The sequence below is a fragment of the Dermacentor silvarum genome, chromosome 5 (assembly GCF_013339745.2).
Source record: "Dermacentor silvarum isolate Dsil-2018 chromosome 5, BIME_Dsil_1.4, whole genome shotgun sequence".
Lineage (NCBI taxonomy): Eukaryota > Metazoa > Arthropoda > Arachnida > Ixodida > Ixodidae > Dermacentor > Dermacentor silvarum.
In genome coordinates, this window is record NC_051158.1 from 176,366,055 (window position 1) to 176,646,442 (window position 280,388).

The 280,388-nt window shown below is 47.7% G+C and overlaps 1 protein-coding gene and 1 pseudogene across 1 annotated transcript; both read right to left on the reverse strand.

Annotated features, from left to right (window-relative positions):
* Window positions 1–3,152: 3,152 nt before the first annotated feature.
* On the reverse strand, window positions 3,153–5,332 carry LOC119454602 (uncharacterized; annotated as a pseudogene).
* A 32,482-nt stretch (window positions 5,333–37,814) lies between these two features.
* LOC119454603 (beta-hexosaminidase subunit alpha) lies at window positions 37,815–196,767 on the reverse strand. Its single transcript, XM_037716493.2, has 12 exons — window positions 196,513–196,767; window positions 194,926–195,041; window positions 194,388–194,498; window positions 164,673–164,774; window positions 159,313–159,421; window positions 150,097–150,301; window positions 104,889–104,975; window positions 100,321–100,393; window positions 88,652–88,823; window positions 72,845–72,935; window positions 38,757–38,861; window positions 37,815–38,062 (listed from the first exon to the last, which is right to left on the reverse strand). The coding sequence occupies exons 1-12, from the start codon at window positions 196,571–196,573 to the stop codon at window positions 37,999–38,001; spliced, it is 1,296 nt and encodes a 431-aa protein (XP_037572421.2). The 5' UTR covers window positions 196,574–196,767; the 3' UTR covers window positions 37,815–37,998.
* Window positions 196,768–280,388: the final 83,621 nt, after the last annotated feature.

A 280,388-nucleotide genomic window follows, 5' to 3' on the forward strand; every position in this document is an offset into this window, starting at 1 on the left:
AATCGCTTTCTCTTACTGGTAATAGATAGAGCGGAAGTCGCACCCAGCAGAAGACCCGGCTCTGACGGAACGCATCGGCACGGCTCTCTGAATGCGAGAAAACCGGCTCCCTTTCTCCAAAACAACCGCCTCTCATTTCTACTGAACCGCCGCTCACTCGCTCTTTAAAAAGAGCTGCTCACAAGATCCGGCTCGCTCCTGAGCGACCCATCTCTACTGCATCATACACGTAATAATTACAGCGCTACCCAAAACAAGACTAGCCGCAGCAATCCGCGCCAATCCACAACGATGTATCCATTCAGTGAGTCGTGTTCCTGTTGTTATACCTGTTTCGTCGCAACGTGCCCGCTGTGCTTTATTTGTTTCTATTTTTGTGTGCGTGTGTGTCTGCGTTTTTCTTTTTCGGAGATGCCGAATGCGGAATCATCAGCAAGTGCTCGGAGACAAGCGCCGCGCTTTACCGAGGACGAAAATATTATTTTAGTAGGCCTCGTGGAGAGACGCAAGCATATTTTGGAATGCAAAAAACAGACGTCGCGTCGCTGAATAGGAAAACAGAGACGTGGGAAGAGCTCTGTAAGCTATACAATTCCAATCATGGAGTCACACATAGAGACCCCAGCAGCTCAAGGAATACTGGGGTAACATGAAGCAAAAGTGGAAGGAGGAACGCTCAGAAGAGAAGCGCAAAGTTATTAAAACAGGTGGGTGCTTTCTAATCATGCCTCATAAGTGCACGCTAACAGCAGCGTTTCGCAATATTCATTTGTGTTTGTATACAAGCTCCGCATTGGATCGTAGGGCATTTATTACACTCGATGCGGCGGTGGAGTGTCGCCGACTCTCCCTTACTAACTTAAGCCCGGCCGACATGGTGCGATTTTGCAGTGTATTTTTCGCAGCTACGATTTCCGCAAATGCGAAATTGGCAATCCAGTTTCACATGGATCCACCGCATCTGCGTTTTCGCAGGGAAGTTCAGCACGCCGAATATCAAAAATTAGCACGCACGAAGGGTCCGGCGGCCTATTTCCCGCAGTTGCGAATTCGCAGACAAAATGGCACCATGTGAAACGGGCGTTACGCAAAAGTCATCCGTGACCGGTGGTCTCGGGGCACTGCGTACCTTTCGCGTTGACCATTGTTATGCAAAAAGCAGTATCCTACTCGTCCTGCAGCTTTATTGTAATACTTCACAGATATGGAAGTAATTCGATGTGTTTGTGGCTGCACTGGTCACCTCGTAGCCTCAGTATCGTCCTCGCAATTTATCTGCTGCAGATGCGCGCTGTACTGGCGCTCTGCTGCTACTGCAGCTAAAGCACACGACTTGATAATGAATGACATCGGATGGTCATTAATCTGAAAACAAAAATTCTAGCTAAGAATGGTGGGGACTAATTGCCTATCGATGGGCAATTAATAGCCAATCAATAGCTAGTCGATAATCGATCAATAATCAATAAATTCCGGAAATTGCTGGGGATGACTTGGTAGTGCTTAGCCTAGCCCAAATACGTGGCCAATACCTTACGATAGCCAATCGACAGCCAATCAATAGCTAATCAATAATAGATCAATAATCAATAAGTTCGGATAACTTTGTAATGCTTAGCCTATCCCCAATACGTGGCCAATATCTTGCAATAGACAATAAATAGCCAATCAATAGCTAATCGATAATCAATCAATAATAAATAAATTCCGGGAAATGCTGGGGATGACTTGGTAGTACTTAGTCTAGCCCAAAAGCCAGGACTAGCTTCCCACCAATTAGTCCCCACCATTCTTAGCTAGACTTACCCAGGCTCAGCTTCGCTAGTTCACAGGTGTATGTGCCATTGCGCTTGGACCCCTTCTGCACTGCTGCCAGGATTGGCCCACATTTTTGGATTCAGCGGACACATTAGGCCCGGCTGAAACAGCTCCGCTGTTAAAAATGAGAACTTCATCTGTTTTACTATTTTCTTTGATAAGATATAGTCATCTGATAAGATATACAGTCAAGAGAGCGGTGTGGATCTGAGAACAAACGGGGATAACCGATATTCTAGTTGACATTAAGCGGGAAAATGGAGCTGGGCAGGCCATGTAATGCGTAGGATTGATAACCGATGGACCATTAGAGCTGCAGAATGGATACCAAGAGAAGGGAAGTGCAGTCCAGGACGGCAGAAAACTAGGTGGGGTGATGAAGTTAGGAAATTCGCAGGCGCAAATTGGAATCAGCTAGCGCAAGACAGAATTAATTGGAGATCGCAGGGAGAGGCCTTCGTCCTGCAGTGGACATAAATATAGACTGATGATGATGATGACAGTCATCTTGCACGTGTCACTTCAGCTTGGCACAGAATGCATTGAACCATGCAATGCATAACGGTCGCGTGTGCTCGAAGGCCTACTTAGGCCCTTCAATGAGCGGGCCCGAGTCTGGCCTGGGTTCGTGGCTTCAAGCCCGAGCCCGGCCCGGGCCCGCAGCCTCAAGCCCGAGCCCGGCCCGGGCCCGCGGCTTTAAGCCCGGGCCCGGCCTGAGCCCGCCGACAAACGCTTCGGACGGCCCCGCCCGGTCCGTGGGCCGGGCCCGTGCAGTGCTCTAATACATATACCCATAACTACGCATGCGTACACAACATAGTATATGCGTTGTCGTAAGAATAAAGCGGTTGTTAGTCAGCGATAGTGCTTGTCTCTTCTTTGTGGTTTGTCCTGGGTGTTCCTGGCGATTTTTTATCACCTTAAAATACTACGTACCAACTAGCCCCAACCAAAGTTTTATTACACTTTAATTTGCTGAGTGTGTGAGACAGTGTTGACTGTCTACTTCCTACAACTGCTCAGACCACTGCTCGTAGCCAGCTTTCTCATATACATGAAAAGTTTTACATTGTGTATTCACCCGCTGTAAGAAAGGAAGAATTTGGACATCTTTTATTTGTGTCCACCTCCCTGCAGGCTCTTCAGTTTCAAATCTTCAATTTCCTTTTGTTTTTGTAAAATAGCCATTTTCACCTTATGCTCATTATTCTTTTTTTAGCATGTCATTGTGATCTTCTTGAAGCAACCTTAGGCGCAGGGAGTGCTCCTCGCGCAGCAATGCAAAACGCACATCTGCTTCCTCCCCCAGTGTTTTCTGAAGCAGCTATTCTGCCTCAGGGGACCACAGGAGTGCTTTCCGTCTCGGGTGGCACAGGATCTCCTTCTGCGCTTTCATTTGCAGGTATCACTGATGAAGGCATGATGACGGTACATGGTATGGCAGTGCTTGACCGTGGTAGTGTGGCAGTGTGTTCGTTCACTTGGGTATCCCTGTCCGTTTGAATGTCTTGTAGTAGTTCATACGTGGGGCTCCGGGGTTGGTAGTCATCCTCTGCAAAAACAAAATTGCACCCTTCATCAAGAGCATGCACAGCACATTACACAAGGCATGGAAGGAGCTACCGTATTCACAAAATGCTATTTGATTTGAACTGTTGGCTATATTGTTAGTAATAAGGCAATTTTACATTCCCTACACAGATGGCATAATGTGGCTGCAGACAGCTTTGCTATAGACATTGCACCACTTCATCTCAACTAGAACACTGCTCTTCTCTGTTAGTGTATATCACCTCATCATGCTATTAAAGAAATGTCACGTCTTGATGCAGTGTTTGTGTTAAATGCATATAGTTACACATTCAGCTAGTCGTTGTAAGGAAAAAATTATATTACATAATGATAGCGATCAGCAATGACAAGTAAATTATGGGGTTTTACGTGGGAAAACACCATCTGATTATGAGGCAAGCTGTAAAGGGGGACTCCGGAATAATTTGGAACACCTGGGGTTCTTTAACAAAAAAAAAATGAGTTGTAGCACTTGGAATAATTAATGTTCCAATGAGGCGCGTAAATCTTTAAAACTTTACTAGCTTGTTTCGTAACTACTGTAAATGCACAAAAATATGTAATATATAGTACCAAAGCTGTCGTAGAGCGGATCCTCCTCTCCTGTGACCATGGGCCACAGTAGCCGCAGAACAGGCTCACTGTCAACAGGGGCCAAGTACGACGCTCCATGGCTGCCATCCGTGTTGGCAATGCGGGTCGCCATGTGACCGGCCACTGCCCCCACAAGCGCTGAAACTGTACTCATGGGTGGTGGGAGCGGTCCTCCTCCTAAAAAGTAGCATTGCACTTATTCAGATGACACCAAGTTGAATGCGCGCCTTAAAAGTAATTCTTACAGAAAAATAAAAGTACACGACGGAATTTTTGCCAGTATAAAGACTGAGGAATACAGCTCAAATCTGCTAGGATAAACGATCACATAAAGTGCCATACTGGTTCTATGCAAACTTACTCCCACTGTCAAATAACAGCTGTTTGCTTTCAGATTAATGACCATCCGATGTCATTCATTATCAAGTCGTGTGCTTTAGCTGCAGTAGCAGCAGAGCGCCAGTACAGTGCGCATCTGCAGCAGATAAATTGCGAGGACGATACTGAGGCTACGAGGTGACCAGTCCAGCCACAAACACGTCGAATTACTTCCATATCTGTGCAGTATTACAATAAAGCTGCAGGACGAGTAGGATACTGCTTTTTGCATAACAATGGTCAACGCGAAAGGTACGCAGTGCCCCGAGACCACCGGTCACGGATGACTTTTGCGTAACGCCCGTTTCACATGGTGCCATTTTGTCTGCGAATTCGCAACTGCGGGAAATAGGCCGCCGGACCCTTCGTGCGTGCTAATTTTTGATATTCGGCGTGCTGAACTTCCCTGCGAAAACGCAGATGCGGTGGATCCATGTGAAACTGGATTGCCAATTTCGCATTTGCGGAAATCGTAGCTGCGAAAAATACACTGCAAAATCGCACCATGTCGGCCGGGCTTAAGTTAGTAAGGGAGAGTCGGCGACACTCCACCGCCGCATCGAGTGTAATAAATGCCCTACGATCCAATGCGGAGCTTGTATACAAACACAAATGAATATTGCGAAACGCTGCTGTTAGCGTGCACTTATGAGGCATGATTAGAAAGCACCCACCTGTTTTAATAACTTTGCGCTTCTCTTCTGAGCGTTCCTCCTTCCACTTTTGCTTCATGTTACCCCAGTATTCCTTGAGCTGCTGGGGTCTCTATGTGTGACTCCATGATTGGAATTGTATAGCTTACAGAGCTCTTCCCACGTCTCTGTTTTCCTATTCAGCGACGCGACGTCTGTTTTTTGCATTCCAAAATATGCTTGCGTCTCTCCACGAGGCCTACTAAAATAATATTTTCGTCCTCGGTAAAGCGCGGCGCTTGTCTCCGAGCACTTGCTGATGATTCCGCATTCGGCATCTCCGAAAAAGAAAAAACGCAGACACACACGCACACAAAAAATAGAAACAAAAGAAGCACAGCGGGCACGTTGCGATGAAACAGGTATAACAACAGGAACACGACTCACTGAATGGATACATCGTTGTGGATTGGCGCGGATTGCTGCGGCTAGTCTTGTTTTGGGTAGCGCTGTAATTATTACGTGTATGATGCAGTAGAGATGGGTCGCTCAGGAGCGAGCCGGATCTTGTGAGCAGCTCTTTTTAAAGAGCGAGTGAGCGGCGGTTCAGTAGAAATTCGAGGCGGTTGTTTTGGAGAAAGGGAGCCGGTTTTCTCGCATTCAGAGAGCCGTGCCGATGCGTTCCGTCAGAGCCGGGTCTTCTGCTGGGTGCGACTTTCGCTCTATCTATTACCAGTAAGAGAAAGCGATTGCCCTCCCGCCCTTCCTCACAAGAGTCACCTTCACCCCCTCGCCTTCGCCTGAAGAACGATTCTACGAAAGAACCGCCGCTCACTTATTGAACCACGGCTCCCTCGCTCTTCAAAAGAGCGGCTCAAAAGATCCGGCTCGCTCCTGAGCGCTCAGATGCGACCCGTTCTTTTCGCCACGGCTCCCTCGCTCTTCAAAAGATCCGGCTCACCCCTGAGCGCGCCGCTCTTTTCGCCACGGCTCCCTGGCTCTTCAAAAGATCCCGCTCGCTCCTGAGCGCTCAGGAGCGAGCCGCTCTTTTGAAGAGCGAGGGAGCCGTGGTTCAGTAAGTGAGCGGCGGTTCTTTCGGAGAGAGGAAGCCAGCTGGGCTCTCTCTCATTTAGTGAGCGTGAGGAACCGTTCCAAGAGAGCGCTCAGGAAAGAGCCGGATCGTTTGAGCGCTCTTTTGAAGAGCAATTGAGCCGTGCTTCAGTAAGTGAGCGGCGGTTCTTTCAGAGTGAGGAAGCCGGTTCTTTCTCCTTGAATGAGCCGTGCCGCACCGTTCCGTCAGAGCTGGGTCTTCTGCTGGGTTTCAGGTTTTGATTTCTGACCGATGAATGGTTCAAACTGGATACTTGTGGATCTGCAAAGCTGTGCGCCCGCTCTCTCTCAAGAAGCCCGGATCGAGGCTGTCCTGAGCCCGGCAAGTCAAACCTCGGGCTAATTTGTCGGCAGTCTCGTTTCCGGGGTTCCTAGAGTGAGCCGGCACCCACCGGAGCTCTACCATGCGTGGTAAATTCTGGGTGGGGGTGTTCAACAAATGCAAGGCAATGTAACTAACTCGTCTAAATCATCCATCTAAATTCCTGTAAAGTGATTTGGATGGACGAGTTAGCGGCAGATTTTGGTCTGATTAGAAGGCGCGCGGACTTAGAGGAGGATCACTCAAGCCCGATAGATGATGCGTCAGCGGAGATGGTGTCGGCTGCTAATTGTAGAGTTTCCTCAATTTCCCCGTCAGAGATATGAGTGGTCCATGTGGTAATATCATCAGCGTACAGGGTATGCTTTAAGTGTGGCATGACATTGAGTTTATGGGCTAAGGGGAGGAGAGCAATGTTAAATAGATGTGCGGAGAGAACCGCGCCTTGAGGGGTTACGAACTCACCGAGTGTATAAGGGGGTGTGCTGAGCTTATCAATGTGCAAGCAGGCAGCGCGGCCAGACAAGGCTCGAACGTAGTTGCAGATTTTAGGGTCTACCTGTAGTGCCTGCAGTTCCCGTAAGATGGCAGCGTGTCGAATTCTGTCAAATTCCTTAGTGAGGTCAACTGCCACTATAGCTTTAGTGAGATGGGGGATGGTATCATCAAACACGTCGTGCGTTATTTGGAGTAGGGCAACCTGCGCAGATAGATGCGCACGAAAGCCCATCAAACGCAGGATGATGATAAGTGGTTCTTGAGGGAAAGGGAAAGGTTGGCGCTATCTTCTGCAGCCCTTGAGGCTAAAGCTTGCACGGACAAGGAACGCGCGCATGCCCTCTCCCCCAAGTACTATCCTCTCCACGGTGACCTACTTTCGCGCGTCACTCAATCATTTCGGATTTCCCGCGAAGAGCCGGTTGCAATACCAACGGGAGATTAAACCAGTGAAACGTTTTCTGTGTTGAAGTTGCATCGTACTGCCTACAGGTATCTGCTGCCGTCACCGGGCCTATCGGTGCTCGCCTTTGCTACTTTATCTGGTCGATCGCGTCTCGCGAGTGTCCTCACCTAAAGAGTCTATATCTTACACCGTGCTTGCGTCGTCGACCTAAGTGATCATTCTTTGATTCACTTTACTATCAAAGCACGGAGATTACCTGACAAAAAGCATAAAATAATTCGCGGTTACGCACGGGCAGATGTAACATCGATAACAGCCGAAATGCAATCGTTCCTCCTTGATTTCCTGTATGATTTTTCCAGGCGCACACTTGAGGTAAACTGGTGCTTCTATGAAAATAAACTGGATTCTTTAATCCAACGTCTCATACCACAGCGAAAGATTATTCCTAACCGACGGTCGCCCTGGTTTACTATTACTCTAAAACGGCTGTCGAACAAAAAGAAACGTTTATTTCGTCGCGGGAACCAATAACCCGAATCATTGGGCTGCCTATTTCGCAGCTAACATGCAGCACAATAACAACATCGAGTGGACCAAGGATCTGTTTTATTGCGATAGCAATTATATGGACACTCCAAAGCAGATTTCTGCCGTCGCCGTACCCGTGAGGTTCCGTATGACGTCAAGGGCGATGAAATCGTCGCCGTGCTCCGGACGTTGAATGTGCGAGTGAAAGGGCGCGAGGGACGCGCGCTTTCACGGGGAGCCAACGCACGTCGGAGAGCAAACGCGCGTTCTGTGCCGTGCTCCCTGAAGGGCTGCAGAATAAAGCCTCTCTTTCCTCCTTTCCATTTATATATATATATATATATATAGAGAGAGAGAGAGACAGCAAACGCAACTTTTTCCGTCGCGCGAAAGGCTGGGGGGAGGAGGGGACAGGAGGGAGGGGAGGCCACGTTTAGCTGCGGCACCAAATATGTATTTATATAAAAACGCCGCGCGCATTCGGTGCGAACGCGGGCAAAACGCCGACGGCGTCGACAACAGTTCTGCGCGTTGCTGGTGCTGCTGCATGTCCAAGTTTATACAGCTGATAAAACTACTATCCTTACTCCGTATAGCTCTCTACTAATTTGATATCGCAATTGGTGCTTCGCCTTTCGGGTGAAACTTCGACAATTTTTTTAAGCGAAGCTTTATAGGCTCACAAGTTTCGGCGGCGGTGGTGGTTCAGGTTTGCGCGGTGTCGGCGGCAGATGATGATAAGTGGTTCTTGAGGGAAAGGGAAAGGTTGGCGCTATCTTCTGCAGCCCTTGAGGGAGCACGGCTCAGCGCCAAGTGGCAGCGTTGACGGCATGCGCCGGTTGGCTGAGACGTTGTATGGGTGTTCTGTGGGCTGAGCTCAAAGTTGCGGCGCAGTTGCGTGTCCCCTCTTAGAGACACGATTCTTCTTTTCGCTTGCGTTTGTCTTCACCTCTGTGCGAGAATCTTGCGCTTTCAGTGCGTTCGGTGTGTGGGGCTATTGAACAGTGCGGCCGCGGACGGAAGCATTTCGCAACTCAGTCAACACGCTCTGTTTTCTATGATGTGCTAGGCTTAATAAGCGCAATGCCAACAGGTACAAAATCAACACTCAGAAGCGTCACTTTTTAACGCGCCCGTGTCGCAGAAAATTGGGCGGGTGGCGGAGAAAATTATCCCCAACCACGCAGGCCCTCCGAATATATTTGGGTACGTGTATATGCCTCGCCTTGTTATATGACATGCGGCATATGCGGGTTATATTGCCACACCATTCCATAATTAATGTTTCTCATACCTTGTCTTGCATTCTTGGCAAAGCAATTCCTCGGAATTTTGAGAATGACAATCCACAAACAAATGTCATCAAACAAAACACCCACAGCGCATGCCCTTTATGTTAAATCTTATCTGACTGAAATATTTAAAGCACGAAACAAAAAGAGTAGAACGCCATAGCGTTATGGGGACCCGTTCGCATCGCAACGCGCGGCTGTAGGTCTGGTAGTTATGCTGGAAAAGGGGTTTATGTTTGAGTTTCCGCGTAGCAGAATTAGGTTTTCTCGTACATTCAAATTACAATCCGACGCCGATTGGTAAACAATCCGACAGCGAATCCCACGCCGAATGGTAAAGTCGTACTTTACCATTTTCCTGACGGATTTCACAGTGAGAAATTCAATTTTTGTTCACCAAAACCTTTCACCACGTGGAGGGCCTGCGAGGTCGGGGTTAAGGATGATTTTCTCCGCCATCTGCATCGCAGGCCGGTTGCCGACGCCGGATTTTCTGCGACACGGGGCCCTTAACGCTGCGGCGTTAAAACGAAAACCTGAAAATTATGCAATTTCTTAGCGCGGCTGTGCAATATCTTCGGGATCGCCTACGCAAGAGGCCGCGTTTCAACCAGAAAGCTCGCCTGCGTGCACAGCGTTCGCCGCCAGTGTTTCCCGGTAACCATTACGGTTGCTTAAGCTGCAGTTCTCTGGAAGCGTGAGAAGCAGTCAGGGATCTTTGATTGCTATCGCGTTCCACTCTTAAAAGCTAAGCTAAAGCGTCCTGAAATTTTTTGCGCCAGCATCGGATCCGGAGCTTCTCAGCAAAAGAGCTACTCCTCGTGCGGACAAAGAGCTGAGCAAAACGTGCAAAGTTTGTGACCTTCAAGCGGACATTTCGAAGACGTTTAAGCATATTATCAACGGTGAAGTCGTCGAGATCGGCCGGGCGTTCTAGGCATTGAAGGAAGGTGCCGTCCCTGTTAACTTTCCCAACCTTCCCAGTTACTTGTCGAGAAAGCAGACTCGGCGGCGATCTCCGAAAAAGAAATGCAGCATCTACGCACGATGTGACCACAAACGAAGCGCACTTGCCCACAGAGCGTCAAGAGAAGCTGTCTAACCAAGAGGCGCCTGCTCCCCTACAGTGCACCGATTTGTCAACAATAGTGCGACGATACGGCTCCCAGCCAAGTGGACAACGGCAATATGGTAGAACCAACCCGCTCCCGCTAGAGGCGCAGCTGTGCTCTTTTTCTCGTTCCCGACGCGTGCTCTGTCTCTCTCGTCCGTAGGTAGAGGCACTGGGGTGCACAAGGGCGTTCATTCCTGACGCGCGCTCTCTCTCTCTCTCTCATCCGTAGCTAGGGGCGCTGCGGGGCACAAGGGCGTTCATTCGCGACTCTCCCTCTCTCTCTCGTCCGTAGCTAGGGGAGCTGCGGTGCACAAGAGCGTTCGTTCCCGACGCGCGCTCTCTTTCTCTCTCGTCCGTAGCTCTGGTTTACCCGAATGATCCCCCGGTGCTTCGACCACTCATCATTCACGTCGTGGATATGCTGCTATTTTTTTTACGTGGCCGGAATGAAAGCGGGGGCCTACACAATGCCCTTTTTTAAGAAGGGCATATATTGTTGGTTCCCCAGAGCACGCTGAGAAGTTAACAGCTGAGCTGATACATTTTATTTGGTGACATGCATGCACTTTTTTGCACGACTGAAGTGCCAAGAAAATGACAGTGCAGTTGGTGCACAAAGGGAACGAAAGAATGCGAAACTTCTCTAGATAGAACCGTGATCGCAAAAGTTTCATCAAGGCAATGTAGTTTCTGAACGCCATTGTTTATTAAGTTCCTCTTTTTCTCATTTTGAAAACAGTAACTGTGCGGATTTAAGGAAAGGTTTGACCTTGGGCTAGTTGGTTCTTTTCTTCGTTCTCGTGTGCGCATATGGATCATGCTCATACAATCACTGTCTACTGCGTGTGCATCGCGATACACATGCATTGGGCAAGCCCATGTAGAATATTAGAATAAGGGCGGAGAATTTAGGATAGAACAATCTAAGTAAGCACTCGATGTTTACGAGTTGCGCAGTCGCTGAACTTGAAACGGGCAGCCAGCTCCTGTGGCTCAGAAACTAAGCTATGCGGGTGTCTATATCATAAAGAAAGAAGTTGTTCCGCACGGCTGTGAGGAAATATCATTCGTGCTGCAATAGATTCGCACGATTGGCATGGAAACGAATTCGTGTGCACACTTGACCGCACACCAGTGGCTAACGTTCCTTGAAAACGCTGTCATTCTTGATATTTTAGCCACCGCTCAAAAGCCCTGGGCCTCCACATTACTCCTCGCGCAATACTGCCCGTCTGAAAAAAAAATCTCGCAGTTTCACCCGAAAGGCGAAGCATCAATTGCGATAGCATATTAGTAGAGAGCTATACGCAGTATTAACTTGGACATGCAGCAGCACCAGCAACGCGCCGATTTGTTGTCGACGCCATCGGTGTTTTGCCCACGTTCGCACCGAACACGCGCGGCGTTGGTGACTGTTGCCGGTGCCTCTGGGGCGGCTCGGAGGTTTTCGACGAGATCAAAACGGGACACTCGTTGAGCAGCGTCGTAAGTCTTTACCACCTTCTCGCCTCGCAACGTTTCTATATAAATTGGCATTTCGTGTCGCAGCTAAACGTCACCTCCCCTCCCTCCCTCCCATCCCCCCACGGCCTTTCGCGCGACGGAAGAAATCACGTTTGCTCTCTATATATGGCGATTGTAAAGGAGGAAAGAGACGCTTAATTCTGCAGCCCTTCATGGAGCACGGCGCAGAATGCGCGTTTGCTCTCCGCCGAGCGTTCGCTCCCCGTGAAAGCCTGCGTCCCTCGCGCTCTTTCACTCGCACTTACAGCATACGGCGCGCGGCGACGATTTCATCGCTGTTGACATCATACAGACATCATACGGCGACGGCGACGCCGCCGGCAGAAATCTGGTTTCGAGTGTCTATATAATTGCAATCGCAATAAAAATTACACCATCTTCCCGTAGGGGAACCGTGAGTAGTATGCGAAGCAGCCATGGGTTCGACTAAACTTCCCATTAGTTTTCAGATCAGCCTGTCGCTGCTGCCGTTTCGTGGCAGCGGCTCGAGCCCTCTTCTCCGCGGTGCGGTCGACGGCGCTGACACTGGCGTTGACGCTGGCGCTGTCCGTGGCACTCATCGCGGCGTTGCGGGAGGAGAATGAGAGGACGAAGGGAATGATGATGAGTGGGCGAAGCACCGAGGGATCATTCGGGCAAAACGCCGGAAGCATTCTCCGGAAGCCGGAACCGGAAGTGGACGCCGCACGGCGGAGGGAGGGAGTGACATAGCGCCGAGCATAAGATGCATCGCATCTAATAAATCGCGAACTGGAATAGGCGCAACAAAATGCCGAGCAACTTCCCGAGAACAGTTATTTCTTTTGCAGTACACAGCCAGAAATGGTGAGAACCTGAGATGCCGCAGCGGAACGCTGCCCGCTAGCAGACGACGCTCACTCTCCTAGCGGAACCCTAGGGAGCCTACATGCAAGTGCTTACATGTAGGCTCCCTAGCGCAACCCGTAAGCGCAGCGCCGTGGTGGCGAGAATCGCGACAGGCCGCCTTCTCTCCATGGGCGCGGCGGAGAGATACGGAACTGAAAAAGTATCTATAAACGTTGGTGGTGGCGGTGCCACGCTAGAAAGTCGGCCGATCCTGGCGATAGTGCAGAAAGGGTCCAAGCTCATTGGCACTTTCCAGGGAACAAAAAAGAAAGAGGAAGAAACAGAGAGATAGAAAGATAAAGAGAGAGAAAGAGAGAAAGAAAGAACATCACGATGGTCAGAGAAACAAAGAATAAGAGAAAGGAAGAGAAAGAAGAAAGAAAGATAGATGGATATAGAAGGAAAGAAAGTGAGAGAGAAAGGGAGATATAGAAAGAGAGATAAATAAAGATCGAGAGAGAAAGGAAGAGAAAGAAAGAAATATATATATGTGTATATAGAGAGAGAGAAAGAAAAAAAAACACCACGGTCAGATACACACGCGACAAGCTTCGCTTACCCCGATTATCTCGACAAGGCTGGTGATTTTTTAACACTACTTTGCCGGAAATATTGCAAACCAACCCGCGCAAGTTCTGGAATATTGTCAGTGGCTCAGACAATCGCCTTATCCAACTGGCATGCGATGATAACACTTTAGTCATGCCTCGCCATTGCTGCTCTGTGTTGAACGATGCGTTTGTTTCTTTTTTCTGGAAAACCGCGCCTGTTTCTTTCCCATATTTTCCTGACCATAACTTTCTTTCTATGGACCCCTTAATCATTTATTCTGTAGGTATTGCTAACCTCATTAGTAATCTTAAGGTTTCATTTCGTGTGGTTGGGATTGAATTACGTGAAAAAAACTTAAATGGATGGAAGTGTACGGCTCTGTTATCCTGTCCAATATTTTTGCTCAATCTTTAGAGTGCTCCACAATTTCCGGTGATTGGCAGGTAGAGAAGGTGGTCCCTGTCCACAAATCAGGTAATGTATATCTTCCCGATAATTACAGACTCATATAACTTAGAAGCATCCCATGTAAGCTTCTTGAGCACGTTATTCATTCTCATTTAATCGAATTTCTAGAAGGCAACTCTTTCTTCACTAACTGCCAGCATGGTTTCAGGAAAATGTTTTCCTGTAAAACGCAGCTATTATCATTTACTAATGATCTCTTTATACATCACAGTCTGCAATATTCGCGCGAATGTCTTCATAAAGATTTTATACACGACATTAGTGAGTGCTATGCGACGGTACGCTGTAACCAGTCTTAATTTATCTACATCATCCGTTTTAGGAATGAGTACCGTATGGAACGAGCCATGGGACGGAGGCCAGGTGTTTAATTTGTAGACTTCGTTAAAGATTACAGTCAAGACAGAACTGATTTCGTAATTAAACTCTTTGTAGAAAGCGTAACTTTGAGTAAATTTACTCAAAACACTTCCGTCATTTGTCCAAGACACATTCCAATGCCCCAGACGCCAGAATACCTTGTTCGGCGGCTCCACCGTGTGTGGTCGTGCTACTTCTGAATACCACCATGACGACGCCTATGCCAAACTACTGAGGCAAACATCGCTTAAAAGACCAATCGGCTGCCTTCCAACTAACCCCAATCCATTGACCTCAGACTCCGCGTTGCCATCTTCGCACCTTCAAAATTACCCGACGCACTGCTGCTACGCTACTCGAGTCATTCTTTCAACTGATGTCTTTTTGCTACTCGCGCACTTAGCGGCGGAACGCCTCTTATTAAACCACATGATGGAGATGATTATTATTATTTGACATCCCCTTTGAAACGGGTCGGTGACAAATAGTAACGTAGCGTGCTAGATTTAATCAGGTATGCTATAAATGCTTTTCATTCTAGGTATTCGTCTCCTTAATATTTTTTCTCTTCAAAACTTCTCCAACAAACTCACGCCGCCTGCGACACCCACGGTTTCTGTTCCGTTCTTTGAAGGCTTTCTAACCTCTCCCTCTCCCCACACCGTCCTATGTGCTTTTCTTTCTTTTCTCTCCGCCGCCTTCCCACTCCCGCGCTCCTGCCCCCGCGCCTTAGAAACCACGCTTAGACCCGTCAAGGGACAGAGCTCAGTTTCTTTTCAGTCTCTCCGCTTATAGCCAACGGCCGTGACAACGACGGTACATGACGTCACTCTACTGACCTGGTAAACTAACCTGCCGAGGATGACAAGACCGTCATTGACAAAGATTGGCCCTCCTATCGAAACGTTGACCGGCCTTTCTGAGGCACTTTATCTCTATTCATAAGCGTTAGACGTACTAGTATTCGCGTTAGGTCCTGCAATACAAGTAAGGACAAGCGATCTTCTAAATGCATTTGTAGAGCTGTGAGAGTGATGGGATCTTGCTACTCTTAACTTTGATTCCTAGAAGGACACTTTCTGTTCTTTTCTCAGCATGTTCGGGCACCGCGCAACCGCTATCGCCCGAAATGCGAAAAAAATTACTCTATCTCCCGCTAAAGGGAACCAACCATGTGTGGATGCGAAGCAGCGGGGATATGGTTAGGTTGAGCGGGAGATGGTTTCGCGGCAGCGGCCCGAGCGCTCATCGCGGCGCTGCACATGAGAGAGAATGAGGCGCGCGCGCTCCGTCATTTTCACACCGCTGAACTACCGTGGCGCCCCCAGCGGAGTATGCAGCGCGCCGCTCCGGATTCCTAGAGGAGAGAAAGGGGGAGCGTAGGAGTGGAGAGAGAGAGGGAGGTGACGTGCATGCGCTGTGGGGGTGTGGGACGCGGGCGCCGCTCCGTACAGGATTCCTTGAGGAGAGAAAGGGGGGAGCGTAGGAGAGGAGAGAGAGGGGGAGGGGTAGTGCATGCGCTGGGGGGTGTTGGACGCGGGACAACGGACAGAGCCGCCGGCAAGAAATGCTTAGCATTTTTACGACCTCCGTCAGCATTCAAACACCCATACCTAAATATATGCAATTTTTCGTTATTCTGACGCCAAATACTGAGCGGGTAGAAGGTTTTATGCCACTTACTGCCGAAATACCGTCATTTCCGACACGAGAGAGACGCGTCGTCTGCTCGAGCAGACGGCGCGCTGCGCTTGCCGCTGCTCGCCGCATCGGAGTCAATCGGAATGCCGGCAGGAATATAAAGGGACGTTCCTCCAACCAAAGAGTCATTTTAAGCAGGCGGACGACTTATATGCATCGAAATAACACACCTCTGCCGCACGTGCCCAAAGAAGCGCCAGCAAAACAAGCGAAAAAGTGGCCCCCAGAAGAGGTGCTGCCCCTTGCGGCAGCGGCGTGCGTAAAGTCACACTAAGTGGCCGTGCCTCACGCCGCCGTGGGATCACCTGCCTTCTTACAACGTAATCAAGGGCTCTATTCTGGACATTCCGCCATTTTCTTCGAGGTGTGACGTAGACGCGATGCTTATAAAATGGCACTGACTACCCCTATTTGCTTTCGCAACGTGACGCACATTTGACGTTTCGCCTTAGAAACTGTAATGTAGTCATTGAACCTAGTGTTCTTGATAAAGCAAAACAGTTTTCCTCCACAATGAAAATACAGCAGCGAACTCAAAGCGTACGATTATTCGATCAGAATCGTTTTTCGCATGCGCACAAGCTGTCGTCTGCTTCATTAGCTATGATGCGTGTCGTTAGGAAACGGAATGAGCCATCGTACGTTGGCGCCCAAGCGCTTGCTTTCTACTTTGAGACAACATACGTGACCTACCAGTGATGATGAGCGCACACTCTAGGCCGCGTTATCGCTATCTCATGAAACGCAAATGACTCAGCCCGACTCGTCTGGATGAGAAGCAGCCGAATATCATTGATAGCGTTGTGCACGCCACAGGTATCCGCTTACGCGACCGGTGCTGCCATTTCTCGTTCACTTCGCTGCTTACTCGTACCGCGGGAAGAAACTTCAAGGCGCCGCCTTGTGCACATTATTTTTATAAATTAAAAAGCCGCCGTTGTCATAGCCTCTGAAGTCGTGAAAAGTGAATAACATTGATTATGATACAAACGCAGTAAAGTGCGAAAAGTCGGAGAAAGTTTGCTAGTTCCATCCGCTGTTATTTCAAGTAAACGTGTTTTAAAAAAATGTCACAGTTTCGCCCTAAGGGCGAAGCAATGAATGCTATAGCAACACAGCAATGTCATACGAAGTAAGGTGAGCGGCTTTGGTAGCAACAACACGCACAACTGTTGTCGACGCCATCGGCGTTTTGCCCGCGTTAGCTCAAAATGCGTGCGGCGTTGGTGACTGTTGCTGGAGCCTCTGATATAAATAGGCACTTGGTGCCGCAGCTAAACGTCGCCTCCCTTCCCTCCCCCTCCCCCACGGCCTCTCGCGCGTCTGAAGAAGGCGCGTTTGCTCTACATATATGGTGATTGTAAAGGAGAAAAGAGACGCCTACTTCTGCAGCCCTTAAGCGAGCACGGCGCAGAACGCGCGTTTGTTCTCCGCCGCGCGTTCACTCCCCGTGAAAGACGCGCCCCTCGCGCCCTTTCACTCGCACATACAGCGTTCGGCGCGCGGCGACGATTTCATCTCCAAATGACGTCATACGGAACCTCACGGCGACGGCGACGGCGACGGCAGAAATCTGCTTTTGAGTGTCCATATAATTGCTATCGCAATAATAAAAATGATGGTTCAAAACACAAATGCCAACACCTCCCGGGAGCGATGCAAATGCTATGAGCACGCGTTGTGAACAAATAATTTTCATGGCCCCAAACGCGGGGGGAAATGCGGCAAAACGCATGCCACGCGGCCGCCATTGAATATGGCCGCTCATTACCATAATTCGCGCGGCTCGTCGCACCACAAATTATGGCGGAAAATCTCCGAAATGGCGGCCCAGCGCACCGTCACGCAACGTCAAATTGACGTTTACGAAACGGCCCTTCCTGTGACGCTGCTCACGGGATATTCCTTCAGCCAATCAGCAAGCTGACATGGTTGCTTCCCTGGATCGCCAACACATATTCCCGAAATTGCAGATGCATTTCATGGGCTTCTGCACGGTACCATCCACTTTCTTTTTAAAGCGCGTAAGTCGCACTATAGGTGCCAAGGACCACAAAAAAGTATTAGTCGATAAAATTTGCAGATGCACGTCACGTTTCGTCATTCTGATGAAAACGCAAAATTGTATTTTTCAAAACTCCCGTTTCCCGGTTCCCAAAATTTCAAAACATGTGACCTCTCGACAGCCAATGACAGAGTCAACATGGCGGATAATGGTGGCCGTGCAGCCGCCATGCGTGTCGAGAATAGAGCCTCAAGGCTATCAAGGTTCGTTTGTAGAACAAAGGTTTGTTTGTAGCATCGGGACGATGCTTCTTTAAGGGGAGGGTATTGACACGTGCACTTGTTTATCTTTCGCTGGTGACCGATTTTCACCTGCTAACAAATGTTAAACATTATCGCGCGGAGGAGGAGGACGCGCCTGTATGTATCTGAAGTTTCTCGACCGTTATCGATGCTTCTGTCAAATCAAATCAGGTTTATTTTTCCATAAAAAGTGAAACAAGTGAAACAAAGTGAAACAAAAAGTGAAAACAAGTCCACTTGAATGTCCGTTGTCTGTTGTCACCAACGCTTATGTAATCTAATTGTATGAGCGCCGATAATTATCTAGTACTCTGTGGAAGACACGCGGACACCAGGGATTACCATAGAGAAAAGAATTCAACAAGAGCGGACACTCCCATAGAGCCCAGTGGCAGAATTGACTGCAGCGCGCCAAGCGGTCAGCATCAACCACTTCCGCTTTCGGTTTTGGGCGTGCGCATTTTGAATGCTAGATAGCACGCCGGCTGCGCCCCCCCCCCTTTTTTTTTCTTTCTATTTCTTGCTCGACCGCGCACGGTACCGGTGCGGAATTAGTTTAATATTTTGGAAAAATTTGGTTAATTGTTACGGATCATGCAAACTATTTGAAAAACACACATGAAGGGAAAGACTTTAAAGGTTTCCTGGCTTGTCATTGTTTAACATGCAAGGATTGTTCACCTGACTTGCATAACACGTCTGTCTTTATGAAAAGCAAATCGCGCTTCACTCGAGAAATTGTTGAAGCAGTACGTATTTCCCGGCTAGGGGAAAGGTGTGTTAGCGTGCCATCGATACAACTCTCAGATAAAGCGATGGCGTTTCTACGCATGTGCAGCTAATGACGTTTGTGTAGTGAAATATATGTGAAACTGACTACAATAAAACCTGTTGTAAGTTCAGCGCTCGTCCTGGTCGTTTCTTTATGTCATCCTTGTGTGTTAGTACGCTGCAGTTCTCTTAATAATGTGCTGTGGCGTTTTTTTCTTCTTTTTGAGTCTTGTTTAAAGGGTCATTTTCCTTTTTAGTGTGTTAGATAAAGTCAGTCACAGGAAAGTGGCGACTATATTTTGTTTTCAGCAGCACTTTATGTGACATGACACAATTCCTTCACACGCTGCAACCAAAGCTTTTTTTAAAATGTATGCCTTTCTTTCAGCATGGAAAAAACTTACATGAAACAAGGTGATAAGTACTGCTTATGCATTTGTACGATGTTCCGACAGAAAGGTCGAAAGTAATAAATGTATGCTTTCATAAATTTTCTACCTAATCTAGAAAATTTCTTAATGGAAATAAGAAATTCATTTGTTTGCACTAGCCTAGAACAGAAACAAGAAATGACAAACTTAGCTTTTAAGGGGGCCCTGAAAGGAGCCCAGTTGGTGTGCGCGTCCTCTTTTCTAGCGCAGCCATCACTGCACATGGCTGTTGGTGCAGCTGAGCACATATGCAGCCTGCGCACCTTGTTCTAGAGGTAATCTTGCTGCGTGTGCAAAGAGTGGGCATGCTGACATGGCGTGTCATTATGTGCATTGTCTTCCCGCTTTGCGAGCACCACTATAACGTGACAAAAGCAGCGTGTGGCCACTTGGTTATCCCAATTCTGGTGTAATTGCCCCACAAAAAGTGAACGAAGATACGTACACATGACACAAGCCTCAGCTCTCGCATCAAGCTTTATAATCAAGAAACAGGCAATATTTAATATGTGGTGACATGATGTCATGTTATCTATTAAAATTTTTTGTGCAGTGCAACTGATAGATGACTGATGCATTTGTCATTTTTTTAAATTTGAGAAGCCACAGTTGCCTCGCATGTTGTCTGGTCATGATGCTTGGCTACAGTGTGAGTTTTGTTGAACACAGTACTGCCGCCACATTTGTTAGTGTTTCACAATGCGTGAGGGCAGGTTGTTTCACACAGATGAGTCATGCTCCCCCAATCACGCAATAATACAGCATCCCATCTGTACAATGTACGCACAACCTTTTGAGGATTCCAGACTGTACACAACACTTGTGGCCTAGTTTGCCGGATGCATATTATGCCGCAAGCCACAACCAACCTTCTTTATTTTTTTACTTCTGCCTTTTTTTGTCACAGCACAAAACCGTCCTAACAAGGGCCTGTGAAAAAATGATTTGCACAACTGAATTAGGCATGACGATGGAATATAATGAATGAGATGAGCGAAGTAGAAAATGGTCGCAGTTGTTTCGTGTGCTTTTGTGCTTTTTCATGGGCAAAAGCGCATTTGGTCCTTGTGGGTTAAAAGTTTTTTATATAGGAAGCGTGTGAACAGAGATTTGGTCTGATCTGAGAAAAAATACTGCAGCCAGGCAAACAATTTGGTTGTTGCGTGTGGCACGATTTGGAGGTGGTGCACTGCGCAACGGAGGTTGTGTACAGTTGGCCATGGCCAACTTGTTATGCCTACATTATGTAGGCAGACATTGTATTAATTTGAGATTGGGTTGAATCGAGTTGTTTGTGCCTAAAAAATCTCATCTGCACATTGCAACATACTGCAAAAAATGTGGCTTCATTCCGGTGTTCCACAAAACAAGCACGAAGGAACACGGACCCAAAGAGACACACAGAGTGGACGGGCGCTAGTCTATGTGTCTCTTCTTCGTGTTCGTGTTCCTTCGCGCTTGTTATGATGACCAAGTTCTGTTATCGCAAACTAGCCCAAACTTCTGCGTTGAACAGAAATTATGACCAGAGTGTACATAAGATAATTAAGCTTTGGCAGATTCACAACGCAAAGGACAAATGCATCGCTCATTCTAAGTTACATTGGATGAAGAAATTGTTTTTGAATGAATGATGTCACTTCATATCACCACGTGTTATGTGCGATTTCTGTTTTCTTATTAAAGCTAGAGTTGAGAGTAGGCACTTGTGTCCTGCTTGTCATCTTTGTTTACTTTCTGTGATGCCATTAAGCCAGAATAAATCCATGACATGAACTGCCAGTCCATATAGCTCTACATTGTATGCAGTATGGCTGCTGGCCTGACTTTGACAAGTGCGAAGTAGCAGTAAGAACTCCATAGGACTAGAACTTTGGGCCAGTTGGTGATGCATATTACAGTACGGTGAAGTGCAATAGATGGGACAATGTGAGGTGAGACAGACGGGCCAAGCGCTACTGACAACTGTGAAGTGCTACTGACAACTGTGCTGCACCAGGACAATGCGCGCATGCACCCAAGATACCCGAAACCAGCAACAAACAGAGCAGGCACAAAAAAAAAACAAGGAAATATGGCAAACATTGCAAGCAACGTGTGCACGATTTCTTCTTCAAACATGATAATTGGGAAGAGTGTGTACGTTGTCAACTGTGCACAACTGGCACAAGAGACAAGAGACATCAAAAACTAAACAGAAGTTGAAGAACTAGTTTAGCTGTGGCTACCTGTGAATCGCGCTTCTTTGTTTAAAGTGCCACCAAAACGACACTAATGCACATATCATATCCAAAGTTGAAAATAATTTTTAAATAACACTGCTTCGAAAAGCTCGCATTCTAATTTTGTTTTTCCACGGCCTACAACTTCCACATTCAACTATACATATAGCAGCCGCAACTTTTGCACGCCAAGGCAAGATCCAAACCCTTCTCTTTATTTCAAACACCTGAAGTGCTGTCGCAGCCTGTTGTTCAGGTACTGGCCAATCTGTCCCAAGTAAACACGACCGCTGCTTAAAGGAATTCTGCACATGACAGAAGTAGCGCATGTGACATACTGATACTCGTGTCCCCCGCCCCGTCGTACAGTATTTGCTTACTCGACTACCCGTAACGCATTTGCACAGTTGTGCCAACTTGCATGGCGCAGGCAACACAGGAACCACCCCATACTTCCCTGTGACTTTCATAAAGTTGTGTGAAACCTTATGCACGTAAGCGTTGCCACCTTGAGAGGGTGGATGTGTTGCTGAGATTTCGCGCAACTTAAGGAGAGTAGCAGGGAAGTATGGGTGGCATCTTGTGTTTTCTGAGCCATGCAAGTTGGCACAGCTGTGCAGATGCGTCGCGTGTAGTCAAATTAGGAAATACTGTATGACGAAACGTGAGTATCAGTATGTCCCATGCGCTAATGCTGTCATGTACAGGGTTTGTAAAACTGTGGTCGTGTTTACTTGGGACAGAATGACCAGTGCCTGAGCGACAGGCTGCGACAGTAATTTAGGTGTTTGAAATAAAGAGAAACGTGGTATCTTGCCTTGCAGTGCAAAAGTGTGTTATGGTGGCTTTTGGGGCACATTAACCAAAGAATTGCGATTCAATAGATAGCCACAGCTGAGCTAGTTCTATTTCTGTTTTCTTGTTTATTCCTCTTGGGCCAGTTGTGCGCAGTTGACAGTGTACACATGCTTCCCAAGTACCATCACATTCATAAGAGATTGTGCATGCGTTGTAGCGATCTTTGCCATATTTCTTTATTTTTGCGCCTGCTGTGTTTGTTGCTGGTTTCTGGGTGTCTTGGGCACATGTCCTGCTGCAGTAAAATGTTCCAATAAACGTTCAGCTGTCATTGCGCTTGTCCCGTCTGTCTCGCCTCACCTTGTCCCGTCTAGTGCACTTCACCATACTCTAATAGCAGTAAGAAGAGCAACTAACTCACCCAAGCAATAAACAAGGCCAACAGAACTGCCAAATTGAAGGAGAAATCTTTCAGTGTAGGACCTGTTTTGTGAACTGATTAAGAAATGGCATACTGGTTTGCAAACCAATGACCAGGTGCATTTTCCACGCACATACACTATTGTGTGTAACTGCTCCCTGCTTCTTAGGTTTTTATGGCTTTTATCAAGCATTGCTGAGTACTTGACTGTTTGTTGTAAAATTAAATCAGTTGTCATTCAGCACGGCGTGTCATTTGCTATATAAGCCATTACTTTGTCTTTGTTGCTGGTCTCACCTATATATGAATTTCCAAATAGCCTTTTTTTTCAGATTATGAACAGAATACTTTTAATACGTATTTCATTACAAAAATTTTTTCAATTTTAGGAAGAAGTCCTGCTGACCGCAAGCATGGTATGAAACGAAGAAATGGCACTCCACATCCATAGGGAGCTTGATTTCCCCTGTTTCATGCTTACGTGTTGGCATAGCCAGTGTGTTAGCTTAATTTTAGGTTCTTGCATATTGAATCCTCAAGAAAGGCACCAAAACTTTCATTCATTGAAAAAAAAATTGTGCTTGCAGACACTGCCACGCACAAAGCCCTTGACCTCATTAATGTTTTTAAAAGAAAATGCAGCTTCGGTGTGCAGCAATAGACTGAACAAGATGAGGGAAGGTTGCGACATCAGGGATTAAGAGTTGTCCAACAAAGAAGGTCTCAAGCTGAAGCCATCTTTACAAAGGAACAAATAGATTTAGCCTGAGACATTCTTTGTTCGACCAGACAAGTCTACTTGTCGAAACATGTGCTCTGGCCTCAGGCGTACATATCCCGTTCTACCACTCTCGATCAACAATACAGCAATACAATTAGCAACTTGTGGCAAGGTCGCAAATTCACGTTCGAGGGGAAGGTAGTGTGCAGCCTGCAAGGTAACATGAATAGTATGTAATTTACCTGAATGAAATGCAGATTTGTTTGCCAGTTACTTTATACCCATGATATAGTTGGAAAGCATGGTTCCTAAGAGAGAATAACGATTTAAAGTTCACACAGTCTTGCTCCGTTATGTCAGTTCACACAGTTACGGCTGCTACACTACCAGTCCTGTCTGCAATTGCACAGTAGTGTTCCGAGTACGCAGCCCAATTCAATAGAAGAATTAGGCTTTTTCCTCAGAAAATGTGCTGCTGCTTCACAGCTTGATGAAGACAAGTATTTTATATCTCTATGGTGACTGAAATAGGATGTGCTTTTTAAATAAGAGCGATATGCTGTTTCAAGTGCAATTAAATGCGATTTCAAATGACCTCTGCTTGGGGGATCACACGATGGGAGGCCAATGTGAAAAGGAGGATTTCATTTCTGAGAACAAGGCGTTTGAACATGAGAAAGCATGACTTATTTCATCTAAAGTTGCTACTGTTGGATATGATCAGGGAAGGTACTTATTCGTGGCTCCATTTGCAACATATTACAATGCTGGCTTAATATTTTGCACTGGGTAGAATGAAAAAAAAAACACTGCTTGCACAATATTCAACTAAACAAGGTAGCCATGCTAAAGTGTCCATTCAGAACACAACTCATTCACTATTAGAAAATAAGTACACAGGGTGATCATTTCTAAGTTTGATGGAATTATTAGAAATCGCCTGTGGCAGACAGCATAATTCTTGTCCTTGAGCTGGACTATTTGAAGAGGCGAATTACTAGCACAAGAAATCGAAACACATACTCAATTAGTTAACGAAAATTTCAGCAATTAACTTCTTAACTGATTAGTTTACAGCACATATTGAAAATAACGAATGGTAGCCGGAGAGCTTGCAAGACGTATCCACTTGAAAAGTATTTCCAGGATGACACCGGTTTTGAGATATTTCCCAAAGTGTGGGACGAAATACATGGGTGTTCCAGTTACTTTTGTGCTTCAATGCAGAAGATAGCATTTTGTTAAAAATGGAAGTTGAACAACAGTGCATATTTAGGGCAAGTTTGACGGCGTATATCTCCATATCTCCAAACTGGCATCATTCTGGAAATTCATTCCAAGTGGATATGCCTTGCAAACTCACTGGCTACAATTCGTAAACTGCCAATATGGGCCGTAAATAATTCAAATGATAATTAGTGGATTTTTGCTAATTAGCTGAATATGTGCTACGATTTGTCATAAAAGTATTGTCCGCCTCTCTTATACAACTAAGGACTAGAATTACGATATCTGTAACAGGCTATTTTTAAGAATTCTGTAAAACTTAAAAATGATGACCCTGTATATAGAGACCCTGTTTGGAACTTTCACAAATCTAGTCCATAAACAAAAAGACCAAGGATCAAATCCCGGCCGCGGCGGCCGAATTTCGATGGGAGTGAAATAAAAGAACACCTGTGTACTTAGATTTAGATGTACATTAAAGATTACCAGGTGGTCCAACTTAATCCAGAGTCCATTACTGTGGCGTGTCTCTGAATCAGATGATGGTTTTGGCTCAAAAATTGCTATAATTAAATTTTTAATCTTTAGTAGCCTGCTTGAAATTGCAATGCAATCACTAGACCAAATTATTTAGCTCGTTTGCGTGATGAGTCCCAATTTCCTAATTTAGTACTTCGGCATTTATCATTGTATGTTTTGTGCTAGTCCATGCAAAATACCACTGGTCAGCCTCATTCTATAGTCCACTGTTAAATTTGGGTGGCTTAGTCTTGCAAGCTCAACATATAGGCCTGCCAAATTGTGGAATGCCTGTCCAAAGTAACACTTCATACACATGGTTCTGTATTTATAGTTCAATATGGGACGAGATAAGATTTCTTAAATTATCATTTTTTCGTTTACTAATTTATTGTGTTCGGACATGTAGAATAGTATTGACTGGCATGTTTACAATGTATTTTTTTAATCCAGACAGTTTTTAATGGTGCAAGAAATGCTTCTATTTTGGCAGAAAGTGAACATATTTGTTACATTTGGTGTATAATAAATTTTGTTCTCTTTAGTGTATGTGTGTCGTGTATTTTTCCTTTCAGCGAGTAGCAACTGCTCTCGAAGGCGCCTGCTGACCTCGGAGGCACTGCCGATTACTAGCATTTTCGCGAGGACGACTGCATGACAGCACAAGGTTTGCAAAGAGGGGCTCTGCGATCAGTGAAAGTAAAAGATGTCGAAGAAGTGCAGTAGCGGGTTCATTCGCCAATGGACCGCGTGTGCGTGTGACTTCGTCAATTCCCAGGGCCGTCGATTGTGTCACGTGTGGCGAGCACGCGTCGAAATGTTTCGTGGCGGGACGCCGCCGCGCTCATTGACCCTTTTCGCGGAGCAGTTTGCTCTAGAGGTACGAGATGGTGCTTTCAACGACGCGCCATACGTTGCCTCAGCGAATTCGCACCAATACGAAACCACTACTGCTTCGGCCCTGCCTCTAGGGAATTATGCGATCAGCTGTCGGAAATGCAAGTGGGTGTTCGTTCATGCACTGTGCCCAATTCATGCTGCAAAATGTGTAACGATAAAGGGAAGAAGTGTACGGTAGTTAGATGCAAAAATAGTGATTCGCATATTAAGGAATAGAATCAACCTGCAGTGTGTAGCCGCTGCTACATAAGGACTGCCTTTGTTGTCGGCCCTTCGCGATGCACGGCTTTCCTTGTGGATAAAAAAACGATAATTCATCCGCCAGCGCTGTATAGCTAACCTCCAAAGAATAGACTTCAACTCCGAAACCTCGGCACTTAAGAGTGAGTACCGCTCAATACAATAGGGAGCCTGCATGCAACACCGTTGCATGTAGGCTCCCTACGTTACAAAAGGAAGTAACGCCACTTACCGGCATAGTAAGTTTCTCGCACGTTATTTACGCACATTTGCCCCGACTCGCACGCAAACTTACATGCACCCTATCGCCAACGTATCAATAATAAGTGAATGTGCGCACACTTCAATCAATGTGCTGAAGCGTGAGTGACCGCGACTGCACCAAGACACGAATGCTGGAAGCTGAACGTTTCGTGACGGTCCACGGAGTAAGCGATGGAGTAGCGATAATACGTCTTTGCTACAAGCTACCACAAAGTACAGAACATTTACATTCCAAGCTTTGTTCGCCGCAAGAACAAATCTATCGCAGCTGAGCACAACCGCGAGCGCGATTAGGCTAAAAATAAACAATAAGATAGTAGCCTCGCCGAGGAACTTAGTATTACTGATTCAGAAACATGACAAGCCACTGCTTTAAAATGTTTGCCAAATAAATAAAGAGAACAGTGATCCTGATTTAATTCATAAGCGGGAAATTTGGACAGCTTGGAATACATTTCTAGCCTCGCTTCCGGTACAAGCACCGTATACGCTGCTCGCGCCGTTTGGGCACTGAGTAATGAGATATGAAAGCACTTACATATCCTCTAAAGCTGTGGCCAAAGCTTCGTGTCGTCCACACAGTCGCCGTCTACGATATGCGTCGAAAGGAGGTTTTCTGCGCCGCACCGGCGTCACGCGCTTGCATTGTAAACACGGAGGCAGCGGCGGCAGCTGAGGCAAGCAATGGACGTGCCACCACGTGATCAAACATGGTAGCGTCCACGGGAGCGCCGGGAAAAGGGTCAATACGCAGTGGCAGACGGAATACAGCAGGCTAAAGTGTCGGACGCCGGCGATAGCTGCAAACGACGGTATTCGTGCTGGCCAAACGCATGCTCGGGTGGAAGCTCCTCGGACGGCCCCGCGTTCCCTTGAGCCTTGGTAGCCGGCGTCCGACATTTCGCCCTGTGGTGATTGAACCGTTGGGTGCTGTGTCATCCGCGCCACCAAGCATTTAGATTCCTGCTCGCCCTACGTAAACTAAAACGCCTTTAATTCCATCCATAAACTATCTAATTAGTACCAAAAAACGACCTAAATGCCGCCTTAATTTCGTTGCAAATGCTGCCATTTGGAAATGATAAAACTCCCCTTGTGACCTGCGAAAAATCACAGTCAAATAGGGGTAAAGTGGGCATATTACGGTACTCCCGTAGTATGCCGAAGGAATGCCCACCTAAATGGGAGTTTTATCGTACGCCCATTCAATGGGAGAAAAAACATGTATGAATGGGAATGCGCTAGAGGACAATTGAAAAACGCCCATCTGGGTGTTTTTCTGTTTAGTGTGCAGAGACGGACGCAACAGAGCCATAGAGTAACATACGGATTACAAGAGTGGCCACTGGAGCCTATAAAGCGGCCAAGCTACGCAGCTTCATGCCGCCCGCTAGAGGGCCATACAACACTCCCTGTCTCCAAGGGAACGCGCGTACTACTTATCTATTGTAGTAACTTTTCTATAGTGCACTATACGTCTACTTGTCTATGTGGCTGTAGACGTAGACATTATCAACGGGATCAACCAGCCGTGAGCGGTGGATGATAAGACTAGTATAAAGAATAACGCATCGCCACAAAATATCGGCCATGGTGTGATCAGGCAAGGCGACGCTGCAAAAGATGTGCGATAACGTCTGTGTGCTCTTTGCTGGATTCGCCTGCCAGAACGTGTCTGTCTGCTTGGCTGGTGCTTGGTAAGAAGGCCTTCATTACGTCCTTTTTTCCCTTCATTACTTTGCAAATTGCTTATGTATTTGTCACTTCAGCCGTATATAAGGGAACATTTGTCGAATTGTGCTGTTCGGCGCAGAGAGCTTTTTGTGTTCTTCACTTCGCGCATAATGTTCGTGGATTGCTTCACATTATGTAAGAAACAGCAATTTGGAATGCTGCGCAGCACGTTTGCGAGAAAATCGTTTCTGGGCGCGAGAAAGTGAGTCGGCACACGCCGGTATACGTAGTCTGAATTTAATGCACGTGTGTTGCACTTGTGTGAAAGAATGCAGTTATGCTTAGGATCGTTATTCGTGGCGTGCGCAGATTGCTTGAAGCCTTTGTTACGAGCGCAATTAGAGAGAACTTGCGAATTGAGAAGAATGTTTGTAAGCTGTGGCTACGACGTATTCTGAATAAACACTCCTGCCTCAGTGGCGCATGCATGGCACCGAAGGTTGTTTTTTTTTTTTAGCAGTGACAATTGCACGTGACGCTTTTCGCGAAAGGGCGATCTGAAGTGCGTAGGTGAAAATTTGTGCGAAGGCGGGAGAGAAGACATAAGCAATACCTTTTTTTTTTCAGGTCATGCCGACCGTAGTCAAGTACTACGGAATTACTGCTGTGTTGCGAGGTGCAGTAACAACGGCAGGACAGGGAGAGAGCGTGGTTGGCTGACAACTGCAGTGAGCAGCCTTCATTCCTTGTTTCCTATGCAGCCCGAAACTACCACTTAATAAGAAAGGTTAGGCTTCAAAGGACGAGCGTTGTTTTCCTCTTTAATGCTAATGCCGTCTTCTGCAGTTTTACTGTTCTGTCGGGTTTTTCATAATATCGCCTGTTTATTCCTTTTGTGAAATTTATTCTCAACATGTGGCAGCTGTATTGGCATGTCTCTCATTGTGCAGTGCACCCATCATTTTGTGCTTGCGTTCATCGAACGTTGCGAAAAAAAAGTGTACATGTGCTTACTGAGAATGACTGAAAAATAAAGTTTCGTCTCTTCCAACACTTCTCATGTTTATTTAAAGTGCGTGCATAAACACACAGTGGCATCGTGTGCTTGCTGCTCTGGCGCTACAGCTTACACGAAGCTACTCGATGCATGCAACGCGTTAAAAAAATCAAAATATAGCCATAATATAGCTTCCGGGACGAGAACTCGCACGGAAGCAATCTTGGAGGCCGTGTACATTTTCTAATCGCCAGAAGATAGCCTTAGAGATTGGTTTTGCTGCGGTCCCAATCTCTGAGTCTGCGTAGATTCCACACACCCGCTAGGTGCGCTGCGAACCAAAATCGGCCGCAGGGGCCTATGGAAGTGTCCTCTCTTATCCTTGTATGCTACTCTATGACAGAGACTCCCAGCCGGACCATGCTAGACGTTCGCAGAATGCCTTCTACTCGCACTCAAGACAAATGCGTGGGTGCAAAGCCTGTTTTCAGTCCTTTAGAAGACGGAATTTTCGAATTACAAATTTCTGATTTGTTCTTCGGCGTTATCTTTCACGCGTTCTGCCGGCGCCAGCAACACACTCCCATGTTATCATTCTTGGCAATCGCCCATCGCATTTTCGACAGGCGTGAGTACCGAAAGGAGGTATATGTTGTTGCTGGGCCACAAAAAACGTCCCAAACTTGTCCATCTAAGATTCACTACACGCCAAACTAACTTTGTCACCACGCGTGCACGGCGTGGCACGGCCGAGCTGCTTATCGCTAACTGCGTCACAGCGCTCTGTGCAGCCAGCGTGCCTCAAAATCTAGTACCCCAAAAAGTAACGAAATTACTTTTCAGTAATGCCTGGCGTCAGAGAAAGCGGCACGAATTTCTTGCAAGATGCACTAGCCTACGCATCACGGCCGAGTTGGCTCTCGCTAACTGCGTTACAGCGCCCTGTGCGGCCAGTGTGCATCAGCAGAACCGAAATAAGTTACAATAATCCCCTAGGAAGCGTCGGAAACATGTCACAGCACGATTCATTAACTGAAATTAACTGCGCCAGGACGGCCGAGGTGTTTTTCGCTAACTGCGTCTTAAGTCTCGGCCCCGTGCCGTAAGCCTAATTGCGTCGTATACTGTGAAACAAAATTGTCACCTTGCCGTCGTCCAATAGTGCAGTGTTGTCTTGTCCCAGTGCAGAAGGAACGCAAGAATACGCCGGGAGCCCAAGAAACCAGGCTACATTAAAAAAAAAAAAAAAAAGGATGCAGACGGTTCGCCGAGCGCGAGCGCTCAAACGCGTACGCAGCCTCCCTCGCTCGCCTCGGGGGAGTGTGGCGGATGACGCATGCATCTGGCGCGTCATCGGCCTGTTGCTAGGTAAGGCAAGAAAATGGGTCGCAAAGTTTAAGTTCATTTATACGCAAAACGTTTTAGTTTTCGCGGCAAAGAATTTTAAAAATAAATCAATGTCTGTTAACCTAATTTCCCTTTCTTTTGTTTTCGATGCTCGCGGCAGCTAACGTTCGGCATCAATTAATATAGCGTGACGTATGGTGACGTCTTTTCTGTTGCCAGTTTTTGCGGAGTGTCCCCTCTTGTTGAATTCCTTTCTCTATGGGATTACGCTGCAAGTTTCGATGACTCATGTATACAATCCGATGCGTTTCGCCGCTGATGAGATTTCTACCATCGCCGACTGTGTTCGCCGCTATCGTTGTGCTTCGAGTGCAACATGCTTTTGTAAGATTTCGCTGTCCCTTATAAAACGTCAGTTTCGTCATTCACGGTTTTGCGACTGTTTTCTTCACCGTCACAACTACGTGATAATATTGTAGGTTTTTTCGCAGTCGGAAGATTTCGATGTCCCTTATTTTACCCAAAAGACACGTTTCAGTGAGAATAATGATGTCTACTGAACAGTAATCGGCCACAGAAGCTCGCTTTTTCAGGATACTTCTGATATTCACGAATAGAATTGATATGTTGTGGGCATTAGAGTGCGATATTAGCTAGGATGAGCTGGCAAGTGGCCAGTTTACTGATGTGCTAGCTGGAACATTTGTTGCAGAAGCAGGCCTGGACTCATTAGGACTCCCGACTTCTCGCTGACTGCCACTCCCCATCGCCTCGACTCTACTTGAACCGGCATCCTACTAGGTCTGAGCAGGTAATCTAATCGGCTCAGTACTAAACGCAAAAGCTGCTTCATTAACAAGAATGTGAGCGGTGCTTCATTAACGTTTCAGACAGGAACAGCACTAAGAATTCAGCATTGACCTTTACCACCCCCTCCTAGCCGTTGAAGAAGGCAACTGATGGATCGTCACTGCTGTGGACCACTTAACGCGGTGCGCGGAAACTGCCTCCGTCCTCTGAGGGACTGCTTTGGAAGTGGCTGTCTTCTAACAAGCTACTAACGTCATGATGGAACTCACGTCCTTTTGAGCGAACGCGACAAGGCATTTCTCTCGAGCACACTTGAAGTGCAATGCCGTGCACACGACAACCTCCGGCTACCACACCCAAACCAATGGCCTGACAAAACAGTTTCATCGCCCGCTAAGTCATATGCTCTCCATATACGTAGTATATCCAGCCTGACCATTCAACTGGTATCTCATTATCCTCTGTGTCACATTGGCCTAGAACACCTCTGTTCAAGGCACCACAAGCTACTCTCTCTTTTTCTTGGTATATGGCTGACGTCCAACTTCTGCCCTCGATGTTTCTTCCTTTTGTGGACCTCTCAACACTTCACCATTCATTTGCGACCAGGTTGTGTCCTGTCTTGCCCAATGTCGCCAACGTGCTCGCATAAACGCCGACGCGATCCGACAAGATCGTAAGAGTCGTTATGACGACCCTCACCACATCGTTTGCTGCCGCCTTGGCGGCGATGTACCGCTTTGTACCCCTGAGGGATTGCCTGGTTTATGTGAGAAGCTTCAATCTCGGTACATCGGCCCCAGAATGTCATAGAGCAGAATTTCCCGGTGAACTACCCCGTTACACCTGCTGATAGACCGACTGACCGACGCTGCCGCGGCACAGACATTGCGCATGTTTCTGCCTCAAGCCTTCCACGCTAGTTTAATTTGCAGCCAGCCTGGCTCCTTCTGTCCACGGGGGCAATGAGTGCGAGGATTTATATTACGGACATCATCTTCCGCATCTGTACATAACGATGACCATTACAACGTGTTCTTCAGCTCATGCTTTTGGAATAAAGCGTCGGCTCAACTCTTTCTTCTCAGTATGCTTAGATGCGTTGTTCATTTTCTCGGATAATATTAACAACTTGTTCGGTGCCGTTAGAAAAACTAGCGTTCACTCGCTCGGTCTATACGCTTCAGAGTATGTAAAAGCTGTGAACGCATATTATGCGTTGCATTTCACATACGGCTTTCTTTCCGCTATTCACTTCTCCGCTTATTTAGGGCGTTTGTTTCCGTCATCAACTTCTATGAGACTCAGGAACGTACCCATCGGCCACAAAATATTGCGGGGCACGCGAGCGCGTGGCGAAACGGTCATCCTCGCCTACTGGAGCCGCAGCCCTGGTGTCGAGACCGACGCTTGCGCGCATGCGTTTCCCTCCGTGATAGCAAGCGCGCATGTTTCTGCGCTTCTTCCTTGCGCGCCAGCGATATCCGAGTGACGCCGCGATTGGCGCTCTGGCGACTTCGATGGGCAAAACTATGTGAAGCGTGAACTGGCGCGCGCCACACCGGTCGCTTTTAGGGGCGAAGCTCCTTAGGGTGTGGGTAGTTCCCTCCTCTGTAGTAGTAGTAGTAGTATGTAGCCACCTGTAGTTTTATGAAGTGTTCACTAGATGGCGTTCCGGTTCCGGTTCCACATTGCGCGCGCTCGGTGCGAACGCAGGCAAAACGCCGACGGCGTCGACAACAGTTCGGCACGTTGCTGGTGCTGCTGCATGTCCAAGTTTATACAGCTGATAAAACTACCTTGAGTCTCTCGTTCCCGACGCGCGCTCTCTTTATCTCTCGTCCGTAGCTGTGGTTTACCCGAATGATCCCCCAGTGCTTCGGCCACTCATCATCATTCACTTCGTGGATATGCTGTGATTTTTGTCAAGTCACGAGCGTGGAATACATATCGCCGGTCGCGAACGCAACAAGTTCTTTCTTTTTTTTTCTGCACTGCGCCTTTTCGTGCCCAATGATCGTTCTTTATTTTACGAACGGGAAGTTCTCCCACAGAAGAGCGTGGCAGAAAAGGCGCTCTATAGAAAGAACCAGGCAAGATGAAAATGAACCTTTTATTTCCGTTATATCAACTAAGTTTTGCCCATCAAAGCTGCCACAGCACCATTCGCAAGAGGGGCCCCTCGCGACTGCCCTCGTAAAGTCCCTATATAAGAAAAGTACCGCCATCCTTTGATCAACGCCGCTTCTCTCTCTCCTTTATCTCCGATTTGACGATGATAGCGCGCGCTTTCACTTCTCTCTCTCTATATATATATTTTTTCCCCGCCTCAGAGCCATGTTGAAAGTCCTCTGCGCAGCCGCAGTCGCCGGCGGCGGCGGCGGTGCGCGCCCGGCCTGAAAGCTTCAACGTGGACTTTCTAGGTGCGCCACCGTCGACTTGCTTTCGCAAGCAAAAAGTAATGAAAAAAAGAAGCGCTTTAGGGTGAGGAGACGGCGGAGGAAAGAGTAGATGGCGGTAATTTTCTTATTAGGGACTTTATGCGCTCGGATATCGCCGGCGCGCAAGGAATAAGTGCAGAAACATGCACGCTTGCAGTCACGGAGGGACGGGCGTGCGCGCAAGCGTCGGTCTCGACACCAGGGGCGCGGGCCTAGTAGGCGAGGAGGACCATTTCGCCACGCGCTCGCGTGCCCCGAAATATTTTGTGGCCAAGTGTACGTGGCACGCATATCCAGCGCCGACCAAAGGGAGACCTGAGCTTGAAAGCGCTGACCCTTGCAATGACTGCAATACTTCCTGAAAGGGTTAGAGATGCGTTGCTTGGAAATCTGCCTTTTAACAAGCTTAAATTGAGCGCTATAAAATATATCATTGTTTGCTTACTCTCAGGTTTATTGAAGCAACAAACGCGCTTGCGTAACATTTCATACGTAAAAAAACACAAATATATTTGCGGCTTTGACATTCTTTGGTCTACACGAGAGGTTTCACACACCTTCGAAACATTTATATTTCATGGGTGGCATTATTGTAACAAAAAAGAACAGGTCGATTTAAATATACAAGAAAATGATCTACGAATCAAAACCCTTGGCAGCACATAAAAAACGTAATTGGCAGAAATATATTCATCTGTAGAAGCAACGAAGCCACATGATTTTTCATTTCTTTTGTAGGAATAATTACGTGTCTTTGCAAAACGCGTAAATAAAAAATTATTACGTGGTAGCTCATTTATTCCCTTTTTTCGCGTTCCCTACGTTTCCGTGTACAACAGCCGCTACAAGCGCAATAGCTGAATTGCATGGAACGTATATACTTTCGAATGCTTGCTCACCTGAGCGCAGATTTTGTTGATTAATAGCACCAAATAAACGCATAACCACGAGATCTCAAATTTATTTCTAATTAATATTCTTCTTCTTTCTGGAGTTTTACGTGCCAAAACCAGTTCTGACTATGAGGCACGTCGTAGTGGAGGGTTCCGGATTAATTTTGACCACCTCGGTTTCTTTAACGTGTACTACAAAGCGAGCACACGGGCGTTTTTGCATTTCGCCGAGATTCAGTACCGCGACTTCGTGCTCAGCAGCGCAATGCTTTAGCTTACTGAGCCACCACAGGCGGGTAATATAATCGATATTGCATTTTGTATGAACTGTTCAATACCTCTGAGTGAATTTCATCAAATCGCAAATAACATGAAGTGGATGTGGCCTGGATGAAATTCGCAACATGGCATGTACGAATTCACTGCAATAAATAAATGTTGAATGAGCGTTGGAAGTGTTTTCATCGATCTACATCTTTTTAACCCACCTGGACGCGTCATAAAAGTGACGGTTTCAGTTATGTCTAAATGCCGCACACGCGGTGCTGTATAGAAGTTCGGGAAAGCGCAGCCGCCGACGGTGCAAGTATACATTGCAAAAGGGTGAAGTCAGCACCCTCTAAGAAAAACATAATCTTCGCAGCCCGACTTATTTAGCATAACCAACTAACTAGCGACACTTATGGGTTACATAATTCACACAAGGACACCAGGTGAGATTGCACAATTTTCAAGGGCACTTGCTCGTTCGCACTATATGAGAAATTATTTGCTATTAGAACCATTATTAGAACTTTTAAGATAAGAAATAAACTAAATGCTGAACTTAGACGCGCAAAGTCATCCTACTATCACGAAATTTTCGCCCACATTAATATGAGACATCCAGATGCTGCATGGAAAACGATTAACGAAGTTTTAGGTCGACGACGATACAATGCCTTGCCTGATAAAGTTTTTCAAGGTGGCCAAGAGTTATCTGGCAGATCACTAGCTGACTACTTCAATAAGCATTTTGTTAAATCGACGATATCAAACACAGTTTGTCCTGCAACAATAATTTTGAGCTCTATCTGTGCTGACAGTCTATTCCTGGTACCAACTGACAGTTCTGAAGTTTATAGCACATTCATGAACTTAAAGAACAGCAAAGCCTTAGATGCAGACAATCTTCAAACTAAGCCCGTTAAAAACGTTCTAGAATCTTTCGTACCTGTGGAGGTGCATATATTCAATTTGGTTCTTTCGTCGGGTGTTTTCCCTCAGGCTATGAAGAAAAGCAGAGTCTCAGTTCTTTACAATTAAGGATGGTGAGAAAAATCAGGTTACAAATTACAGACCTATAAGTATCATACCTATTTTTTCTAAGGGCCTTGAAAAAATAATTTTTGCTCGCGTAACTAAATTTTTCGACCAAAAAAATATATTCTCTGACGCTCTCTTTGGATTTAGGAAAGGTAGATCAACAGAAAATGCCCTATTGGTAATTAAAGAACATATATTAAAAACATTCAAAATAACTTTTACACATTAGGCCTTTTTGTAGATTTCAGTAAAGCGTTTGACTGCATCACTCATGACATTTTATTAAATAAATTATCTTCCTACAGAATTCGCGGTAACCATCTTGAGCTATTTAAATCTTACCTAAGTAACAGAAGCCAGTCAGTATGCATTGGCGGAGCACAATCTTCTTTCCTGCCAGTGTTGAGTGGGGTCCCGCAGGGCAGCGTATTGGGACCTTTGCTATTTAACGCCTTTATTAATGACATTGTCAACACCGATACAACAACACATTTCATTATATACGCGGATGACGTTACTGTGCTACTTTCTGGACCGAGCGCAGATGACTTGACAGTAAAATGTAATAACTTACTTCACCGGCTACTCTCTTGGTCTCTGTCTAATGGGCTACAAATTAATCCGCAAAAAACTAAAGCTGTGTTGTTCTGCGCAAAAAACAAACTTCTTAATTCAAACAACGCTATCATGCATGGCGGGCAAAAAATAGAACTAGTAGCTGAACACAAGATACTTGGTGTCACATTTTGCTCTAACCTTAGCTGGGACACTCACATTAATAATATTTGCAAGAAGCTTTCATCTGCAGCAGGACTGATATCACGCTATCGCGCGTTTCTTCCTGTTCGCATTAAGCTTCATATATACCATGCACTGTTCGAATTACATCTTACTAACTGCAATTTAGTATGGGCAACGACTACTACTACTACCAACATCACTAAGATTCTAACACTTCAAAAGAGGGTAGTTCGTTACATAGCTAATCTCCCCTACCTCTCGCATACAGAATGTGCTTTTCGCACATACAGTATTGTTCCTGTAACATGTATGTATGAATTACGCATTTTACGTTCCTTCCGCTTCTCATCTACTGCATTTCGGGAATTTCTAACAGGACTCGCATCACTACAATTTCACAATAAACGGGTTAACACTAGGAGTGATCCTACATGGTTCCTCCCAAGCTTCCGCACAAATTATAAATTGCAGATGTTGGAACACAACTTACCCTTTATATTAAATAAGTATACCGACAATAATCATTACACTTCAAGCGAAATAAGACATTTTATTGATGCGCATTTCCTCTGACTATTTGTTTTTGTTTTCTGTGTTTCAACTACTAGTATTCCTGGTGTAATCAAACGGTTATTTGTTATCCTTGTTTTGCTTTACTTATATTAGTGTGTAACTTTCACTGTTGTATAATGAGAGTACCTTGTAAAAATATATCGTTTCTTATCGCTTTTTTGTGCTTTTCCTTTCTTTTTTTTTAATCGATAGCTTTGTCATCATTGTCTGCTTTACTGACATATGCTCACTATTGTGTAATTACTATAGTACTTTGTAAATATTCAACTTTTTTGTTATCCTTTATAATATGTATGTGTTTTTTTACGTTCCTTTGTTAACAACGAAATGTGACATGTCGAAACTACTGCCACATCATGGTTGCTAGGGCCTCGTCAAGCTGTTTGAATCAGCTTTTTGCCCTAGCATCCATTTCCAATGTGCATTTTTGGTAAAAATAAAAATGATTTGATTTGATTTGATTTGATTTCCGCTATACTTACATGCCACATTGTACACAATCTTACTAGGTCCGATAGTCATTACTTAATCAAAAGTATCCGATCACTATGTTGACCAGGACATTTGCTTTTCTCCTAAACTAAAACGCATGAACTTTGCAATTTTTTGGTTGCACCCACAAACATCAACTCTAATGGCTTCCAGAAAGAGTTTCTTTCAGAAGGCGCTGTCACATTCACAATAGCCAGGTCCATTCTCGGGCTCGACTCTAAGGCCGCGTCTGCAAGGACAAAAGAAAAAAAGCGGTTTTATTGCTGTAGCAACTACGAGTGCAAAATATTTATGTTATATGTGAGAAACGACAAATATAGCTCTTATCGCCATAAAGCACACGGACCAATGAGGTTTTACAACGTAGTAAACAAAATTAAATTGCAGAAACCTGTCTTTAGCTGCATTTTTTAAACATTTCAGCCCTAAAAGGTTGCTCTGTTCTGTTGTCCCATGTACCGACATCCAATCATAAGACTTGCTTGAACTACTCCTGCAACTATTAGCGCCTACAAAACAACATATCACACTTCCATTAGAAAACAATTATGAGCCATATATATATATATATTTGGAAAGCGCTTGCTATGAGCCATTTTACCTGCCAAACGAAACAACAAAGCAAGGTGCTAGTCACTATTCGTAGCATTAAACAGTTTTCTTTTGTTGTGCCACACCATTTTGCGCTTCCTCATGCACGCGTACAGTATTTCATTCTCCACATCACCACCCTCACCAAGATATCGCCAGGCTTTCGCTCATGATCAACATCACTTGTCCTTGATTGAAAAAGATAATGTTTTATTCCTCAAAACTGTCGCCACTAGTTTGACACATCACCAGAATCAGGCCTGCTACGGCAATGAATGTATCAGTCAGTACTCTATTCAAACTCTTGCAGCAAAAAAAAAAAAAAACTTCACCTGAGCATTCTGCAGCGCTGTTCTTCAAACCTGGCAGCTGCTTCAGTGGCGTTGTTCACTGAGGCGGCACTCCAAAGTCGTTCAGCAGCTGCGCAAGCCCGCGGCCTACGATACAAAAAGCACAGTGTGGGCATCGCATTCCCACCTTTATGAACGCAAAATTTATCAATTTCTCTTCGGTGCATCCATACAAAAGATCTCAAAAGCACATTTACTACATGTGATATATTTCCTAGCGATCCGAAATTGCTCGAGTAACATGGTAATTACGCAAATACTGCATACAAACTTCGTAATGGGAACCTCTCTATTATACGATTCATCGTTGTATGCGTTAGGGCGTTAGGGCTCCAAATATGGCTACTGGAGCGCACATGTCACGGCAGAGAGAATTTACTGTTTCATGCAAGACTTTCTGATGGTAAACTCCAAATGAGCACATGTAAAGAATAATCAGACAGGATTGGAACGTCCGTTCCCCCACACCAATAGTTCCAGTAATTAGGCTGCATAGGCCCAACCTTAGGTTTGATCACTGCAGAAACAAGAACTTAAAGAGGTACGCTTCAAAGCATTCTTTCCAAAAGAACTCCGACCTCCCTTTACCTCAAACAAGCTTAACAAACGACAGTACATATTAGGTTCCGCCTATGAATGGCACATGGGAACACCAGGGTTTCACTGACGCCCTTTTCCTTCCAGAAAGATGAATACTGACCCAAACCCTGCATAACCGGGAAATTTGCTAAACCACTGACCACTCATAACCATTTACTCACAGGGTTAGTTCCAATACATAAACATAAATACTTCAGAATGTGGATGGGAAGACGGCGCCGCTGAAGCTCAATTAGTTAGAGCATCGAACGCGTAATGCAAACACGTGGATTCGTATCCCACCTGCGGACAGTTGTTTATTCATCCACTTTGATTGCTATTGATCATTTCTTTAATTCCATTATTAACTGCAGATAATTTCCCGTATGCTGTCCATCGTGTCATTTGTTTTCTGGCTTCTTATGATTGACTATATATATTGTCGCGGCAACGCGCGGAGTTTATAGAAGAAGACAAAGAGGTGGTGTGAAGCGCACGCTTGAACTGGGCGGTTCATCGTACCGGACTGGTCTTCCCCGTCGGCTGTTCCCTTCAAGCGCTTTCATGTACCATCACCTGTAAATAAACCCACACCTTCGTAACAATTTGGTGGAGACTCTGGGTACATCGCCCTGGACGACTACCCAGCTTTCCCGACTTTGCGATGAAGCAGACGCTCGGCTGGCTTGCAACCACAGCCCGCGGGCATGAAAGATTCGGCACAAAGCACCATAGGCGTTGAGCACCAAGACCGTCGCACAGGCCAGGTTGGCTACGGGACACGGGAGCGACATCCATGCATCTTTTCGGGGAAGCCCCATGAAGACGTGGAAGACTGGTTGAGGCACTACCAAAGAGTGAGTCGCCACAATCGCTGGAGTACTACGAAGCAGCTCGATAACTTGGTATTTTTTCTCGCCGGGACCGCCCTTCTCTGGTTTGATAACCATGAGAGCGTATTGACAACCTGGGACGATTTCGTCGACGAATTTAAGAAATGCTTTGGTGTCTCGATGTCTTAAAAGAAGAAAGCTGAGATTCCGCTTTCCCGCAGGGCTCAATTACCTGATGAGACATGCACAACTTACAGAGACTGTTTTAAAATTAGGAGGAATAGTTAGTGCGACAATGTCTGATGAGGATAAAGTTGGGCATCTCCTGAAAGGAATCGCAGAAGATGTTTATAATTTTCCGATAACGAAAGAAGACATCAGAACCCCTTCAGACCTAAGGTAGCACTGTCGGATGTTTGAACCCCTTAAAATGCAGAGAACTTTACCAAAAGTTGGGCGCTTAGACAATGTCACCACCGTTTCAAGTTTGACAGTCCCCTCTCATTATGACATCTCCTCGGTAGTACGGCAAGTAGTCAGAGAAGAGCTTGCTCTGTTTCGAGTTGCCGACCCAGCTCATGAGTGTCATCAATGCGTGATTGACCAGCGCCCTCATGCACAACAGGCATCTTTGTCTCGCCAGAGCTATCCGGAACCTCGTGTGACCTATACCGAGCGGTTTGAAAGCAGGAACATGGGCCCTGTCGGAAATCTGGGACGTCGGCCATTTCCACCCCAGAGATTTACTACTCGGGCTCCTTCTCCCGTCTACAACCGACCAGCCAGCCCTTTTTCAACAGGGACGACAAATCGCGACTCCCGCACTTGTTACCACTGTGGTCTGCCTGGACACATCGCTAGGTACTGCCCTCATTGCCAGCAGCGAGCTCCGCGATTTAATGCCTACACCCCTCCTACGTCCACAGTCGAGCCGTGGCCGTCCCCCAGTTCCTTTCAACGACGGCAACAGGAACGCGCGACACGAGTTGACTCCCCGATGTCCGACCGCATCCTTACCCCGCCATCGACACGACAATGGCGATCCCTGTCACCACGTCGTCGCTCTCGGTCACCGCCACCGCTGGGAAACTAGCTGGTGTGACCGATGGGGGCGAGGCCGCAGTACGATCAACTGCATGACCCCCTTGAGTAGTGATGTTAACGAACAAAGTGGTTGTTTATGTAGACTATGTAAGTACGGTAGCATTAGTCGATACCGGGGCTATAGTCTCTATAATGAGTCTTGCTTTAAAGATCGTCTTGGGCAAAAAGTATTGTTTGCTTGGGACCGGAACGCTACCTTTCGCGGTGTTGGTGGAGAACTGTTGCGCCCAATTGGTGTTTGTTGTGTATCAATCACCATAGGTAGTGAAAAGTTTAGGACTGAACTTACTGTGCTCGCACGTGCTACCCATGACTTTATCTTAGGTATTGATTTCTTGTGGGAATGTGGGACGACTTTGTATGGTGGTAGGGCGCCATTTCTTTTCGCAGCACCGTGCGTACTCTCGTGGCCGAATTCATTACTGATATCTTGGACGTTTTCTCGGTGTCGCAAGATGTCTGTGTGCTCCCATGGACCACAATGTTCGTACCCGTACACTCTTCCCATCCTCGCAAGGGACGCTGTTATGGTTTAGTCGAGCCCCATTTCAAGAACGCGCTCAAGAAAAATGTGATAGTGCCTCTTTGCCTCGTGCTCGCCGTCGACGGTTCTACCTACTTGTGGACAGTAAATGTCTCAACACAACCGATATCTCTGCCGGCAGGAGTTAAACTGGCAAGCTTTGACGAAGAAACTACGATGACTGTCCAAACCGTGGAACTGTCGCCGGCCGGAGAGAAATCCCATCCCGATTTCTGCCCAAATTATTCCCTTGACTTTGAGCACATGATCAACAAGTCTCTCCCTTTTGCTGAGCGGCGTCTCTTTCAAGAGGTGCTGGCAAGTTACGCTTCAGCGCAAGACCAAAAATCAAACACTACTCTGCCGCCGTCTCGTACGCAACGTCGAATCAATACCGGGCAAGCGTCACCAATTCGTCAGAAGCCTTACCACGTTTCGCCTTCTGACAGGAAAATCATCGCCGAGCAGGTTCAACAAAATGTTGCGGAAAGGAGTCATACAAGAAGCCTGTAGTCCGTGGTTAGCTCCGGCGATTCTCGTGAAAAGAAGGTTGACTCGTGGTGGTTTTGCATGGACTACCACCGTCTCAACGCCGTCACAAAAAAAGGCGTGTACCCATTGCCACGTATAGATGACGCCGTCGACTGTCTGCACTCCGGGTCCTATTTTTCTTCCGTTGACTGCCGGTCAGGATACTGGCAAATTCCTATTCCCCCCTCGGACAAGGAGAAGACAGCCTTCGTAACACCCGACGGCCTCTTTGAGTTCAACGTTATTCCTTTCAGCTTGTGCAACGCTCCGGCGACATTCGGGAGGTTTATGTATCCAGTGCTCCGCGGACTGAAACGGGAAATTTGTATGTGCTATCTAGATGACGTGATTACTTATGGCACAACGTTTCAAGAGCCTAATCACCGTTTATCGATCGTGCTTGACTACATACGGCGAGCTCGCCTTATTTTAAATTCCAAGAAATGTCACTTCGGTGTGCGTGAAGCTCTTGTACTAGGCTTTCTGGTCGACAACGAGGGAGTACGACCAGACTACCAAAAGATTGAGGCGGTTCGTAACTTTCAGCAACCAAAAACGGTGAAAGATCTCCGAAGTTTCTTGGGCCTTTGCTCATATTTCCGCCGATTTATCAAGAATTTCGCACAGCTTGCTTCACTTCTGACGTCCCTTCTTCACAAGGACAAACCATACTTGTGGACGGATTCTTGTGAGGCTGCACTACATCAACTGAAGTTTTCACTGACTTCCGGACTGCTCCTCATGCACTTCGATCCCGTTGCCTTCACTGAATTGCATACTGATGCTAGTGCTGGCGGTGTTGGTGCTGTGCTCGTTTGAATCTGCAACAGTCGGCAGCACGTCGTCGCTTATGCCAGTCGGACACTTACCAAAGCGAAGAACTACACCGTCACCGAGCTGGCCTGCCTAGCAGTTGTCCTCGCCATTCAGAAGTTCCGGTCGTATCTGCACGGCCACAAGTTTACCATAGTGAATGACCATCATTCAATGTGTTGGCTTGCTGGGCTCCGCGACCCGTCCACCCGATTGGCCCGTTGGGCATTCCCCTTCAAGAGTACAGCTTTTCAATTACCTACAAGAGCGGACGATGCCACACGGATGCCGACTGCCTCTCCCGCCTCCCGTCACCGTACACAAACGCTGAGGACGACGACTACGACGACTATTTACTTTATACTTCGTCCGACTTCTCCAACCTAAGTAGCTTCAAGAGCTAGCAACATTATAACCCTGCCTTAAAACATTTATTGGAATCTGCGCATGATTCACCAGGGCAGCCTTGTACTATTTCTAATGGTTCGCTGTACAACAAGAATTACTCAGCTGATGGCCCTCCATTGCTCTTACTAGTGCCAGAAAACTTGCGCCCTGCGGTTCTTCGTTCTATGCACGATGACATCACGTCCGGCCACCTTGACTTGACGCTGGAGGTTTTACTTGCCGACACATTGGAAAACAACGAAGCAGTACGTTGCCAGCAGTGCTGTTTGTCAACGCCACAAGCAGACGACGACTGGCCCTGCAGGTTATTTGCAACCTGTCATGCCACCGACGTCACCTTTTGAAAAGATTAGCATTGACTTGCTCGGACCACTCCCGAAGACATCTGCCACAGTAGCTGATGTCTCTTCCTTCCTGCTGCACCAGGTCATCTTAGGTCACGGGGCTCCACAGGTTGTCATCAGTGATCGTGCACGGCAATTTACTGCCGACGTTGTTGAAGGACTTCTGCGGCTTTGTGGTTCTTCTTATCGGCATTCCTCTCATTACCACCCGCAAACTAATGCTCTTACTGAGCGGACGAATCGCAGCCTTACCAAAATGCGGTCCATGTATGTCGACGCTGACCACAATAACTGGGACGCCGTCTTGTCGTTCTTTACGTACGCGTACAATGCTGCCAAGCATAAAGTTACTGGATATGTGCCGTTCCTTTTGCTTTAGGTACGCAATCCACGGAGCTTTCTGGTCACTCTCCTGCTTCTCAGCAGGAGAGTGACCAGAAAGTCTGAAGACTTGTCCATCGCTCAGACATTGTGTCGTGCAGAAGAAGCACTGTGACTCGCACGTCTGAGAACATTGTCCTCACGAGGCCACAGCAAGAGCCTCTACAATGCCCGGCATATTCCCGTGAGCTTTTCGCCCGGTGCCTATGTTTGCCTGTGTACATCAGTTCGCAAAAAGGACTCTACAGCAAGTTTCTCGCCACTTAATCCGGACCCTTCGTCATTCTCGCTCGTATAAGTGACTTAAGCTACGTTGTCACCCAAGTGACTGCAAAAAATCGGCGCTCGCGCATGACACAAGTTTATGTGGCTCGCCTCAAGGAGTATTATCACCGACCCATTTAACTCGATCGGCGAGCTTCGTCAGCCCCCGGGGAAAATATCACGGCAACGCGCGCAGGTTATAGCTAAAGAAAAAGAGGTGGTGTGAAGCGCGCGCTCTAACTGGGCGGTTCATCGTACCAGACTGTTCTTCGCCTTCGGCTGCTCCCTTCATGGACTTTCATCTATCATCACCTGTAAATAAACCCGCACCTTCATAACATATATATATATATATATATATATATATATATATATATATATATATATTGAAAGACGGAAGACGACCAGGACAGGCCCGTTTATTCCACCGGCACGGCCGAGGCTCAAACACGAAGAACAAGTGAAACAGGGATGATGATGGCTATATACAAATGAGAACGGTGAAGTACGTTAAATGTGCTTACACTAATTTCCCCCCCTCGTGGAAGCGGCCAACCTGGCCGCAATCTAAAGATCGGCTGAACGGGGAATAAACTGCTTCATGCGGGAGACGTGAACAATTTCTGCACTACGACGACGGCGGTCCTCGATGGAGTGAAGCGGAGTGACTAGATAGTTCACTGCGGAAGTTTGTTGTAGGACTGTGTAGGGCCCAATGTACCGGTGAAGGGATTTCTCGCAAAGTCCAGGGGTTCGAACCGGCGTCCATAGGAGGACTTGGTCTCCAGGATGGAAGGCGATGTCGCGGCGTTCACTGTCGCAGCGACGTTTTCTTTCTTCTTGGGGTAGCGGCGGTGTTGAGACGAGCAATTTCACGGCAATGCGCGAGTCGAGCTGCAAACTCTTCTGGGAGGGAGGTGTTAGGCGAAGCAGGAGAGAAAAAGAATTCGGTGTCGAAGACGGAGGAGGCAGATCGTCCATACACCAGGAAGGCTGTAACCGGTAGTTCGTTGTGTCGCAGTATTATACGCGAATGTAACACAAGGAATGATGTTGTCCCAGTTTGTGTGGTCAGGACGTAAGTACATAGAAATCATGTCAGAGAGCGTTCAGTGAGGCCGTTGGTTTGCGGGTGATATGTAGAAGTGGTTTTATGCTTCGTATTAGTCTGCCGCAAGACTTCCTCGAGGACGTGGGACATGAAGGCTTTGCCACGATCGGACAAAAGAACGCGAGGAGCGCCATGGCGCAAGACTATGGACTGCAGGAAAAAGTCAGCAACCTCAGAAGCAGCACCAGATCGAAGAGGCGCAGTCTTGGCGTATCTTGTTAAGTGGTCTACCGCTGTGATGATCCAGCGGTGACCGGAGGGCGTCAACGGCAAGGGACAGCATAAGTTAATTCCAACGCACTCGAAAGGTTCGGTCGGACATGGCAGAGGCTGAAGAAAACCGGCAGGCGGGGATGTGGAGCGTTTGCGGTGCTGACACAACGCACATGAGGCAACGTATTTGGCTACCATTGTGGACAATCCAGGCCAGAAGCAGCGGGTCTTGATGCAGTCGTAGGTCTTGTGGAAGCCTAATTGGCCGGCGGCAACGTCATCATGAAATGCTTCTAAAACTCGAAGACGAAGGCAGCGAGGTATGACTGGGACCCACTTGTTACCCGTAGGATGATAAATATAACGATGAAGCACCCCATCTTGAAGGCGAAATTGTTGAAGTTGGCGTCGCAAGCGGCTGTTGGGTGGTATAGTTAGACCGCGAAGGCGATCAATGAGAGTTCGACAGTAGGAGTCTGCGTGCTGAAGGGAAGCTAAATCGGAGCGTGAAGAAAGCTGAGCTTGATCCAGTGACATTAGCGTGAGCTGGTAGGCGGCAGGCGTAGCGTCAGAGCGACGTGGCAGAGACGGGGAGTGCGCACGATTGATAGAAGGCGAAAGCGGGCATCGAGACAGTGCGTCTGCATCGTGATGACATTTGACAGACAGGTACGTTATCGTGAAATCATATTCTTGTAAGCGCAGTATACAGCATCCCAGGCGTCCTGACATGTTCTTCATAGATGACAGCCAACACAGAGCATGATGGTCCATGACGATGGTGAAGTGGCGACCATAGAGATACGGGCGAAACTTCTGAATGGACCAAACAATAGCCAGGCATTTCTGCTCTGTGATCATGTAGTTCCGTTCAGATGGCGAGAGGGTCCGGCTAGCATACGCCCCAACCTGCTCTTTAGACGCGGGACCCCGTTGCAGGAGCACTGCTCCGATTCCTTGCGCACTTGCGTCAGTGTGGAGTATAGTGGGTGCCCTCTCATCAAAATGGCGAAGCACCGGTCCGGAAGTGAGATGTTTCTTAAGGGCTTGAAATGCCGACTCACAGTCTTCGGACCATGGGAAAGAGGCGCCGGTGACCAGGAGCTTATGTTGAGGAGCTGCTATTGTAGCAAAATTGCGTATAAAACGGCGAAAGTAAGACGCCAGGCCGAGAAAGCTGCGCAATGTTTTTTGATTTGATGGACAAGGGAATTGAAGCACAGCAGAAATCTTCTCAGGATCAGGTTGGACGCCGTCTTTTGAAACGACGTGACCCAGCAATTGATGCTTCTGCTTGCGAATGTGCACTTTTTAGTATTAATCTGGAGGCCAGCATCTGAAAGGCATTGGAGGACTTTGTCTAATCTCTGCAGGTGTTGGCTGAAGCTGGAAGAAAAAACAACGATGTCATCCAGATAACAGAGGCAGGTCTTCCACTTAAGGCCACGAAGAACAGTGTCGATCATACGCTCAAACGTGGCTGGAGCGTTGCACAGACCAAATGGCATTACATTAAATTCATAAAGTCCGTCCGGCGTGGCGAAAGCGGTTTTCTCTTTGTCAGCCTCGTTCATGGGAATTCGCCAACATCCCGATCGCAGATCAAGGCTGGAAAAATATTCCACTCCTCGTAGTGTATCTAAGGCGTCGTCAATTCGAGGCATGGGATACACATCCTTGCGTGTAATCTTGTTGAGCGCTCAATAATCAGCGCAAAAGCGAACGGAACCATCCTTTTTCTTCACCAGAACGACAGGAGACGCCCAGGAACTGGATGAAGGTCGTATAATATTTCGTGCTAGCATGTCATCAATTTGTTCTTCAATGACCTTCCGTTCCGACAGTGAAACACGATATGGGCGACGGCGTATAATTGCAGAACCGTCGGTTTCGATGCGGTGTGCAGCTACAGAAGTCTGTCCCCGTGTGGTGGCACAGCTATAAAAGCAGGATTTGTGCTTAGCCAAAAGGGCGAGTAACGCACCCGACTGGGCAGCGGTTAGGTCAGAACCAATTAGGGCTCGGAGAGAAGAAGAATCCAAACCTGAGGTTGGTACTGGTGACGAAGAAGGGGAAAGCGCTGCGACAGAGATCAGTGGCGGGTCGGTGAAGGTTGCCACGGTCATCCCTTTGGGCAACAATACAGGATCTGGGGTTGTGTTGCAGGCGTACAGGAGAGCTCGGCCACATGAAAACCGGACGAGACAAGGGGCGACGAGAATTCCTCGTGAAGTGCAGCGTGAAGAAGTGGTAACCAGCGCGTCTCCATCGGTTAGCTGGCCGGATGTGACAGCTACAATGTGTTCGTGACCAGGGTGCAGGACGTAGTCTGCAGCGACAGCCAAGTTCAAGATGGAGGGTGAGGACTCCAAAATAGGTGCATCCGTGGTTTCTGTGATATGGACGACTTTCTCCCTACATGATATAGCAGCGGAGGCAGAATGCAGGAAGTCCCAACCGAGAATAAGTTCATGGAGGCACGCGGGTAGCACAATCATCTCAATGTGGTGACGAATGCCGTCGATCAAAACACGAGCCGTACATTGTCCGTCGGGGTGAATGGGTACGTTATCAGCGCCACGTAAAACGGGTCCAAGATAAGGCGTTCTGACTTTACGGAGCCGTGAGCACAAATCGCTACGTAGAACGGAAACAGCGGCACCAGTATCAACGAGAGCTTGCACAGGAACACCTTCGAGAGTTACAGATAGCATATTGGCCGGGCGACAAGGAGGTATTTCCGAAGTTCGACAGGACGCAGTTTTCCCTCCAAAAACTGCAATCCTTTGTTTTCCGAGTGTTGGTCAGGAAGGCGGGAGATGGGGCGAAGCGGTGATGCAGAGCGGCGGTAGGGCGAAGGAGAACGTCGTCTAGCCGAACGGGAGCCCTGAGGCAGACGTGGAGACGCTGGAGGAGATGGAGAACGACGCTGCGTAAAAGCGGACGGGCCTGGGTAGTAAGCGTCGTGTCGTCGGTTCTCGTCTCGCTCGAAATCGGCATAGCCTCGGCTTACATCCAGCTGGCGGCGACGGCAGTAACGCGATATGTGGCCCCGTATACCGCAGTAAAAGCAGACCGGACGATGTGGACGCCACGGAGTATACGAAGGTGCAGCAGGTGCTCGGGCGCCCATAGAGGCCAAATGGCCGCAGGTGAGGTCAGGAGGCCCAGAAGGGACAGTGGCAGGTTGCACTGCAGCGACTTCCGCGTATGTGGGCATCGGGAACGCTGCTGGGGCAACAGCCGTTGTAGGTGTCGTCATGGCTGCCAACTCCTCCTTCACAAGGTTGCGCAATTCGAACGTTGGCGATGGGGCGGAAACAACAGTGGATCGCCGCTGTTGCTGCTCCTGAAGTTCTTCGCGAATAATAGAGCGGATAAGAGCAGGTAAATCAGAATGAAGTGGCATTGGAAGGTCGCTGTCACGGTGAAGACGGAGGGCCTGAAGCTCGTCCAAGCGCTGGCACGTCGATCTCGTGCCAGCGCTCTCGAACCGAGGTTCAAGCGATCTTGAACCAGCGATCTTGAACCGAGGTAGGATTTTGAACAGCTAAGGCGTTGAATGCGATGGAACCAATGCCTTTAAGAATATGGCGAATGCGTACGGCTTCCGTCATTCCAACGTTGGCGCGGCGGCATAGAGCCAGGACATCTTCGATGTACGATGTTTATGACTCTTGTGGAAGTTGAACACGCGCAGCGAGCTTCTGTTCAGCAACTTCTGAACGGCCAGATGAAGACGCGAAAATTTGCCACAAGCTGGTAGTAAACGCTGACCAGTCGGCGAAGTCATTTTCGTGGTTAAAATACCACGTCTTGGCAACGTGGGTCAGATAGAACGCGACGTTAGTCAACTTCTGTCTGTCGGTCCATCCATTGGCCGATCTCACGCGGTTGTGATTGTCGAGCCAGTCATCGACGTCATCCCCGCGGAGACCCGCAAAGACTGGTGGATCACGTTGAGGGGTGGTAATGGTGCACGATGTCAGTGCAGCCGATGTCGTAGGAACAGGAGCGTTAGGGGTAGCGATAGTGCCGGCGGCCGACGCAGGGGTGGTCATAGCTGTGGGGGTGGCCGGGCGCAGGCGGCGACCGGAACGTAGCTCCAGGTAGGGCAGGAACGCAGGATGACGTCGGGATCTTGACGCGCCTCCACCACTTTGAAAGACGGTAGACGACCAGGACAGGCAGCACTGGCAGACCCGTTTATTGCACCGGCACGGCCGAGGCTCAAACACGAAGAAGAGAAACAGGGATAATGATGGTTAAATTATGGGGTTTTACGTGCCAAAACCAGTTCTGATTATGAGGCACGCCGTAGTGGGGGACTCCGGAAATTTTGACCACCTGGGGTTCTTTAACGTGCACCTAAATCTAAGTACACGGGTGTTTTCGCATTTCGCCCCCATCGAAATGCGGCCGCCGTGGCCGGGATTCAGGGATGATGATGGCTATATACAAATGAGAACGATGAAGTACGTTAAATGTGCTTACAATATATATATATATATATATATATATATATATATATATACAGAGACCAACTGGAACAAACACGTCGGAAAAAAAGTCACAGGTCTGCACAACACGCACAGCGCAGTCGCAGCGTAAGCTGGTGGAGCGGCTAAAGAGTACCTCCAATTTCGGCACCACGCACAACAGGGTCATCGCGGCAAAGTCTCTTCGTCTCGTCTTGAGAGAGAGTGAGAGAGAGAGAGAATAAACTTTATGCAAAAGAGCACGCGAGCGTAGGTTGCTCCTCCGATCTGCACTGGGTGGTCCCCTCAGTCCAGGAGTCCAGCAGCCTTAGCTGCCCTTCTCGCTCGGTTGACCAGGGTGAGCTAGTCCGTCAAGTCGGAGCTGGACAGCGCTTCCTCCGATTGCCGTGTTATGAGTGTGAGCTGTGGTGTGTTTTCGCAAGCCCATACCATGTGGTAAAGCGTTGCCATTGATCGCAGTGTGTACATTTATAGAAATAGAGCGCAGGGTGTATGGCGTGGTAAAGACTCAAATGTGGATATGTGTTTGTTTGCAGTTTTCGTCATATTACGGCTTCCTCTCGCGTCAGAGTATTGTGAGGCGGCGGTAGAGTCCTTCGTGAAAGGTGATAGTGTTGTAGGATTTGCGTGTACATTATTGGTATGGGCTTAAGATGAAACTGCTCGACGAGGCCCTCTCGCGGCATCCGGTGTGCATGCGCTCGGGCGTAGGTGTGTGTCTACTGATTGCCGCGTATGGACTTGTGCCCTGGAGTCCACACGATTTGTATGTATGGTGGGAGCTGGTTCACGACATTCAGAATACGATGTGCGGCCCTTGAAATTTTGTCCCTTGAAAAATTTCTGCATGCGGTCTGAGAGTCCGTCCAAACTATGATATGGTCTCGTCGTGATGGCTAACGCTATTGCTACTTCCTCAATATCCGCAGTGCTCACTCTGGAAACCGACAACGCATTTATTTCGGTCCAGTGATTGTCGGCTACGCTGGTGACGAATACGGTCCTTCTTGCGGTGCTGGCCGCGTCTACGTACAAGACATTGGGGTGGTTTTTATACTTTCTCGCGAGCGCCTGCGCTCGGGCTTGTCGCCGTCCGTTGTGTAAGTTTGGGTGCATGTTAATTCCTGAGAATCGGTGAGACGTGCATAGTTTCTTGTATTCGTTTTGGGATTTTTGTCAGTGCGCTGGTCTTCCGTACGGAATATCCAAGACGTTCCAAGACGCAGCGTCCCGCTATTGTGCGTAGTAGTCTTTCCTTCTGTTTTACGAGGTGGGCCTCTCTGATCTCCCGTGCGTTGTTGTACGATGTCTCCTCGAGGCGAAAAGTAGCCGTTCCGGGTGGGAGTTCGAGCGCTTGCTTATACGCCTTGCGTACCAGCCGGTCGAGTACTTCGCCTTCGGCGTTGCTGAAATTTAAATATGGTGCTGAGTACGCAATGCGGCTCACAATCAGAGCCTGCACTAGACGGATTAGGTGCTGTTCCTTGAGTCCCATCTTCCTGTTTTTAATTCGTTGCATCATGCGCCACATCTGCGTGGGCGTGTGTTGTAGCTTCTGTATGGCGTATCCTCCGCCCCCTTCCTTTTGTAAGTGTAAGCCGAGGATTCGAAGTCTGTCTATCTTGGTAATTACCCACCATGGTTGCTCAGTGGCTATGGTGTTGGGCTGTTGAGCACGAGGTCGCGGGATCGAATCCCGGCCACGGCGGCCGCATTTCGATGGGGTGAAATGCGAAAACACCCGTGTACTTAGATTTAGGTGCCCGTTAAAAAGGTGGTCCAAATTTCCGGAGTCCCCCACTAAGGCGTCTCTCATAATCAGAACTGGTTTTGGCACGTAAAACCCCATATTAGATTTTTACCTTGGTAATTTCTCTAGGACCTGTTCGCAGGTGGATGGTTGGTGCCGGGGCTGTTGATCGTCCTCGTGAGCGCTTCTCGATGATGAGGAGCTGCGACTGCTCCTTGTGGCGTTCCTCTGTTAGGTATGTCTATTGGCTGTGCCCTCACATTTCCCAGCTCTATTGTAGCTGTGCGATCTGTGAGAAAAGCCCTCACGTACTTGTACGTTCGTCGGCCGCAATTCGTGTCACTGAGCTAGTTTGGCTTCGTGCCCCACGTTGTCAAAGGCTCCCTTTAGCTCTAGTGCGAGAATTGCTTTTGGGCAGCGCGGCGTTGCTGCAGTCAGTACTTCATCTTTGAGCTGCAGAAGCGCGTCTTGCGTTGACAAGTTGGGCCGAAAACCAAACATCGTGTCGGGCATCAGTTGAAGTTCTTCGAGATGCGTCTGTAGCTTGTCTAAGATCACACGTTTCAACAATTTACCGAGGCAAAACGTAAGCAAAATGAGTCTCAGGTTCTCCAGGAAAGGCGCTTTTCCTGGCTTTGGTATCAGCGTAATCTCTTCATGCTTGAATAGCGGCGGTAAGGTCCCTCTGCTGCAGTGTGCATTGAAGAGTTCCAGTATTGGTATTGCCTGCAAGATTGCATCGTCCAGGTTACGTAGCAACTCGCTGGTGAATCCGTCCTTGCCCGGAGTGGTGTTTCGAGTGAGTCTTGCGATCGCTAGTGTCAGCTCGGTACGCGTTATGCCCCGGTCGAGCTCACTGTTTTCCAGTCCGGCGTAGTAAGCCGCTGGTTGTGCACCGTGTATCGGCTGGCCAATGTATCTACTTTGTAAGGCGCAGAATAACTGATCCTCTGTGCCTCCGAAGTTGTGTAGTTCTCGGCTGATCGTGTGATTGCTTTCTCTCTTGCTCTGGGTCAGATCTAGTAGATGTCTGAGTATGGCCCACGTCTTCGCTGTGCGCAGCGTTCCTTGGAGAGAGTTATAGAAGTGGTCCCAGTTCTCTCGTGGAAATTGCTCTGCGTAGCGCTCTGCCTCGTCCGTTAGCTTCGTGATTAGAATTTTCAGCTTACGGTTGTGCCGCTGCCTTCGCCATCTCCTCAGCAGACTTTGGCACGCTTCCCACATGTGTAAAAGACGCGGATCCACTGCCAGATTGTCCGTGGTGAGTGCCACCCCCTTGGAGTGTTTCGCTACCGATTCCTGCAGTTCTCTAACCCAACCCTCCAGGTCGCTTATCGCTTGGGCTTCTTCAGTTTCTCTTTCGCTCCGGAACTTTGCCCAGTCCGTGATGTTGGTGGAGCGTATGTTTCTTTTTGGGAAGTTTCCAACGTGTACCGAGATGTCGAGTATGAAGTGGTCGCTCCCTACCGTCTCGTTACTCTTTTCCCACTCCACGTTCCAAAGTCTGGACGCGAGCGCAAGATCGGGACAGGTGTCGCAGGCCGTGCTGTTGCCTACTCTCGTTGGATATGTCCGATCAGTCACTATCGTGAGTCGGTGGTGTTGTATGACGTTGTACAAGGTTGTTCCCTTTTTGGCGCCGCGTTGAAGTCGCCTAATATGAGGAGGCTGTTCTGTCCGGCTAGCTGCCTAACTTGCTGCACCAAGTTGTCTAGCGGTCCCAGGGTTTCCTTCGGCAAACTGTATACATTAAGTATAAAGACACTTGTGTTTCCCCTGCGCTGCGGCACTATTTCCGTGAACACGTGATTAATTGCCGTGTCCGCATAAGTGTGCTCTATTGCAGTGAGGCGTTTGCTCGTGAGTGTGCCCGTATGTGCTTCTGCTGTCGCGTGAGTGTGATAACCGATGATTCTTGGTGACTTCCCTGTTTCCTGTAAATCTATAACATCCGGTGGTGTGTCTTGTTGGGCAAGGCAGCAGCGTCGCCTTCTTGCGAGTGAAGCTACGACAATTCCACTGCCAAATGTTGATGCCTCCAATTTGATCATTTGGTTTTATGGCCATTTTGATCCTCTTGTAGCATTTGCTGGAGGGCTGCCTCTCTGTGTGGATAGACTCGCGGCTTCTTGTGGTGTTGATCGTTTACCAGAACGGTGAAAACCTCGTGTAGTTGCGTTATCATCTGTCGGAATTCGTCGAAGCCCTTCTCCATTTGCAGATGTAGGTCTTGGATATATAGCCTTACGGTTTTCCTGAATACCTCTTTCGCAGGCCTTTACTCTCGCATCGAGCGGTGTGGCTTTCGGATTCGGCTCGGGCGGCGCCTCGGTGTTCATTTCTTCGAGGGTTTCCTGCACTACCGAGTGAGTGGACGAGCGCTGGCGCAGCGGTGGCGGTGTTCGGGGTTCGGGTGAACTTTCTTGCGTTGGTGGCTTGTTTCGGCTTCGTTCCCCCATTTATCTGTGCGCACAATTCGGCTATCTCTACGCGCAGTTCCTGCACTAGGGCTACAAGAGCCTGTACAATATTCGTGTTTGTGACTGCGTGTCGTGATGGCTGTATGTGTGGCTTGGTTTTGTCATTTTGCCTCTGTGTCTTCGGGAGGCAGCGTTCTTCGAGCTCACGTGTTGTTTCTTGGAGGTCGCGTGACTCAGGGTTTTCGACCCCCTGCCGGACCTGGTTCTGCTCTTGGACCTGGCTCTAGTCTTGGACCTCGCTCTGCTCTCGGACCTGGATCTGCTGCTGCCTAGTTGTTGCGATGCCACCTTAGGTATGGACCTGGAGCGGGTCCGAGATCGGGATCGCTGAATGCGACCCTTGCTCGGTTGTTCCGTCGCGGTGTTGTCTTTGTGTGAGTGTTCCTTGAGCAGGCTGTGCGACGAGCGTGGTGCTGGTAGCAGTCGTCCTGGGGCATTCTTTAGACGCCGTCGCGTGATCGCCGTTGTAGAACGAACATTTCAGTTTGCAGTCGTGTCCATCACTAGGCTCTGCTGCACCGCATCTTTCGCAGGTGGGGTTGTCCGGGTGCGGGCAAACGTCGGTTCGACGATCCATTTGATGGTACGCGTCGCATGCCTTGACCTTGTGTCGATAGGGTAGGCAGCGTAGCTCGCCTCCGTCGAAGGTGATGTACCTCGGTACCGTTCTTCCCTCGAAAGTTATCAATGCGGTCGCACATGGTCCTAGCATCCACGCTTGTAGTATTTGTCTTCTGTGCGCATACAGCCGGCACATGAGTTCCGTATCCCTCGTTCCTTGAGGGATGCCATGGGCCACTCCAGGAGCTGAATTCCCTGGTCGTGCGATATATTTTGCCACTGCATACTCCTCGGCACAGTGTTGATGTCTGGTATCCTAGCTTCCATGCCTTCGCAAGGGGTGCTCACTACAGCGATGTTCTGCTTGCTTTCTTTCCGCACGCCGTGAGTACTGCTCGGGCGATGACGGGGGTCGGCCACTTCGAAAAGACGAGACCTTCCCTTGAACTCAGTGTCAATTTCAGGAGCTGCTGCGGGAGCAGTGGTGGCCGGCGTGGCGAGCGCTTCTATGCCTCGGGAGCCGGGTTGGAGTTCTTGGGTGCTTCCTTGCTGCGTTGTTTCCGTTTTGTGACGGTCAGTCAGACACCTGCCCAATCGGCGCATTCTTCTTGCGGTTGCGAGGGAGAAGCATCAACCTCCATGGTGGTTTTTGAAATCTTCGAGTGCAGGGGTGGGGCTTACCCCTTACTCCTGGCTAGGCCTAGTGGAGCGGTCTCCGCATGCGAACTCTCGAAGCTCCACAACACCGATAAATGTGACTCAAAGCCTGGATCTTGGTCTCTACGGACGTAATCCAACTTGCTGCGTCGAATGGTACTATTTTGAAAGGGCTGGAACGACTTGGCCTGGAGATAGCGTTTCTTGAACAGGGAGCCCATGCAAGCACGGTGGCTCCTCGCAGACTTCTTCGCCTCGTTTTGACGAGAAGGATCTGAACTGTCTGCCCGGCGTCTCCCATTCCTTGACCCGTGGCACTGTACATTGTTGTTGTTGATGATGATCATCGTGATTGTGTATTGCAATCTTCAAAACGGGCTGGTGACAAATAGTCACATAGCCTGCTTGAGATAACCAGGTCTAGTTACATGCCGCGTGTAATTGCTATGTGCAACTTACATGGCCGGCACGCTGCGTTTGCTGGCACGTTAACTAGATGGCGCCACCATACGCGGAGGATCGGCATTGAGTTGACTGCGCGTCTCGTCTGAATAGCATCTCGTCGTCTGTACCGGCGCACGCTGCGTTTACAGGCGCCTTAACTAGATGACGCCACCTTACTGGCGGAGGCTCGAGTTCACGTTGATTGCCCGCCTCGTCTGAATCGCATCTCGTCGTCTGCGTCTGCGCGACAGCCTAGGTCGCGTTTTAGGGCATTTTCCCGCTCCCTAATAGCAAGCGCTTGCGTGGCTTAGTGATAAAGTAACCTACTTCCACGTCTGGGCTCGATCCCGGTGGAGACCGGGTACCTTTTTTCTTATTTCCTGCGATAGCGGTTACGTTCACCAGCGGCGGTGGCGCAGCCGGTGGCGTCGGACACCATCGCGAACCGAAACAGCTATCGGATTGAGCCCATATCAGCTTACGCTGTACAATACCAGGACTTTACTGACAGTCTCGGTCGCGGGAACGGCCTTCGTAGGAGTGATACACACTTGCAGCGGTGGCGATATATAAGGTAACAATGATGTATCATTGCATGTATCACCGCAATGTTGCAGGCCTAAAAGCCAACAACAGTGCTGAACAGCAACAGCACCTGAATTCGGCGACGGCCCGAAGTTTGGCTGGATCGGGGAGAATCTCATCCTTCGATACTACGCAACCTAAGATTCTCAGCTGCCGAGCTGCAAATCGGCACTTCCTTAGGTTTAGTTCTAGACTAGCATTTGCTAAGCACGTCAACACATACCGGAGGCGTTGACGGTGTGTTGTGAAGTCCAGCGCAATAACAACAACGTCGTCAAGATACCACAAGCACGTGTGCCACTTCAAGCCATGCAGAACTGTTTTGCTTCATGCGCTCAGAAGTTGCGGCACATTACAAAGTCCAAAAGGCATTACGTTTAATTCCTATGAACCATCGAGCGTTACAAAAGCTTTCTTCGGGCGATCGGAGTCTGCCATGTGTACTTGCCAATAGCCTGAGTGCAGACCTAAAGATCAAAAGAATTCTCGGCCTTGTAGACTGTCGATGGCGTGGTCTATGCGCGGGAGAGGGTACACGTCCTTGTGTGAGACCTTGTTGAGGCACCGGAAGTCAACACAGAACCGCACAGAACCATCTTTCTTCGTAACGAGCGGCGAAGCATGATGTCGACTTATTCGTTGATGACACGACGCTTTGCAGGCGATACATGATACGGGTGTTGTCGCAATGGCTGACAAGCCAGCGACAGTGTTGTGATACGTTTAATGATACATCCTTGTTACCCCTTATATCGCCACCGCTGCACGTGTGTATCGCTCCGACAAAGGCCGGTCCCGCGACCAAAATGTAAGTAAAGTCCTGGTGTTTTCCCTACATACTTTTGTTTTTTGAACTATTTTTGCCTGAACTACTTTTGAACTATATATATATACATATATCACCAGCAGCAGTCTATTTATGTCCACTGCAGGACGGAGGCCTCTCCCTGCGATATTCAATAACCCCCCCTGTCTTGCGCTAGCTGATTGCAACTTGCGCCTGCAAATTTCCTAACTTCATCACTGCACCTATTTTTCTGCCGTCCTCGACTGCGCTTCCCTTCTCTTTGTAGCCATTCTGTAACTCTAATGGTGCACCGGTTATCCATCCTACGCATTACATGGCCTACCCAGCTCCCATTTCTTCCGCTTAATGTGAACTAGAATATCGGCTATCCCCGTTTGTTCTATGATGCACACCGCTCTCTCCCCGTCTCTTAACGTTAGGCCTAGCACTTTTTCGCTCCATCCCTCTTTATGCGGTCCTTAACTTGTTCTTGAGCTCATTTGTCAAGTTTCAGGCCCCTATGTTAGCACTGGTAGAATGCAATGAGTGTACACTTTTCTTTTATATATAGCAAACTCACCGCATTCGTACTGCGCCTTCTTGGTACCCTTGCAAACGGTCGTGTTTCTTCTCATTCGCTGCATATTCCTAAGCACGCGCATGCTATATGATTGCAGGGACCACTGCGATGACCGCATTTCGATTACATCTTCGTTTTTTCTGTGGATGTAGTAGCATTAGCGAGACTAATACGGCTTTTTAAAGTCTTTTTCGACCATGCCATCATATAAATCCAAAAAAATTATATCACCACATTGGAAATTGTGAATTTCGAAGGTGGCACATAAAGGCCTATGCTGCACGCTGATTAAGACAATACTCTCCGTTTCTTGTTTCAATGTGGCCGTCGAGAGCCACCTTTGCTCATGCAACACGACAGCTTTTCTTGGTGTTAAAAAGCGAAGCAAGCTTCGAGAAAAATATGGCAGAACTCAACTCACGATGACTGTCAACGATAATGCGATCAACATTCAAGCAATGTAGCGACGAACCACATTCCTGATGTCAGGTGTATTTAACATGTGTAGTCGGTAATTCTGAGACTTTCGTTACTTCGGCGATATGCCACATACACCGATATCATCCCACTTTGCTGTAGCACCAGATTGCTAACATTGCCCATGAACGTGGCGGCATGACGACGACTATATGACGCGACGCAGTGACGAGGGAATGACGAAGAAGGAAGATATTGATGGAAACACAAAGGCGGTAGAACGAAGACGGCACGACGACAGTGACATGTCAATTACTAAATTATGCGATAGTGAAACAACAGCACCATGACAACGGCGAGATGAGGACACTGCCGTGACGACAGCTGTATCGCGACGATGTCCTCTTGACAGCGCAAAATGGCAACCACATGAAGAATCTGGAATGACGACGACGGCAACGACAACGGATGTGTGATAGCCTCTGTCTGGTGACGATGGCATGACAATTTTGGCACAATCATGATTGAGTTACGACAGCATGACTAAAATAGAATGACAAAGGAATGACGGTGTTGAATGGGCTCATCTGGCATAACAATCACGACATGACGACAACAGGATGACGTTATGCTAAAATGAGGACGATTGCGAAACGACAGCCTCACGTCGGGGGCATGACCACAGCGATGTCACCACGGCTGTGTTATGAAGATTGCTCACGACGCCGACATGACGAGAATCAGATGATGAAGTTACAATGACGACGACGTAACGACCACGGCGACGGCGGTATGACAACGAATGCATGACTGCGGCGCACTGACTACGATGGCGTGATAACGGCATGAGGACAATGGCATGACGACGAGTGTATCAAGACAATGGTCTGACTGCATCACGACAGCTGTGTTCATGACGACGACGGCTTGACGAGAGTCAGATGCCGAAGCTGGAGTGACGACGACGCCATGGCCACGACACCATTACGACGACGCTCTGCAATTGAGGCATTATAGCGACTGATGACGGCATGACAAGGGTGGCACAATGATACTTCAATGACGACAGTATGATCACTATGCAATGACGAAGAAAGGCTGACGTCGATCGGAGGACGAAGGCGGAATAGGCGGAATGATGACGACGACGTATCAATGACGTGACATTACTGAAGTGATCACAATGATAAAACGGCGGCGTGACGATGACGGCGTGATGGCGGCATGACGAGTGTCGGATGACAAAGCTGGAATGACGTCGATGTAGACTGCACGACGGCATCGAGACAACGAACCCATACCTAGTGGCCCAAGCTATTAGACAACGTAGGCCACTGGATGTGGGTAGAAGGGGCAACGACTATACGTGGCGAGAATCAGATAACGAAGTTGGAATGGCGAGAATGAAAGGACCACGACAGCACTTCGACCGCGAGCGCTTATCTAGTGGCTCAAGCAGGTAAAGAGCTTGGGTCACCTGAATCTGCGTAAGAGGCTAGAGAGAGATAGATTAGATAGATGGATAGCTAGATAGACAGTTAGATAGATAGATAGATAGATAGATAGATAGATAGATAGATAGACTCAAAACGGCTGAAGTTCGCATTAATGCATTGTGGGGTTTATGAGTGGCGCCGTAGCTTATGAGGGACACCGTTGTGAAGGTTTAAGAAATGATTTTCACTGCCTGTGACTTTTTTTATTGTACGCCCAATACATGGTACACGAGCATTCTTGCATTTCGGCATTATGAGAATGTGGCTGTAGCGGTCGCGATTTAAGCCGTGACTGTGCACACCAGCGCAACGCCATAATTACTGAGACCTCGGTTGGTTATCAAAGCAAGCTTTGTTAGTATGGTCGGGTAGAGCACACTAGCTATATTAAGCTATTCATCGCCTCTTGTGAAAGCCTAAAAAATAAAAAAAAAACATTTATGGGGTTTTACGTGCCAAAACCACGATATGATTATGAGGGACGCCGATTATGAGGGACGCCTACGGCGCCCGCATTTCGCCCCCACCGAAATGCGGGCGCCGTAGCCGGGATTCGATCCCGCGACCTCGTGCTTAGCAGCCCAACAGCATAGCCAATAAGCAACCATGGTGGGTTCTGGGAAAGCCTTTGACTTATGGAGCCACATGCAAGCGATCAAAGAAACGAATATGGGCCGGCCACGGGGTTTCAGGTTTCGTCGTCTTCATTGAATATGAGCTCGACGTCAGCTAGCATTGACGTTCTCTAACCACTGCACTTCCTGCTTAAGCTAGCACCCAAGAATCCGAGGGTATATATGTGTTTATATCTTTAGCAAGGTAGTGCGTTGGGCGAGTTGGTGCATAGCTAAACAAATGAGTTGTGGTGCAAGGAAAGAAGAAGGAAAACCAAGGGGAGACAGGATAGGGCGCCAAACTATCAACTAGTTTTATTCCCAGCACCATCACCCAAATATATACATTTCCAAAAATGCGCACAAAGACAAGGCGCAGCCCGTGTCACAGGCTACCTCACTGCGCTATCTAAAAACAAACATTCACTTTTGTAGAGGGAAACAGAAGGCACGCTGACACAACCCTTCCTCCTTATGTGATACGCCTCGAGCAGTTCACGGGCTAACACTTCTCTGCTTCTTCCTATCACGCGCGTGACAGCCATGCGAGGCACAATGGAGCGGCAGGTGTGAACCCACACCATTTTCAATTGATAAAACATGCTCCCTTAGGCGGTCATTAACACAGCGGCCTGTTTGGCCTATATATGACTTGCCGCAGCTCAACAGAATTTCGTAAACGACGCCCACCATGCAAGGCAGTACCCGCTTACTGGCATGCTTCTTTCCGCCTGAAAGCTTGGCCTTTTGAGATGAAATGCGGGCGCATAGCTTAGACAACCTGTTAGGGGCCGAGAAAACGACTGGAACGTCATGCCTGTTAGCAACTTTTTTTCAAATTGTGGGCGATTTTGTGCATGTAAGGCAAGACCAGTGGTCTCTTCTTCTGCACGGCATCAGGCTGTCTGCTACACCCTTTCACTTTCTGGAGCAAAGATTCAGCCACACTGGTTATGACCACAGAAGGAAACCCGGCTGCAACCAACTTCGAAACCTGTAGCTGAAAACTGTCGTCCATTGTGTGCTCGCAACGCCACCAGTGCTCACCAGAACGCAACGCCACCAGTCTCAGTCAATTCCGCTGCACGTTGTTGGAAGCGCCTTAACTGAGAAGCAGCCGTCCTCCAAATGCCCGCCAAAGCCGCGTCGGACGTACGAAAATGTGCATGTTCTTGGGAATGCTGCCATTCCGGAGGATGTGGGCTCTGTTCTCAAGAAAGGACCAAAGTTTTGCCTTAACCCTGTGGTTCCTGCTCATGAACTTCTGGCTCTAAAGCGCCGCGTCTCTATGAGAGCTGAAGAACAGGACCGTGAGCGTTGCCTTCTGGAAGGTGCGTACTCAATCCTGAGGAACAAATACAAATCCCGGCAGACAAATGACATGGAAAGAACTGTGTCCTTCTTCAAGACCAACGAGCTGCTCCTTCTGCAGTCGGGTAAGGAAGGAGGCTTTTGTTGTGTTACCTCAGTGCCTTTTCTTGGAAAAGGCCACCGTTGCCATTGAGAAGAATTTTGTCCCTTCAACAGCAAACCTGCCAAGGTAAAAAGCCGTGCCGTGTCTCTATGCAGGGAACTGAATTTAGGCAAACTTGCAATGTGCATAAACGATTGCAAAGGCAATACCCTTGAAGTGTTTTTCACAGTAAAGACACATAAGCCTGAGAGGCCGTTCCGGTCTATCGTGACTGAGAAGGGCACTTGGCAGCTACAGGTTAGTCACTTCTTGCTCAAGCACCTAAATATGCTCAACTACGATGACCCGTTGGCCACAAAACATTCAGGTGTGGTGACCGAATTCTTGGGTAACGAAAGTGGGATTAGTTACGCTTTTGGCATCGATGTTGAGGACTTATTTTACTCTGTCCCTCACAATGAACTTCTTCCCTGCGTTAGACATTGTATTGAGCATAATGGAAGCACTGGCTTCATGAATTCTTGTGGTTTATCGATTGATAATTTTTTGACGCTCCTTGAATTTTACCTAGTAGCATCTTTGTTTCTTTTACCGACATGCTATATGTGCAGCGCGCGGGTATTTGAATTGGGTCATGTGTAGCTCCATGTCCTATGAACATTTTTCTCTCATGTATTGACCAAGTACTTGCTAGCAAACTTGACTCAGACTTATGTCCTAGGGTATTTAGATACGTGGATGACTTTCATGTACTTCTAAATACATCTAATCCGTGGACTGTTTGTGACGATGTGAATCACGTATTATCTGTTTTCAGACAGCATGGAAAATGCCTAAGGTTTACGCATGAGCTTCCACTTGACAATAGGTTGCAGTTTTTAGACATTAACCTGCTACTAAATACTACTCATACGTGTTGGAGGTACAGCGCCCGCGCCCGTAAGGACCTTCTGCCTTATGATTCCGCTCACTCAAAGACTGTGAAAAGAGCTATCGTGACACTGTGTCTTAGGTCTGCTTTAAAGAAGTCTTGCGAGCACACAATGGACGACAGTTTTCAGCTACAGGTTTCGAGGTTGGTTGCAGCCGGGTTTCCTTCTTTTGTCATAACCAGTGTGGCTGAATCTTTGCTCCAGAAAGTGAAAGGGTGCAGCAGACAGCCTGATGCCGTGCAGAAGAAGAGACCACTGGTCTTGCCTTACATGCACAAAATCGCCCACAATTTGAAAAAAAGTTGCTAACAGGCATGACGTTCCAGTCGTTTTCTCGGCCCCTAACAGGTTGTCTAAGCTTTGCGCCCGCATTTCATCTCAAAAGGCCAAGCTTTCATGCGGAAAGAAGCACGCCAGTAAACCTGCGTTGCATGGTGGGCGTCGTTTACGAAATTCCGTTGAGCTGCGGCAAGTCATATATAGGCCAAACAGGCCGCTGTGTTAATGACCGCCTAAGGGAGCATGTTTTATCAATTGAAAATGGTGTGGGTTCACACCTGCCGCTCCATTGTGCCTCGCATGGCTGTCACGCGCGTGATAGGAAGAAGCAGAGAAGTGTTAGCCAGTGAACTGCTCGAGGCGTGTCACGTAAGGAGGAAGGGTGATGTCAGCGTGCCTTCTGTTTCCCTCTACAAAAGTGAATGTCTGTTTTTAGATAGCGCAGTGAGGTAGCCTGTGACACGTGCTGCGCCTTGTCTTTGTGCGCATTCTTGGAAATGTATATATTTGGGTGATGTGCTGGGAATAAAACTAGTTGAATGTTTGGCACCCTATCCTGTCTCCCCTTGGTTTTCCTTCTTCTTTCCTTGCGCCACAACTCATTTGTTTAGTTGTGTTTATATCTGCACTCGGATTATATATGCTGTCTTCAATTAATGACATTAACTGAAGAAAGCTCTTTCATTCATGTCTTCAAAAAAAGATACTTGCTACCTTCTAAAAATTCAATGCTAACTTCAGACCACTTTTGCTTCCATCTCTCATGTTATGTAACTTGCGTCTGCTACACTTGTTTGTTTCTGCGTTATTTTTATTTATAGGTGTGTGTAAGGTATTATTTTATGCTTTCCGATGTATATAATCTCAATATACATATTTTAGTGTTTAGTGGTATGACGGTTTCAAAAATCATGATGTGTTTTCTTTTTCAACTTATGTTCATATTTTATGTATGCGACTGACATTTCATGTGTATGTAGGCGGGTGATCGGCGCTCTGTCAGGCTTTCTGTGCCTTTACGCCGATCCCCTAGGTAAATATGTATATTGGTTCTCTGAAATAAATTATGCTTACTTTTACGTTTACGTTTATTAGTTGCGCAGCGTGGCTCGTGAAGCTCGGTCTGTCTATGCTGTACCACTGCACGTGAAAACAAAAGGCAATGTCAAACCTAACAAATACATCCACCATAGGCTCTGATACCACTAACATTAAAGTGAAGGGTAGGCAGCAGCCAGGGAGTGTGAACGTGTTAACAGCAATCAAACTTTGCAACATCTTCGAAACGACTGAAGTATAGCGAAATTCACCCAGATGAAAGCTTGGCTTTTCTCTAGGATTTACTCTTCACAAGTAATGAGTCTGCATTAAAAAACACAAAAAAATTATAATAGTGTCTTCTGTTGCCAAGTTTTAATAATCACGAACGTTTTTATTCTTTTGGAAAATTGCACATGTGAAGAACACTCAGCTCTCAAAGACGAATTTTGATAGTCTGTGCTTAGTTGAAAGTGTCATTTGAACTTTACAATAAATTTTTCAAACATTGTCAATTAGTACGCACTTTTATATTAGGTAACCCTTTCTGTCGTGTTACTACATGTGTCTTTATTTGTTGTGTGATGAAGAAGACGTGCAACATGTTCTGCAGATGATGCACACCACCAGCAGTAGCAGCATCGTGATCGCTCCGCAAAAGAGGACGCCGAAGTTACCGCTAAGAGCGCTGCCCGACGTAACTGTTTAGCCGCCCGTTCTGTGCCAGTCTATCCGAAGGACCTACATCTACGCCTGCATCAATAAACCTCATTTCAATTGGTGGAAGTGCTGGGTACGACCTGCCAAGCTTCCATCCTGGAACTCCGCACCCGTACGCTTCGTCCCGCTATGCCCGAAGACGCAACCACGCCCCCACCGTCCACGGCCCTGCCATCCACGGCCCTGTCATCCACGGCCCCGCCATCTACGGCCCTGCCATCCACGGCCCCGCCGTCCACGGCCCCTCCGTTCACGGCCCCTCCGCCCGTCATCTGCTCCGGGGTGCCTTACCTGAGGGATCCGGTGGTCTTCAGCGGCACCGACGACAGTGATGTGGAGGACTGGCTATCGACTTATGATAGGGTAAGCGTCCCCAACCGATGGGATGACACCGCTAAACTGAACAATGTCATCTTCTATCTTTCAAATGTGGCTCATCTGTGGTTTAAAAACCACGAGAAAGATTTTACCACCTGGTCTGCATTCAAGGCCGCCCTCATAGATGTGTTCGGACGCCCCGCCGTGCGCCAGTTACGCGCTGAACAGCGTTTGCGCCAGCGCGCCCAGCAGCCGGGCGAGTCGTTCACAAGCTACATTGAGGACGTTCTTGACCTCTCGAAGCGCGTCAATGCCTCGATGCCCGAGTCTGACAGAATCAAGCACATCTTGAAAGGCATTGACGATGACGTCTTTCAGATGCTTCTTGCAAAAAAACCCGACCAGCGTAGCAGAACTCATCAAACTGTGTCAGTGCTACGATGAACTCCGGAAACAGCGGGCCTTGACTCGTCGCCTGGTTACTAACGACGTCAGCCTCGCAGGCCTGGCCGTCCACTCGGACCAGTCAACACTGCTGCCACAGCTCCAGGCGTTCATACGCGAGGAAGTTGCTCGGCAGCTCTCACTGGTGCAGTTTGCTCAGCAACAGCCCCAGCCCCGTCCTGCTCCTCCTTACCTGTCACCCGCTATTCGGCAGGCCATCGAAGCAGAAATTGCCGACGCTGTGCCAGTGTCCCCTCAGTCGCATCCGGTAGCTGCTCTCACGTACGCCGACGACGTCGCACGGCCTCGAACGCACCCTGCTTTCACACCGCGTCAACCACTGCACGCGCCGACCCCACCCCGCGCCCCTGGCGCTGGCCCCATGGCCACAAACCCTTGGCGTACTCCTGAGGACAAACCAATTTGCTTTGCCTGTAGCCGCCCCGGACATATCTCTCGCTACTGTCGCCGCCGCATGCCGTTGGCCGTCTCATATGGCTATGAACCAACGACTCGCTATGCCGACCAGCCTCCACTCCGCTACACTCCTGGATCACCTCCAAGAGCTCCTGATCGTCAAGCGTCCTTCGACCGACGATCTCCGTCACCACGTCGGCGCTCTCTCTCCCCAATGCGTCGTCGTCCCATGCCTTCAGAAGAGGAAAACTAAACGCCGCAGTTCATGAGGCAAGAACTGCGTCGCCGTCACAGCGTCCAAGTCCTCACAATTCTCCGTCGAATGTACTTGCTGTTTCTGTTGAGGGAGTGTCAACTCTTGCCCTTGTGGACACTGGTGCCGCCGTTTCTGTAATAAATGAAAGACTCTGTCACTCCATCCGGAAAGTTCCGACGCCAGTTGCGGGTGTAGCCCTCCGTACCGCAACAGCGCAGCATGTTCAGCCGTTAGCAGCTTGTACGGCCCGAGTTGTAATTGAGGACATGATGTACATTATTGAGTTCATTGTGCTGCCATCCTGCTCTCACGACGTCATTCTTGGATGGGATTTTCTCTCGGGACACAAAGCCATCATCGACTGCGAGCGGGCCGAAGTCGAACTTTCTCCTTTGTGCGACCTCCATTCCGACGATTCTCCCGAACATCGCCCTAAATTAGTCGTCGCTGAGGAGACCGACGTTCCTCCGCACGCCGCTGTTGTTTTACCTTTGTCTTGTGGAAGCATCTCTGACGCCACTGTTTTGTTCGCCCCTTCTGAGACCTTCATCGCAAAAAATACTGTACTGCTTCCCTTCGCGACCCTCGATTTTTCGGCTGGTTTCAGCCATATTTTCGTATGCAACCTTTTGTCCGCTCCGCTCACATTGCTCCGTGGCCAGTGTCTCGGCCATGTCCAAGCCATTCAGTCCCTGTACATCGTCGACGTGCCCGATGCAACTTCTCGCGACGACCTTACTGACATCTGCACTCTTTCTGCTTCCGACAAGTCCTGCACCGACATCTTTAGCCCATCCATCGCTGACGGCCTTACACCAGAGCAGCGTTCGGAGCTTATCGCCGTCCTGTACCATTTTCGTTCTTCTTTCGACGCTATTCAGCCTTCCCTTGGACGCACGTCAACTGTCACGCACCACATCGACACGGCCTCCCATTCACCACTGCGGCAACGCCCATACCGTGTGTCTCCTACGGAGCGCCGTGTCATTAGTGAGCATGTCGACGACATGCTTCGCCGCAACATCGTTCAGCCCTCTCACAGTCCGTGGGCGTCGCCGGTCGTTCTCGTTAAGAAGAAGGGCGACTCTGTCTGCTTCTGTGTTTACTTTCGTCGCCTAAATAAGATCACCCGCAATAACGTGTACCCTCTACCGAGAATAGATGATGCCCTTCACTGTTTACAGGGGTCTGAATTCTTCTCCTCACTCGACTTGCGCTCAGGGTATTGGCAGGTTCCCATGGCCGCCACTGACAAGCCCAAAACTGCATTTGTTACCCCTGATGGACTTTATGAGTTCAACGTGATGCCCTTCGGCCTCTGTAATGCCCCCGCAACGTTCGAGCGAATGATGGACACTGTTTTGCGTGGATTGAAATGGCAAACGTGTCTGTGTTACCTCGACGATATTGTCGTCTTCGCTCCGGATTTTACGACACATCTTCACCGCCTCGAGTGCGTTCTGACGTGTCTTACCAACGCTGGGCTCCAACTTAATCTCAAAAAATGCCACTTTGCCGCTCGAAAGCTAACCATTCTTGGCCACGTCGTGTCTAAGCACGGCGTCCAACCTGATCCCGCGAAATTGCGTGCCGTTACTGACTTTCCTAGGCCGACAAATCTCAAAGAACTTCGCAGTTTCGTCGGCTTATGTTCATACTTTCGACGTTTCATTCGCAACTTCGCGTCCATAATACGCCCTCTGACACAGCTTCTGGGTAGCTCCAGCGACCTGTCATCATGGTCTCCAGCCTGCGACGAGGCGTTCACTACTTTACGACGTCTTCTCGCTTCACCTCCTATTCTGCGTCACTTCGATCCTGAAGCTTCGACGGAGGTACACACAGACGCCAGCGGAATAGGTCTCGGCGCCGTGCTAGCACAACGAAAACCCGGGCAACCTGAATGCGTTGTTGCTTATGCCAGCCGTACCCTCACCAAAGCTGAGACCAACTATACTGTGACTGAAAAAGAACGCTTAGCCATCGTATGGGCCCTTAGCAAGTTCCGCCCTTACTTGTACGGCCGCCCGTTTGACGTCGTCACAGATCATCACGCCCTTTGTTGGCTATCAAATTTGAAAGACCCATGTGGCCGCCTTGCCCGATGGGCTCTTCGACTTCAAGAGTTCGACATCAACGTCGTCTACCGCTCTGGCCGCAAGCACTCGGATGCTGATGCTCTGTCACGGTCTCCTCTGCCTACCGACCTTAGTTGCCTGTCAACATTAACACCCATCGTCCTGCCTCTCACCATCGCCAGAATTGCTTCAGAGCAGCGCCACGACCCCTGGATAGCGGCCCTACTTCTGAGACGCCTACGCTGCCAGCCTCTCGCGCACTCCGCCGCCAAGCTGTTCACTTCACCATTCGCGACGACCTTCTGCACCGACGCAACTACGCATTTGACGGCCGTAAATGGCTACTCGTCATACCGCGCAGCCTGCGCTCCACTATCTGCGCATCCTTTCACGTTGACCCGCAGTGCGCCCACGCTGGAGTCTTCAAAACATATGAACGACTTCGTCAGCGCTACTACTGGCGCGGAATGTTTACATACGTCCGCAAATTCGTTCGTTCATGTACGGACTGCCAACGTTGGAAATCTGCGCCTTGCCGTTCAGCTGGAGCTTTGCAGCCCCTTCCCTGTCCCGCCCGACCATTTGATAGAGTGGGCATTGATCTCTATGGTCCGCTTCCTATGACACTGGCCGGTAACCGCTGGATCATCGTCGCCGTCGACCATCTTACGCGATATGCTGAAACTGCGGCACTACCTTCCGCCACTGCGCGCGACGTCGCCTCCTTCCTGCTCCGCTGTTTCATCCTCCGTCACGGCCCACCTCGTGAATTCTCGGCGACAGAGGGCGCGTCTTTTTGTCTGAGGTTGTCGAAGCTCTTCTGGCTCAGTGCCACGTTATTCATAGGACAACCACCGCCTACCACCCCCAGACGAATGGACTCACGGAACGTTTCAACCGGACCCTGGGTGACATGCTGGCCATGTACGTCGCATCTGACCACACAGATTGGGACCTTATCCTACCATTTGTTACGTTTGCCTACAACACTGCAACCCAGACTACCACTGGATTTTCTCCCTACTTTTTGCTTTATGGCCGTCACCCATCCCACACCATGGACACCCTGCTACCCTACAAGCCCGATGCTTCTGAGTGTGTGCCCGTTTCGACTGCAGCACGTCATGCCGAGGAGTGTCGCAAGTTAGCGCGCCACTTCACCACCGCTGAGCAACAGCGCCAGAAAAGGCTCCATGACGCTCACTGTGAGCAACCTGTCTTCTCTCCCGGCGACCTCGTCTGGCTGTCAGTACCTGCGCATGCTCCTGGGCTCTCTTCAAAACTTCTTCCCCGCTTCGATGGACCTTATCGCATCGTCCAGCGCACGTCTGCGGTGAATTACCTAATAGAACCACTGACACCCCCCTCTGACCTCCGTTGTCGTGGACGTGACATTGTTCACGTCGAACGCCTTAAGCCCTACCGTGAGCCGCTCGTGATCACTACTGTTTGAGTCGCCAGGATGGCTGCTTTTTATCCCGGGGGTGATTGTGATGAAGAAGACGTGCAACATGTTCTGCAGATGATGCACACCACCAGCAGTAGCAGCATCGTGATCGCTCCGCAAAAGACGACGCCGAAGTTACCGCTAAGAGCGCTGCCCGACGTAACTGTTTAGCCGCCCGTTCTGTGCCAGTCTATCCGAAGGACCTACATCTACGCCTGCATCAATAAACGTCATTTCAGTTGTATTTCTTTTTTATTTTTAGGTTGCCTGTGACAAACGGTGTCTCTCGTTAGCACTGCACTTTCTTCTACGTACAAATATCGATAGACAACCTCGATAGTATTTACATTATTTAAAAAATTATTTCTGAATGAAAAATGTTGACTGAGAGCAGTTAAAACACCAAGCGAAATGCACAACCTTTAAAGCGTGAAAACATGCTTGGCCAGACGTTGCGCAGGTTTACGGTGGTCGACGACAGACTGACTGAACGAGGTTTTTAGAAGGAGCCTTGGCTGAGTTGGGAATTAAAGCCGCCTTAAGTCGGCGCAACGGGCTGCCCATATGAGGTCAACTACAGTCGCTAACCTGAAAAACGTCCTGCGTATCTTCGCCCTACCTAAATAACAGCGCGACCCATACCTTTCAATGTTAGTATTTGAGTGAAAAGGATATTTCTGGCTAGGCCTATAGCCCTTCACTGTTTGCCTTTTAGGAATATGTACACCGGCATTCAAGCTGCCCTTGTGGATACTGGCAGAGTACATATCGCCGAACCAACTTGAGCGTCACTCAGTGATGCCTCAGCAGCGAATAAATCGCACGCCATTGGCAAGCGTACAATATTTGCGACATACCTATATAGGTTGAACATAGCCAATGAAAATATTATGCTATGGATTTCTATACATGTATACATTTCTTATACATTTAGCAAATTATGTCCTCTATCTTATCTCTCGCGCATTCTTATGGTGTCCACAGTGAAAATAGTTGACGGTGGTTTCGCCTCATTACTGCGAATATTCATTATTTTAGAACAGTAGAATTTCAAGTCAGTTGGTGATGCATATTTAACTTCAGTGAAGTGCGATACACGACAGAGGCAGGCGACACAGACGGGACAAGCGCTACAAGTGGACTAGTAAATGTTTACTGGAAATATATTCGCTGCAGCAGGACAATGTGCGCATCCGCCCAACACACTCTGAAACCACCAACAAGAACGGCAGGTTTAAAGCCAAGGCGAGGCGACAAAAACTGCATGCAACGCGTGTAGGATAAGCTCATAAATCATGATAGTTGGTAAGCACCTTTACGCGGTCAACTACGCACAACTGGCAGAAGAGTCATACGAAAACTCAGCTGTGGCTACCCATAAATTTCGCTTCTTGCCACGTAAGTGCCATGGAAGCCACGCTAACGTAGATATCGGATACAGAATTGTCTATTAAACCTCTTCCAAAAGCTCATGCTGTAACTTCGGTTTTCCACGGCCGACCACTTGAACCATGGATAGCAACCGCAACTTTTGCAGTGTAAAGCAAACTTCGAGCCTGATTCTCATTTCGAAAACCTAAAGTGCTTTCGCAGACTGTCTGAACGACAGCTTGCTTTCTTCTTTCTTTTTGAGTTGTGGTCGAGCTTACTTGGTCCGAACGGCACTGGCCCGTTCGGACCAAGTAAGCTCGACCACAACTTGAAAGAATTCTGTGCACGACACAAGTAGCGCATGGGCCACACTGGCGTTTCGGTGTACATCACGACCGCCTCCCGTTGCTGGCGACCGTGGCACAGGCAGAGAAGCGAAGGTGAACTGCGAAGCGGCAAACAGTATTTCCTCACTTGACTTCACAAGTGTGCCCACTTGCATGGCGCAGAAAGCACAAGAGGCACCCCAATGCTTCTCTGCGACATTATTCATGTTGTGCGCAAACTTAAGAACATATGACACAAGCCCAAATAGGTGACTCTTCTTCGGGGCGCCTACAACACCTTCCGCGCGCTCCTTGCGCGGCTCTATTGAGCGCGTTCGTTGCGACAACTTAAAGCAGCGGACTCGTGAAACTCGCCAGCTGCTACCTTGCTCCTCGGTGATTGAAGCTTTCCTTGATCCTGTGTGGGGGAGGGCTTCGAAAGAGCTTTCCTCAAACATGATTATGTGATTCCCATTTTAATCAGTTTCGAATGTGAGGAATCAAAGGGTAAAATGGCTTTTTTTATCTTGGCATATGGCTTGACCTAGGCTGCAAACTGGACAATTACAGCACACCTGATCGAACACAGTTTCCGTAAGTACAAACTAAAACCATCACCAACAATTTTGGTTTTCGTGGGGTCAAGAAAACTAGCTGCGCTTCACAAAAAACTTCTATTTCGAATTGAGGTCAACCTTGTATGACGTTGGAAAATGTTCCTTCGCTATATGCCACGGAGTAGTTATATGCCCGAATATTATGTGCCTACGCTTACCTTGCAGACAGCCTAATTCGACAGCCTAATTTTTCCAAACGTACCGCCAATTGCGGCTATTTATTTGGCTAGTTTATATATTTTATGCAAAGAAATAACAAGCGCTACCACCTGCAGGGATATAGCTCACAGAACGACACACACGGCGCCCTATAGATTTTTCTTTGTTCCTGGACTTCCGCGCTCTGCCCATTTTGCCATTAATTACCAACTCTACCAAGCCTCTACCTACATACCCAACATTTGTGTTTTTTGAGATGGATTGATAATTCGTGACTTACCATGTGCGGCTGATGAGATTAGTGGCGTCCACAAACTCTGCCCATATGCAGGCTTCACCACCAAGAACCAACGACTTCTGTGTGTCCGTGCCTATACATAAAATAACATTCATGTAAAGCGTGACGAAAAACAGATAGATTTCAAGAATTACATTTGTGACTTGGTCTTCAAATCTCGGCACCCAATTGCCAGTCCCCGCACCTAAAGCAGGCAGTCAATATTTTCCCTTCGTCACAGCGTAATAAAAATAAACTGCTGCACGCCTGCTTCACTTAAGTAGAGATGTGTGCGAACACGGAGTCTACGCTACGTGCAAATTGTGATTTATCATTTCAAATATCGTACGAGAACTTCAGAACCTATGTTCACTAATATTTTCGGGCGTAAGTGCAGTTTGCCGTGGCTCTTCGGCCTTCGCTAATTATATTGTAACGTAAAGTCGAGGGTTAGACGGAAGCCCGTCTGGTAAAACGACAGACACCGACCAAAAGAATAGCTAAAAAATAAAAAATCGAATCATAGATTGTGAACAAGGCTTACGTAGCGAAGCCGAAACGTCTTTTATTCAATTTAAAATTTTTTTAGCTTTTTCTTTGGCTGGTGTCTGTCGTTTTATTGCTTCGAATTGTAACGTAGTGGTGCAGACGAGGAACCACGCCGTAGCAAGAAGTGTGGCTCACAAAAATATCTCTTCATCGGGCGGATTCGTGCCCAGCAATACAACTGACACTAAAATTAGAACGATAACGGCGAGCATGTTCGGGAATTGTCAAAAATCTGATCTGCGGGACAATGGCGTCGGCTATTTACACGTCACTTAGAGATTCCAGCATAATGCCTAGTGCTCGCGTGCATTCTAGAATGTATGCCACTATAAGCGTCAAGCATGCAGCATAAATACTCTAGGTTTGGCGACATGTTCCGATACGTGCCATGCCAACCGTCTTAAAAAGCGTTGGCGTCGTCACAATGGTACAGAGAGAATACTAAATGGAGAAATAAAACCATGTAGCGTCGTTGAAGGTTGTATTGTCGATTGTCCATCTTTTGCTGGTTCTTGATGTCAAGGCGGGAGATCAAGTTGTTGTGCTTCTTCCGCGTGTTTTAAGTAGCCGGGGACGTGAAGATTGTATTCGTCGGTGAGGTGCGGCAGCATGCCATCGAGAGTCCTCCTGAGAGAACCTCAGGAGGTTCCAGCTTGAACGGCGTTACCCAGTTTGTATTTTGGCACTGACGTGTGACAGCTAACGTCGCTAACATGTCGGCAAATGCTCTATTCAGGCACACTGTAAGGTCATTCGTCTGCGGGTGATAGGCTGTCGTCCTTCGGTGACTCGTCTGGCGTTATTGCAAGGTGGGTTGAGTCAGCTGCTCTGTAAAAGCTGTTCCCTTGTCGATGGTGAAGACTTCTGGGGCACTATCTTTCAGCAGGGTGTTCTCGATGAAAAATTCGGTATTTTTGGCCGCATTACATTTGGCCAGGGCTTTTCTTCGAATTAGAGGGGGAAGTAGTCGGTAGCCGCTACTGCTTCGTCACAAAACCGTCTAATCTTTTCCAAAAATAATTTTGGTTGTCATCCTGTTAATATTGTTTCTAATATGAGTCTACTTTCCTAGCATGCGAGATGTCGGCCAATTATTGATATCAGCCACTACGATCCACATATTCCCAGACGTTGATGTCGGAAAGTGTTTATATAAGTCCAGACTGATGTTCTGGAAAGAACAATAAGCAGTTTTGACGGGCGGTAACAATTCCACTGGCATTGCAGGCGGTATCTTGTGTCGATAACAATGCCGGCATGTCCTGACGTAATGAGCGACATCGGCGTTCCGGAGCCGCCAGTAATACTTCTCCTGAATTCTCATGAGCGTACGGGAGAACCTGAGGTGCACTGCAGTTGGTTAACCACGAAGGACATGTACACTCTCTGGCGGCCATGCTGAAGATAGTTCGCATTGACTGGAGTAAAGTTCTTCTCTACGAGGACGGTCATTTCGATTGGAAGTACAATCCAGACCTAAATACCTTAGGGACAACCTTGTTTTCTTCTTCCAAGTACTCTACAATGCGTCTTAGTCTTGCGTAAGCTCGCCGCTATTGGACATAGCCGTCGGCGCTTTTTCTTCACTGAAAAGCATCATCATCCTTTCTTCTTGCAGCGGCGTGTCAATTGGGATACACGCGAGAGCCAATCTGCATCATACTGTTTCCGTCCACACTACCCGACGCGGTGATTGGAACTCTTGCAGTCTGGCGCTCCATCACACAAGGCGCCCTGAAGGGTCCTTCAGTTAACCAGCCAACCCAAGGCGTGGTGGTCACTTACGACTTTGAGTGACTTACCATACAGGTAAAGTCCAAATTTTGCTGAACCCCAAATGATAGCAATGCATTCCTTTTTCGTCGTAGAAACATTGGCTTCTGTTTTCGATACTAGTGATGCTACTGGCTCATACCATTTCTAAGCAGCTTTTAGAGCAGCAAAATGGAGATTCCGAGCACGTTTACGACACTGATTACAAACCACGTTATATTGATCTTCCACAGGGGGCAATGTATGTTAAAGTAGCTGCTTCATATTCTCAATCTCAACACGAAATGAATGCGAATCAGCATATTGAGAGTCAGCCTTGATGATAAAGCTAGTCACCAACCACTTCTTGAGATTTTTCGCAAAAACCTTCTGAATATTCGGGCAGTCCAGAAACATGAACTTAAGCTGTAAAATAAATTTTGTTGCTTAAACAAGACAAAGACCGTAACTTGGAGACAATTGCAAACGCACAGCTACGCCAGCCCGGCGATCCTACGCCACTGTTACCCGAGCCTATACCCGACGGACAAGTGTAAAGCGTGCGGAAACAGAGCTACGCGGCGAAAAAAGCATTTGGGAATATGCCGGAAAAGGCGCTGTCGCTGCCGCCGCTCCAGTTCCGGCGGACGTTGGTTAGACAGGGAGAAACTTCGAGCTCAATCGTCGTCGCCGCCGCCGCTGGGAGGCGGCACTCACCAGCGACGAGTGAAGCCCCTTTATAATTTTAAAGTACCGCCACTCTGAACTCTGCCGCCACCACGCGACCTCCTCGCACCTCGCGCTTCTCCTCAGCGGCCGCCGGTCTTGCCCCCGTTTCCCGGCACGACAATTCGTCTTCCTGCCGCTGCCCTTGGAAACGAGCGGATCTCGCGCTTTGCTTGTGTTTTGCTTCTTCATTCGCGCCATTTTCCGCCTTAGCTCGGCTGGCTCGGCGCATAGAGAATGTTGCACGTGGTTTCGTGCAGTGTCTGCTAGCCCCATACCGTGCTTCTGGGCATATAACTGCAGCAAGAAGCGTGACGATGGTTATGCAGTTTTTATGACAAGGCAAACATGACGGCTTGCGCAAAAAGCAGTGGCTGCACATCATTGGCCAAAAGAACTTCGTTCCGACAAAGAACAGTACTGTTTGCGAGGTAAGATGCCTTTATTATTGCTCGTATCGAAGCATCCCCCAACAGACAGACAGACAATGAACTTTTATTGAGGTCCTGAGGGACTAGCCGGTGGAGACCCGCTGGGGCCCCCGGCTCGCCGCTGGCTGCTCCCATGTCGGAATCGGGAGGCCAAGCCTCTCCGCTCTTTCACGGGCCCTCTGGACGGCCATGGACTGGAACTTGAGTTCCGTACTTGAGATGGCCTCGTCCCAGTCCTGTTCGCTGGTGAGTGACGTATCCCGTAACGCAGGACACTGCCAGAGCATATGTGCTAGAGTGCTAAACACCTCCCCACAATCCGGGCACTGTGGGTCAATTTCTGTATTAATCCTGCTTAGGAAACCTCGTGAGGGATATGACCTCGTCTGAAGCATCCTAAGCGTGATTGATTGAGCTCTACATAGATTTGGGTGTGGAGGCGGGAAGCGCCTGCGTTCCTCTTTATAGTGGGAGACGATTTCATGAAATGTTAATAACGGGTCGCTGTGGCCGAGCTCCTCCGGATCCAATGAAGCCTCACCGCCGTCGCGGCGCGTGAATTCTCGCGCACGGCGGTGAGCAATCTCATTGGGATTCGGACGGCCCGGCAGCACGTTGTCACCCATGTGAGCGGGAAACCACGTAATGTAATGCACGGGGTCAGAATAAGTTCTTGACTTGCTCTTCAGAAGCGCCTCCGCCTGTCTCGCAACCATTCCCGAAGCGAAAGCCCTGACGGCCGCGCGTGAGTCAGTGTAGATATACGGCCTTTTAAAATCCTGCATCGCCAGCGGTACCGCCACCTGCTCTGCCACGTCGGCCGTGACAGCGCCTACCGAGGCCGCAGATATGAGCTCGCCCTTCTCGCTGACCGCCGTGACCGCGAATTTACCGGAGCGCGCATATTGAGCTGCGTCCACGAAAGTTTCCAGGCCGACCGTTGTCTTTAAAATCGTCCTGGCACGAGCTGCTCGCCTGCCCGCATTATGCTGTGGATGAACGTTTCTAGGGAAGGGACCGACGACCTTCTGGAGCTCTCGTCCAGCTGAACCGCCTCACTGTGACTGTAACGCGGCCGCAAGCCCGCCGCATCCAAGAGGCGCCTACCCGCGCTGGAGCCCGAAAGCCTCGTGATCTGCGCCGCTTGTTGCGCCTCTATTAGTTCGAGGGTGGTGTTATGAACGCCGAGCTGCATTAGCCTGTCCGTGCTCGCCGTGACCGGAATACCCAGTACCTTCTTGACGCTTTTCCGCATCAACGTATCAAGCTTGTCCCTTTCAGTCTTAGTCCACTGCAGGGCCGAAACCACATAGTTGATGTGGCTCATAAGAAAAGCGTGATGCGCCCTAAGTAGGTTGTCCTCGCCTAGGCCCCCCTTCTTATTGGAGACTCTCATGATTAATCTGAGGATATTCTCGGTTTTGGCGGTCAGATGCGCAATGGTTTTGGCATTACAGCCCCTGGCATCGAGCAACAATCCTAGAATTCTGATCGAATTCACCCTGGGGATCTTCTGGCCGTCCCGCGTGTACACATCTATGGGGATCTGCTCGAGCGGCACGAGTCCCCGAACCCCCTGCCTTGCCGGTCTGTATAACATGAGCTCTGACTTGGTCGGGGAGAGTCGGAGACCCGTGCCCTCCAGAAAGGACTCGGTCACATCCAAGGCCTCCTGGAGCGCCTGTTCCACAGCCGCCTCCGAGCCTCCCGGGCACCAGATCGTAATGTCATCGGCGTACAGCGCGTGTCCCACATTTGGCACGGCGGCCAGCCGCTTCGAGAGCCCGTGCATTGCAATGTTAAACAGGAGGGGCGAGATCACCGCCCCTTGTGGTGTGCCTCTGTTTCCTAGCGCGAATGGTTCTGATTTGGTCTGCCCCACTTTGACGACCGCCGTCCTGCCCCTCAGGAAGGACTCCACAAACGCGAAAAATCTACCGCCCAAGTTCAATGCCGAAATCTCATTTAAGATGAAGTCGTGCGACACGGTGTCGAAGGCTTTGGTCAAATATAGTGCGAGAATTCCCCTGACGTCTCTAGTCCTGTTGTCAATAACCTGTCTTTTAAGCAGTAGCATGACGTCTTGCGTAGAAAGTGATGGTCTAAACCCTACTATATTGTACGGGAACAAACCCTCGCGCTCTATGTGTTTTGAGATCCTATTGTGTATAGCGTGCTCGGCAACTTTACCTAAACATGACGTGAGTGAAATGGGCCGGAGGTTGTCCAGGCTTGGGGGCTTTTCAGGCTTAGGAATCAGTACCACCGTCGCCTGCTTCCACGAGTCCGGAACATTACCTTCCTCCCATACCCTGTTGATTTCCTTCGTAATAGTGCTAATGGACCGGTCGTCTAGGTTCCTCAAGACCCGGTTGGTTATGCCATCCGGCCCAGGGGCCGACCTGCCATTGAGATTGTGGAGGACCTCCCTGATATCTGCCTCCGAAAACGGATCATCGAGCTTTGGTGCGTCCTTCCCCACGTATTGAGGGCATTCCTGTAATTCCTCCTTCCCTATCGGAAGATACTTCCGTGCCAGATCTCGGAGAAGGGACGCATCAGAATGACCCCCCTCTTTTTGCTTATGCACTAGCCTATCTACGGCGAGCCTCTGGTTACCCTTGGTCTGTTTATCATCGAGCAGGTGCTTAAGTAGGTTCCATTTCCCCCCCGTGCGCATTCGCCCGTCTGCTGCGGAGCAGGCTTCGTTCCATTGTTGTCTGTTGAGCTCCAGACAGTGTGCCTCTATGCTGCGATTAAGCTCCGCGATCTTCTTTCTCAGCCTGCGGTTTAGCCTTTGCGTTTTCCATCTCTCCAGCACAGACCTCTTGGCCTCCAGGAGATGCGCCAAGCGCGCATCCATCCTGGGGGTCTCGAGGTCCGTGGATATTTCTTTGGTGGCCCTTTCAACGTCTCTCTTGACCTGCGCGAGTAGATCTTCCAGTGCACTGTACTCCGACTCATCCTCGTCCCGTATCTTTCTGAAGAGATCCCAATCAACGTACTTTGATATCCTAAGTGGGGCCGCTCTGATCCTGATTGATAACGCTACAATGTGATGGTCGCTCCCTAGATTTTCCTGCAAGTTAGTCCAGGCTGCGTCAATGTTTCTAACAAAGGCCAAATCTGGCATCGTGTCTCTCGAGACCGAGGTGCCTATCCTCGTCGGAAAGCGGGGATCCGCCACTAGGGTCAACGCGCAGTCTTCTGCTGTGCTGACTAAGTTCACTCCCTTCGCCGTTTGTCTATCATACCCCCAGGCCATGTGGGGGGCATTGAAGTCTCCTGCCACTATCAGAGGGCTGTCACCCGCTATGGCGACTGCTCTGCCTAGGAGTCCGCGAAAACTTTGCCTCTTATCTGTCGGAGGGCTGTACACATTGAGGACGAATATGCTCTGTTTGATCCTGCCACTAGGGATTATCTCAACCAGCTGCACTTCCAATCTAGTGCTGGCATCAGCTCTGCCTATTGTGATCTCGTGCTCCTGGAAGGAAATTGCCTTCTTAACCATCGTAATTACCCCTCTCCTATGGTCTCCTCTCGTCGAGACGACGCGGTAACCAGAGAAGGTCGCCTCCTCACAAAGGGTCTCCTGTAGGAGCAGGACGTGCGGTTTGTCCGCTTGCGTTTTCACAAACTGCTGTAGCGCGGCCTTTCGCCTCTGGAAGCTGGCGCAGTTCCATTGCCACACAAATAATCTGTCTGTGTTGTCCGCCATTTTGACTTTATTAATTTAGAATCCCCTTGAGCGCTGTGCACTTGCCCAACGCTTCGGAATTCTGCTGTGTTTTCTTAACCTTACCGACCACCTTCAGTCTGGTTACGTCAGCTACTTTAGCCTCCATTATCCCCATTCTGCGGTCGAGGGTAGCAATGGCCTCAGACTGTTTCTTGATGGTCTCGGATTGTTGCTCGATAGCTCCGGACTGTGTTCTAATCGCCTCCGCTAATCGATCGAGGACTTCCGCAAGCGATTCTTTCGCGGTGGTCGCGGCGGGGGTGGAAGCGGACGCGGGCGCCTCCTCCATCAGCTCCGCCGCAGCTTCAGTCGACTCGGGAGGGGGCGCTTTACGCTTTGCCTGACCTAGCACTGGCTTTAGTGCGGGTGCGGGCGACGTGCTGCCATGACCGTTCTGAGCTCTCCGAATCAATTCGAGGTCTTCCCTCAACTTACGCATTTCCGCCTTGAGCTGCGCGTTTTCCTGCTTTAAAGCCTCAAGACGCGGATCCTCCGTCTGCTCTGGCAGTGTACCATGCGTTACCTTCTTTCCAGTAGTCGTCGCCGTGACCTTGTCCACCCAGGTAGGCCCCTGCTGGATGCGAACACTGGAGGGCGAGCGCCCCCTGGAACTGGAGCGCTCTCTGCTGACGGGGTGCCCCCTGGATCGGGAGCGCACTCTGCTGCAGGAGCGCTCCCTGGATCGGGAGCGCCCTCTCGTTGCCGACCGGCCCCGGGAATGGGACACGCTTGCCACGCTGGCATCACGTGATGCTGCAGCTACTTGCGCCTCCCGGGCGCGCCGCCGGCGCCGCCGCCTCCGACGCACGATGTACGGCACCTGGAAGCGCTGGCTGCATCTGCGGTCCGCCGTCGGGTGTGCGCCTCCGCAGATGGCGCACTTTGGGTCACACTGATGATCTTCTGGTGGGGAAACCATGTCGCAACCGCGGCATTTCCTTTTGTCCTCGCCGTTAGGGCAGACGTCTGCTCTATGGCCGAGCTCTCCACACGTGTAGCAAACGTCTACTTGCCTGCGATACAGGGCGCAAGGCAACATGACTGTCCCGCAGACCACGTGATTCGGCACCCTTTGTCCTTCAAAGAGCACAACGATCGTGGGGGTCTTCTTGATTCTGCGTACTTCCAATGCCTCGGGGTTTCGGTGGTTGACGATGAGCGCCTTTAGATCGGCGTCGCTTATCCCGGGGTCCACCCCCCGCACCACTCCCTTGCAGGTGTCATCCGATGCCGCAATGTATGCTGCCACGTCGAAGGGGCCCTCCTTCGTGTGGATCCTCTGGATCCTGGCGTAGGCGCGCGCATTCGCCTCATGCGGCGTGGAAAGAACTAGAATGTTCTGGATGCCATTGGGGCACACCGTGTCATCCCGCACTTGTTCCGGCGCCAGGGCCGCCGCCATGGCCAGCGCCCGTGCGAGTTGTATCAAATCCGACTTTTTCAAGTCCAGCCCCCCTCGAGGTCGGACGATGATCTTGAATTGATCCCTCGGTAGTCTGGGGAGCCTCGAGGCGTCCACGATACGCTTCAACGCGCTCCGTGGTGCGGCCGTGCGGCGGCCGCGTTTCTCGCCTTTTTGCTTCGCTTCGGGCCCCGGCATCCTTGGCTCGGCCGGCCCGCTCTTCTTCTTCTTCCTTTTGCCCAGCGCTGTTACCCAGCCTGAGCACTCCGCGTCCTCCGGGGTAATATCCATGCCTTCAACAATCACCACGCTTGGATTGGAGGCCATAGCACCGCTTCTCGCCGCGACTCGCCGAGCGTCTCAAGCGAGCGTCTCGCCGAGCGGCGACCGCTCCGCCGTTAGGCTGAGCGCGTTAGGTTTAGCGGCGCGCCAGCGTGGTCCACCAGAAAACAGCTCGGAGAAAAGTCACAAAAGCACCCACCGGTGAAAGTTCGGTGTCCTCCGATTCCTTGCGACAAACCGGGTCGAATGATGGAAATGTCTAACGTGGCAGCCAAAAGAACCTGCCGAAAACATTTAACAAAGCGGGAGCCGATATTCAGCCGTCCGCACTGGTCGGCTTCTTCTTCTTCCTCCTAACCCCAAGCATCCCCCAATGCTGCATTTTTATAAATGTTTACAGCCTGTTTGCTATGTTAACTTTTACGTTGCATAAAAATGGGGTTCTCGCACGTCGTCAACTGTTATTCAGTCGCAAATGCAGCACTATAGATTTTGCTTTTCACTGAACAATTATGCCCGAAGACACGGCCTCTCCACACACTTTTCGTGGTTGTTAGCATCCGTTGCCTGTTTTACAGAAAATCGAAAGAGCACCTTGTAGGGGAGCTGTTCTTTCCAGCTCACTTGTATGTGTGTGTCAGTTGCAAAAATAAAATGAATGCAGGGCTTGAAAAAAAATTAATGGCAAGTATACCTGTTGTATTGGAGGTGATGGGCGCTGGCTAGTCCACATTTTAAGGCGAAAGCCTTAGTTAGATCTCTGTTTCAATGTCACGTTGTGAGGTACGGAAAGTAACGTGACCTAAGGAAGGCCAGAAGCAAACCAAAGTATGTCAAGCCATGTATTAGCAAAATTAATTACTGATTAGTGATTGGATTAGGGTGGATTTAGGTGGATGAAGGTTGAATAATGTAGATTAAGGTTGATAAAGGAGGATTTGGGTGGAATAAGTAGAAATAGGTGCGGTAGGGTGTATTAAGGTCGATTGAAGTGTATTAGGGATTATGGTGCATTAGGTTCGGATAAGGTGAATTAAGATCTATTAAGGTGTATTAACAAGGTGTAGGGGGGATTAAGGTGGATTAAGGTCGAATAATGTACACAAAGGTGGATTAAGGTGAATTACAGTAGACTTTACAATAACCACATATAGCCAACAGACAACGAAGCCAACGAAAGCATCGAGGAAATTAAGTGTAGTTGAAATTGGAATGTAGAAAATAATGAAGAAAAGGGAAATGAAAGGAGACGAAAAGATAACTTGTCGCCCGTGGGAGCCGAACCCGCAACCTCCGCAGTACGCGTGCGTTGCACTACCAATTGTGCTACGGCGACGGCCATCAATTCGTCCACTAACTTGGGTATTTATGTTTACTAGATCTAGCCCTAGGAGTGTTAGCCAGCGCCATGATCACGAACTTCGGCACAGGCACGAGCGCACTGTCGCACTTCGTACTTGTGCTGGACGTACTTTGTACTGGCTCGTCGTCTGCCGTTATCTCAAGATCGGTAGCCACGGCACGGTGCGCGTGGACGACCGCTGCCGTTCCGTCCCCTCTTGCCCTTCTAGTCTTTGGAAACACAGATATTGCCGGCCCACCGGCTTTATTAAAGAAAGGATAATCGAATGCGCTATAGGATATTTATTGCGTTTCCTTTTTGCATAAGTAAGAACGTAGGTGCGCCATTTTCACTTAGTGTGACGTAGTGACGGTAACGGAGGGTGCGCCAACCTAATCCAGCCGAGTGTGTTCGCGAAGAACGAGTTATCAGAGTGCGCGGGCTCGTTTCCTTTACTGTTGTTTGCCCCGGCGGGCTGACCACCCGTAAAATGAGTATTTTTGGAACGTGAGAATGCTTTCACTAGGTTTAACACAAGTGGTTGTCTATGATAACAGGTAACTGAGCAAGAGGTTTTTCCTTTTATTGCGATTGAAATTATATGAGAACTCCAAGCGCATTTCTACCGTGGTCGTCGCTGTGAGGTTGCGTCTAAAGTTCAAACACGGTAACATCGTCGCCGCGCGCGTGTGTTCCCAGTGGAATTACATTTCTTTATTTTTTTCAAGTCACACTGAAGGTAAGGTATACAGCCCCCCTCGGAAATTTGGCAACACACGCATTCGTGCCTGCATTCACGGAAACTTACGCACACGTTTTCAGATTGCACGAATCTTGCCTAGGAATCCCTGTTTAAATATTGCACAGTTCAACGCTTCGATACTAATACCACCTGGGTTATTGCCAGCGCCGTAATCCAGGTGGCAATTAAACTGCATACGGCTATATTTGGCTATTCAGCTCTTCTGCTACGGCCCAGCAGGTCGTTCCGTTTTTGCACTCAAAGGCGACTTGCAGTCACAGCTGTCCCTTCTTCGCACAAGGAAAATGCGAGAAGGTTTCAAGTTTTCTCCAGAGTCCAGTGTGCCTCTAAGCGGCAGCATTTGCTAACTCAGCGTCAAGCTGCTTTCGAGTAAAAAATACATAATTGAGAAAGAGAAAGAGCGGAATAGAAATAACATGCTTATTTTATGAATCGAGCTTAGGCAAGGCACCACTATTCTAAAAAGCATTGAGCTCGGGCCGCCTCTTGGGCAGTCGATCGTGACCAGCCGAAGCTGACCCTAGAGGCTGGAGCTGGCAGTATTTTGCCCGACACTTATAGAAAAATGCCTTGAGTAAAGCGAGGCGTGAACAAAAGTTAGCTCACAACGTGGCTCAGTACATACTGATAGCGTCATGAACCAATCGGAAACAAAATCCTTCAGCTGGTAACAATAAGTGGTGTCCAAATCCACGTCTGAGTGGCAGCTCTCACTATAATTCTTTACGCAGGTCTTGAGGCCACTGTTGTGCTGGTTGCATGCGGGGGAAGTAATTTTGGAGCCGGAAATACGCGGTGAACCATCTGCACCATCTATAAGACACCTGCAGAACATCATCAAACTTTTGGCTATGTTTCGGGCTACTTTTGGACCACAAAAAAAATTGGGTCTGGCTATCTTTGGGCTACATTTTGAGATCATTTGGCTATTTTTTGTTGGGGCCATCTGGCAACCCTACGAGAGCGTCCGCAACTTCGGCCACCGTTTTAGATTGGTCACACAGGAGAGGAGCGCGGAGTCTCGCCCGGGCCAGCGTCATCGCTTGCTGCCGCCTGAAAAGCGATGCTGTCCTGTTGCCTAAGAACCTGCACGCGATGGGGCGGTAGGTATTGCAAATAGACAATAGCCCACGGAAGAAACAGCAGTGCCATGGAGGAAGGAATGAACTGAGGCGAGGCCGCTAGAAGAAAAATATGATGAAAGTCGCGTGGCATTTTTTGCTGTAGTGGCCATGTTGTCGAGGCACATTGGCGGTTTTGTTAGGGTGGTGTGTGCTAATGTGTGTACGGCTCCGTAGGCCCGGTACCGCGGCAGAGGCGTCGTGTGTGCACGTTTGCGTTAGTCTCCGTGTTTCGTTCCGCGGTGATATCTGAACAGGGCTCTCTCGACTGCCCTTGTGGTCAGGTTGGACTTGAAGATGCCGTACAGCACGCACCACGCCATGGACGAAGGACGATCTGGGAATATATTTGCAGTCTTCGGCAGATTCATGCTAACGGGCCATCACAGATTGAAACCACAGTGCTTCAGAGTCTGTACGAATATAAACGCCTTGCATGTCAGTGACAGCCGTGCAGTGTTCCTGATTTTGACAGCGGCGATGCATTTGTGGTACGAAAAACAGTCATGTGGAAGTTTGGGAAGGAAGCGGCTGCTGTGAGTAATTAAAGGGCGAACACTCCATACCGCAGATGTCTTATCTGTGTACCCGAGGGGCACATGGAATTGAAGGTTAGCGGATGGGATGTAAAAGTGAACAAGGCTCGAGAGAGAGTACGCCTGCTCTCATAGTAAACGGCTGATGGTCGCATGTAGGCCAGGTCAACGCGCTAGCCGCATGCACACGGATGTGCTCGGCGTATACCACAAGATTTTGCTTCCGTGAAGCTTCACTTACCGTGCGAACACTATACTTCAGGCCCCAGCCAGTGTTCCTAACACGGAACGACGTTGTCCTCCTACTCGTCGGGGCGCTTCGCTGGCATTGAGTCGTAGGATGGCTTGGCGCTCATCCTTTACGACAAAAAATGGCGCGCCTATCTCGACCGTGTCATGGAGGTTGTTCTTTAACTTGAAATTACACCCCGGTTTTTTCTCGCAGCACTGAGCAGGTAGGTGGGTAGGTAGAATAGTTTGCAATGCATCTGTGTCTCAAAGCATACAATGTGCTGAAAACAGTATGCCGTAAAGAAATGCCGTAAGCAATGCCAAGGGAAAAGCAGCTGTAAGACTCAGGACGTAAGACGGTGACGGACGAAGCGTTCGTCCGTCCCCTGGATGTGTTCTCCTTGTTCAATTTTGCTGTATTGTTACTCATTTTTATTGCGATAGCAATTATATGGACACTACATGCGGATTCTTGCCGTCGGCGTCGTCGTCGCCATCGCCGTGAGGTTCCGTACGAAGTCGAACGGCGATGAAATCGTCGCCGCGCGCCGTATGCTCTATGTGCGATTGAAAGCGCGAAAGGGATGCGCGCTTTCACGGGGAGCGAACGCACGGCGGAGAGCAAACGCGACATCTTTCGTCGCGCGAAAGGCCGTGGGGAGACGGGAGGGAGGGAAGATGACGTTTAGCTGCGGCACCAAATGCGTATTTATATAAAAGGTTGCGTGGCGAGAAGGTGGTAAATACTTCCGACGCTGCTCGACCAGTGTGCCGTTCTGATGTCGAAAACCTCCGAGCCGCCGCCAGAGGCACCGACAACAGTCACCAACGACGCGCGCGTTCACTGAGCGTTGCCGATGCTGCTACATGTCCAAGTTTATACAGCTGATAAAACTACTATCCTTAATTCGTATAGCTCTCTACTAATTTGCTATCGCAATTGATGCTTGGCCTTTCTGGTTAAACTGCAACACTTTTTATGCACGTACCAGCTTCATTCAGGAAAAAAAGGACAATTATTATTTTTTCGCGAGACTTTAGTATTCTGGTTTATCCTAGTTAGTAGCGAAAAAAATCAGTTTTTTTACAACACTTCCATATAAACATAGCTGAAAAGGCGTTCCGGAGATTGAAGATTGACCATCTAATTGAAGATTATTACAAATAAATGAGCATTTAAGCGAAATCTTGCGCCTGGGGAACAGTACAAAGTTGGAAGTCGATTAACTTCCAGTAGGAGTCGATGAAAGACAACGTCTTCCTGCGTGAGTTGAGGGTAAACAGAGAGGGAGTCACTGAGCGTGGCACTCTATCACGTCGCACCTCGTTTGAGTAAGGAGAGCGTCCCACTCACACAGCTTTAATTTGTTAGCAGTCTTAGGGTTCTCCAGGCACTCTCTGAGGGATTTGTATGTTTGCATGTGTATAGCTACTTTGTGTCGCCTACCTGGGTCACTGGGTGGTTCCCGGTATAATGCGTAGAGCATCGGGCTGCCGTGCTGAGGGAACGGGGGAAAACCAACCCGTCTGTTCAACTTGGGTCATTACGTGGCAATGTGTACATATCTGCCACTGCTCAGCAAATCTCTTCCACACCGACATCGGTCGCTGTAGATGAGGGGAGTTGGTGGTTACCACTGCTCGAAGAAACTCTTCGACGTCGATTTAGAGCACTGGGCATGTGCGAATCGCGTCTGTGCTGATCTGCAATGAGCCACTATATTGCCAACTTGATTAACTTGGTATGTGCCACTAGGTATGTGCGACTCTTCAATGAATGTTTTTCACGCCAACTTGGACAAGTAGGTATATGCGACTGGAAATGTACCGCTCTACAATGACAAAACAAAATCCGTTAAATTTCTTTGATGCTGAGCTGCATCGAACCAACGTCACAAGGGCCCCTCATGTACTCGACGCTTTAGCAGGCTGGGCCGCAGATGCATTGGGTATGTGCCACGTTTCAGTGAACGTCTTTCAGACCAGCGCTTTAGTGAGCTGCGCCATGAATGCATTGGGTATGTGCCGCTCTTCGGTGAAGCTCTCGCCAATCTGGATCATTGACTACGTGTCCACAAGCCTAGCCTAAACTATGTGCCACTGGATGTGTGGCAAGCTAGGGAACAATTATCGGCGTTCGAAGGCGCCAGCACGCCACGCTTCTAGTCTCCGAGTCTACGGGCGGACTTCTCGGCACCGCTACTGGATGACGCAGCCTGTCCGGGAAGAAGCGCGACAGAAGAGCGCCGCTGCGATACAATCCTCATATATAACTCGTTGCGACGGCGGAAATACATTGTGTCGCCGTACTGATTCAATGCTAAACGCATTACCGTTGACAGACATCGCGAGAATTATTCCGCCGATTTTTTTTATTTTACCTACAGAGGTATTCTCCTACTTAAACCGTCATTTCCGTTGGGGTCACATCGCCTTTATTTTTCTCCAATATTGTATACATATTGATGAAGTTTAACGTCGGGAAATTCCACGGGTAGTCATGGAAGTTGTAATTGCGGGTTACGAATTATTACAGATATGCCAGGGCTGTTTTATGTAGATAAGCTTGGTACGCAATACATTTCAGCATTCTGCCAAATTGCAATGCGGCTGCCCCGGCCTGAGAACGGTCTTGAACCATGTGGGTGACTGTGTGAAGCAAAACATCGTAGTTTTCTGAAGACAAATGGCCTCATGGTTTTGGCCGACTCTGGTGAGCAAGTGTGATAACAAAGTTGGCCAACACAGAAGAAAACGTATGTCTCAGAATGATTAGCACGGATTCAAAATAAAGGTGTCTTCACCTACACTTTGTGCTGTGCTGTGTAATGCTAATCGCCTTACCGTCAACAGTCATCATGAGATGGGTTCTGCCTGAATGCTTTTCTGAGCTTGCAAAAAAAAAGGCCAGTTGCAACGTTCTTAACACTTACCTGTGAAATTGTGTGGGTCGCAGTCGTAGTACTGCTTCCAATCACTGCCATAGTCAATATAATCCAGGTACCAGCAGCTAGACAACAGTGCGTGGAAGCCCGCCGCTGTTACAGCCTCCAACTCTTTCTCCTGCTTATCCAACCAGACTTGTACCACTGTGTCCGGGGCTATCTATATTTGTTCAATAAATAGAGCGTAAATCATACAGACTTTTCATATAAATGTGTACACTTGGCCCTGTAGAAAACTAACACTCGCTCTGGAGCGCACGACAACTGCTTCGAGTCCTAGTGCTTCCGCATTCTAGAGCATATATTTTCCATAATTTCATCTCTAAATTTAGCAATGTAATTATTTGATACACAAATGCGTATGTATTTGTGTAGTAGCGTATGTAGCTGGGCCGTGAAAGCTGTGCCTCTGTCAGTGATCACGTAAGACGGGGCTCCATGTCGAAGAACGATCTGGTCTATAGACGGTTTTCAGCAACGGCGAACGGGCGCGGCCATGTTTGATCACGTGATTGCGCCGGCATGACTGGCCTTGGGTTGAAGGCCAGCGAAGGAGCCGTACTGCTGTAGTCGTGGGCGACGGTGCGGCAAGCGGCGTTGTTTCGGGTCCACCGATGGACAGCTGCTAGGTCGACGACACAAAGCTCTGGCCCATGGTTCAACGATCATGTAAGTGAACCATTGTTTGTCATTTTAACGTTGTATGTGCTCGCGCCGGAGCGCTCTGGCGCTCGATCATCGTGCATGCGCGTCGCTCGTTCGCGCCGAGCGATTCGAGCTCATGGAGGCTTCTTGTGCGGCGTTCACGTCAGTTCGCTAGTTCTTTTTATTTTTGTGGTTAGTGTGGTGTACTTAAGCTACGATCTGAGCTGTTTGAAGTGGTTGCCCAGTCTCTCGCGCTTTGCTTGACGGCCTCGAATGTGTATGCTTGAGCGCCGAGTGAAAAATCCGTGTCCGCTTGTGTGTTGACGTCTCGCTCGCTGGTATTTTAGCTTCCGACATACGTTGAGGTAAGCGTTTGCCTCGATACTGGTGCACTGATCTCTGCAGAATTCACCCGTGCGGCGGGCACGCAATAGTTTCGCGTAGTTGACTTCAGAGCGGCAGATTGTGATTGTTGGATGTACTAACTGAATGCCCCTGAACGGGTGTTGTTTCATAGTAAAACCCCTGTCACACGGGCACGTTTGATCGCAATTGAGCCTCGATCCGAATCCAGTCGGTCGTGATCCGCAAATCGAAATCGAAGTGTCCGATTTCGATCGGAGACCGACGTAAGCAGCTTCTAGCTAAGTGTGACAGAAAACGAGGTACAACGATAAAGAAAGAGATCCGAAGAAATACCCCTCTAAAAAGGCCGTTTTATTTTTATGCGCATACATTTTGGAAAATCTGTGTGCTGCGTCGACGCCTAGCACGTAGTTCTGAGATTTGCAGACGATCAGAATCAGCGGACGTGGCACGTCGTTTACCTAAAATACTGAATGAAAAAGTAATTTTTCTGAAAATTGATTTGTACGTACCTTTACTACCTATTAGGCACGTTTATTATTTGCTTCGGACTTAGTTACACTTAAAGCGTTAGAGCCCAAACAACACGATCGTCATCCTTGGACTGTGTAGTAGCGATCATTTTCGATTGCTATCGAAAGTCCGAGCCGGATCGAGGCTCGATCGCGATCGAAAGTGGCCATGTGACAGGGGCACAACTTTGGCTAGCTGTAACTCAAGCGTTTTATAAATGAGAGGTCCCGTTTCAAACTCTTCATAGGAGAGCAACACCAGCTTAGTAATCAAATATGTATGAATTATTGAAACTCCAGAACTATAATTTATAAATCCAAACGATCAGTTTAATATCAGACTGTATCTATCGTGTTACTTTAGTTCTTTCAAACATCTGCAGATGTCTTGAGGAGTAAATAAAAAATCAGCTTTCATTGCCATTTTTTTTTCATTCCCGCAGTACATAAAAATGTTTCTCCCCTATTTCAGTTGTCTACGACTACATGCAATCGACCAAGATGGGAAGCCTGCACAGGACTACAGGGGGTTTGCAGAGGGCATCAACCTTTTTGACAGTGGCAATGTTGGGAAAGCTTTGTGTCAATCCAAGGATGGCATCTGCAGCATAAAGCTGTGTTCCAAGCTGCAGTGTTGGGTAGGAATAGTCCTTGGTTGGACGCCCATCAACAAAGTGAATAGAACATACCTGAAATAAAAGGGTGATTCATGTAATAATTACAATGGTTTGCTTTTATTTGAACGTAGGAATAAAGGAGTCCACATAAATAAAAAGCGCGCACATGGGTAACGCATGCAGTTCTTATTGCAAACTGCCACAAAAGTGACAAAAAAAGGCAATAGCAATGTGCTGCCAATGTCTTTTCCATAATCACAAATAATGTCATAATTTCATAGTGTCATATAATGCCACAATTTCGCGATGTCAAAAGAGGCTACGAAAATTAAAGTATATAATATATATATTCAGCATGCGCTTTGGGGAAACCCTGAAAGACACAAGGCAGAACGAAACAGCTGATTTGTAGTTACCACTACTTTAATACGCAGCTAATCAAATAATGTCAAACTGGTGAGTTTGAAATTATTTACTTTTATTTTCATGGTTTCTCTTGACATTTGCGATAAACGATACGATAAACACGCAACCAACGCTTCTAGCGTTGTTTAAAACAATAATTTTGTGCTACAGCGTCAACACAGCTAGCTTTCGCGCACCTGTTGCTGGCCACAAACAACGCCAGGTCTACGTTCTTATCACACCGTGCATCCGATACAGCAGCGAAACCAACATATGTAAAATCAGACGCGCAGGCAGGAATTCGTCAAGCTTAACGATTTAAAAATGCGATTCAGATAGCACTTCTCCAATCTTTTTTTGCAGGAGTTCTCACCGCGACAACTAGTACGCCTTAAGTGGCACCGATCCCGGCGCATATACGCACGTGGCGTGTAATTTCGCTTAACGATAAACATGACAGATAGCAGGTGACTGTTCCAATACGATATCGCTAATGCTTGAGTTCTGCCACGGAAACACCGCACGGTGACCTTAATGTACAGCAAGCGCAAGATGGGAAGTTGATACACTATTCCGCAAGCCGAGCGCGTTCGCTTATTCGGTACTATGATCTGCCACTTACTCCTGCCGATGTGCCTTAATTGAAGTTCTTTCTCTGTGGGTTCGCTATCCAGCATTGTCGGGTGAGCTTGTTTTTCTCTCCTTGAGGAAATCGGCGCATGGAAAACGAACTCGGGCACGGGCAGTCTTGATGCAGCTGTGGCGCGTGTATTTCACACACCGACGTGTTCCACAGCTTAATGTCGCCATCACAGTTTTTGCATCCGACCACAGCACACGTTTTCCCTCCTAATCTCCACATGGAGCAGAATATTTTATTGTTCGACGTTTGACAAACTGCGCTTGTTAAACGCCGTTGGCTACGTTTTCGCGACTGAGCAATGGTAGTTTCGTTTGCGCGCCCAAGGCCAGAGATGTCCAACACGCGCGGCGCTCCGGTGGCGCCATCTGATTTCAGTTGCACAAACCGGCTGCTGCAAATCGTCTATAAAGAACTGGGCAACATCGGCAGCCGTAGCGCGTGGTAGAGCCCTTGTCTCGGCGTATCTGGTTAAGTAATCTGTGGCGACTACGATCCACTTGTTGCCGGCTGATGATAGTGGAAAAGGCCCGAGTAAATCCATGCCTATTTGATCGAATGGTGCCCTGGGTGGTGCGATCGGTTGCAGCAGCCCCGCGGGCTTCAGTGGCGGGGATTTGCGGCGTTGACATTCCCGACAACTCTTGACGTAGCGCTTTACAGATGTAGATAGTTTGGGCCAGTAGTACGCCTGTTGAACTCTGGCGAGAGTTCGGGAGGAGCCTAAGTGACCAGATGTGGGCTCGTCATGGCAGGCAAGAAGAATGTCGTCGCGCATGTCAGCAGGTATGACGAGAAGGTAGGGTTTGCCGTTGCTGTTCGAGTTTTTCTTATACAGGACACCTCTTCGAAGGCAGAAGGACGAGAGACTGCGAGAAAGGCGTCGAGGTATGGGAGAGTTGCGTCCTTCGAGGTTCTCGATGATTGCGCGGATTTCGGTATCCTCGCGCTGTCGTGCAATCAAGTCCGTTGCGGTGAGGGCCCCAAGGAATCCACTGTCATCCTCAGCGGCCGGATCACAAACATCGGTGGGTGCACGCGACAACGAATCCGCATCTTCGTGCTTGCGGCCTGATCTGTATACGATGGTCAGATCGAATTCTTGCAGACGAAGGCTCCATCGTGCGAGTCGCCCAGCGGGGTCTCGTATATTGGTCAACCAGCACAATGAATGGTGGTCGGTCACTACTTTGAAGGGGCGACCGTAGAGGTAAGGCCGAAACTTCATGGTCGCCCATACCACTGCAAGGCACTCTTTTTCTGAGGTGGAATAGTTTGCTTCTGCGCGTGAAAGAGTACGGCTGGCGTAAGCTATCACGCGCTCTGTGCCCTCTTGGTGTTGGACCAGGATGGCGCCAAGACCCACGTTGCTGGCGTCGGTATGGACTTCAGTATCAGCGTCCTCGTCAAAGTGAGCAAGAACTGGTGGTGTCTGCAAACGCTCCCGCAGCTCGGTGAAAGCCGCGTCCTGCTCTTCATTCCAGACAAATGGTACATCTTCTCGTGTGAGGCGAGTCAGAGGTTCGGCAATCCTAGAAAAATTGGCGATGAAGCGGCGATAGTATGCGCAGAGCCCCAGAAAGCGACGGACTGCTTTCTTGTCACGGGGAACAGGAAAGGAGGCTACGGCGGTGGTCTTGTCAGGGTCAGGCCGAACGCCATCCGCGCTCACAACATGGCCGAGAAACTTAAGTTCTTTGTAACCGAAGTGGCATTTCTCTGGCTTCAGCGTGAGGTTAGCGGCGCGGAGGGCGTCCAGCACAGTCTTCAGACGATTCAGGTGTTCCTCAAAGGTCGCCGAAAATACGACGACGTCATCAAGATAAACGAGGCAAGTATGCCACTTCAAACCAATGAGAACAGTGTCCATCATTCTCTGGAATGTCGCAGGTGCAGAACACAAGCCGAAAGGGAGCACTTTGAATTCATACAGGCCATCCGGCGTAACAAAGGCCGTTTTCTCGCGATCTCGTTCATCAACTTCAATCTGCCAGTATCCGCTTTTCAAGTCTATAGATGAAAAATACTTGGCGCGTCGCAGTCTGTCGAGTGAATCATCGATGCGGGGCAGTGGATAGACGTCTTCTTTAGTCACGCTGTTTAGTCGCCTGTAGTCAACGCAGAAACGTAGTGTTCCGTCCTTCTTCTTCACGAGGACGACCGGCGATGACCAGGGACTTTTGGAAGGCTGTATAACATCGTCCTGAAGCATCTCTTCGACTTGCGTATGTATCGCGTCCCGTTCTTTGGCCGAAACTCGGTAAGGCTGTTGTTTTATGGGCGACACGTCGGTATATGTAATGATTCGGTGTTTCGTGATGGGCGTCTGACGCACCTTAGAGGACGAGGCGAAACATTCTTGGAATTGAAGCAGCAATTCATGCAGCGCTATTTGTTGTTCTTCCGGTAGAGTCGAATTAATGTCTACTTTGCTTAGTGATGCCATCGCAGCCCCCGGTGTCGATTGGAGAGCATTGTCCAGTGATGCAGACGTAAAACATTCAGCAGTCTCTGTTATGGGGTAGGCGAGAGCGATGGCAGTGCGACGAAAAAGGTGACGGTGCTCATTACTAAAATTCGTCACAAGCAGCGTAGAACGTCCGTCACGAAGCGTGACGAGGCTGCGAGCGGCGCAGAGACCTAGTGTGAGCAAGAGCGACATGTTGCCTTCAGCGACTGCCTCACCATCACGTAACTTGTCACACACGACATCAACGAGGACACTCGAACGGGGGGGTAACGCGACGTTGTCGGCATAAACGCGAAACGTGCTGAGATGGCTGTCGTCGGTTTTGTCTGCTGCTCTCTCTGTCGAGTAGGTCACGGTGCGCTCCCGCAGGTCGATAATAGCGCCATATTCCCGTAGAAAGTCGATTCCCAGGATGATGTCTCGGGAACATTCGCGAAGTACAAGGCAACTGGAGAGAAACGTACGTCCACGAATGCCAACTCGGAGTGTGCATATACCAAGTGGGGTGACTACATGTCCGCCGGCAGTACGAATTTGTGTTCCGTACCAAGGCGTAACTACTTTCTTCAGGTGTGTCACTAGTTTTCGGCTCACGATCGAGTAATCAGCCCCTGTGTCCAATAACGCACTGACTTCATGGTGACCGTCGAGCACCACAGGTATATCCAAAGACAGTCGGCTTCCGAGTTCAGTTGTTGTCGAATCACTGGCGGTACCTGGTCGCGTCGCTGGGAGGCCTTGCTCGCGTCGATTATCAGCGGCCTCGCCCCCGAAGGTCGCTGTCTTTAGTTTTCCCGTCTAGGGCTTGGCGAACGCCCCTGCGCCGCCACTGGGGAGCTCCGGGAATTTGGGGAAAATCGTCTCGGCGACGGTGACCGTGACTGCCGTCGCAAGGGCAGTGGCATGCGCTGTTGAGACAGGTATTCCTCAATGGCTCTTGGTCTTTCGCCGAATCTTGGCCTTGGAGAGTCGACGGCAAAACCCTGAAGTCCAAGGCGGCGATATGGGCATTCACGGTACACATGTCCGGCTTCGCCACAGTGATAGCACAGCGGTCGCCTGTCCGGTGTGCGCCAGACATCCGATTTTCTTTGAAGTGGTTGGCGGTTCTCCAAGTGCTGGATCGGTTGCACTGATGGAAGTGTATCGTGAGGTGTGGGGCGGACGAAGCGCGGAGAAGCAGGAATATACCGGCTCGCAGCTTCCGCGTATGATGCGCGCCTGAAGCTCCGTCGGCACAGGTGGTGTGACCTCCCTGGCAAGCGGGACTTGCAGAGCATGCTGCACCTCGTTCCTGATGAAGCTGGATATGGATCCCGCAGCAGGTTGAGGCGGGCAGTGTATTCTTTGCAGCTCGTCGCGTACCACTGATCGGATGAGGTCGCAGAGGGAGTCGATGTTGATGCTACCTCCGGCAGCTCCGATCTGATCCATCGATGACGCGACGCTGATTTGCCGGTCGTACACTGCTGACCGCTGCTGAAGCACTTTTTCCATTGTCGTGGCTTCCGTTAAGAACTCGGCCACAGTCGTCGGGGGACTCCGAACAAGGCCAGCGAAAAGCTGCTCCTTAACCCCTCGCATTAAGTGCCGGAGCTTCCTATCTTCTGCCATGTCCGGGTCAGCTCGACGAAAGAGGCGCGTCATGTCCTCAACGTACATCATCACACTTTCGTTGGGCATTTGGATGCGCGACTGAATGGCCCGCTCGGCGCGTTCACAGCGATCAGCATTGGCGTAACTTGCCCGCAGATGACGACAAAAGTCGCTCCACGACGAGAAGGGTTCGCGGTTCTCGTACCAGGTGCGAGCGCCATCCTCCAGACTAAAGTATACATTCTTCAGCTTGTTCGCATCGGTCCACCCATTGAAATCAGCGACGCGTTCGAACTGAGCCAACCAGTCTTCGACATCCTCAAGGATGGAGCCATGGAAGACTTTTGGCACTTTCTGTAGCGTATAGTGAGCAGCACTAGTAGTGCCTTCCATACCGCTTTGGTGCGTAGCTGACGTAGTCTCGGGAAGAGGTCCAAGCTCAGGGGGCAATCCTCGGACTCTTCGGCTGGCCCGGTGAACAGGTGTTGTCACTGTAGGCACAGGGCTACCAGGAGGCGTGTAGGACATTTGCTGGGACTACCCAGCACCTCCACCAGTTTGTCACGTGCAACAGAAGGCCTTCAGAGCAAGAAGTCCTGCACCGGCAGAGACGAGTACTAGCCAGGAAGATGGCTAACCCCAAAAACGAAAAACCTCTTCTTCTTCTCTTCTTGCCTGAATACTGGCTCGCGCTCGCCGCAGCTCGAGACCTCGTGGCAATATATTTCAAAAGTACCTTTGAAACAAAGTAGCAAAAGGAAAGCTTTTATGTTGGTCGTACTTACAATGAATAGGAATACAGAGGAAGAGGCAAATCGCGCTTGTAACGTGGTTACGAGATTTATTTATTTAATAATTATTCAGTTAGTTATCCACTTCGTTAGTAAATTATTTAGTTAGTAAGTCACTAGTAGGTTACACAACACTTTAAATAGCCTCCATTGGAGATTCGGTAATGGGAGCATCACAGTAATAAATGAGAAAAAAGTCAACACTGGCAACAAACATACAAAGTGAGATCATCAGTAATGTCCTGCGTTTCTCGGGTCTCCAGCTGTTACAAGCTCACATGAGTTGCACCGGCAAATTTTCGACAAAGGTAGGCTCCAAAGGCTGTTCGGAATAAATGACATTATTCCTTTTGAGCAAGATGAGTACTGACGCATTCTAATATTTCTGTCGTGCCGCAAACGCTAACAATGATTGGGCAGGGTAATAAAAAATTGCCAATCTCACTGCGGAAATACACGATGAGAAATGGTGTTGCGAATGGGCCACTCAGCCCGTGAAGTGCACCAACTGGTACTTGCCATGTGCTATACGGCTAATCGTGTTCCTCCGGCGTTCCATCTTAAAAGGACTACTCAGCGTTTGCACACGCCATTAAATATTTATGTGAATAGAAACACTATTGCGTTTGATCTTCAGGTGTACGCCTAGTGTTCTTGACTGACAAAAGTAGTGGCATTCAGCGAAAACTTTCTTCTGCACAATAAAACAGTAAAGCATTAGGCTGAACCTGAAGGTACTAAATCGTCTTATAGGTATCTTAAAAACAAACAGTCTTAGTGATACACTGCATGATATTCAACTGCTTTATCCTTTTTCTAAAACCTTATTTATATTTAGGCACCCCTAATCTTAGGTCATTGTGTGTATGCAACTACGTGCGTGCCTATTCTTGGCCAATCATACAAAATGGGCGTGTCCAGTTGTGACGCAAGAGGTGTCGGATGTTAACGAAGTATGCGATTCCAACGCACATGTTGGAATCTATGTGATGCAAACCTTTCGAGAAGCCGTTAGCAAAATACTATAAATTTGCCCATTTAATTCCTGCGTTTCTGACATGAAGGAAACTCGCGTGCATGTTGTTCCTGTATTTCTTATGGTACATCATCGCGATAGCAATTTTATGGACACTCCAGGCGCTATTCCGCCGTCGTCGTCGGTGTCGCCGTGATGTTCCGCATAAAGTTCAAGTGGTAGCGTCGTGGCCACGCGCGGTATGCTGTGTGTGCGAGTTAAATCATGCGTGGGTGAGCCGAAGATGGTGGCTGTATCACGCGCGCAAGGGAGGAAGGTGGGGAGGTTGCGCGCCGTATTCCACTGCGCGCAAGGCACCGTGAGGAGGGGTGGGGTTGGATCCCGGCGGGGTTGTATAACCGGGGTGGGGTTGTACCCCGGCCGCGCGATCCATATCAGAAAGCGATCTGCGATGAGTACAAAGTCTAGGTGTACCGAGGGCTGATAGTTCGATGTGCGCAGCGTTCTCGCCGTTTAGTTCGCGTTGAAGCGAGAGGCAGCACGCAGGACAATTCCCTCGCTGCTGCTACCGCTCTTCCTCACGCCAGCGTTTTGACAGCGAATGTACGCCTTCATCGTGACAAATGTGCTCATGCTAGCCTGTGCGCGCGCCACCATTCTTCTTAATTTTGTTAGTAAGGAAATGATTGCAAGTTTATAAGGCCGATAAAACTACTATCTTCGCTTCGAATACATGTGTAACAATTGGCCAGCGCAATCGATGCTTCGCCTTTCGGGCGAAACTGCGATTTTTTATTGCGATGGCAATTATATAAACAGTAGAGTGATGAGACAGCAGAGCGATGCAGCTCGGAGGGCGCCGCGCCTAGCCGCCAATACAACGCAGTTGGAGGACGTGAATGCTCGCCGTGTCACGGACCATGTGATTCGGCTGGCTGAAAGTTCAAGTGTGACGCGCATGTTCCAAACGGACATTACAGGCAATCCGTTTGGATTTGCGTGTGACGTTTGCGAGAGACTTTGGCATAAGCGTACCTCTCGCTACGCACACCCAGGCATAACGGAGTTAAGCCACAGCCAATTTTTTTCACAAGTTCCTCTTGTTAGGCCTTGAAGCGTTCGAAATGAGAAGGTATCTCAAAAGCACCGCAAATGTATCCATATTACGCTGTTTTCGAAGTGGCCTAACTTCACCAAGCATCACCAAATTACATTTACAGAGGGTGGCCGGAATCGCTGCCTTATGCCACGTTATCTACGTGCACTCCTCAACGCCGCTAACCTTATATCTGAAAAAATAGCCTGCGCATATTAACACTAGCAGACGTTTATCGTCCTGCGCACGCGCATTATAATGCACTATTAGGCTATGTTCAGTATACCGCTAAACACGCTAAAGTGCCCATTGTTTTCAAAATTATAGAAAGAACTAATGCTGACAAGAACAGTTTTCTGCAGGCAGTAGAAGGCGTTGTTTGCACACAGGCAATGTGGGCAGCATAGCGCCAACAATAAATAGCCTTTGTTAAACTAGCCGGGCATGAAAGCATGCCCATGATTGTACATAGAGGGTTTAGATGAACGTAAAGAAGATATTGCCTGAACAAATAAAAATAAATTATACCTGACAAACCAAAATCATCGCTCAGTGCACCCTCTATTTTTTTTCGGGGGTGGCTTGCACGAGCATTTAATAACAAAACAATAGCGAATTTAACAACGCGCACAAGAAAAGGAAGCTTTAGCTCGAGTGCTTCTTTCTAAATACATGTAAACAAAGAATTCCTTTTTCTCGGCAACCATTGCACCAAATTTAACGAGATTTGTTGCATTGTAAAGAAAAACTTAAATTTTGGTGACTGTTGGTTTCAAATTATTAATTTAAGTCATAAAAGTTTTATTAAAAATTGGCAAACATCGCACATCTTCAGAAAACTAGACTATCATTTTTACAACTCTGTAACTCAGCAACAAAAAATGATTTCACAGTTTTGTGCATTGCATCTAATAGTACATTTAAAGTGTACAAAATTGATATATTACACATGAATCTAAAAAAATTGTAATATAGAAATACAGCTTTTGCAGAACCCTTGTACACAACGTAACGAATATAAAATGATATATCGAATTTGTCCGCTTTGAATGATCTCATGGATGCCGTTTGTATAGCCACGATAGCTGTTTTGATGCAGAGATATTAATTTGTAAACTTCGCGCTTCTATTTATTTAACTTTTCTTCTAATTTTGAAAATTCCCTAAAACATTTCCGGCCCTGAAATGAAATTCCGCTTCCAACAGTCACTAGAATTTAACTTTCTCTCTCATATGCGAGAAATTTCTTTAAAATTGGCGCAGGGGTTATCTAATAAAAGCGTTACTGCATTTTACACGTCCTTGAATTGGCCGCATTGGAGTTGGGCCCCATCCAAAGCTTCCTTATAAGATCGCGTTCTTAAATTAATTATTATTTTCGTTATTAAATATTTCTGCAACCTGCCCCTGGTTTCATCTTGCACTGAATACCATAAAAAACGACTTTAAGTAAATACTTTTCAGTCTCAGCGTACTCATAAAAGAAAAGAAAATTCATACGTTTGTCTACAACCTTCCGATAGAAAAAAGTGCCCACGCTTACCTTAACCTTGTGGTCAAATACTTCTTGCCACACAACGTAGCTTTTCCCTACACCCTGAACAAGTCGCAGCAGCCTGCAAACATGGAATACCTTATTTTTAATTTCCAACACATTATATATCGTTGTAGTAAGTAGTCTGGACAATCTAAGATCGGCCAGGGTTCTTATACTAGAATCTTGTCGTGAAATTTGTCGCCTGAAAACCCTGTAAACCATAATTTAAAACAGAAGGTAATTAAAATATAGGGCTGTCCATCGGGCCCGCGACACAACAGAGAGGCACGGCCTTTCTGTACCGACGTGGGAGCGGCCCGCTACGTGGTGACGCGCGTTCCGAGGGACCGTAATAAAGTTTTATCATACCATACCATACTTCCGTGGAGCTCGCAGAGTAATACAAAAGGGAACAAAACATGATAAAACAATTGTGAAACCAGAGGCTCGTCGCATTCCCAATTTTTCGCCTTCAACAAAATGTATCACAATGGAACGTTGTCATGCACTTTCGCTCAGAAGGGTTCACGATTATCTTTATCTGTTCCTAAACCTCCTCTGGAACTGGAGAGCGTGCATGCGCATATTTTGTAGTTTGGGTGATTCCACGAGAGATCACCACGGGTCCAAAAATTCATATTTTAGATTTCACTCAATATATTATATTTTGTGGGCACATCACTCGGTAGTACGAAAGTGAACTTGCATTCTTTGAGAAATGGATACTTTAGAAGAAAAAAAATATCGAAATTCTTCAAGTTGCAGGCTCCATTCACATGCACCGGGCATTTTTGCAAATTCGCAACAATGTCAAATACAAAATATTATGGCTACAAAGAATGCATTTTTTGTGTAAAACGTATACCTAAAGAAGAGTCAGCAAGCGTTGTTTGAGGCTTCTGTGCAAAACGGAAGTGTTTTAGAAAAAAATCTTAATTTGCTACACTTTTCGAAATTTGCTATATTTACGAATTTTTATCTACTAAACTAATGAATGTAGCCTACTGAAATTTGCTGGGCTATGAGACCTTAACCTGTTTAAGAACTGTGCTAAATATTGTTGCTCTAGCACAAATTTCCATTTTTACATTTGGCCTCAAATGTGAAGTTTTGACGAAAATGAACACTATTTAAAAATCTAAATAAAAAAAACGCCATCGTTAATTTTTCTCAAAATTTCGTAAACAGCTGTCCACAGACACTGGAAAAAGAACATTAAAAAACATCTTGCATTATTTTGTTTTTAATGACAATATGTGGTAGAAATGAGAGCTTCGCCGGGATGCAGCAAGGTGCTAAGAAATAGGGACATCGGGGTAGAAAGAACGTCCATTAGCCCCTGACTTGCCTAAACTTGGCCATGATTGCGACACAAGGGCAGTTTTGGTAAACTAGTATTATGATTGCAAGAACGAAGTTCTCGAATGCCTAACTTTCTGACGTAAATCGTGCTACTGGGCCATCATTTGCGCCCATATTTTGTTAGTGCTTTCAGATGATGCTCTTCTAAAAATCGTCTCTTTTGAACGAGTTGGTAGAGTGTATTAGAATGGGGAGTGGGTCCATGGGAGGCGGTGGCAAACAGGTGGTAAAGCGAAATACGTTGAAAGTTGCTGGCGGTGTGGCTGCCACCTTAAGAGGAAGCTTTAGCTTGGGTGCTCCTATCTAAACACATGTAAAACGAGAATTCCTTTTTCTCTGCAACCACTGCGCCACATTTTATGACGTTTGTTGCAGTTAAAAGAAAAGTGAAAGTCTAGTGGCTGTTGGTTGCGATTTTTTTATTTAAGTCGTCAACTGTTTATAAAATTGACAAAATAGCAGAGCTTCAGAAAACGAAACTATCAAATTTACAACTTTAACTCAGCAATGAAACATGATCTCACAATCTTGTAAACTGCACCGAATAGAAAATCTAAAGTGCGCAAAATTGCTATATTCTACATGGCTTTAAAATAGACTACTATTTTCTGTGTAGAACTTGTGCAAAATCCTTGTAAACAATGTAACAATTTCACGTAAGAAATAAATTGGCATATCAAATTTGTCTGCTTTGAATGCTCTAATAGATGCCGTTCACAGGTCTGCGATATCTTTTATATAGGTGCAGAGCTACGAATTTGTAAACTTCGTAATTCAATTTTTTTTTTCAAACTTACCGATTCTTGAAAAATACATTTAAGTAATGCGGGCCAGAAATCGACATTTCGCGTCCGACAGTCACTAGAATTTACCTTTTTCTCTCATGTGCAACAAATTTAAGTAAAATCGGCCCAGTGGGATCAGGAAATCATTTCTGCGTTTTACATGTATTTCAATAGGCGGCATCGGAGTTGGGCCCGAGCGAAAGCTTCCTCTTAAGAGCAAGCTTTATTAGATTCGCTTCATTAGATCTGCGTGATCTGGCCCTCTGGATCAGTTGGTCTTAATGAAATGTGGAAAGAGCCGCCATTACTGCAACGCTTCGTAAACTGAGGACGCGTTATCAGCACGCTATCATCCTTTCGGATTTGCCAGCGGTGCTCCAACAATTATCCCGTGCATTGTATGGCAGCAAGTTCGGCCGACAGTCATTTATGTTAGCTAAGGAGCTCAGCAATAGGCATTTCATTGTCAAGTTTCAGCGGATACCTCCACATGTTGGACTTGCAGGCAATGATGCAGCAGATTAAATTAAGAGTGCCAATGAATCACCCCTTATATAAAGACTTCTCAGCACTTTGAATATCACCTCACCATCCAGGAGTGGTTTTAGCACTTTTAATATCACCTCACCATCCAGGAGTGGTTTAAGGAATCCGTCACGCAGAAGCTATACGCTCTTTCATAGAGTAAGAACTAGTTCCGCGAACACCGCCCCCCCCCCCCTCCCTGTGAACGCGGAACAGTTCATCTGTGCCTGCCAATACTTCAATAAAAACAGAAACGCTCTGCTTGAGGCTTCGCACAGTAGACCAATATCCTTAAGAGTGTGCGGAACAGGTAATGTTTCCCAAAACACATAAGTTTCGGAGAGAGGAAGTGTCGCGCCTCTTTCCACCTGTCCAACCCCCTTTTTAAACAGGCGGTAGAAGAGAGCAACCGCTGGCACACTATCTGCCAGCTAAATAAGCCCTAACCAACACCATCTCCCCCCCCCCCCCCCCCCCCCCCAATCACCGTGTCTTAGGTTATACTGTATAATGATGCTTCCGACGGAGCCATGGTGAGTACGAAATTTTTAGAGAATTTTACTTGTCGTAAATTTTGTTACTTGTGTACATGCACAGGGAGTTCACCGTTAAATCTGCAATTATGTGCGCTGCAAGCTACGCACACTTTTTAAATAAAACGAGCCATGTAAAGGTTGCTCTGTTGACGTATCTTTACTTACATTCAAGAGAATGAGTATTGTACTAATCGGTATTTTATGCATAAGTATTGACCATAAGGGTAAAATTACCCTTGTTGCGCAATCCTGGCCAAGTTTAGGCAACTCAGGGGCTAATGGACGTTCTTTTTACCCCGATGTCCCTATTTCTTAGCACCTTGCTGCATCCCGGCGAAGCTCTCATTTCTACCACATATATTGTCATTAAAAACAAAATAATGCAAGATGTTTCTTAATGTTCTTTTTCCAGTGTCTGTGGACAGCTGTTTACGAAATTTTGAGAAAAATTAACGATGGGTTTTTTTTATTTTGATTTTTAAATAGTGTTCATTTTCGTCAAAACTTCACATTTGAGGCAAACTGTAATAATGTAAATTTGTGCTAGAGCAATAATATTTCGCACAATCCTTAAACAGGTTAAGGTCTCATAGCCCAGCAAATTTCAATAGGCTACATTCATTAGTTTAGTAGATAAAAATTCGTGAATATAGCAAATTTCGAAAAGTGTAGCAAATTAAGAATTTTTTCTAAAACACTTCCGTTTTGCACAGAAGCCTCAAACAACGCTTGCTGACTCTTCTTTAGGTATACGTTTTACACAAGAAAATGCATTCTTTGTAGGCGTAATATTTTGTATTTGACGTTGTTGTGAATTTGCGAGAATGCCCGGTGCATGTGAATGGAGCACTGCAACTTGAAGAATTTCGATATTTTTTTTCTTCTAAAGTATCCATTTCTCAAAGAATGCAAGTTCACTTTCGTACTACCGAGTGATATGCCCACAAAATATAAAATATTGAATGAAATCTAAAATGTGAATTTTTGGACCCGTGTTGATCTCTCTTCAGCGCGCAAGCCCTGGGTTTTGCTACAATAGCGATCTGCTATTGCACCGAGCGGCAGGCTTAGGTTAGTAGAGTGCTCGACCGGCTATCGTTCGCACTATGCCTACTTGAGATGTGTCCTAATGCTGACGTTGCCTGATGTCGGTTGTTTCGGATTGCTAACTTTCCCCTTGAACTGAAAACCTATAAAAATATTTTGGCGTAACTCGGAAACAAAATAATAAGTAACGTTACAGTTACGTTTCGTTCCGGTCAAGAATATCGTTTTGTTTCGTTTTTCGTTTTCGTTCCGTTCCGACACACTGGCAGCAAGCGACCAAGATATCAGAATGTGAGAGGCTTTTCTTATCTTTGCTCACCTTTGGACGTAGAAGTCTTCTAGCTTCTTGTACTTGCCAGCAATGCCGTTCTGGCGCATGAAGCGCTTGATGTTAGGATTGGATTTCCTGTAACAGCAGTTGCTCTCATTTGTTACCGTAATCGTGCAAGAACTTCATCGCCGACATAAAATCAGCGTACTATTGTACTAACTGAAAGAATTTCGGTAATAATACTTCCAGTCTCTAAAGGAGTACGTTTATATAGGTCAACTACTCACGGGGGTCCCTGGTCATGAGAAGGAAACTTACAGAAGAATAAAATTGGGTTCGAGTGCACACGGCAGGCATTACAAAATCCTGACTGGGAGCTTACCACTGTCGTTGAAAAGAAAAGTGTACAATCATTGCATTCTACTGGTGCTAACATATGGGCCTGAAACTTGGAGGACAACAAGGAATCTCGAGAACAATTTATGCACCGCACAAAAAGCGATGCAAGAAAAAATGTTAAGCCTAACCATAGCCTCCTATACTTTTTCATGCCCGCGCAGTGGAGCGGCGGAGGCCGTCCGCTGCCCTCCCCCTTCCTCCTCGATTTACGCCTGCCTTCTCCGCAAGAGGCGCTCGTACCCCATACTTGCTAAAGCCCCTTGATGTTAGAAAGTAGCGACACTCTCCCCCACGCGCGCGCTTTCCTCCTCAATTCTCCTCGGATTTCTCCCTCTCACCGGGCCGGCGCGGCGCTGAACCCTCCAGTGGCTCGCTGCAGCCGCATTAGAATCAATGCGCGGGCTTGTTTTTTCGGCCCTTTGAAGCGTTGTATGGGAATTTATCCCTTGTGAAACTGTCCTGACGAAAGTACGTTTCCGATAGAACGTCGTGCCATTTTTTAGGACGCTTCGATAAATACAAGCGGAAGCGCTCCGAAAAATTGAGTACCAAGCAGTGGCTGAGCTGTTTACCTCTACGTCGCCACTTGGGTTGTCCGTAACGCGGAGGTGTATTGGGTGCATACAATATAAGCAGCGTAGAGTATAAACGAGAATTTGGTTCACTATCTTCGCTCTTAAAAGGCTCAGAGAAGGTAACCAAGAAGAAATGTGATAGTTTACTTAAAGTGAATTCGCCAAAGTGAGTGGGCCAAAAGCCTTTGTACCAATGCCACTGTGCGAAATACGTGCTGTGTTTGCGAAACAGCCAACATAGAACTTTACACACGCGCCTGTATTCCGTCACTATGAAACGACGAGAAATTACATTCCATCACCTCTGGGCGTTACCTAAGTCTCTCTCTGAAATAAAAAAAGGCTGATTGCTTACACGGAAACTGCTAAGACTGGCACTTGATAATTAACTTACAGACTTCAAGATGTCAAGTCTATCATAATTGAGGGAGATTATCAGAAGCGCGTGGCTTGTACTTAATGAGCATGCGCGAATAATACATAATACCACTTATCTACCTATATATTGCGGTTAATGCCTTCGCAACATAAAGTACATAAAGAAAAAAATGCTCGCAGTATTGAAACTTTGCAAAGATACAATAAGCACGCAATAAGAGTAAAATAGTTCCTTGGCTTCACAAGTATCAGGCGCAAGGATCACACGCACACACACACACACACGCGCGCACATACATACATGCACACACATTCCCGCACACAAGCACGCACATACACAAACACGCACACACACACGCACACAACTACAAAATACGAGTTACAGGCATTAACTCACAAATTACATACATTTGAAAACTAACGCACGCGCGAAAACACAAAAAGCTTTGTCACGGCTCGAAGAGTCAACAAAAATTTCAGCCGACTCACTTTAAAAAAAACTATGTGCACAGTTATCGGTGCTCAGCTGTATTAAACTGAACGAAGAGTCCGGCTATGCGAAGAGCATTAAAATCTCCTTGCAACTTCATCCACAAATATGAGGAAAGCTGCAACATTCACCTCGCAAAGAACGGCGTGCTTAGAAGGGGTGAAATCCCTTCTCCCGATGTTATGGAGCCACTGCTTCCGACGCACGACATTCCGTTCACCTCGGAGGATATAAAATAAGGCTTGCCCTTTCTCTGGCCTGCTGCTGCATTGAAACGCGCAGCAGCAAGGCATTTTCACGGAGAACGAATCTCAGATTCCTACGAAAGGATGGAAAAACTTGGGAAACACACGTTCGGAGCGGCAGGGCGACCACCACTTGGACTGCTCATGGCGAGCGGGAGAAACTAAAGGCGCGCGAAAGCAAGTTTCGCGCCGTTTTCGTGACGTCAGGGTCACCTGACGGGGTAGTCTCGAGCGCCGCAGCCATTCAGCGTGGCGGATGCGCCGCCTCCGCGAAAGAGAGGGAGAAAAAGAGGAGGTTGACCGCGCCGGCGAGGGTGTTGCGGCGTAGATCAAAGCGTGTCGCTACTTTCTAACATCAAGGGGCTTTAATACTTGTCTGTACATGCTTCGGAGCATACCAAGCATAGTTCGCTACGCTGCAAGGTGTTGAGGCACCTCGAAGTACCTACCAAAGTGGCTCTACAAGCAAAAGTTGTCCCGTGTCCGTCGTGTTGGCCACAGGTAAGCTTTTGTGTCTTGCGGAAGCAATGGTTTTAATTATGTTCTTTTTTGTTTGAACTATCAGGGAAGCATGAGATAACTCGCAATCAGTGTGTGCAGTGCTCGCGGAATAAAACGCGGCTTGTAAACATTCAAAAACAACAAATGGTGTGTGCAATTCCATGTGATAAGAACGTCATATCGCTCCAAATCTGACCGCTAATGTTAACGTGGGCTCTCATGTAAGTGTAAGAGGCAGCGCTCTTTCTTGCATTCGATCAGTGCCACCTCATCAAAAACAAGCGATCACAGTTTTTGTCCCGTGACATCGGGAAAGGCGGCCAAATATCAGCGGAGCACTTGAAGTGCCTCTACAGGATGCAGCAAGGCAGCCTTGTAAAGCCAGTACGATTTTTGACGAGAAAACACGTATTCCCTACGAATATGGAAAAAATGAACGTGCAGAGAGCAGTGCAAGTTTTTTCTCCTCCCGTGACAGCTGCAATGAAGCTCTTGCAGGAGCAGGCGGGCCACACGTGCGACGCAAGCTTCGCGGGTGTCGGACCGACGGTGCAAATTACGGACACCGTGCACCGCTGGTTCGTGCTCATGCACGTGAGTAATTGTACCCAGCACATACATCAGAAGAATGCAGACTGCAAGCAGTTTGAATCTGCAGGCGATGAACGGCTAATCTGGCTGGAGACAGGCTTCCTCGACTACCTGGCCGATCTCAATAGTGAGTGCCTGGCAAAGAACTTCCTAACCAAAGAGACTTATGAAAGAGACTAATGAGGGTCTTGTGATCACAACTCGTTCGAACGTTGAATGCATTAGATATCTTCTTGAAGCGATGTCTTTTCACTTCGTTTTGACGAGGAAAATGTCATCTGACCCAATCGTGTAGTTCTTTGGCTGGCTGAGGAAATTATAAGGATCAAATGACCAAACGGACGTCCGCGCCGTGCTCACAGGCATTGAGAAAACCCTCAAGACCGGTATCGCATCGGCGTCGAGTACAAGCAACATAATGGCAGCAGAAGAGAGTGATTGCTTGCCAACGCTGCCGCAACAGAAAAACACAAGGGAGCAAACCAGCGAGGAATTCCCTGCAGGTGCACGTAGAGAGCTCATAGAGCGACTAAACCGATACAAGCCTCTACTTCCCACTCCAGATGTGGCCGCATTGGCTATGGTTGGTGGCTACCTCGCAAGAGCCGTACGAGAAAACTTCGAATGTGAGGAGTGCTTCTCGCTCTTAACAAAGCCAAACACCTCGACACCATCGGACTCGCTCATTAAGCACCAAGACCGCGGGGACTTCTTTACCCGTCCGCACAACTTCTAGATGTTCTCTACGCACTACAGAAGTTCGTCGAAGTTCTTCTAGCAAGAAGAAGGCGTATGCATCACCCTCTAAAGGAGGCTGTGAACAATGCTACCGCAATCCTCCGCGAGCACAAAGCTTTGATGTGTTCGAAGCCAGGGCACTGCCTCTTACACTTAGTGAAGTCTGCGCAGAACTCAGGAATCTGCAGAGGGAGCATACTACCCTTAAAAAAGAAAATGCAGAGCTAAAGAAGGAACTGGCTGATACTCAAGCGGACTTGATTGAGCTCAAACAGTACAGCAGACAGAACAACATAGAAATTAAAGGGTTGCCACATGATCCCTCAGAACGTCTCGAGGCCATTATACAAGTTCTTGGCGAGAAACTGGGGACCAAGATTGAAACCGCTTAAATTGATGTCGTACATAGGGTGCCTACAAAAGAAAAAGGAAATACAAATGTTATCGTCAGGTTTGTCAGTCGTTCTTCTCGCAACAAGGTGCTTCAGGCAGCAAAGAAGAAAAGGCTAACTACTGCTGATTTTGGCTTCGAGGGCACGAATGCCGTCTACACAAATGAACACCTTTGTCTGGAAAACAAGATACTGCTTGGGAAGGCCACTCAACTTCGCAAAGAAAAACAGTGGAAATTTTCGTGGGTTTCGCAGGGCAAGATTCTTGTTCGGAAAACAGAAACTTCGTCTGTGATTCATATTTCACGAGAGAGTGATCTTGCCAAAATTGTATAAACTTTAACTAGAAAATAAACCTTCAGATGTTCTCAATAGAAGAAATAAATAACTTTCACACACCGACGCATAACTTTAAGCTGCTACATTGCAACATTCGTAGCATTAATATAAATATAAATAGCCTGTGTTTATTATTGACTCAACATAAATTTCATTTTGATGTAATCGCTTTAACAGAAACGTGGCTAAAACCAAATGAACTTATCAACATAACTGGATATAACGTAGTCTCGGTTCCTCACCCTGGCAAACATAGAGGAGGGGGCGTGTTGTTATACATAAAAAAAGAACTTCAATATAAAATTTTTCCCCCAGCGATCGATCAGATGCGGCAGGAACATGACATGTTATTTATTGAACTAGCCAATGGAATAAATATAGGAGTAATATATCGGCCTCCCGGCTCTAACATAAACTCATTTCTTGATTGCTTGGAAACCGTTCTTGAACACTTATCGCTAAAGAATAAGAATTCTATTGTATGCGGTGACATTAACTTAGATTTGCTTGGAAGCACTAATGACGCTTATAAAACACTGATTGGTTCTTATGGCTTTTCTAATGTCATCACACACCCTACTCGCGTTAACAGCAATTCTTCCACGCTTATTGACCATATCTTGTGCAATTTTAACTCAGACGATACAATTTCGGGAGTAATAGATACCGATATAACCGATCATTTTCCTATTTTTCTGTTGGCCTCCTTCTTATCTAGTGTACCGAAACCTGCATGTCGCTCGATCATCCGTTTTGACAGCAACTTGCTACGCGACAACCTCACTGCTGTTGGAGATATGATTATACGTGACAGTGACGTCAACAATAAGTATGTTTGCTTTGACAGTGCGCTTTCGCATTCTATAATAACCACGCCCTCCTGTACAAAACATTTTGAGCATCCGGTTCAGCCCCGGGTAACACGAAACATTTTAGAACTTTCTAGTAAAAAATATTACTGGTACAAAAAGCAAAAGCAAAACAAAGCAAACTGCTTTTATAGAAACCAATACAAGTTTTTCAGAAACAAGCTAGTAGCAGTGTTACGCCGCAGCAAAAAAAAGCATACTACAATCAACTTATTTTGGATAACCAACGAAACTCGAGAAAGCTATGGCAGACAATTAACTCAGTCATCAAGGGGAAAATGCGCCCACTGAAGCTCCCAGATTATTCCCTGTATGAATATTCAAAACGAAAGCTGGCAAATGATTTTAATGAATATTTTGTTCATATTGGCCATAACCTTGCCCAACAAATTCCCCAGGTTAATCATTTTAGATTGCCTCCTAGTATTGTGCATTCATTTGTATTCTTTGACATAACAGCTACCGAAATTAGGTCTTTATGCTCTCATTGCCCACTGGTAAAGCAGCCGGTTGTGATGCTGTTACGGTAAAGTTTCTAAAATCAAATATAGACATACTTTGTCCATTTTTAGAGAACATATTCAACGCCGCTTATCACTCTGGCACGTACCCTGATATTCTTAAAAAGGCAAGGGTGTCTCCCGTGTTCAAAGGCGGAAATCCTGATCTCCTAGAAAATTACCGGCCTATATCGGTTCTATCTACAATCAATACACTATTTGAGAAGCTCATAGCAAAACGAATGCTCAGCTTTTTATTAAAATACAACATCTTAGTACCTAACCAGCACGGATTCCGGCCGAGCAGATCAACAAGCAGAGCTGTTACGTCTGTTGTAAATACGATATATAACGCTTTGCATAACAAAGAAACAGTTATTGGCATATTTTTAGACTTAAAAAAAGCATTTGATACGGTTGACCATGAACTTTTACTAATGAAACTAGCTTGCTATGGTTTTCGTGACATAGCGTTAAACTTTTTCCGAAGCTATCTTACAAACCGACAGCAGAGAGTGCATATAGAAGCAGACACTTCCGATTTCTTGCAAATCTCGCATGGGGTACCACACGGATCGGTATTAGGCCCCCTATTATTTTCCTTATACATAAATGACCTCCCAACTGCCTGCATGATGGTGATGCCGTTATATACGCTGATGACACAGCTGTACTAATTTCCGGTAAAGATAATGATGAAATAGAAGAAGCCGCTAATGAAGAACTAAATAATATATCTAAATGGTTCACTGCAAATAAACTGACATTAAACTGCACTAAAACTTATTACGTAGTATTTGCATCCTCGGGCAACAAAAATAAACGTTCAGTAACTTTGAAAATCGATAACAATGAAATCGTCCAGGTCGACGCATGCTGATACCTTGGCATCACGCTAGATTCCTCATTGCACTTTAAGGAGCATATCAGTAACGTCTGCAAGAAACTAACACATGCATGCTTTGTGCTCAATCAGGCACGTCAGCACTTTCCTCTAAGTACACTGAGAATGTTATACTTTGCAATTTTTCATTGTCATCTTACATACTGTGTAGAATCATGGGGATATACGTATTCTTCGTATCTAGCACCACTCGTCGCTTTGCAAAAACGTGCCCTGCGCATTTTAACCTTTTCAAGCTGCAGAGACCATACTGCACCACTGTTTCACGAACTACAGGTTATGCCCTTTATCGTTGCACGTGACTATCAAACAGCACGTGCTATGCATACAATTTTGTCGAGTAATAACCCACTTCCCTCCACCATCTTTATCCCCCCCAAGAGACACACAAGAAGTCAAGATAACCATAATTTCAACATACCAGCTGTTAACAACTTATACAGTAAGCGACTGTTAGCTTATACAGGCACAAAGATATGGAATGCTCTCCCAGTAGAGATAAAAAGAAGCCCGAATTTTTCTCGCTCACTGAAGAACATTATTGCTAAAAAATTTTCAATTTCTTGCCGAATTCTAGTGCTATGAAAATAGTGTGCTATCTTGTTCTTGAAATACAGTGTACTAGCATTTTTCTACTCCTGCTATTGTATGTACTTTTGCGGATGTTGAAAAAAAAGGGAAAACACCGATTCGGTTTGATTTTTTATTTATTGGTCACTTATATGATTATGATTATTTCTGTTGACTGTTATTTTCATGTAATCTATCTTTCATTTTATTTTATTATTTTCATGTAACCCATCTTTTATGCATGTAAAAGTTCAAACATTATATCCATGTTTTATTACTGGCGCCTGGGTGCTTTGATTTTGTGTACTTATTGCATGGGCCCGAACTAGAAAATTGCTAAGGGCCCAGATGCTTTTGTCACCCGTTTTTGTATGCATATCTCGCAAAATAAATTGAATTGAAAATTGAAAAAAAAACAAAGAAAATTTGCTCAAATTGTTGCTTGCGAAGTTATTTCGCCCAATATTCACCAATTTCGCTCCGAAAGCGACGGACAAACAAGACGTCGCCAAGGTGTTCGCAATAAAGCCACTGTCACGAAAGACCCTGAAACTGTGAGCTTGATCTCACAGCTGGGGGCCTAAGTGAAAGGACCAGTTTTCACAATATGTCTCGTGTTGCTTGCTTTCAATGTACTGTGGGGATGCGAACAAACGCGAACAGTGCGGCACCTACATTCTCTGATATTTCGCATTTCTTTTCGAGTGGTTGTAGCCTGCATGATAACTATAAGCCACTAGAATAAAACTATTCTAGCATTTTTTTATTCCCACCAGGGTCACAGCAAGATGAAAACATTGCGGTGCACTGCGTTTCTTCCCATCACCCCTGTCCATCATGAACACCAGTGCAAACTGCGCATTTATTTCACAGCTCCACCTCTAATACGAGCGCAAGTTTCTCTCCACAAGCACGCGCGCAACAGCGTAGTCGCGTCGTCTGCTCTGGGACTGTATATGGGGTGGCAGAGCGGCGTGGTAGCGAGCGCATGAACTAGAAGGTACGGGCGGAGCGCCTTGCTCCGCTCGCCACTCGGCGGGCATGAAATAATAAAAGTCGCAGTTTCACCTGGAAGGCGAAGCATCAATTGCGATAGCAAATTTGTAGAGAGCTATACAGAGTAATGATAGTAGCTTGATCAGCTGTATAAACTTGGACATGCAGCAGCAATGGCAACACGCCGAACTGTTGTCGACGCCGTCGGCGTTTTGCCCGCGTTCGCACAAAATGCGTGTGGCGTTGGTGACAGTTGGCGGAGCCTCTGATATAAATAGGCACTTCGTGCCGCAGCTAAACGTCGCCTCCTCCCCCCCCCCCCCCACAGCCTTTCGCACGTCGGAAGAAGGCGCGTTTGCTCTACATATTGTCACGAGCCTCTAGAAGTGGACTTGAAGGTTTAATAACCCGTAGAGCAGCTGGCTCTCGGAAGACGCGACCGTCGGGGCTGGCTCGAGCAGAGAAGGGGGCGCGCGGTCTTCTTTCTTCTCTTGGGCTCGACCCACTCTTGCCCTCGACCCACTACCTACAGGTGGCAATATTCCCCCCTTCCGAACAAAAGCATCGCCTCGATGCTAAAAAAAATAGGCGTAGAAGACAACGACGAAGAAGGCAGGCAAAGCGAAAGTACACAAAAAAAGTAGCCGTCACGCCGGCACAGTCAATGAACGAAGAAGCAATCTCCTAAAGATAAATGAAAAGTAGAAACAAAGAAGGGAATGAGAGAACAAAAAAAAACGAAAACAAAAAAAAGTTACGGACGCGCAATGTACGGCTTCATGCGCACAACATGAACTATGTCTGAGCTCGGTTGTCTTTGTGTCCTACTCCGTGTCTGCGATGATGTGTCCGGAACAACTTCGTAGTTTACGTCACTGACGCGGCGGAGCACTTTATACGGACCGAAATTCCGGCTTAGCAGTTTTTCACAGAGACCACGACGGCGAACGGGGGTCCACACCCAAACTTGGTCCCCGGGGTTGTAGGACACGTCCCTGTGTCGGATGTTGTAGCGTCGTGCGTCTGCCTGCTGCTGCTGGCCGATATGCAGCCGCGCGAGCTGCCGGGCTTCCTCAGCATGCTCTGCAAATTCCTCGGCGTCAGTTGTCAATAGGTCAGCGTCTTGACACGGCAGCATAGCGTCCAGCATCGTCTGGACTTCGCGACCGTAGAGAAGGCGAAAGGGCATGAAGCGCGTCGTCTCTTGCACGGTGGTGTTATACGCGAAGGTCACGTAAGGCAAGATCCGATCCCATGTTTTGTGTTGAACGTCTATGTACATTGCGAGCATATCTGTGACCGTCTTATTCAGTCGCTCGGTAAGTCCGTTGGTCTGCGGATGGTACGCGGTCGTCTTGCGATGCCTGGTCTTGCTCAATTCAAAAACCTCGTCCATAAGCTGCGCTGTGAATGCTGTCCCTCTGTCAGTTATTACAGTGGAGGGAGCACCGTGACGCAAGACGATGTGGCGCATGAAGAAGTGCGCTACCTCTGAGGCCGTGGCTCGTGGGATCGCCTGCGTCTCAGCATAGCGTGTTAAATAATCAGTCGCGACGATCACCCATTTGTTGCCGTCGGCAGAAAGGGGAAACGGTCCGAGAATGTCCATGCCGACTTGGTCGAAAGGCGTGTGAGGTGCTTCAATTGGCTGAAGTAAGCCAGCTGGTTTAACGGATGGTGTCTTGCGGCGCTGGCATTCACGACAGCCTTTAACGTACTGTTTGACGCTTGCCGAAAGCCCGGGCCAATAGTACATTTCGCTTACTCTAGCGAGTGTTCGTGAAAAGCCTAAATGACCAGATGTCGGTTCGTCATGGCAAGCGAAGAGGACGTCGTCGCGCATGTCCCTTGGAACCACCAGGAGGTAAGCACGGCTGGTCGAACGAGCATTCTTCTTATACAGCACGTTATCTCGCAGACAGAAGGACGTCAGCGAGCGGGACAGATGGCGTGGTATGGTTGTGTCGCGACCCTCTAAATGATCGATGATCGGTCGAATCTCACCGTCGTCACGCTGCCGTCTGCTCAAGTCCGACGAACTAATGGCGCCCAGGAAGCCGTCATCATCCTCTGTTTCCTGACTGGCAGGATCAATGGGTGCGCGGGACAGCGTGTCAGCGTCTTCATGCTTACGGCCAGACTTATAAACGATGGTGATGTCAAATTCCTGTAGCCGCAAGCTCCACTGTGCCAGTCGTCCTGAAGGGTCGCGCATGCTTGCCAACCAACAGAGGGCATGGTGGTCCGTCACTACTTTGAAGGGACGACCATAGAGATAGGGGCGAAACTTGATGATCGCCCACACGACCGCGAGGCACTCCTTCTCCGTAGTCGAATAATTCGCCTCGGCACGGGACAGGGAGCGGCTGGCATACGCTATAACTCTTTCCACTCCATCTTGAAGCTGGACGAGCACTGCGCCAAGGTCAATGCTACTGGCGTCGGTATGCACCTCAGTGTCAGCATCATCGTCAAAATGTGCAAGAACGGGTGCTGACTGAAGGCGCTGTCGTAATTCAGCAAAAGCCCCCTGTTGCTCATTATGCCACACAAATGGCGTATCGTCTCTTGTAAGGCGTGTCAGGGGTTCCGCTATCTTCGAAAAGCCTTTAATAAACCGGCGATAGTAGGCGCACAAACCCAGGAAGCGCCGGATGGCCTTCTTATCGGCAGGAGCTGGAAACGCGGTCACAGCGGCAAGCTTGTCTGGATCGGGTCGGACCCCTTTGGCGCTTACTACATGACCGAGGAACTTGAGCTCTTCGTAACCAAAGTGGCACTTTTCGGGCTTAAGTGTGAGGTCTGCCGATCGGATGGCTTCTAGCACACTCCGTAGGCGGTGAAGATGCTGCTCGAACGTTTCAGAGAAGATGACCACATCATCCAGGTACACAAGACAGGCCTGCCACTTCAGTCTAGTAAGGACAGTGTCCATCATTCGCTGGAAAGTAGCCGGGGCTGAACACAAGCCAAAAGGAAGCACTCGAAATTCATAGAGTCCATCTGGAGTCACAAAGGCTGTTTTCTCGCGGTCGCGTTCGTCTACCTCGATTTGCCAGTACCCGCTTTTTAAATCGAGAGAAGAAAAGTACTGGGCGCGCCGTAGTCGATCTAACGAGTCGTCGATACGCGGCAGCGGGTACACGTCCTTTTTAGTCACGTTGTTGAGCTTGCGGTAGTCGACACAGAAGCGTAGCGTTCCGTCTTTCTTTTTGACAAGAACGACCGGAGATGACCACGGGCTGTTGGAAGGTTCGATGACGCCATCGTCAAGCATCTCTTGGACTTGCGTACGTATGGCTTGGCGTTCTCTTGCCGACACGCGGTAAGGATGCTGGTGTATCGGGCGTGCGTCGTCGTACGTGATGATCCTGTGTTTAGTGATGGAAGTCTGGCGTACCTTGGAAGAATGTGCGAAGCAGGTCCTGAATTCAAGCAAGAGCTTGCGCAGTGCTGTCTGGCTATCGGTGGACAGTTCAGAATTGATGTCAAGATGGCCCAGAGATGTGTCTGCTGTCGCCACTACTTCTGACGTGAAACAGTTGTTAACGTCTGCTATTGCGTCTGCAAACGCTAACGAAGTGCCGCGGAACAGGTGTCGGTGCTCGTAGCTAAAGTTGGTAACAAGCAATTGCGAATGACCAGCACGAATCTGTATAACACTGCGAGCCACACAAACACCTTGTTTCAGTAGGTGTTCCAAGTTACCTTCGGCCACCGCTTCGCCATCGCGTAAGCCACAGCATGTGACGTCGACGAGGACACTGGCACGTGGAGGAAGCGTTACACTGTCAGCAGACACACGAAGTACGTCGTCGCGCCGTCGGCCGTCTTGCACGTCGATTGCTCGTTCAGCAGAGAAAGTGATACGACGCTCTTGCAGATTGATAATCGCGCCGTACTCCTGCAGGAAGTCAACCCCAAGGATAACGTCGCGGGAGCATTCGCGTAAGACAAGGCAGCTCGCTACGAATGTAGATCCTTGAATCTCAACTCTAGTCGTGCAGGCGCCCAGCGGAGTAACGATGTGGCCGCCAGCCGTCCGAATCTGCGAGTTATGCCAGGGCGTGATCACTTTCTTCAGCTGCGTTGCTATTTTGCCGCTTAGTATCGTGTAGGCTGCGCCGGTGTCCACTAAAGCACTAACGGCATAACCGTCAACAGTAACTGGTATATCGAGCGAAAGCCGGTCGTCTCGTTCAGTTGCAGGTGGTGTCGGGTCGGTATCTTTCCGTAACTGCGTCCGTCGGAGGTCTTCAGCGCTTCGACCGTCAGCGACCTCGCCCCCAAAGATCGCTTCAGTTAGTTTTCCCGGCGGGGACTGGTCGACCGCTCGGGAGAATACCGCTGGGGCGGAGGTGAAAATCGTCTCGGAGACGGCGAACGCGACTGCCGCCGGGCAGGCGGTGGCAAGCGCTGCTGGGACAGGTATTCCTGAATGTCCCGGGGTCGTTGGCCGTATCGGGGCGGCGGCGAGTATGCGGAAAAGCCGCGAATCCCAAGGCGCCGGTATGGGAACTGGCGGTACAAGTGGTCAGCTTCACCGCAGTGGAAGCACAGAGGCCGCGAATCGGGTGTGCGCCAAACATCCGACTTCCGAGGGGGCGGGCGTCTATCGTCGACGTAGTGAACCGCTTGCTCCGTACGATGGGCAAATGGAGCGGCATGAACAACGGGCGGCTGCGTGTACCCAGCGTCGTAGTACGGTATCGGCTGTACCGACTGAACTGACACCGTAGGAGGAGCACGAACGAATAGCGGCGGAGAGGAAGCAGGGCGCTTCAGGGCTTCCGCGTAGGTCGCACGAGGGTATTCAGGAGGTACTGCCGCAGCGTTAGCAGGAGGCAAGGTATCACGAAGCGCCTGGTGCAGTTCGTCCTTGATAATGCTCGCTATGGAGCTTACCGTAGGTTGCGGTGTTACAGCGGCCTTTTGCAACTCTTCACGCACTACAGAGCGGATGAGTTCTCGCAGTGAGTCGCCGTTGCTTCCTATGGCCGTGAAATCGTCAGCAGCAGACATGCTGTTCGCTTGCCGCTCATACAAGTTCGAGCGATGCAGAAGCATCTTTTCCATGGTTACGGCCTCGTACAAGAACTCCGCGACCGTCTTCGGAGGGCTCCGTATGAGGCCAGCGAAGAGTTGCTCCTTGACCCCGCGCATCAGATGACGTAACTTCTTCTCCTCCGTCATTCTTGGATCCGCTCGTCGGAAGAGGCGCGTCATGTCTTCGACGTACGTGGTCACAGTTTCGTTTGGCAACTGGACACGGGCCTGAATCGCTCGTTCCAATCGTTCGTGGCGATCAGAACTGGTGTAGGTCTCCAGGAGCTGACGACAAAACTCGCGCCACGACGGCAGTTGCCCGTCGCGGTTCTGAAACGACGTACGCGCGCCATCCTCCAGGTAGAAGTAGACGTGTCTGAGTTTTTCCGTGTCGTTCCATTCGTTCACGGAGGCCACGCGCTCGTATTCGACCATCCAGTCTTCGACGTCTTCGAACACTGTGCCATGAAACGTCTTTGGGATACGTGGGCTCTCAAGTGTGTAACGGTTCGACATCGTACTTCCCGTACCGGTTGGGGCGGTTTGAAGGGTGGCGCTGGTCATACCGGTCGATGTGGTGGGAACCGTAGCGTCGACGACTTCTGGGGACAGTCCCCTGATCCTGCGGCTGGCCCGATGCACGGGAGTGTCGACAGGCACTGGATTCGTAGCGCGGATCCTTGGAGGGGTCTGCAACATCCGTGAGGACGCTTACCCAGCACCTCCACCAGTTTGTCACGAGCCTCTAGAAGTGGACTTGAAGGTTTAATAACCCGTAGAGCAGCTGGCTCTCGGAAGACGCGACCGTCGGGGCTGGCTCGAGCAGAGAAGGGGGCGCGCGGTCTTCTTTCTTCTCTTGGGCTCGACCCACTCTTGCCCTCGACCCACTACCTACAATATATGGTGATTGTAAAGGAGGAAAGAGACGCCAACTTCTGCAGCCCTTAAGGGAGCACGGCCCAAAACGCGCGTTTGTTCTCCGCCGTGCGTTCACTCCCCGTGAAAGCGCGTGTCCCTCGCGCCCTTTCACTCGCACATACAGCGTTCGGCGCGCGGCGACGATTTCATCTCCATTGACATCATACGGAACCTCACGGCGACGGCGACGCCGACGGCAGAAGTCTGCTTTGGAGTGGCCATATAATTGCTATCGCAATAAAAATATAGGAGGCTATGGCCTAACGTTAAGAGGCAGGAAGAGAGTAATGTAGACCAGAAAGCAAATGGGCATAGCCGATATTTTAGTTGGCATTAAGAGGGGAAAATGGAGCTGGGCAGGCCATGCAATGCGTAGGATGGATAACCGGTGGACCATTGGAGTTCCAGAATGGATACCAGGAAAAGGGAAGCGCAGTCGAGGACGGCAGAAAACCAGGTGGGGTGCTGATGTTAGGAAATTTGCAGGCGCAAGTTGGAATCAGCAAGACAGAGGTAATTAGAGATCGCAGGGACCGACCTTCGTCCTGCAATGGACATAAATATTTGCTACTGCTGCTGATGATGATGACTTCCATCACCAGTACTCTGTAGGTTGAGTCTGCTATAATATTTGTGCTCAAATGAGGAATTGTGCCAGAACATTATTTATTAAGCAACCAATCGGCAATGATTACCTCAGAATAAATAATTGCTCCCATATTATAGATATGAATGGATTTGCCCCACTTGCATGAGTGCTTTGTGCGCATAATCTGTCAATACGCGAATTTCTAGACTTAGCTCTGTCCTCCAAGGATTACACAGAGTTAATCAAGGAAAGCCAAACATAAACCTATTGCCGCGATATACAGGGTGTTCTTTTTTTAAGTTTTACGCAATTTTTAAAAATTGCCTGTGGCAGGTAGCATAATTCTTATCGTTGAGCTGGGTTATTCGAACAGCCGGACATAAGTAGCACGAGAAAACACACATTCAACTAATTACGAGAAATTGACTAATGAACTTCTTAGTTAATTACTTGACGTCACATATCGCAATTTACGAATTGTAACCGGTGAGTTTGCACGATGCATCCACTTGAAATGAATTTCCAGGATGACATCAGTTTGGAGATCATCATCATCATCATCATCATCAGCCTATATTTATTATATATTTATAGATATTATTTCCCAAAGTGTGAGACGAGATGCATGGGCGTTCCAGTTACTTATGTGCGTGAATGTATAAAACAGCATTTTGCTAAAAAAGTCAGTGGAACAACAGTGCATATTATACGGCGAGTTTGATGGCGCATATCTCCAAACTCATTCCAAGTGGATACGCCTGACAAGCTCCCCGGCTTATGTGTTGTAAAGTAACTAAGAAGTTAATTGGTGAATTTTTGTTAATTAGTTGAATATCTGTTTCGATATCTCGCGCGACTTCGCGTGCTACTAATATCCGCCTCATCGAATAACCCAGCTCAATGATAAGAAATCGCTACCTGCCACAGGCGATTTCTAAAAATTCCGTAAAACGTCAATTGGAAAACCCTCTATCTTCTGACAATGGCCAGCTGGGGCTTTGCGGTTACCCTCTCCAAATCTCGGACCACTACCTAAGGACATACGCTCCGACGAGCGTCGGCGGCGCGTCTGACAAATGTTGGTTACGCCAAGCACCGCCGCAACGGGCAGCACATGTCTTGGGAACGGTAACGGCGCCGTTTTCGCTGGACATTTAGTGGAATCGTCGTCTTCGATGGTGTCGTTTTTGCTTTCATTCAAAAGTTTCATGATGTTCTTTCTTTCTTTCTTTCTGGGGTTTTACTTTCCAAAACCAGTCCTGCTTAGGAGGCACGCTGTAGTGGAGAGCTCCGGATTAATTTTGACCACCTGGTGTTCTTTAACGTGCACTACAACGCAAGCACACGTGCGTTTTTGCATTTCGCCTCCATCGAAATGTTGTCGCTGCGGCCGGGATTCGATCCGGCAACCTCGTGCTCAGCAGCGCAAAAAAGTTTAATGCGGAAAATCGTCTTCAGAAGCAATAGAAGCATCTTCCACGCGTAGTTTTGCTATTTAATGAGTGCCGATACGGATTGCTTGCTTGCTTGCTTGCTTGCTTCCTATACCATGGCACACACCCACTACGGGAAATTGGCCCAGAAGCCGGAAGTTACGGGTTGCGCTTCGCAAAGTTGTTTCGTCGTCGTCGTGCTGCTGCAGACGGCACTTTGTATTTGTCTTGACGTTTAGAGCTGGCGTTTCGCGAAAACGAGACTTTTACGTGATCAAGTATGCTTTCGAAGCTCCTTTATGTTGTCGGGACTTCTTTTGCATGTCAGCGAGCGTGTGATTTATTGGTGAATGACGGCAAAGCCACAAGGGACAGACTTGTAAAAAGTTAATTGCGACTTGTTTATTACTACATACACCAGAAAGACCACCGGCACCTTCGATGCTGCATTGAGAACATGCAAGCACGTTGTTTGCTGTCGTGTGTAACACATCTAATTGGAGGATAAGACGATGGTGAAGGGCTCACTTGAGTTAGGCTATTTTTAAGGGCAACTTGAGCAGCTAATAAAAATCGTCGCAACTACGCCTCTTTTACTAGCACAACGTTCGCTACCTTGCTCAGTAGTACACCTCTCGGTAACAAATTGAAGTAGGAAGTCCTTTTCGTAGACAGTCCGTTGGCTCATTTAAGACTTCTTTACACAATCGCAATACTTTTTTTTTCAGGGCACAGAATGTTTACACTTATTTCGCAGGAAGCGTAGCTGGTGTTGCGCTGTGGCACGAATCCCTCATTTCCCGTATTGGTGGATAGTCGTCGCAGATATAAGATGTTTTTACGGGCGTTCGAAGTTGCCGCTCCGTCGTTCTTGCCACTTTCTGAATGAGCGAAAACCAACAAATTACTCGCACAGAACTCAAACACGAAGAACGCAGCCTATCATGTTCGTTGAAACTAGCGCAGATAAGCAAGGAGAGTAGCAAGAAAATGAAACATCACAATTTCGATCAAAATTTATACATCACATACCAGGCAACCTTGAAGAGCATAAATAATCAATTCCTGGAGTGCACGCCATGTCACAGGAATCGACAATCTGAGACCAATTTCCTTGACGTCCTGTGTAGGTAAAGTCGCAGAGCATGCGCTGCTCAGCCGGCTCACGGTGCACCTCGAGACTAATGACATATGCACCCACAATATGATTGGTTTCAGAGCCGGCCTCTCGACACAGGACGCCATGAAGCTGATAAAGCATCAGATCATCGACCGGAGCACGAGAGATACCAGAGCAATCCTTGGAATAGACCTGGAGAAGGCTTTCGACAATATCTCACACGAATTCATTCTCCAGACTATTACCGGCCTCAGGCTTGGAAAGAGGGTCTACGATTTCGTCCGATCATTCCTTAGCCAGAGAACTGCCAAGCTCAAGATCGAAAGATACCTCTCGCAAGAAATCACCCTCGGTTCACGCGGCACGCCTCAGGGCTCAGTCATCTCGCCAACATTATTCAACATCGCAATGATCGGGCTTTCTAAGGAGCTCGCCAAGATTCAAGGAATCAACCATACCATCTACGCAGATGACATCACCATCTGGTGCGCTGGCGGGAGTGACGGCCAAGTTGAGGACGCCATGCAGAGCGCCACCGATGCAACCGAGCGCTTCCTACGCCCCACTGGGCTCAGATGTTCTCCATCCAAGTCTGAGCTACTTCTCTACAAGAAAAGACCCAGAGGTGGTGGCCATCGTGATTGGAAACCAGGGTCCGAAAGCGAAATACGGCTTTTCACTGGTGACGGGTCCCCGGTGCCCAGAGTGGATTCGCTCCGAATATTGGGGATGTATATCGAGTCTAACGGTGCCAATGGTGCCGCACTCAGAAGGATCATCGCCAAAACGGAGAGTGCTCTCGGCCTCATCCGGAGGATCGCCAACAGGCACCGGGGAATCAAGGAGGACAATCTCATCCGCATTATACATGCTTTTGTGCTCTGCCACCTTTCATACTCGGCAGCCATGCATAATTGGCATGTTGCAGAGAGGAACAAGTTAAATTCCCTCATCAGAAAGGTCTTCAAGCTTGCCCTCGGCTTACCTGTGAGCACTCACACCGAATACCTGTTAAAGCTCGGAGTGCACAACACGCTCGAAGAAATAATAGAGGCGCAAGAGCGTTCACAGCTGCTCAGGCTATCCGGCACCCCGGCGGGCCGCAAGATACTCGATGAGATGGACCTCTACCCTGTCGACCATTGCCCCGACGCCGTGCGCATTCCCAGCGACATCAGATCTCAACTACACATCGCGCCCATTCCCCGCAATATGCACCCCGCACACAACGTCGGCAGACGTCGGGCCAGGGGTAGAACTCTACTCGAACATGTACGTAACAACCACATTGAGGCAAGCTTCGTGGATGCCGCGGCCTATGTCCAACAAGAGGCGTTCGCCGTCTCCATCGTCGACTCTAATTCCAAGATCACTTTCTGCGCTACAGTACGCACTTCGAAGCCATTTGGAGCCGAACAGGTTGCAATCGCGCTGGCTGTGCTCGATGGTCGCAGAGAGGTAATATATAGCGATTCTAAGGCGGCCATTAAGGCCTACCAAACCGGGATGGTCTCCCCTCAGGCCCTTCGCATTCTCCAAAGCTTGAAAAGTATCTCTCCGCATTCTCTCATTTGGTTTCGCGCTCACTTGGGGTCGATTGAGGGCTCTCCCTCTAACCCTAACGAGAGCGCGCACGAGGCCGCGCGAGGACTCACTGACCGCGCCGCCTCCGCAGTCCCCCTACCCCGCGGGGAACCATTGATGACGTATAATGAAATCACTAAGCATTATTATCTGTCAAGACGGGTATTCCCCCTCCCGCACCCTGCCTTATGCAGGGCGCGGGCGGTGACCCTTCGACTTTTACAAGCTCGTGCGTATCCTAACCTTGCGGTTCTTCACGCTATATACCCTGAAAGGTATCCCAGTGCGGACTGCCCTGCCTGTGGACTAACGGCAACATTTAACCATGTGTTGTGGGAGTGTGAAGCCATCGGCTCCGCCTTCAGCGAGCATAGGTGGGCTGCGCTTTTGGGCAGCTCCGAACTCAACGACCAAACCCTGGCCGTCCAGAGTGCCCGCGATCGGGCCGTCAAGCTCGGCTTGCCGGTCCCTACGTGGTAGTAGCCGGGTGGCGCGGGGTGTCCCCTGCGTCTTCTCTGGACCTCAATAAAGTTATTTCACTCACTCACGCCATGTCACAAAATAGTTTTTCAGTAGGACTGAAGAAGAAGAAGCGTTCACACGAGAAATGTGCGCGCTGTCTGGTTAAGCAGACGACACATGGCAGAAAAATTGGCTGGCGATGGAGAAAGCGCACACGACAACACTTTTTACATGTTTTTGCATACCTTCGCTTCACAGCTTGTAGGCATAGAATTTAGCCCTCATATATAAACAAAGCCTTAAATTTTCTGAGGGAGCACTACGTTCATTAACTGAGGTTAAAATAAAAGCACACCCGTACTCGTCCCGAAATACCGAAAACTGGAGTATACCAAACACACGTTAATTATGAGTGAGCTGATGCTATGCCACAGGCTTCTGAGACTTTTAAACTGCCTGCTAGAACATGAAATAGAACTTGTATCTGCCTGTAAGAAAGCATTAAGAAAGTTTTTGCTCTCTTCAGTAGTGTATATCTGTGAACAATTGTATTTCTCTTCATTTTATTTTTATCGGCTTTGATAGAGCTTTTTCCGTGCATTGTTATTACGCATATTGAGTGTGTTTCTTTATCTCAGAAATAACATGTCACTCTGTGTGCCCCATCAAGTGAAAAAAGATTCACTTTTACAGCGAGGCTCCTAAAGTCTAGGTTCCCCAGGAACGTGTCCGCGTGTAGAAAAGAACCATCATCATCCGCATTGCTTTGGTTCCATGTGCGTGGCGGTTTCCCGCCAGTTGTGCCATAGCACCAGGGGCTCCGGAGCCGGGGGGGGGGGGGGCAGGGGGCAGTCGCCGCCAGAGGTTCTAAACCAGGGGGGGGGGGGGAGGCATGCCCCCCTCACTCCCCTGTTCTGCCTTCCTACCACCCGTGAGGCTGTTGCATGTTGAAGCTGTACTCCATAGGCGAGGAGGCGCCACAGGCTAATCCCACGCGAAAGATAAACCATGTGCGGTAAGTGCCAACAGCAGACTATACCCCGTTGGAGCCTCCGCTGCGCTGTGACTACCGAAGCGCTCCCTGTCGGCGCTCGTTAGTGTCCCGATGCACTAGATGGCGGTGCCATGCTTGTCAAGAACATACAGTGACGTCAGTGGTTTACAGGGTGGTGTGGTGATGCATATTATAAAGGACAGACTGCAGGCATGGGTGGAGAGCGAGGAGGTGCTGGGGGAACTACAAAATGGGTTCCGAGAACAAAGAAGGTTAGAAGATAATCTGTTCTCATTGACACAGTGTATTGAAATAGCAGAAAAGGAACACAGGCCCCTATGGCTTGCCTTTCTGGATATCAAGGGAGCCTATGACAGTGTAATCCAAAAGGATTTGTGGGACATACTGGGCACTCTAGAGGTGGAAGATGGAGTAAGAAATCTTTTAAAAGATATCTATAAAAGTAACAGGGTGCTTATAAAATGGGAAAACAAGGTATCTGGGCCTATAGAGATACAGCAGGGGCTTAGGCAGGGGTGCCCTCTGTCACCTCTGTTGTTCATGCTGTATTTACAAGGATTAGAGAAAAAATTAGAGAGGAGCGGACTTGGCTTCAACCTTTCCTTTTTCAAGCAAGGAGAATGAATTAAACAGTCATAATTACCAGGACTGATGTATGCGGATGACATTGTACTTATGGCTGACAGCAAGGAAGACTTGCAGAGATTAATGGACATCTGTGGTAAAGAGGGAGATAGCTTAGGTTTGAAGTTTAGTAAAGAAAAATCGGCAGTCATGACTTTTAATGATAATCAGGGCAGCGAGCATAGAATACAGGAGGTTACGCTGGAGGTGGTGGATAAGTACAAATATCTTGGAGTGTGGATAAACAATGGGGCTGAGTACCTAACGGAACATGAAAAATATGTGACGGCTAAAGGTAGCAGAAATGCAGCTGTGATGAAAAATAGGGCACTGTGGAATTACAATAGGTACAAAGTGGTGAGAGGGATTTGGAAAGGGGTGATGGTCCCTAGTTTGACTTTCGGCAATGCGGTCCTGTGCATGAGATCAGAGGTTCGAGCAAGGTTGGAAGTTAAGCAGCGAGGGGTAGGTAGACTGGTTCTGGGAGCACACGGAAATACACCAAATCAGGGGGTACAGGGTGACATGGGATGGACGTCATTCGAGGGCAGGGAAGCCAGCAGCAAGATAGAATTTGAGGAGCGATTGAGAGAGATGGCAGAAAAGCGGTGGGCAAGGAGAGTTTTCAGTTATTTGTACATGAGGAATGTTGATACAAAATGGAGGAAGCTGACCAGAAAACTGTCAATCAAATATTTGGACTGCAGGAGGGGTGCAGACCAGGAAACAGCGGTTAAGAAAAAGGTTAAGGAAACAGAGAGGGGTCTGTGGAAAGCAGGGATGCAGACGAAATCAGCACTGGGCACATACCGAACTTTCAAGCAAGAAATTGCCAAAGAAAATATCTACGATAATTCTAGGGGAAGCTCTTTGTTGTTTGAAGCCAGGACGGGAGTATTGCGGACTAAGATGTACCGAGTCAAGTACCAAGGTATAGACACGTTGTGCTGTGCGTGTGGAGAAGAAGAGGAAACGGCTGAACACCTCATACTTTTCTGTAAGGGGCTTAACCCTACAGTGCAAGGCAACGGGGCTGATTTTTTCAAAGCATTGGGGTTTAGGGACAGTGAAGGCAAAATAGACTTTAAGCGGGTAGAAATAACCAAGCAGAGGTTATCTGATTGGTGGATAAAATTAAGGCAGGGGTGAAATTTCACCCACCACAAAGTACAAATTATGTTAATGGTCATGGCTAGGTGGCGTATGCCACCGCCCGATTTAAAGGGTTCAGCCTCATCCATCCATCCATCCATCCAGAAATGCTTGTCTCGTTGGCGCCGAACGTCACATCTGTTACAGGTAGTTCATCGTGGACCCCGGCATAAAACTTTTGTGTTAAAAACGCGCTCCAGCCGCCCGCTTCCCTACGTCAGAGTAAGGCTCCGTGGAGCAAGGTGGGATCACGCATCAATGACACGGTAAGATACCACGCTACTTATTTATTTTTCTGCTAATACAGCTCAAGGTCCCGCATTTGATGTTTCACGTAAACGTGCTCTGGTGGCGACATGGGATGGCGTCAGCGTCATCTGATCGACATAGACTGCGGATGAGGCACAACAAAGGAAAAATAGGCCGACGGCGCTGTGAGCGAGATAGATAAGGAGTGTCTATTCTCCCGGCAGCCGGGGTTCCAGCTGTGATCTCCCCGAAGTTTCTTTAGTGCAATTTGCCGTCTCTTTGTACGCTGAATAATGACACGTTCTTTACAGTTATTTAGTATTGAAAACAATGCTTTGCGGAAGTACTTAACACAAGATGGGTAGCCGCACGCGCTTAATACCCAGGAGCATTTTGTGCATGCCGTAATACCGAAATAAAATGAATGAATGAAATAAAATGCATGCTTGCAGTTGGTTACGGATGATTTAGATATACAAGCAAGGGGTTGAATGGTAAAAATTATATACAAAAAAAGTGGTTGATCCCTCTTATATAGGAATCGGTATAGAACACGAAAGTGAAACATGTCTTCACAGAAGTAGTGTAATGTTTATTGCACATTGATATATAATGTCTATTGGTGTTTTGTGGCTAAAGCGCCCTTAGGCGTTGATGCACCCACGCTGACGCCTGGTGGCACGTCTCCTCCATCACGACTACCAACGTCGATGACCATGAGCAACCGTCGTGCATATGGAAGCTGCACTACGCTGCACACGCTAGCACAACGCGAAAGACGAAGCACGTAACTGACACACTAATACAACGCGCAAGACAAAGCACGTAACTGAATCGTCACCGAGTCAAATCAGCGCGTACAGCGCGTCGTAATTGCAGCCTCCGCGATCAACTTCAGAAACATTTTCAGAGCTAATTGCGGAGGCCACGCTCCGCTGTGCTGAGTACGGTGAACGCCACCTAGGTGGCGTTGGTAGTGCTTCTTGATGCCAGCGTCCCTTCGAATGCTGGCATCGAGGCGTCGTAGTGCTGAGACCACCGAAGCGTTCACTGTCGGTGCGCGTTAGTGTCATAATGCAGTACTTCTCTTTTCTGCTCGTAGGCGGCGGCACCGCCCCGAGCAAGAGCGCGGGTACACGGAGGAGTGTTAGATATATAAGGCGCGTCTGTGTAGCTCTCTGCAAATGCGTTTGTGGCGCAATGGGTTAAACGCTCGGCGATCTATCGTCGCGGACCGAGAGGTCGTGGGTTCGATTTCCAAATTTTCCATGTTTGTGGAACTTTTTCTTCTGGTTTCTTTCTTTGTATTATGTTCGTGTACATTGTAAGCTGACGTATTTCCGTGACGGAAATACGTCAGTGAAGTCTTGGTGGACCCCGGCATAAAACACTTTCGTGTTAAAAAAACATTGAAGAACAACATTCGCCTGGCGAAACAGCGTTAAAAATTGTTTAACATTAGCAATTACCTAAAGGAATGACTATACCATATAAGGTTAGAACCGTATAAAAATAAGGGCGAGCAAGGTTTAGGGTATACGTGCTCGTAAGACAGCGTAATACAACAAATGGTCACAGTCATGTGAGAATGTTTGCGAAAGCCATACCAGAAGTTATAAAAGTAATTGCGGCCGGATCAGGCTGAGTGGCCGAGGGGCCCGATTATAATCGGACCCTTCGGTTCCCTTTCTTCTCGTTCACAACATAACGAGGGCTCGAATCCGGCAACATTGATGGTTTCAGGTAGCATATGTGGGTTTATTGACCAGTTGCCATCACCCAAAAGATCACGTGCTCGTGACGCCTGCGGCAGAAAGGATGTTTCACATCCGCCGCTATGGTTTGTGAGTGGTGGCGCTGGCTAACACTCCCAGGGTTAGTTCTAGTTGTAAAACATAAATACCCGAGAAAGTGGACGGGATAACGGCTCCGCGGTAGCTCAATGGTAAGAGCATCGCACGCGTAATGCGAAGTCGTGGGATTGTTCGCCACCTACGGACAGTTGTTTTTTTCACCCATTTTCATTTCCAATAATTTATCATGTCTTTAATGCAATTAGTAAGTACAAGTAATTTCCCCTATGCTGTCCTTGGTGTCATTGTTTGTTGGCTTCATATATATATATATATATATATATATATATAGAGAGAGAGAGAGAGAAGTGGACCAGACGATGAGACATGAGCTCGCAGATGTCGCCCCCACACATCAGATACACTTCCGGAGCCCCTGCTTAGCACAGGTGTCCAAACGGATGATGGATGGCCCATTGTTATACCTCTCGCCAACGCCGATGCCTAATTCACAAGTGTCACGTTACTCGACGGCGGCACGTCCCACCAATCTTTGTGCCCCTTTGTCTCGTGATGTAGAGATCGCGCTAGTGCTGTTATCAGCAGTTGCCCTTTGGACTTGCTATGGGACGGACGCTCGTTTATCCACAACTTCCAGAATCCTGACTGATGAAGCCGTCTAGTGTGTCGCGGCTATGAACGCTGTGGCTCATGCGCTAGTCTATGACGATGGGGCGGACTTGGCGCAGCAAAAGCACTACTTCGCCGTCGCGCCGGGCTAAAAAACAACAGCAGCTCAGCATTTCTGCGAAAATCCTGCACTAGATAAAATCTGCATTTAGCATAACGTCAGTGGGCTGAAATATATTGAGGAGTGTACAAATATATAAGGTAAATGTTCTACCATTAAAACTGCGCTAATAATACGACCGGTTATAAATTCCAAAACCTATGTGGGCTATAATAGTACGCAGATATTGTTCATGCCGCAAACGTTCACACTAAACTTTTTCATTGCGCAAACGAGAGGATGATTAAGGGGGCTAATGGTAGGGTCAAGCATGTCAAACCACTTTCTCGTGTTTTGGTTTATAGTGGAACGCAAAAAAAGAAAAAAAAAAGAAACGTTACGTTAGGCGCGCTCGCGGGGGTCAGCCAACGCATAGGGCCGGCGCCCGCACGGTGGCCTTCTCAGCGTGCCGTGCGCAGAGCGTGCAGCCGGGCGGGAGAGGATATCGAGGAGTAAAGCGCGGTAGTGGAGGGGAGTTTCGCTACTTTCTATATTAAGGGGTTTTAGTTTAGTCGCCGCTCCCGTGGTCTCTAAAATGTTACACTCGACTGTAGCATCAGCACCAACATGCAAACAAGGCAGATAGAAACTCGTAGGTCAGATTCGGTTCTGCGATTTCTATGCGTTTGTTTACACGCTGCGTTGCTAATCACGCGATGCTTTTTTTTACGTTGGCTTCAGGTGCTGATAGTATGTACTTTTGCGGGGTTTTCCTTTATTCACACGCGCTGCGAGTTGGTAAATACTCACGGGAAGACATGGCTTTCGGATGTCGTCCCAATTTTCTGGTTGTACAAGGTACTGTCGATATACGAAAACGCTACAGTTGTAGCGCGGTATGGTTTTACGGACGGAACAATTTAAAGGATATGCCACTACGGACAGGCGTTGCGGTCAAATGCTCACTCTATACGCGTGACCATTTAGTTGCAGTCGGTAGGTTTGGGCTGTCACGGGCATTTTCCCCTGTGAATTATCTCATTTCAAGGTTCTGTGACTTCCGCTGCGAGACGCGAATGCTTATCAAGCTCGCAAAGCGAACGTGCAAACCATATATTGTAATGAATGTTCTACAATAGCATATTTAACGCTTCCACTGGGAACAGACAGCATCGTCAATTTGATTTCGAAGCGTTATTTAAACAGTTAATTGTATCTCATTTTTCTTATGTATAATTTTTCTTCCGCACAAAACCCAATAAACCTACAATGTGTTGCAGGCTTTGCATCTTTACTTGCTCTGTGTTAACGCCTCACATTAAAAGGTAATTGCATATTGCTCTTACTTCAGGACATCGAATTTCTTGTGTTTATGCTGGTCGTGACATACCGCAGTATTCTAAAAAACTACTTCGCCATGAACATCCTTGCCTTTCCTTGCTTCCCTCGGTCTACTTCCTGTAAAAGACATGCACCAATGTGAAAAGCAGGCGAAAAACCTGGTTTTTATAAACAATAGGTAACACGTTAAACAAAATCAAATCAAAATTGTTCAGTGAAGTCAACCGGTTGCATCCCTTTCTGTGAATGATAGCATCTTTTCTAGTGTGGGTGGATCTTGCATGTCTGTCGTGTTTTTTGTCACCGATCTCGGGGGCGTGCGGGTGGTAAAAGAGATGGAGAAGGAAGACGAATGGCGACACAGCAAAGAGACATTTAATCACACGCACACTCACAACCAAAAAACCTCAAACTAAAAATCAAGCATAGTAAAGCATATCGAACAAATACAGGAACAACTTAAAGCTCAATACAATAGACAAGTTCTAATCTGCACCTACGCATGTATGCAGCGTCTAATCGTTCAAAGTAAGGCAACCCTGTCTTATCGACGAGACGCGCGCCTGAAACGCTACAGTCACCTTACTGCACCCGTCGTTGCACGTCTGTTCGGACTTGTCGGCTCCTTTCCCAAGCAGTTGTCGCTCTCGTTGATGATGTAGTCGTCGTCGCGTCGTCTCTTTTCTCGGTGGTGAGCTCGCCGGTACTTCGTCGGTGATGAGCTCGTCAGTAAGTCTTCATTGAGCGCGCTCGGCGTTGCTCAGGCCCACCTGGATAGGCCTAGCGTCGGGATGCGTCGCAACTTCTTCATGAGTGCCGACGTGGCGTCCCGTGGAGAATCGAACGTGCCGGTCTGCCGCAGAAGAGGGATCCTTTCTGGGGTGCTCGGCCCTGCCGTGAGAGGCTGCAGCCAGTCCAGGAGCCTCGCTCGAACTTGCCGAGGTCGACGGCCACACCTTGGACTGCCAACGTCACGGACACAGCCAGACCCCCAAGTCTCCCGTCGCCAGAGCGGAGCTGGCGATGCGACCTTCCTGGCCCGGAGCCACGTCGATAATCCACCGACAGCGCCGTTCATCCCCCGATCATGCCTCGGCTCACGCGCCTCGAGAGCTCGTGCCGTTCCGAACACCGTGCTTCACGTGCTCTTCTTTTTCGCGCCCCAGGCGGCCTCTTACATAGGAAAATGTCCGCAGCTCAGAAAGTGTGGAGACGCATCACGAGGCATAGGCCGTGTCCAACAAAATGGAGGCAATGTTGCTAGTGAGTTTGCAATTACATATATTACTGCATAAACTCGTATAACCATATCCCATTGTTACTCAGCCGATCTTGTTCTTACCCCTATTCACCAGAATTATACTCAGCCGAGCTTCCTCTGACAGATATTCATCAAAATTATACTTAGCTGAGCTTGCTCTGAATCATATTCACACAGATTCTACTCAGGTGAGCTTGTTCTGACTCTGACTCGTATTCACCAAAATTATACTCAGCTAGCTTGCTCCGACTCATATTCACATTGATTCTACTCAGCAGAGCCTGCTCCGACTCATTTTGACCAAAATTATCCGCAGTTGAACTTGCTGTGACTCATATTCACATGGATTCTACTCAGCCGAGCTTGCTCTGATTCACATTAATCAAAAATCTACTCAGCCGAGCTTGCTCTGACTCATATTCACCAGAATTATACTCAGTCGAGCTTGCTCTGACTCATATTCATCAAAATTATACACCGATGAGCTTGCTCTGGCTCATATTCACACAGATTCTACTCAGTCAAGCTTGCTCTGACTCATATTGACCAAACTTATACTCACCCGCGCATGCTCTGAGTCATATTCACAAAAATTTTGCTCAGCCGAGCTTGGTCGGACTCATAATCACTAAAATTCTACTCAGCTGAGCTTGCACTGGATAATATTCACCAAAATTTTACTCAGCCGAGCTTGCTCTGACTTATATTCAGAATGATTCTAGTCAGCCCAGTTTGCTCTGACTCATATTCACCAAAATTATACTCAGCTGAGCTTGCCCTGACTACCACGTGACAATATTCACCAAAAGTTTAATCAGCCTAGCTAGCTCGTGCTCATATTCACCAAAATTCTACTCAGCTAGGCTCACACAAACTCAGCCTCATGGTTAGGTCCAAGTGTTGGCCCACGTGGGTGAGTTCCCCAGCCTATGTATACATTACATTATGTGACCTCTGCGGCGGATAAGTAAACATTGCATATGAGTACGTGTTGCATCGGATGAAAAAAGGACAACTGTACACATTGCAGTTAGTATTACCGAATTTAATTGACTGTTGCGTGAAAAGTTCGCCTCATGTCCATTCCAGCAAGTGCATTGGTTAGTGCATGATACTTTTTGTCAATGCTCTGGCTATCTTGACCATTACTGACAGGGCACATTTTGTACATTTTAACAAAAGGTATGGTGCAATATATTAAAAAAGGTGATCACTGCAAATGCAACAATCGGTACGTGATACAAACACATGAACACAATAAGATGCACACAAATGCTAAATACATGGAGACGGAAGTTGCCCGCCACCTATTGCAAACAAACAAAAAAGAAAAAACAGGCCAACGCTGCAATGGGACCACGCATAATGATTCCGCTTGCCAGGTACATGGGCTATAGGAGAGACACACGTAAAACCTTGCAGTTACTTTGAAGTAGCAGCTATGGAAGCTGTTGCATTCCGCAGCTTGCCACTCAACCACTCAATTGTGTTGTCTGTACTTGTACTTAGGCACACTTTTTATTGTTTATATCTTAAAAATTTATTGTCGTCTCCTAAAAAATTTGACAGTGTGTGGATTCTGAGACTTGCAAAGTGAAATATTTTTATTCAATTCTTGTTCACGAAGAAAGCTCATACAAAAGCTTAGACATATTGGCATAGCCTCTCACTTTCCCTCGCAACATATGCAGTATGTTATTGATATTTAAGAAGCTTTTAGACAGAAAGAAAGGGAATGATCTTCCCCTGTTTTCAGCATTGGGTTAATGCCGGCAATTCAGGGAGACAAAGTTTTGCTAAAACAGAGGGTTCGGGAATACCAGATTACATTGTACCTTGATGCTTTCCCTGCACTTTCTTATTGTGGTCAAATTCTCTAGATTGAAATGGCTCCTATTAGCATGCTCTAACATTAGTCTAATAGAGGTTAAGTACGTGACTAGCTTAACAGATTGCGATGCTGGCTCTCATTTCCAGGAAAGGAACCATAGCACCTGCTCCTGTTGCATACGTTTTTGGTTATCTGGTGTTTTCAGCCTCACTTTTAAGATAATGTGCTGAAGCAGGTAGAAGCACACGGATGCCATTAAGGGATAGTTTCGATAGCTTCTTAGTTTACGCTTGCCACTACGAATACAAAATTTTAGCGTTTTATTTTGTTATTAAACAAACAAACGTACTCCTAACAAGGTATTTAATCCTTATCGTGGGGCTACGTCGCTGCGCTACGTACTGCAGCTTATTGACATAAGCTTCTTGATACAGATTCGCAGTATACTAACCGCGTGAGAAAGTAGACGAGGCCCATGTCTGTTACAACGCTGTGATGCTGCTTACATATAAGTGAATGCAGCTCCCAAAAATTGTGGTGTCGGCTTTTACGCCTTTCGAAATATTCAGAGAGGACTTGTATGTACAGGGTGTCCCAGATAAATGTAGCCAATGTTTTAAAACCGACGGAGTGTTCTAGGAGGCTCAAACCAACTCAGTGGTGCTGAGGATTGCGTGTTCTAGTATGCTGTATTTTTTTTCGTTTTGCAAAGTCAAGTAGTGTAAACAAATCGCCTAACTTTTTAAGTATTGGCTTCACCAAGTAAATGTCAATATAGAAGTTGTAGATCACATTTAAAAATGGCCAACTGAAGTGTTTGCAACTAAGTACCATTAATTGAGCTTCTTGTAAGCGTTTTTGGGACGGGCTTGGCGTTTCCGGTGGCCGCAAGGTACACGGCAGCAACTCTCAATAGTGAGATATGATCGCGAACGAATAGAAGAACATGACAATTGCATTTTCCTTCCCGACTACACAGTTCTGGGGTCAACATTTACTCAAGTCCTAGCTTCTTTTCTTCTCTTTTTTTATTGCGATAGCAATTATATAGACACACCAAAGCGGATTTCTGCCGTCGGCGTCGTCGTCGCCGTCGCCGTTGCCGTCGCCGTCTCCGTGAGGCTCCGTATGACGTCAATGGCGATGAAATCGTCGCCGCGCTCTGGACGCTGTATGTGCGAGTGAAAGGGCGCGAGGGACGCGCGCTTTCACGGGGAGCGAACGCACGTCGGAGAAGAAGAAGAAGAAATAAACTTTATTATAAAGTGAAAGGGTGAATGTGGTTGGGGCCCTTAGTCCAGGGCCCCAATGGCTGCCGCCACCGCTCTTGCTCGTCGGATCAGGGCCAGCCAGACCTGAGGCTCGGAGCGACGGAGGATCGCCTCCCACTGCGCATATGTTGGTTGGGGGGATTTTAGAATGGGGGTATCAGTTGGTAGTTTTGGGCACTCCATCGTGACGTGGAAAGTCGTCGGTGGTGCACCGCAGCCTGGGCAGGTGGTGGGGTATAATGTTGGGGAGAATTTGTTGAGAAGGAGGAGGTTAGGATACGAGTTGGTTTGAAGCCGCCTCAGGGAGACGGCTTCATTCCGGGAGAAGGATTTGGGTGGAGGATGATATCGCAAGCGCCCTAGTCTGTAATAGTCTAGAGTATCACGGTATGCGTTGTGAAAATTGTGGGAGGCTTGATCTGGGTTGGTCGCCTCACTGCCAGGGGCCCGGCAGGTTAGCTCTCGGGCAGCCGCATGAGCGCGGTCATTGCCCGACAGTGAGGCGTGACCAGGTGTCCAAATCAGCCTGATGCGTGGTATAGAGGGATCTGGAGTTGCAGGGAGTTTGCGTCTGCTGGTGAGAGCGCGGTTAGCTTCCTGAGGTATATAACCCCTGAGGTAGGCTCGACATGCGTCTTGCGAGTCTGTTATTATGATGTGGTCGTGATTTAGTGATCTTTTCCTGTGAGTGACGATGTGGTTGATGGCGAGTGCTATGGCCACCGTCTCCCCCGTGAGTGTAGCCCCGGTTTGGACGCTGCATGAGGATACGATATCACCCTGATCGTCCACCACCACCGACACTTGTTTTTCTTTGTTCTCGGTCGAAAGAGTGTACTGGGCAGCGTCGGTATAATAGGCGGTGCCCTCCGGTTGGGTGTTGAGGAATTTCCGAAGGTATTTAATACGTGCATTCCGGCGACCATTATGATACTCTGGATGCATATTGCGTGGTATCGGTGCTATGGTGAGTAAGGTTCCGATGTTTGAGGGGATGGGGACTTGCTCTCGCGTACAGGGTGAATGCTGTGGGTAGCCCAGCCTTGATAGCAAATGCCTGCCTGTGGAGGTCAGTCTTAATCTCTCGAGTTGTGCCATTCTGTGTGCTTCGATGTGTTCCTCGATGGTGTTGTGTACCCCTAGAGCCAGTAGTCGTTCCGTGGAAGCATAGAGAGGAATTCCTAGCGCTTGTTTAACGGCTCTCCTTATGATGGTGTTTATGCGGTTAGTCTGGGTTAGGGTCAGGTTGTGATATGGAAGGTGGTAGGTTAGACGGCTGATAATGCATGCCTTGACCAACCGCAGCATGTCGGCTTCCTTGAGTCCCGAGCGGCGGTTACTGACGCGCCTCATCATACCTATGATTTGCTCGCATTGTCGTCCAAGGAGATCTATCGTGAAGTGAGCTTTCGCATTCGATTGGAGGTGATAACCAAGGACTCGGACCCTTTGTGAAGTCGGAATTGGTTTACCTTGGATTGTGACTTCAATTACTGGGATTGGCTTTTTGGAGATGTTTCTGGATCGCATTAATAATAATTCTGACTTATGTGGTGCACATTCGAGGTTTCCATTCGCGAGGTACGCCTGCACTATATCCACTGCCCTCTGTAGGCGGTCCTGAATTTCTCCGTCCGAGCCGGTGCTCGTCCAAAGGGTCAGGTCGTCTGCGTATATCGCGTGGCATAGCCCCTCGACTTCCTCCAGGAACCGAGGTAGCCTCGCCATAGCTATGTTGAATAACGTCGGCGAGAGCACCGACCCCTGAGGTGTGCCCACTCCGGTAATTTCAATGTCTGATGAACGGTATGGGCCCATTCCCACTGTGGCCACGCGGTCCTTGAGAAAGGCTCGTACGTAATTGTACATGCGGGAGCCACAGTGGGAGTGGGCCAAGTTCTCAAGGATGAGACCATGGGAAACGTTATCGAAAGCTCCCTTGACATCAAGTGCCAAAAGAGCTCTCGTTTGCGCCCTGATGGGGGGGTCAACGAGATCCTCTTTGATTTGAAGAAGAACATCATGAGTGGACAAATGGGGGCGAAATCCAAACTGTGTGTTGGAGAAGAAATTTTGCATCTCCAAGAAAGGTTGGAGCCTTTTTAGGATTACATACTCAAGCAGCTTTCCAATGCATGATGTGAGGGAAATAGGCCGTAAATTTTCGATGGAGAGTGGTTTCCCGGGCTTGAGCATGAAAGTGATTTCGGCACGTCGCCATTCCAGAGGGAGAGTGCCGGCGTGCCAGTGCTGATTGTACATTGCGCAGAGCGTTTCCAGGTCCTCATCCGGAAGATTTCGCAGTAGTGTGTATCGTATCCCATTCTCACCGGGTGCCGTGTTCCTGTGAATCTCTGCGAGTGCAGCTTTGATTTCTTGGAGAGTTATATCAGTGCCCAATTGATCATTTTCTTCTGTGTACGGATAGTTCGGATAGCTTGTCTGAGGGCCACGGGAGATGTACCTTTGTTCAAGGTTCTTTAGGAGCTTGTCTCCGTCTCCTCCGTACTGGTGGAGGAGTATTTGCAGCTGCCGGTTATTATGGGATTTCGTGTTTCTCGGATCTATTAGTGACCGAAGGATGGCCCAGGTTCTCCACGTCGGAGAGCAAACGCGCGTTCTGCGCCGTGCTCCCTGAAGGGTTGCAGAATTAAGCGTCTCTTTCCTCCTTTACAATCACCATATATAGAGAGCAAACGCGACTTCTATCGCGTGAAAGGCCGTGGGGAACGGGAGGGAGGGACGGGATGCGACGTTTAGCTGCGGCACCAAATGCGTTTTTATATAAAAGCATTGCAAGGCGAGAACTTGGGTAACATTTCCGGCGTTGCTCGACGAGCGTCCCATTCTGATATCGTCGAAAACCTCCGAGCCGCCCCCACAGGCACCGGCAACAGTCACCAACGCCGCGCGCGTTCGTTGCGAACGCGGGCAAAACACCGACGACGTCGACAACAGTTCTGTGTGCGTTGCTGGTGCTTCTGCATGTCCAAGTTTATACAGCTAATAAGGGCCCATACGCGCTCAAGCCGCACGTCCGCTCCGCAAGCATGCGGACCGGGGCGGAAGCCTGTCCGATCGTCTGGACGGGCGGACGCAACTTTGCAATCCGCATGCATGCCTGCTTGTCTCTCATTGGCTGCTACGAGGCGGACGGCGGCGGACGTCATCACGGCCAACATGGCGCTTGCTCGAAGCGAAGCGAAGCGTTGACGCGAGGCTTAGGCTACAGCCGCGTCATAAACAGTCTATTTTGCTAGTTCTTGTGATCCTTATTAGAGTTATCCAGCACCCACGGAGATAGTCATCGAAGGCAGCAAGCCGGTGTACCCTCCCAGGCCTCATCAGTGCGGGCGATCACAGACAGAAAGAGACGGAGCGGAGGAAGTGTGTTGTGTTTGCGGGAGCGTCGGAACAAATATTTAAAGCCGTCGACTTCGTGATTTTTTGCGCCTTGCTTCACGTGTGCGTTGCAAACGAGAAGGCCATCAAATACACGTGCGTTCCGAGTACGACACATGTTCAGGGCGTGGCGAAGTGAAAGGTGTCCGATCGGCGCACACAGCGTACACGACTTGTATGTGTTCTGCGTATGAGGTTCGTTGCCGCGAAGTGGTGAACACCAGTCCTTGCCAACCTTTAGAAGTGATGACAAAATCAGTAGCGATAAGATATGTTGCTTCGGTATCGCTGTCATTCCTCGTGTGCTATACTGCGTGAGCCGCTTTGCCACCTGCGATGCGCCGTGGTGACCGCGACGTTCGAGCTGTGTTGTTGCTGTTACGAAGTGTTCGCAAGATACCAATCGGGATATTCATGTGTCGCAGCGGTACTAGGCGTAAAAGTGCCTGTTTTATGCGATGTGCGTATACTCAGAAATAGACTATGCATATGTGTTGCCGATCGGATTTTCTTGTGTAGTACCCCGATACAGAAGCCCTATCACACCGCCCTTTCAGCTTTGTACATGTGTCGTTTGTTTGAAAAGTTGTTACTACACTTTTGAAGATGCTTCTATCGGTGAGGGTAATTTAGGGAACATTATAATAGTTACATACGTCAAGACATACTGCGCTGTTCTGAAATGTGGACGCGCCTGAACACTAATGCTATGAATGTAAATTTCTAGCAGCCTTGATTTTTATCATGAGGGCAGTGTTGTGAAGAGCAGGAATTTCTAGATTGCGCGAAGTAAATAGCTTTATATTTTGTGATGGAAGTGACTTGCATACCCAAGAATGTTAACTCCTTGGTTTTTGCTGGTGACTAAGCACAGAGTCTGTTTGTGAAGTGGTGTTGTAGATGAATATGGTATGGATGAGAACTGGATACTTCCTTATGATTAAGTACAGATTTACGTTTCCTGACAAAAAACAACATGCATGTAAAGAAAATAACAAGACTGAACACAGGTATGGTGATATATTCTGCTAGCAGCCAGAATAATCGCATGAAAGAAATTTTGCCCAGAGTTCTTCCTCACTGACTAGCTATGGTCACGTTAGTAATGCAGGCAGAATAAGCTAAACGAAAGTTTGCCGTTACTGTGTGCATCCACCCTATCTCATTCTCTGGTTGTTTTGGCACGAGCCTTCAGTTTAATGCGAACAATATTTATCACAAGTAGCAGCGTTATCTGACTAAGAAGTGATATACTTTTTATCCTCAGGTTCATGCTTCCCACAGTCATTACCAAATAATGCGCGTTAAACTGATTTGAGCTTGTAAAGTATGTCCATTAGGTTTTTTTCCTGGTAAACTTTTATCTAGCGGTAAGCGTTCATGGATGTAGGATGTTGGACGCTATTAGTGGCCATATCGGTGATGTTTGTTTTGCACAGGCCATGGTTCCACTCATTAACTGAACAGTTTTCAGCTGCGCTGCCAGACTATGGAAAGAGGTGCCTCACCTCATCATTCTTAAGCGTTTTCATGGCCACCGTGCCTTGCGCCTCAGAATTAGGCTGCTATCAGAATAAAAAGGGTGGCTATTGGCTGTCATGAGAATATTCTGAAGAGAAATATTCACATTTATGTCAGCGTTAGTTGTGTGATTGAGGACAGCCAATGAGGACGAACTGGTGGCAAAATTTTCCAAGTGACTCTGCCGGCAGAATATTTGCTCTCTATGTTATATTTTAGACGTTTATAAACTGCGCAAGAAAACGAAGACACAAGAAGGAAAACACACACGACACCACGAGTGTGTGTTTTCCTTCTTGTGTCTTCGTTTTCTTGCGCAGTTTATAAACGTCTAAAAGCTATGAACCAACTAGCCCACCAGAACGTCCTACTATGTTATATTAGCCGCAATGTTTTGGTCAGTGTGCTACATTTTTCTTTCACACAAATTTACTACCCAGCCAGATAAGATATTGTCAAACCATCAATTTTAGGGACACTTTATTATTATTATGGACACTTTTTTATTTTATCATATTCTGGAAATGGTACCCAAGCCCAGCATAGATTAGCAACATCAGCTTAACGTATGCACGCAGTTGAGTTGCTGCATGTGAGAAAAGAAATAATTGTGAAACTAATAGTCATTAGTCCAGTAAAAAAACTTATTTGCATTTACGTATTGATTGTGTAAGTTGTGCTGTTCATTTTATGCACACAGTAACACGTAAACACAAATTGTATGCGTACGTTGTGTTTACATTCATGTGTGTGAATAAAACAGCACAGCTTCTAATATCAATACATGTCACTACAACTTGACCCCATGAAAGATGCTCTACATGGTACTCAGCTGGTCTTATTTAAATTTTATTATGTGATGCGGTTACATTTCTTGCCTGTATGTAAACCAGTTTGTGAACTGTATCTGCTGCATGTGAGATTGCATATTTTAGGCCAATGACAGTACCTGACGCAGCAGCTTTTTATTTATTCTTTGCCATCACTTGTTAGAGGGGTCTTGTTGATTATGCCATCTAAACAACTCGTATAATGTACTGTGTTTAATATACCAGTACTGAAATACTAAACACAGCTACACTACTTTGTACACTAGGGAGAGAATTCCACAGTTCATCGTTCTGTCACATGTTGTTCTTCAATCAGAAATGGTGACTGCATTTGGTGTCATGAGTTCTAGGCTCATTTTCACTTGGGCCTTTCGATGAAGTAAAATCTGCCTTTTCAACAGTGAATTTAGTGGAAAGCCACCACTGAACCAATATCTCCAAGACGAATTACTGCATGCTTTTGGCTAATCAGATTGTGTGCCGAAACTATGTGAGATACATAACTTCAGCTACACCAGTAATCACACAGCTGATGCTGCTACATATAGTAAAGTCATTGATATAGGCAGAGGAAGATGTACTTATGAAACTGTCACTCATCACTTAATATGGTAATGACCCAAACCTTCGTGAGCAAAGCTGAGCATCCACCATTACATTTCAAGTGCTTTTTTAATGCTAAGCAGTTATGCTGATAAGCACATTCTGCCAGCAAATCTGCACCACCTTAATTTAAGCGCGATGGAGAGGGTTGTTTGTGCATAGTCAAGCTGTTCTGGCGTGCCTGCAGGAATACAGCAGTGCCTGGTGGCACCGTATATTTCATGCGTAAAAGTGAACAACTAGTAAAGAAATCGACTGATACCAAGCTGACCCATATGTAGGAGCATTATATTGCTTAAGCCACATGAAAAGTTGCTTTTAGTGTAATGAAAAACCACAGCTTTGGTTTGTCAAGTTATTTTACTGCACACACACAGTGCTGTAATAAAGTCTGTACAATGGTGAGCAATACAGCAAGGAATGAAAGATTACTTATGATGTGCGGATTTGAGTAGTACATGCGAATGTATACCCAATGCACCAGTATTCTTTTCTTCTGGAACAATTTTATGTTTGGTACAGATGAGCCACTGTGGCCTCCTGACTGCAAATTACAGTGTTCTCTGTCACGGTGCTCATGGGGGTACCATTCATTTGGCTATTTGAACAGTGAATAGATAGATAATGGAGCACACCAATCTTGCAGTTCTATGCAGAACAGCTCGCGCCATATTCACAAAGATGAACCAAAGGAACTATTCGTTGGTTTGTTATGAACATATATATATGGCGATAAATGTTTCTTCACTTTTTGTGCGGGCCTGTCTTCCGCCATATGAACCTTCATTTCATTGTCATGTGCATGTTGAAGCAGCTACTAATTAAGAAAGACAAAAACAAAACCACTTACTACATCAAACTTTTCACACCACGAGCGATCACTGAACTCACTGTGAAGCTAAGTCACTTAATAATCTTGGTTTGCTGTCGAACAAAATACAGGTACTGGCCAGCTGTTTGTTATGGTATGTATTTTTTCATTTACCTAAAATCTGGCTGTGCATCAGCTAGCTAGGTTGTTGCTACATAAATACATAGACAATGTGTAGCCCATGCCCAACTCACTAAAATAACTTGAGTAGAGCTTACAATAGTTCACTTAGCATGTGCATCCTTCGTGAACTTATTTTTCATATATAGAGTGATTGAAATAGAACACACATGCATGATGCTGACAGCTTCAAATGGTCTCAAGTCTATCATCTTTATTTGCTGCCATGCCTGAGAGAGGAAGCATGCCTATTATTGTACTGCTTAATTGTTGTGCACTTTGGTAATCTGTTTCACATTGTGTAAATGCTGAATTAGGTATAATTGCAGTATAATAGGTAATGAAAAGGCGGATGAGCTAGCGAGCAAAGGACATGATCACATAAAATTTATAAAAGTGTTTTTTACTAAAAGTGAGGCTTCAGTGACGGAGAAGCGATATTTATTCAATGAACAGTGTAGAAGATGGTCTTCAATTTCAGGTAATTGCAAGTTTTTGTTCAACATCAACACAGCACAACAATCAAGGCTACCATAATGTCTACCACGGCATCTGGAGACCCCGTTTCACCGGCTTAGACTGAATGTTGCATAAATGAACAGACTTATTTTCTGCAATGGCCAGAGCACAAATCCATATTGTGACAACTGTCGCACCGTGCAATCTCTAGAGCACATCTTGCTTGAGTGCCCAGCTTATAGAGACGAGCGACATCGATATAAAATGAACATAGAAAAGCTCGACCAAGGCCCCTTGACATTGACATGGATGTTGAGTTCCTGGCCTTCCCCATCAAAACAGCACAAAGCCCTGGACTTATTGCTTTAATGTATTGAAGTTTGCTGTCTAAACTAAGACTCACGCACATCGTCTCATCAAGGCTTTCCTTTGCCTTTGCCATCTACCATTATCACCTTTATCACCTCGAACACTTACTCTACTGCTAATAACATGACACCAGCTGCATTTTTTCCCCTTTTTCTTCTGCTTACTCTTTTCTAGGGCCTTACTTCTCCTTCGTCCCATTCGCTGCAGCGTAGCACGTACGCGAAAATAGGCTTGCTGAACACTCAGCATTTTCAATAAAGAGCTTTCTCTCTCTCTCTCTAAGTAAAGGGGCCACAGATTGGCCACCCAGGCTGACAAGAAAGAATGTAATTATTTGATTTCACTCGAAATAAGTTGTATTATCAGCAATATAGACTATTATTTGCTTTCAAATAAATATTCTGCTGAAAACATCTCATGAGTATGTGTCTGCGTGAGGTGACGACTATACGTACACATTGCTTTTATGCCAGTCATAATGAATTGTACCCACTTGCTGCTTAACCTTCAATTCCTTGCTGCGTTAAGTTAAGCACCTATGCACAACCTTTTTACACACGGTAAGAACTTCATTCATGACTAAGCACATTTTCTAAGGTTTTATTTTGTTTGGAAAGCTTACAAGCAGCAAGTATTCAATTTTAAGAGGCACGTTTAATGCCGCACTTCGTCTTTGGTGGTTTTATATATGCAAAAAAAAAAGAAAAGGCATTTCATGCATACAAGTGCTTTAAGCACACTCTTAAAATTGGCAGAGTGAAAAAAAAAACATGAACAAGCAAATGCAAGCATATCAGCAAGGTGGACTCAGAGCCTCACACGCGTGCTGAATAGTAAGGAGGGCTGGCTTGTCTTGCTACGCAGCTGTATTCCGCGAAAGTTGTGTGTGTGTTCCGTGTTCTTGCAAACTGTCACTAGCACTACAGAAACGGCGCCATCGCACCGAACACGGGTATTTCGGTAGAATCGCTCGGCGATATTATCGCTTTCGCGTAACGTACGTAGAATGCGGCACGTTGAATGATTCGAGAGATTTTGCACAACCAGCCAAGGCAGCGCGCACTGACAGTGATCGTCTTAGAATACATCCCATGTTGCGACATGAGGCGATTGCAACACCTTTTTTAAAGGTGGCGCAGATAGGATGATTGTGCGGTGTTTTGAACAAGGATGACGGCGCCAATGCAACACATGCGGCTGCAGCACAGAATGTGACAGCCTAGAGTCGCATTTTCACCGTGACGCGGAAACTTCAAGTCGTATCTGCAAAAATATGCCAGTGTCTTCTGCTGTCAGAGGTAGTTGGCAACCTTGAACACTTTGCTCCGCCGAATGGTTGCCAGCTGTCAACAGACGGCGTCGTCCAATCGGAGTGCGCGTGCAATCCGCTCACGCGGATGCAGCGTACGACGACTTTTTCGACACGATCCGCCTTTTGGCCTTCCGCCCCGGTCCGCAAGAGGGTGGAGGCGTGCGGAGCGGAGGGGCGGATTGAGCGCGTATGTGCCCTAAGACCACTATCCTTACTCCGTATAGCTGTCTACTAATTTGCTATCGCAATTGATGCTTCGCCTTGCGGGCGAAACTGCGACATTTTTTTTTCTTGCCTTGTGTGTTTGGGCTTCATTCCACAAGTTGAGAGAATGACATGTTTATGCCACGTCACGTCGAAGCGCGACATACCTTCATCACCGCCGCTCGCTCTGTGCACCCGATCGCGATAGGGCACGCGAGTGAGTAGTCTCGAAAAAAGTCATGCAAGCAATGTCCCATACTCATCGGTCGTCTAGGGGCGCTGAAATGGTGGTGCTATGACGCGGTTGTTTTAACAGTGAAGCTGTTTAAGCCAGCCATAATTTGTGGTTGGTATCAAAAACTATCATCAGCAGCAATGAAGAAAGAAATAAAAGAAAATAAGCCTTCTTGCCGAGGCGGGATTCGTACCCTCATACCCGGGGTCCCAAGGCGAGCATCGTAACCTCTAGGTTATACAGCCACGCTTGCAGAAGGTGCGAACCATATGATTGCGTTCGAGCGTCGTCGTCTTGGTCCACAGCTGGCGCGTCGCACGTGCTCGTGCCAATGCTATGCGAAGGTAAGAATGGGTTTTGCGCGCTATGCTCGAGAGAGAGAGAAAATGAGAGCGAGAGAGAGACACCCATTCACGGAGCGTATCTGCTGGAACACGTTGTCGGCATTGGAACGCGGTGTCGGTGTTGCAAGCTGCGCTATGCAACGCGCAGTGACGGCCGTACGTCCGAAAGAGAGATAGAGATACACGCATTCACGGAGCGGGTCTCCTGGAGCCCGTTGTCGGCATTGCAACGCGGTGGAACGTGGTGTCGGTGTTGCAAGCTGCGCTATGCAACGCGCAGTGACGGCCGTACGTCCGAAAGAGAGATAGAGATACACGCATTCACGGAGCGGGTCTCCTGGAGCTCGTCGGCATTGCAACGCGGTGGAACGCGGTGTCGGTGTGGCAAGCTGCGCTATGCAACGCGCAGTGACGGCCGTACGTCCGAAAGAGAGATAGAGATACACGCATTCACGGAGCGGGTCTCCTGGAGCCCGTTGTCGGCATTGCAACGCGGTGGAACGTGGTGTCGGTGTTGCAAGCTGCGCTATGCAACGCGCAGTGACGGCCGTACGTCCGAAAGAGAGATAGAGATACACGCATTCACGGAGCGGGTCTCCTGGAGCTCGTCGGCATTGCAACGCGGTGGAACGCGGTGTGGCAAGCTGCGCTATGCAACGCGCAGTGACGGCCGTACGTCCGAGACCGAGATAGAGAGACACGCATTGACGGAGCGGGTCTCCTGCAACCCATTGTCGTCATTGCAACGCGGTGGAACGCGGTGTCCGTGTTGCAAGCTGCGCTATGCAACGCGCAGTGACGGCCGTACGTCTGAGAGAGAGATAGAGTAACACGCATTCACGCAGCAGGTCTCTTGGAAACCGTTGTAGGCATTGCAACGTGGTGGAACGCGGTGTCGGTGTGGCAAGCTGCGCTATGCAACGCGCAGTGACGGCCGTACGTCTGAGAGAGAGATAGAGTAACACGCATTCACGCAGCAGGTCTCTTGGAAACCGTTGTAGGCATTGCAACGCGGTGGAACGCGGTGTCGGTGTGGCAAGCTGCGCTATGCAACGCGCAGTGACGGCCGTACGTCCGAAAGAGAGATAGAGATACACGCATTGACGGAGCGGGTCTCCTGCAACCCATTGTCGTCATTGCAACGCGGTGGAACGCGGTGTCCGTGTTGCAAGCTGCGCTATGCAACGCGCAGTGACGGCCGTACGTCTGAGAGAGAGATAGAGTAACACGCATTCACGCAGCAGGTCTCTTGGAAACCGTTGTAGGCATTGCAACGTGGTGGAACGCGGTGTCGGTGTTGCAAGCTGCGCTATGCAACGCGCAGTGATGCAAATCATGCCCCGGTCCGCAAGACACCGTAAGTCCGAGACGCGCGAAAGAAATTATCATCATCATGAGTAATAAGATACAAAGTTCGCGCACACTTCCGGTAAAAGATGGGCTACGATCACCGAGCTTCAGTGTTTCAAGCGTTTTGCGGCTGAGTGCAAGGTTAAACGTTTTTTAACACGAAAGTGTTTTATGCCGGGGTCCACCAAGACTTCACTGACGTATTTCCGTCACGGAAATACGTCATAGAACATAATACAAAGAAAGAAACCAGAAGAAAAAGTTCCACAAACATGCAAAATTTGGAAATCGAACCCACGACTTCTCGGTCCGCGACGATAGATCGCCTGAGCGTTTAACCCATTGCGCCACAAACGCATTTGCAGAGAGCTACACAGACGCGCCTTATATATCTAACACTCCTCCGTGTACCCGCGCTCTTGCTCGGGGCGGTGCCGCCGCCTACGAGCAGAAAAAGTTGTCGCAGTTTCACCTGAAAGGCGAAGCATCAATTGCGATAGCAAATTTGTAGAGAGCTATACGGAGTAATGATAGTAGCTTTATCAGCTGTATAAACTTGGACATGCAGCAGCACCGGCAACACGCAGAACTGTTGTCGACGCCATCGGCGTTTTGCCCACGTTCGCACAAAATGCGTGCGGCGTTGGTGACTGTTGCCGGAGCCTCTGATATAAATAGGTACTTGGTGCCGCAGCTAAACGTCCCCTCCCTTCCCTCCCCCTCCCCCCCCCCCCCCCACGGCCTTTCGTGCGTCAGAAGAAGGCGCGTTTGCTCTACATATATGGTGATTGTAAAGGAGGAAAGAGACGCCTACTTCTGCAGCCCTTAAGGGAGCACGGCACGGAACGCGCGTTTGTTCTCCGCCGTGCGTTCACTGCCCGTGAGAGCGCGCGTCCCTCGCGCCCTTTCACTCGCACATACAGCGTTCGGCGGCGCGCGGCGACGATTTCATCTCCATTGACGTCATACGGAACCTCACGGCGACGGCGACGGCGACGCCGACGGCAGAAATCTGCTTTGGAGTGTCCATATAATTGCTATCGCAATAAAAGAGAAGTACTGCATTATGACACTAACGCGCACCGACAGTGAACGCTTCGGTGGTCTCAGCACTACGACGCCTCGATGCCAGCATTCGAAGGGACGCTGGCATCAAGAAGCACTACCAACGCCACCTAGGTGGCGTTCACCGTACTCAGCACAGCGGAGCGTGGCCTCCGCAATTAGCTCTGAAAATGTTTCTGAAGTTGATCGCGGAGGCTGCAATTACGACGCGCTGTACGCGCTGATTTGACTCGGTGACGATTCAGTTACGTGCTTTGTCTTGCGCGTTGTATTAGTGTGTCAGTTACGTGCTTCGTCTTTCGCGTTGTGCTAGCGTGTGCAGCGTAGTGCAGCTTCCATATGCACGACGGTTGCTCATGGTCATCGACGTTGGTAGTCGTGACGGAGGAGACGTGCCACCAGGCGTCAGCGTGGGTGCATCAACGCCTAAGGGCGCTTTAGCCACAAAACACCAATAGACATTATATATATCAATGTGCAATAAACATTACACTACTTCTGTGAAGACACGTTTCACTTTCGTGTTCTATACCGATTCCTATATAAGAGGGATCAACCACATTTTTTTCGTATTTCGCGGGCTTTCTTTAAAGTTAATTGCAAGAAGCTCCATCAGTGGTACTTAGTTGCAAACCACTTTAGTAGGCCATTTTTAAATGCGATCTACAACTGTGGTATTGGAACTTTCTTGGTGAATCCGTAATTGAAAAAGTTCGAATGTAGGTGATACTAATTAATTGACTTTGCAAAACGAAAAAATACTGCAAGACTAAGACATGTGAGCCTCAACACCATTGAGTTGGTTTGAGCCTGCTAGCATACTCCGCCGTTTTTAAAATGTTGGCTACTTTTAGCTGCGACACCCTATATAATTACAGCACACACGCCGCGATGGACGAACCAGGCTGGCGCTGAGATTAAAGTTCACAGCACAAATTCCACTGCACGTTCAGTAATTACACACAGATCAAATGCGGCTTCCTTCAGGGGCAGACGTGAGTTTTGGGTTGGCGCAAGAATATTGCTAGGAGCAGGAACCGCTTTTGCGCAATTACGAGCAATATACACACATCCTTTCTTCGGAAGCTGAAGGTAAGCACGGGTAGCGCGATGAATTGATCACGACTTGGCTGCAGCCGAATTCCGAATACTGCATTTGCGACGAAGATAGCTATATGGGCTTGTTGTTAAGTCCTCTTGTAATTTGTTGTATCGCAGGAAGAACGACACGGACATAAAAGACACAAGAGAGAGCACACTGCGCTGAACGACCAGCTGCGAACAGCTGTTTACATCCACCATGTCTCCTCGCATTCAACTTCATAAACCACTGTTGCGCACTCCAAAACAAATTAAACTTTCAAGCGTTTTTAAAATACCAGATGCGCGTATTATTTGCTCCGATTAAAGAGTCGTCAATAATATCGTAATGAGCAGGTATTTTCGTCACGTTTGAGAAATTGTGAGAGGTATTCCCCAAAATTTGGCAGCAAGCAACCTTGAGCTTCGCAACAGCCGCATTGTTGAAATCGCGATCATGTGAAATGAGCCCTCTAAAGATTGCATTGCGACACACGCGACTGCACCGATTTTCGTCGCTCCAGTCGCAGCATGTGAAACAGCCTTGACTCAGCACAAGTAAACTTTTCACTTGCTTCTACCCACCAGCAGTAAAAGTCGACTTCGTCACCTCCCAGGTGAATGTATCCATCCGGGAACACGCCTGCCACTTCTGTGAAGAGCTGCTTCAGGAAAGCGTACGTCGAGTTCTTCGTGGGATCGATAGGTCCAAGCTCACCGCTGGGCTTCGAACCTTTGTAACATGTCGTCAGGATACCAGGAAACGCTTCGCCCCAGGAACGCGTGTGACCTGCGGCATCAAGCGGGATTCCATTCTTATGAATTATATTAAGCATTGTCATTGTTCATGCGCATTTGATAAAGATTTTGGTTGTTAAAAGTTACGTCTGACGTGGGCAAAATTTACTGTTTCTGCAAGACTGCTTTATTAAGTGAAATACATGAGATTATGCAGGGTGTTCAGTTTTTAATTTTACGGAATGTTTAGAAATTGCCTGTGGCAGGTAGCATAATTCTCATCACTGAGATGGGTTATTCGATGAGGCGGTCATTAGTATCACGAGAAATCGAAAGAAATAATCAACTAATTAAACATTCACAAATAACTTCTTAGTTAATTACTTTACGACACATATTGCAATTATGGAATGTAGCCGGTGAGCTTGTCAGGCGTATCTACTTGGAATGAATTTCTAGAATGACACCCTCTTGGAGATATGCGCCGTCAAACTCGCCGTATAATATGCACTATTGTTCCACTTACTTTTTTAGAAAAATGCTGTTTTATACAGTCACGCACATAAGTAACTGGAATGCCCATGCATCTCGTCTCACACTTTGGGAAATAATATCTACAAACTGATGTCATCCTGGAAATTCATTTCAAGTGGATGCATCTTGCAAACTCACCGGTTACAATTCGCAAATTGCGAAATGTGCCGTAAAGTAATTCACTAAGAAGTTCATTAGTCAATTTATGTTAATTAGTTGAATATGTGTTTCGATTTCTCGTGCTGCTAATGTCCGCCTCTTCGAATAACCCAGCTCAATGATAGGAATTATGCTACCTGCCAGAGGCGACTTTTGAAAATTCCGTAAAGCTTAATTTTGAACACCCGGTATAGGGGCGCCACTGCGTATCGGCACGGTTTATCACAGGTGGTAACGCGCTATCCGAAACGGCATCGGGCCTCGCACAGAACTGTTTATTACTCTTTCCCCCCTAGTCAACACCATAACGTTGCACTGGACGACGTGGTTGTGTAGACCGACGCAGGGGTGCGGCTCATTCGGTGCTGGAAAGCTGGATGCCAGTCTAAAGGATGGTTCAGGCAAAGGGAACTTGATGAACGAGTTGGGTTCACTCGATGGGGCTGGTTCTGGCTGCCATGCTCTCTGGACATGATCTTGATCACGTCTGTCCAGTTCCGTCTTGCCACCTGCATGACGTGACATGGCATGACACGTGACGTGTCATACATGACGTGGCCTAGACGAGGCAGGACACAAGCAGCTAACCACTTGGAATGTGCGGAAACGTTTCGCACGTAAACAGAATCACCACACTCTAGTTGACGTGATGATGGATGCTGGCTTCAATGTGGGTCATGCAAGTGCGGGTGAAGTCTGGAAAGTGCAGAACTGAAATTCCTTCCCGGCATGAGCTCCGCGAGTGCCTTCCTCATCTCGGAATGTGGCGTTCAACGAGACACCTTACCCCGTTCCCTGGCTTTGCTTCTTGAGTGTACCCTTAAGTTCACCAGCCATGCCCATGGCTCTTCTGCTGCTAGAAGGATGATATGGTATAATGTACGTATATTGAACCACGTTTAACTTTAAGAAAGCTTCCATTTGTTTACTTGAAAAAGCGGTGCCATTATCTGAGAACACCAAATCTGCAGTCGATACGACGCAAACTTTTTATAACTGCTGACGACAAGAGTGAAGACATTATCTACTTCGGCCCAGTTAGAAAGCGCATCGACGACAACAACACATGAAACTCCAGTTACAGGGCTTGCAAAATCGAGCTCGAGCAAAGTCGAGCAAAACCCTGCTCGAAAGCTCTTCGGGTTTGGTCCAGAAATGCGTAGATGCTTTCAGATCGCTTTTCCGGTTTTCTCGACAGGGTTTGCGTTGAAGCACAAAATACTCAATGTGAGCATAGATTTTAGGCCACCTTGGAAGTGTTTCGATGTTTGTTATTCCTGGATGATTCATGCGCATAATAAATAGAAAGCTCCTTCTCAAGTCTTCAGGCAGCACAACTCTGTGGCCCCAAAGCAGGCAACCACCGTGAACAGATAGTTTATTTCGCCTCACCTCATACACAGAATACTGAAGGGATGCCTTCTGGTCTGGCCAACCCACTTGCGCTCATGCAAGGACTTGCATGGTGCACCTTGATGAGTGTTGCGCGGTGATTGGGATTTTCAACCGTTTCCCAGTATAAGAATGTCGCCAGAAACCTCGGCGTACTGCCGCATAGCTGTCACTGGAAGTCTGTTCAAATAGTCAGCATTTCCATGATCTCCCGAGTTGCGGTAATCCAGATCGTAGTTATAAGCCGACAATAGCAATGCCCAACGGAGTATTCCCAGCGAGACTATGGCTAGAAATTCCATCTGCTGCGGGAATATATTGTTACGGAGCAGTGGGGCATGGTGTGCCCATGAACAACGAAGACGTTTTAGCTAGGAGAGGGCACGCCTGGTTCGGGCAGCCATCTTGTGTATCCAGCGTTGCTGCAGTTTTGTAAATACGTGTAAATGCACTTTCCCTTGACTATTTCTGCCCCGTGGCAATATCAAGCACTGGTTTGTTAACAGTTAGAATAGCTAATTTTCTTTCAGGCATGTACTGATAAAAATCACGAGCGCTGAAGAAAATGGCTAGCTCCTGGCGATCTATTTCAGCGTAATTTCGTTCCATCTTTCTTTAATATCAGGAAATATGTTTCTTCCCCACGGGTTGCTCTTTGCCATCACTGCCCCAGTGCGCTAATACTGCTCCGACGTCAACTGGTGATGCAACGCACGATAGTACTAAAGGTACGCTCGGGTTAAAATGTACTAGCAGGGATTCCGACGTTAGTAGCTGTTTCAAGATTTCGAAAGCTCGGAGCTGTTGTCAAGTAACGCTACAAAACATCCACGACCTCTGAGCGGCCCTTCGAAAAATCCGTGCGGCCAAGCCGTCACTAATATTATTTTAGGACAAGCTTGATGATGTCTTTTACCATGAAGTGTTAGCGAAACCATCATTGTTTTCTTTAACATCCTCATCAATTTGGCCATTATGGACGCTTTACTACCGTTTTAGTTTTTACTAGTTCTTACAGTTAGCACGAGTTAAGTCGTAGGCTCGGTTTGAGCGGTGAAATAAATGTTATGCGTAAGTGTTAAACGACCCATTGCGCGAAATTCAGCTCCACTAACGTGACACCTGGGGAGGTGCGAAGCATGCAGTGATGCACCGCTAATGAACTCATACTGCCTTAAGCAATAGCTCATAACCCCGTAAACGTGGCCTGCCCATTACGATGACAGAAAAGAAGTGAAATTCCATGCTGGAATGATAAGTGGCAACGCAGCCAGCTGTGGAAGACGACGACGACGACGAACGCGGGAGCAGGGGCACGAGCGCGTGCCGAGCGCAAGCACGAGCCGCTTGCTTACCGGGACTATGACAGGAGACGCCGACAGCCCGGGCGCATAAAGTGCTTCGCACCAAAAACGCCTGTAAAATTTAGCATAACCAGATAGGCTTGAAGTTGCTTCGTTTTTTTGCGCCGTGGGGTCTTGCTCGATGGTGTTAAACTTCGTATTCCACCGGTAGATGCCCTGTTGGCCGACACTGTGCCCCAAATACTCCAAGTTTTCCTTGAAGAATTCTCCTTTGATGCCTTCAACACGCAGTCCAGTCAGACATAGCGTCTGAAGCCTTCTATAAGCATGCGATGTTGCTCTTCGGCTGTTTCGCTCGCCACGAGAGTATCGTCCAGCTATACGGACACGGGACACCAGCGATAATCCTTCAAGAACTATGTTCATTGTTCTTTGAATCAAACCACGTCCAACTGATACACCATACAGTAGCCGACGAACTTCGCAAAGGCCATGGAGTGTGTTCATAATTGGCAGGTCCGCTGTGCAATCGTCAACCAAAAGTTGCTGATATGCTTGCGCTAAGTCAAACTTTGAAAAAATGCGACCGTTGCCTAAATGTGCGAACAGCTATTGTCTTTTTCGTAAAGGAGAAAGGTTGCTCCTTACCTCTTGATGCACCTTGCTTCGGTAGCCGACACAGGTTTGAAGTGACCCCTTCTTATGGAAGACAGCATTAAGAGTAGCCCGCTGTGAGAATTGCATGGTTTCCAGCATTCCCTGAAGTTGCAGCATGTCCAACTTCACAATGGCATCGTATTTTAGTGCCAAGGAACGCTGCAATACTTCAAAACATTTTGCTGTATGTAGCTGTAGCTCAATGTGAGTAGGGGGCAGTGCAGCACCTGGAAATAACTAATAAAAAACTTCACGAAATCTTGCTATGACAGCTCCTGGATTCTTACTTACATTGTGAAGGCCATCTAGCTTAATCTTCAGTGGTTTGAACCATTCGCGACCCAGCCGTGTGTTGCCGTCATTCCCAACTACCCATAGTAACAGTTCCAAATTTCGTCCTTTGAAAATGACACGCACCACAGCTTTACGAATTACGTCAATAGCTTCCATTGTCCAGGTTACCAGTTCCACATCTGGATCCTACAATGTGATGCTGCTTGAGACTTTCAGTTACTGAAATTCCTTGTGGCTTATGATAGAACTGTATGCTCTTAATCTACTTCCATGGGTACGCTTTCACCATCAATGCTTACTGTGTTTATAAATTTAGAACCACCGGCAACTTAGCTTATTTAAGGGGATTATGGGGTTTTACGTGCCAGGACCACGATCTGATTATGAGGCATGCCGTAGTGGGGGACTCCGGAATAACTGTGACCAGCTGGGGTTCTCGCACCTCATTTACCCAGACATGTGCAAGACAGATAAATCCAAAAACTGTGGTTCTAAAGCTAATCTGGAACATATGCTATGGGAATGTCGAGGCATCACAAACAATCATGGGGATGCAGCCTCTCGCGATCGCCTCCGCGTGCGCTGGGAGACTGTGTTGCTCAGCTCTGCCCTTGACGATCAACTTTGGGCTGTCCAGCAGGCCGAGGTAGCCGCCAGAACTCAAGAGCTCCTGGCCGTCACCTAGGCGGGACCATTTACCCGTCCCACAAACTCGCAGGGCCTTTAAATAATGTTCTTTGACCGAGCGACTGACCTACCGACCGACCGACTGATTGAGCTGGGGTTCTTTGACGTGCACCTTAATCTAAGTACACGGGTGTTTTCGTATTCCTCCCCATTGAACTGCGGCCGCCGGGGCCGGTATGTGATCCCATGGCCTCGTGCTTAGCAGCCCAACAACATAGCCACTAAGCAACCACGGCGGTATACTGGCAACTTGGGTGATAACAAATAAGTCGTCTTACTCACTTGCACCGGGCTATCGGCACCACTAAGCTGGGGCTGAGCTTGGTCGCTTTTTTTCGTACGGTACACTTTGGTCAGGTGTCCTTTTCTCGAACAGCTGAAAGATACTGCGTTCTTGAAGTTGCAGTGATACGCAGCATGTTCTCCAATGAACTGAAAACAACGTCGTTCTACACGAGTACTGAACGCTCTTTCTTCATGATTAAATCTTGCGTTTTTCTTCGGCCGAATGCAGATCTTTCGCCATCATGTAGTGAACTTCTTGTCGAGGCTTGCACATCCCTTCTTTCTTGCAGTTGCTTCCGCTCTCTGTGCCAGGTCATAGGTAGCGTTGAACGTCAAATTTTGTTCCGCTAGCAGTCTTGATGCACAGCATCTCTTCTAAAGAAAAACATTCCTCGCCAAACCTGCAGTTCTCGGCATAGTTTGCGCATGGCGGTGACGTAGTCTGTAACAGATTCGCCATCTCTCTGGTATCCCTTTGAGAATATGAATGTATCTGTAGTATAGTTGTGATGGCTTCAGACTGACGTGCTCGGTGATGGCGTCAACCATGATTTTATATATAAGCCCACGTTTGGTGGTCGCCGAGGCTTCACGAGGGTTGCTATGAGGAAATATGTTTCTTCCCCGCAGCAGCTCAGAAATGCTGCCCTGTTGTCGGTGTCCTTCAGCTTGTTCATTACGTTACGTCTGCTCCCTCCCCCTTCACCTTACTAGGGTGGAGGAAGTTGTACTTAGGAGGCTTCGGGCCCGGGTGGCCCTTACACCGGCTGTGTTCTCAAGGTGGAACTGGTCGCATTTATCACTGGGTGCTAAGTGTCCATACTGCTTCGTGGCTGTGATGGAAGCAGATGCATTCCGCCTAATATGGACATGTACTGGTTTACTATCGGAACGCTCGTGTCTCCTACTGCAAGCCGGGCTCCGCGACAGTGTGACAACCAGCTATGACCGCTGGATACATGATAACAGATTGCACAAAACACTGCTTCAATTCATACACAACACAGACTTACAGCACACATATAATACAAATATACACATCAAGAATTATGCTTAACGGCAAGTCTTTATCGCAAAAAAAACTAATTCCGCTCCACGTATTCTTCAAGTGATGAATTGCCGGGCACGTGGAACTCACAAATACGGCCACCAAAAGCCTTCCAGTCATTGCCAGCACATGCAGAGGCATGGGTTCAACCGTGCTCGTCGCCACTGTTACGTCTGATGCGATCGAAATGCACTCCTGCTGCAAGACTCATTTTCTCAGTGAAATATATGAGATTATATGCAGTGGTGCCACTGCTTGTGGGCACGATTTATGACGAGTGCTTAGCACAGCATGGGGTATCAGCATCATCATCATCAGCCTACCTTTTATGTCCACTGCAGGACAAAGGCCTCTCCCTGCGATCTCCAATTACCCCTGTCTTGCGCTAGCGTATTCCAACTTGCGCCTGCAAATTTCCTAACTTCATCATCCCATCTGGTTTTCTGCCGACCTCGACTGCGCTTCCCTTCTCTTCGTATCCATTCTGTTACCCTAATGGTCCACCGGTTATCCGTCCTACGCATCACATGGCCTGCCCAGCTCCATTTCTTCCGCTTAATGTCAACTAGAATATCGGCTATCCCCGTTTGTTCTCTTAACCACACTGCTCTCTTCCTGTCTCTTAACGTTAGTCCTAAGATTTTTCGTTCCATCGCTCTTTGGGCGGTCCTTAACTTGTTCTCGAGCTTCTTTGTTAACCTCCAAGTTTCTGCCCCATATATTAGCACCGGTAGAATGCAATGATTGTACACTTTTCTTTTCAACGACAGTGGTAAGCTCCCAGTCAGGATTTGGTAATGCCTGCCGTATGCACTCCAACCCAATTTTATTCTTCTGTAAATTTATTTCTCGTGATCAGGATCCCCTGTGAGTAATTGACCTAGATAAACGTACTCCTTTACAGACTCTAGAGGCTGACTGGCGATCCTGAATTCTTGTTCCCTTGCCAGGCTATTGAACATTATCTTTGTCTTCTGCATATTCATCTTCAACCCAATTCTTACACTTTCTGGATTAAGGTCCTCAATCATTTGTTGTAATTCGTCTCCATTGTTGCTGAATAGGACAATGTCAACTGCAAACCGAAAGTTGCTGAGATATTCGCCGTTGATCCTCACTCCTAAGCCTTCCCAGTCTAACAGTTTGAATACTTCTTCTAAGCATGCAGTGAATAGCATTGGAGAGATTGTGTCTCCTTGCCTGACCCCTTTCTTGATAGGTAACTTTCTACTTTTCTTGTGGACAACCAAGGTAGCTGTGGAATCCTTATAGATGTTTGCTAAGATATTCACGTATGCCTCCTGTACTCCTTGATTACGCAATGCCTTTATGACTGCTGGTATCTCTACTGAATCAAATGCCTTTTCATAATCTATGAAAGCCATGTAGAGAGGTTGATTATACTCCGCAGATTTCTCGATTACCTGATTTATGACATGGATATGATCCATCGTAGAATATCCCTTCCTGAAGCCAGCCTGTTCGCATGGGGTATCACAGAAAGTCAATTCGGCAATAAATATGACCTATTTAGAGCAGATATACAAAAATGTGTCTTTCGTTGCAAAACCCAGCTCCATCATGAAACGAAGTGCGATGTTCGTCACGTCTGCTCATATTATTAGTATAGATAAACGTCTGGAAATCAGGTATAGAAAAAATACACAGGAAAATGAACGCTTTCATTTTCAGTACTTTTGGGCATTTTCGGTACCTCGGTACCATTTGCAGAGCAACATTTTTAAACATTTCTACATTGATCTGCCAAGCGTCAAATCGGTTTGCCTAATCATAAGCTTATCGTGCAAACATTCGATCTTTCCAAAATGGCCGTATCTTTACCAAAACGGTAGATAGACGCAGTGCTTACACAGTTTCCACCACTCCGCTTTATAGTCTGTGCCTCTATAATTCCAGGCGCATCCTTATCTTTGTGCTTAGCAAGAATCACAGAATGAGTAAACAAACCAGCGCAGCCGCACTCCTGAAAGTTAACCGACAGATGACCATCACGCTAAATCTTTGTATTTAAGCCGTGTTCTCTTAGACGGTCATGAAGACAATGCCCTTTTTTTCTTGGCATTTTTTACCATAGGCAAATGCCGCTTCGTACACCCACTGCATTGCATCTAGAGATATTTTTGATAAATGTACGGCCAATTGGGAAAGAGCAGTTGGATGTTTTTTACCAGGCGTGGTACTTTTGTGCACGGTTTATATTATAAGAGTACGAATGATCCAGGGAATAGAATATTCAAGCCAACGCATTGTGTTGCCTACGTCTCCCCTGTGTTCTTGTTCGCCAGCGCTAAAATGTTATCTAAGTTCAAATTCCAGCACGCCAAACATGTAGCCGTGGGATCAAACTGCTTCAGTGTTAGGTGACAACACTTATCTTGACAAGGTTTCACACTCTTCCTCAAATCCTTACTTCTATGCTGAATAGAGTCTTTCCTTTCTGTGTTGAGATTCAGTCTTTATATGCATAGCTGTCATTTAAGATTTTTTTTGTTTTTTTTTGTCTTGCGTAGTTTCTGATTTTCATTCAAGAATTTGCGTTTTCTATAATTTTTATAACACATCAAGATAAATTTTTGCATACAGACTGCTTCAATGTCATGAAATCTTCCCAATATTCATTAGTAGCGTTATTTACATGGAACAGTGCACAAAACGAACAATAAGCACTCTAATCACTCTCACCCGGTGTGTCAAACTCCACCATGACGCGGATGCCCCTGGCAGCGGCCTCGCTGATGACGTACTGCACATGTTCTGGCATGTACACGTGGGTGTCTGGGTCGAACGCACCCTGTAATTGTGTCAGTCGAGAAAAACATTGTTCTCACTGTTGAGAAGTCAGAGAGGTATACCTTATAATTAAAACACTTATTATCTCCTGCGCTTTTCTTGATTGTCTGTTGGCTTCATATAGTTGCCTTCAACAAAGAAAGAAAGAAAGTAAGAAAGAAGCTACTTGGTTCGCCTGCCACTTCTCACAAAACTTTAATAACTGCACACGCAACTGATACGTTACTATTTGTGTGCTTAACAGCCTTTCTCAAAACTTGGAAGCTCCTAATTTTTCATTAGGTAACTTTAAACTAATCCAAAGTTCAAGGTCACGCTATCAAAAAGTACCAGCACATATGGGAGTACAGAAAACCGGTTCAACATATTGAACGGCAACGCTTACCGTAAGGACTTTAATGACGCCTACAAACAGTAACCATACTTAAAGCCTAACAGCAAAACCTATAAAATACAGAATACACTTCTCCTAATTATATTCATGAATCATTGATGTCACATTTATAAATAAAACGCATTTTCCCGCCTAACCCATGTATTCTTTCAAAAATGCACATTTCGACTTCACAATCCGGGCCGCGCCTTGAACACGACAGACAAGACTTAGTAGTTTTGGCGCACTCAACCTTTGTTGCTCTACGATATCATCATCATCATCATCATCATTATCAGCCTATATTTATGTCCACTGCAGGACGAAGGCCTCTCCCTGCGATCTCCAATTACCCCTGTCTTGCGCTAGCGTATTCCAACTTGCGCCTGCGATTTTCCTAACCTCATCATCCCACCTGACTTTCTGCCGTCCTCGACTGCACTTCCCTTCTCTTGGTATCCATTCTGTAACCCTAATGGTCCACCGGTTATCCATCCTACGCATTACATGGCCTGCCCAGCTCCATTTCTTCCGCTTAATGTCAACTAGAATATCGTCTACCCCCGTTTGTTCTCTGATCCACACCGCTCTCTTCCTGTCTCTTAACGTTACTCCTAAGATTTTTCGTTCCATTGCTCTTTGTGCGGTCCTTAACTTGTTCTCGAGCTTCTTTGTTAACCTCCAAGTTTCTGCCCCGTATGTTAGCACCGGTAGAATGCAATGATTGTACACTTTTCTTTTCAACGACAGTGGTAAGCTCCCAGTCAGGATTTGGCAATGCCTGCCGTATGCACTCCAACCTAATTTTATTCTTCTGTAAATTTCTTTCTCATGATCAGGGTCCCCTGTGAGTAATTGAACTAGATAAACATATTCATTTACAGATTCTAGAGGCTGACTGGCGATCCTGAATTCTTGTACCCTTGCCAGGCTATTGAACATTATCTTTGTCTTCTGCATATTCATCTTCAACCCAATTCTTGCACTTTCTCGATGAAGGTCCTCAATCATTTGTTGTAATTCCTCTCCATTGTTGCTCAATAGGACAATGTCATCTGCAAACCGAAGGTTGCTGAGATATTCGCCATCGATCCTCACTCCTAATCCTTCCCATTCTAAGAGCTTGAATACTTCTTCTAAGCATGCAGCGAATAGCATTGGAGAGATTGTGTCTCCTTGCCTGACCCCTTTCTTGATAGGTATCTTTCTACTTTTCTTGTGGAGAACCAAGGTAGCTGTGGAATCCTTGTAGATATTTGCCAAGATATTCACGTATGCCTCCTCCACTCCTTGATTACGCAATGCCTCTATGACTGCTGATATCTCTACTGAATCGAATGCCTTTTCATAATCTATGAAAGCCATATAGAGAGGTTGATTGTACTCCGCAGATTTCTAGATTACCTGATTGATGGCATGGATATGGTCCATCGTAGAATATCCCTTCCTGAAGCCAGCCTGTTCTCTTGGTTGACTGAAGTCAAGTGTTGTCCTGATTCTATTGGAAATTATCTTGGTGAATATTTTATACAATACTGAAAGCAAGCTAATGGGTCTGTAATTCTTCAATTCTTTAACGTCTCCCTTCTTATGGATAAGTATAATGTTGGCGTTCTTCCAGCTCTCTGGTACACTTGAAGTTGTGAGGCATTGCGTATAAAGGGCCGCAAGCTTTTCAAGCATGATATCTCCTCCATCTTTGATCAAATCTACTGTTATTCCATCTTCTCCAGGCGCTTTTCCCCTGGTCATGTCTTTCAAGGCCCTTCTAACTTCATCGCTAGTTATAGAAGGAGCTTCTGTATCCGGTTCATCACTATTTCGAATGGAAGAAGCTTGGCTGTTTTGGCTACTGTACAGGTCAGTATAGAATTCTTCTGCTGCTTTTACTATGTCATCGAAATTGCTGATGATATTACCATGCTTATCTTTCAGTGCATACATCTTGCCTTGTCCTATGCCTAGTTTTCTTCTTACTGATTTCATGCTGCGTCCATATTTTACGGCTTCCTCAATTTTTCCCACGTTATAATTTCGAATATCCCTTACTTTCTTCTTGTTGATCATTTTTGACAGTTCAGCGAATTCTATCTGATCTCTTGAGTTGGACACTTTCATGTTTTGTCGTTTCTTTATTAGGTCCTTTGTTTCTTGGGAGAGCTTCCCTACAGGTTGCTTTGGTGCCTTACCTCCCACTTCAATTGCTGCTTCTGAGATCAGCCTAGTTATGGTTTCATTCATTAGCTCTATGTTATCTTCATCTTCCTGTTCTAAAGCTGCATATTTGTTTGCGAGCACCAGCATGAATTGGTCTGCTTTTACCCTTACTGCCTCTAGGTTGGCCTGTTTCCTCTTGACTAATTTCACTCTCTCTCTCTACGATATATAATAAGCTAACTGACAAATCTATGGTGGATGCTCTCTTAAAGGGACACAATAGGAAAATATTAGGCCATTCTGGGTAACAGATTAGTCGTCTAGCAGTCTTTCATCGTTTGCTGTGTTCGTAAATGACTTTGTTGCACAGAAAATTGGCACCGAAAGTCCAGTTGCTTCTTCTGATGCTGAAGACTGGGCGTGTTGGTATAGCATATCTCTAGAGGTTGGAATGCGCAACATTTTATACGACAGACACAGATCATGACGAGCGCTCTGTCTTGTGTGTTCCTCATCTGTGTCTCTCGTCTAAAATGTTGCGCATTCCAACCTCTAGAGATATGCTTCTTCTGCATTTCAATCACCCACGTCACTGTTGCAGCGAAGCTGTCAAGGGCTCAGTCTCCGATGGTCGTGTCCGCGTGTAGAAAAAAATTACACCATGTTCCCGTAGGGGAACCCTGAGTAGTATGCGAAGCAGCCATGGGGTCGACTCAAGGTAGTTTTATCAGCTGTATAAACTTGGACATGCAGCAGCACCAGCAACGCGCAGAACTGTTGTCGACGCCATCGGTGTTTGCCCGCGTTCACACCGAACGCGCGCGGCGTTGGTGACTGTTGCCCTCTGGGGCGCCTACCGCCGCGCCTCTAACCTAAGCTGCCCCGCTTTATCGCGCGCGGAGCCGCAGGTGTTGCCATTCGTTAAGCAATCCGGAGAGGAGAGGAACGTCGGAGAGGAGAGGACGAATGCCGAGAGGAGGGGAGATGAGACAAGGAGAGGAGGGGGAGGAGGATGCGCATGCGCAGTAGGGGTGTGGACGCCGCACGGCGGATGGAGGGATGGAGGGAGCCAGGGAGTGACATAGCCCCGAGCATAAGATGCTTCGCATCTAAAAAGAACTATCATTGGCTCGAGCACTTTATGTTGTGAGAAGGTGCAGACGAAAAGAAGAACGGGAGAGGGGTTGACGTAGGTCGCACCGTCCAATACTTGAGTTGGAGGGAATGAGCGTGATGCGCGCGAACCATTGGCGGTGTATGAAAAAAGTAGGTCAACGGAGGAGTGGTGTGTGAGAGGAATTCGCATTAGCGTCGGCTGTCTATATGGAACTTTGGTCAAGGACTCTTGTTTGGGAACGTCGTAGAAAAGCGTGAGGAACGCGCTAGGAACGCCGTCGCCCGCGAAAGCCGACGCGTCCCATTCCCCGCAACGCGCTAAGAACGCCGTGGCCGGTGGACGTCGAGCCAGTTATTTCAGAGCCGGGCATTGTATAGCCATCGTCTAAGCGTTAAAAAATACCCCATTGTGCTACTCGGAGTCGGTACCAAAGCCTTATTCCCGAGTACGTAGCCAAGGGATCGGTTTACCATTTTGTAGCCAAATTCAACATAGCAAATCGCCGATATAGCTATACCCCAACGTAGCAACAATCGTACCTGAGCGCCAGCTTCGCTGGACTTCCCTTTCACAGGGTGGAATAGCTCTGACTTTATACAGCGTAAGCTGTTATGGGCTCATTCGAATAGCCGATTCGGTTCGCGATGCTGTCCGCAGCCGCCATTGGTGACCATAACCGTCATCGCCAGAAATGCGGGAAAAGTACGCAGTTCCCGCCTGGATTGAACTCACGCCCGTTGCCTGGGAACCATATACTCCACCACTGATCCACGCAAGCGCTTCCTATCGGGCAGCTGAAAAAATGCCTTATAAACGCTCCCTAGGCAGGCGCGCAGGCGCAGACGACCCGAGCCTCCGTCAGTAAGGTGGTGCCATCTAGATAAGGAACCTGCAAACGCAGTGTGCGCAGGCGCAGACGACGAGGTGCGATTCAGACGAGGCGCGAAATAAAAAAAAACGCGATCCCCTGCCTTCGCCAGTAAGGTGACGCAATCTAGTTAAGTTGCCTGTAAACGCAGCGTGCGCAGGCGCAGAAGACGAGTTGCGATTCAGACGGGCGCGCAATCAACTCGATTCCGATGAGCGCCACGTATTCTGGATACCTCTTCGGTACACGCTATGGCGTTTCCTCGCAAGGTACGAAGCGCTGCTGAAGAAACGAATCGTAGAGCTACGTGCGCGGCTTCAACCAGGCATCATCGGGCTCAGCAGACTGCTGTGCAGAGAGCATTACAAGCTGCAGCTCGGTGTCGACGCCAGACGGACAGTTCAGATCGTTCTCGTCAAAACGAGGCGAAGAGACTGCCGCGAAGACTGTTGTGCGTGGTGCCGAAATTGGAGCTACTCTTGAGCCGCTCCACCAGCTTACGCTGCGACTGTGCTGCGTGTGCCGCGCAGGACTGTGACTTTTTTTGTGCGTCTTACGAGACAACTTTGTATCTGTGACACGCCATCACAGCGGTGTAGTTTTGTATGCTTGTTTTAATCACCATTGCCGCTTGAACAGAACAGTGGTAAAGCTTGCCTAACGTGTGGCATCATTTGTTCCAAAGTTAAAAGTAACGTTTTCAAAACGAAGATCCACTGCTCATAACCAAATCTCACCTTCTCGCTCATATTGGGGAACGTCTTGCTTACGAAGGGAAATGATTGGTCATCCACGATGTGCCAGTGAAGAACGTTCATCTTGTTGTAGGTCATAGCGTCCTGAGAAAAGCATACATGATTTGAACTCTTTAGCAGAAACAAAATTTTACATCCCTGTAGACTAAAAATGAACAAAATGATGTCTCCCCTATGAGTTATGTGATATTGTGCACGAAATCCTGCGTGCGGAAAGCTATAGAGGGGTGTACTCATATCATGAGCTCCTGTAGCTCAACGACATAAATGTAGTGATGCATATCATGCCTCATGAAAAAAAAAATTGCCCGCCAATCCACCCTGTGAAGGTGGTTGGAAAGCGAAGCTTTTGACGCCACCCTCACGGTGACTGCGGCGCACTTGATATTTCACACACTACAACGTAACTTTAACCACGGCCTTTATTATTATTTACTTCACAACAATGTTCACTACTGCTTTATGATCGGTGTGATATACACTACTAGACTACCCCATAGTGGGGTAGTCTAGAAAATGAACCGAAGCAGTTACTAGGCTGGAAGGGTTTCGAATGACGTCAACCCTCTTTCAAGCAGCTGCATAAGCTTTGCAACAGCTGCAATCTTATCTTACGGACCGCGCCGAGCCTGTTTTCCGTTGTTTTCCCCCAGCCCTTATCATCCATCATGTTGGCTCATCACTTTGAAGCTTGTTTTTGTGGTTTTTCTTGCGAAAACGAGTGCTTAGTTGTACGCTGAATGCCTGAATTCAAGTAAGCTATGCTGCTATACCTGCAATTGTTAGCGGTTCGTCGGGATCGTTTTTTGCTTACAACGACGGACACGACAAAACCCTTGGCTGGTAGAGGTACAAAGCTTCGCTTTAAAAAAAATACAAAACGTGGCACAACCCCAGCAATTCCGGACATCGCCTTTAGTTCACAGCTTTTACACCACGTGGCGTAATGACCTTTAAGATTCGAAATTCGCGCGATGACGCACGAAGTTTAATGGACGAAAACAGAGTACACGTAATAACAATAAAAGAAAAAAAAACAGGACCACACCAACAGCTTGCACCGTTGAGCATGGCCGAGCGCGAATCTGCAATGGCAGCTCTGATAACCGCCGCGCGTATAAGACGAGCAGCCAGCTAGTCGACTGTGAAGCAGCAGATTTGCTGCTATTGATAGGCGTTTAGAGCTCATTCTCTCTTCGAGAAAGCGGGTGCAGAATCTCAAAAGAGCAGCCTCCGCCCCCTTCCGTCTATCTTATATCCTCGTCTAACTTTTTGTCCGATCGAATGGTCGTGCGGCGTCACCGGGCGTCCTATAAAAGCAAAAATGCCCTTTTGTCGCTTCAGTTCTCGAAAGCTGATTCTGAAAGAATACTGTAAGCTTGCTGAATGGTGGTGATGGGCGCATGTTTCAAGATGTTCGGTCGCATGATTGACGTCCTTAGTCACGGTTGGCTTCAGTTTACGAGTCCATTTGCGCATTTGCGTGGCTCAGTGGCCTGGTCACGTTATGTTCACCGCCACAGAAATTTGTTTTGCTAAAGCGAAAGCCTTAGGTGGCTATATTAGCGGTGCCCTTGGCGATACCACGCCGTGACGAAAATGACCAATGCCGCAAAGAGTAAAATCACGTCAACAAATGCTCGGATTGACGTCAGTGTTCTCAGGGAGCTTCTTGTGAACGAAGTAAGTTAGTGGTTTTGAAAAGAAAATTTCGTACATTTCAGACGAATACCTTTTCTGAGGGCTTGCTAAGCCACAGGAGTAAAGGCAGAAAGTCATCTGTAACTGGTCAATGTTCAAAAACCTGCTTCAGTGCAGGGCGTCAATTAAGGCGCATTCGTTTGAACAACTTGGAATAGTTCCGTTCTTTTCGCAAGCTCGCATTAAAGGAAGACGCACAAAGTCATTTACTCCATTATGCACGCGGCACGTTATACGGCGCCCTTGCCTCTTAGCTAAGGATTGGTGAAACCGTCATGAAACCGAATATAGACCGATGTACACGACCGAGTTAAAACTCGTGAAACTTATCGCGTTGGCTCAGTCGCTATAATGGTCCGCTGCTTTACATGAGGTCGTGGGTTGAAACCCAGCTATTACGGTCGTTTTTTTTACAACAAACTACACGCACGTGTATATTTACGTTCTAATGAACATTAGGAAACCCTAGATCCAGACTATCGTTAAAATCAGTCAGCGAAAACTGCCGATATTTTAAGCTGAGCAAAGAAGTGAAGCAATTGTTTCTCGTGGTGTCTGTTTTTTTTAGCCGTCTCACAGCCTGGGGAATCCAGAGCATGATTAGGTACTTAATACGTGTGTGGCTGATGATGCTGACCATGTCGCACCGGCGCTTTCCAAGTTTATTTCTTTTTCAACAAAATGCATACTAAACCATTACAATACAAGCAGTATGCACTGGAAATTACAGCATAAACTGTTGAAATGATGGCTAGTTTTACCTTACCTTATGGCCTTAGAGTCTAGGCTATGTGAAATCCAAATAAATGGGTATTCAGCTACCACAGACTGTTCCTCACTCTGTACTTAGCCCTGCTTCCAGGAGTAGAAGAGACACCTACGTTAACGCCAGAAACAGTAAGGATGCAAAACTGCCAAGCACAGCTCAGCTAAAATTTCTGATATACAACTAAGATGATTTTCTTTCTCATCGCCATTTTGCTTTGTTTTGTTTATGTAAAGTTATCCGACACATTCGTTTCGTTTGCTACGAGCTACCTATCCGTAATAGTAAATCATTTCCGAAGGCACGAAACAGCGCCACACATCCGCAAGCATTTCGCGGCGATTTGCAGTAGATCTACGTATTTGAGGCATTTTTCACCTTTGCTAAAATATATGTGCAAGTCCTACGACCGAGACAAGAGCTCCTTGCGTTTGCGGAAACCTGATGCAAAGGAATAAATTCCCTGATCTGCCAGCCAAATGTGACGGCAAATTCACTTTTCGAATATATAAAACCCGTTTTATACTCTTAACGGAAGGAATGAGAGGTCGTTGGCGCGCTCGTTTAGCGCCATATCTATGCAACTTCTACAATCTGTGCTGCCGCCCTCTAATTTCGCGTTCCATCTGCTGAAAATTGAGGTAGCATAAACATTTGTAACGCCAAAGCGTTGCACTCCCACAACTGCATTGCGTTTCTGAACCGCGGCGCCATACGAGCCGATCAACAAAGAGCGAAGTAATCATGACTATTTATTGATTTAGGTGCTCCAGTATCTTCATTTCAAAGTTACATCCGTTTCATTTCTTCTACGTCATCCATGTCAACTCTTGTCTATCGTTTTTGCTGAGCAACAACCACTGACCATTTTCACGAGCATGTAAAAACGAAAATGTCAACGATAATAATTACTACTACCACTACTGCTACTACTACCCCTACTACTACTACTACCATTACATTAATATTAATTAACTATTATACAGGAAGTACAACAACAATGAAAGCTTTAAATGAGATCCAACGCAGTGTTTTAGCATAAGTGATGCGAATGTTCCTTTGCGATCATAAAAAGTTTTCATGTGCTAAATCTGTCGATTTGATGCAGATCGACAGTGGAATCGACATTCTGTGGCTTACTTATCGTGATTATTATTATTTTGATTATTTACCATAAACCACATCTCCAATATCAAATCTCTTAGGCGAACTTGAGTGGACTCTGGGCTTGGTCTTCCGTGTACTGGTGAGGGATAGTGCCCCCGTATACGCAGGGCCTCTCTTTTCCTCACGCCACCCGCACCGCCGTTGATCGAGCGTCGTCAAGCCGTGACAAGTGATATAAGTCGTTCTACTCGATACAGAGAAGCCAACCTGGCGGAAACAACGCCGGTATACCACTTTCTTCAGCTCTTGTGCCATCCTTATCGGCAAAGGCGCATTCCCACCACGGCGTCAGTAAGCACTTCTGGCCGGAGCAGCGGTCTCTCTCGATCGCGTGCACTAAAGCAGTATACACGCTCACCCTCGTCGCCGCGCAAGAACTATCTGCAGCATCTCTGAGCATGACGGGATGCCGCGCGCCGAGGCTGCGCAAATCGCAATGAAAGCGGGAAAGCTGTTTACTCTGTGCCGTGCAGACGGACCGTTGTCGTCTACAGTAGTTATTAATGCGAAAGCGTCACATGTGGCGTGAGGCAGAAAAGCTAAAGTCCCTATATAATAAAAGTACCGCCATGCTTTGATAAACGCCGCTTTTCTCTCTCCTGTATCTCCGATTGGACGATGATAGCGCCCGCTTTTCACTTCTTTATATTTTGTTTTTTTCCGCCTCAGAGCCATGTTGAAAGTCCTCTGCGCAGCCGCAGTCGCCGGCAGCGGCGCGCGCCCGGCCTGAAAGCTTCAACGTAGACTTTCTAGGTGCGCCGCCGTCGACTTGGCTTTCGCAAGCAAAAAGTAACAAAAAAGCAAGCGCTTTAGGAGAGGAGGCTGCGGAGGAAAGAGTAGATGGCGGTACTTTTCTTATATAGGGACTTTAAGAAAAGCCGGTGCCGGCCGTCAGCAACGAGTGCTACCAAAAAATCAATGTGACGTCATCAGCGTATGGAATGAAATCAGTAGTAATACTCAATGGTATTACTACTACTGTCAATGGTATGACAACGTTAATTAGTAGTAATTATGGATATTTATTGTGAATTAAGGTGGATTAAGGTGAATTGCAGTGAAGTGAATTAAAGCTGGAACAAGTTAGAGTAAGGTGACTTAATGTGGAGTAAAGTGAATTAAGGTGAAGTAGATTTGAATGGATTAAATTGGATTAAGGTGGATTAAAGTGGATCACAATATTAACTCGTAGCCACTTGGCGATGAGTTCTGAGTGGTTGCGGTCTGGTGATTACTGAACGCAGAGAAAAGAACGCGAATAAAGGATCGCGAACAGTTCGTAATACTTAAGAAGTATTTATTCGTGGCTTATGGTGTTGGGCTGCTGAGCACAAGGTCGCGGGATCGAATCCCGGCCACGGCGGCGGCATTTCGATGGGGGCGAAATGCGAAAACACCCATTTACTTAGATTTAGGTGCACGTTAAAGATCCCAGGTGGTCCAAATTTCCGGAGTCCCCCACTATGGCGTGCCTCATAATCAGATCGTGGTTTTGGCACGTGAAAACCCCATATTAATTTAATTAAGTCTTTATTGGTGATAACTAGGAGAAGTCATAATGCTTTCGCATTCAAATCACGTAAGGATATTTAAGTGACAGTCAATTTTTTTTGCGTATGGACCGCCACGGGGCTATCGCTTTAAACCCCACCGCGCCTCAACCCACCATATCAATCTTTGAAGTAAACATTCTCTGTAATAGCGTTCATGCTCCAACATTAAAACCCACCGTGTTTGGCTACGTCAGAGGGCACAGCTATCGCTTTAAAATCAACCATCCTTCTAATCTTCGGCGCCAACGTCCTTCACATTCAATTATCCTCGCGTTGCAACGGCAGCCCCCGCCGCATCCGAGTTCACTCCACCGCCCGTATACTTCAGCCGGCAGATTGCACTGTCATTGCTTGAAGCGCCTACTGCGTCACAGCGCGACGCAAGTTTTCTCCCCCTCGCCAGAAACCACCGTAGTTTCTTCGCGCGCTAAGAGTGTCTTTTTCTTTCCCTTTAACCAATACGATTAGCAACATCTAGGTAAAAAAATACGCTAAATTATTGGGTTTTACGTGCCAAAACCACTATCTGATTATGAGGCACGTCGTAGTGGCGGACTCCGGAATAATTTGGACCACCTGGGGTTCTTTAATATGCACCTAAATCTAAGTACACGGGTGTTTTCGCATTTCCACCCCATCGCATGCGGCCGCCATGACCTGGATTCGATTCCGCGACCTCGTGCTCAGCAGCCCAGCACCATTACCACTGAGCAATCACAGCGGGTAACATCTAGGTGGCGTTATTCGAACTAGGAGTGCCATCACGGCAACACCTGAAAGAAAATGGCAGACCATTGCTCAACTCTTCGAATAAGCTATGCTGCTTAAAAGCACGAACAGATCGAACGGGACGTGTAACTAGTGATCACTAATGACTCGGCATCATCATTTAATAATGGTAACCAAAGATATTCATGTAATCACTTTTTATTGATGCCAATGACGACGTGCCCTAATCAAGGCTGCCACTGTCATCGTAAACAAAGTGATTTGTGATCGCAAGTGACTTGGTTCTACCATCTCCTTGATTTTATAATTGAATCAGTGTTTATATGACTTTTCATTCGATATCCATTAAACTACTGTGTATAAAATACGAGAACATTGAACTGAGCGTATCACTAGTGAACACTAATAACTGCTCATAATCGGTCAGCAGTGGTAACCAAATAAATACTAATTTAATTACTTTTGGATTGATATCAACGGCATCGTAAATGAATAAAGGCTACCGCTTTCACATTAAGTAAAGTTATTCGTGATCACTAGTAACTCAGTCCTGCCGCTCCTAGTTATCATAATTGAGTCACTGTTTGAATGACTTTTCATTTGATATCCAAGACGCAATGCTTTATAAAAGGTAGACTTGGCGTTATCAGTTATTAATGTTAAGCAAGATGTTCACTATCTTAAAGTGCGTATGGCCCCAATGACGACGTGCATGAATCAAAACAACTGCTGTAGCAGTAAACGTGACAACTGATTCATTATTACTACTGACTTCATCATACCTGTTACCAGCTGGCCTCATTGTTGAATTACTTGTTTTATGATATTTCATTTGATATTCATTATATTGCAGGTGTGTAAAACCGAGAGTACTAAACACAGTATGTCAGTAACTAGTGCTCACTAGTTACTATAGTTCTAATAATTAGCTTATTGTGTAATGACTTATTTAATTCGTCAATAATTCAGTGTAATTACTGATGGGTATTCATAGGTTAAGGTTAACGTAATGTTTATCTTTATAAGTACCCAATAAAACATGTTAACATGCGCTGAAAAATTACAATTATAGCGCGCATAGCCGGGTTAATGCTTTGATGTTATTCCATAAAGACAATCGGTTCGCTGCTTGTTGGAGAATTGCGCATTGCTTGTACATCTGGGCATCAATGTGCATCATAGCTGCACATTCGAGTCTATGAATTATAACGTGATCTACGAGCTCCTTTCCCTTCACTACGGACGAATATTTTGCCCCTGTAGTGCTGCTTCGCCGCATAGGACCTGAACAAAAACGTCCCAATAAAAAAAATTCAGCTAGCGGAATAAAACCAAAGTTGACCTTAATATGGAGGGAGGCCTAGAGTATATCCTACCAGAATGCAATTAGCGGATCAGGTCTCGCTGCGCTCCAATCAGCATTAAAAAAAATGACCCTTTGCATTTTAAACTGGTATACAAAAGCGTCTCAGGAAAAAAATCCAGCTATTGAAATTAAACAAGACGCCATATATAGCGTGAGACTATTGTCAGGATTAAGTTCCTAAAGTGCAATTCGCGAAAGTGAGGCATTGCTCAGTTATCGATTTTTAAAAAATGCTTCCGATAGAGTTACGCTGACCGAATCGCCCCAGAGTCGGCTTCGCCGCAGTAGTTGATGTCCCGCATTCCTGGACTTGCCAAAACAAACAGGAAGAAAACAACAAGAGGCGGGAAAGAGCGCACACTACCTAACACCACCATTTTTTGGGCACTAGTACTTTGCATTCGCTTCTAAAGTTACGGCTTGCACCAAAAGCAGATATCCATTTTCCCAACAATCAATGGGGCCACCACCCGAAATTCTCTTTCTGCGTGCTGATCGGTGACATCCAATAGAAAACCGGATTTACAACATCTCTGTGCCACCGTATCCGCAGTGGCAGACACCAAGCTGCTTTTTGGAAACGACACGCTCTGCCCCATTTGCTCGAAAAAAACTTATCGGCACTCACTCGCAATAAGAGAGAAATGCGCCTGTATTCAAGAATTGTATGTGTATTGCGCCTGGCTTGAGCGGAATGAGTATTAATAATAATACCTTTAATAATAATACCAATAAAGTCAATTTAGCACGACAGGCCAGTCACTGATTGCGACAGAAATTTATTACGCAGCTGTGCAAATAAGGTTAGTCGTTTTATCAGCTGCATACACTGGTGTAAACATTCACTTACTAATTAACTTAACCTGCACGTTGTCACGCGCGCACAAACACACACGAACACATCTCTCTCGATAAGCGCGGACATTCGCTGTCAAAACGATGGCGTGGGGGAGAGCGGCAGCAATAGCGAGCGAATGGTCTTTCCTGCTGCTTCTAGCTTCAACGTGAACTAATTGCGCCGCGAACACACCGCACACGAAGGCATCAGGGGCGATTTAACGAAAAGCTATTCCAAACTGCTTCTATTCTATTTCTGCTATCAGGCCTCCATGATTGCCCAACTTCACTTGTCTGTCACGCAACGTAAAGAAAAAAAAAATATTACAGAGTTTTAGACTAGGGACCCCAAAAGTTTCAAGCCCCAAAAGTTTGAGGCCCCAAAGAGCTTTGCGGGTGTTAGTGTTGGGGCATGCAGGAGTGAAGAGTTTTAGAATAGGGCTTTGCGTTTGCGAATAGCGTCTTGCGCTTGCAGTGCCACTACGGTGTCAAAGAAAAACTATTATAAATGTAGTGGGGAAGAGGGTCAAAACTATCGAGAGAGGACGACGAGGTGCGGCAGCCCGGAGAGCGCGAGACAGCGACCAACGCTCTTGGGCCAAGGCTGTTGTTACGTAGCCCGTGCTTGTAAACAAACCCCCTTACAGTTTGGTGGAAAGGTGCTGGGTAGTCTCCTAGTCTCCCAACCTGGAACTACGAAGCCGTACTCTGCCTCCAGCGCCAGCGATGGCTGAAGAAACCACCACCCAAGGCCCCTCTCAGACTCAACCCACCGCCTGTCCCGGCGTGCTGCCTCAGCATCACCCGCCGATATTCAGCGGGACTGATGACCAAGACGTCGAGGACTGGTTGGCAACGTATCAGAGGGTGAGCACAGTCAACAAATGCGACGTTGCGACTAGGCTGATCAATGTCATATTTTACTTGACCGGCGTCGCCAGTCTCTGGTTCCGCAATCACAAAGCGGAGATTCATAACTGGGCCTCGTTCAAGAACATTTTTTCAGAAATCTTCGGCCGCCCCGTAGTACGCAAGCTCCGCGCAGAACAGCGACTTCGTGAATGCGCTCAACAACCTGGTGAGAACTTCACCAGTTATATTGAAGACGTCGTCGACTTGTGTAAGCGTATCAACCCGTCGATGCACGAGTCAGATAAGATCAATCAAATCCTGAAACGAATCGCCGATGAGGCTTTTCAAATGTTATTGGCCAAAGACCGACAAACCGTCGCAGATGTTGTCAGCTTGTGCCAGAGTTTCGACGAATTGCGCAAGCAACGCGCCCAAACTCGACGCCCACTGGAACAGACGACTCGATCGCGTCCTTGACTCTAGGTGACCAGAATGCACTGTTGATTCAGATCAAGCGGTTCGTGCGTGATGAGGTGCCAGACAACTCTCTATTTTATCAAGCACGTCCGAGCCAGCACAGGCACAACATCTGGCCCCAGTCATACGCCAGGTTATCCAGGAAGAGGTCACTGACGCTTTGCCTTTCGCTCGTCCGCCGCCTCCGGAGTCTACGCCCTTGACGAACGCTCAAGTCGTCGCTGCCGGGTCGCATCATCAGCCAACCTATTCTTCCGCGCCGGCAGCCGTTCGACCACCACCTGTTCTGTTCAGCCGAGCAGTACCCACGTTTTCAAATCCATGGCGCACTGCAGACAATCGCCCTATATGCTATTCTTGCGGTTATGCAGGACATGTGGCACGCTTCTGCCGCCGTCGCCCTCCTGTTAAAATGGACGCCATGCTACCGTCTACGTACGATCCTAGATGCTTTGATGGCACAGCACGGCTCCAACAATCTCCTTCGCCCGAGCGCCTGCCCGAGCGCCTGCCCGAGCGCCTGCCGTCCGCTACCCACCGATCTCCATCCCCTCGACGTCACTCTCTGTCACCTATGCGCCGTCGGCCCTGCCGTTCTGACGCGGAAAACTAGATGCCGCAGTTCCCGAGGCACGAACTGCGTCGTCGTCGATCAATTCAAGTCCTCGCATTTCTGCGGCCAACCTCATCGACGTTTTTGTGGATGGCTTTCATACCCTTGCGCTTGTGGACACTGGTGCTCCAGTTTCAGTGATAGAGATGAAACTTTTCTGCTTGCTTAGGAAGGTTACGACGACATCAAAGGGATTGTCCCTCCGTACCGCCAGCGCAGACCATATTCAGCCATCAGCCGCCTGCAAAGCCCGCGTCGTCATTCAAGATGTTGTGTATCCCATTGAGTTTCTTGTGTTACCGGCCTGTTCGCGTGATGTCATCCTCGGATGGGATTTGCTCTCTCACCATCATGCCGTTATTGACTGTGCTCGTGCCGAGGTGGCGTTCTGTGCGTTGTGTTCCGCGTCGTCTGCCCCTACGTTGGAGAAGTTGTTTGTCGCCGATGATGCGAACATCCCACCAATAGTGCAGCCCTTGTCCCCGTGTCCTGTGCCGCCATTGGTGAATCCACAGTTCTATTTACCCCCTCCGAGACCGTTCAACGCCGCAGGAATCTCACATTGCCATTTGCCGTTCTCGACATGCCCAACTCCGCTTCATCGTTGTTTGTTATGAATCCGTTGCCAGCCCCCTCAACCTTACTCCCTGGAGAGTGTATAGGCATAATTCAACATTCGACATTTCCTCCATCATCTGCCTTGACGACGTGGACAACTTTCAACTTAGTGCCCTGACACCTTCTGCTGGTACGCCTGATTGTCCACCGTTAAGCATGTTTGGCTCCGCCATCGACGACGAACTTCCAGAGGGGCACCGCAAGAAACTTCTTGCACTTCTACACCAGTTTCGTGGCTCGTTTGATTGCCAGCAGAAGTCACTAGGTCGCACGCGCAGTGTTCTCCACCCGATCGACACCAGCTCACAAGCGCCTCTCCGACAGCGTCCATACCGCGTATCCCCTGCTGAGCGTCGTGTGATCTCCGAACAAGTCGACGACATGCTTCAGCGCGGCATCATTCAGCCGTCCTGCAGTCCCTGGTCATCGTCTGTTGTTCTCGTCAAGAAAAAGGACGGCTCGATACGCTTCTGCGTCGATTACCGCCGATTAAACAAAGTTACGCGCAAAGATGTGTATCCTCTGCCACGAATCGATGATGCACTGCACTGTTTGCAAGGAGCCGAATTATTTTCATCACTAGACATAAGATCCGGCTGTTGGCAGGTCCCTATGGCGCCATCCGATCGCCCGAAAACTGCCTTCGTAACTCCCGATGGGCTGTACGAATTCAATGTCATGCCCTTCGGTCTATGTAATGCCCCAACCACATTCGAACGGATGATGGACAGTGTTTTGCGTGGGTTAAAATGGAAGACATGCCTGTGCTATCTGGATGACGTCATTGTTTTCTCCCATGATTTCGACAGCCACCTGCATCGTCTTTGCGAAGTATTGAGCTGCTTGACGCGCGCAGGACTTCAACTTAACATCAAGAAGTGCCGATTCGGAGCTCGCAATCTCACCATCCTGGGACACATAGTCTCGAAGGACGGCGTCCTTCCCGATCCGCAGAAACTTCGTGTTGTTGCTGAACTCCCGAAGCCCACCACCGTGAAAGCGCTTCGCAGCTTCCTTGGTCTCTGTTCATACCTTCGCCGCTTTGTGAAGAACTTCGCTTCTATTATAGCACCACTAACGAAGCTGCTCACCGAAATTTGCTCTCTGTCTGGGTGGTCGACGGCATGTGATGAGGCTTTCGCAAAATACGTCATCTCTTGACTTCACCGCTCATTTTACGTCACTTCGACCCTACCGCTCCAACCGCGGTAGACACGGATGCTAGTGGGATCGGACTTGGGGCTGTACTTGCCCAACGAAAGCCGGGCTTCTCTGAGTACGTAGTTGCATATGCTAGTCGTGCCCTCACGAAGGCAGAGTGCAAGTACTCGGTTACCGATAAGGAATGTTTGGACATTCTTTGGCGTTGCAGAAATTTCGCCCTCACTTGTACGGCCATTTGTTTGATGTCACCGATCACCATTAGCTCTGCTGGTTGGCTTCATTGAAGGATCCGTCGGGTCGACTTGGACGCTGGGCGCTACGTTTACAAGAATTTGATATTGGCGTTCTTTACCGCTCCGGACGCAAGCATGCCGACGCCGAGGCACTTTCCCGCTCGCCGGTGTCTTCTGACGTTGCGCCTGTTTCCGTTTCCGCAACTTCCTTCGCCAGCATCAATATCACTGACATGCCTTCCGAACAGCGGGCAATCGGTGGATTATTGCGGCCGTCGACCATCTCACTCGTTATGCCGAACCCGTGGCTCTTCCAACAGCTTCAGCTCGTGATGTTGCCTTGTTCATCTTGTGCAGCTTCGTTCTTCGCCACGGCGTGCCACGTGAGCTTCTGAGCCACCGAGGACGTGTATTTCATTCGCAAGTCGTCCAAGAGCTTTTGAGTGCGTGCAATACGCACTCATCGCATCACTACAAGTTATCATCCACAGACTAATGGCTTGACGGAGCGCTTTAACCGAACACTTGGTGATATGCTCTCCATATACATAGCCTCCGGCCATTCTAATTGGGACTTGGGGTGCTATTAAGGATGCCCCGAATTTGGCGAAACTCGTGATCTTCACGAGCTCTGGTGACGCCCCAAGATGAAAGAACTAATGGTAACAAGACAAAGTTTGTCCGTCGGCACACCTCCAGTTTCATTGGTTTATCTAGATTCACTCTGGGTGGCTATCAAGCCTTGGTCTTTGCCATATGGGCGGTCGACAAACTGGGGCTCACGTGATCATACACTCTAAAAACAAAGAGAGTTCCGGGAACTCTCTTTGATGGAGTATCTGCTTGTCCCATATTTCACTCCCTTTTCAGGAGTAAAACGCCTCCATCTCAGAGAGAGTACAGCAACTCCCCCGGACAGAGTATTGGCACTCCTCAACAGAGTGCGAGAACTCCTTCCAGAGTACAAATACTCCACCCCACAAGAGTATTAGTACTCCCTCGAACCGAGTGCTTCTACTCCCTCGAACCGAGTGCTTCTACTCCCTCGAACCGAGTGCTTCTACTCCCCCAGAGTGCTTCTACTCCCCCAAACAGAGTGCTTCTACTCCTTAAATTAAAATTAAATTATGGGGTTTTACGTGCCAAAACCAGTTCTGATTATGAGGCACGCCGTAGTGGGGGACTCCGTAAATTTGGACCACCTGGGGTTCTTTAACGTGCACCTAAATCTAAGTACACGGGTGTTTTCGCATTTCGCCCCCATCGAAATGCGGCCGCCGTGGCCGGGATTCGATCCCGCGACCTCGTGCTCAGCAGCCCAACACCATAGCCACTGAGCAACCACGGCGGGTACTTCTACTCCTTCAGACAGAGTGCTGGTAATCCTCCCAGTTGTGTGAAAGCACTTGCTATGCAGTGTCATGGTCACATCAGAGGCGATTCACAAAACTTACATGTCGGGGATAGTTGATTGCTACATAAGGAGCTCTTGCACTCATGCTTGGTGAATTGGATTTGATGTTTAGTCGCCGGGTCACTTGAATGAAACATATTTTTCTTAAAAGGTCAGCATTTTTATTCATCAAACAGTCACAAGGCAAACTGAGTAAAATTTCGAAAAACATACAGATACACAAAATCCGATTACACGGACTTTCATGAACTTTACAACACATCTTGCAATAATACATAAACATTTTCTTTAGCATCTCATCGCTAATGCAGTGAGAAATATTTTTATTTTCAATTGGCAACATTTAAAAAATGAAAGTATACAATGTAAAAGCAAACAAACAACAAACATGCGCAAACTCGTGGTATTGGCACAACGATTGAAGAGAAAGATGTACCACATTACTGGTCAGAAAACGCATTTCAAGCACTAAACTCGTGTACTACCGTAGATTATCAGATGAGCTGCTAAGCATGAGGCTGGTAAAGTAATTTGCGCAGGAAAAGTTTTTTCATGCGCAAATTACTTTTAAGACAGCAGCTCATTTGATAACATCCTATGTAGCGTACGGATGCTCCTGACTGAGAGTATACAGTATATTTAGAAATGTGTTGTATATTTTCGTGTAAAGCCGCACCGTCTAGTTTTGGTTATAATATTTCACATAGTTATTCATGCATGGGCTGCACTCCCTTTTTTCTAAACGCGCATCTTGCCGTGGTTGTCCAACACTATCTCCGCTCGGTGTCAAGGCAGTACAGTGGCGTGTCATAGCTCCCATTCGGTTGGATCCAAAGCTGGTAGTCTTTTGGCAGAAAGCTCGACTTCACTCTTGGCGTCCTCATGCAAGTAATTCCCTGGTGCTGTCCGGATCGTGCCATCGCGCATTCTGACGCACTGTATTTCATAGACAGCTATTGCCACAGTGCACTGACGCATTTCACAACTGTTGTGGTATTCTTGTTTATTGTATAATTTTCTTTCTCATAAGTCATCACGTGATAGTTTGTTCATTTCGTACAGATGCATATTCTAATGATCTGATCAGGGAAGTGCTGATTTTTGCTTGTAAAACAATCCTTTCCGTTTCATTACTAATACATGGCACATGTTCGTAGTGAAACACAAAGAAGCAATGCAAGGAAGCAAAGAAAAGGAAAAGGCCACACCAGCAAAGAACACCACTTCACACATTTATCTTCATTCTAGCAGTGCCATTTTGGTATCAATGATGACAATGGAGCCTGGCTGGTAATATCGCGATGGAAAGAAACGCGAACAGCGGAGCGCGTGGCCGAAGCATAACTGAAGGTATAGTGCGTGCCGTCCAGTCATCACCATTGACGTCCGGTTTGACCGCGCTGCGCGATGATGCTCCCCCTATATTGGGATATTTTTGTTTTTGTTTGTACAGTTTGCGCTCTCATCGTTACTGCGCCGTCACCTTTTCTCGTTTTCAAATAAAAGAGAAGTAGAATAGAAACAAAAATATCGCAGTACAGGGGGTACATCATCGCACAACGCAATCAAACCGGAAATGCGCGCCTGTCAGTGGTGATGACTGGACGGCGCGCACTATACCTTCAGTTATGCTTCGGCCACGCGCTCCGCTGTTCGCGTTTCTTTCCATCGCGGTAGTACATCTTGCTATGCAATTTTTTTCTGCTGAATGCTTCCATAATTTCGGGTGCTACTTGGTCGTGATGCAGGCTAAAGCGCATGCACCATCTCCTGCTGCATCAGTGCACCGTCAAATGCGAGTACATTGCTGCCCTAATAACTCATTGGTGTTCGTTGCGGCACTTGTTAAAATACGTTATGGTTTGCCCAACGCAGATGCGAAAGGAATTTGACTAAGTCACATGCGCATGTAAAAAAACATTCGAAACTGTCATCTTTGTGTGACATACTGTCTTTTGAAAGTTTTCATGCCATTTAGTTACATGGTACACCCAGTATACCCACATTTTAGTTTTCTCGTCCAAATTGCATGGCAACACATTTTGATGCTTTGGAGTGCGCTCCTCTGCACCATGTGGAGTCGTGCTGATCTGGCTCCTTGACACCATTTTCTCCTTGCAGCTGCCTTCTTGAGTTTTATAAAACGGGTGCCTGAAAAACATTGTGCGCGCAAATGAACACGAGGAAATATTGTGAAACCATCTAAAACAGTCAAGGAGAAAGGTCATGGCACTAAGAAGCCTTAGCACTAAGTATTTGTACTGTAATGCAAGTGAAACATGTAAATGACTGTAATAGTCAACTTCCAAACCAATTTAAATTTTTTGACTAAAGGAAATAAAAATTAAAACTGGCCGTTAGGCCTCAGTCCAGCACCAGTGTTACAAAGATTCTGAAAAATGAAATATTGGTCATTGTTGGCACACCTCGAAAACGCATCCCCTCCTTTAGGGGAGAGAGCAGTGGTGGTAATGTCTGCATCTCATTTCTGACGTTATGAACAAATATAATTCCTGAAGAGAATTTGGGCTCTTCGGCTTATCTAAAACAAAAGAAATCAGCCGCCAAAGTAAAGGGAATATAGCTAGTGGAGTTAAGAAAAGTATAAAGACTACACTCGGCCTACACAAGTGGCAAACAATAACGCAAATGTGGTGCTAGAAGAATGACGGGACAAGACATGAAAATGAGGTAAACCACCTTTAAAGAAACCCGTTAAACTTATGAGACCGAATTCTGTACGCTCTGCTTATCCTGCACTTGAAGTTGATTACGATATGAAGTGCTCAAATCTGCAGTCATTTAACTCAACAGTGAAGCATGTAGTTTTTATGTAACCTACCGAAAAGCAAAGAGTGCAAAGTTGTATGACGAATTCAGATATGCCACAAACACCGCTTGTGACACATCCTAGGCACGTGCCCACTGTGCCCCCCCCCTCTGGTTATGACACTGCTCAAGCCATAATTTGAGGATCATATATGCAGTAGGCATGCCAATACGGTCATCTAGTTCAATGGATATCACTGGGTGTGATTATAAGAAGGGGTAGCAAGGCGTTATGGCAAGGTTACCCACATTTCAAGAATGACAAGAAACAGTTCACTGCGGCTAGTATCTAAGCTTTCTGAACATGATCTAAGCTTTCTAAGCATGAGCTTATTTTCATTTATGAGGTACGCAGTGGAGTTAATTTTTGACGGACTCGACTCTTGCTGCAGTTTGAAATCTAGCATTTTCCATTCTTGAAGGCATGTAAAAGCTTCAATTAGACCAACGTTATTAGTTTACTAGACCAACTTATAGTTTGTGCATGACAAACGACTGGTAAACTGTAAGGTAACATTTTACTTTGATACTTCATTTCTGCACGAAAAATAACAAGATGGTAAATAGATTTCAATCTGCCCTGCAATAACAAACTGCACAGCTGACGCTTGGATCCCACTGAGGAAGGTTGATTTAGCCGTTCATACGACATAATATTTAAGTGCCAACTCATACTAGCAAATGCACAGGCATATCGAAAACAATAAACGTGGAGACCGAGCCAATAGCAATAATGTAAAATGTCCCTGCCACTGTAATCCTACAACAGTAGCCATTGTTTTCAATTCCAGTGCATAACTCGCCGCTTGACCAGTCACCGAGTCCATACACAACGCGCCTGTTCACATTCGCACCGTGCTCCAAAACCGCAACACGAGACACAAAATCAGACATAAATTCACACCAATTAATTACATCGGCAAAAAAACGTGTCTTATTCAGCCCAAAGCAACAATTCCCAATGCGTATTCAGGCAGTTTAACATTACGCGCCAAACTGACCTCACGCAGCGTGCAGCTGTACGCCTGCGGCAACTTTCTAACAGGCGCTAGCGCTGCACGTAACTTCACTGGCCGCAGATTACCCATGGGCGAAACACACTGTCAAGCGCGCGCCTTAATATAACGAAAGCATGCCGCCAACAATCTTACGCGTTTTGTTATGTAACTCCTTAGTTAAACAGCGATCCGCACACCGTAGACTGCAAAACTGAGTAAATTCAAACACATAAAACACACGCTAAGCACGCTCGGCATTGGCACGGAATCATGGGCTGGTGAAGAAGCCTTTTTATGCGACGCCGCGCCTCACTTACTATTCAACACATCATTCTTCACTGAGCGTTTGCTAGTTTGAAAGCTCTTACGGATTGCGGCAAGTGATAAAATCACATGCAGTCATCGTGACGACTGCCTTTTTCTATTGACATCGAATGACGCAGCACGCATACCTAGTCCGTTGGCAATCGCGGCGGCCTAACAGGCTTAACTTCGCGATCACTGCCTGGCGATAGCATGTCATATACGCAGAATGTGCCACATAAGTTAGAAATCACTTACCGTGGAGTATTTGTTGTTCAATCCAACGAGCGATGAACGACTGTCCTCTTTTCGCGGCGGTAAAACGTGGCTGACACAAGAGTTTTCTTGGATGGCCTTGGCGCGCGCCGCCTGCCCGGGCCTGCCCGCCGAACGGGTCGCCTTTCTCCGGCGCTGTGCTTTTCCGCGTTGTTGTGCGGGCGCGCGGTGGGGCGACTCCGAAAGAAAAAGTAGTGCGCTGATTTCCGCACCAGTTTGCGCGCTGGATTCCTCTTCTCTTACAAGAAAAACGATGCGCTCTTTGCTCTGCCTGCGTGAGCGATACATCGCCATGTTCTCGACCAGCCTCATGCAATTTAAGCAGCAGTATATGCTACGTTTTGCTCTCTGTTGCCGCGAGAGTGGAACGGGCATTCTACTCTCTCTCAGATGGGCGGAGTAGAAATAACATTTCACTCTCTCGATGCGGATAGAGTGAAAAATGCATTTCACTCTCCCCGACATTTTGCGAGAGTAAAACAATGCCTTGAAGAGTAAATCGGCCCCTTCACTCCTGCGATACTCTCCCTAGTTTTTAGAGTGTACGGTCGGTGCATGGTCGTGCATTCTTTCACTTGTTTGTCGTTCCACCGAGTGCATTAGAGGCACAAGCAAGTTATCAAATAAACGCATTTAGTACAATGATATTAGTCACATTACCGTAGGGTATAGGTGTTTTAAAGTTTACAAATTGTACACTGAATGTGTATTAGACTAATTTGTAGTTTAATCGTATCGCGTTATACCACGAGGGCACGCTCGCCCTCCTCTTTCTTCCTCTGGATTGGATTGGTGCGGCTCGCTACGTGCTTGCGCTAGCATTTCCGAGCACAAATTGGTGTGCGCTTGGTTTTCGCACTGGGCTTTGAACAGATCGCTCGTTGCTCTTTCTCTTTCCTCTAGATTTAATTGGTGCGGCTCGCTACGTGCTTGCGCTCCCATTTCCGAGCACAGATTAGTGTGCGCCTGATTTTTACACTGGGCTTTCAACAGATCGCTCGTTGCTCGCGCTAAAGTAAGGCTTCGAGACGAAGGGAGCGTCGGCTAGCGCAGAAGTGGTTTGCCGCGCGCTTACCGTGTAAGCACTCAGGAATGTCGGAAAACACTCATGCAAGGATAAAAAAACTACGCTTTATTTTCTTTTACATTGTGACGCACCTTCATACTGGCTAGCTCCGAGCGATGGCTTCTAACAACCGCAGGAAAGAGTCTTTATACTGGGTAGCCCCAGCGATCCGTGGCTTCTAACAAACGCAAGAAAGGGTCTTTGCAGCGCACGTGGCCATTGAGTGCCACCTAATTCATCCCAGGTGGGACTCCAGCATCAGTGCAGTTACTCTGTACCCACTGCTGTCGAGGTGGCGCTTCACTTTTTGACAATAACTTTCTATTTTTCGCGTGTGAACGCCCGTGTTGGTTTCCACAAAGTGCACGCTGTGGTTAACTGTCTCCCAATGCAGATTGAGGCATAGCCCTGTTAGCATCCACTGAATTTGGGATACAGTTGTATGCGGCCAATTCGGTACTATGAATAATGGTCCCCGGTTGAACATTGGCTGCAATAATGGCGCCTAGCGTCGCCGCCTTTCGTCGGTCGACCTTGAAAAGTAGCAGCACCCCTCAGGTCGCGCAGACCATGCCGAAGACCCATGGGCCACCATCTTTAACACCACCGTAGTTTTGGCGGCTCGAAGAAACGTTGTCGCCCGTCATTAGGCGGCCACGATTGCATGTTGCTCGCCGCGAAGAAGGCACTCCTCAATTTGCGCTGTCTTCCCGGGGCCATCGAGTGGAGCTCGCGCCAGCAGCTCGTCCCTCGCGACCTTACGGGGGTAGCTCCTCCAGTCGGCGATGGCGTGCTCCGATAGAGGAAACAAGTCTGCGGTCTCTTTCAACATCCATATGTCTCCGCTTTTGCTCACGCAGTACGTGAGCCAAATCAGTTGCCGCCTGGAGAGGTGGTCGTTCGGACGGCCGAGGCGGTCCGTGTTGGCGCAGTAACTTCCTTCGCCTCTCTGCCCGTGCCGTGCAGCGGTACCGTGTACCTGCCAAAACTGATTTCGGCACCTGTTGCACCGGAAGGCAGCCCGGCGTCCATTCTGAGTCTTCCAATATAATGTGACTACTTCGCCTGCGCAGGTTGGTTGGTCCGGGTTGAACCCCAGGTGCTCGCAGGTGCTCCAGTACTCCGATGACGACGCCGGACCTGGCCTGGGGCTGGGGCGCGGTGGACGAGCTTGCTTGAAACAGGAGAGAGCCGAAGCGATCGCTTGAACTATTCCTCCGCAGCCTAGTCATACCAGTCTACGCTGGGAAAGCATAATTTGCTCGCCACCGCAGACGACGGCCTTCGCCTAACTCGTCACACAGCCAGCGCACTCTCGTTTTGGAAAGGCAAAAATGACGCTGAATCTCTACGTCAGACATGTAGGTGAACGGGTCCAGACGGTCATATTAGACAGTTTTAGCAGAGCGCCGCTTACAGTCCGCTCCGCTCAGATTTCACGCTCTGAGATACTGCAGGGAACTGGGTAGATTTCGCATTTGATGAGCGCGTCTTGCCGAGACGCGAGCGACGCGCTATGAACTCGGCTGCAAAACGACGAAGAGGCCAAGTAGACACGCTGTCACGCGCCGCTCAGTCGGCTTTGTAGCGGAGCGAGGGATGCGGTTTTCGTTCCGCTGACGGTATGAGCGTTGTGCGCAAGCGCAATAGCGTTCCCGCTAAGCGGTTGTGGGGCATTTGCTAGCATATGCCAGTCTGAGCGGAGCGGACAGCAAGCGTTCAGCTAAAACACTCTATTGCGCTTGCTGCCGCTGGATGCGATTACACAGGCTGCTGCTGCCGCCACCATGTTCCCGAGTTCAACTCGAGGGGGGTTTCGCGATGTACGAGTTAGGCCCGAGTTCGCGTGTCAATCAAAACCATACGTCACGCCCCGCGCGAGGCATGTAACTCTTGTGCGCGCACCCGCCACGGTTGGGCCACGCCCAACTTATTTTCCGGCAACAGCGACGTGGTGCGGAACTGAGAGGCATCAACAATCTTGACCGCCGACAGAAAATACGCACAGCACACTGTCATCGGTGATGCACTGTAACTGAGAACCACTATCAAAAACAAAGCGGCGACTTTCGCTGGCTCATGCATCTATCTTCTTAGGCTGTGATGGCCCCACAACATGGTTCATTGTCTGCATTGTAGCGACGTAGCGCACAGCAAATAATATCGGTACGACACTGTAGCTGCTTGCAAGGCGTCGATGCGCCGTGGTGGATGATGATGCTGAGCAGTGCGTAGTGTTTTCCAACGTAAAGGTATCGCAGCTGTTGTTTGAGATGGCTGCTCTGTCATCGGTGATGTATCGGATCCGCAGTGTCGCAAACACGGTCAGCGCCGAGAAACGCTCGCTTTTTTAAACCCAGTGCGACGGCATTTCTTCATCACAAGCACGGCACACTAAATAGTTGCAACCCCTTCCTGCGTTCGAAGTTTAATTTCCTAACTGCACACAGGAGCAATCACCCGCCAAAATGCGATTGCTGCGCTGTCGTTACTATATCTATCTGCGATCGCTGTTAGCTCAGCAGCAGAGGCAATCGGCAAGCACATTGGAGGGAACAACACACTCAAACTTTGCGTATACATGCCAATGGAGGCACCATCACTGGGCAAGCGATGACAAGCGATGAATTGCGTCACTGGGCAGCGCGCTCTTCTTTGCAATGCATCGCGGAGGCTTCCCGCTCGCAGATAAACGGGCGCATTTTCACTGTGCTGCGTCACTACGGACCCTAGAATACCGCACAGCCATTTTGCAGTGACAGCCGTTGCTCCCGTCGTTTCAATTGGTAAAGCGGCGGCCTTGATAGCCGCCTAAGTGAAGCACCTGCGGTGAACAACCATGCCGTAGCGCTGCGTTGCCATTCCCCTATAATAGTCAGGAAATGGAAAGATCATTGTCATGACTGACTTTATCAATGATTAGAGTGCCTCGATGCGCGCGGGCATCAAGGCACCCTATCAAGGATAGCACTGCAGTGCCCCTGGCGACTGCACACCGTATGAACTCCCTCGTGCGTGCGACCCTCTAAAATGTATCCGCTTGTAAGCTTTCGCCTCACTGTAGCCACTCGCGGCAAAAAAGTGCAAAATTTTATAATTTGCTTGATCTCTGTTTGTCATGAAACATTTATGGCATTCCAAAGGAAAAACAGATACTTCAAGAAATAAAGTGTCTGGTATTTTATTTGTTGTATTTGAACGTAATCGATTGAGGGAAAGTGTAGGCGCAACAATGCACCGCATGTGCCCTGTTCGCATTCGACGGAGTATAGAAAGATAATGCTCGAAAGAGGAGGCACGCCCTTTACGCGCCCTAGAAAGGCGTGGCAAGTGGCTCACGGCAAGTGTGCAGATAGACAGCGGTACAGTCACGGTATTGCTAAATGGTGATAATACGTTGATAACAATACGCGGCGCTGACGCGTTTTGCTGCGCAGTCTTCTGTGCTTAAAGCACGGAATCACTGTGGCGATCAGGGTGCGCTCATGTTGTCATACGCGGCTTTATCTCGACATTTCTTTTTGCCTGCTGTTCTTGCGCGTTCCTTGCTATCTCCGTTCACTGACTGCCATCGAGCAAACTCGGGTGAAACTCGTGCGAACGAGAAACTCGGCGCATCCTGCATAGCACCCTTGGTGCTTTCCTTTTGTGACATATGCTTACAATACAGCCACACAAGCCACCTCTTGATTTTCCCCTTTCTTTCTCCTATACGGACGTGAGCCCTCTTCCAAACTGGATACCATACTTCCGTACCGCCCGGATGCGTCCGGATACCGCCCAGCCTCAGACCTCGCTCAATGTGCCGAAGAGTGCCGCTAACTAGCACGCTCATTTACATCCGTAGCACAAGGTCTTCAAAAAGAACGCTGTGACACGGCTAAACCTGCCCCTACCTTCCCTGTTGGCTCGTTCGTGTGGCTGTCAATTCTGTGCCAGACCCCCGGCCTCTCCCGCAAATTTGCAGCGAAACATCATGGTCCCTACCGGATCGTACAATGCGAGTCGCCGGTGAACTACGTCGTGGAGCCTGTGACACCTCCCTTCGACAGATGCTGCCGCGGTCGTGAAACAGTCCATGTGAGCCGCTTAAAGCCCTTCTACGACCCTCTTGTGCTTGCAGCGCCTTAAGTCGCCAGGATGGCTCCTCTTCGCCACCGGGGCCAATGTAGTGGGGAAGAGGGTCAAGAACTATCGAGAGAGGACGACAAGGTCCAGCAGCCTGGAGAGCGCGAGACAGCGACCGATGCTCTTGGGCCAAGGCTGTTGTTACGTAGCCTCTGCTTGTAAATAAACCCCCTTACAATAAATATTAAAATAACCTATACCATTTTATGATAAGAAGGTAATTTTGACTTTCGAGGTTTTGCGTTTAATTACAATTGAAAGGTTAATCTATTAGCAGCAAGCAATTTGTTGCGCTTAATTTTGAGTAACCAACTTTACGTGCCTTCACCAGCCAAGCTAGACCACGTTAGGCCTACGAGCCATGAAATCGACAATGAATTTGGAATCAGCGGCGTCTAATGAATCAATCTTCATCACACACGTGAGTTCAGAGAAAGTGATAACCGCAGTCACTTCTCCTAGCTTACGAACTTCACGCGTTACCTAGAATCAAGCCCAGTTTGGTACTCGGAGAGCCGTCGCTTCGATGGGTGCCGCCATGTTTGTTGACGCAAAGCTTTTGGGGCCGCCGCTAAATCGGTAAAATAGCGTGCCCAACAAAAAAACCCAAACGCAGTTTGGGTTTTGCGCAGTGGTGTCGACGCTATTTCTTTGGGGCCCCAAAACATTTGGGGCCCCTGTTCTAAAAACTCTCTATAAGCGTAGCTTGCACAGGAGGCGCAATGCTATACAGACAGCGGAACTGATGGGCACCTAGCTTGGCCTGGCGTTTGGGCTAGGCTAAGCACTACTAAGTCATCCACAGCATTTCCGGAATTTATTGATCATTGATCGATTATCGATTAGCTACTGGTTGGCTATCGATTGTCTATCGATGACTGACTAAGCTTAAGTAGTCCCAACCATGCTTAGCTAGACTTAGCCAGGCTCAGCTTCGCTAGTTCGCAGGTCTATGTGCCATTGAGCTTGGACCCTTTCTGCACTACCGCCAGGATCGGTCCACAATTTCAGTTCGCACGTTACGGACTAACGCTCGGCTTAAACAGCTCCGCTGTTAAAAAAACACGAAAGCTACTCATCTGATATGACATGTGCACACAAATTATGCATGTGAGACCGAACATCAGAAAAATTATTTTTCGATTCTATGCCTTTTTACCATCAGCCCACCGCGATTGGTCAAAAGTTTTCGGGCTGCGCCCACTTCGCCTGTCTGTCACCTGACGTCCAAAACCCCTGAAAAATCACTGCGTCAAAGTGGCGTGTACGCATTAAAGATGCATTATTACGCCGATCAAACTGAATTTTCTTTTTAATAGCTGGACACTACCCCGTTAAGACATGAATAGAAGGTGGGTACCGCCGATCCCTCTGGCACTGGCTAGGCGGAGCTGCCGTGAAGAATCCATTTATTTGCCTATGTTAAAAATTTTGTGTGGAATTATATGGTTGTCGAGCCCTTTCGGCATGTAAACGACATCACTATGTTAAATTTTCTTCAGTGAGGATTCGTTTTAGCTGCATTGTTACCTTTCCGTTGCACGCCGGCGCGATTTTCTAGCAGACACCGAAAGCTATCAAGAAGAAGCATGGCAAATTCAGACGCCGGCAACACTCTCCTCATCAGGTTATCTACTTTCACTGTGCTAACCCGGCCCCGCCTCCACTTCTGCGTGCTCCTCGCCCTTGGTTCGCCAATCAGATAAGAAATATATGTCAAGTTAGGCAATGCTATTGCTTTTGAAAGCAAACAACAGTGACCTCCTATAAAATAGGAGAGCGTTTGATTAGGCTTCTCAAACAATGCTGCGAGTAACCGCCTGATGCTTGCGTTGGCGGTTACGTAAATTTGTCATCAGGCGATTGGAAAGAAACCAGATTGGAATCGTTTTACGTTAAAGGGCCCCAGCCGTCGGCCCGCCTAGACTTTGTACCCAGCGCAGATCGCTTTCAAGATCGGGGCCGCGCGGCCGTGCTTCGCCGCGTCATACGAAGCCGCCACTGGAGTAAAACGTCCCCCATTTCCCCTGCGGCCTAGTGCACGATGGAAGATGGAGTGCATGCTTTCTCCCCGCCTTCCTCCCTTGCGCACATGAGACTGAGCAACCATTCTCTGCTCACCCTCTCACAATTTCACTTTCACCCACACCATACGGCGCGCGGCCACGATGTTATCGCGCTTGGACTTCATGCGGAAAATCACGTCGTCGACGACGGCGGAAATGTCCCTGAAGTGTCCATATATTTGCAATCGCAATAAAAATATGTGGATCCAACTCAATGTAGGAATAAATGTAATCGAAGCTTTCTGTGCTGTTTGCTTTGACTGAAGATAATTCTCGGTGATGTTAACGGTGAATGTTTAATTTCTTCACCATTTAGTGCAATGCGAGAGTGGCGAGTTGATGTTAAACGTTACCCTGCGGGCACCACTGCTGTTTGTCCATGTAATACACACAATACACAGCGATACATGCTTGCTTGAGGCATTGTTGTGTGCCATTTTTCATAACCTTTGAGATTGAGCCACCAGGCTTCTCAGCTAAATCTCGCACGCTTTCACTCGCACCGGCAACATACGGCATCCGGCCGCGATGTTATCGTACTTGGACTTTAGACAGAACATCGCGGAGACCGCGAAGGCGACGCTGATGACGTCGGCATAAATGCGCCTGGAGTGTACACATAATTTCTATCACAATAATAAAAAAAGTTGCGTACCGGAAACAACGCCGCCAGAAACTCGAAACTTTTTCCCCACAGTACGACTGAGTTTGTGGAGAAACAAACCCGTTGTATGTTTTCCAAGCGTTTTGGTGCGACAGAACATAAAAGCTCGGAATCAGGTTGTTCGTGTCCGAACGACTGTCCGACCAGCGTTTTGTCGCGCTACGAGGACATTGCAACGGTTACCTTACGAGAGGAAATATTCCCAAGGCGGGGGCCCGAGAAGTATTGTCAAGCGATGACCTAATTGCGCAGCTAGGCAATCGTGTGGCTCACAGCAGGCCCTATACCAATTGACCCGGTGTAGTTAACCGGTTGCGGCTTCACTTTCTCAAACCTTTACAACCTGACTTTGGTGTACAACGTGCGAGATTTGCGTACACTTAACAGGCACGCACGATTTTCGTTATACTTCCGAACTGAAAAAAAATCACGCAGAAACTCATCTGGGAGTTCCCTAAGTATGCACAAGCATTGTGCCGCTTGTTAATCGCCACGCAGCCCGGTGTCATTATCAATGTTATGAAATTTGATTCGACCAGCATAAACCTTTATCAACCCTCATCGGTCGTTATCAACCTTATCGAACACAATCCGACCCTTGTCAACGATTATCGGTCCTTATCAACCTGGTTGTCCAGCGAAGCTGTTGCAAAACCACCACTACAATTGCTGAGGGGGGCATGCAATGTTTTATTCATGGTTCGGATGCTTGTTTTGAACTTGTTCTTTATTGAAACATGTGATGTTCTGTGTATTGTATGGGTGACCTCAATGAATATATGCGCTGTTCGCTTCACTTCGCTGAGTGCTTGTAGCCTCTGCCTTACGTGGTTATGAGCCATTGCATTCGTCTTACGGGACGGACGGACCAATTTCGCCTTTGGTAGGCATTGAAGTGCTTATGCATTTAAAACTAAAACGGCATCCTTTATTAAACGAGACGAAGCTGCTGATTTTAGCTGTAACACGGGGACTAGCTTTTCCTCTTTCTTTCGTTCCGTCACGCGTTATATAGATCATGAGCTTTCCCTTGAAATTTTTTTACACTGATAATATTCAAAGCTTTGTATTGTCGGCACATAGCACTGTCAAGTAAACACACGTAACAAGTGCTCTATTTGGCGATGTCCTTTGTGTCAAAAATTTGCCTAATAGTAAATCTCCCTAAATACCTTATCTTCCTGAATACCAAATGAAACACTTTACCATGCACCGAAAATTGAGAAAAATGGGCGCGCGCAACCAGGCTTCGCGCTTCGATGCCACTCAATAAAGCGATTTGGCCCGCTCCTTCTTGCAGAATCTAACACCATCATCTTTCCTGATACGTCAGGGCGCAAATATCATCACAAATGCACATTCGTGGCTATTTAAACATGGTCCACAAGCTCTTTCTCATCAATTCAACGGCGGACGAATCTTTTGCCCCTGTAGAGATGCTTCGCCGCATAGTAGTCAAACGAAAGCGCCCCAGGAAAAAAAAAATCAGCCAGCGGAATGTAACCAAACTGAACCTACATATACAAAGAGACCTACAGTAAGTGCCACTATAGTGGAATTGGCGGATGAGTTTTTGCTGTGCTGCAAATGACATTTTAAAACTCACACCATGCATTGTAAATGGGTCTACAAAAGTCGCCAGGAAGGAAATCCAGCGAGCGGAATTAAACTACACTCGACATATAGCGTGAGAACGTTGTCGGAATTGAATGCCTAAAGGGCAAATCGCGAAAAGCAATGGATTTTAAAAAAATGATGCCCTTAGAGTTACGCCGACCGCATCGTCCTAGGGTCGGCTTCGCCGCAGTAGTCGATGTCCCAGATTGCTGTACTTGTTAGTACCAGCGTACAAGGAACGCCCTCTTTGACGCCCACGTTATAGAATTTTACACTTTACCAATTTGATCCGAAGTAAACGGCAGCGCAGTTCAAGTTCGCAGCAGGTGCGGAAAAGCGAAGCAATGGAGCGCAAATAGTATAATTTCTGTATTCATACTGCATTTCAGAGGGAGAACAGAAAATACAAGAAATATAGCAAGACGCATGAATGCGCTCAAATGCGGCAGCATATAGGACAGCATGCCCGATATAAGCAGTGTAAATGAACAAGTAACACAGCCCAACTAGCTACAAGATTAGGGCACAACGCCACGAATACAGTGGGTATATAAGGAAATATAGACAATGTAGGTTCTTCATAGGGAGATGATTGCAATATTTATCTCACGGCAACTGTGGTTTTTGGGTCACCACATCTTTTTTTAAGCGAAGGCTCACAAATGTCGTGGTGGTGGTGGTGTCACGCTGGAAGTGGGCTGATCCTGGTGGTTGTGCAGAAAGGGTCTAAGTCCAGTGGAATATACTAGGGACAAAAGAGATAGAAAGAGAGAAAGAAAGAAGAAAGAAATGGAGAGAGAAAAAGAGAGAAAGAGATAGAGAAAGAAAGAAAACAGCCAGCCCTTACCCTGTCAAGAAAAAGGGGGTAAGCAAACGTTGTCATGTGTGTACTTGACCTACTACTTTCCCTTCCCTTTCCTACTAGTTTTCGTTCGCTTTGCTTCTACTTTTGTTTCTCTTTCGTGCAACTTTTCCTTCCGTTGTGTTGCACGTTTCCTTCCAGGGATGCATATATTTGATGAACGTTTATGTTTTATTACCGTACATGTCATGAACTCTGCGTTACTCTGACGAAGGTCAGATACACACGACAAACTTCGCTTACCCCCATTTTCTGGGCTGGTTTCTGGGCTGGTATATTTTTTTTCTATGGCAGTGTACTGAGTAAAGTACCATAAAAAAGCGCGTCGAAACACGCACAACGAATAAATGGTTCGTGCAATAACGTTTCTCATAAAGAAAAAAAACAACGATAGAGGATGTGAGGAAAAAGAGGCAGCGAATGTTTACGCACACACAGCAGACATAGTGATAACCGAATGATGTAAAAGTACAAAAATTACCTTAAAAGGCATGAACCTAAGTGCGTGCCACGAGGGCACCCCCTCTCTAGAAGACGACAACCTCTAAGTATTGAAGGACTTCAGAAAGGATTTAGCCCACTATATGCCTCCACGTGGCCCGAAAGCTTTAACATTGAACGTACTGCAATGCCGCAATGAGTGAACTGTTTGATAAACCATGTTTGCTAAACTCAGTGTTGACGCTGATCATAACACCATGTGTTATAAGTTTGTCATGTCGAAAAACGCCAATACACGTTGGAGTAAGCTGAATGAGTACACGATCTCACTGTCAAAGAGGCCAACGTCCGGATGTGAAAACTACTTTTCAACTGCCGGAATATTTATTTTCGCTTACTACAGCTTGCCTATAAAAGCACTTGTTGAGCTTGATTTTTTAAACCTGGATCTTTGTGTTGGTTTTGAGACTCTTTGTTACAACAAGCTGAAACTTATATACGTATGTGTGAGGCTCCAGGTGGATTCAAATTAATGCTGTTTCGTAGCATAGCATTATTGTTTAGTGAAATATTGCCTGCTAATTGACTCGAATTTTGTGTCCTCTTACTTACCTAAAAGAATCTCAAAGCCTTCAGTCACACTTTTTGAGGCGCTCCGCCTTCCCTTACATAATAAAGTAAGGCGTCAAATAATGTAAGGCGTTGATGGGTTGAGTCTAGATTTGCGGAATCTGTTTTCTCGGGACATTTTTTTTTCAATTAGACATTGCGCTATTGGACTGCTTTTTTGTTTTGTCTCCAGCTTGTGATGTGTTACAATACCATAGAGCTTCCAAGGCAATCGTACACTATCATGTTGACCATTGATTATTTCTTTGTCAAATACAGCTGCAACGTCCATGTTGTCTACTTGTGAATAAAAGGTGTGCTATCGGGCAACGCCGCAAGCCAACTGACCAAGGTGTCCATGATGGATCGCAGCGGTAGAAAATGACGCGACGTGTCAATCAGCAGACCTCGATGAGAAAATCTGGGCTCGTCGTGTATCTCTGTCTCGTTCACTAGCCACTGCAATAAATGCGATATGACAAACTTAGCAAGGCAAAATGGTTGCAAACTAAATCACCGTGAAAATGGACGAGTTTTTTGTCCTCAATATAGAGGGGAGGTACAAAGTTCTCGTTTACATGGCTTACTCTTTTTAGAGTTCTCGCTGTTCTCTTACCAATAATATTTTTATGAGACTTATGTCTGATATTTATTATTCTGTGTGCGTGGCATAGCCATTATCTTCGAAGCTTAAGGCATGCAGTATCTTGGAAAACAGTATTAAATATGCCGTTGGTTATCAAATATGTATTCATATGCAATTTCAGGGAGTGCTTAATTTGTGCTTTGTTGCACTTACAGGTGGCTCTAGTAATTGGATAATTTTTCGTGATGTCACAGCAAACCAAACTATTGAAATCTAAAGCGCTACTTTAAGGAAACTTGCCGCATTCCCATTCGGCGAGTAAAGAAGCTGACTGAAGGTTTCCAGTGCCCTCAGTGCTCCCCACACAGTTGAAGCCGCGATAAACGAGTTGGATCCGGCTGAAACGACAAGCCTGTCTGAAAAAAAAGATAATTTAAATAATGATCCTTTTGTTGAGCCCAGTGCAAAAATTGTGAGAAAGCACATGTCATAAAAGAGTATCAGCGCTTTGAGCAGGCCAAGAACGGCCGCATTGCAACGCTGGTCGCACGTCTGCCGAACGCAGCTGCGACAACTTCTTGTGATGACAGAATAGGAATGCCGCGACCGTCATCATCGAACGACCTGACACGTATAGTGCGGCGAGAACTTGAAACCATGGCTCTTGCAGCCCCTTTTTCCTGCTCCAGCGACCCGAACAACTCGCCTACAGTGCCATTTGTGCAGGCAATAGTCAGCGAAGCTAATCTTGTAGTTCATTCTTGGTGCATCTACTTTCGTTTCCATTAATTTATCATTTATATAATTCAATTAGCAAGTACAAGTAGTTTCCCCTATGTATTCCTTGGTCTCTGTTTCTGTTGGCTTCTTATGGTATTATTCATAAAAATCTGGTCCCTAGGTACCGCTTCTTCTTGTTCATATATATATATATATATATATATATATATAGTCATCACCACAGAAAGCCCACAGACAACGAAGCCGAGGAAAGCATCGGGGAAATTAAGTGTAGTTGAAATTGGAATGTAGAAAATAATGAAGAAAAGGGAAATGAAAGTGGACGAAAAAATAACTTGTCGCCGGCGGGAGCCGAACCCGGGTTCGGCTCCCGCCGGTGACAAATTACCGGCTTCCACTGGTTCATCATGTATCCGAAGTGCCCTGCTACCAAAGCTACCAAAGAAAAAATTCACCAGCCCTTCCCCTGTCGAGAAAATGGCGGTCATTGCCGCGCACATCGGCGCCGACGAGGACGACGATGGCGAAAACTTACCGTGAGTGTCTGTGCTAAGTGGCAGAAGAGAATGCCCAAGATGCTTTATCTTTTATTTCAGAAACTATATCCAAAAATGCAAGAGTCCAAATTTACAGTGATCCCTTTGGAGCAAGTAATTATGATGGAAGCAAATTTATGTAAGCGAAAGAAGATAAAAACTTAATAATTTCCAAGTTCATATTACTTTCGGAAACTAAACAATATTTACATATGTATGCTTTAAGCACACTGCAAATGCAAATTCTGTGAATCATGAAATACAAGGCAAGTGTTCACTATAAGAATAAGTTTATTCATATGGATTTTAACGTAGAAAACTGATTAAATGGGTAAACTGATAGTCAGCATCTTAGTATATTATTACATATCTTGGCTGTTTATTCAATATATTTAGAGTACTCTTCAAAATTAAACTTAACCTGATATATTATCCACTATTTTCTGTAATTAGTCCGCGTGAGGGGAACGCATCGCTCTTGCTCCCTAAACAAGTAAGGCAATTTGTGAACTTCTCTATATATGTACAATTCTTGATGGTATAGACAGTGCAGTCACTTGTAACTTGAGGTAATCAAGTAACTTGGGTGATGAAAAAGGTGTCGACTCACAATCTTCGGTCATTTCACTCTGCGGCACGTCCTCGCATTCGTCGAATACCGTGACTGCCATGACGTCGAGAAGGGGTGTCTGGTTGCGATGATGTGGCTGTGGTTTCTTAGCCCTGATGCGCTGACTTGGGCTTCTAGCTCCAACAATGCTGCCGCTGTTACAATTAGCAAACAACACTTGATCACGGTACCTTTTGATTGCCCTACGCACCACTCCACAGGAACCATCGTAGTTGAAGGAGAACCGGCTCCTGTCTATCCTGAGAAAACGGGAGCTCTTGATTTGGCTGAGCGGTAGCGGCCACACCTCACCACGGGTTGGGACCACCTGCGGAGGCGGGATTTCTTAGCGTAAGGCGTCCTGCCAAGTCTCGGGTACCACCATCATTTCCTTGTGTGCTCTTCAAACAAATCGAGGTGCTTTCACCGACAGAGTGACTGTCCAAAGCCTTTCGATCTCTTCATGCCGCGTCCTAAAACGCCGTCAAAAATATATCTGAGACCAATCGAGTAACATCAAGCCAAAAAATATTTTAATCAACTTCTACAGTGGACCTACTGTTAACTATCGAGAACAGTAATGTCAGTTATCTCATAATCAGGAATAAGTAGGGGCAGCTAGCGGCCGCTATTGCGCACCGCGTCCTTGATCTTTCTGATGGAAATAAAATTAAATTCTATTTTATTGCATATGATGCTTTTCAATACACACTCGATATGTTGGCCTCCAGAAACACTTGTCTGAATGTTGAATGACCTTGAGTATTAAGGCATAAGATGCAAATTGTTACTTTCATTTAAGTCCTACTTGCCATGCTAGCAGCAAAATCTACAATCAAATAAATACTATTGAACAATGTGAAATGTTTTGTGTGGCGTGCCTTAAGGGAGCATTCTTGACCCGCTATTGTTTACACTATACATTAAAGACAATGTTAACACGAACTCCAATTCGCGTTTTTTTTAATTTACGCTCACCATACAACCTTGCTCCTTTATGAGGACTCTGGCTATGATCTAAGAATTAAAGCAAAAATTTGCTAGCATAGGTAGAAGTTTGCTCGCATGAAAATGCATTCGCATTTATTATCTATAGATGTATAGCAAACCCCCCCCCCCCTTTCCAAACAAAAAAATAAGTGCAGTGAACTCGGTGACTTTTTAAAATGAAATAAAATTGAATCCGTTAAATAGTTTATATCCCTCGTCGTAATATCATGATCAAATATGCAAGAGACCAACCACATAAACCATATAGCCTTCAAAACATTTAAATCCGTAGGAATAAGGATTATAAACAGGGATAAGGTGCCTCAGAAAGGCTGGCCAACGTTTCGATAGGAGGACCTATCTTCGTCAAAGGCGGCCTCGTCATTCTCGGCGGGTTAGTTTTAAAGGGTTAGTGGAGTGACGTCACGTCGATGTCGGCTGTGGCTGGTTGTAAAGGGAGAGACTGAAAAGAAAATGAGCGCTGGCGCTTGACTGGCTAGGCGCGGTTTCCGCGCCTAACCGCGCCTAGCCAGTCAAGCGCCAGCGCTCATTTTCTTTTCAGTCTCTCCCTTTACAGCCAGCCACAGCCGACATCGACGTGGAAACCGCGCCTAGCCAGTCAAGTGCCAGCGCTCATTTTCTTTTCAGTTTCTCCCTTTACAGCCAGCCACAGCCGACATCGACGTGACGTCACTCCACTAACCCTTTAAAACTAACCCGCCGAGTATGACGAGGCCGCCTTTGACGAAGATAGGTCCTCCTATCGAAACGTTGGCCAGCCTTTCTGAGGCGCCTTATCCCTGTTTATAATCCTTATTCCTCGTGTGCTACTCCATGAGTCAGCCATCTTTTTAAAGATGATAGTCTTTCTTGGGGAACTTAAACGCTGAAAATTTGGTCTGTCTGTCTGTCTGTCTGTTTGTCTGTCTGTCACCCGATTCAGCCACCCGGCCAAAGTTGGACCACTTGCTTACCGCCCACACTACTTAAACTGGTACGGCTGTTCATACTTGTGAACGTTATCGATCACAAAGTAAATATTACGCATATATGAGGCGCAACATCACTAGGTAAGTATTAGGAGGTGTGTTCCTTTAATAGAAAATACATAGATACGTAACTCTAAAGACCCTAGTTTCTTAAGCTGCGCTGAAAATGCCATGCTATGCGCGCCGACGAACGATGTTCCCCGACTGCGCGCCGACGAGCGCCCTCTGCCATGGAGGAAGGAAACCCTCTGCACAAGCTCATGTTTCCCGATGTATTGCCAGATGGCGTCCATGTCTCACGCAGCGACTCCTCAATTTTATCAATGCCAGCCAGATGCGGCCGATTCAACATAAAGGAAGCGCCGTCTGAGGCAGGGCAAAACATAAATGGCCGCTTGATGAAATAATGCGGTAAAATGAAATCTGTTCAAACAAACCTTCATGCCAGGACGGAAATGGTACGAGAACAGCATCACGGGTGGCCGCGGATCAGACCAGCACTCATGTAGTACGGCCGGCAGAAGACTTTCGACGACATTTGCAGCGAAGCACGCAGATACGCGGCAAATTTTTTCGATTTTGGAAATCCGTAGGGTTCATTTCCCGTTATGCACAATGCTTAATTCCCTAAGTATAAAACATGTTAGAATGGAAATTTCGTTGTCTGCAAGGACACTGGGTGTTGCGTTAACGACTATATGTCTTGGGAACACCACACAGACTACATAAGAAATAAACTCAGTAAACCGTAGGTATCCTGCGAAAATGTCAGCGCATACTGCTAGAGCCACAAAAGCTTATCTTATACAACGCTCTCTTCTCTCCTCATCTGCGTTACTGGCATCTAGTTTGGGCTAGTGGTACCAAGAACTCGTTGCACAACTTAATCACATTGCAAAAAAAAAAAAATGCCTTGCGTTGCATTGCAGGTTTGTCGTACACTGTGCACACGTCCGAATTATTTGCTAAATTCAATGTTTTAAAAGTTAAAACCCTATACGAATATTACCTCTTGACAGCTTTTAGGTACGAATTAATTCAGAAAGGCAGCCACATTCGCACTTTAGCAAATTTAACTCTTAATCCCTCCTCACGTTTAACCAGACACACCAACCATTGGTATATACCCCGGCCGCGAACAAATTATGGACTACAACTATTACAGTATTGTCTTCCGAGCACACTAAATGAGTTTAAACTAACAGATGAAGGTTTACTCACGTTATCAAAAAACGCTATTTTAATTATGATATTCTGAATTCTTGGTGCTTTAAACATGAAAATTGTTTTGAATTAGTCTGTATGAGCTTTAAGAAAAAGAAAAACCGTTGCTTGAAATTGTTCTCTGTTAGCTTTATTCCGTTGCTGTCAGTTGTAAACAGGGGGTCAAGCTGCTAAACAGCTAGTCAAGCTGCTAAAAAGCAGCTTTTTGTAGCGTTAGCTACACTGGCCTAGCCAAGCCCGTTTCGCGCGGCACATCAAGAGCCGTACTGCGCATGCGCAAGGATCAGTGATGTCACACGGCTTGCGCACCGGAGCCACCGGAGCCGGCACCTCTCGCGCACTCCGCCGCCGCCGCGCGCGACTCACCGCCGCCGGTCTGCGCATTCCAGAGGAGTGACGTCTAGCCGTGGTAGACGCACTGGCGCCGGCGCGCGCTCGCTGTGGAGTCGCCGTCTGACACTGCGCTGGAGCCGCTGCGCTTCAGACTGGCGTTTGCCAGTGTGGTATAGATATGGAGAAGGAGAGCGCAAATGCTGCTCAACAGCGCAGAAGAACGGAGTAGCTTGACTCATCGGATCCCGAAGTAGTTGCCTGGCAATTAGCGGTTGACCGTAGTAGACAACCAATAAAGCTAAGAATAATCAGGTGAACCTTTGCTAACGCTACGTATATCCTGGCATAGCCGAGCTAAGCCACTGCAACTTTTTTTCCCGCTATCCTCACCATTTATGTACATTTTTGTCTGTATTGATGTGCCATAAAGGTGGCAAATATCAAATATCAAAAATAATTCGTGGTTTGTATCAAGAAACTATGAATAAAAAAAGTCACAGCATATCCACGGGGTGAATGATGATGAGTGGGCGAAGCTCCGGAGGGAATCATCGGATCTCCCGCTTAAGGGGACGCTAGCACAAACGCGTTAGAAACGTGCAGTACTCTCTAGTAAGGGGGAGCGGCCACAGCGTCTTACGCAGCCATTCACACATGCCGGAACGTGCACCGCGTTTGCCGACGCCATCACATGACTGCTGAGAGAGTATACCCCCGTATTCATAAACGCTCCTCGACTTGAACTTGACTTGCCACCGCCTTGGGCAGCGCGTTCGAAACGCGTTGAAGGTAAGGCGGAGAGGCCACATCTTCTTACACGGGCCGTAACGCGCTAGCACAAACGCGTTAGAAACTCGCTAGAAACGCGGCTTTTCGTTAATGTTGGGTATTTATTGCCATCGTGGTGCGCGTGTCTATGTGCGCTTCGTGGCGTAGTGGGCTAACGCCGCGCGCTCAGAAGCGAGGGGTCCCTGGTTCGATTCCGCGCTACGGACACAACTTCGGAATTTTTTTCTCATTTTTATCAGACTGGTTACACACTACTACTACTACGACGGGGATGGAACGGGTGCCGCTATAAGGAGCTTCGCTCCTAAAAAAACTGTCAGCCCTTCCACTGGGGTGGAGATGGAAGATCAGCGAAGCTGCACTATGATGTGAATTATGTATTTTCCAATTATGACTATTGAGGTGTGATGGTGTAACTGGTTATTTGAAGTATCAAAGAATGAGAAATATAGGTGATCCGGTGGTTTTCACTTATTTAGTGACCACAGGGACCATGGCCTTATGGCTGCTACGGTACACCGCCATAGGGTGTACGGCAAACGCTGGCACGTTCTTCATAAACACGTCACCAACGCCACGCGCGTTCGGTGCGAGCGTGAGCAAACCGCCGCTGCCGTCGACAACAGTTGTGCGCGTTGTTTGTGTGACCGCACACAACCGCTGTCAAAACGCTGGCTACCTGACGAACGGCTAAACGCCTTTGTCGACACTGTTAGGGGAGAGGCGGGCGAGAGCCCAGAGAGAGTCCGCGGCACAGGCGGCAGAGGCCGGCAGGGCTGCGCGCATGCGCCGCAATGGGAGAGCGGGCACGCACACGCACAGTCTAGGGTGCATCGATGCCCTCCTCGCCCACAACTCTCATTCAACTGGGAAGTCGCGTTTGCTCTCCGCCGTGCGTTCGCTCTCCGCGAAAACGCGCGTCCCTCGCCCTCGAGCGCTTTCACTCGCACATAAGTGGCGTTTGTTTTCCGCCGTGCGTTTCTCCCGTGAAAGCGCGCGTTCCTCGCCCTCGCGCGCTCTCACTCGCACATACAGCATACGTGCAATGAGTGTTTCAGATGCGAAGCAGCTTATGGTCGGGGCTATGTCACTCACTCCCTCACTCCCTCATCCGCCGTGCGGCGCCCACACCCCTACTGCGCATGCGTAAACTCCTCCCCCTCCTCTCCTTGTCTCATCGCCTCTCCTCCCCCTCTTCTCCTTGTCTCATCTCCTCTCCTCTCGGCATTCCTCCTCTCCTCTCGGACGCTCCTCTCCGGAATGCGCAACGAATGGCAACACCTGCGGCTCCGCGCGATAATAGGAATCAGCTTAGGTTAGAGACGCGACGGTAGACGCCCCAGAGGCACCGGCAACAGTGACCAACGCCGCGCGCGTTCGTTGCGAACGCGGGCACAACGCCGACGGCATCGACAACAGTTCTGCGCGTTGCTGGTGCTGCTGCATGTCCAAGTTTATACAGCTGATAAAACTACCTTGAGTCGACTCCATGGCTGCTTCGCATACAACTCAGGGTTCCCCTACGGGGAGATGGTGCATTTTTTTATTTTCCTACTGCCGGACGCGACGATCGAAAGGTGAGCCATTAACTAGAGTGTACCATAACAGCTTCGCTGTAATAAAAAAAGATATATCTACTTTCTTACCGAGGCGGAATTTAAACCCGCGAACCCCGGTCCCAAGGCGAGCGTCGTTATACTCTACTGCAGCCAGGCTGCCGGAACATGCATTTATGCGAACCATATGACTGCGTTCGAGAGTCGTCGTCTTCGTCCGCAGCTGGCGCGTTCGCACGCTCGTGCTCTGCGAGGTGAAGAGGTTTTGCGCGCTATGAGAGCGAGAGAGAGAGAGACACATTCTCGGAGTGGGTCTGTTTGGAACGCGTTGTCGGCATTGCAACGCGGTGTTGGTGTCGCAAGCGGCGTCGTGCATGACGGCCGTAATTCATCATCGTGAATAATAAGATAAGTTCGCGCACACTTCCGGAAAATGCTGGGCTACGATTGCCCAGCTTCGCGGTTTCAAGAGAGAGAGAACGTTATTTAATGAAAGGCAGGGAGGTTAACCAGAACCTAGCCCGGTTGGCTACCCTACACTGGTGGAAGGGAAAAGGGGAGAGAGAGATTGGGAGAAGAATAGAAAGTCCGGAGTGGATATTGTAGACGTAGCAACAGATCTCTGCTCTATCACTGTCGATCACGCAGTCCGGATCATAGACGGTCACTCAGTCCTGTAGTTTTCAAAATACGCAGCGGCGCTTTTAGTGGCCTTTTGTAGCTGCGATATTCGAGGCCATGGTCCCAAGATCTGCTCAAGGTGAACGGTCTTCTATCCTGCTTATTGAGAGCGGTGCAGAGGTCATGTCTTTCATTTTGAAAAGATGGGCAGTAGCACAGTAGGTGTTCCATAGTCTCATCGACACCGCACGCATTACACTTGGCGCTATCAGCCAGCCAACAAACACGTGTCAGCGTTGGTGAATGCAACCCCCAAGCGTAAGCGGCACAGCATTGTTTCCTCACTTAGCGCAAATCCAGGTAACATCCGCAGTTGCATAGATAGGTCGAGAGAATGCAATCGATGCTGGATGAATTCACATGTGTGCCACTTCTCCAATGTCATACTGCGCGCTAGCCTGCTTAGGTGTTGGGCGGCGTCAGTCCTCAATAAAGGCAAAACAAGATTTCTCACGTGGCATCATCAACCGGTTCATAGCTTGTTGCCCTCCGAGGTGCCATTGATTATATTAACAACCAACCGGCTAATCGGTGGGCAATATTCTGTGATTCAAAGGCGGTCCTACAATGTCTTTTGTCAGCTCTTCATCGCGGGTCCTGTGAACATCGTCTCGGAGATACGAGAAAGGCATCATCACACGATCGCAAAAGGACACGATGTCGTGTTTCAGTGGCTGCCGGGTCAACCTCGACGACGAAGCTGCTAGGACGAAGGAGCAAACCTTGTTTCATGCGTTGCGAGGCCGAGTTAAGCGTTTTTTTCTTGAATACATGGAACAGCCTTCTCGTTAAAACATTATCATGAGCCATTCCACTCTGTGAAGCTAGATGACCAGCGAAGCTTTTTAGCACCCGACTCAGAGATGACACATAATTTTGAATCATCTGAACAACTATGCACGTCGACCTTATCTTCTTTAGAATCGACACTTGGTTGACACATCCCTTTTTTGCGTTAATCACCTGTTTACAATTACAATTTACAATTAATATATTGCAATTTGCTGCCATTCTGATAGCAGGTTTCATATATATGGGACATTGTAGTCCCATATTGCGGCGACCATCATTCTTGAAAAATATGCAAAGCCTTCATAATAATGTTAAATATTAATTCCGACCTCAAGGTTATCGAACTTCGTGCCTCATTTTAGGGTTGTCGCAAGTTGTCATTGCTTTAGGTGCCACTTCGATTCATCTCCTGCTTTCTAAAAATGCAAAGTTAGTACTTGGCTCTGGAAGATCCTTTTGTTCTATGTGTTTATTTTCAGCTATACAATCCCGGCCATGGCGGCCGCATTTCGATGGGGGCGAAATGCGAAAACACCCGTCTAATTAGATTTAGGTGCACGTTCAAGAATATCAGGGGGTCAAAATTATTCCGGAGTGCCTCAGTACGGCGTGCCTCATAAGCAAATCATGGTTTTGGCACAAAGAACCCGTGATTTATTTATTAATGTGTTTATTATGCGAACAAGAAGTAATCACGTTACTAATTTATAACCACCTGCTTCATTTTACTTTTCAACCGCACTTGAAAACCTGTATTAAGTGGGTTACTATTTAGGGCTTGACGATCAAAATCGAGTAATTTATTAGTGGCTCCATCATGGAAAAATTTTCAAACTGGTTATTTCATCCGACCGCGCAACAAAATTACCTTAGTGCACCATTCGGAAATGATTGTGTGCACCTGAAGATGGCTGTCAAGGTGTGTGACCTTCTCTCGTGTTGGCGATAAGGTTGGTGTGCTTATACAAAGAGCTCCAGTTTGTTAATCACGTGCGCTTCAGCAATCATTTGGGAATATCTCCGGCTAATCGTTACTACCACCGTGTACTGCGCTCCATAATTTGCAAAGCGCAAGATTGATTCCACCTGCTTTGTTTGGTTATGCACCGTGTTGTCGCCACTCACTCTTGCTTTCACGTGTTGGCTAAGGATTAAGGTATCCATTACGACAATGATAATTGCTGATAAATCGCACACCGCAATATATACAAAAATAATGCCGCAAGGCTGCAATTACGGACAAAAAAATTTTAAAACAGGGCAGGTTTTAAAATGGGTAGTGGAGTCACATTTGTAAGTCTCGTTTTGTTAAAATAAGCCTCTACACCATGCTATGCCCATCCATTTTCTGCCAAACAATAAAACGAAAACATTTTAAAGAAAAATAGCGCAATACAGAGGACAGAGAGCAAGACGAAACAACACCGAGCTCTCTTTCTCCTGCCTATTAAATGTGTGTGCTATTTTATTTTTGACTATGCTACACCAGCTAGATTATGTTTTTGCACTACTGAAGCGTAAGCGCCATGCACAAAAGTCAATGTGGGTTCGCAGAAATACCGGAGCTGTGGTAACGACAAACCAGCAAAACAAATCTCCCTTTCGGAAGAATGGTGACGCTTGCCAGGTCACCTAAGATTCCTATAGATATTTATTTGGTGCATATACAGGGTGTGCCATCTAACTTAATAGTGCCAAAATTTAACAATATGCGAGTGCCACGTTCCTGGACAGAACAAACGTAATGTTTTCCATTGCTGGGGCAAATCAGACTATTTTTTTGTATTTTGCGTGAGCAATTATTTAGTTATATAAGTATTACGTACCTTGCTACCTGTTATACTCAGAGCAAAATTGTCAATTAGAAAATTGTGGGTCATCATGAAAAATTCGTGATCCGTCTTTCTCTATACGTGCTACATAATATTTTTCCATACCTCATAGAAGCCCGCAAAAGCACGCGAAAAGTGCAGCGTATTAGCCATGCGGCACTATTTTGTGTGTTGCGAGCTTTCTTTAACACTTGGAAAATTCGTATTTTAACGTATAGCGTCGTAAATAAAACCTAGTTATGAGAAACAAGTTCTGAGGTTGCAGAAAACTTGCGAGTTGCAAATGAATGTTTGCGTGGAGCAGAGGAAGAACACCGGGCTTCGTAGGTTCGAATCATCCTCCAGTCCACTACATTTTCACGCTTTAAGTGGCGCCTGACACCGGCAAAAAAAAAAATTCCGAGAGCCAGTAGGGCTATAGTAGGTGCAACCAAATTAGGAAGGCCCGCTAAGCTTCAACGAAGTCACTCACTCACCAGAATAAGAATTGGTCTCCCTGGTGCAATATTCGGCCACTACTTCCCTCAGGACATCTGCAATTAACCCATGGCCCTCAGTCCCCGGTAGTTGTGCAGCACCTGACCAAGGCGGTGGTCAGTCCTGCGGTGCGGCAGAGGGTGCTAAGAATCTCTGTGTCCGGACAGGCCGCCAATGGGAACTGAACCTGGCAACGTTCAACATGCGCACCCTCTCGAGTGAGGCTAGCTTAGCAGTGCTTTTTAAAGGGTACATGACACCCAATTTTCGATCATAATCTGTATTGTGTGAGGTAATCCTTGTGCGTTCAAGAATAAGGTGGCAAAATTTTAGCGCATTTAAGCCAGTACTTAATTTGCAATTGAATTGTTTATATTACACCCGAAGGGCGTAACAGTCGAGCAACACTGGCACGCTCGCGAGCCATGACGTAATCAGCAGCATGCCTGCCGAGTGAGTATGAATATTCCGGCGAAGAATCCGCGATTCAGCTGTGCGGTGGTGGTGGTAAAAACTCATTTATTGGCCTTAAAATTGCTGCGAAGGGACTCCGGCTGGTCGGAGGTTCTTGGCTTGCGGCGGGGGGCCCTCAGTCAAGGGCTCCGTTTGCGGCTGCCGCTCTGCGGGCCCGGTCAATCAGACTTAGTTGATCGTCCATTCTCTCGCTGGCCAGGAGTTCTTCCCATCGCTCCACGTTGCTACCTCTATCGGTCATCGCGGCAAGTCTGCTATATATGCTTCAAGCCTGGGCATAGGGCGGATGTTTGCCCGACACCTGACGCCGTTGTCTGCTCGAACTGCGCCGAACCAGTCATCGAGGACGGACACACCTGCGAGCCCAGGTGTGCGCTATGCAAGGAAGCGCACCCCACACGAGCAAAGGAGTGCAAGAAACGCCTCAGGAAACCGAGAAGCCCACGGGCGAGAAAACAAGAGGAACCAGACGCCGAAGCCAGGAACGCCGGCGGACGTGGCCGGACCAGGAAACGCTGGTTCAGTAGCGACTCCAGCTCGACATCCAGGTCCAGATCAAGGTCGAGATCCGCGTCCAAGACCCGGAAGGCTCCGGAAACGAAAAAGAAACAACAGAAGAAGACCATAGCCAAGAAGGAAGAAGACAGTAAGGTGAGCTGGAAAGCGCATCTTTTCCCAGCCTCTCCCACTGCTCCAAAGAACACAAACACGCAGAACGACGAAGTAAATGAGCTTAGGCAAACTATTCAGATTCTCAGGGCAGAAAATGCTGAGCTTAGACAGAAGCTCAACGAGCTCATAGATGAACTTAAGGCACTGAGAACAGGGCAGCCAAACTCAAACCCGCAAACAGACGAAACTCAGTCGGCCACCATAGGGCGGCAGGAATTCACAACTTCCATGGTAGCCATGAACAATGCGCTAGCGAATCTTAGCAACCTCGTTTCTAACCTCCAAGAGGAGGCGCGCAAGGATAGAGAACGCCTAGTACAATTTACGGGCATGAAATCCAGAACTAAACCCTATACTAGGCCATCAGCTGACCATGGCGAGCTGCCGTAAATGCTCGATCAAGTTGGAAACCCTCGATATATGGCAGTGGAACTGCCGTGGGATTCGCAGAAAGCAGGGTCTTCTTAAACAACACATCACTAACTGCAGAGCTCCGCCAGATATAATCGCCCTGCAGGAAACCGGCTGCTCACCCACTCTTGCGGGCTACTCAGTCTATGAGGGGCTCGGGCAAAGTAAGGTCGCGACGCTGGTTGCCAAAGCGGTCACCGCAATCAGACATGACATCAACGCAACGGACATTGACCACGTCTTTATTGAAATCATTACCCAAAAAAGAAGCCAAGAAAGCATCTTTCTCCTCAACATTTACAGCCCACCCAGCCAGAGGAAAGCAAACTTCGGCTACCTGCTACGCAAGGCAGAACAAGCAGCAGGCAAGAAGGGTCTCGTCATCCTGGGAGATTTTAATGCCTGGCACAAAAGCTGGGGCTACGTTAAGGAAACTCAAAAAGGCAGGGATCTCGCCAGAGAAGCGGATCGCAGAAGGCTCAGTCTCATCACAGACCACACCCAACCCACGCGAGTGGGGAACAGTATCAACCGAGATTCATGCCCAGACTTGGCATTCGTCAGAGGGGTAAGGGATGCTCGATGGGAAAATGACGGGGAAACACTCGGCAGTGACCATTGCATTTTGCGCATCAAGATAGAAACCATCCCGATCAGGAAAAGACTTGGCAAGGCTATGCTCACCGACTGGGTAGCCTATAGAAAAACTAGGGCGGAGTCCGAAGATGCTGAGATCACAGACATTACGAGCTGGGTCGCTGGAATCAAGGCAGACTGCAAAAGGCTAACCTGCGAGGTAGCCCTCACCACCAACACACCCGAGGTGGATAAGCATCTGTTACACCTATGGGACGCCCGACGTGGGCTACTAAAAAGATGGAAACGGCAGAAGCACAACAGGAAACTCAGGCTTAAGATCGTCGAGGTCACCAGACAAGCCGAAGAGTATGCGACAGAACTGTCAGGACGCCACTGGGACCAAAAATGCAACGAGCTACAGGGGACCCTAGGCTGGAAAAAGACATGGGCCTTGCTAAGGGCTCTTATAGACCCAACCATGACCAAGTCCGAAAATCGTAAGACGACCCAACGAATCACGCACGGATTCCAAGGCACAGATCGGGAAATGCTAGAGAACATCAAGCAGCGCTATGTTGGGGATACAACGGACGTCAACTGCACTTTGGCATACAAGGGTGAAGCAAATCCCGCTCTAGATGAACCCATTACCACAGAAGAAGTCAGACACGCTGTGATGTCTGCCACAAAGAACACCACGCCAGGAAAGGATGGCATCATCAACGCCATGATAAGGAACCTAGACGAAAACTCGATCAAACGATTTACAGAATTCGTCAATAAACACTGGGAACGGGGGACCATCCCGGACGACTGGAGACATGCGGAAATAGTAATGATTCCGAAGTCCGGAAAGACTCCCTGCCTGGAAAATATGCCACCCATTTCACTAACGTCCTGCTTGGGAAAAGTATACGAGAGAATTGTGTTTCAGAGGTTGGAGACCTACCTGGAGGATAACGAGCTCATGCCGCACACTATGTTTGGATTCAGAAAATGCCTCTCAACACAAGACATCCTCCTGCAGATTAAGGAGGAGGTGCTTGCTAACATCCCGAAATACGGAGAACATATCTTGCTTGCGCTCGATCTTAAAGCGACCTTCGACAACGTAAGTCATAGAGCTGTGCTGGAGGAGCTCAGCAACATTGGTTGCGGGCAGAGAATACACAACTACGTCAAAGCTTTCCTCAGTAACAGAACCGCCACCATTGGTATAGGAGGCATCAGGACTGACACCTTCAACGCGCCCCCAAAGGGAACACCGCAAGGTTCTGTGATATCCCCTATGCTTTTTAACATTGTTATGATCGGCTTAGCACGGAACCTCGAAAAAATTGAAGGACTCAGGCATGCCATCTACGCAGACGACGTCACAATCTGGGTCACCAGGGGATCCTTAGGAGAAAAACAAGACCTTCTGCAGAGTGCAGCAGATACAGTCCACGCATACACCGCACACTGCGGACTTGCATGCTCCCCGGAGAAATCCGAAGTGCTCAGAGTCTACAGAAGAGGATACAATCTGCAAAACTCCATAGACATCTACATAGGGGGGAAGAAGATTCCGGAGGTATCCCAAGTTAAGATCCTTGGCATGTGGATACAAAGCAACTGTCGTTTAGATCACACAATCAGACAGCTCGCAAACACCACAGCGCAGATCACGAGGATGATCGCACGAATTTCAAACAGACGACGAGGTATGAAGGAAGAGGACACATGTAGGCTAGTACAGGCCCTCGTGGTCAGTAGGATTGTATACAGTGTCCCCTATCAAACCCCACTCGAGCAGGAAAAGGAACAATTGGAGGCAATCCTTAGGAAAGCTTATAAATGCGCTCTCGGACTGCCGGTCAACACCTCGACGGAGAAATTCTTTAAATTGGGCATAAACAACACAGTGCAAGAACACATCGAAGCTCACCTTCTCGCGCAGAAAATGAGACTCATGCAGACCCCCACGGGCAGGAACACGCTGAAGATACTGGGCATGAGGGATGCTTGCAGAGAAATTAGCAGCACGGAAAGCATACCTAAAGATATTCGAGAGATCATTGAGATCAGCCCGATACCGAGAAACATGCATCCTAAAATACACAAGGCCAGAAGAAAGGCAAGATCGGAAGCACACGAAAGATATTTCGTGGGGAGAAAAGACGTGTTATACGTCGACGCGACCACATACAAGGAGCACTCCGGGGCGGTAGTCAGCGTTGTTGATCACCAGCTTAGGGAAATCAATTGCGCTTCGATCAAAGGCAACAACATCCTCGAGGCTGAGGAAGCGGCAATCGCACTCGCCATCACCCACCAGGGCGAAGAGGCCACTACAGAAATACTTACGGACTCGCAAGAAGCGTGCAGAAGGTACAGCAGTGGACGCATATCCACTGTGGCCATCCGCATACTCAAGAGGAGAAAAATCACCTTCGCGAGATGCTTCATTACGTGGACACCAGGCCATGAGACTGTGACAGGGAACCAGCGTGCCGACGCCAACACCCGAGCATACGCCAACCGGGGGGACCACGACGGGGAACTGGACACAGTCACCAGACGCTATGGAGCAACTTTAGAAAATCAAAGAGCCCTAAGGAGGATCTACCCCCCTCCCCACAAAGACCTTAGTAGAGAGCAGTCGGTCGCCTGGAGACAACTGCAGACTAATACATACCCCAATCTGAGTTTACTCAGCAAAATCTATCCGGCAACATATGACAATAAATGCCCGCTATGCGGGGAACGCGCGACGCTTTACCACGTTACATGGGCTTGCCAAAAACCAAATGTAGTACCAGTACACAAAACACCAACACCGGAGCAGTGGGAGGCTGCGCTATCCTGCTCGAAGCCTGAAGAACAGCTCAAGCTGATCGACAGAGCTCGCAAGATGGCAAAAGCCACAGGGGCCCTGGACTGAGGGCTCCACCTACGCCGGGAAATCTCCTTTGTAAAAATAAAGTTTTTCATTCATTCATTCATTCATTCATTCATTCATTCATTCATTCATTCATTCCCATCGCTCCGCTGTGGGGTATTGTATGGGGGGTACGGCAGTGATAGCCTGACATGCCCACGTGATATGATATAACGTTGCTTTATCTGAGCACCATGGGCAGCGAGGAGGGTACGCCGTAGGGTGTATTTTACTGAGGATGTGCAAATTGGGATACGTGCCGGTTTGCATTAGTCTCCAACTGACCGATTCCTCTTTATTTAGTGTTCGGTGTGGTGGGGAATAGGTTCTTCTGTTGCCTCTATAGTGGTTTAGAATGTCCGAGTAGTTAGCTGTGCGCGCATGCGGGAACAACTTGCTGCGGCTGAAACAATGCCACCGCGGCGCTTATGAAGCGCTGTGGGATGCCATAGCGAACGGAGCAAGGCGAGCTCCGTATCGTTCTTCAGTTTCCCCAAGGTGTCGGTCAAGCGTAACGTAAGCCTTGGGAGATTAATGCTGGCAGGGAGGACTGGCGCTCATATGACGCTTTTGTTTTTCGCTCCGAACACTTCAAGCCAGGCAGCTCCAAAGGCGATATGCGCCAGGTCGCCGAGTTTGGGATACCCGTGAAGCTGAGGTGGCGGCCAGACTGGATGCCGACCGTGTTCGCGCACCGAGCCATCCGGCAGGCAGTGCCCCGGCCAAACGTCAGCCTTGCTATTTTTTTTTTTTACCAATATCGGGTGCAAGAAGCAAGTTCAAGTAAAGGTTCAGCCAAAGCGCACATCGCGCAAAATCCTGGCGCCGCAGGCACTTGTGCGCGGGCATTTCTTAACATATGCCGCATGCAACAACAGGTTTTGTTGAGTACGGATCTGAGAGGATCTACGGCATACAATCTGGCATACCATCTACGGACCCCCCGTAGATTGTATGCCAGCAAACAATCTACGATCATAACAATTTGCATTGTGCGAAGAAGCGCCAGACGGCGTCTTCCGTGAGCGGCTGGCTGAACAGCACTGCACGCATGAAATCTGCTGAAAAAAAGATGATAGCTTGCACTAGGCCGCGCAAAGCTCAAGACACAGTGAAGTTGGCCGAAGCGCCGACGCCGCGTTCCACCGCGTTTCAATGCCGACAACGCGTTCCAGCAGACCAAAGCGAGTTTTTTTTTCCTAGGTGGCTTTGAGCAGACCCGCTCCGTGAATCCGTGGACGCCGCGTAGGGGCCAACGCGAGCGGATGCCTGCCACGTCGGCTCTGGCAAACTGTACGCGCTGCTCCTACCCAATCTCTCCTACGGCCACTAATCTGCTCGAGAAGCGACTTAGTTGCCTAAGGAAGACAGGGAAACCACCCATTCCTGGCGAAATCCAACCTTCTTTGTGCTGAGAACGATTATCGGACCGAGACGCTCAGCTGCCCAGTTAAGCCTCAACCGGACTCTACCTCTCCGCCGACACCGCCGGCGACGCCAGCCATTATGATGGAAGTAACGGTTGAAGGCCACACTATAACCGCACAAGAGCTCCAGTCAGACGATTGGACACCAGTGCTGTATAAAGCCTACGCCTTCCGACCAGCCACTTCGCCGAAACCACCTCACCACTCCGGCAACGCTACCTCCGAGGCAGCTAACCCGAACGCCAGGAACACGGCGCACGACGCAGCAGCCGCCACCCGCAGCGGCAAGGCGCCGGCCCGCCTACCGCCTGCGACCAAGGAGACGCGCCTCACAGTGCGGCGTAGCAAGCAGCTGCCACCACTCCCACCCAACGCTATTCGAGTTGTCGTTCGCCCGCGAGGTGAACTACGACTTCTAGACGCCCCAACACCTCGACTTACGAAGGCAGTGCAGACCCAGCTCCGAATCACTCTACCGGACGACTTCTGCCTGCGCACCCACCCGACCAACAATACTTTCACCATGGCAACAACACACTTCCCAACAGCCGAGACTGTCAACACGCTAACCTCCCTCGCAATTGGAGACCAAACCTACCCTTGCACGGCTTACGTGGCACCCCAACCGGGGGCTACCAGAGGAGTCATCACAAAGGCCTATGACGACGAAACCCCTATGCAAATCTACCAAGACTTGGTCAGAAGAAATCCGGAGTACACCATACTAGCAGCCCGACGCATGGGAAAGACGCATTCCATCCTAATCATCTTCGACGCAAACGCAGTCCTGCACTCCATCAAGTACATGGGAGCCATCCACCGCTGCACCCTATACCGCGGCAGTCCGGATGCCTGTACCAATTGCAGACAGCCGGGTCACCGTCACGATGTATACCCAAGCCCCAAGACCAATCTTTGCCCCCGCTGTGGAACAAAGCATTCGCAACAAGACCCCCCTTGTACTCCCAAGTGCATTCTGTGTGAGGGCCCTCACCTTACCGGCACGGGATGGTGCAAGGGCCGAAACCTTCACCAGCCACGGAAACAGCCAAGCCACCCAGAAACACAGCAGCAGGAATCGGTCCCACAAAGGGACAGTTTTCCCCAATTGTCATCCGGACCCACCCAGCCCAATCAGCACAAGCAAGCCTGGACAGAGCCATTGAAACAAGCCTGGAACACGCCCCTTTCTTCTCACAAGCACACGACAACCATGGCAGTGAATCCCAGTTTACAACACGCCCTGGCGAAATCCCAGGAGGAGGCAGCGGCGGCCAAAGCAGAAGCTATAGCAGCGCGAGCAGAAGCCGCCGCTCTTCGGTAATGCATCGCCAAACTGGAAGCCCAGATAAGTGCTCTTGCCACTGGATCTGCCATTTCACCTACCCCGGCTCCAACCGCACCTCAACCTCCTCCTCTTAACCCACCCAACGACCATGCCTTGCCCAGCCACTCCTACCCTACTTCCTCTGCTGATTCGCTAGCAATTGAGGCGGACAGGGAACCCTATATAAATTCAACTCCATGCACAACGCCACCTCGCTCCACCCCCATCTCACTAGACGACATTCCAACCCTGCCTGAGTCCTTTGCTGCTCGCTTTGAGGCAAAATTGCAGGACGCTATCACTCGCATCAACTAGGAATGTGCAACCCTCAAAGACGCGGTTATTCACATAACACAAGACAATGCTGCTCGTAATCACCGATTCGACGTGCTAACCCAAGGGTTTTCTGACCGCTATAGCGATCTTGAGTGCCGGCTCAATTCTTGCGCAACCCGCCTTACAAAGCTGGACTCCACCCCAAGTAGACGTAAGAAGCCTAAAGCAGCTGAAGGACAGGACAACCCTATCCCTACCACATCTCACGACTCCCCCCCCCCCGTTATCACGACTCCCAACTCCCCAATCGACTCTCATGATGGCAGCTCCACACCGTAATCTTACACTCTGGCAGTGGAACTGCCGGGGCTTTGGCTAGAAGCGTCATGTGGTCCACCAACTGCTGTCCTGTGCTACGGGACCCGACATCCTTGCCCTGCAGGAGCCCTGCAACCCACTCACCCTCCCCGGCTATACTCCTATTCTGCCCCCATCCCCCTCGCCCACTCGGGTAGCGTTTCTAGTTCACCGATCAAACACCACCATCTCCCATTCCCTAGCGATTGAAGACATTGATCACCTTCTAATTCAGCTTGTGCCACAACACGCTCGAGCGAATAGTCTCTTCGTCCTAAATGTATATAGCCACCCTAAATGCCTACAAAGCAACTTCGAACGCCTTTTTACTATTGCGAAGCGCATAGCTAACAAGTGCCCTTTACTCGTAGTAGGAGACTTTAACGCCCCGCATACGGCCTGGGGTTACCAGCACGACACACCAAAAGAACGTCGGGTGTGGCTAGCAGCGCAACAGACCAGTCTCTCCCTTCTTACCGACCCTACCTCTCCTACACGCTCGGGAAACAGTGTCTGTAAAGACACTACACCAGACCTTACATTCGAACATCGCCTCCCTCACACCACATGGTGCAACACACAAGAAAATCTAGCTAGTGATCTTAGCATCATCGAAATTCTCTTAAATGATCAACTACCCCGCAGACCTCCCAGCGGCTCCACTTTCACGAAGTGGGACTCTTTCCGATTATGTAGAGCAACCCGCACCGTCGTCCCCATCACGGACATCACCGACTGGTCCAAACAATTATAAAGTGATGTCCGATCCGTAACTCGTCCCCTACGAGAGGACTGCCCAAGCGACACAGTTTACTCCCGCCTCCTGCATTTATGGGAAGCTAAAGCAGGCCTAGAATGACGCTGGAAAAGGCAGCGCTGGAACCGAACGCTTAGACGCCGCCTCGCCCGTCTCAACAAAGAGAGAGACGCACGCGGCGACTCTTTCACGACAAAACTGGGAATCACTATGCAACAAGCTAGATGGCAATATGAGTCTACCTCCGACCTGGAACCTCTTTAGGCACTTGATAGACTCCACTCAATCTAAGACCACACAAAGACACAACCTCGCCAAACTCATACATACCTCCGATACACCTCCACCGGAATTCCTCCAAGAACTTCGAAATCAGTACTTCCCCACATACCTTCCTGTAACACACCCCGACTATGCAGGCCCCGCTAACGACCTCCTTGACCAACCCATTACAGAAGCAGAAGTTCAGGCTGAACTCCAGAGACTTAACACGTCCTCAGCCCCCGGCCCAGACGGGGTCTGGGCCGGGGGCTGAGGACGTGCATTCGCAACAAGACCCCCCTTGTACTCCCAAGTGCATTCTGTGTGAGGGCCCTCACCTTACCGGCACGGGATGGTGCAAGGGCCGAAACCTTCACCAGCCACGGAAACAGCCAAGCCACCCAGAAACACAGCAGCAGGAATCGGTCCCACAAAGGGACAGTGGAGTGGGGGCACTCCGGAATCTCGACGCTCAATCCATTGCCACCCTTACCGAATACTTTAACGGGTGCTAGCAAAAGGGCACCCTCGCACCACAATGGAAAGAGGCCAAAGTCGTGTTCTTACCCAAACCTGGGAAACCTCTGCTCCCTCTAACCTCAGACCGATCTCCCTCACTTCTTCTGTCAGCAAACTCAAGGAGCATGTACTCCAGACCAGGCTCTGCAAGTACCTAGAAGGCAACAATCTCATGCCCACCTGTATGTTTGGATTTCGTCCTGGGCTTTCCACACAGGACGTCTTCCTACAGTTAAACAACACATTCTAGAATCCCGAACCTACCACACCAAAACTATCCTAGGTGTGCATCTCACGAAGGCATTCGATAATGTTACACACTCAGCTATCCTACAGAACCTTAAAACCCTGGCAGTAGGCGCCAGGATGTACAACTACATCCGGGACTTCCTCAGCCACCGCACAGCTACATTTACCTTCGGCGACCACCACCTCCCAGGCATAACACTGGAAGCACGAGGTACGCCCCAGGGAGCCACCCTCTCCCCTATTCTATTCAACATAGCACTTCACTTACCCCAACAACTAGCTCAAATCCCCGACATCCATTTCAGCCTTTACGCCGACGACATCACTGCCTGGGTAAACCGCGGCAGTGACGCCGAAATAGAACAACATCTACAATTGGCACTAAACACCATCGACACATATGTACAGGAGCGTGGCCTGACCTGCTCCCCTTCCAAATCAGAGCTCTTTCTCTACCGCCCAAAGCAACACGACTCAGTCATTCCTTCCATCTCCCTTACGCTGGGTACCCATCCTATCCCACTAGTATCCAAAATCCGCGTGCTAGGACTAGTTCTACACTCCCACGGCGCGCATGGAGAAGTCGTAAAGACTCTCCAAACACACGCTCAACAGATCACACGACTTATTCGCCACATAGCGAACCGCCGGGCTGGCCTACATGAGCGAAACTCACTTCGCCTTACCCAGGCTTACATCATAAGCCGCACCACATATGCCCTTCCATACCTACCCCTCCGACAGAAGGAGAGAGACCGGGTAAACGCGCTCCTACGGAGTTGCACGAAAATGGCTCTACGCCTTCCCCCTAGCACATCCAACGACTGACTCCTCAAACTGGGTGTCCACAACACCTTTGAGGAACTCACAGAAGCCACCTTTACGGCACAAACATCCCGTCTATCTAACTCAGCCGCTGGCTGCGCTCTATTATCCCAATTAGGCCTAACCGCAATTACACACCCTACCGAGGGGGTCCCCCTTTCTTCTATCCTCCGCTCTAACCTCAACACACCTCCCATCCCCAAGAACATGCACCCTGAGCGAGATGGGAACCACAGAATAGCAAGGGCTCGGGCCCTCCACATACTGTACGAGGACCATGATGTGGTCTACGTGGACGCAGCAGAATATACGTCAGGCTCCCGTATGGCCCTGGCGGTAGCCGACAATAAGGCAAAGCTTCTAACCTCCAGCTCAATCATCACCAATTGCACCACAGAGGCAGAAGAGGCCGCCATCGGGCTTGCTCTCATCTCTACATCTGCCACTAAAATTATCACTGACTCCAGATCTGCCGTTGTCAACTATGCCAACGGCTACATATCCCGCACCGCTGCTCGCTTCTGGCAGCCCCGGCGCCCCATAACCGTCATCTGGACGCCAGCACATGCCGGCCTCCCTGGCAATGAGGAGGCTCATTCCCTAGCCCGAGGTGTCACATTCCGGGCAGGAGGAGTCGAGCCCCCTCTACGGGCCGGGGAGCGCCTGCTTTCTTTCAGTGATATCCTTTCGTACTACCGAGACGAACGAAGGGAATACACACCCCCAGCCCCATCCCTCACCATAGCGCAGCCCCGGACTGGCGACGACTACAAACTCGGACTGCCCCATACCCCTTACTGCTACATGCACGATACCCAGACCAATTCCCCTCCTCATGCAAACTTTGCGGCAAACCAGGAGACTTCCTACACACCCTCCTCACATGCCCTACTTTCCCTCATCCCCCATCACAGACCATGGCGGAGTCTTACTGGGAGACTCTTTTGACCCGAACTTCTTCTCAAGACCAGTGCTGGATCATTTCCAGTGCTATGAGAAGGATTGCGTTCCAAGGGCTCTCCTTCGCTTTGTAAGGGTGCGTCCTCACAGTTAGGGAGAACCCAAGGGCCATGTAGGGGTCTTCGCCCCCACCATCAATGGCAATAAATGTTTCTACCACCATGACCGTGAATGCCTGCGTCTCTCTCTCTCTCTCTCTCTCGGACTTACGGACGTCACTGGGCGTTGCATAGCGCAGCTTGCAACACCGACACCGCGTTCCACTGCAGTGCAATGCCCACAACGCGTTCCAGCAGACCCGCTCCGTGATTGCGTTTCCCTCTCGCTATCATTTTCTTTATCTCTCTCCCGAGTATAGCGCGCAAAACCTGTTCTTCACCTCGCAGGGCACTGACACAAGCGCGTGCGAACTCGCCAGCTGTGGACGAATAGGACGACGCTCGCACGCAATCATCACCATCATCAGCCTATATATATGTCCACTGCAGGACGAATGCCTCTCCCTGCGATCTCCGATTGCCCCTGTTTGCGCTAGCTGATTCCAATTTGCGCCTGCAAATTTCCTAACTTCATCCCCCCACCTAATTTTCTGCCGTCCACGACGGCGCTTCCCTTCTCTTGGTATCCATATAGTAACTCTAATGGTCCACCGGGTATTCAACCTACGCATTACATAGCCGGCCCAGCTCCATTTCTTCCTCCTAATGTCAGCTAGAATGTCGGCTATCCCCGTTTGCTCTCTGATTCAATTCGCTCTCTTCGTGTCTCTCAACGTTAGGCCTAACATTTTTCGCTCCATCTCTATTTTTGCGGTCCCTAACTTGTTCTCGAGCTTCTTTGTTAACCTCCAGGTTTCTGCCCCATATGTCAGCACCGGTAGAATGCAATGATTGTACACTTTTCTTTTCAACGACAGTGGTAAGCTCCCAGTTAGGATTTGGTAATGCCTGTCGTATCATATGCAATCATATGGTTCGCATATATGCTTGTTCTGCAAGCCTAGCTGTATAGCCTAGTAGTTACGCGGGTTCGAATCCCGCATCGGCAAGAAAGTTTATTTTCTTTTATTTCTTTTTCATTGCTTATGATGATAGTTTCTTGAAACGAACCACAAATTACGGCTCGCTTAAGGAGGCGGTCCCACTCCGGTGGCACGAGCCCCCGGTTTTCCGTATTTTTGGAGCAAACGAATATAGAGGACGCCTAGAACGCAGACGTGCAGCTGCTAATAAGCGTTGGAGTCGAGAGTAGGCACGCGGATTCTGTAAACGCACTCCGGCTGTGGGAATGCGACCTGACTCGGCTGCGCCGGATTCAAGTGATCATGTGACTGTTGGGCCCGCGGAGCAGGCGGGATTTTGCCCTCGCGTGTGTATCCACCTCTAAAGTGGCGGTCCCACTCTGGCGGCACGAGCCCCCCGTTTTCCGTATTTTTGGAGCAACCGTGGTGGCTCTTCTACTTAGGATATGAAGTTGTCGTATAAACCATAAAAAGCCTAATTCTTGTAGATTCCAACTATATATAATATAAGGAAATTGATTGATGTGATTTAGAAATAAATGTTCAAGAACAAGCATGAGATACATGGTTTTTGCTAACTGTGTCTCAGTTGTGACCATATTTAGAAGAAATACCGCACCTACTGCATTGCGGCTTGCTCTGTAGCTTTAAGACATATTTATCTAGTTCCTAGACGTAGCAAAATAATTTTGAATTTTTACTTTTTGGATAATTTGCTTTTGAAAATTGCCAAATATCGCGATCTTCTGTTCTAAACAGCCCGGCAACTACATGCTCAAGGACGCTAAATTTTGGAAAAAGTAGAGTTCAAGGAAGTTTCATTTAGGACGCAAAATTTCATTCATGTAACTTAATTAGTTCTCCTAATATTGCGGCCGAAATTAAGCAATATTTAGAATTCTGGTTTTATTTTTGCTCAATTTTGCCGGAATGTACTAAAGCTACTAAGCTGCGGTGTAAAACTAATAAAGGTACGAGTTATGACAAATAAAACATTGTATATACTGTACACACGCGTTGTCACTCATTTACATGCGCGAGTGGGCAATGTCACGGGTGATTTACGGTAAGAACAATCCCCAGGCCTTCGCCCACTCCTCAAGATTAACTTCGTGGAGATGCGTGGATTTTTTACACGTGTAGAGCCTTCATATGATGAAATATCACAATTTCTCGCGGAAAACTGCAAATTGTTGGGTGACCTTTTCATGCTCCCTTTAAGGAATTATTAGGCCTTGCCTGGGATATTATTGGCCTTAGGGAGGTTAAAAGAACTGGTGAGGATTACACAGTGCTGACTAACGGCCACGTCCTGTGCTACAGTGGCCTTCCAGATTAGAGAGAATACGGGGTAGGATTTATGTTCCATAAGGACATAGCGGGCAAGATCGATGAATTCTACAGCATTGATGAGAAGGTAGCAATCTGAATAGGAGGTATAGAAGAAAAGTAGTACAAGCCTCCATTCTTAAGGACCCAACCTCCATTCTTAAGGATGAAAAAACAGAACAGTTCTATGAAGATGTTGAATTAGCGATGAGAAAGGTGCAAACTCATTATACTGTACTCACGGGCGACTTCAATGGAAAAGTGGGGGAAAAGCAGGCTGGTCAGTAAGCAATTGTCAACTACGGCATCTATTCTAGGAAGACTAAAAGAGAGATGTTGGTAGAGTTCGCGGAAAGGAATAGGCTCCGAATAATCAATACGTTCTTCAGGGAGCTTAGCAACAGGAAGTGGACCTGCGAAAGCCCTAATGTAGAGACAAATAATGAAACAGATTTCATACTCTCTGCCGATCCCATCATAGTGCAGGATGCAGAAGTGTTACGTAGGGTAAAGTGGCAGTGAAGATACGTTTGGGAGGTCTAGAATTTCACTAAAGTTGAAGAGAGAAAGAGTAAAATTAGTCAAGAAGAAACAGGCTAACCTAGACGCAGTAAGGGTAGAAGCAGACCAATTCAGGCTGGTGCTCGCCAACAAATATGCAGCTTTCGAACAGTAACATTAAGACAACAGAGAGGTAATGAATGAAACCGTAACTAGGCTGATCTCAGAAGCAGTAATTGAATTGGGAGGTATGGCACCAATGCAACCAGTGGGTAAGCTCTCCCAAGTAACAAAAGACAGAATAAAGAAATGGCAAAACATGAAAGTGTCAAAGTCGAGAAATCAGATTGAATTCGCTGAACTGTCGAAACTGATGAATAAGAAGAAAGTAAGGGATATCCAAAATTAACACGTGGAAAAGATTGAGAAAGCAGTAAAATATGGACGCAGCATGGAATCAGTGAGAAAAAAAAAACTTCGCAGACGAGAAGGCAAGATGTATGCACTGAAAGATAAGCTGGGCAATATCATAAGCAATTTTGATGACATTGTAAAAGCAGCGGAAGAATTCTATACTGACCGGTGCAGTCCCCAGAGCAGCTACTCTCATTCGAAGTAGTGATGACCAGGACACAGAGGCTCCTTCTATAACTAGTGATGAAGTTAGAACGGCCTTGCAAGACATATCACACTTTGAAAAGCTGCTGGAGAAGATGGCATAACAGTCGAATAATTAAAATACGTAGGAGATGTCATGCTTGAATAGCTTGCGGCCCTTTATAAGCAATGCCTCACGACTTCAAGTGTACCAGCGAGCTGGAAGAACGCCAAAATTATACTAATTCATAAGAAGGGATACGTTAAAGAATTGAAGAATAATAGACACATTAGCTTCCTTTCAGTATTGTATAAAATATTCACCAAGATAATTTCCAGTAGAAACAGGGCAACACATGACTTCAGCCAACCAAGAGAACAGGCTCGCTTCAGGAAAGGATATTATACGATGGATCATATTCATGTTATCAATCAGGTAATCGAGAAATCTGTGGAGTACAATCAACCTCTCTATATCGCTTTCAAAGATTATGAAAATACGTATGATTCAGTGGAGACATCAGCAGTCATCGAGGCATTGCGTAATCAAGGAGTACAGGAGGCATACGTGAATATCTTAGCAAATATCTACAAGGATTCCACCAGCTACCTTTGTTCTTCACAAGAAAAGTAGAAAGTTAACTATCAAGAAAGGGGTCAGGCAAGGAGACACAATCTCTCCGATGCTATTCACTGCATTCTTAGAATAAGTATTCAAGCTCTTTGACTGGGCAGGCTTAGGAGTGAGGATCAACGGCGAATATCTCAGCAACCTTCGGTTTGCGGTTGACATTGTCCTATTCAGCAACAATGGGGACGAATTACAACAAATGATTCAGGACCGTAACGGGGAAAGTGTAAGTGTGGTGCTGAAGATTAATATGCACAAGAAAAAATGGCACAGTTACGCATAAGGGCGAAGCAATGAATGCGATAGCAACACAGCAATGTCATACGAAGTAAGGTGAGCGGCTTTGGTAGCAGTATGAATTGTAGTAAACATGAGCTGATTAATAAGCAGGTGTGCTGCGGCGTAAGTAGACCGACATGAAGAGAGACTCGATGACCACGAGAAGTCGCGTGTGAAACGGTGGTGTTGATGAGAAGCGCTTCCCGTGGGCAGCGCGTGCGAAGGGACACACCTGTAGCGCTGCACTGCCGATCCGGGCAGCATTGCATGTGTAGCGTGCGTTGGAAAATGTGGCCCGACTATTACTAACTGAATGAACAAGCATGGTGTGACCGCGCACAAACAAACACGAATAGATCACACTGAATGACTGCAGACAACGACTCTCAAAACGCTGGCAGCAAGCATACGCCGCAGCGGGCGAAGGTACGTGCGGTCTATCGCTTAAACGGAAACTGAGCGGCGAATGCACGGCGCATAAAGGTCAGAGCCGTGTGGAGATAAGAGACGGCGCGGACGAGCGACGAGCGCGGTTGTTGGCAGAGTAGAAGTGCCCCCCCCCCCCCGCTCCCTCCGGCGCTGGCTTCCTGCTTCCTTGCTTGCGCGTGGGAGATGAGTGCGTTCGCTCTCCGTGATAGCGCGCGTCTCCGCACGCTTCCGCTCGGGCCTACGGCGCGCGGCGAAGATTTTATCTATAGGGAACCTCACGGCAACGTCGACGGCGACGGCAGAAATCCGGCTGAAGTGTCCATATAATTGCTATCGCAATAAAAGATAGCCTGGTAAGGGAACCGGAATTCAGGATCGGCAGTCAGCCTCTAGAGTCTGTGTAGGAGTATATTTATCTAGGTCAATTACTCACAGGGGATGCTGATCATGAGAAGGAAATTTACAGAAGAATAAAATCGGATCGGAATGCATACGGCAGGCATCGCCAAATCCTGAATGGGAGCTTACCACTGTCGTTGAAAAGAAAAGTGTACAATCATTGCATTCTATTGGTGGTAACATCATCATCATCGTCATTATCAACTTATATTTATGTCCACTGCAGTACGAAGGTTCTCCCTGTGATCTTTAATTACCCCTGTCATGCGCTAGTCGATTTCAACTTGCGCCTGCAAATTTCCTAACTTGATCACCCCACCTAGTTTTCTGTCGTCCTCGACTGCGCTTCCTTCTCTTGGTACCCATTCTGTAACTCTAATGCTCCACTGGTTGTCCATCCTGCGCATTACATGACCTGCCCAGCCCCATTTTTTCATCTTAATGTCAACTAGAATATCGGCTATTCCCGTTTGCTCTCTGACCCATCCCGCTCTCTTCCTGTCTCTTAACGTTAGTCCTCAAATTTTTCGTTCCATCGCTCTTTGTGCGGTCCTGAACTTGTTCTCGAGCTTCTTTGTTGACCTCCAAGTTCCTGCCCCATATGTTAGCATATTGTTAAGCGAAGGATGAGTCAATTAGACGAGCAACTATTCACAGATCATATTTACAACTACATTTGCAGCACTTACCAGTTGGATTCACAGCGCGAGCCCAGTTCGTTCTTCCTCCTCTTTTCTCGGGTGATGGCACCCGCGCGCATCGTTCAAACAACCAAATACAACATGGCTGTAGCAATATGTTAGCCGATATTTTAATTTACATTAAGAGAAAAAATGGAGCTCGGCAGGGCCATGTAATGCGTAGGATGGATAATTGGTGGACCATTAGAGTTACAGAATGGATACCAAGAGAATGGAAGTGCTGTCGAGGATGGCAGAACACTAGGTGGGGTGATGAAGTTAGGAAATTTGCATGCGCAAGTTGGAATCAGCTAGCACAAGATAGGGGTAATTGGAGATCACAGGGAGAGGCGTTCGCCCGGCAGTGGACACAAATATAGGCTAATGATGATGATGTTTACCAGCGATGTGTTTACTACCGAATTGCACTGCCGTATAAAGTCTACGCTAATAAAAATGTACCAAAATAAATTAACGATGAAAAAGAAATACCACCATTCTTTTATTATATTTGTTAAACATGAATAACTGATACGTAATGGCGAAAATGAATACATGGCTGAATGACTTCAGGTCACTATGTACGCAAATTTATGAATGAACTATAAACGAAAACGCACATTTCAAATGCGGGAAGTAACGTGCGGAAGTAAAAAATAGCACGAGAACAAATTTCTTCCGAGCCTATAAATATTGCAAATATTGAAACTACACGTGAATTGTGCACGGCTGTTATAGATGGGTCTAATCAAACACCAACAAAATTGTTGGGTACAGAATACAGATTTCGTTCGTTACATTATTCATAATTAATAAGCAAATCACATCAAACCTTCACATGCTCTCTTCTGCATGAGATTTCAAAGTGAATGTTTCCGTTTGCAACGTGCAAGCAATTTATCTCGAGCGGCCTTGGGAAGGCCTAATTCAGTATTACCGGCACTAGACGCATTCTTTTTTGAATATTGAAATACTCACTACATCAGGCCTCCAGGAAAGGTCAGGCTTCGCTTTTCCCTGGTGGTCGTTTCCCGCACTCATAGAAGGGGAGCATGTAAGCACCAACACAAAGAGTGCAGACAGACGACAGAAGGCGTGTTTCATCGGGAACTCTGACTTGTCAATAAAATTAGAGATCAGAATCCCTTTGTACTACACTACAATGCTAGAGGACAAGCGTCCCTTGAACGCGATATCAATGTTTGCAAGCTCCGCACAGGCTTTGTCTTCTTCTCAGGGTCTTACAATCAGCTGCGCGCGTTTATCTGGTGAACCAAAGACTGCGTTAACGCCCCGTGCTTCTCATGCATTGCGTTGCTCCCGCGAATGCAACCACCGTCTGCATTCGCCCGACGTCGGATCGAATTTTTGTGGCCTTGACGAAAGGCGCAGCTGTTACAGTCACCGCCTTTCCCTCAATGACAGAGATGCAGTAGCTGCTCTCGAAATATGGCGCGGAAAAAAAAAGAGAAGAGGGAGCCACAACAAGCGAAGAGCCCTGCATTAGCACAAACGAAATAGTGCACAAATATTTGTCGTAAATCAGCAACGCATGTAAACCAGCCTGTCCGTATTTGTTCATCGAAGTTGAATGACGCATTCTAGCGCCGGAAAGGTTAAAGTGAGAGATGTTCAGCACGTCAAGGTACATGCAGTTATTTATTTAGTTTTGCCAACAAAAACTTCACCGAAACCACCAATTGCGTTCATTCGTCTTGTTTATTATGGCGTTGTGAACTACACCTTTGCAAAGATGAGAAAGGTTCCTTGTTCATGCTGTCCGCAGGCGCTTCTCTTCAATCGGAGGATTCGCTTAAGAAACTAAAAGAAACTCGAAACAGCATTCAACTTATAGTACACCGAGATGCCTACAGCTAGTGCTCACGACAGGGACGTAAGTTTCAGAAGTTTACTACAGACTCACTCCGAGCCATAGTGCCCCGACGTTTACATGTCACCTCAATCAAAACTCGCCGGCGCGCGGACCATTAATTTAGCGTTGCATCACCGATTTTTACTATTAGAAAAGCGTAGGCTGAAGGAAACTGACGAAGCACATGTCTGAGCGTCTCTGTACAAATAGCGCCGAGACGCGTTGTCACAATGGCTCGCTGTGTGTACGCGCTAGATGCATACTCCCGATCACGTCTTGTGGTAGAAAATAAAAACATGCATGCATTTTTAGGCACCAACGAGGAGAAGCGTTAACGTTTCCTGTAGAAGCAATCACTTGCAAACGATGTATGTCGCAGACATCCTCTATGAGGTGCTCCTCAAAGCACTTACCAGCGGCTTCGACATGACAAGGCTCTTCTCGCTTGATTGGTGTATCTAGCATTCGGTGTATAACAATTGCGTAACACACATACGGCTGCCACCCGTAAACACAGACGGCCGCCACCCGAAAATTGTGTATTTGATTACGTGTTGACACTTCGAAGCAGCATTCTGTATGTAAATAAATACGACACTTAGACGCACGATGCGATTGAGCAGACACGATTAAACCAATTATGTTTACCATCGATCTGCTCTGCTGCGGTTCAAGGTGATATCACCTCTTTTAAGGCTCGAGGTATGCAACACATATGTTTGTAATATTTATTAAATGGCAATATCCTTTTCGTTTTCCTTTTTGAAGCAGTTATCTCGCTGAAACGTTCTGAAGGTTCACAAAGTAATGAGGTGTAATATTTTCAGGGGAGGCTAGAAACCGAGAAATGTCGTAAGTAGTTTCGATGGATGAATAGTACGCATTTCTTATTACACCAAAATAAAGCCTGACATTGATGGCGTTTATTGCGGCACATTGTACGGAGGCTGTTTCATCACAACTGAATAGGTAGGGATTTCAAAGCCCAGCGCTTGAATTATAGGATCTGAATGGCATAGAACGAATTCCCTTTCTCCAAGACATTCGTTGTGTTCATATACATGCCCCATATATAACACGGTCGCAATGACAAGTTTCAATAGCAAAAGACGGCTTCCCAGTTGTCACTGCAGGCGATATGTTTGAATACGAGAGCGTGACCGTATACATAGCCACTTTATGCTCCAGGCCACACTTTCCAATAAAACAAAATGTGTTGCTACTTGCAATATTACTTTGTATTGCAATTAAAAAATGTCACAGTTTCGCCCTAAGGGCAAAGCAATGAATGCGATAGCAACACAGCAATGTCATACGAAGTAAGGTGAGCGGCTTTGGTAGCAATATGATTTGTAGTAAACATGAGCTGATTAAGTAAGCAGGTGTGCTGCGGCGTAAGTAGACCGACATGAAGAGAGACTCGATGACCACGAGAAGTCGCGTGTGAAACGGTGGTGTTGATGAGAAGCGCTTCCCGTGGGCAGCGCGTGCGAAGGGACACACCTGTAGCGCTGCACTGCCGACCCGGGCAGCATTGCATGTGTAGCGTGCGTTGGAAAATGTGGTCCGACTATTACTAACTGATTGAACAAGCGTGGTGTGAGCGCGCACAAACAAACATGAATAGATCACGCTGAATGACTGCAGACAACGACTGTCAAAACGCTGGCAGCAAGCGCATACGCCGCAGCAGCGGGCGAAGGTACGTGCGGTCTATCGCTTCAACGGAAACTGAGCGGCGAATGCACAGCACATAAAGGTCAGAGCCGTGTGGAGATAAGCGACGGTGCGAGCGAGCGGCAGAGTAGAAGTGCCCCCCCCCCTCCCCCCGCTCCCTCCGGCGCTGGCTTCCGGCTTACTTGCTTGCGCGTGGGAGTGCGTTCGCTCTCCGTGATAGCGCGCGTCCCCGCACGCTTCCGCTCAGGCATGCGGCGCGCGACGATTTTATCTATAGGGAACCTCACGGCGACGGCGACGCCGACGGCAGAAATCCGGTTGAAGTGTCCATATAATTGCTATCGCAATAAGATATAATGGCATAAATTTACTGGGATGGAGCTCTTTTTTGGGAAGGTTCACCACACGGCTATCAGTGTTAACCGTGGTCTGAACTGCTCACACATTAAAAACGGACAAATAGAGGAGACAAAGTTGATGTAAAATGAAAAAGTCCAGTGCGCACGGCAGGGACAGCATACATGCCCTGGAATTTTCGGCCATTATAGCTTCGGCCATCCTTGGAGCGTCACCTCATTTCACCAGAGCACCTGAATGCGCAGCATTTTCAAACAATAATATTTCATATTGTTGGCTAGGACCAAAACACTGCTCTAACATAGCAGTACTTACAAGTTAGCGCCGCAAATAGGGACCCTATAATGAAAAACTATGCCAATCTATCTTTATTCTAATCTGCTGACGTCAAATTTACGTAACCGCCGTCGCAAGCAACGGGCCGTGACCCGCAGCGTTGTCTCAACAGTCCAATCAAACGCTCTCCTCGTTTATAGTAGGTCACCTTTGTTCTCTTTCAAAACAAATAACAATGCCTACACTGAGCGGTTTTAAGCGGAGCTTTATAGGCTCACAAGTGCCGGCGGTGGTGGTGGTGTCACGCTGAAAAGTGGGTCGATCCTGGCGATAATGCAGAAAGGGTCAAAGCTCAATGGCACATGCCAGGTACAAGAAAGAAACAAAGAAAGAAAGAAGGCAGGAAGAAATGAAAAGAAAGAAATAGAGAAAATAACTAAGAAATCACGTGCGGTGCACACCCGCATTGGATATGCTACACGCGTGATCACGGATCACGTGACACGCGCGCGACCAATCAGGTTCGTTTGGTATGTCGGGAGGGGGAACATGGAAGAAAAGCGGGTTGGCGCGTGCTCCTCCGTGCGTCCCTCGCCTCAGATCAGTTTCGGCGAACAGATGGGAAGGCCACCCGTGGTGCATTCTGCAAAGGAGCAAACAGAGTTTGATGAACGCCGGCGTGAACTCACTCGGGAAAGGGCTCGTCATCGACGTGCCCGATTCTATCATGAGGGCTTCCGTAGCCGACACTCGCCGTCAGCGAAGAGCCGATGATCCTGAGGGGACGGCTTGCGAACGTTACCAACGTTACCTTGACGAAGGTCAGATACACACACGACAAGCTTTGCCAGCAAGCGTATTGCAACATGGCCAGCAAGCGTATTGCCGTCGACGGCTCTATGGCCAGGCACCCAGTATATTATGTGTTGATGAGGTACATATAAACAGGACAAAATAGAATAGAGATCAGTAAAAAAGGATTCTTGTTCTTTTGTAGAGAATTATATTAAAGCTTGATCTATGCTAAATGAGTCTGCGAATATAAGTGTCTTTTGTAGCTTTATTTGCTTGATATGTTTTGCAGCAGACCTGAAAGCGAAAGACTTAGCCATGAAGATGTTTGTTTTCGGGTTCTGCAGAATGCCTATTACTGGAAGGCGATCTTCCAAAAGTTGTAAGCCACTAGTAAACGGTCTATGAGCATTTCCAACTCTAGAAGAATTTGTTTTTACAGGGAGAGGAATACTTCGCGCGAACACCGGAGCGCATGGCTCGCTCAGCGCCAACGTAAGCACCTTCGTACGCATTGGGCGCCTGCGCGGCTTGACCCGAAGGTAAATTCGTTCATTCTGAACAAAATCTGCTCACGTGCTTAGTTCTCAGATAACGACCGCGAACATCCCACATCACAGATGAATATTCGATAAACAAGAACAGATAATTAAGCAGGCGTTTTCTTTTTTTTGCGACACATTTCGCTGCGCAACGTAAAATACAGCAGGCGTCGTAGCACAAACGCGAAGATAAAGGCGCTTGCAGCGCTTTCTGCACTAGCGCAGCGCTCCTTGTGAAGCTCTGGGTGACTTGCAATCCCTAACCAAGAACAGGCAAGTCTCTAACTTAACCCCTTCGTCCGTACAGAAAGCATTCAAGGGTCTTCAGCAAAGTTATCAGTATATTTAAAACGAACAGCAGTCAACGAGATATAACGAAACGCAATTTCCGTCAGCGGGTCAGCTAGTGCTCACTCGTGTCAGAAGCTGCTGTCGATATTTAGCTTCAATGTATTTACACACCACAGAGAAATATACCGCGTACGGAATATCCTTACTTTTGTCTTACAACCGTTTCGATAAGGTTAGCGGCTATTCGCTATAACAACTGCATAAAAAGCGTGCTTACCTTTCATTCTCTTGGTAGCAGAAGAAAGTGCACGGCCCTGCTGTCTCTTCCCGTGCTCGTCAACCACAGAGCCGCGGAATGTCTTGTGGCATTTCTTGTGTTTTTCGAACATCGCTGGAGCCGCCGTGCCCGCCGGGGTGGCTCAGTCAGCTAAGGCGTTGCGCTGCTAGACACGAGGTCGCGGGATCGAATCCCGGCCCCAGCTGCCGCATTCCGATGGAGGCGAAATGGAAAAACGCCCGTGTGCTTGCGTTGTAGTGCACGTTAAAGAACCCGAGGTGGGCAAAATTAATCCGGAGCCCTCCACTATGGCATGCGCACTCAGAACTGGGTTTTGGCACGTAAAACCCCAGAAAGAAGATTGAGCCACTGGCCGATACAGAAACAAAATGTTGCAGCGCACAGTAGAAGGCAAAGGCGTGCACGCGTGCAGAGGTGCATAGAGCGGCGGGAGCAGACGAACGGAATGGCAGCCGAAGCGATAAGAGCGAAAGCGCCGCCCGTTGGCACAATAAGTGAAGCGACTAAACAAAGATATAACATGCTAAAAAAGAAATAGCCAAAATACATTTTATTTCTACATATTGCTACAGAACAGTATTTGCGATGACGAAACGGCGAGCAGTGTTAACATGACGACGACGACTGGAGGACAGCGCGGGCTGTTGCCTGTTGGCCAAGTGCGGCGTATGTGCTTGTAAAAAAAAAAAGAAGGGTGGCTCATGGCGCTTTTGCGTAGATTATCGGCACTTTAACAAGGTTACCAAAAAGAACGTGTATCCCCTACCTCAGATTGGTGACGCCACTGAATGCCTCCACGGTGCTCGCTATTACTCCTCTATTGACCATCGCTCCGACTACTGGCAGATTGCCATGGACACTCTAGACCACGAGAAGACTGCTTTTGTAACACCCGACGGTCTTTATCAATTCAAAGTGATGCTGTTTGGTCTATGTAACGCTCCTGCCACCTTTGAACGCTTGATGGACTCCCTTCTTCACGGTTTCAAATGGACTCCCTTCACGGTGTCTGTGCTATATACTTGGAAGACGTTAGAGTATTCTCCCCAACCATCGCTACGCACCTCGAGCACCTCTCAGCACTCCTGGACGTTTTTCGTCGAGCCAGTCTGCAACTGAACGCATCGAAGTGCCAATTCGGCCGTAGCCAGATTACCGTCCTTGGACATCTCGTTGACGCGAAAGGACTGCAACCGGACCCAGGCAAGATCCATGCTGTTACGCACTTCCCTGTTCCGAAATATGTCAAGGATTTGCGCAGCTTCATCGGCCTTTGTTCGTACTTCCGCCGTTTCGTGAAAAAATTCGCAGCCATAGCACAACCACTAACCGAGCTTTTGAAAAAAGACGCCCGTTTTTAGCAGGTTGATAACGAGGCCTCTGCATTCTCGCATCTAATCGACCTTCTCACAACGCCTTCTGGCCCACTTCGATCCTTCTGCGCCTACCGAAGTCCGTACTGATACAAGCGGCCACGGAATTGGCGCTATACTGGCACAACGCCAGCGCGGCAACTACCGTGTTATCGCTTACACCAGCAGGCTCCTCTCACCGTCGGAGCTCAACTATTTCATCACTGAGCGTGAGTGCCTGGCCCTAGGTTGGGCGGTTGCGAAGTTTCGCCCATACTTATATGGCCGACCCTTTTTTCCCTTGTCACAGACCATCACGCGCTTTGCTGGTTATGCTCACTGAAAGATCCTACAGGAAGACTTGGTCGCTGGGTCTTACGCCTCTAAGAATATTCGTATTCTGTCACCTACAAATCTGGCCGACTACACAAGGACGCTGACTGCTTGTCTCGCTACCCGGTAGACGAGCCTGACGAGGCCGACAGTAGAACCGCCAACGGCATTTTCCCTATGTCTGCCTTCGCTAACATCGCCGATGAGCAGTACCGAGATCTATCGCTGCGAGCACTCATCTGGCGTCTGCGCTCTACACCTACCAACGCCTCCGTTCGCCGATATGTCCTCCAAGGCGGCATTCTGTACCGAAGGAACTTCCCCCCTGATGGATCTGATCTTCCTCTTGTCGTGCCAAAACATCTACGACGGACTGTGCTCTTTGAGATGCATGACGCACCCACTGCAGGACATCTTGGTGTAACCCGCACGTACTACCCCGTCCGCCACCACTTCTATTGGCCTGGTCTCGCTCGCTCCGTCCGAGGCTACATTGCTGCCTGTGATCCCTACCAGCGTCGGAAAACACCTCAGGTGCTACCTGTCAGTCATCTCCAGCCGATCGCCGTCCCTGTGGAACCATTCTTTCGCGTTAGATTAGACCTCCTCGGGCCCTTCCCACGTGATCCTCTGGGAACAAATGGGTAGCCGTCGCAACTGATTACGCCACCCGATACGCTGTCATGCGGGCTCTCCCTACCAGTTGCGCCACTGACGTCGCGAACTTTCTCCTGCGTGACATTATGTTGCTTCATGGTACCCCGCGACACCTGCTTACTGACCGTGGTCGCAACATCCTGTCGAAAGTTATCGCCGACTGCGTTGCTGCTCCACTCAGCACAAGCTGACTACCTCATGCCATCCTCAAACCAATGGCCTGACGGTGCGGTTAAACCGTACCCTTACCGATATGCTGCCCATGTACGTTTCCAAGGACCACTACGACTGGAACATTGCCCTTTCTTACGTCACATTTGCGTATAAATCTTCCCGGCATGACGCCGCCGGATGTTCTCCATTTTATCTACTGTACGGTCGCGAACCGACCTTGCCCCTTGATACGGCACTTCCTCCTGCGGTGATCTCAACAAGCGAGTATGCGCGCGACACCATCGCCCTCGCCGACCATGCACGCCAGCTTGCCCTACTCGACAGACGGCCTCGCAAACCACTCAGCAGCGTCTGTACAACGCCCGCCACCATGACGTAACAGTTTGCGCCTGGTGCGCTCGTGCTCCTGTGTTCGCCCTCTCGTCACGTCTGACTTTCAGAGAAGCTCCTTTCGCGATACACAGGGCCCTACCGCGTGCTGCGCCAGGTAACGCCTGTCACCAAATTGCTCCTGTCGATTCGACCTCGCCGTCTACTCTGGCATCTCGTGATGTCGTGCACGTCAGTAGGCTCAAGGCATACTACACTCTTTCCGAGTCCGGCGTTTAGTCGCTCCGGGATGGTGCTTTTGCCGCCGGGGGTACAGTATTTGCGATGACGAAGAGGCGAGCAGTGTGAAGGTGACGACGACGATTAGAGGCTAGCGCGGGCTGTTGCCTCGTGGCCAAGTGCGGCGTATTTGCTTGTAAATGTACTTGTATATCGCTTTTCGAATGGGTCTTCCTACGTAACAGTATAATTGCATGACTGTACTTTATTGCTATGTAGATTGAAAAGACAGAGCCACATATGCAAAAGTTACTTAATTTTTCTTTGGCCGTATCTGCCTTTTGTAGTTACGTACTTCGGAAGGTTCGTTGATAGCATTTGAGAACGCCAAGTGCAACATGTGGCGAAAACGGTGGGAAGGTGAGAAGGGTGCGGGGGGTCTTTCAAGGTAGACGAGGGGACCGAAGAGAATAGCGTGGAAACTGAGCCAATCGATAGACACTGCGATGTCGATGCTAGGCTAAAGAAAATGAAGGATGTCCCGATTGAGCTTGTCAATCGGATCGCACAGCTGCGAAATGAACTCAATATGGAACGTGATGCACGGAAGGCAGTGGAAGAAAGACTGCAAGCAGCCGAGGAAAAATTGAACAGGGCCACCATTACGAACGAAAATGGTAGTGACGATGAAACACCGGTTCCCAGCGAGACAGGACCGGGAATGCCCATAAAGCACATAGAATGCGTGGAACATGCTGGAAGGAGGGTCAACGACAGTGACGCTGCAGCGAAGAGAAAGCAGAAACGCAGGGGTCAATGCCCTGTGCCAAATCCGAATCACGCGGACAAGGAGGACAAGGAAAGCAGGGTGAGACCTCGTCAGGAGGGGAGAGTGACAAGGTCATAATCACCGGTGATTCAAATCTGTCAAGGTGCTCAGCGGCAATTGTGGAACGGTTGAAAGGCGACAAAAGAGTGGTGGTAGGGACGTTTCCAGGGATAACATTGGCCGATGTCATGGAGCGAGCTAGAGAAAAGCTCGCGGAGAATGTGCAGGCACGCAGCCTTGTAATAGTAGCGGGCGTCCTAAATTACGCGCTGAGCAGGAAAGGGTCGGGAATAGCCCAGCGTTTGGCAAAGGGTGTGGACGACTTACGCGAGGTGTCTCCACAGGTGCAGATTGTGGTATGCACTGTGCCGGAGGTACGTGAACGTGACATTAACGTACAATTAGAGCAGTTGCGGCCACTAATGAGGCGATTTGGCAAATGAGCCGAGAGAAAGGATTCGAGGTTGTGGAATTCAACAGAGAAGTGAGAAGGTATGGTGGCTTTCAAAGAGACGGAATCCACTTCGATCACAGGCTTGGCCGTGAAGTTGGCTGGCGACTCGCTGGCCGTGCAATTGCTTTTTGGGGGGGCCCACGGGCGCTAAGGAGGCCAGGGTAAGTAGTAATGAAGAAGGTCCCTTAGGGGAACCTCTGATTAACAGCACAGGTAGCAAGAGAAAAAAGTCGCAGTTTCACCCGAAAGGCGAAGCATCAATTGCAATAGCAAATTAGTAGAGAGCTATTCGGAGTAGGGATAGTAGTTTTATCGGATGCCTAAACTTGGACACATCCGCTTACTAACTGAATTAACAAGCGTGGAGTCAGCGCGCACAAGCATACATGAATAGATCACACCGAATGACCGCAGACAATGACTGTCAAAACGCTAGCAGCAAGCGCAGCCGCCGCAGCGGGCAAGGTTCGTGCAGTCTATCGCTTCAAAGGAAACTGAGCAGCGGATGCACAGCGCATACAAAGGTCAGAGCCGTGTGGAGATAAGAGACGGTGTGGGCGACGGCCACAGCCGGGCAAAGTACGAACGCAGTTGTTGGCAGAGTAGAAACTGTGCCACCCCCCCCCTTCCCTCCCGCGCTGCCTTCCCGCTTTCTTGCTTTCTCGTAGGAGATTGAGTGGCAAGTTCCCCTTACGCCCGGTTGCAAGATACGCCTTTGGTTCCGGAGCACAGCGTCGCCCCGCCTTCCTCCCTCCCATACCCCCACGGCCTTTCGCGCGACGGTCGCGTTTGCTTTCCGCCCTACGTTCGCTCTCCGTGATAGCGCGCGTCCTCCGCGCGCTTTCGCTCGCGCATACGGCGCGCGGCAACGATTTTATCGCCCTTTGAATCTATACGGAGCCTCACGGCGACGGCGACGACGACGGTAGAAATCCGGTTGAAGTGTCCATATAATTGCTATTGCAGTATAACGAGAAAGAAAAGAGCTCGCTGTGCAATAGGTTATATAATCATGCAGGATGATAGAAGAAAAGAAAAGTGGTTAGAGATTGAGGAGCAGTTGAATAGAGAACAAATAGGTGTGTACGCATTTACAGAAACGCACCTTAGAGACTTAGAAGAGCGACCAATGATTGAGAATTACGTTTGGGAAGGGTACAACCAAACCAAATTGGAAAGAAAGGGAGGGGGAGTTGGAATGCTCATACATCAGGGGGCCAAGTGGGAAAGAGTAAATTGAGTGTCAAGAGCATCTTTGGCTATCAGGCACAGTCAGTGGAAAGAAAACTTTGCTGGGAGTGACGTATTTATGGACAGGGGAAAATTGCAAAGAAAAGATTGAAGACTTAGTGAAATGATTAAGTGCGGATATTAAGAGTTTCGAAATGGAGGGCGAAATTATCCTGTTGGGTAATATGAATGCCCACATACAGGATCTAGATGGTTATACCGACAACAACGGGAGGTTAATGCTGGATCTCTGTGAGCTACATGCACTTGTTATCATTAACACGGGGCCAAAATGTGATGGCCAGACCACAAGGGAAGGCGGAAATAGACAATCGGCCATCGATTACTGTCTGATGACAGAAGGAATGTATGATAAATTAATTGAAAGAAATGGCCATTGACGAGGAAGGGGATAGCAGCATAGAGAGTGACTATAAACGCATCATTTTGAAAATGGGATATGTAGTTGGGAAAGAGAGCAAGGAACGAAGAATGACCAGTCCAAACTTGAACGATGAACAAATAGCAAATGTAGCCACAAGAGTCAAGAAAGAACTGGCCAAGCAAGGAGTAGAAATATGGTGAGCTTGTAAGTCTAATGACGAAAGAAATGAGGAAAGAGAAGCAACATGCTTGTTGGAGAGGAAAAAGGAAGCCGGAAATCTGGTGGGACAGGGAGATACGGGAGGCGATCGACGAACGAAAGAAAGCATCACGAGAACACAGACAGGCAAAAAATTCACAGTTGCCGCAGGATTAAATAGACAGAAAATGGGAAATATAGCGCGAGAAAAAAACATGGTTAAGTTCAGTTCAGTTTTATTTCCTGAAAGACCCTTTTGCTAGGGGTTTTATATAAGCGGTGGGTACAGTTGATAATGCAACAGAAACACAGGCATTCAGAAAACTACAAGAAAGCTACATTTATCAAGTGCATAAAAAATGTCGCAGTTTCGCCCGAAAGGCGAAGCATCGATTGCGATAGCAAATTAGTAGAGAGCTTTTCGGAGTAGGGATAGTGGTTTTATCGGCAGCATAAAGTTGGACACATTCGCCTACTAACTGAATTAACAATCGTGGTGTCAGCGCACACAAGCAAACATGAATAGATCACACTGAATGACCGCAGACGACTGTCAAAACGCTGGCAGCAAGCGCAGTTTCGTGCGGTCTATCGTTTCAACGGAAACGGAGCGGCGAATGCACAGCGCATACAAAGGTCAGAGCCGTATGGAGATAAGAGACGGTGCGGGCGACCGGCACCGGCAAGTGCAGAGGAAAAGTTGCTGGCAGAGGAGACGCTGCCCCCCCCCCCCCCCTTCTCGTCCCGCGCTGCCTTCCCGCTTTGATGCTTTCGCGTGGGAGATTGAGTGGCAAGATATGCCTTTTGTGCCGGAGCACAGCGCCGCCTCGCCTCCCTCCCTCCCATACCCCAACGTCTTTTCGCGCGACTGTCGCGTTAGCTTTCCGCCGTGCGTTCGCTCTCCTTGATAGCGCGCGTCCCCCGCGCGTTTTCGCTCGTGCGTACGGCGCGCGGCGCCTTGGAATCTATACGGAACCTCACGGCGACGGCGACGCCGACGGCAGAAATCCGGTTGAAGTGTCGATATAATTGCTATCGCAATAACAGAAAGAAGGGGGAAATGGCGCGTGAAAAAAGCTGATTATTTTTCATCCAACACGTTTTTTGAAGAACGATGACAGCGAACGAACGAGCAAGTGAACGAGCAAGTGAACGAGCAAGTGATTTCAGCGGCGTGGTGGGGAAAGGCGTTCCAGTCTGATGCTGTGCGGGAAAAAAAAAGACGAAGAAAAAGCAGTTGTATGGGAGCGTGGAGTAGGTGTATGGGTTTGTAATAGGTGCCCAGGTCGTGGTGATATGCGTGCGGGTGGTGTGATATATGGCTCGTGAATTAGGGAACTCTAAAAGAACTTATGAAAGAGCAAAGGCTGGCTGTAGCGCGGCGACGTGTAAGAAGCTGTATGTAGATCATATTTTGCTCTTAAGGATGATACGCTTAGGTCATATGAGTAGGATGAATGGATGTATCTGACGACGCGGTTTTGAAAGGACTCGAGTGCGTTAACAAGATATAGACTTGATATGGATTCCATATGGGTGAAGCGTATTCAACTTTCGGTCTGATAAGGGATTTGAAAGCTAGGAGTTTTACGTTCTGCGGTGCGTCACGCAAGTGTCGCTTCATGAAGCCAAAGTTCTGTTAGCGAATGGAAGTATGTTGGAAATATGCGTACCCCAAGTGAGATTATCAGAAAGTGTTACGCCCAAGTACTTAAATGATTCTACTGATTCTATGGGAGCGTTTACTATTGTATAAGAGGCCAGGAAAGGATTACGACGGCGGGTAAAAGATATATGTTTACATTTGTTGGAATTAAGAGTCATTAGCCATTGTTCACTCCAAGACTGCACGTTGTTAAGACTTTGTTGTAAGGTGTTTTCGTCGTTAGAATTAAGGTGTTTTCGTCGTTTTCGTCATTAGAAACTGGATGGTAAATCACGCAGTCATCAGCGAAGATTCGTATCTTGCAAGATACGTGTAGGGGTAAGTCATTATATAAATTAAAAAGACAAGAGGACCGAGAACTGATCCCTGCGGGACGCCAGAAGTTACAGGGAGAAGAGTGGATGATTTGTCATATATAGAAACGAATTGGTAGCGATCAGTAAGGAATGCTTCGAGCCATTTGAGTACGTCACTGTGTAAGTTCGAAGAAGAAAGCTTTAGTAGTAAGTGGCGGTGAGAAACTTTGGTAAAGGCCTTTTCATAGTCCAGAAAAATAGCGTCAGTTTGTTGGTTAGAGTCAAGGCTTATATTAAAGTCGTGCAGAAACAAAGCTAGTTGCGTTTCGGTAGAGAAGCCCTTACGGAACCGATGCTGTGCCGAATGAAAAAAAATTGATTGGCGTCCAAGTGATTCATGATCAGGGAGCAGATGACATGTTCCATTATTTTGCACGGAAGGCTAGTTAGAGAGATGATTTAGCGGTGTGTTCCAGACCAGATGGGAAGGACCTTCCCCACCTTCCAGTCGTGAGGCACGGAAGTTGTAGAAAGTGACTGCGAGAATATAAGACACAAAAAGGATGAAGAAGTATATTTTGTATTTTTTAGCAGCTTAGAGTTTATATCTTCTATACCTGCTGAGGATGAAAGTTTAAGGTTTTCAATAATGCGCAAAACACCATCCGGATAAAACACCACGCTCGGCGTGCTAGAAGCAATGTATCAGGGGTCATTAGACAATGGAACGTTATTATCATTAGTAAATACTGACGAAAATGCGTTGTTAAATATTAGTGCGCACTCAGTTTCAGGCATGATTTCCCCCGTATCGTTAACAAGAGTTATAGTGCGTGTGTTGCCTGGGTTGATAACTTTCCAACATTTTTTGGGGTTGTTTGTTAACATTTTAGGTAAGCCATTATTGAAAAAAAGACCATTTGGCATTGCGGACAGCACGTAACTATTCTCTCTCAGCGGTGCAGTACTTTTCCCATGAAGTTGTGCTTGAATTCTGCTTGGCATTACGAAAAAGTCTTTTTTCCATTTTTCCAACCTCCTTACATTATTATTAAACCAAGGGTACTGATGATTCGCACGGAATGTTATTTTCGGAATGTACTTGTTTGCTAGTTCATTCATTTTATTTTTAAACAGTTCCCAGTTGTCTTCAACAGATCGTTCATTGAATAAGGTTTCAAAGACTGGTAAAAAAGTGCATATTCTTCATTTATAGCATCGAAGTTTGCTTTATTATATAGGTTGATAGCTTTGCTGGAAAGAACACGGGGTGCTGGGGCAAAGTCAAATGTAGCATGAATCACACTGTGGTCGCTGATAGGACGAAGGTAGGTAATCGATGATAAGGTTTCTGGATGGTTAGTAAGTATAGGGTCCAAAATGTTTGCGTAGTCGCGCGTTACGCGTGTCGGCTCTGAGATAAGCTGCGATAAGGTAAATTCAAACAGATGTCGACAGTCTTTCGCTTCTGCGTTGTTTATTGCGGAAGTCAGGTTATTCCAATCAATAATGGGGATGTTCAAGTCACCGAACAGAAGTATATGAGCATTAGGATGGCTTGCTGCAATCTGGCATAAAGTACTGTTAAGTTCTGGTGAGAAGTCTGGATTACTGGTAGGTGGCCTGTAGCACACGCCTGGAATGACACATCGAGGGGAAGAGCGAATAAGAAGCCATAGTATTTCTAAGTTGGAAGAGAATTGGCGTACAGGATAATTCATTACCGCAAGCGATAAGAACTCCACCCCAGCGTGCCCCTTGACGGTCACAGCGATAAACATCGAAGTTTGGCAACTGTTGGACTACTTCTTTGTCCCTAATTTCACTTGTGAGCCATGTTTCCGTTAGAACTAGCAAGTTGCTGTTAGAGGACGTCACGAGATTTGATGTTACGTCACGTTTGGGAATGAACTGCGGGCATTAGTGTAAACAACAGATAAGGAAAGGTTCTTCCTAGGGGCGGGAAGGCGGTTATTAACTGCACGTATTTTCCGCAATGATTGCTATTGAATCTTTTTTACTGATTTCGTCGATCCGTCCTATTCATAACGCTGGGAACCCATAATGAGCGTCTTGAAACGCATGGAAAAAGGCATAGATTGACTTTTAGCGTAGGCGATAAGATGTTTGTGGGCGTTCCGAACTGCGGGTGAAAAATCTTCGCTCACGCTATTTATTTATTTATTTATTTATTTATTTATTTATTTATTTATTTATAGATACTGTGATCTTTTACAAGATCTTAGCAGGGTGGGAACATACAAGTACACTCATACAAACACAGATTACAAGCAATCTTGCCGACGCTTGAATTCAACATGACAAAAGGACAGAATGTAAACAAAAAGAAGCAAATAAAAGGACATAATGCAAGCAAAAAGAAGCAAATAAATTATGTGTGACAGAGTCAAGAATGCAGGCGGGCCTGAAAAAGGGATAAATAATTTAGTGTAACGACTTCGTCAGGAAGTTTATTCCAGTCAACTATTGTTCTTGGAAAATAAGAGTATTTGAAGCAGTTGTTATGCGTTGTTAACGGGGCTACTGCTTGAGAATGTTTATGACGGGTAGCATAACCAGTTACAGGTGTTAAAATGTGTGAGGTATCAATATGGTAGTGGCCATTCACTAGCTGAAAAAAGAATTTTAATCGGGAAACACGATTTTGTTCTGTAATCGAAGAGAAGCCACTCCGTTTAAGGAGATCTGTTATAGAAGTTGGACATGAATAATTGTAGATAAATCGAACAGCTTTCTTTTGAATTCGTTCTAATTTTTCAATATTTGTTTTTGTGTAGATGTCCCAGATGATTATTGCATTGTCTAAAGTAGGTCGAACTATTGCATTATATGGCAGAAGGCGGACAGCAGGCGTCGAGAATTATAACGACCGTCTTAGGGTAAACAATTTGCGAAGACAATCAGCCATTACAGTGTCAGTATGTTTTGACCAGGAAAGATTGTGAGATATGTGTACACCGAGATATTTATAGTGAGGTACTTCAGAGGTATAAGTGTTGTTGGCAAAATAGTCGAAGAGAAATGGCTTTTTATTTAGTGTTATTCTCATAAAGACGGGTTTTTCATAGTTAATAGACATTTGCCATCGATGGCACCATGCAACTATTTTGCCAAAATCACTATTTAGCCTGATTTGATCTTGGGGGATTCAATTTCGTCATAAAGTATACAAACCTCCGCGTAAAGTTCAATTTTGACAAATAGATTATTCACAATGTCATTTGCATAAAGCAAGAAAAAAAGAGGACCCAGCACGGATCCCTGGGGAAAGCCAGAAACAACAGGTAATGTGTCAGAGGAAGTCTGGTTTATCCTAACAAATTGGGAGCGGTTGGTTAGGTATGCTTGTATCCATTTTAATATTTTATCATTTCTAAGTAGAAAACTCAATTTGTGAAGTAATTTGCTGTGGGCTACTTTGTCTTTTAGACGTTTATAAACTGCGCAAGAAAACGAAGACACAAGAAGGAAAACACACACGACACCACGAGCGCAGAACTGCCAACTGTTTATTTCTGAGAAAGACACTTGGCAAAAGACAATTGGGAACTTTCTTCAATCAAACCTACAAAAGATAGTTGGCAAGGACCCCTTTTTGGTCCCATCTTCGACGGAAGTCGTCATACACCTGAAAGAAGGTCTTCCGATGGCTACCACAGGGTTTTCGATTGACATCGAGGACCTGTTCTACTCAATCCCGCATGACGGTTTGTTCGCCGCTATTAGGCAACAAATTCAAGAGACTGGAGAAGTAGCCTTTCAGAACACAGCAGGGGTGAGCACCGAACATTTCCTTGAACTGTTAAGCTTTTATTTGAGTTCCACGGCCATCGAGTTTGATGGAAAATACTCTGTGCAGACTTAACCTTACCTAACACTTCTACATCCTGCACTATGCTTGGATCGGCAGAGAGTATGAAATCTATTTCATTCCTTGTTTCTCCATTAGGGCTTTTCCAGGTCCACTTCCTGTTGCTGCGCTTCCTGAAGAAGGTATTCATTATTCGGAGCCTATTCCTTTCCGCGAATTCTACTAACATCTCTCCTCTTGCATTCCTAGAATCGATGCCGTAGTTGCCAATGGCTTGCTCACCAACCTGCTTTTTCCCCACTTTTGCATTGAAGTCGCCCATGACTAAAGTATACTGAGTTTGCACCTTTCTCATTGCTAGTTCAACATCTTCATAAAACTGTTCTATTTCTTCTTCATCGTGACTAGAGGTTGGGGCATAGGCTTGTACTACCTTCATTTTGTACCTCCTATTCAGCTTTATTATGACGACTGCTACCCTTTCATTAATGCTGTAGAATTCATCAATGTTGCCCGCTACGTTGTTATGCACTAGAAATCCTACCCCGGATTCTTTCTTATCTGGAAGACCTCTGTAGCAGAGGACGTGGCCGTTAGTCAGTACTGTGTAAGCCTCACCAGTTCTTCTAACCTCACTAAGGCCAATAATATCCCAGGAAATTCCTGATAATTCTTCAAATAGTCCTGCTAAGCTAGCCTCACTCGAGAGGGTGCGCGTGTTGAACGTTGCCAGGTTCAGTTTCCATTGGCGGCCTGCCTTGACCCAGAGATTCTTAGCACCCTCTGCCGCGTAGCAGGTCTGACCGCCGCCTTGGTCAGGTGCTCCGCAGCCACTGGGAACTGAGGGCCATGGGTTAATTGTCGGAGTCATGAGGGAGGTAGTGGCCGAATACTGCACCAGGGAGGCCAATTCCTGTTCTGGTGATGAAGTGACTTGATGAAGCTGTTAGGTAAGGTTAAGTGCAGTGACCATAGGTTAGTGAGGTCTAGGATTTCTCTCAATTTGAAGAGAGAGAGAGTGAAATTAGTCAAGAGGAAACAGGCCAACCTAGAGGCAGTAAGGGTAAAAGCAGACCAATTCAGGCTGGTGCTCGCAAACAAATATGCAGCTTTAGAACAGGAAGATGAAGATAACATAGAGCTAATGAATGAAACCGTAACTAGGCTGATCTCAGAAGCAGCAATTGAAGTGGGAGGTAAGGCACCAAAGCAACCTGGAGGGAAGCTCTCCCAAGAAACAAAGGACCTAATAAAGAAACGACAAAACATGAAAGTGTCCAACTCAAGAGATCAGATAGAATTCGCTGAACTGTCAAAACTGATCAACAAGAAGAAAGTGAGGGATATTCGAAATTATAACGTGGGAAAAATTGAGGAAGCCGTAAAATATGGACGCAGCATGAAATCAGTAAGAAGAAAACTAGGCATAGGACAAGGCAAGATGTACGCACTGAAAGATAAGCATGGTAATATCATCAGCAATTTCGATGACATAGTAAAAGCAGCAGAAGAATTCTATACTGACCTGTACAGTAGCCAAAACAGCCAAGCTTCTTCCATTCGAAATAGTCATGAACCGGATACAGAAGCTCCTTCTATAACTAGCGATGAAGTTAAAAGGGCCTTGAAAGACATGACCAGGGGAAAAGCGCCTGGAGAAGATGGAATAACAGTAGATTTAATCAAAGATGGAGGAGATATCATGCTTGAAAACCTTGCGGCCCTTTATACGCAATGCCTCACAACTTCAAGTGTACCAGAGAGCTGGAAGAACGCCAACATTATACTTATCCATAAGAAGGGAGACGTTAAAGAATTGAAGAATTACAGACCCATTAGCTTGCTTTCAGTATTGTATAAAATATTCACCAAGATAATTTCCAATAGAATCAGGACAACACTTGACTTCAGTCAACCAAGAGAACAGGCTGGCTTCAGGAAGGGATATTCTACGATGGACCATATCCATGCCATCAATCAGGTAATCGAGAAATCTGCGGAGTACAATCAACCTCTCTATATGGCTTTCATAGATTATGAAAAGGCATTCGATTCGGTAGAGATATCAGCAGTCATAGAGGCATTGCGTAATCAAGGAGTGGAGGAGGCATACGTGAATATCTTGGCAAATATCTACAAGGATTCCACAGCTACCTTGGTTCTCCACAAGAAAAGTAGAAAGATACCTATCAAGAAAGGGGTCAGGCAAGGAGACACAATCTCTCCAATGCTATTCACTGCATGCTTAGAAGAAGTATTCAAGCTCTTAGAATGGGAAGGATTAGGAGTGAGGATCGATGGCGAATATCTCAGCAACCTTCGGTTTGCAGATGACATTGTCCTATTGAGCAACAAGGGAGAGGAATTACAACAAATGATTGAGGACCTTCATCGAGAAAGTGCAAGAATTGGGTTGAAGATGAATATGCAGAAGACAAAGATAATGTTCAATAGCCTGGCAAGGGAACAAGAATTCAGGATCGCCAGTCAGCCTCTAGAATCTGTAAAGGAATATGTTTATCTAGGTCAATTACTCACAGGGGACCCTGATCATGAGAAAGAAATTTACAGAAGAATAAAATTAGGTTGGAGTGCATACGGCAGGCATTGCCAAATCCTGACTGGGAGCTTACCACTGTCGTTGAAAAGAAAAGTGTACAATCATTGCATTCTACCGGTGCTAACATACGGGGCAGAAACTTGGAGGTTAACAAAGAAGCTCGAGAACAAGTTAAGGACCGCACAAAGAGCAATGGAACGAAAAATCTTAGGAGTAACGTTAAGAGACAGGAAGAGAGCGGTGTGGATCAGAGAACAAACGGGGGTAGACGATATTCTAGTTGACATTAAGCGGAAGAAATGGAGCTGGGCAGGCCATGTAATGCGTAGGATGGATAACCGGTGGACCATTAGGGTTACAGAATGGATACCAAGAGAAGGGAAGCGCAGTCAAGGACGGCAGAAAGTCAGGTGGGATGATGAGGTTAGGAAATTCGCAGGCGCAAGTTGGAATACGCTAGCGCAAGACAGGGGTAATTGGAGATCGCAGGGAGAGGCCTTCGTCCTGCAGTGGACATAAATATAGGCTGATGATGATGATGATGACTCTGTGCAGAAGGCTGGAATTTGCATTGGCTCGGCAGTCGCACCCGTTCTTTGCGATATCTATCTGTCGGTGTTTGATCAAAGAGTTCAGCAACTAATTTCCGGGGAACATGTGCGGATTTTCCGTTATGTCGACGATTACTTAGTCATACTCCACGTGTCCACAAGTGATAACCTCAATGATGCCGTAGATCGCATTTTGAATATATTTCAATCAGCTTCGGGAGGGCTCACCTTAACCCACGAGCTAGCCAGGGATAATGTCCTTCAATTTCTGGACCTCAGCCTCCATTTTGACGCTAAAAAACACATCTGTTGGTATTACAACCCGAGGACAAAGAAGGCCCCACTGCCGTTTGAAAGTGCTCATTCCAAACTAGTTAAAAGGGCCAACGGAACCCTAGCTTGTAAATCCGCCCTGGAAAAATCTTGCGAGCACAAATTAGAACTCAGTTTCAATCAGCAAGTTAGGCGCTTCCTTTCGGCTGGTTACCCTCAGAGTTTAATCACAGGTGCCTGTGAAAGTCTCTTGCAAAAACTGAAAGGTAGAAAGCAACAGAAAGAGGATATTAAGAAAGATAAACTGCAAGTCATGCCCTACATTCATCGAGTTTCGCACAACATCAAAAAGGTGGCAAGCCGCTACGGGGTCAAGGTCGTATTTTCGGCTCCATGCAAACTTAGTAGAGTGTGCCCAATGGTGACAGGTAAGAAAAAGATTAGACCCCAGTGCTCAACCATGCACGAAACGAACTACACCGAGTGTGTTTGTGGGGTAGTGTACTCAATTCCCTTGACTTGTGACAGCATTTATATTGGTCAAACGGGCAGGTGTTTTAATGAAAGGGCACGGGAACACCAGTGGCATGTAAAGAACAATGCAGGAGGCACTTTGGCCCAACACTGTAATTGATGCAGAGGAAATGATGAGGGCGGAAGAAATAATCCTTGCAAACCGATTCTCAAAAACACAACGTTCTTGTTCAAATCGAGGGACCAGACCGAAAGGGAGATTGTTGAAGCTTTTTACATAATAAAAACAGGCGACAAGTGTATCAGCACGCCGTCTCTCTCGTTGTTGCCAGAAGTTAATTTTCTGGAATGTGCCTTGTAGAAATCCTTCTTGGCGTTCAAATTTTGCGATATTTTTTTTGATCGTTGGTTTTACACTGAAACAACGCCTCAGCGCTACCTTTTTTACCATGTTTTTATGCTTTTCATAGCCACGTTTATAGTTTTCGTCGACTTCATCTTTACATCTCGTCTTATTTTTCTTTAAATTTTTCTTTATCCTTCTTGCCTTTTATCACATCATCACCTCTACATTTGTTGTTTGATGTATTATTTGTTGATAATTTTCTTTTTTATTATTTTTTCTAACGTATTTATCACCTCATCCCACACCTTTACCATGGTTATTTGTTAAGTGACATCTGCCATTTTCATTTCGTTCACGTGCTCATGGTTTTCTCTCCCTCATTTGATGACGCAGCAGAACGGCTCTTGGTTAGTTTGGTGATCGCCTGTCGCAATCCTGTTTACAAGGTTACACAGCAGATATATTATTTTTTGTGTGTGTTTTTGTGTTTATCGGCACATGTGTCGATGACAATGGGGGCACGTGTTCAGGATCATGAGTGAAATATATGCTGCTTGCTATCCCAGAAATAAACAGTTGGCAGTTCTGCGCTCGTGGTGTCGTGTGTGTTTTCCTTCTTGTGTCTTCGTTTTCTTGCGCAGTTTATAAACGTCTAAAAGCTATGAACCAACTAGCCCACCAGAACGTCCTACTGAAGCTACTTTGTCGAATGCTTTACTGAAATTCATGAATATAGCGTCGGTTTGTTTTCGTTTATCTATTGTATTGGCAAAATCATGAATGGTTTCTGCTAACTGAGTGTGGAAAAGCCCCGCCGAAATCCATGCTGAGCGTTCGTCAACACGCAGTGATCATCAAGAAAACCAATTACATGCTTATAGATTATGTGTTCGAAAATTTTGCATGTTGTCGAAGTCAGAGAAATTGGTCGATAGTTTTTATACAATTCTTGTTTCCCGATTTATGTAAGGGTTTAATTATTGCTGTTTTCCAGTCATTCGGAAGCATGCCTTCCTGAAGCGATTTACTAAACAAAAATTCCAAGTACTTTGCACACCACTCGGCATACCGTTTTAAGAAGGCATTTGGTATACCATCTGGACCGGGCGATTTGTTTTCATCTATTTTTAACAGTAAGTGACAAATACCATGCTCATAAATGACAATATCAAGAATGGAAGGCAAATCCATGTAAAAAAAGGCAGATAACCATCATCCTTGTAAATACACTGCTGAAATGGTTGTTGAAAGCAGAACATACAACCTGTTCATCGTGTACACTTTTGCCGTCTATTATGAACATATTGGAAAGCCAGGAAGAATGAGTGATCATCCTCCAAAATCTCCCTGGAGACGTCTTCATAAAACTAGGAAGCTGTACATTAAAGTAACTCTGTTTATCATTTATGATCATTTGTTTTAAATTATTTGACGCTTCCTCAATGAGCCTTTCGGAATTTGAACAAGTTTTATTTTTTGCACGATTTTTAAGCCGTTTAAGCTTGCGTTGCTGGTGCAACGTCTCCCGGGAAATCCACGGATTCCGACGCGCAGTCCTCCTCGCAATCTTTGGAACAAACTGTTGCACCAAGTTGGAAATAATATCTTTAAATAAAAGCCACAAATCGTTCATGCTAGCAGTGTTATTTTTAAAGTCGTCCAGATGAAATGCAAGTGTATCTATTACAGACTCGTCATCTGCACGAGAAAAGTTCGGGTAATACCGAATCTTATCGTTGTTACTGCGAGGGGCACATTGCCGCAATAATACCACTGCTTGGTGAACTGAAATGCCGTCTGTGACCACACATGAGACATCATCTTGTATATTTCCGCGTACAAAGAATAGATGGAGAACTGCTTTTGAGTCATTGTGGCTTCTAGTGAATTCCTAAAATACCTGTAATAAATCAAAATTAATAGCAATATCAATCATTTCACTATCAATATTTGTGGTGGAGCGGGACGAGAATGAGCTCCAGTCAACATTCGGCAGGTTAAAATCGGCGGTTAAGATTAGTTTATCTGCTTGTCTTAAATGGGTGCACATGTATTCTCTCAAGGATTCCAAGTTTGCAACAGTCGAGTTAGGGGGCCTGTATACGGCACCAAGAATGTATTTGATATCGTTAATACAGAAGTTGCAGAAAGCGCTTTCTACTCCCGGGGTGTCCGGCATTCCGAAAATTTGTGCCTTTCAGTTTGCGGTCGTTAGACAGGACTGATTCTTTCGTTTTTTATGACGCGAATTTGATAATGATAGGACGGTGCCGGTTAGGTGAATAGCGACCAAGGCGATGAGCACGTTCGATATCTTTGGGCTCAATGTTTGCCTTCATGGTATCTGCGATTTCATCAATGACCAGCTTTTCTGATTGTGCGAAGGTTTCTTAGGGGTTAGTATCAGGAAGGCCATAGAAAATTAAATTATTCCTTCGGGACCGGTTGTCTACATCGTTTAGGTGATTTTTGAGCCCGGATACAATGCTGGCAGTTTGAGCATCGGCACATTTCACAGCTTCTAATTCATTTTGAAGGGGTATCATGGCCTGGTAATGATGCTTCAGTTCAGTCATTCGTTTCGGTCAAGTCCATTAGAATCTTATCGGTATTTAAAATCTGACTTTTTAAGCCTTTAACCTCACTGATTAGTGTGTTTTGACTGGCTGAAATCTTTTGCAATTCTTTCAACACATCGTTCGTGTCGGGCTTCGGGTTAGTCTCAACGTCGCCGGAGAGCATTAGTAAGCGGACGAATCACTCCTACACATTCACCAATATGAGCAAGGCAGCAGTGGGGGCTCAGAAGCTGCACCAGACAATAGTCGCTACACCTCTTAGCAAAAAGGCTGTGCCTTGTACCAACCTGCATGGCGAAAACCAGTGGATTAGGCGACAGTGTCGTGGCGCAGCCACCAAGCCCACAGGGCGGCAGGAGTGGTAGGCTGTCTTTTATTGTAGACGAGCTGGAGAGTGTCGATGTCGGTGCAGGAACCCACGATGAATCGAGCACCCATTTCTGTGCTGGCAGCACACAGGTATCCGGAAAGGCGAAGTCATGCGCGACGCCCCAGCTGATCCGAAAATCGGTGGAAAAACTGCGCATGCTCAGAGGGAGGCCTGGAACAAGCAGCCGCCAGTGCGGGCAGCAGCACGTGCGAAAAGGCAGAGGTGATCATCTGCATGGCGAAAACCAGTGGATTAGGCGACAGTGTCGTGGCGCAGCCGCCAAGCCCACACCCAAATATTATAGTTTTAAATATTATAGCCCACACCCAAATATTATGGTTCAAATATTAGTTCAAGCAAAGATTAAAGGTGAAAGTGAACGCTGATTGTCAGAAATACGTGCGAAAAAACAGGCCGCCCCAAGAATATTTTGGAACCACATTAACGTATTAGGCAGGAAGTTGGGATCAGTACAGCAACATATCCTTGACGAAGATGGAAACAAACTGGACGGGGGCGCGGCATTAAAGTACATTCGAAAAATAACAGCTGAATCATTTCAGGGCTATGGCGAGGTGGTTTCTGAGGAAAAAGAGAGAATGAACGAAAACCAGACGGAAAAGGAGTTGGTGCTGAGTAATTTCAACTGGAAGAAAGCTGAAGAGAAAATTCCTAAACGCACAGCCACAGGTTTAGACGAGGTTCCCTTTAGACTGATTAATGAGCTAGGACCAAAAAGTAAGGAAGCTCTGTTGAAAGCAGTAGCAAAATGCTTACAACATAGGCGAATACCAGACAGTTGGAGACAAAGTAGGACGACATTTATTTATAAAGGTAAAGGGAAAAAAGATAAAATTCACTCTTATCGACCGCTGACAATTACATCAGTAATATACAGGTTAGCAATGCAGGCGATTAAATTCGATTAAATTAAAGCTGCAATCATGGGCAGAGAATAATGGCATATTGGGAGAACTTCAGAATGGTTTCAAAATCGGTAGGTGGCTGGATGATAACTTATTTGTCCTTACTCAGCGTATTGAAATATCCAGAAAAAAAAGGAGACCGCTATATGTGACTTTTATACACATTACCGGAGCCTATGACAAAGGAGATCGCAGCATTTTGTGGAATATTCTAGAAGGGGAAGGTATAGGCAACGACTGCATGCAGCTATTGAGGGAGATTTACCGAGAAAATACTGTTTGCGTCGAATGGGAAGGGATCACGAGCGAGGATAAAGTTGACATCAACAAGGGACTGAGACATTGTTGCTCTTTATCCCCGCTGCCGTTTATGATGTACGTGGTAAGGATGGAAAGAGCGCTAGAAGGCAATCAATATCGGGTTTAACCTCTAATACAAACAAGCCAGCACAATAGTTGAGCAGCAGCTTCCAGGTTTATTTTATGCGAACTGAAATTGTGTTGCTTGCAACACAAAGTGATATGCAACGTCTGGCTGATATCTGTGGAGAAGAATGTGAGAAGTTAGGATTAAAATTTAGCGTTAGAAAATCAGGTTGTATGGTATTCAATGAAAACAGTGAACAGACAGTGTTGATTCAGGGCCCGGAAATACCTCGGGTAAAAGAATACAAATACCTTGGTATATGGATAAACGAAGGCGATAGATATCTGGAGACACAGGAGAAAACAACAACAGCAAAATGGAAGATAAATGGGGACATAATGAAACACAGGGCACTATGGGGATACAGTAGGTACGAGGTGCTCCGGGGTATGTGGAAAAGTGTAATGGTTCCAGGGCTTACATTTGGTAATGCGGTTGTTTGCTTGAAGTCAGGAGTACAATCAGGACTCAATCGCAACCAAAGGTCAATGGGACGCCTCGCATTGGGCGCCCACGGGAAGACTACTAATGAAGCTGTGCAGGGTGATATGGGCTGGAGAAATTTTGAAGCAAGCGAGGCTCAGAGTAAAATTGATTTTTAAGAACGGCTGAGGAAAATGGAAGAAAGTAGATGGGGTCCAAGAGTGTTCAGGCAAAACATTGACTCACAGTGGAGGAAAAGAACTAGGAAGCTTACCAGCAAATATGCGACCGGTATGGCCAGCAAGATGGCCACAAAGAACGTCAAACGCAAAGTGAGAGAGGCTGAGACAAGGTTATGGGTGGCGGCAATGAAAAATAAACCTGCTATGACTAACTACCTCAAAGGAAGAATAGAAATCAGGAAAGAAACAATTTATGATAACTCAAAGGGAAGCTGCTTACTTTTCGAAGCGAGATCAGGATGCCTTAGAACGCGCAGTTATAAAGCGAAGTACACCAAGGACGGAGCCGCATGCGCTTGCTGTGGTAAAGCTACAGAAACGGTGGAACATGTTTTATTGGAATGTGAAGAAATCTATCCAGCTGCAAGTCTCGGCTCCTCTGACCTCCTTGAAGTCCTTGGATTCATGGATAGCAAAGTAAACATGTCAGCTATGGAGATTAGTTAGCCTGTGCACGGCAGAGCAGGAACGAACAGGGTCTTCGACAACGCCGGACAAGAAGGTGCGGCCGCCATCAGTGAGCCTCGGTGCGCCGTGATGTAGTATGCCGTCATAGAGAAGGAAATCCGCAATGGTGGTAGACTAGATTATCGGTAATGCTCGCGTGATGGCGTAACGCGTCGTGCAGTAATTCGCGAAAGCGACCCACTTGTTCCCGGTTTAAACGTAGGAAAAGGACCTTGGAGATCGATGTCGATGCGAAAGAATGGTTCGGAAGGGTCATCGATGAGGTGTAGGCGTCTAGCGGGTAATACAGCAGGTAGTTTGCGGCGCTGACAGAGTACACAGGCAGCAACAAAGCGGCACATGGGGCGATACAGGCTGGGCCAGTAAAAGCTTCGTCGTACACGGTCGTCTCTATGGGAGACACCTAAGTGGCCGGCTGTGGCTGCGTCATGTAGCTGCTCAAGAACTTGTACCCCAAGATGTCGAGGTGGAACGAACAATAGTTCCAGGCCTTCGGAGCGAAAGTTGCATAGGTACAGAACGCCATCGAGGAGTACGAATGTGCTGAAAGCGGGCTCAAAATGCGAAGAAGGTACGCGATCGATGAGGACACGTAAAGAGTCATCACGGCATTGATCGTTGAGAATGTCACGCAAGTTTGAAATGGCTAGCACGCAAGCATCGATGTCATGGGCATCATGGTCTGGACTGTGGACCGCGTGATGGGAGAGACAGTTGGCATCCTTATGTAAATGTCCATATTTGTACAAAACAGTAAAAGCGTATTCTTGTTTCCGCAACGCCGACCCAGTAGTCCAGTCGGGTCGTTCAGTGACGACAGCCTGCACAGGGCATAGTGATCAGTAATAACGAAACAAATTTGCGGCCAGCATAAGTAAGGGCGGAACTTGGCTACTGAGGAAACCAAGACCAGGCACTCGTGTTCAGTGAAAACAAGTTCCGTTCGGTTGGCGAGAGAAGGCGGCTAGCGTATGCAATTACGCGCTGTGCGTTGTTCTTCTATTGAACGAGAAGAGCTCCTACTCCATGGCCGCGGCCATCTATGTGAATTTCAGTACCAGCAGATGGGTCGTAGTAAGCTAGCAAGCGGACGAGGGCGGTGAAGGCTTCGGCTTGCGCAGGGCCCCGTGAGGAGGAAACATCTTTTTTGAGTAGGTCGGTCAGTGGGCTAGCGGCGTCGGCAAAGTTCTTTTTTAAACTGATCGAAATAGGAGCATAGTTCAACAACCTTCTGACATCTGCTTTCATGAGGGTACGGGAAACGTTTCGACAGCGCGAAACTTGTCAGGGTTGGGTTGATCTCTTGCGGCTCTGACAAGGTGTGTTTATAATGTACACCTGATCCGGGCTCCAAATGGCAGCGACGTGCTGAAGTTTTGGTCTGATAATGGATTTGTAAGTCAGCAACATTAAATATACTGGAGCGTCACGTAAATGACGTTTGAGAAAGCCCAGTTATTTTGTTAGCAGAAGCTACTATGTTTGTTATATTTGCGCGCCATGTTAGATCTCATCAGATTAGCTTTACCGACAGCGTAAGGAAACGATAAAGTGTATAGACGACCCGAAAAAGACAATGAATTACATTTAGTGGGGTTAAGTGTCATGAGCCACTGGTCAGACCATGCTTGAATACAGCTAAGATCATTTCGAAGAGCTTGCTGCTCAGAAGGCTTACTGATAGCGCGATAAATGACGCAGTCGTCCGCAAGCATACAAATCTGACAGGTCACATGCAAAGGCAAGTCATTTATGCATATTAGGAATAGCAGAGGCCCCAGTACCGATCCCTGGGAGGCACCAGACGTTACTGGGAGAGATTGGAAATGTGTTCATTAACAAAAACAGATTGTGAACGATTGCTCAGAAAAGCTTCAATCCAGTTAAGAACAAGAGGTTGAATGTTTAGGCCAGAAAATTTAATTAGGAGCAGCTGATGAGACACTTTATCGAAAACCTTCGCAAAATCTAAGATGGCACCGGCATGTTGAAAATGGTCCAAATTTAAATATAAATCAAAGAAAGTTAGCTAGTTCAGTTTCACAGGAAAAAATTTTGCGAAAACCGTGCTGAAAAGAATGAAAGAAATTGTTCCAATCTAGGAAATTATTGATTTGTGAATAAATGACATGTCCCATGTTCTTGCAGGGTATTCTAGTTAAATATATTGGATGATAATTCAATCGATAATTCAGAGGCGTCATCAATAAGTGGCAGTGGGTGGACGTCTTTGAGCGTGATCTTATTCAGATGTCTGTAGTCGACGCAGAACCGCTAGCCGCCATCTTTCTTCTCAACAATGACAACTGGGGACGCCCAGGGGCGAGTGTTAGATTCAATGACGTCTTTAGTCAGCATTTTGTCCGCTTCATGCCGCATAACGCTACGTTCAGCATGTTAAACGCGGTACGGATGCCGGCATATGGAATTGGCGTCACCGGTATACAGAGGGTGTCCCAAGTATCATGCACCAAGATATTTTTTTATATGCAAATGCCACGTAGCTGGACAGAACCAAGGTAATGTTGCTTGTCGTCGCTTCGGGGTACTTAAATTATTTTTGCATGCCGTCTAAATAGGTAATTAGTGTTTATGAATTAACTAAATTCTCCAATATTATAATGAGAAGAAAAATTGTCAGCGAGGAAATACTCCTGATACAGCTTTCGTTTGCTCAACACGTGCTACATAAAGGTGTTTTTTCCGAGCGCGGAAGAAGCCCGCGAATACACTGAAAGTGCCTCGAGCGGCCAGTCGCGCGGCAGTTTTTTTACCTCCGTTGCCGCACACCTAATGGCGCTTACTCAATGACCCAAGTTGGCGAGATGTTCACTGAACAGCGGCACATTCATGGCGCTGCTCGCTAAAGTGTAGGCGTGAACGGCGTTCATTGAAGGCGGGACACACACATTGACTTTGTGGCACAGCCTGCTGAGGCAGCGGGCTGCTGTCATTGATGAAGCCTTGTGGCGCGGGTTTGATTCCACTCAGCATTGAAGAAATTAACGATCTTTCTTCGTCATTTTAGAGCGGCAGATTCCCAGTGGTACATTCCTAGTTACTCAAGTTGGCGTCAAAGACTTTCATTGAAGAGCGGAACAAACCTACTGGCACAAACCCAGTGAACCCAAGTTGGCATCAGACAGGTTCACTGACGACGCGCACAGACCGTGCGGCCCACACCCAGGTAGGCGTCAAAGAGTTTCTTGGGACAGCGGTACCCTACCCAGTCCCGCATCTACAGTGACCCATGTCCGCGAGAAAGAGGTTCGTTGAAGAGCAGCACGGGTGTGTACGCATTGCCACAATTCTCAGTGACCCAAAGTTGGTCCGATGACTGGTTTAAAACCCTGTTACCTCAGCACAGCAGCTCGATGCGCTACCCATTCGACCACAGACTACTTTTTTTTCTTTCCTACATGGGAGCAAACACATCATTAATGCAAGAAAAAGAAAGCGCTACAGAAATTTATGGTTACTCAAGACACATTCAAAAGTCAGGAAAGCATGTGCAAGCATCTAATAAAGGCATCCAGTCTGGCGCTGTTTCTTAGGCAGCGTTCGTAGTGTCTACACTACGAACGTATTTATTTATTGATACTGCAATCCCGGTATCTGGAATTTAGCAGTGTGGGAAAAAAGAACTAAGCAGTTTCACAAAACAGGCAAAACGTAAACGAAATAAATAAGGGTGCAGGTAAGCCGCCAGCATCAGGAACACTACATTTGAGCACGATGTCAAACAGTAAACAAAAAATATACAATAGAACAGTAATGTGGCGAAAAGCAGTAACACACACTAGGTAATATGGTGCGCTAACAACGTCAGTGAGAGTTGCAACGCTTCATTGTTAGTGAGGTTATTTCAATTGGTAATAGTTGGAGGAACAAATGAGTATTTGAAGCATGCAGTTATTACGGACGAGAAAAGCAGTTTCACAAAACAGGCAAAACGTAAACGAAATAAATAAGGGTGCAGGTAAGCCGCCCCCAGGTAAGTTAGCTGATGTCTTGGTCGGATCGCATACCAAGACGAAAATAGAAGTGAATGGGTCTGTTGAGCTCTGTAATGTCCCTTAATTAATTGGTAGATGAATTTATGTTCTGCAGAACGATTTCGCTCAGTCATTGTCGGCAGGCCAGCTTTGATTAAAAGATGTGTTACTGATGTATGTCAGTAATTATTATATATGGATCGAGCAGCCCTCTTTTGAACCCTCTCTAATTACTTTATGTTAGTCTTAGTGAATCTAAGTCTCGCTTAGAAAGGGGCTGTTTATGTCAGGAAAGAAGAGAAACCGGGAGACAAGTTGCCTAACAAAAAAACAAAATTAAGCCAGTTCCACGCTTGTGAAATCTGATGAAATAGCGGAGCTCTGCAAGCGTGGGTGTATAGTGCATTGGGTATAACGTAGAGGGTATGACATTCGCCTTTGGACCGTGATTACCTGGTTTCAAATCCAGCCTCGTCAAGAAAATTTATATTGTTTTTTTTTTCTTTTTTCGCTCTCTCTTTCTCTTTGCATATTCTCTCTCTCTTCCTTTCTCTCTCTCTCTGTCTCACTATCGCTCTATTTCTCTCTCTCTCTCTCCTTTTTGTCTCTTTCTTTCTCTCATTTTCTCTATCTCTCGCTCATAGCAAGTTCTGTTACAATCGTCGGTACAATGCAACGATATGCTTCCCATAAATGCACGTTCTGCAAGCGAGGGTGTATAGCGCTGTGGTTATAACGCTCGCCTTTGGGCCGTCGGATACCCGGGTTCCAATTCCGCCTCGCCAAAAAAGTTCGTTTTGTTTTATTTATTTCGCTCACTCTCTGTCTGTCTCTCTTTCTTTCCCTCTCTGCACCTCCTCTCTCGCCACTCTCCGACCACCTGTAGTTGGCGCTGATCACCGCTTGCACGGCTCAACCTCAGCTCTAACAGCTCCGCTGTTAACAGGTGAACTGGGCCAAGAGGCCCACTCTGAACAGAAAAGAAGGCCATCACGCCCCATGGCCTCAACACGTTATATATATATATATATATATATATATATATATATATATATATATATTACATACATAGCAAACGTACAACACCCGGCTTTTAACCTAAATGTCGTAAGGTCGAATCCTCCTCCAGTCCACTACATTTTTAGACATGGAGTGGCGCCTGACACCGGCAAAAAAAAAAAATATCGCCGAGAGATAGTGGGTCTATACTAGTACACGTGCAACCAAATTAGGAAAGCCCACTCAGCTTCAACAAAGTCACTCCCTCACTAGAACAGACATTGGCCTCCCTGGTGCAGTATTCGGCCACTACCTCCCTCATGACTCCCACAATTAACCCATGGCCCTCAGTCTCCAGCGGCTGTGGAGCACCTGACCAAGGCGGTGGTCGGACCTGCGACGCGGCGGAGGGTGCTACGAACCTTTGGGTCCGGACAGGCCGCCGCTTAATACTGAACCTGGCAACGTTCAACACGTGCACCCTATCGATGGAGGATAGCTTCGGAGGGCTATTTGAAGAATTCTGAGGTATTGCCTGGGATATTATTGGCCTTAGTGAGGTTAAAAGAACTGGTGAGACTCATACAGTGCTGATTAACGGCCACGACTATCTGGTCTTCCAGATACGAGAGAACTCGGAGTAGGAATTCTAGTCCATAAGGGCATAGCGGGCAACATTGATAAATTCTTCAGTGTTATCGAAATGGTAGCACTCGTCATAATAAAGCTGAATACGAGGTTTGGAATGAAGTAAGTACAAGCCTACGCCTCAACCTGCAGTCATGATGACGAAGAAATAGAGCAGTTTTATGAAGCTGTTGACTTAGCAATGAGAAAGGTTCAAACTCAGTATACTGTAGTCATGGGCGAATTCAATGCAAAAGTGGGGAAAACCCAGTCTTGCGAGCAAGCAATTAGAAACTACGGCATCGATTCTAGGAACACTAGAGGAGAGATATTGGTAGAATTCGCGGAAAGGAATAGGCTCCGAATGATGAATACCTTCTTCAGGAAGCGCAGCAAAAAGAAGTGGACCTGGAAAAGCCCTACTGGAGAAACAAGGAATGAAATGGATTTCGTACTTTCTGCTGATCCCAGCATAGTGCAGGATGTAGAAGTGTTGTGTAAGGTAAAGTGCAGTGACCATAGGTTGGTGATGTCTAGGATCTCTCTCAATTTGAAGAGAAAAAAATAATAAAATTAGTCAAGAAGGAACAGGACAAACTAGACGCAGCAGACCAATTCAGGTTGGCGCTCGCAAACAAATATGCAGCTTTAGAAAAGGAAGATAAAGACAACATAGAGGTAATGAATGAAACCGTAACTAGGCTGATCTCAGAGGCAGCAATTAAAGTGGGAGGTAAGGCACTAAGGCAACCAATAGGTAAGCTCTCCCAAGTAACAAAGGACCTAATAAAGAAACGGCAGAACATGAATTAAACTGTCAAGCTCAAGAGATCAGATAGAATTCGCTCAACTGGCGAAACTGTAGCGAAGCGTTGGAACCCTGAAGTGGGTCGTCCGCTCCAGCGCCTTGAAGTGGGCTCTCCTTCTCCAGTACCTTCTAGCGGGTCGTTTTCTTCGGCTATCGAGCGCCGCTCGTGCTGAGAGTCCGTGCTGCGCTTTTTGGACAGTCGCCCTTGCGCTACTTCAAGTGCCGTCCAATAAACATCCTTATAAATTGGTGGAAGGTGCTGTACCCTCACAACCGCTCCGAAACCCCTTCGATGCCCCTGGAGCTTCGATCCCGTGCACTACCATCTACCATGCCGCAAGACGCCTCCCAGCAAACGCCTCCTCCCGCACCACCCGCATGTCCCGGTGTCCCTCGTCAACGCGACCAACCTATCTTCACTGGCGCGGATGGCAACGACGTGGAGGACTGGCTCGCTATCGACGAGCGCGTGAGTGTTCCCAAGAAATAGGACGAGGTAGGAAAATTGAGCAACTTGGTCTTTTACCTGGCGGGAGTAGCAAGTCTGTGGTACAACAACCACGAATCCGATTTCCCGGCCTGGTCCGCTCTCAAGACTGCTATTATCGACGTGTTTGGCCGCCCTGCTGTTCGTAAGCTGCAAGCAGAGCAGCGTTTGCGCGAACGAGCTCAGCAGACCGGGGAATCTTTCACAACTTACATAGAAGACATTCTGGACTTGTGCAAGAAAACCAACGCGACCATGTCCGAGTCGGATAAGATTAAAAATGTCCTGAAAGGCATCGACGACGACACCTTCACCATGCGCCTCGCCAAAAATCCTCGCACGGTGGCAGAGATAATATCGCTGTGCCCGAGTTATGAGGAGCTACGCCAGCAGCGGTCGTTTACCCGTCGGCCGCCAGCACGGGAAGCAGATCTCGTTGGCTTGTACACCGTTTCTGACCACACCACCTTGCTGGAAGAAATGACATTTGTGCGCGAACAAATAGCACGCCAGCTCTCTCTGCTGCCCTTTGCTCACCCGCAGCCTGTGGAACAGCCATCAACCACACTCCCGCCTCCCCTCAGCCGAGTGATTGAACAGGCAATCGCCGAAGTCATGCCCGAATATCACCAGCGCCCTCCGTCACCGGCGCCACTTAGCTACGCTCAAGTTGTCGCCAGGCCGGCCCAAACGATCTCTGCGGCTGCCCCGTTTAGTTACGCCGAAGCCGTCGCTGGACCTCCGGCGGTCGAAGCGGTTGTGCCACCTACGTACGCCGATGTCACTAGAGTCCGTTTGCAGCCCCCCCCCCCCCCCCCATCCAGGCATATCATCAGCCGCTACGTCCATCGCGTCCTGAGCCATGGGTGGGAACCTCTCCGGCAAACCGTTGGCGCACTTCCGAGAACCGTCCCACATGCTTTGCGTGCGGTTACGCCGGCCACGTTGCACGTTTCTGCAATCGCGTGCAGCGGCCTCGAGTCGCATCACCCGTCATGAGCCAGTCCAGCCGCCCTAATTACGAACCACCGCCGCCTGTGTCACCGACGTTACGCCCAGCTCCATCTACCCGCCGTTCACCGTCTCCACGACGTCGCTCATTGTCGCCGATGCGGCCACGTCAGGTCGCACGAGATCGGGAAAACTAGTCGTCGCAGTCCACGAGGCAAGGGCTGCGACGCTATTGAACTGTGAAAGCCCTCAGCAGAGACCATCGAGCATAATAGACGTCTTTGTAGACGGTGTTCGCGCATCTGCCCTTATAGACACTGGAGCCACCGTATCCGTTATGGACGCCAAACTTAGCCGTGTCCTACGCAAAGTGACGACGCAACTTTCGGGGCTATCCCTTCGTACGGCTAGCGCCCAAAGTATTCACCCAACAGCAGTATGCACAGCTCGCGTCGTCATTAGGGACGTCATGTATGCCGCCGAATTCATCATCATTCCTGCATGCTCGCACGACATCATCCTAGGATGGGATTTTCTCTCCCGTCACAACGCCGTCATTCATTGCATCCCCGCCGAAATAGAACTCTCGCCGTTCTCAGAGATGACGCCGGCAAACAGACCATCACTTTCGATCAAGATATTCGTCACAGACGTTACCCAAGTGCCTCCGAATGCGTCAGCGGCTGTGTCAGTGTACTGCGACTGTCTCTGCGACACCATTGCACTCCTTTCGCCATCTGACCACGTTCGCACTAAGAAAGGATTGTTGGTGCCCTTTGCGGCAGTGCAAATCACTCACGGTGGACAGCGCTATTTTTCTCAGCAATCCATCCCCAAATACTGTCAGATTGCTGCGAGGGGGAATGTCTCGGCAGAGTGGAACCTCTCGAAGACGCACAAGTCGTGGACGCACCCGATGACACGCACTGGCCCATATCCTCTACACTTAATGCTGTTTCGAAGTCTGATTCGTCGCCCGAAGATGTATTTGGCTCCTCCATCGATGAAAACCTTACGCTGGTCCAGCGTTCACAGCTTCTGTGCCTGTTGGAAGAATTTCGCCCATCTTTCGATGTCGCGCAGACTTCCCTGGGCCGCACGTCCACTGTCACGCATGGCATCGACACTGGCTCCCAGCCGTCACTGCGGCAACGCCCATATCGCGTCGACATATCGCGTTAATTACACGACGCTCGTCTCCTGCCGAGCGTCGTGTAATTAACGAGCAAGTCGACGACATGCTTCGACGGGATGTTATTCACCATCAAACAGTCCCTGGGCGTCTCCGGTCGTTCTTGTTGCGAAGAAGGACGGTTCCGTACGGTTCTGTGTGGACTACCGACGGCTCAACAAGATAACCCGCAAGGACGTCTATCCGCTGCCATGAATAGACGACGCGATTGACAGCCTCCAAGGAGCTGAATTCTTTTCATCGCTCGATTTGCGCTCAGGGTACTGGCAAGTCCCTATCGCTGAGGACGCTCGACCGAAGACAGCCTTCGTCACGCCCGACGGCTTGTAGCGAATTCAACGTCATGCCGTTCGGACTGCGTAATGCGCCCGCGACCTTCGAGCGCATGATGGATACCGTCTTGCGCAACCTGAAATGGCACACGTGCTTGTGCTACCTCGACGACGTCGTCGTTTTCGCTCCGGACTTCTTCACGCATCTTCAACGCCTCCGGCATGTTTTGACGTGTTTGAGCAACGCCGGTCTTTAGTTGAACCTAAAGAAGTGCCGATTTGCAGCACGGCAGCTGACAATACTCGGGCTACGTCGTGTCCAAGGATGGAATCCTCCCAGATCCAGCCAAGCTTCGGGCCGTAGCCGAGTTTCCCAGACCTACGTCCGTCAAAGAACTGCGCCGTTTCGTAGGACTGTGTTCCTACTTTCGACGTTTCACCCGAAACTTCGCCACTATTATATCGCCACTGACGAAGCTCCTTGGCAGTAAGGGGCCCCTTGACTCGTGGTCGTCAGTGTGCGAGGGCGCGTTCGCAAAGATCCGTCGTTTGTTGACGTCTCCGCTCATACTACGCCACTACGACCCTACGGCCCCTACAGAGGTACACACGGACGCCAGCGGTGCTGGCCTTGGCGCTGTCCTTGCGCAGCGCAAGCCAGGGTTCCCTGAATATGTCGTGGCGTATGCAAGTCGTACGATTGCTAAAGCCGAGGCCAACTACACCGTCTCCGAAAAAGAATGCGTGGCGATCATCTGGGCCCTTACGAAGTTTCGCCCTTATTTGTATGGTCGCCCGTTCGATGTCGTTACTGACCACCATGCACTATGCTGGCTGTCGTCATTGACGGATCCCTCAGGCCGTCTCGCCTGTTGGGCACTTCGTCTGCAGGACTACGACATCCGCGTGCTCTACCGCAACGGACGCCTACATGCCGAGGCCGACGCCCTCTCGCGCTCCCCCTTACCCGACGACAACGCCCGCTGCTCAGAAACTCAGCTGGCCGTTTCTTCCATCGACCTTCCCACCATCGCTACAGAACAGCGCAAGGACCAATGGATTGTCTCGCTGAGAGACTTGCTCACTGATCCATCGGCAACACCACCCACTCGCGCATTGCGTCGTCAAGCCCAGCATTTCGCCATTCGCGACGAGCTACTTCACCGACGCAATTACAGCGCCGACGGCCGCCAGTGGTTACTGGTAGTACCCCGCAGTCTCCGTTCTCAAATATGCGAATCGTTCCACTCTGATCTGCAGTGTGCACACTCGGGGGTATACAAAACTTACCACCGAATTCGACAATGGTACTTTTGGCGGGAATGTACCGGTACGTGCAGAAATTTGTTCGCTCCTGCCTCGTTTGTCAGCGCCGGAAATCTTCCCCGAACCTCTCGCCAGCAGGTCTACAACCTTTACCTTGTCCTAACCGGCCGTTTGGCGCGTTGGCATCGATTTAGACGGACCTCTTCCTCTGACGTCGGCTGGTAACCGCTGGGCCAGCGTCGCTGTTGACCATCTCACGCGATACGCCGAAACCGCTGCCCTTCCAGCGGCTACAGCCTACCAATTCATACTGCGTCATGGTCCACCCCAGGAGCTACTCAGCGATCGAGGCCGTGTCTTTTTGTCGGAAGTCATCGAAGCCATTCTCAAAGAGTGTCACGTCGTTCACCGCAAAACTACTGCTTACCACCCACAAACAAACGGTCTCACAGAGCGATTTAACCGCACGCTCGGCGACATGCTCTCAATGTACATCACCGCCGACCACACAAATTGGGATGCCATTCTGCCCTTCGTCACCTACGCCTACAATACCGCCCCTCAGAGTACTACTGGCTTCTCACCGTTCTTCTTATTGTATGGCCGCCACCCGTCGCACACGATCGACACGATCCTTCCATACAAGCCAGACACGTCTGAGTATACGCCTATGCCACCGCCAGACATGCTGAAGAGTGTTGCCCGGACCTTTACTACCAATGAACAAGAGCGGCAGAAGAGCATTCGCGGTGACACCACCACTAATGCGCCCACGTTTTTCCCTGGGGCGCTCGTCTGGCTCTCAGTCCCTACCACCGCAACTGGACTCTCTTCGAAACTAATGCCCAAATACGAAGGCCCCTATCGTGTCGTCGAACGCACGTCCCCAGTAAATTACCTCATCGAACCCGTTGAACCATCTTCGGACATGCGCCGCCGAGGGCGCGACATCGTCAATGTGGAGCGCCTCAAGATATACCATGACCCACTGTTACCATGACCCACAACAAGATATACCATGACCCACAACCTGTTAAGTCGCCGGGCGGCTCCCTTTTCACACCCGGGGTAACTGTACCGAAGCGTTGGAACCCTGAAGTGGGTCGTCCGCTCCAGCTCCTTGAAGTGGGTCTCCTTCTCCAGTACCTTCTAGTGGGTAGTTTTCTTCGGCTCTCGAGCGCCGCTCGTGCTGAGAGTCCGTGCTGCGCTTTTTGGACAGTCGCCCTTGCGCTGCTTCAAGTGCCGTCCAATAAACATCCTTATAAACTTGGTGAATTAGAAAAAAGTAAGAGATATCCTAAATTTTAACGTGCAAAAGATTGAGGAAGCAGTAATATATGGACGCAGCATGAAATTCAGTGAGAAGAAAACTTGGCATAGGACAAGGCAAAATATATGCAGGGAAAAATAAACAGGGTAATCAACAATTTCGATGACAGAGTAAAAGCAGCGGAATAATTCAATAGTGACCTGTACAGTTCGCAGAGCAGCCAAGCTACTTTCATTCGAAGTAGTGATGAACCGGATACAGAGGCTCCTTCTGTAACTAGCAATGAAGTTAGAAGGGCATTGAAAGACATGACCAAGGGAAAAGCTGCTGGAGAAGATGAAATAACAGTAAATTTAATCAAAGATGGAGGAGATATCATGCTTGAAAAGCTTGCGGCCCTTTATACGCAATCCCTCACGACTTCAAGTGTACCAGAAAGCTGGAAGAACGCCAAGGTTGTACCCATCCATAAGAAGGGAGACGTTAAAGAATTTAAGAATTATAGACCGATTAGCTTGTTTTCACTATTGTAAAATATTCACCAAGGTAATTTCCAATAGAATCAGGGCAACACTTGTGTTCAGACAACCAACAGGACAGGCTGGCTTCAAAAAGGGATTTTCTACTATGGATCATATCCATGTCATCAATCAGGTAACAAAGAAATCTGCGGAGTACAATGAACATCTCTATATGGCTTTCATAGATTATCAAAAAGCATTTGATTCAGTAGAGATACGAGAACTCATAGAGGCATTGCGCAATCATGGAGTACAGGAAGCATACATGAATATATTGGCAAATATCCACAAGGATTGCACAGCTACCTTGGCTCTCCACAAGAAAAGTAGAAAGATTCGTATCAAGAAAGGGGTCAGGCAAATAGACACAATCTATCTAATGCTATTCACTGCATGCTTAGAAGAAGTATTTAAGCTCTTAGATTGGGAAGGCTTAGGAGTGAGGATCAACGGCGAATATCTCAGCAACCTTCGGTTTTCAGATCACATTGTCCTATTCAGTAATAATGGGGACGAATTACAGCAAATTATTGAGGACCTTAACCGAGAAAGTGCAAGAGTGGAGCTGAAGATCAATATGCAGAAGACAAAGATAATGTTCTAACATATGGGGCAGAAACTTGCAGGTTAACAAAGAAGTTCGAGAACAAGTTAACGACCGCACAAAGAGTGATGGAACGAAAAATGTTAGGCCTAACGTTAAGAGACAGGAAGAGAGCAGTGTGGAGCAGATAGCAAACGGGGATAGCCGATATTCGAGTTGACATTAAGCGGAAAAAAATAGAGCTGGGCAGGCCATGTAATGCATAGGATTGATAACCGGTGTATCATTAGAGTTTTAAAATCGATACCAGGAGAATGGAAGCGCAGTCGAGGACGGCAGAGAACTAGGTGGGGTGATGAAGTTAGGAAATTTGCAGGCGCAAGTTGGAATCATCTATAGCGCAAGACGGGTGTTTGGAGATCACAGGGAGAGGCCTTCGTCCTGCAGTGGACATCAATATAGGCGGATGATGATGGTGACGATGATATATGGTATATATACATAATATATATATATATATATATATATATATATATATATATATATTGTCACGTAGTAGTGACGGTAGAGAAAACAGTCGCAAAACTGTGTATGACGAAACTGGTTGTTTATTGGGCGAACCTGTGCCCACAAAAGCAAGCTAAACTCAAAGCACAACGATAGCGGCGAACACAGTCGGCGATCGTCGAAAATCTGATCAGCGGCAAAACGCATCGGCTTTTATACCTGAGTCATCGAAGGTTCCAGAATAATCCCTGGTACGCGCGTGTCTTCCAGAAAGTTCTAGACAGTTCGCGTCGCTCATACAATCAGATAACATAAACGTCGGTGAAAACAGGCAACGAAAAGAAGCATCGATAACGTTCTAGAAACTTCCGATACAGGCGCGTCCTGCGCCGAGCGATAACGTTTAACATTTGTTAGCCGGTGGGAAGCCGCCATCGGCGATAGATAAACATGTATACGTGTCAATACCCTCCCCTTAAAAAGCATCGTCCCGATGCTACAAACAAACGCGAAAGCGAATACAAAACGACGCGTATTAAAGAAAGAAAATAACAAAGTAACAAATACCTATAAGCTCGTCAGCGGGCGTAGAAAGGCTTAAGACGCACCACGTGGATGACTTCAGGTCGTGCCCGGCGCCGCTGTGATTGCGAAATGCCGTCTGGCACGACCTCATAGTCCAGTGCGCCAATACGTCGGATTATCTTATATGGTCCGAAATAGCGACGCAACAGTTTCTCGCTAAGTCCTCGTCGGCGTATCGGAGTCCAGACCCAAACACGGTCGCCGGGCTGGTACTCGACGTAGCGTCGTCGTAGATTGTAGTGTCGGCTGTCGGTCCTCTGCTGGTTCTTGATTTGCAGGCGGGCGAGCTGTCGACCTTCTTCGGCACGCTGCAAATAAGTGGCAACGTCGAGATTTTCTTCGTCAGCGACGTCTGGTAGCATGGCGTCAAGCGTCGTTGCCGGGTTCCTTCCGTAGACCAGGTTGAACGGCGCCATGTGCGTCGTTTCTTGCACAGCCGTGTTGTATGCGAAGGTCACGTACGGAAGGATGGCATCCCACGTCTTGTGTTCGACGTCGACGTACATTGCCAGCATGTCGGCGATGGTCTTATTTAGGCGCTCGGTGAGGCCATTCGTCTGCGGGTGGTAGGCGGTGGTGCGGCGATGGCTTGTCTGGCTGTACCGCAGGATGGCTTGAGTTAGTTCTGCCGTAAAGGCCGTGCCTCTGTCGGTGATGAGGACTTCTGGGGCACCGTGACGCAGGAGGATGTTCTCAACGAAGAATCGGGCTACCTCGGCGGCACTGCCTTTGGGCAAGCCTTTTGTTTCGGCGTAGCGGGTGAGGTAGTCCGTAGCGACGACGATCCATTTATTCCCGGACGTCGACGTCGGAAAAGGCCCCAGTAAGTCCATCCCGATCTGCTGGAACGGTCGGCGAGGTGGCTCGATTGGCTGTAGAAGTCCGGCTGGCCTTGTCGGCGGTGTTTTGCGTCGCTGACAGTCTCGGCATGTCCTTACGTAATGGGCGACGTCGGCAGAGAGGCGAGGCCAGTAGTATTTTTCTTGTATCCTCGCGAGAGTGCGTGAAAAACCGAGATGTCCAGCCGTTGGGTCGTCATGGAGAGCTTGCAGAACCTCTGGACGCAATGCTGAGGGTACCACGAGGAGGTAGTTGGCTCGGAGAGGCGAGAAGTTCTTCTTTAGGAGAATGTCGTTTTGCAAGAAAAACGACGCCAATCCTCGCCTGAACACCTTCGGCACAATGACGGTCTTGCCTTCCAGGTAGTCTACAAGGCTCCTTAGTTCCGGGTCGGCTCGCTGTTGTTCGGCGAATTCGTCGGCACTGATTGGTCCCAAGAAAGTATCGTCATCCTGGTCGTCCTGTGGCGGCGGTTCGACGGGGGCGCGAGACAAGCAGTCGGCGTCGGAGTGCTTTCGCCCGGACTTGTAAACGACGGTGATGTCGAATTCTTGAAGTCTCAGACTCCATCGTGCGAGGCGACCTGAAGGATCCTTCAAGTTAGCTAGCCAACACAAGGCGTGGTGGTCGCTCACAACTTTAAAGGGCCTGCCATAGAGGTAGGGGCGAAACTTTGATGTAGCCCAGATGATGGCGAGGCACTCCTTTTCTGTTGTGGAATAATTTGCTTCCGCCTTCGATAGCGACCGGCTAGCGTAACTTACAACTCTTTCTAGTCCATCAGTCCTCTGCACAAGCACGGCGCTGAGTCCTACGCTGCTTGCGTCGGTGTGGACTTCGGTATCGGCGTTTTCGTCGAAATGCGCAAGTATTGGCGGCGATTGCAGGCGTCGCTTCAGTTCTTCAAATGCTTCGAGTTGCGGCGTCTCCCACTTGAACTCGACGTCAGCCTTCGTGAGATACGTCAGTGGCTCTGCGATCCGTGAAAAATCCTTGACGAAGCGCCTGTAATAGGCGCACAGTCCAAGAAATCTACGCACTGCCTTGTCAGCGGGCAGAGGAAAGTTGGAGATGGCCGCAGTTTTCTGAGGGTCGGGGCGCACTCCAGACTTGTTGATGACGTGGCCCAAAAACAAGAGCTCCTCATATGCGAAGCGGCACTTTTCTGGCTTTAACGTGAGTCCGGAGGTTTTGATTGCTTGAAGAACTGTTTCAAGGCGTCGGAGGTGTTCCTCGAAGCTTGAGGCAAACACAACGACGTTGTCCAAATAGACGAGGCAAGTCTGCCACTTCAAGCCTGCCAGTACTGTATCCATGACGCGTTGGAAAGTCGCAGGTGCCGAGCAAAGACCAAACGGCATGACCTTGGACTCGAACAGTCCGTCTAGTGTTATAAAGGCCGTCTTCTCCCGGTCCCTCTCGTCGACTTCGATTTGCCAGTAGCCGGTTTTGAGGTCCATCGACGAAAAATACTTTGCGTTGTATAGTCGATCCAAGGCGTCGTCAATCCGTGGGAGGGGGTATACGTCCTTCTTCGTGATCTTGTTGAGGCGACGATAATCGACGCAGAAACGTAGAGTTCCATCCTTCTTCTTCACTAACACCACGGGGGACGCCCACGGACTCTTGGACGGCTGGATGATGTTGTCGCGTAGCATTTCGTCGACTTGGTGCCTTATGGCTTCGCGTTCGCGCGCCGAAACTCGGTACGGGCTCTGACGCAGTGGGCGGACATTTTCGTCGGTGATGATGCGGTGCTTGGAGACAGGGGTTTGTCGAACTTTTGACGACGACGAGAAGCAGTCCTTGTATTGCAGGAGCAGAGCTTTTAGTTGTTCTTTCTTGTGCCTGGGAAGGTTCTGATTGACGTCGAAAGTTGGCTCAGGTATTATAGTCGTCGTTGCAGGTGCACTGGAATCCGTGAAGGCGAAAGCACTGCTGGCTTGTACTATTTCGTCGATGTAGGCGACCGTGGTGCCTTTGTTAATGTTCTTGTATTCAGGGCTGAAGTTCGTGAGCATCACCCTTGCTTTCCCTGAACGTAGCTTAGCTATGCCTCTTGCGACGCAAATTTCACGGTCGAGCAGTAGGTGATGATCGCCCTCGATGATGCCCTCCATGTCTGCAGGCACTTCGGTACCGACGGAAATCATTACGCTGGAGCGAGGCGGAACGGTGACTTGTTCTTCAAGCACATTCAAGGCATGGAAACTTATGCTTGTATCCGGTGGTAGCGCGTTGTGCGTTGAAAGCGTTATCGACTTGGATCTTAAGTCGATGACTGCACCGTATTGGTTTAGAAAGTCCACGCCTAGGATGACATCCCTGGAGCAGTGCTGCAGGATTACGAAGCTCGCCGGGTAAGTGCGGTTGTTTACCGTGACTCGGGCTGTGCAGATTCCAGCCGGCGTTATTAGGTGGCCTCCCGCTGTCCGGATATCGGGTCCTTGCCAGGCAGTCTTCACCTTCTTTAACTTGGCGGCGAATGCGCCACTGAAGACGGAATAGTCGGCGCCAGTGTCGACGAGAGCGGTGACGTTATGACCATCGATGAGCACGTCTAAGTCGGTAGACCGTCGTCTAGCATTACGGTTAAGTCGTGGCGTCGGATCACGGCTGCGTCGGCTTGCTCCGCTGCTGCTACGTCGCGTCGGCCGGTCTTCTTGCGGCGGCGAAGTGCTGTCAAGGCTGTTGCCAGGCGGCGTGCTGATATCTCGTCGTGATGATTCGCGAATCGTCGTCGTCGTCGGCGGCGGCGGAGGATCTTCGGCATTGCGTCGTACAGCAACCGCACCTCCATCGGTTGCTGCCTTTAGTTTCCCGGGTAAGGGCTCGGAGATCGGCCCCGGGTGGGACCGGTATACTGACGGCGATGCGGCGAGATGTAGCGGCCCGGTGACGGCGAGCGTGAGGGTCGTCGTGGTTGCCACTGGGCTCCGTCGAGGTAGTCGGCGATGTCACGTGGTCGCTCGCCAAGCTGTGGACGCGGCGCGTTGACGGCGAACCCTCGTAGGCCCATCTCGCGGTATGGGCATCGGCGGTAGACATGGCCGGCTTCCCCGCAGTGATAGCAGAGCGGGCGGTGGTCGGGGGCGCGCCAATTGTCCGTCTTCCTCTGGTAGCTGCGCTGGGCGACGGGCGGGCGTGCTGGCAGCGGCGGCGGTGGACGACGGAACTGCGGCGTTACGGGGCCCTGGCGCGAGCGCAGAGGGGGGCCTTGACGACGGGCGACGGCGGCGTAGGTCAGCGCCTCCGGCTGGGGTTGCGGCGATTGTGGCTGCACATCGGGAACTCCAAGTGAGCGCTGAACTTCGTCTTTGATGACGTCGGCGATAGATGCCACGTGAGGCTGCGACCTTGGAAAGAGCTTATGCAGCTCCTCGCGAACGACCGCTCTGATGGTCTCGCGCAGGTCGTCGGCGCCTAGCGCTTGAGCGTCGGCGTAGTTGGTCAGGGCACGGCGGTTGTATTGCCTGACGCGCATTTCAAGCGTCTTCTCGATCGTTGTAGCCTCAGAAAGAAATTCGGTGACAGTCTTGGGCGGGTTGCGCATCAATCCGGCGAATAGTTGGTCTTTGACACCCCGCATCAAGAACCGAACTTTCTTTTCTTCAGACATGTCGGGGTCGGCGTGGCGGAAGAGGCGAGTCATCTCCTCCGTGAAGATAGCGATGTTCTCGTTCGGCAATTGCACTCTGGTTTCTAAGAGAACCTCTGCCCTCTCCTTTCGTACGACACTCGTGAAGGTCCTCACGAAGTTTTCACGAAAAAGGTCCCACGTAACCAGGGTGGTCTCTCTGTTCTCAAACCAGGTCCGAGCAGCGTCATCCAACGAAAAATAGACATGGCGCAGCTTGTCATCGTCACTCCATTTGTTGAACGTCGCGGTCCGCTAGTATGTCTCCAGCCAGGTTTCAGGGTCTTCAGCCGATGATCCACGGAAGGTCGGTGGTTCCCGAGGTTGTTGCAGCAGGATGGGGGACGCTGGTGCTGCCATTCTGGTCGTTGACTTGGCCTTGATTGCGGTGGTCTTTTCGGGGAGAAGTCCGAACTCCGGCACAAGTCCTTGCTGCCTACGGCTAGCTCGCTGGTCCTTGGCGACGTTGGTCTCGTCCTCCGGTTTTGGGCTTGGGTCGCGGCTTTGCGGGGGCGTTCGGTGCATGGACGAACTAGCACCTCCACCAGATGTCACGTAGTAGTGACGGTAGAGAAAACAGTCGCAAAACTGTGTATGACGAAACTGGTTGTTTATTGGGCGAACTTGTGCCCACAAAAGCAAGCTACACTCAAAGCACAACGATAGCGGCGAACACAGTTAGCGATCGTCGAAAATCTGATCAGCGGCAAAACGCGTCGGCTTTTATACCTGAGTCATCGAAGGTTCCAGAATAATCCCTGATACGCGCGTGTCTTCCAGAAAGTTCTAGACAATTCGCGTCGCTCATACAATCAGATAACATAAACGTCGGTGAAAACAGGCAACGAAAAGAAGCATCGATAACGTTCTAGAAACTTCCGATACAGGCGCGTCCTGCGCCGAGCGATAACGTTTAACATTTGTTAGCCGGTGGGAAGCCGCAATCGGCGATAGATAAACATGTATACGTGTCAATATATATATATATATAAAGACAGATAGCCCGCGGAAAGTGGGTGAAGTGTCCCAAGAATTCTCACGCAAGGAAAGAAATCTTTCCGCAGTCACTACATTTTCACGGTGTTTTAAATATGCCACAAATCTCACCATCTTTGGTTGGGTGATTAGCGAGAAAGAAAATTTCTTCCTTCCCAAGTATTAGTTAGGATCATCCGAGAAATTGACCTAAAAGGTAAGTTTCCTCTCAAGTGAAAAAAAAAGAAAAGTTTTTTTACAGCAAAGTGTGAATGGCTCAGTCTCCGATGGTCGTGTCGGCGTGTAGAAAAAAGTTGTCGCAGTTTCACCTGAAAGGCGAAGCATCAATTGCGATAGCAAATTTGTAGAGAGCTATACGTAGTAATGATGTTAGCTTTATCAGCTGTATAAACTTGGACATGCAGCAGCACCGGCAACACGCAGAACTGTTGTCGAAGCCGTCGGCGTTTTGCCCGCGTTCGCTCAAAATGCGTGCGGCGTTGGTGACTGTTGCCGGAGCCTCTGATATAAATAGGCACTTGGTGCCGCAGCTAAACGTCGCCTCCCTTCCCTCCCCCTCCCCCAACGGCCTCTCGCGCGTCGGAAGAAGGCACGTTTGCTCTACATATATGGTGATTGTGAAGGAGGAAAGAGACGCCTACTTCTGCAGCCCTTAAGCGAGCACGGCGCAGAACGCGCGTTTGTTCTCCGCCGTGCGTTCACTCCCGGTGAAAGCGCGCGCCCCTCGCGCTCTTTCACTCGCACATACAGCGTTCGGCGCTCGGCGACGATTTCATCTCCATTGACGTCATACGGAACCTCACGGCGACGGCGACGGCGACTCCGACGGCAGAAATCTGCTTTTGAGTGTCCATATAATTGCTATCGCAATAAAAAACTCTCATTGGCCGTATGCAGTATGTGCGAGTGAAAGTACGCGAGGGACGCGCGCTTTCACGGGGACCGAACACACGGCGGAGAGCAAACGCGCGACTTCGGCCTCGCGAAAGGCCGTGGAGGGACGGGAGGGAGGGGAGGCGACATTTAGCTGCGGCACCAAATGCTTATCTTGCGACCGGGTGCAAGAGGAACTGACGACTCAACCACCCACGTCAAAGAAGGAAAGCGGGAAGGCAGCGCGCGAGACAGGGAGTGCGGATTTTGCTCTGCGAGCAATTAACTGCGTACTTGTACTTGGCGCGGCGACGGGTGGTCGCGCCCACCGTATCTTGAAAGCGATTGGTAACACGGCTCCTACCTTTGTATGCGCAGTGCTTTCGCCGCTCAGTTTCCGTTGAAGCGACAGACCGCATGAACCTTCACTCGCTGCTGCCTGCGCGCTTTGCTCACGCCAACGTTTTCACAGCGGTTGTGTTGGGTCATCGAGTGTGATCTATTCATGTTTGGGTGCGCGCGTTGACACCATCCTTGTTAATTCAGTTAGTAAGCGAATGAATCTAAGTTTTCAGTCTGAGAAGGTTTAACATAAAAAAGGCATGCGCTGCCGGTGTTTTTTTTTTTCATGACATTTGTTTATGGACTGTCATTCTCAAAATTCTGAGGAGCTGTATAAACTTGGACATGTAGCAGCACCAGCAACGCGCATAACTGTTGTCTACGGCAGCGGCGTTTTGCTTGCGTTCTCACCGCTTGTCGGTGTTTTCTTTTCAACACTTTACATCCTGCTACTACGTCCATACTAGAGTCCTTCCTATTATCCACCTCGCATACTTTTCGGTTGGTCTGGGTGCCTGGGCACGCAGCGATCCCCGGTAATGAGCGCGCTCATGCGCTGGACCGAGAACTCTCACACCGAGCCGCTGGGGATCGCTCTGCCATCATCCGACCGCAACCTTTCTCGTACGCATCCCAACTTGCTGAGATACGACTAACTCGGCAACACTACCCCCCACCTCATCCTTCCCTTACTCGCCGACAGGCTGTCTGTTGGCGACAACTACAGACGAATACTTTCCCGACGCCCCTTTACTATTCCTACCTCTACCTCTCGTGGTCCAGCTCAATGCCCGCACTGCGGTGACCGCCCCACCCTACTGCATATGGTCTGGCTTTGCCAAGACATTCCCCACGTCCCTCCTGTTCCAAACCCCACCCTCACCTCCTGGGAGGAGCGGCTGATCGACGCGACGGCGACTGGCCAGCAATGGCTGGTCGACCGTGCCGAGGCGGTGGCTGCTACCTATGGGGCCCCGGACTAAGAGCTCCACCTTCGAGGCACAACTGATCACGATATTTTAATAAAGTTTATTCTCTCTCTCTCACCGAACGCGCGCGGCATTGGTGACGTGTTTAAGAAGAACGTGCCAACCTTTGCAGTACATCCTTTGGCGGTGTACCATGGCGACCATAAGGCCAAGGTCCCTGTGGTCACTAAATAAACGAAAACTGCCAGATCATATATATTTCTCATTCTTTAATAGTTAAAATAACCAATTACACCATCAAATCTTAATAGTCATAATTGGAAATACATAATGCTCACCATAGTACAGCTTCGCTGGTCTGCCATCTCCACCCCAGTGGAAAGGCTGACAGTTTGTTTTTTTGCTGCAGTATTGCATGTTGTAGCCTCCGAGTTGCATGCACAGACGGCACAGGTCTCAGAGGCCGCATGACGCGGAAGAGCCGTAAAGTTCCGCATTATTTGCAAAGCTTAAAGTATGTTTAACCCTTTAACTGGCAGCTCAACATTATTGTTGACCTAACAAAAGTATCTGCAAAAACTAGACGAATCCAAATATGAGCCGGCGCCTTTCAATTAACCTTTATTTATGTAACTGTTCAACAGTGTTGTTCAATAAAATGCTGAGCACGAGCTGCAGTAGATGTATTGGTCACAAAACCTGAAGGCTTCGTCGTCATCTTCTTGGCGCACGTGGGGGTCATATTCTCGCCAGTGTGATTTTTTGAGTTTTTAGACAAGCTCTTATTTTTTAAATTCATCAAGCTACATCTCAAGAATACATATTAACCTTGCCAAAGCAAGTACCGGAGACAAGTTTTGGACCATACAAGTACCTGTCTGCACCTGGTGAACAATAATATTGTACCTACTGTATCTCGCCTAATTTTTAGAGAAACCGTTTAAGATTCCTCTTGGTATGTATTTGAGCAAAGTTAAGAAGAACTAAATAAGTAAAGCCATTCAAGATCAAGTCTTTCTTATCTTTCCAGTTAAAGGGTTATTAGTTGTGTGGTTAGCGCACTCGGCTCGCCACTGCACATAGCCGCAGTGGCGCTGGTGGGCAAAAGTTTCCATTTGATTTCATTTTTTTTAGCCTAAGCACCAGAACCAATGTAATAAATAGCTGGGGTAGCTACAGCGTAAATTAAACGCCACGAGTACCAAAATCGGAAACGCAGTAGGAACCAAGGAAGTAGATAACGACGACAAAATAGAAAATTATTTGTGTATTATTCATTTATTTATTTATTTGACAATACGGCAAGGTGCGTTCTGGCAGTCAAGTAAGGGGTTGTACAGTACATGCAAAAGAAAACGTGACATCTTACAAGCACACTTAATGTCGAAATAAAATTCGAACACAGCAAGATCATACACAGTCGAACACAGAACATACTTATACGCTACGCGCAGAACAACAGCTCCGATAACTAAGTACGTTAGTTGAATAAAAATATTGATACGAAAAGAATCACATGCTTCACTCACAAATTACAAAGAGCGGATAGGAAAGAGTCAACAGAATGCTTGTTCGTCACCTCTTGTGGAATCTTGTTCCACTCTCTTATTGGTCTAGGAAAGAATGAAAATTTATAAGCATTTGTTCTAGCCTGGTGTACAATAAGAGTAAGTTCGTGTTTTCCGTGGGTCCTTCTAGACGTGTTATACTAGAAGTATTCGTCAAAATTAATTTCAGTTTGGCCATTGATTATCGTATAAAGCATCTTGAAGTGGGGTAACTTACAGCGTTCCTCCAGCGTTGGGAGACCAGACCTTGAATGGAGATGAGATAGTGACACTTGTTTTCCCTAGGCATTAAACATAAGCCTGAGTGCTCTTTTTTGTACTTTTTCCTGCTTATCTGTACCAGTATTCGTGTGTGGGTCCCAAACGACATCACCAAATTCAAGTAGAGGACGCACCAGTGATGTGTAACCCACTAGTCCTGTCCTACTCGCACAGTGTTTCAGACGTTGCCAAAGGATGACTAAACTATGTTTCTAATGTACGCACTCTATCCTTAAATCGTGATATATTTTATTCCCTACATATTTAGACGTGTCTACAGGCTTAAAAGCAACGTTGTTAATTTTGTGTGCATGCGATAGCGGATTCTCTCTTTTTTGTTACAGTCATTTGGGAGCAATTATGGATATTTGGCCTCATCTTCCAGGTCTGGCATCAGTTCGAAATTGCTGTTAGAAGATTTCTTAAGCGTGATTGGTCATCTTTAGTTTTAATAGCATAATAAATGAGAAGTCATCCACGAGAAATCGACATTGTACAGGAGTGTCAAACAAGATATTATTTAGGTAAAACAAGAAAAAGTAGGGGTCCAAGGACGGGCCCTTGGGGAACCCCTAGACTGGAGCCATTGATGCTTTATAGTTACCTATATGAACATACTGTTGGGGTTGTATTAGGGAAGAGTCAAGCCACCGCAGGATACGCTCATTTCTAATCAGATGACTTAGTTGTAATAGTATTTTCAATGCGACACGCGGTCAAAAGCTTTGTAAAAGTCTATGAAAGATAATGTCGACCTGGCCGCTAATATCAAGAACTGTAAACAAGCCATAAGTAATGTGAAGTAACTGTGTCACTGTTGAAAGGCCACGCCTGAATCCATGCTGACTCTTTAAGAAAAAAATTTAACCTTCCAAGAAGCTGCTTAAATGTTCGAAAAGAATATGTGCTAATAGTTATTTATTTTTTTTATTTACAGAATACTGCAGGCCAACATGTGGCCCAGGCCGGAGGAAATTCGTTCATACAGAAACGAAATTAAATACGTTCAAAGAAAAGAATACATGCGAAATATGAAATACAATGAAGCGTATGAGATACATTGAAGGATGATATTAAATACATTAAAAAACACATTCTACAAGCATACAAAGCAAGGGATTCAATTGAAAGGCAAGACATTTTTTTTCGTAGCAGTTTCTACTGTTTATTTTTTCAGGCCTAACGCAGCGAAGATAGACAAGTGATCTCTCTCATGCGCCGGCTAACACGCATGAAAGTACTCACGCGCTCCTACGTTTATTCGAAATACACTTTTTCAATGGCATGTGGTATGTTATTGGACAGGAATACCTAGGCCGGCAGAGAGTTCCAATCATTTATTGTTCTAGGAAAAAAGGAATACTTAAAGCAATTTGTGCGCGCGAAAATAGGGGTTATCTTGTCGGGGTGATGATTTCTGGTAGGTCTAGCTGGTAGCGGCTGGAGGCACGGAGAATGATCAAGTTGTAGTTTATGTTTTCCAGTTTGTTTATATTTTTTTCGTGAATGGGTCCCAGACGACGCAAGCATGTTCTAATCGCGACCTTACCAGTGTGTTGAATGCTAATAGTTTCACGGATGGAGGAGAATGTTTCAGCTTATTTCCTAGTACGCCGAGTTTACGTCGAGTAGACGCACAAACATTATCAATATGTTGCGACCAGGTAAGGAGATTGTTAATGGTTACACCTAAATATTTAAAGGAGTCTGTTTCAGTGACCGCGGATTAATAGTGTATTGACATGCTAGAGGGTGTTTTTTGTTGGTGATGCGCTGGTGTAAGGTGTCACGTTTTCTTTTGCATGTACTGTACAACCATAAAAACGGTTTTTCTTCATTAAGTTTCATTTCCCAGGTGTCGCACCAGTCAGAAATTGCAGTCAGGACTAGTCCTGATTGAGTCAGGATCACTTGGTCATTGGAATCTTTGATTTCTTTGTAAAGTAAGCAGTTATCTGCGAACAATTTAATACTCACACTATCGTCTATGCATGTTGTTATGTCATTAGTGTATACCCGGAAAAGTAGCGGTCCGAGCACACTTCCCTGCGGAACTCTGGAGTTTACGGGGAGACATCTAGAGTAATGGCCCTCAACATCGACGAATTGTCTGCGCATGCTCAAATATGCACAGATCCAGTTTACAATGTTAGGTGGTAACCCATAGTTGCTTAGTTTTGTTATCAAACCAAAATGAGAGACCCTATCGAAGGCTTTGCTGAAATCGAGGAATATAACATCAACCTGGCCGGCTTTATCAAGAACGGAGGCAAAAGCGTTAACGGTGGAGAGAAGCTGAGTAGTGGTAGAGAGCCCCTTGCGAAAGCCGTGTTGGCACGGGGACAGAATACTACGTTTTTCAAGAATTGTGTCATGTAATTTGAGATAATATGCTCTAGAAGCTTGCAAGATGTAACCGTCATTGATATAGGGCGATAGTTTGATAGTAATGCAGGGTCACCTTTCTTAAGTACAGGCACAACACGAGCGACCCGCCAGTCTGATGGAACGAACGATACCACAAGATATGGACGAGCGGAAAATTACAAGAAGAAAATGTGAAAGCCACTCGGCATAGCGTTGAAGGAAAGCATTCGAAATACCGTCAGGACCGCATGTCTTTTTTGTGTTTAGATTTAAGAGCATAGAAAATACACTCTCGTATGTTATAAAATCAGAATTTACGTTTTCCACATCTTCAGCGATGACCGGAGAGCACTGATTAGACTCAGAGAAGATAGAATGGAAGTAATGATTAAATTTGGATGCTTCTTGTTGCTTATATTGAATTATCTGACCATCAATCTTGAGGTGGTCAAGAGCTTAAGGATCAGTCTTAAGAAATTGGGTGAGAGTGTGGGAGCAATAAAACTGCTTACCTGCTCTAATTTTTTTAGTGAGTGTTTGTTTTAACTCTTCGAATACTGGGCCAATTTTTTGTTGCCTTCGGAATCTTTTTACTTTTCGAACGAGGTGGATTTTATCTCGATTGATCCAAGGATTTTTTCGGTGAACCTTCTTATTTTGCTAGGGATAAAGTTGTCAATGTAGAAGTGGCAAATAGATTTCAGCTTCAGCCATAGATAGTTAACGTCATCGCCAGAGAAATCATCCAGTGCTAGTTCAAGGTAATCAATAACGGACTCGTCATTTGCTTTAGCATAATTTTTGACGGATTTGCACTCTTTGTGTCCGCAATGTCCTTGTTGTGTACAAGGACACTGCGCGATAATTAGTTACTGTGAGCTTATCGCCGGTTTTATGTATCGGTATAATGTTACCTATTTACCAGTCAGCAGGAAGTTCCCATTTTTGCAAAATTTCGCTAAAAATAATACAGAGATACTTAACGCACCACTCCGGGTATATAAACAAAAATGTATTTGGAATTTCGCGGGGTCCCGAAGGTTTCATAGTGTCTTATTAGGTAATGCTGAAAAAATGCCTGATTTTTAGTAGCTCGGCAGTTTCATACCTGTGTGCATCGCTGAAATCTGTATTGTTATCGGTACTGTACAAAAATAAAAGAAGTCGGAAAGTATAGTCATTGCATAAAGTTACTATACAGGTTGGGGACAGAGACGTTCATATCGTGCACTCTGAATTTATTAATTTTTTCCGTCTTTTGTGTCAAGAGAGGAAGCCAAAACTTTTGGCTTCCTCCTTGTTGGCACCAGGAAATACCGTGCGTCAAGTAGTAGAACAATGTAATGATTATACAACACAATAATATAAGATAATGAGACCCGTCGTGACGACTTAGCGGCTAGGATGCGGGATCAAATTGCGGCCGCGGTAGCTGCAAATCGATGGCTACGAAATCCAAGAGCGCCCGTGTGTTGTACATTGGATCTCCTGGAGGTCAAAATTAATCAGGAGTCCCGCACTATTGCGTGCGTCGGGATCCGACCATGGCTTTGGCACGTAAAATGCTAGAACGTATATTTGAATAATTACCATATTGTAATAAATAATATCACAATAGAAATCAGATAATGATACAAAGCAGAACGAAAATACAAATAGGGGAAACAAGACAAAGCTGTGGATAAGCGGCACGATAACGACGGTGACCCGACAATGCTTTTGTATGCGATTGTTTAATGAAAATGGCAGACGGTCACAGCTAACTTCGTATCGACCATTCTACTCGACAATGTCACCGTAGTATTTGCGGTGGCGCTCACTCACGGAAGAGTGAAAAAGGGAGACAAGGCCAACAGTGTCCTTCTTCCGGCGCGTTCCACTAACTCGTTTTCTTCTGCAATGTGGGTTGCTTCCGATAACGGTCCGACCAGGTTTCGCGCCGAGAGAGGGGAAGTAGTCGACTCCCTCTCGCTTTGTGCTTCCCGCACGTGGTGCTCGACAAGAGCGAACAACAGGAAGGGCGAACCAAGAAAACCAAGGAAATAGCGAGTGGTGGGCTCTTGCCTGCAACAACCGTCGTTTCGAGGCGATCACGAGAAGCAAACTGAAAGGTGCTTGTACCTCATTGTTTCGAGGCGCCTTAATCGCTCTCGTCGGTCGGCCAGTTCACGAGGGGAAGGACGGGAGAGGGAGCGACTTTCTTTTGCATAACGGCAGGACGGCTAGCGGAACAAAAAAGCGCGTCGGTGTTGGCGCGTGCTGAGCTGCGCGGGCAGTCACAGTCAATTGAGGGGAAGAGGTGAAGGGTTAGAGGTCACTGCATGGGCGAGAAGGTACGAGCCGCTCTGCCAGTTGCGTGCAGCGCGCACATTGCGTCCGTGTTGACTTTAGAAAAAGGTCAGGTTGAAACCTTTTGTTGCATTGATAATTGAAACACTGGTGCTTGAAACCAAATCGCAGTTTGTCGGCTTGAACGGACAACTAAGGAACACTACGTTTCATTAAAATGAAAAAAAAAAAACATCACAGGTACAAATTACCCGAATTTTAGCACCATATGGCTGCCTGATGAAAGCAGGATGTTGGCTTTCTTTCCTCTTTTTCGCCCTCTCTCACCAGATGGATGCTCTAAATGCATAGTTTAAAGCGCAGGACTGCATCGCAATTCTGGTGCTATATGTGCATTTGATCATTGTCCAGCTTTGATGGCTATAATGTGGAACGCGTGCTTTTAAATGTCTGGTCGTTTTAATTTTGGTCACGTCATACCTAAAGAAGTCCTCTAATTAGTATGCA

Excerpts from the sequence above, each read along its gene's own strand:
- LOC119454603 (XM_037716493.2), bottom strand. The coding sequence starts at position 196,573 with ATGGCAGTCACGGTATTCGACGAATGCGAGGACGTGCCGCAGAGTGAA. Across the intron at positions 195,042-196,512 it reads GAGTGAAATGACCGAAGATT|ACAGGCTTGTCGTTTCAGCC; the intron begins GTGAGTCGACAC and ends CTTTTTTTTCAG. Across the intron at positions 104,976-150,096 it reads GAAGTCGACTTTTACTGCTG|GAAATCCAATCCTAACATCA; the intron begins GTGGGTAGAAGC and ends CTGCTGTTACAG.